This window comes from Mesoplodon densirostris, chromosome 9, assembly GCF_025265405.1.
Source record: "Mesoplodon densirostris isolate mMesDen1 chromosome 9, mMesDen1 primary haplotype, whole genome shotgun sequence".
NCBI classification, from domain to species: Eukaryota; Metazoa; Chordata; class Mammalia; order Artiodactyla; family Ziphiidae; genus Mesoplodon; species Mesoplodon densirostris.
The window spans coordinates 81,874,852-82,120,939 of record NC_082669.1 but is presented as its reverse complement, the minus strand read 5'-3'; the positions used below and the strand labels follow the sequence as shown (position 1 = coordinate 82,120,939).

Here is a 246,088-nt window from a genome sequence, read left to right as displayed (position 1 = left end):
ATCTCTATTTCTTCCAAGCAGCAAAAACATTCTGTCCCCTTGGCTGGTCTCTATTTTGTGAAGTCAGTCTTCAGCTCCCCTAGACATGTCCTAGTAAACAAGTGTCACTTCTTGCACACTGGCTTGGATCGCTATCCTAATAGACCTGGATGCTTTAATGACTCTTGCTCCCTACCGGATCTTGTTTGGGAATTAACATAGAAGGTTAATGTTACTGGCCACCTGCATTTATCATTTCTTAGGGTTGTGTTGGAAAACTAAATGACCAAGTCAGATTATGACAATGATGGTAAAACAAAGGAGATTATTTAGCCACTAAGCCTCTGGATGAGAGCAGGACTTGATAAAACAAAGACCCCCAAAGGATGGTGACTCAGACTGCATATCAAGTATCTAGAGATTACAATTTTTTTCCCTTTTAAAAAGTCTGTCTAACTCTTTTTAACAGGAAGAAATGGTAAGTGAAATAAACCAGTACAATGATTTTTCCAGAATAACAATAACATGATTTCTTTGGACCTTGTTCTTGACCTCACTGAAAACTCATGTCAATAAACTGAGAGACAGAGTTTTCTCATAGAAAAAAATATACAGTGTGCCCAGAAATAAACCCATGCATATGTAGTCAACTAATCTTTGACAAGAGCGCCAAGAGTACACAAAGGAGAAAAGATAGTTTCTTCAATAAACAGTGTTGGAAAAACTAGATATCCACATGCAAAAGAAGGAAATTGAACCCTTATCTTACATCATACACAAAAATCAACTCAAAATGAATTAAACCTTAAGTGTAGGACCTGAAACCATAAAACTCCTGGAAGAAAAAACATAAGGAAAAATCTCCTTGATAATGATTGTCTTAGCTGTGATTTTTTTTGGATATGCAAAAGTACAGGCAACAGAAACAAAAATAAACAAGTGGGACTACAACAAACTAAAAAGCTCTGTACAGCAAAGGAAACAATTAGCAAAATGAAAAGACAACCTATGAAATAGGAGAAAACACCTACATACTATATATCTAATAAGGGGTTAATATCTAAAATATACAAGAAATGCATACAGCTCAATAGCAAAAAAAACAAATAGCCTGATTTAAAAATGGGAAAGGGAGGGCTTCCCTGGTGACGCAGTGGTTGAGAGTCCGCCTGCCGATGCATGGGACACGGGTTCGTGCCCCGGTCTGGGAAGATCCCACATGCCGCGGAGCGGCTGGGCCAGTGAGCCGTGGCCTCTGAGCCTGCGTGTCTGGAGCCTGTGCTCCGCAACGGGAGAAGCCACGACAGTGAGAGGCCCGCGTACCGCAAAAAAAAAAAAAAAAAAAAAAAAAAAAAAAAAAAGGGAAAGGGACCTGAATAGACATCTTTCCAAAGAAGATACACAAATGGCCAATAGATAGATGAAAAAGTGCTCAATGTTGCTAATCATCAGGGAAATGTAAATCTAAACCACAGTGAGATATTACCTTACACCTGTTAGGATAGCTATTATCATAAGACATAAATGTTGGTGATGGTGTGGAGAAAAGGAGAAATGTGTACACTGTTGGTGAGAATGTAAATTGGTACAGTAATTATGAAAAACAGTCTGGAGACTCCTCACCTCAAAAAATTAAAAATAGTTCTATCATTTGCTCCAGCAATTTCACTTCTGGGTATGTATCTGAAGGAAATGAGATCACTATCTCAAAGAGCTATCTGCACTCCTGTGTTCATTACAGCATTATTCACAATAGCCAAGACATCGATACAGCCTAAGTGTGTCAAAAGATGAATGGGTAAAGAAAATGTGGTATATGTATACAATGGAATATTTAGCCATAAAAAGAAGAAAATCCTGCCATTGTGACCACATGGATGAACCTGGAGGGTATTATGCTAGATGAAATAAGCCAGACACAAAAGGACAGATACTGTATTGATATTATCTCACTTATATGTGGAATCTAAAAAAGCTGAGCTCCAACATAGGAATTAGCTGAGACATGCAAATCAAAACTACAACGAGGAATCACCTGGAACTGGTGTGAATAACCATCATTAAAAATCAACAATGAGGGGCTTCCCTGGTGGCGCAGTGGTTGAGAGTCCACCTGCCGATGCAGGGGACACGGGTTCGTGCCCCGGTCCGGGAGGATCCCACATGCCGCGGAGCGGCTGGGCCCGTGAGCCATGGCCGCTGGGCCTGCGCGGCCGGAGCCTGTGCTCCGCAAGGGGAGAGGCCACAACAGTGAGAGGCGGCCCGCATACCGCAAAAAAAAAAAAAAAAAAAATCAACAATGAAAAAATGGTGTAGAGGGCATGGAGAAAAGTAAACCCTTTTATGGTGATGGTGGGATGTAATGGTAACAGCCATTACAGAGAACATTATGGAAGTGCATTTAGCAGGTAAAAATAGAGCTACCATGTGATCTGGCAGTGCTACCCCTAAAGACTATATGCAGAGAATAGCGGAATTCATAATGACACATGCACCCAAACATGCACTGAAGCATCATTACAGTACCCAAGATGTGGAGATATACATAATGTCCATGGAAAGATGAACAAATAAAAAAGATGTGATACATGTACACAATGGTATATGACACTGCCATGTAAATGAATGAAATAATGCCATTTGCAGGAACATAGAGAAAACTGGAGATAATCATACTAAGTAAAGTAAATCAGAATCTGAAAGACAAATATTATATGATATCTCTTAGAGTTGGAATCTAAAAATACACGACTGAAATAATTTAGAAAACATAAACAGATTCAGGGGCTTAAAAAGCAAACATATGGTTACTAAGTGGATAAAAGGGGATAAGGGATAAATTAGAAGGATGGGATTAACAAATAAAAACTATTTCATATAAAACAGATATTCAACTAGGATTTATGTATACCAAGGAAGGGCTATCAACACTCTCTAATAACCTATATGGGAAGAGAAGCCGAACATGCATAGATATATGTATATGTATAAATGAAAATGATTCTGTATACCTGCAACATACACAGCATTGTATATCCATGTTACTCCAATAAAAACTAAAAATTACTCTAAATAAATAAATAAATAAAAATAAATTAAAAAGCTGAACTCATAGAACTAGAGAGTAGAATGGTGGCTACCAAGGCCTGGGGTGGAGAAAATAGATATTGGTTGAAGGGTATAAACTTTCACTTATAAGATGAATAAGCTCTAAGGATCTAATGTATAGCATGGTGACTATAGTTAATGATACTATATTTTAGAGTTGAAATTTGCTGAGAGTAGATCTTAAGAATTCTCACAACAACAACAAAAATAAAAAGTTTTTTAAACGGTAGCTATGTGAGGTGATGGATGAGTTCATTAACTTGATTGTGGTAATCATTTTACAATGTATATGCATATTAAATCATCATGTACACCTTAAAATAAAGCACATTGTACAACCTAACCATATTTAATTTTTATTTGCCAATCATACCTCAATAAAGCTGGAAATAAAAAGAAAAAATATACAATGTGATCTGAAAGGTGTTAAAAAAAGGCAGAAGGGCAAAGATAATCATGGAATAAGACAAATCACTATTTGAACAGGATTTTTTTCTATGGAAGAGTCATTCCTCTTCTTTCTGAAGTTGATATTTCTTCTCTTTGAAGAAAATGAGAAATTTTTGGTGTGTTGAAGCTAAAGAGTTACTATTTATTGAGTGCCTACTTCATACTAAGCACTTTATATGCTTTATTTAATCCTTACATCTACTGTGCAGTATTATCTTCATTTTACAGGAGAGGAAATCGAGGCCCGAGAATGGGTGTCTTGAATCAGGGTATCTAATTAGTAAGTGCTGGAGGCACTATTCACACGCACAACTATCTCACTTGATACTTGTACATGTTCCTGTAGGTCATAATGCCACAGAGACCCTTCAGGATAATGGCTGTACCTTAATACTTGGGAGTTAAATGTGATCATAGTGGAAGGTAAATTTAAAAATCAAAGAAAATCACGCAGTCCTCCAAAAGTAGAAATAAAACCAAGAGAATGGCTTGCTAGCATACAATTAAAATTTGATGGTTATTGATACATTGCACATTATTTTTCTAAAGTCTGTTGAAAATGTCGAAGTGTAGAGTTCACATCCTCCTATGCTCTTTCGTGGCCTTATATATTTATTCTGGAGTCCTTCCAGGAACAGTCACTAAAAGAGCTCTGGTGTTTGTGACGTTTCTGAGGAGTTTGGCAAGGCTTGAGTTCATGAGCTGTCTGTGTTTCAGCTGTCCTTGCTCTGCTGACCTATTCTTAACTGGCTTTCGACTTTCCTGCCTCAAGTTCCATTTTCTTCATGACACAGGCTTGACTTTACACAAATCACTTAAACTTTTACAATTTCCACTTCAAAAGAAAGAATGAAATCATCTTCAGAGTTTCTGCAGCTCTAACATTTGGTAAATTAGAACTTAAAGTTCTCTTTATATTTTTATAGAACAGATATTTATGTATTAATTTTGGTTGACTAACCAGTTATTTTGAAAATTATCAGTGAAATTCCAACAACCATGGAACAAATGTGAAGATTCTCAAATAGGTTATTCATCTATTGTGAAAAAAAACGATTATTCAATGGATGTAAACTCAGTTTATTATTTAAAAGCTAGCTTGCATAACTATTAAATACATAATATTTGGTTAAAACTAAACCACTGTTTAAGTCCATAGAGATTTAACTGAACACAAATCTATTTTTTGAGGATTAAAGACAGCACACTCCAAACTGCAGTATTATGTAATCTAAATTTAAACCAAGCAGTTAAGAAAAATAATATGAGAAAGTCTTTATAATCTTTATGTAAGGTTTTTGTTTGTTTTTCTTCCTTTTTTTTGTATTTTGCTTGTCCTTCTCAATGAAAAATGTATTAACAACATCTTATACGTGTATGGTCTTTATGGTTTGCAAAACACTTCCATATGCAGTGGAGTTACATCTTATGTGGGGATTATGTCCTGAAGTCATTTCATAAAGTAAAAATCACATATGGATAAAATTACCCATGAAAATCTTAGCCCATAAAGAATGGCATGCATGGTTTTATATATTTAAAAAATATATATATATATGAAGGTAATATCTATAGTGTGATTATACAGTAAAATATAGTATACACAGTTCATTTCTCAAAGTATTAATTGCATAAAAGAGGCACATAGTTATGTATTTCAATTTCATGGGAGAATGAACATTATTTGTATAACATAAACACAAACATGGCACCGCTCCACTGTATGGATTTCACAAGATGTGTAGCCCTTAGGTAAGCTACAGATTATTATACACCTATATAGAGGAAAATAAGGCTTGGAGTAGTTTTAAAGCTTGTCTAAAGCCTCAAAGCTAATAAGTGACAAAGCTACAATTCAAATCTTTAAAACTTAGAAGCAGTTGTCTGTCTACTACCTCATAATTGGCTCCGTATTTATTACTTTCTGGCTGAAGTATATAAACTTTTTTTTCAGGTTTATAAACTGAATTTTTCATGTTTTTTTCACTACAATTTATTTTCTCAGAAAAAATTCTCTTCTTCAAATCATCCATTTCACTGATAATTCAGAATAAGAAAAGGTCAAAAAATGCTATTATATTTGATAGGAAAAGTCTGTTAATTAGATTTAATCTGGCTCACCTACGAACTGGCATTCTAAGTTTGCTATTAGGCTACTTTATTATTCTTTTTAATTTTTATTTATTTATTTATATTTTTGGCTGTGTTGGGTCTTTGTTGCTGCGGTGTGTGGGCTTCTCACTGCAGTGGCTTCTCTTGTTGCAGGGCACAGGCTCTAGGTGCGCGGGCTTTAGTAGTTGTGGCACGCGGGCTTAGTTGCTCCACGTATTAGGCTACTTTAAATGTGTGAGACTTTATTGGGGAAAATTTTTTGTCAGTTATGTCTCCACTTCTGAGGCAAGAGTGGGTAAAGTAGATATTTAACTGCAAATAAAGAGATCACTATTTCTTCTCCTCAGGTCTGACCCAAAAATGAATTTTAAAATTTCCAAGAAAATGTGGGTCAGCTGATATGAATAATGGTGATTAACATCTTGATTCTTATCTGTTGATACATAAAGATTCATTTCAGGAGAAACTTTTTGTTTAAGCTTTATACTGAACCCCCTACAATGCCATTTGCTTTCCTGGTCATTTGTTTACTTCCATTGTTCTTTCTCTTAGAAATAACAGCAGTTTGTATGCTTTGGAGGTACACATTGAGGTATGACTTATGAGAACAACCAATTTTGGTCTGCCCAAAGGCTGAGACATAGAATTATAAACCTTGACTACAATTTGTATCAATTAATAGTCTGGATTCACAACTAAGTAAAGTCACGCCCTAACCTCCATAGTCATTATCTCCTGCATAGGAAATAGCATAGTGGCAGATTTGAAATGTAGACGAAATAGGTAATGCAGTTGTGAATGTATTAAGGTGGAAGTTATAAATACATTTATTAATTGACTCTGTGCTGGAAATCAAGAAATTGTGTTTATGGAATTTTTCTTGTTCAAACATCTTGTATGTTGCTTTTCCAAAGCAGAGCAAACACCTTTTGGAAGTAAGCCCTTGCTATCCTTTCAGTTCTTTCTCTTTTTAAATGTTATCTTTCTGCACATTGAACCACACAGACATTTTTAGACTTGATAATTATCTCAACCTAGTATTTTTCAGAAGAGAAGCTGAAGTCTCTCAGTGGTAAATGACCTCTCCAGGAACATTCACAATTGAGACTAGAATGAAATTCTTATTAATTTATTGATTCATGAAGAGGTAATGAGAATCTACGGTGTGCCAGGAATTTTTGCTCTTTTTTTACCACATTGCTCCTAGGACAGTTAGGTAGGATTATAGTTTTATTGGAAATGTGAAATGATAAGTGAATGGTGTAATCTGAGCTAGTGTATGGGAGAGTTCAGGTTTTGGTCAATGTGAGATACTTGCTAAGGGTGATTCCCAGGAATAAAATTCCCAGGAGCTGCCTTTCACACGGCCTGGCTGAAATTGGGCAAGGTTAGATGGTAAGAAAGGAGATCTGGGATGAGTAAACCTTAACTGTCTTACTGTGTATTTTCTTTGGAAGAAAAGAGACATTTTTCTCAAAAAAGTTGGCAATTAACAGAAAAAGAGAAAAACATACAATGAGGCACAGGAATTGTAGATTGTGTCCTATTAGGGCCAGCTTCGTGGACATGTGATTTGTGCAGCCTCACAGGACCCGGCATTTAGAAGGCCCCCATGCATAATTTCATCTTGAAATTCTCAATAATTTTTTAACAGGAGGTTCCAGATTTCCATTTTTACTGGGCCCAGCAAATTATGTAGCCTTCCCTGCTCTTACTTCTCTTTGCAGGGTCTGTTCTGCCTCGCCCCTCCACAACTCTGACGTTCTTCACCCTTTCCTGCTCTCTTTGATGTGGGCTCCACTGCCAGGACCTGCTTCTTGTATCCAAACTCATCCCTAATTTAGATCAGGTTTGCATAATAAATTCTCCCTCTGGAATTCAACTTCATGTAGACTCATTTGGAAAAATGGAATACTGAATATACAACTGCCTTTTCTATTTAATACTATTTTGAGGATATGTTTTTATATCAGTAAATATGTCTGTCCTGTTCTTTTTTATACCAGTAAAATCCATATGTAACCCAGATGATATGCCCATTGAGGGGTTCCCTAACCCCGAGAGATCCGGTTAAATTTGGTCCAAACCCCAATTCCACAGTCCTGTGAGAGAAATCCCATGGTTTCTTCTAGCTCCTGTGCATACTTCTTCAGGATCCTCATCTGCATATGTCTTTTTGCTATATTAGTCCAGGACAAAGGTCTGGCTGCTTTACCAGTTTCACAAGATATCTGATAACATACATTTTGTGATTTGTGTGTGCATTTTGCTAAAGATTTGAGGAGACTAGGGCTGAGGGATGAAGTTCTTGAAATGGAATAAACAGTTGTCTGCAATCTAGCTGTTCTTTGTTCTCCTTCTCTCTCATCTCCCTTCTTTCTCCAAAGTAACAAGTACATTTTTGCGCTTGCTTTACAATAAAAATATTCATCAGTATCAATATTCTGTTAAGGTCTTACATGCTACCTGAAGTACTTTCCCCATCAAACATAGTTGCCATCCTAAGAGAAATGTTTGTTAAAAACATTTTATAGCAACAGTTTAAATTGTTAGCAGTAGTTTTTCCAGAGAGGTGAAAATGCATTTTTCCTTATGACTTACATTTTATGATTTTTGGAATTTTTATACAAAATTGGCAAAAAATGACCTACATTTTTCAAACTGGGCATGAGTATGTATTTCAGATGTTACTGCCTTATTCTGAAGTCCTTTGTTTTCTTTTTTCTTTCTCTTCTAAAAATATTTGTTATGAAAGAAGCTGCTTTCTGTGGGACACAGAGAGACTTATTCTTTATTTTCTCTTAAGAAAAGTGTAAATGAATTTCTGCATTTTTCAATATTAGAAGTTTGGTGGGAAAATATATTACAGTTCAAAGCAATATTAGAAAACCCTTAACCTGTCAGTTCCCATCAGTAACATGTGTATTCATTAAATATTTTTCCTAAATACCATATTTTGAAGGGATGCTTTCATGAGTTGACAGTGTATTTTCAATTCACTGATCACCTTTGCACTGATTTATTTAGACCCCATCGATACATGCTACTTAATTACAAATATGCATTTGATAATGTATGGGTTTGATTTCATTATGCAAATAACTTTCCCAATCCAGTTGTTTATGAGAATCAGGCACTCTGTTGAGAGTCAGAAAGAATGATTTATAAACTGTTCCACACTAACCAGTACTTCATGCATGGACAGTCATTTCCTTCTCTTAATTGGAAACTAGCCAATTAGCCTCCATATAATTAGTTTGCACGTCAAGCAAATGAGCTATTGAATAAAAGCACCATATAATGTAGGACCAATTAAGGGTCAATCTGCTGGAGTAAACAAGCTCATAACCAGGCCCCTCCACTCCAAAGAAAAAGGAGAAATAAAATATTTTTTAAAATACAGTTATAAATTCATACTAGCCTTATACCATATCTAAAACCTAACTTAAATCATAGGCTTAAAATTACCAAGCTTTTTTAAAAAAACATAAGAGAAAATCTTTGTGAACATGGGTTAGGCAAAGATTTTGTAGATATAACACCAAAAACACAATCCACCAAAGAATATATTAAAAAATTGGAATTTGTCAAAAATTTTTAAAGTCTGCTCTTTGAAAGACATTATTAAGACAATGAAAAGATAAGCCATAGATTAGGAGAAAGTATTTGCAAATCATATAGTTGATAATGGAGTAGCATCTAGAATGTATAAAGAATCTAAAATCCCAACAATAAGAAAACAACCCAAATTTTAAATAATGGGCAAAAGTTTCGAGCAGATACTTTACAAGAAAACAAACAAACAAAACTAACCAAACAAACAAAAAAAAGCATACAGAATGCAAATAAGCACATGAAAAGATGTTCAACCTCATGAGTCATTAGGAAATGCAAATTAAAACCACAGTAAGCTACCACTACACACCATAAGAATGGCTATATCACTTATCTATGGCCCAAGCAAAAATTATCAAGATAATTATAACTGGTGCTATACTGCAAGAGGGAGAAACATATAGAATTTTTCTACCCACATGAAATAGAACCTCCAAACCTCTAACCCAGAGTTTTTAATTAGGAACCTAAGAACCCCTACAGGATGAATGACTGGACTTTGAGAAGCCTATAAACTTCCTGAAGTTATAAATAAAATAGTATGTGCATACCTGTGTATGCATTTTTGGAGGAAAGGAAACAAGGATATCATTAAGTTTTCAGTGAGGTCATTTTAACAAAAATGGCAACAACAACCAAAAAGAACTCACCCTAACCAATAGCCTATTTGAGCCAAACAACCCAGAGAGCTGAATGCGGCAACCATGAAACCACTGAAGAGGGAGAGGTGTTGATAAAAATAAGGTCCCTTGGAAGATAAACTCACAGTTGAAAATTATAAAGCACACAAGGAAATCCCTGCCATTTCAAATAGTCAAATGATTCATACACTGGAAGGACTCACAAATGATAAAATATAAGATACCATTCGGCATTTAAAATAAGTATGTTCGGCTTCCCTGGTGGCGCAGTGGTTAAGAATCCGCCTGCCAATGCAGGGGACATGGGTTCGAGCCTTGGTCTGGGAAGATCCCACATGCTAGGGAGCACCTAAGCCCAAGTACCACAACTACTGAGTCTGCGCTCTAGAGCCTGCGAGCCACAACTACTGAGGCCCGCGCACCTAGAGCCCGTGCTCCGCAACAAGAGAAGCCACTGCATTGAGAAGCCCGTGTACCGCAACAAAGAGTAGCCCCCGCTTGCCGCAACTAGGGAAAGCCCGTGCGCAGCAATGAAGACTCAATGCAGCAAAAAATAAATAAATAAATAAATAAATTTTTAAAAATAAAAATAAAAAAAATAAAATAAGTATGTTCAAATTTCTCAGAGAGATACAGAAGTGAGTAGCATCCTGGAAACAAGAATATAAAGTTATAAAACAAGAGCATGAATATATGAAAGAAGACCAACTATAAATAATAGAAATGGAAAAAAAAGGTTACTGAAAGTAAAACAGGATCTTAGATAAAATAAAAAGTAAACTAGACATAGGAAAATAAAAGTAGGCCTTAAAAGATAGGACAGAAGGAATCACTCAGAATACAACATAGGAAGAGAAGGAGATAGAAAATATGAGACGTTAAAGAAAATGGAGGATAGATTGAGAAGTTCCAAGATACAGGTAAGAATACAAGAAAAGGGATAATGGAATGAAAAAATACCTGCAAAAATGATATCTGAAATTTTTTCAAGAATTGAGGAAAGGCATGAATCCTCAGATTGAAAGAAATCTTATCAAATGTTGAACAAGGTAAATAATTTTTTTAAAAAATACACTACTAGACATATGGTGAAATTTCAAACTATCAAGTAAATATAAAATGAAAATATGAAATGTAAATATGAAAAGCTACTAGAGAGAAATTATAGACTACCTATAATGCAATGACACTAGATTGAACACAGGCTTCTTATTAGCAGAAATAAATAAATGTCCAAAGATAATGAAATAATATATTCAAAGTGCTAAGGGAGACTAATTCTTATTCAAGACCAAGTGCAAAATAAATAAATTTTCAGGCACATAAAGACTAAGACCTCTCACTGGAAGAATTAGTAGCAAAAATAACAACAACAACAAAATGAATTCAAAAAAGATGCAAAGAGCAACAGTGGACAAAGAAATTATTCAAAGATGTAAATTCAAATAAATATTAACCAGGAAAAAATATACTGACAGTCATTTATGAAGGATGAAAATGGGCCTTAACTGCAATTCTACGTTACCCTCATGCCAGTTGCGAGGAGGTAGTTTTGTAGGACACTATAATTCCTTGTCTTGTTTTGCAGAAGGCTAGAAATACTTATTAACTTTAGGCTTTTTTACAAAACAAGGGAGTAGCTCACATTACACTCATGTAATTTGTGAATACTTGATTTGAAGAAGAATTTTTTGTACAGTGATTTCTAAAAATGCCTTTATTTTTTCCTTTAGAAAATAGTAATAATCTCTTTCCAAGTGAAAGAAGCAGTTGATCTATGGAAAGTAAGATATTAGTTGAGGTACACACGCAGAATATGTCATTTCAGTTATCTTCTGGATTTTCCAAGTGCACAGGATGGTGTTGTTTTCAATATTTATTAAATGAGCTGTCTCCTAGCATTAAATAGAAATTACTTAATCAGAATATATATGGATTAATCACCAAAATGCTATTAAAAATCATTTCCAGGGCTTCCCTTGTGGAACAGTGGTTAAGAATCCGCCTGCCAATGCAAGGGACATGGGTTCAAGCCCTGGTCCGAGAAGATCCCACATGCTGTGGAGCAGCTAAGCCCATGTGCCACAACTACCGAGCCTGTGCTTTAGAGCCCGTGTGCCACAATTACTGAAGCCTGCGTGCCTGGAGCCCATGCTCCACAACAAGAGAAGCCACCGCAATGAGAAGCCCGCACACCACAACAAAGAGTAGACCCCGCTCGCCGCAACTAGAGAAAGCCCGTGTGCAGCAATGAAGACCCAATACAGCCATAAATAAATAAAAACATATTTTAAAAAATCATTTCCAAATACAAAAATTAGTTTTAACGGTTTGTTTACATAAATAGGAAACAGTAAGTAATTGTGCATGAAAGTTCTGCACTGTAAATTATTACCATGATCTATGGTCAGTGTTGCTAGGTACATAAAGAATGCTATGGCAGCATGTCCCACATGGGACAGGGTTGGGGAGATTCCTGGATATGAGGACATGTGGACCTGGTGCTGAACCATATAGGAAAGCAGAAGCCAGGCCTGGGGAGAGGGGAGTTGTTCTGTGAAAGAGGAAAAATATATCAACATAGGTTTAAGTGGAAATTCCCAGGGCATTACTGAGGAGAGGGAGCAATTGTCTTGCATCATTTTACTCTTAACAGAAGGGAAATTGACCCTTTCTGGAACTTGTTTGCATGTCAGGGAAGTATTACTAACCTTTTACTTTTAACCTTGCTTTGCTGCTAGTGGTTTCCTGCTCTCCCATCCTCACTTCCATTTAAAGCAACTTAACCAACTTGTGATTTATAACTGACATCTCACAACTTACCTACTTTGTATAGAGCATTGGACTAGTTAACTGATCAGGGAGAAGAAAGGAAAAAATAAAAACACAACTGTGATTCCTAGTATAACTTCTGGGAAAAAAAAAACTGTCTGCCTTTGTCTTGTATTGATTATCTATCAAAGGGAATATGCCTGACCAGAGTTTACAACTGTGTATCCCTGAGAACCTAAATTTTATACCACGTGCTCTATCCCTAGAATTCAATGGTTGGAGTGAAAAAGCAAAATAAACATGACTCTCCTTTAACCTTCTTTGGATAGAATGGGCACCATCCCAGGTATAAAAGAGGATAATTTTTTTATAAACCAGGATGGTTTTAGTAATTAAAAAATGGAAAATAAAATCTTTGCCGATGTGAATAAAAAAGCACAATGATAACCTCCCTAGTCTATTTTGGAATCCAAAAAGAAATGTAACACTTTTTTGCATGTGCAGACAGTAGAAGATAAATCATTAAGCTGATGGTTGGATGCCACTCAAAACGCATTTTGGTTTCTGTGGGATGACAAGAAGACTGGCATCCAGGGAGGGACTGTTAACTATATACGAGTCCACCGTCTAATACGTGAAGCCCTTGGGACCAGATGTGTTTTGAAATGTGGAGTTTTGTCAATATTAGAAAGGTAAAATGGGCAGATAGCAGACACTGTTACCAAACTTGGGTCTGCTTGCCCACCATACAGCAAAGCTAACCTACTGACACCAGGTTGTGGTGAAGGAAAGTACAGCATTTATTTGCAGGGCATCAAGCAAGGAGAAAGGGCAACTCATGCTCAAAATATCCAAACTCCCCTATGGCTTTCAAGGGAAGGTTTTTAAAGGCAACATTTGCATTGAGTGTTGCAGCTCATGGACTTTCTTCTGACTGGTTGGTGTTGACGTAACAGAGTGACGTTTTGGTAATCTTAACCATCAACCTTCTGGTTCCACCCGGTCTAGAGTCTGTTTGCTTGTGGTCAGAATGTGGTCAGGATCCTCCATCTGAATGGGGAGTCTTAGTTCCTGCAGAACAACTCAAAGATATGCATCAGATTGTTACATATATTCCTTGAGGAGGAACTAGGACTCTGTTTCATCGCTGAACTGTTTAGACTAACATTACTTTTCTTGCTTAACTGCTTTGCGTTCCCTCACTTCCCTTATTAGTAATTGCTTGAGTCTGCTATTTGGAACTCAGGGAAAGCCTAAAAGACTAAAGTCTTTTTCTACAAACAAGAAATGGGGGGAAATGAATGGGGCTTTTATACCCGGGAGGGCCCCGCAGGGCCCTGCTCAGTTTCAATCCCCCCTTTCCTTTGATACGCCCCAATCTTGAGGGGAACAAGGACATAACAAGAAAGGGAATGAAGTTTTGGATAAAGAGGTTAATTATAAACTCAGCAGAGGAACTTGGTTTTAGGAAGACTCAGTTTCAACACCTTCTTCCAAATCTAGAGCAGCACCCCCAAATTAAACATATTCATATTTCTGCTAAGAAATATATAGATAATTCACACTGAGTAGAATAATTTAAGACTATAAACAGCTTTGTATCCATTCAGATCTGATTTTGCTCCCAAAAGAGTTCAGATCAGATATTGCCACCAATATGAAAAACTTTTGATTTCCAAAATTGTGGATAAAGAATTGTGAACTTGTATTACCTTCAGGGAAGCAGAGTATTGAGTAGAATTTACACATTCTTCAGTTTGAGAAAAATTGGTCTTTGAACCTCCTGTCATAGAATAGTCACTTCTTATCCTAAAATAAGCCCTCAATGTATTCTGGATGGGCTTTAGTGGAAGTCTAAAAGTCAACCAATAGTTTAATAATGGTATTTTTTGTCTACTTTATTATTATTATTATTATTATTGTTTAGCCATGAATCACATGTTAGTTCTTACTGGCTTGTAATAAATCAAATAAAACAAAATTAAATGTTGATATCAATCTGCCTTTTTCACTAGACTACAGATTCAGTTGTTTGCATTATTTATGTGTGCTTCTCAGCCTGTTTCCCATGTTGATTTTCCTCTCTTGAGGAGGAGGAACACCAAGGAGCACATCCCATCCCAGCTAGACTCCACTGGCTCCTCATCACTTCTCTGGGCACAACAAAGTGTCAGACAGACACGGCTGTAGCATATTATGCTCAGGTCTCCACTCCTGGTTTAGAAGGCAGTGCGAATACCCGGCCAGACCTGCCTCAATCCAGTCCTACCTGCAGTGGAGGGATCTCCCATTGGCCAAGCTTTGCTCTCAAGAACAGCATAAGGTCAAGTGGATCCTTTTCATGGGATAAGTTTTGAGTCATCTCTCTGTGACCCTCCTGTAGATCCTAGATAAACTTAAGCCATCTTGTACCGTGAGCGCCCTTAAATTCCAAAATTCTTACAGCAGGGTATATACATTTCTTCCAGCTAGGCATTGTACTATCAGAGGGGAACGACCATTAGGTACTTGACACTTTGTGACAAATCACACTGGGCTATGCACAGTAACATAAATTTATTTTTATCATGAAATTTTTTATTGTATTACCTTTGTATGTATTTCTTGCCTTGCTGGTTGAAGGGCTTAGAGAAAAAGTAAGAGGATTAAAAGTTGTCAGACTAGGACAACTCTCCCCTAAGAATTATGAGCGTTTTAAATACCAGATACACTTAAAAGGGTTTTCCTCACCTTTCAGCTTTTCTTGGTAAAATATTTATAAGATAAATGAGTGTCTTTATTGTATTAAGTCTTATAGGAAATGACACATAGAAGAATAAAACATTGTTATATCCTTCAGGGACAGTTCAATCTAAAGATGGCAAAGGACACATCGGTAACTTATTAGAATGTTCCTACTTAAGGGCTAGAATGGTAGGACTAGAAGAATGAAATCTATTCCTCAGGTATGGAAGGGAAGGAAGGGTAGTAGGAAGAGCACAGGCGAAGCACAGTAAAGTGCTGCAGGACTTCAGGTATGGCTGGAACATGGAGTGTTGGAAGGCTGCAGACGAGCTCAGAGCTGCAGATGAAGAATAAATGAGTCAATAAAATAGGCACACGAAGTAACCCCCAGCAGTCCAAAGTAAAGTAGTGCTGTTAGGAACCAGCAACTTCACTGCAAATGTCTTTCAGACTCGTAAATGAGTGAAAAGCTGATTGAGGTGCTTTGGGTTGAGCCAATCATTTTTAGTGATCTTTGTAAACAAATAAGCACACGGTTAACCAAGACTGGGAAGTAAGGAGCATGTGCAGTTTATGGCTTTAACTGGTAACTGAACAGCATTGTGGCTATGGGTATGTACTCCTGAGCCAGGCTGCTTGAGTTCAAGCCCTGGCCCCAAAATGTACTTACTGTGTGACCCAAGATATTTTTATTTAACTTTTTTGCATATCCGTTTGTTCATCTATAAAATGAGGATAGCAAATATACCTCTCTCAGGGTTGTTATGAGGATTAAATTATAAAATATGTATAGTCCTTAGCACTGTGCCTGGTATATAGCAAGCATGAGAGGGGGGAAAGGGAGGAGGGAAAGGGGGAAAGGGAAAAAGCCAGTGCCTTAGTTAGGAGAAAAATTAAGTGTTCCCTGTGAGTGATCAGATAGTTGGGCCTAAGGGATCACTTCTTTTTCCAAGTAATACCTGAATTATGACTATGCTACAATGACAGTATCCAGGCTCCCCATAGACGGTGCAACTGGCCAGCATAAGCCAATTAATCTCAACCACCACAGGCAAGGAGCTCGGGATGCTCACTGTGACCTGCTTCCATCTCCTGAAGCATCTGCACTGCTTGTGTTTGCCCTGGGTCAGTATTTCAGTGAGACTGCGCCCTCCCCACTGGTGTTGCTGTTTTTGGAAGTTTTATAGCTTGGCATCAAAAAGAAAAGAAAAGAACTGTGCAGGCCTGTAGTGGTTGTTTGTTTGTTTGTTTTGTTTTGTTTTAGAGCTGGAAGGAACCTTGAATACCCAGGAGCCAAATGCCCTCATTTTACACCAGGAGATCCTGGGGTGGGAAGACTTTGGTGCCTCTGACCCAGGCAGTGAGGACATTCGGAAATGTGTCTTTCCTGAATGTTTCTGCTCCCTTTTATGTCAACGTTTTATTGATTCAAACAGAAAGTTAAGCTTTTATGAACTTGGGGCAAGCCATTGTTCTATCATCTTTGATGTTTTTAGCTCACTTAAAATGAAAAGGAAGTGGAAACAGCATATTAACATGAAAATATGATTTCCTTTTTCTTGGCTTGGGTAATCTTTAAGTGCTTCACTTCTAGAGTCAGTGTGATGCTGTTGTACGAACATGATATTTAGGGTCAGAAATCAGGGTTTGATTCCAGGAGCTACTAATTATTAATCTGGCCTTGTCCAGGCTACTAAACTTCTTAATTATAGTTGTAATGATATCTACCTCCTAGGATTTTGTGAAGATTAATCAATTAATTAGAGGAAATGATAAGTGTGAAATCCATAGAACATAATAGGAATTCAGTAAAGGTAAGCCTCCACCCCAGCCTTTCCTTTCCTAAGAGACAAAGTTTTAATGAGGACATCACTTAATTTTAACATGTGTACAGTCACTTCTTTGTTAATCATTTCCTCCTAAATCAAAAGCTGACACGGAGCTCATTTTCCCTCTCTCGATCTGCTTCCTAATTTATAAAGTGAGGTGGTTGGATTAGATTTCACCTCCAATGTCCTTCAATATCTAGACTTCTTCCTAGCCTTCCTCTGGCCTAGCAGAATCCACTGTATCCCAGCCATCAAATTTTCCCCTTTGCTAAAAGAGAATAAGTTGAAATGCTGTGGGTGACTAGAAAGAAAATGTCTCACAGTTTCTCCTCTATGAAAGCATATTTTTTCCATTTTTGTTAGCTGTAGAGCCCTGTGCAATCCCACAATTTATTATTATTATTATACTATTATTATTTTTGCCACTCACACTCTTTTTCCTTCCTCCCCTACAATCAGATAAGAGAAGTAAATACTTCGTAATAAGATAAATATATAACAAGGTCCATCTGAAAAAAAAAAGATATATGTGTATATACATCCCCACCAATGGGACTGGTCATTGTTTATGTTCCATTGCGCCTCTGTTCAGCCCTATCTACTCAGTCACTTGCTCTCCCTTCTGACTGGAGCGGTACTATTGATGGCTCACGGCATGCCTGTGGTCAGAAATTCTGGCTGCTGTTGCTACCACCACTAAAGAGTTGGGAGCCCCCTGTGAACTCCTGACTGACAAGGAGAACTCTACCTAAGCACGGGCTGGATTGAACAAGAGAAGGATCTGACTCCCCCAGTGGTCACCTGGAGTGGCTGAGGGACTCAACTTAGAAGTATGGAGATGTTGTCGCCCAATGGGGCAGACTTTGGCCAGTGGGAGGGAGGATGGAGCCAGGAGATAAAGTGCTCTGTCTTCCTCACCTTATCCCCATGGACAGCTTTGGGAGCTAGTCCCTTCATACAGTCTCTCTGGAGATGACCCATGAAATCTGAGCAACCAGACATATTTGGGGACTGACGTGGTCACCTTGGTAACGCACACCCTTGTATTTGCTCTCTGTCACTGATTGGGTTCCCTGAGAAGCAGACTCTAAGACAAAGTTTGGTGATCTACATTTGGTAATACTCTTGTGATCAATGTCTATAGAAGGGAAGGAAGAAGCAGTTTGAGCAGAGAAAGAAATTGAGTTGTGATATAGTCTCAAGGAAGACATCAGCCACACCTACAGATAGTTTTGAAGCTTTGATGACCCTCCAGAATTATCCCAGATTGGTACAAGGGGACTGGTCACTTTTACTCGTACATCAAGCAATCATTGGATGTGGGCCGTCCTGGGAAAACAGTGTGACCTTGAGAGAGGCAAATGCTGAAGAGGTGGACAGTTGAGGGCACAGTCCCAGCAGCTAAGGGAATGAGTCCACCATTCCTGAAGGAGTATCTGGGGATGCATCACGGCATCTATTTCAATGCACCCCTGTACTGTTCAGATCCTATTATTTGTGTACGTACTAGGAACAGCTAGCTCCTTTAGGACTCTGGGGGCCTCTTTTTCTGGGAGAAACTTGTAAGAGGAAGGTTAATGGGGTTAACTGTAGCCACCACTGCTGCAGCTGGTCTCAGGGCCTCAACTTATACTCATCATCTCCCTCCTCTATCGTCCATCCTAGGTTCCTCTCACCCTCCGCTAGCACCTCTGCTGGTCTCAGTGGCTAACTCAGTGGCCTAGCTCAGTCCCTTAACCCTGAGTCATCAGAGCCTCTTGAGCACCTTGCCTTTTGCAGACTCTGGTTACTGCTCAGAGAGACATTCAAGCGGATCACCTGGAAGTCAAATGTATTCTTCCTGTCCTCCTCGTGTAGCATTAGCCCAACCTCAGTTTCATAATCCTAACAGGATGGTGACTCCAAAGTGCCCAGGCAGCAGTCATCACTTAGGGTTCAGTGTGACTTTTGGTGTATCCTCTGGTGGAAATATTTCGTTTTTGGAACTAAAACCTCTAGACACACAGAGTTTAGAGTTATGAGGATGGGAAATACAAAATTCCTCCACTGGGTCCTTGGGAGTGAATGGTAAACAGGCAACTCCTGCTTCCACTCCTTGGGTCCTGGATCCATGTATTCTACCTACTGGGGACACAACATCATAATTCTTAATTTAGAGTGCATGCTGTATCCTGGAGGAAGGTTTTACATCGTGGCAAGATATCACTTCTGAGCTGGTGCTTCCACTGGGCCTTTGTCAGGATGATCCATGTCTCTCTCAAGCCAGCACCTTCTGAGTGTTGAAGTACATGATATGGCCATGTGCCCATTCTTGTGCCTCTTTTGGTATAAAGTAGGTTTCTTGGTCTGATGCAATATTGTGTGGGATTACATGCTAGTGGATCAAATCCACTCTGTAAGACCTGGGGTAGGGCCTGTGGGCAGGTATTCCATGCCAGGAATATGTATCTATTCCTGTTGAATGAATTGCTGAACCATCCAGACTGAAGGAGACTAATGTGGTCAATTTGCCAACAACTAGCTTGTTCAATGATGATGCTGTGTCAGGGACATAGAGTTGGTTTCTGTTGATGGCAGGTTGGACATTTGGCAATGATAATAGTAGATCAGTCAAGGTCAGCGGAAGCAGTTGCTGTTGGGCTCGTATTGTTGGGCCCAGCTACCAGGGCCACTCCACTCATGTGCCCCTTATGCCAGGACCAAGTGGCCAATGACAGAAGGTGATTGATGTCAACTCTCTGAATTGTTTTCTCTACATGGTTGTTTAGTGCCTCTTCTGTGATAGGTGCTCTCCTGTGGATATTGCACGTGATACAAAAATCTTCATACATTGTGCCCACTCCCTTATACTCAACCACATGCCTCCTTGTCTCTTTACAATCTTTCTCCTTCAGGACCCCTTATCAGCTGGCCAAGACATTTCCCACTGCCCATGCATATGGATATATTATAACCTTGGACAAGTTCTCTTTGTTCATAAAGTTGATTAACCATGTGCTCCCTACTGACCACACTCAAGTCAGGCTGTAAAGCAGCCACCATCCACTTTTGACTTACATACCAAGCCATTCCATCTATGAACCAATGCTCAGGCTCTGCTTTCTAGAGAGCTGGGGCTAAAAGACCAAAAAGTTATATATGTTTGTTTTGGCTTCTATTTCATAGCCCTTAGTGAACTGCTCCAAAATGGGACTCTCTACTATAAAAGGAATGTTAGTAGAGTTAATACCAGGAAAAAAAAGCTTAGAACAAGATGGATTAAGGTGCAGGACACTTGACTTCTAGTGAAGCTCAAGGGTTCACTTGTGAATATTAAGAATGTAGCTAGGTCTCTCAGATTTAGTTTCCAGTTTGACATAGTTGACACAATAATGTCTGATTTTTCCAGCCCCATAATGATGTCAAGAATCTGAAAGAATATGCAGGCATACCTGGGAGATATTGCAAGTCTGGTTCTAGATCACCACAGTAAAGCAAGTCACACACATTTTTTAGTTTTACAGTTCATATAAAGTTATGTTTACACTATGCTGTAGTCTATTGTGTGTGCAATAACATTATGTCTAAAAGAACAGTATACATACCTTAGTTAAAAATACTTGATTGCTAAAAAATGCTAACCATCATCTGAGCCTTCAGCAAGTCATAATCTTATTGCACTGGTAACAATGAAGATCACTGATCACAGATCACCAAAACAAATATAATGATGACTTTAAAATATTGCAAGAATTACCAAAATGCAATACAAAGACATGAAGTGAGAAAATGCTGTTGGAAAAATGGCACCGATAGACTTGCTTGATGTAGTGTTGCCACAAACCTTCAATTTGTAAGAAACTCAATATCTGCAAAGCTCAACAAAGTAAAGCACAATAAAGCGAGGTATACCTGTAATGCATGTCAAGCACTTTCTAGATGTCACAAGATCTCTAGTAGTAAATTCTTGTCCTTTCCCTTCATGTTCTCTAGAAAATATGCTGAGCAATGCAGCAGTGATGCCATCCTTCAAGATTCATTGCCAGGAATGTATGGTGCACAATCCCTTACAAGCACAGTGATACTAGAACACTAGGAAGCTACCAGTTCAAATGTCCCTCTTGTCCCCTGCCAGGTTTCTTGATGCTCCATCACTGGAGAGTGAGTTTCTTCTGCCTTAAAGCTTTTAGATCCTTCAGTGAAAGCAATAGGGCCATAGTATTGCCCAACCCCAGGCACCATTGCCAGTTGAACTTCTAAGTGGGGCCTCCTGGAGTTATGCTGTGTCATGGCCTTGTTGATAGGTACCTGAGAGCAAGAAAGGCACCTTATCTGTGGTAAGAAGAGAAGAATGGAAGGAAAAACGTTGGGAGTCAGGGCAATGAAAGGGGGAACTAAGATGTGAAGCCAAAGAAAAAGATTTCTCCTACTTGATTTCAATACGTTCAGCCCTGGTTAATTATGTAGTCTAGGTCTCCACCAAGGACTATAAGAGTAACACACCACATGCCATAAGATAGCTAACATCAGAGCAGCATCACTCCTGCTTATGACCTCTTGCTATTCTACTTTCCTTTCCATCTTTTTCCCTCTGAAATCATTGGTGGCTTCCCTTAGTGGGATTTGTTTCTCTTTTGACCTATGTATGAGAGGGTGATGTTCATAATTATTAGAATAAAAGTTTTAGTCCCCTAACTTAAGACTTACGATTAAAAACACCTTCATTCTGACTAAGAATGGGAAATTAGAACATGGCCTACTCTTACTTAATTAGGCCCCTCTTTTTCTGCCAAGATTTAATACTCCAAGTCTTTTGAAATGCAACACGTTAGAGATGAAATAACACAGAATCCTCAAGCACTCTCAGGGGAGGGATAAATAAAAGTCTTTTTTAAAAAAGTAAAAAGTAACTGGAAAATAATTAAAGGAAACATCTCTGACATACTAAAACTAAAACAAACTGTATGCCGTGGCAGAAAATTATTTCCTGTAGCCCTGAATGAAGGCTGAATAGGGCAATCTTCCTTTCCCTTTTTTTTTTGTTTTTTTTTTTGCTTGTTTGTTTTTGCGGTACGCGGGCCTCTCACTGTTGTGGCCTCTCCTGTTGCAGAGCACAGGCTCCGGACGCACAGGCTCAGCGGCCATGGCTCACGGGCCTAGTCGCTCTGCGGCATGTGGGATCTTCCCGGACCGGGGCACGAACCCGTGTCCCCTGCATCGGCAGGCCACTGCGCCACCAGGGAAGCCCTTCCTTTCCCTTTTGAAGACTGAGCTTTGGCTAGCCCCTCTAGGCATCACAAGGCCTGATTCCCTCTGACCTCAGGGCTCTGGGTGGCTGTCCTGCCCCTCCGTATCTGCCACTGAGCCTGCCGCAGAGCCAGCAGCTATTACTGGAATGTCGGGCAATGACCTACTTTCCAGTTTTATGAACCAGTAAGACTAATTTAGTGCTCTCTTTTCCAAAGCACAGACTTCATTGATTTTTCAACAGATCAATGCCAGCCACCCTAGACCAAGGCAACATTGAACAGTCCCTAAGCAGTTCTCCTGTGATGCACTGAATTGCATAGACAACTAAATATATCCATCTACAGTGTATTCTTTATTGGATCTGTGCATTCACTCTGAAATGAAATATTTGTAGGTTAATCAACAGAGCGTTCCATTTCTAATCCATCAATTGAAAGGAAATGGCAGGTTGCCAAGGAACCAACCCTAGGGATTTGTCAGTGCTGGCTGAAGAGGCGGTTGCAGATTTGAGGTAATCTGAAGAGCACCCAAATATTAACTCTGTGTAAAATAGAGAATCCTAAAATGTCACAGATGGAAGGGGCCATAGAAACGATCTAGTTCAGTGGTCTTCAGCTGGTGGGTAGGATGTAGAGTTGGGGCTGGGGAGGCTGATTATCACTGGGGAGCTTTCTCAAAGTATATACTCAGGTTATGTAGAATCTTCCAACTCAGCCCGAGAGTATATTAGAGTCTGAGAGGGTGGGGAGGTGGTCTCAAAAATATTTTTAAATTCTGATAAATGACTACTCATCTCCCTAGAGAACCCACTGCTTCAGAAAAAAGGAAATTGAGTCCCAGAGAGGTATGCTTTACCAAAAACCACAAAGCTAATAAAATGTAGAACTGGGAGTACCTACCCACATGTTCTGATTCCAAATTCAGAACACTATACATTTCCTTTGTTCTTCTTGGAATATGATCAATCTATTGTGGAATTTAGAGATGACATGCTATGATCCTGTGTATCTCTTCATTTCAGGGCCTAGCTGAACTCCTTATAGGTGGTATGAACTGACTAACTGTTCATTTGAAACCACAGATATGAAGTTTCTTCAAACGTTAAGATTGTATATGCACAAATCATCAATGGCTTCCCTCAGCGGGATTTGTACAAGTATCTCATTTGACATATTATGAGAGGGTTACCTATGTAAAAGTGGGTTTCTTAAAAACAGCATATAGTTGGGTCTTCTTTTAAATGCAATCTGACAGCCTCTACCTTATAACTGGAATGATAAGACTATTTAAATTTTATGTAATAATCAGTATGGTTGGGCTAACTATTTTGTGCTACCTATTTTGTTTATTTTTTCCTCTCTTCCTGCCTTTTTTGGGGAACAAGGAGATTAGTGAAGTAATTTATGTGTAATTCTATTTTTCTCCACTCATTTTATTAGCTGTGTCTCTTTGTTATCGTTGTTATTGCTTTTGAGTGGTTACTCTAGGGCTTACAGTAGACATTGTTATTATTTTGCTTTAGGTATCAGTTAACTTTTAAAGCAAAATATTTAATTAGAAAAAAGTATTTTCTTTTTACCCATATATTTTATACTTCTAGTGCTTTTTATTCGCTTATGTAGATTCAGACTTCCATCTGATATCATTTTTCTTCTACCTGAAAGACTTCCTGTAATATTTCTTATAGTATAGGCAATGGAGTGCTGAAGCTGACTCACATAGGCTTACAAGAGCCAATTATGTGCATGTCTTCTCCACTCTGTGTTCAGAGATGACTGGTTGATAGCTTGAAATTGGCCATAGTAAGATGATTTACATCATGGAAATCAGAAAACACAACACATCTTGTTTTCCTGGCAAGCTATTTGTTAAATATCTGCAGTCATACACTTTAGTGCAGGCCTAGTTTGCAATAAACTCTCCCAGCTTTTATATGTCTGAAAATGTCTTTATTTCCTCTTAATTTTTTGCAAGAAGCTCATAACCCCCAAAAAGGATAAATATAAATAAAATAACATTACAGTATATCATATCCAAGTTACTAAAAACTAGTGATAAGATAAAATCTTAAGGACTCCCTAAGAAAATAAGACACATGTACAGAGGAGCAAATGTAAGAATGACAGCAGACTTCTTATCAGAAACATTGCAAGCCAGAAGAAAATGGGGTGACATCTTTAAATTACTGAAAGAAATAAACTATCAATCTAGAGTTCTATACCTAGAAAATTTCTTTCAGACGATGAAGTGAAATTAAGACGTTTCAGATTTAAAGCTGAAAAAACATGTTAGCACAGATTTATCCAGCAGTAAAATTCAGTGACAATGGGCGCAGGGACCAGTACCAGTATAAGTGCAGTGATTGTACAGTACTTAGATTTTGCACAGGGTCCAGTGCCCATGGGATTCATATCTGAGGCCAGTGATGAAGACACACACCTGGCTTCAATTAAAAACTGAAAAGTATGTTTTCCTAAAAGTTAAGTGAGATTTTTGGGAGTAATCAAAACTGTTGGCACTCTTTTAAAAGAATATAGCACCAGAAATGTTGAGAGATATTTTGTCCAGATTCACCCCCATTTGGTAATGGTTTAGATTTTTTTATGAGCATGGATGAGACTCATCTGGAAGTCCCACAAAATATTAAAAGTGTCTTTGCTGGAGCTGAAATCCTGCATTAGCTGAGGGGAAAGAGCAGGTAAAAACATTTTATTTGTTATGAACTTTTGTCATGGATGTGACCCATATCTTTTAAATTTTCTTTCTATTATTTGAGTATTTTCCTTATTGTGTCCCATGTCCCTAGGGTAGAAGTCAGAAACTCTTTCCTAGTCTTTTTTTTTTTTTTGCATATTTAGTTCCTTTTTTACTATTGAGATAAAATTCACATAACATGAAAATCACCATTTTAACCATTTTAAAGTGTACAATTCAGTGGCATTTAGTACATCAAAATGTGCAACTACTGACTCCATGTGGTTCCAGACATTTTCATCACTTCCTTTCATAAAGGAAGCTCTGTACCCAGTTAGGCAGTCACGCCTCACTCTCCCTCTCCACCCCTGGCAACCATTATCATTTGTTTTCTGTGTGTACGAATTTTCCTTTTCTGGGTTTTTCATATACAAGGAATCATACAGTGTGGCCTTTTGAGACTGGCTTCTTTCACTTAGCATCATGTTTCCAAGGTTCCTCCATATTGTAGCCTGTATAACTACTTCATTCCATTTTATGGCTAAATAACATCTCATTGTACAGACAGACTGCAATTTGTTTATCCATTCATCAGTTGATGGACATCTGGGTTGTTTCCAGCTTTTGGCTCTTTTGTATTGTGCACATATTTATGTACATGTTTTTATTTGAATACCTATTTTCAATTCTTTTAGGTATATAAGTAGATGTGGAATTTCTGGGTCATGTGGTAGTTCTGTGTTTAACTTTTTGAGGAACAGCCAAACTGTTTTCCACAGTGGCTGCATCATTTTAGATTCCCACTAGCAAGTGTTTAAGCATTCAAATTTCTCCACATCCTTAAGAACACTTGTTATTTTCAGTTTATTATTATTACTATTAATATGCTGGTTGATGTGAAGTCATATTGTGGGTTTTTTGTTTTTTTTTTTTTTTTTTGCGGTATGCGGGCCTCTCACTGTTGTGGCCTCCCCCGTTGCGGAGCACAGGCTCCGGACGCGCAGGCTCCGGACGCGCAGGCTCAGCGGCCATGGCTCACGGGCCCAGCCGCTCCGTGGCATATGGGATCCTCCCAGACCGGGGCATGAACCCGTATCCCCTGCATCGGCAGGCGGACTCTCAACCACTTGCGCCACCAGGGAGGCCCCATATTGTGGTTTTGATTTACATTTTCTAATGACTAATAATACTGAACATCTTTACGTGTGTTTTGGGCCTTTGTATATCTGCCTTCGAGAAATGTCTATTCAAGTCCTTTGCTCATTTTTAAATTTTTTTTTGTTATTGAGTTAGAAGTGTTCTTTATATATTCTGGATTTATCATGTGTATGATTTGCAAATATTTTCTCCCATTCTGTGAGTTGTCTTTTCTTTTTTTTTGGATTATTTTTTTAATACAGCAGGCTCTTATTAGTTATCTATTTTATACATATTAGTATATATATATGTCAATCGCAATCTCCCAATTTATCCCACCACCACCACCACCCATCATGCCACGTTCCCCCGTTGGTGTCCATACGTTTCTCCTCTACATCTGTGTCTCTATTTCTGCCTTGCAAACTGGTTCATCTGTACCATTTTTCTAGGTTCCACATATATGTGTTAATATACGATATTTGTTTTTCTCTTTCTGACTTAACTCTGTATGACAGTCTCTAGGTCCATCCACATCTCTACAAATGACCCAATTTCATTCCTTTTTATGGCTGAGTAATATTCCACTGTATATATGTACCACATCTTCTTTATCCATTTGTCTGTCGATGGGCATTTAGGTTGCTTCCATGACCTGGTTATTGTAAATAGTGCTGCAGTGAACACTGAGGTGCATGTGTCTTTTTGAATTATGTTTATCTCTGGGTATATGCCCAGTAGTGGGATTGCTGGATCATATAGTAATTCTATTTTTAGTTTTTTAAAGAACCTCATACTGTTCTCCATAGTGGCTGTATCGATTTACATTCCCACCAACAATGCAAGAGGGTTCCCTTTTCTCCACACCCTCTCCAGCATTTGTTGTTTGTAGATTTTCTGATGATGGCCATTCTAACTGGTGTGAGGTGATACCTCATTGTAGTTTTGATTTGCATTTCTCTGATAATTAGTGATGTTGAGCAGCTTTTCATGTGCCTCTTGGCCATCTGTATGTCTTCTTTGAAGAAATGTCTATTTAGGTCTTCTGCCCCCCCCCTTTTTTTTTGTGGTACGTGGGCCTCTCACCATTGTGGCCTCTCCCATTGTGGAGCACAGGCTCCAGACATGCAGGCTCAGCGGCCATGGCTCATGGGCCCAGCCGCTCCGCAACACGCAGGATCCTCCCGGACTGGGGAATGAACCCGTGTCCCCTGCATCGGCAAGCAGACTCCCAACCACTGCGCCACCAGGGAAGCCCTTCTGTCCATCTTTGGATTGGTTTTTTTTTTTTTTTTTTAACGTGGAGCTGCATGAGCTGTTTATATATTTTGGAGATTAATCCTTTGTCCGTTGATTCATTTGCAAATACCTTCTCCCATTCTGAGGGTTGTCTTTTCGTCTTATTTATAGTTTCCTTTGCTGTGCAGAAGCTCTTAAGCTTCATTAGGTCCCATTTGTTTATTTTTGTTTTTATTTCCATTTCTCTAGGAGGTGGGTCAAAAATGATCTTGCTGTGATTTATGTCAAAGAGTGTTCCTCCTATATTTTCCTCTAAGAGTTTTATAATGTCTGGCCTTACATTTAGTTCTTTAATCCATTTTGAGTTTATTTTTGTGTATGGTGTTAGGGAGTGTTCTAATTTCATTCTTTTACATGTAGCTGTCCAGTTTTCCCAGCACCACTTATTGAAGAGGCTGTCTTTTCTCCATTGTATATCCTTGCCTCCTTTGTCATAGATTAGTTGTCCATAGGTACATGAGTTTATTTCTGAGCTTTCTATCCTGTTCCATTCATCTATATTTCTCTTTTTGTGCCAGTACCACATTGTCTTGATTACTGTAGCTTTGTGGTATAGTCTGAAGTCAGGGAGTCTCATTCCTCCAGCTTCATTTTTCATTCTCAGGATTGCTTTGGCTATTCGGGGTCTTTTGTGTCTTCATACAAATTTTAAGACTTTTTGTTCTACTTATGTAAAAATTGCTGTTGCTTGTTTGATAGGGATTGCATTGAATCTGTAGATTGCTTTGAGTAGTATAGTCATTTTCACAATATCGGCTCTTCCAATCCAAGACCATGGTATGTCTCTTCATCTGTTTGTGTCATCTTTGATTTCTTTCATCAGTGTCTTATAGTTTTCTGCATACAGGTCTTTTGTCTCCTTCGGTAGGTTTATTCCTAAGTATTTTATTCTTTTTGTTGCAGTGGTGAATGGGATTGTTTCCTTAATTTCTCTTTCAGATTTTTCATCATTAGTGTATAGGAATGCAAGAGATTGCTGTCCATTAATTTTGTATCCTGCTACTTTACCAAATTCATTGATTAGCTCCAGTAGTTTATTGGTGGCATCTTTAGGATTATCTATGTATAGTATCATGTCATCTGCAAACAGTGACTGTTTTACTTCTTCTTTTCCAATTTGTATTCCTTTTATTTCTTTTTTCCTTCTCTGATTGCCATAGCTAGGACTTCCAAAACTATGTTGAATAATAGTGGCGAGAGTGGACATCCTTGTCTTGTTCCTGATCTTAGAGGAAATGCTTTCAGTTTTTCACTATTGAGAATGATGGTTGCTGTGGGTTTGTCATATATAGCCTTTATTATGTTGAGGTAGGTTCCCTCTTTGCCCGCTTTCTAGAGAGTTTTTATCATAAATGGGTGTTGAATTTTGTCAAAAGCTTTTTCTGCATCTATTGAGATGATCATATGGTTTTTATTCTTCAATTTGTTAATATGGTTTATCACATTGATTGATTTGCATATATTGAAGAATCCTTGCATCCCTGGGATAAATCCCATTTGATCGTGGTGTGTGATCCCTTTAATGTGTTGTTGGATTCTGTTGGCTAGTATTTTGTTGAGGAATTTTGCATCTATATTCATCAGTGATATTGGTCTCTAATTTTATATTTTTGTAGTATCTTTGTCTGGTTTTGGTATCAGGGTGATGGTGGCCTCATAGAATGAGTTTGGGAGTGTTCCTTCCTCTGCAATTTTTTGGAAGAGTTTGAGAAGGGTGGGTGTTAGCTCTTCTCTAAATGTTTCATAGAATTCACCTGTGAAGCCATCTGGTCCTGGACTTTTGTTTGTTGGAAGAGTTTTAATCACAGCTTCAATTTCATTACTTGTGCTTGGTCTGTTCATATTTTCTATTTCTTCCTGGTTCAGTCTTGGAAGGTTATACCTTTCTAAGAATTTGTCCATTTCTTCCAGGTTGTCCATTTTATTGGCATAAAGTTGCTTGTAGTCGTCTTATAGGATAATTTTTATTGCTGTGGTATCTGTTGTAACTTCTCCTTTTTCATTTCTAATTTAATGATTTGAGTCCTCTCCCTCTTTTTCTTGATGAGTCTGGCTAACGGTTTATCAATTTTGTTTATGTTCTCAAAGAACCAGCTTTTAGTTGTATTGATCTTTGCTATTGTTTTCTTTTTTTCTATTTCATTTATTTCTGGTCTGATCTTTATGATTTCTTTCCTTCTGCTAACTTTGGGTTTTGTTTGTTCTTCTTTCTCTTGTTCCTTCAAGTGTAAGGTTAGATTGTTTATTTGAGATATTTCTTGTTTTTTGAGGTAGGCTTGTATAGCTATAAACTTCCCTCTTAAAACTGCTTTTGCTGCATCCCATAGGTTTTGGATCATCGTGTTTTCATTGTAATTTGTCTGTAGGTATTTTTTGGTTTCCTCTTTGATTTCTTCAGTGATCTCTTGGTTATTTAGTAACGTATTGTTTAGCCTCCATGTGTTTGTGTTTTTAATGTTTTTTTTTCCTGTAATTCGTTTAATCTAATCTAAACACTAATCTCATAGTGTTGTGGTCAGAAAAGATGCTTGATATGATTTCAGTGTTCTTAAATTTACTGAGGCTTGATTTGTGACCCAAGATGTGATCTGTCCTGGGGAATGTTCTGTGTGCACTTGAGAAGAAAGTGTAATCTGCTGTTTTTGGATGCAATGTCCTATAAATATCAATTAAATCTATCTGGTCTATTGTGTCATTTAAAGCTTCTGTTTCCGTATTTATTTTCATTTTGGATGATCTGTCCATTGGCGTAAGTGAGGTGTTAAAGTCCCCCACTATTGTTGTGTTACTGTCGATTTCCTCTTTATAGCTGTTAGCAGTTGCCTTATGTATTGAGGTGCTCCTATGTTGGGAGCATATATATTTATAATTGTTATATCTTCTTCTTGGATTGATCCCTTGATCATTAGGTAGTGTCCTTCCTTGTCTCTTGTAACATTCTTTATTTTAAGTCTGTTTTATCTGATATGAGTATAGCTACTCCAGCTTTCTTTTGATTTCCATTTGCATGGAATATCTTTTTCCATCCCCTCACTTTCAGTTTGAATGTGTCCCTAGGTCTGAAGTGGGTCTCTTGTAGACAGCATATATATGGGTCTTGTTTTTTTATCCATTCAGCGAGCCTGTGTCTTTTAGTTGGAGCATTTAATCCATTCACGTTTAAGGTAATTATCAATATGTATGTTCCTATTACCGTTTTCTTAATTGTTTTGGATTTTTTTGGTAGGTCCTTTTCTTCTCTTGTGTTTCCCACTTAGAGAAGTTCCTTTAGCATTTGTTGCAGAGCTGGTTTGGTGGTGCTGAATTCTCTTAGCTTTTGCTTGTCTGTAAAGCTTTTGATTTCTCCATCGAATCTGAATGAGATCCTTGCCTGGTAGAGTAATATCGATTGTAGTTTCTTCCCTTTTATCAGTTTAAGTATATCATCCCACTCCCTTCTGGCTTGTAGTGTTTCTGCTGAGAAATCAGCTATTAATGTTATGAGAGTTCCCTTGTATGTTATTTGTCATTTTTCCCTTGCTGCTTTTAATAATGTTTGTTTGTCTTTGATTTTTGCCAATTTGATTACTATGTGTCTCGGCGTATTTCTCCTTGGGTTTATCCTGCATGGGACTCGCTGCGCTTCCTGGACTTGGGTGGCTATTTCCTTTCCCATGTTAGGGAAGTTTTCAACTATATTCTCTTCAAATATTTTCTCTGGTCCTTTCTCTCTCTCTTTTCCTTCTGGAAGTCCTATAAAGCAAATGTTGTTGCGTTTAATGTTGTCCCAGAGATCTCTTAGGCTGTCTTCATTTATTTTCATTCTTTTTTCTTTAATCTGTTCCGCAGCAGTGAATTCCACCTTTCTGTCTTGCAGGTCACTTATCCGTTCTTCTGCCTCAGTTATTCTGCTGTTGATTCCTTCTAGTGTAGTTTTCATTTCAGTTATTGTATCGTTCATCTCTGTTTGTTTGTTCTTTAATTCTTCTAGGTCTTTGTTAAACACTTCTTCCACCTTCTCCATCTTTGCCTCCATTCTTTTTCTGAGGTCCTGGATCATCTTCACTATCATTATTCTGAATTCTTCTTCTGGAAGGTTGCCTATCTCCACTTCATTTAGTTGTTTTTCTGGGCTTTTATCTTGTTCCTTCATCTGCTACATAGCCCTCTGCCTTTTCATTTTGTGTATATTTCTGTGAATGTCGTTTTTGTTCCACAGGCTGCAGGATTGTAGTTCTTGCTTCTGCTATCTGCCCTCTGGTGGATGAAGCTATCTAAGAGGATTATGCAAGTTTCCTGATGGTAGACACTGGTGGTGGGTGGAGCTGACTGTTGCTCTGGTGGGCAGAGCTCAGTAAAACTTTAATCTGCTTGACTGCTGATGGGTGGGGCTGGGTTCCCTCCCTGTTGGTTGTTTGGCCTCAGGCAACCCAACACTGGAGCCTACCTGGGCTCTTTGGTGGGGCTAATGGTGGACTCTGGGCGGGCTCATGCCAAGGAGTACTTCCCAGAACTTCCACTGCCAGTGTCCTTGTCCCCATGGTGAGCCACAGCCACCCCCTGCCTCTGCAGCAGACCCTCCAACACTAGCAGGTAGGTGTGGTTCAGTCTCCCCTGGGGTCACTGCTCCTTCCCCTGGGTCCCGATGCACACACTACTTTGTGTGTGCCCTCCAGGAGTGGAGTCTCTGTTTCCCCCAGTTCTGTCAGAGTCCTACAATCAAATCCCAGTAGCCTTCAAAGTCTGATTCTCTAGGAATTCCTCCTCTCGTTGCCGGACCTTTGGTTGGGAAGCCTGACGTGGGGCTCAGAACCTTCACTCCAGTGGGTGGACTTCTGTGGTATAAGTGTTCGCCAGTCTGTGAGTCACCCACCCACCAGTTATGGGATTTGATTTTATTGTGATTGCGCCCCTCGTACCATCTCATTGTGGCTTCTCCTTTGTCTTTGGATGTGGGGTATCTTTTTTGGTGAGTTCCAGTGTCTTCCTGTCGATGATTGTCTAGCAGTTAGTTGTGATTCTGGTGTTCATGCAAGAGGGAGTGAGAGCACGCCCTTCCACTCCGCCATCCTGGTTCCAAATCTCCTCCTTCATAAGCATTCTGGTAGCTCTCATCGGTCAGTGGAACACTGAATGGTCAAGACGGCTCACCAAAAAGCTCAGGAGCATGGCCTTTTCACCCATCCTGACTCTGGATTTGGAATAACAATTATTTACGTTTGTTACATTATCTGATAGTTTATAAACAGTTGCATTTCCAGCATTTTTGGGAGGATAACAGGAGAGGAAGTATTCCTACTTTGTAGGTGGGTCTCAGAGTTAATAGACTTACCTAGGTTACACATCTAGGAACACTGGAGAAGGGACTTGAACTGATTATAAATCTAGCGTTCTTTCTACCTCTGGAGAGGACACACACGCATATGCACACACACACACACACACACACACTATAAGAGGTTGATGAATACTTACTGAACTAGCCTTTGTACAAAGAATATGTTTATAAGGAGCCACAGAAGTGTCAGGATGTGTTAGTAAGGCAACAAAACTTTCACTAGGTAGGGAAGGATCCAACCCTTCATTCCACAAATATGTGTTGAATAACTACTGTGTGCTAGGCACTGGACTGGGGGCTGGGATACAACAGTGCATAGGGTTGATAGGGTCCTAGCCCTCCTGGAGCTAATCTAACCATTGAGAGAATGAGAACAGTTGAGCATTTTAGCAGCTAAGGTTTAGGCTCATGGTTGATTATGACTAGTGCTGACTGCTTCATCCATCACATTCTGCCTTCTGCTGTAATTTTCTTATTAAAAGTCTCTTCTGTTGCTGACTGTAAATCCTAGAGGGCAAAGATCACACATTTTTATAACCACCATGTCACAATTCAAGGGAGGACAAGGCAGGACATTGTGTGAAAAATTCCAGAGAGAGCTCTCTGTAAAAGGAGTTGATGGCCATCTGCTGCATTCATTAGTTTTGACCCCCTAAATCACTCCACCGGGTCCCACTAGGGTCATGTTTTCTTTATATAAAAAGATCTACCCACAGAAGTTTTGGGAAGGTTGTACGTTCAAAATGTGTTTGGGTCCATCACAATTGCTTGGAAATGTTTTTATGTTAGAGTTACTCATTCTGTGTAGGCAGAGACACAGTACCTGGCAACTACTACCTCAACATACCTGTATGCTGTCCTGTAGCCACGCATGGTGTAAACACCTGCATGTGCATTGCAGCTTTTATTTATCTGAAAGCAGGAAAGAACAAACAGCCTTCAGATGCACAATGTGAGGAAGGGCTAGCTGGCCTTCTGCATCTTTTTTTCTACCCTATTTCCAGCATCTATCATATCCATATCCTATAATGAAACAGGAAATAATTTGATAGGAGTATTTTACACTTCAGTATTTAAATTCAGCAAACATTTATGCATATCTACTATGTGCCAGCAGCCATAATACTGACTGTGTTTCATAAAGAGCTTCTAATCTATAAGAGAGATATGAGACCTACACAGAAAGGTATAGTTTCTAAGTTACTAACAAAGTGGCATAGAGGCACATAGGAAATGGATAAAAATGATGTTAGAGGCAAGTAAATCAAGTAATTCATAGGTAATTAATGTGTTTGTTATCCAATATATATATATCCCACATTTTAGTACTTTGGTAGTTGCTAGAGATACAGAAGAAAATAACACAGTTAAGTCCTTGCCCTGATGAAATGTAAATTCTAGTGGGAGAAATAGGCAATAAAGAAATTAATTAATTAACTAATTAATTAATTTAAAAATATCTTATTTCTCAGCCACCCCTCACGTGTTCTCTATGTTGCATCCTTCCTGCACTACCAGCTATTCTATATCTGAGCCATTTTCATTCATAGCTCTCAGATGTTTTTAACTTGCTTACAAAGCTTTCCTCCACTTTCTGGTCTGATTTATAAGATTCCCTCCCATCCTTCAAGGCTCAGCTTAAAAACTTGGTCCCCCTCCAAGCTTTCCCTGCTAATTCCAGGAAATGGTAACACTGTCCCCTCTGGGTTGCCATAACACTCTATACACGGGCCTCAGTTTCTGCAGGTATAACCATGAAGTGCAATTAAATGTTTATCTGGCTTTTCACCCGTTAGATAAGGAATTTCTCAAGAGAAGAGACCATGGCTGATCTATTCCTTCCATGCCCTGTGCCTAGGAGACATGGAGCTATAATAATATTATCAACCCCAGTGATAACAATGACACAAGTTAATAGTACCAACAATGCTCCAAGAAGTACCAACAAGCCAAGTACCAACAAGGCACTTGGCTAAGTGAGTTAATTCCAAATAATCCTTTAACTTACATATTTTATTATTATCTCCATTTTAAAAATGAAAAAAACTGAGACCCATAGCATTTACATGATTTACCCGAAGTTGGAAATCTAGTAAGGGTTAAATATCTGATGAATAAATAAATACATTGATTTTTATTTTATTATAACAAAGAACTCTGTGCACAGAGACTCATCCTTAAAAATTAGATATTCATAAGGCATAAGCATCTGCTCAGACTTCTTTGAAAATTGAGAAATATTGATCATAATCATCATCATAAATCATAGCAGCAAAATCTGGTTACATATCAAGTTTCATGGTCCTGAATGCTGTACTGTATATGATTTTTAAACTAAAGAATAAATGATCTGCATGAAGGAACTCTGTTGCATACAATTCCCAGAGGAACATTTGAAAGCCTTGGCCTTTATTTTCTCTTGGACACATATTGTCTCCAATTTTAAAGACAGCTGTTAGAAGGAAATGAGGCAAGGGATTTAGGGGCAGTCATGAGACTTAAAAATAGAAAATGGCATTTTGTTTCCATCATGCAGTATCTCCTTTCCTTCCATAGCACAGTCCACCACACCTGTGACCACATAGCTGATACCCATCAGCTCCTGGAAAATCATCATGGACACCATAGCTCATTTCCATATTTAAGACAGAAAAGTTGGATCAAAAATATTCACCTTTGGATGACTTAACCAATTTGTCTATATTACAAAATCTCAGGATTCACCAGCTTATCGTGTACTCTTTTGCTTATTGAGCTTGAATGGGGAAAAGCAAAATCTGAACATGTTAATTCCTATTGTCTGCAATACTGTGGTACTAGATTTATCTGTAAAAATCTTTACGTCTCATGTAGTGAAAATGTCACCAAAAGGTAGAACACTGCTGCATTTCTGTTTAACAAAGTCTTCCTGGTATCCGTTTTTTTGCAATAAAATTATCTTTCTTGATATAGAAAGAGGAAATAAAGCAGATTTTGCCCATTCTATCTAAGGTCATTTTAATCAGCCTACTGCCTTAGCATTCATGATACCAACAGCATTCATTTTGAAAAGTTCCTTTCAGTCATTCTAAATAAATGAACCGTCAGAAATCTAATCAATGATGATGAGCTTGTGTATTATAAACAGTCATGCTTTGAATCTTGATATTTTAAAAAATATTCTTACTATCAGACTAGAAAACAAATGTTACTTATTAGCAACATTAAGGTGGCTATAATTTAAAATCCATATAACTTTGCCTGTCAGCTAAAGACATGAGAAATAGGTACTCAGGCATCTCTCAGCGTAGAAGGGGGCTGGCCAGGAATTCACTACCTCTGGTCAACCTTAAAATTAGTAAGTAAGTCTTTAGAGAAAAAAAGATTAATTGAAGCGGTGTTTAGTGCATCCCTTCTTCAAGTAAATTAAAGCCCTGAAGAATCCTATTTCTTGTTTCAGAAGGATCTAAGAACTGTGAGTCAAGGACCATGGCTGTTAAGATTTTGCAACCCTCTGAAATGTTTACAAAATCTCTATGTTGGTTTACATTTGCTATCCTCTGTTTTTTGTTCTGAATTATAGTAAAACCCTTAAAACTGGGTGGGAGGCAAAAGGAAAGTGGAGGGTTATAGAAGAGCCTCAAAGAGAGAACAAGTGGTGGCAGCTACTGTGACGGTGAGGAGGGAACATAAACCAAACTCCATAAGGCAGGCTATTAAGAAGTGCTGACTGAAAACTCTTAAGCAGGGGCTGATGCTGCTTCCACAGGCAGGATTTCTTCTTCCTCAGGAAGCTTCAATTCTGCTCTTTTTTTTTTTTTTTAACATCTTTATTGGAGCATAATTGCTTTACAGTGGTGTGTTAGTTTCTACTGTATATAACAAAGTGAATCAGCCATACATATACATATATCCCCATTTCTCCTCCCTCTTGCGTCTCCCTCCCACCCTCCCTATCCCACCCCTCTAGGTGGTCACAAAGCACCGAGCTGATCTCCCTGTGCTATGTGGCTGCTTCCCACTAGCTATCTATTTTACATTTGGTAGTGTATATATGTCCATGCCACTCTCTCACTTCGTTCCAGCTTACCCTTCCCCCTACCCGTGGCCTAAAGTTCATTCTCTACATCTGCGTCTTTATTCCTGTCCTGCCCCTAGGTTCTTCAGAACAATTTTTTTTTTTTTTTAGATTCCATATATATGTGTTAGCATACAGTACTTGTTTTTCTCTTTCTGACTTACTTCACTCTGTATGACAGACTCTAGGTCCATCCACCTCCCAAAAAGCAACTCAATTTCATTTCTTTTTATGGCTGAGTAATATTCCATTGTATATATGTGCCACATCTTCTTTATCCATTCATCTGTCGATGGACACTTAGGTTGCTTCCATGTCCTGGCTATTGTAAATAGAGCTGCAATGAACATTGTGGTACATGACTCTTTTTGAATTACGGTTTTCTCAGGGTATATGCCCAGTAGTGGGATTGCTGGGTTGTATGTTTTTTAAGGAACCTCCATACTGTTCTCCATAGTGGCTGTGTCAATTTACATTCCCACCAACAGTGCAAGAGGGTTCCCTTTTCTCCACACCCTCTCCAGCATTTATTGTTTGTAGATTTTTTGATGATGGGCATTCTGACTGGTGTGAGGTGATACCTCATTGTAGTTTTGATTTGCATTTCTCTAATGATTAATGATGTTGAGCATTCTTTCATGTGTTTGTTGGCCATCTGTATATCTTCTTTGAAGAAATGTCTATTTAGGTCTTTTGCCCATTTTTGGATTGGGTTGTTTGTTTTTTTGATATTGAGCTGCATGAGCTGCTTGTAAATTTTGGAGATTAATCCTGACAAAGTTGCTTCATTTGCAAATATTTTTCCCATTCTGAGGGTTGTCTTTTGGTCTTGTTTATGGTTTCCTTTGCTATGCAAAAGCTTTGAAGTTTCATTAGGTCCCATTTGTTTATTTTTGTTTTTATTTCCATTTCTCTAGGAGGTGGGTCCAAAAGGATCTTGCTGTGATTTATGTCATAGAGTGTTCTGCCTTTGTTTTCCTCTAAGAGTTTTACAGTGTCTGGCCTTACATTTAGGTATTTAATCCATTTTGAGTTTATTTTTGTGTATGGTGTTAGGGAGTGTTCTAATTTCGTTCTTTTACATGTAGCTGTCCAATTTTCCCAGCACCACTTACTGAAGAGGCTGTCTTTTTGCCATTGTATATTCTTGCCTCCTTTATCAAAAATAAGGTGACCAGGGCTTCCCTGGTGGTGCAGTGGTTGGGAGTCCGCCTGCCGATGCAGGGGACACGGGTTCGTGCCCCGGTCCGGGAGGATCCCACATGCCGCGGAGCAGCTGAGCCTGTGAGCCATGGCTGCTGAGCCTGCGCGTCCGGAGCCTGTGCTCCGCAACGGGAGAGGCCGCAGTGGTGAGAGGCCCACGTATCACAAATAAATAAATAAATAAATAAGGTGACCATATGTGCGTGGGTTTATCTCTGGGCTTTCTATCCTGTTCCATTGGTCTATGGATTAGATTACAGTAGCTTTGTAGTATAGTCTGATTACAGTAGCTTTGTAGTATAGTCTGAAGTCCGGGAGCCTGATTCCTCCAGCTCTGTTTTTCTTTCTCAAGATTGCTTTGGCTTTTTGGGGTCTTTTGTGTTTCCATACAAATTGTGAAATTTTTTGTTCTAGTTCTATGAAAAATGCCATTGGTAGTTTGATAGGGACTGCATTGAATCTTCTTTAGATTGCTTTGGAGAGTATAGTCATTTTCACAATGTGGATTCTTCCAATCCAAGAACATGGTATATCTCTCCATCTGTTGGTATCATCTTTAATTTCTGTCATCAGTGTCTTATAGTTTTCTGCATACAGGTCTTTTTTCTCCTTAGGTAGGTTTATTCCTAGGATTTTTATTCTTTTTGTTGCAATGGTAAATGGGAGTGTTTTCTTAATTTCTCTTTCAGATTTTTCATCATTAGTGTACAGGAATGCCAGAGATTTCTGTGCATTAATTTTGTATCCTGCTACTTTACCAAATCCATTGATTAGCTCTAGTAGTTTTCTGGTAGCATCTTTAGGATTCTCTATGTATAATATCATGTCATCTGCAAACAGTGACAGCTTTACTTCTTTCAATTCTGCTCTTAAGGCCACTGATTGGATCAGGCCCATGTAAATTTTGGAGGATAACCTCCTTTATTTAAAGTCAACTGATTGTACATGTTAATCACATCTACAAAAACCCACAAGATTTTGAAACCATTGTATAAGCAGAAGCATGGCCAGCTTGGAATGAAGGTGATGCAGATAGGATAAGATAAAAGTGGGCTCTTGGATTTCCAAAATTCCACACTTAGGAAAAGAGCTGATAGAGCTACTAAGGTGCAAGCATGTGCTACCATGCAAGAAAAAGGAGAAGTGACTCCAAGGATAGTAGCATGGGTGCAGAGGCAAAGGCAGAGGCCAGAGGCTAGAGTCAGAGACAAGAGCTGTATGCAGATGTGTACAGAGCTACAGTGGGCCCAGAGCTGCCTTGAGCCACAGAAACTCAATGGAATTTGCTCTGCTGGATTTTGAACTTGTTTGGGCTGGTTATTCTTTGATTCCTTTCCTTTTCTCCCTTTTAGAATGTGACTGTCTATCCTATGCCTATCCCACCACTGTCTTTTGGAAGCAGATAACTTGTCTTCTAGTCTCTTAGGTCTACAGATGGAGAGGCATTTTGTCTCAGGATCAGTAATATCCAGAGTCCCACCCATACCTGATTGGGTTGATTTAGATCATAAGATGTGAAACTTTATGAGCTGGTGATAATTAGATGAAAATTTTAACTTAGACTTGATGCTGTAATTGGTTGAGATATTGGGGGATGTTGGGATAGGGTGAATGTATTTCTCACATAGGACAGATGTGAATTTGGGGGGCCAGGGAGTGGACTGCAGTGGATTGAATGGTGGCCCACCAAAAGATATGCTCACATACAAATACCTGGAACCTGTGAGTCTGACCTTATTTTGAAAAAGCGCCTATGTAGATATAATTAAGGACTTCGAGATTAGATCATCCTGGATTATCCTAAATTCATTGACAAGCATCCTTATAAAATGCACACATAGGAGAGACACACAGAAAAGAAAAGGGCATGTGAAGATGGAGACAGAGTGATACAGTCACAAGGCCAGGAATGCTAATAGCCACCAGAACCATGAAAAGGCAAGAAATGGAATTTTCCCTAGAGCCTCTAGAGGGATCACAGCCCTGCTGATGCTTTGATTTTAGAATTCTACAGCTGTGAGAGAATAAATTTTTGTTGTCTTAAGCCTCCAAGTCTGTGGCAATTTGCTACAGCAGCCTTAGGAAATGAATACAGTCACCAAACAGTACAAAATGTATGTGGGGTTCCCTGATGCACTTTTTCAGTAACGTGCCAGAATATGCACTTAAAAGTGATGTCCTCTTTGTAAAAGTCACCTTCGATCTCAAAAACATTATGCTAAGTAAAAGAATCCAGACTCACTCATGACAAACTATGTAATTCCTTTCATATAACATTATACTTTACCCTAGAGAAAGCTAGCAAAACTATAATGCCAGGAAACTGATCAGTGGTTGTCAGGGACTTGGAGTGGAGATAGAGGATTCTCTAATGGGGCACAGGGAACTATTGAGTGTGATGGATGTAATCAATATCTTGATTACTGTGGTAGTTACACAACTGTGTAAGTTTCTCAAAACTTGAACTATACACCTAAAAAGGGTATATTTTACTGTATGTATATTATACCTCAATAACCTTGACTTCTGGTGCTATAGGTTTATATAACTCTGCTTTAAAATGTTTAGAGCAAGTATTTTGAAACGATGTGAAGATCAGTCTCACACTGATATTTATCTACAGCTGCAACTGACTTGGTTTTCCTTGATTTTTTATCTGTTTTCTGATATCAATTCATTCTCAAAGAACAATTATTTTCCACCACTGAAGATATACAAAACAAACAAACCACTGCATGTTCTGCCTTTAGTTCCTAAAGAAGAGTTGAAAAAGTGTTTTGCTTACTGAAATAAATATATTATATCCAAAAGTGACTACTTTGTTTAGCTTTAACTTAATAAACATTTAGTATCTTATGTGGAAGACATATGCTAAGTGCAGGGCTGGAACTAGGAGTGGTTACAGGGATAATTAAACAATTCTTCTATAGTTAGAAGTATAAAATAGGAAGCAAGTAACTCTAATACAAAACAGATTCAAACCAAATTCTTTGGGGTCTTAGAAGAGGAAGCAGTTATACCCAAAAGGGAGGGCCTCTTTCAAGTAGATGAGATGGAATTGAAAATAGAAAATGGACGATTGTGGATTTCAACAAAAAGAGGTCTCTAAGGTGGAAGAAACTGCATGGGTGAAGGCACATGCTATGGACTAGATGTTTGTATCCCTGCCCCGCCTCCAATTCACATGCTGAGGCCGACTCCTCAATGTGATGATATTTGAAGGGACCTTTGGAAAGTAATTAGGTCATGAGAGTGGAACCCTCATGAATGGGATTATTTCCCTTGTAAGAGAAGGAAACAGGAGATTTCCCTCTCTGCTCTCCACCATGTGAGACTACAATGAGAGGACCACTGTCTGCAAACCAGAAAGTTATCTTACCAGACAGCTGGCTCTACTTGTCCCTTGGTCTTGGACTTCCCAGCCTTCAAAACTGTGAGAAATAAATGTTTGTTGTGTAAGCCACCAGTCTTTGCTATAGCAGCCCAAACTGACTAAGACAGTACAGAAATAGGAACAAATTCAGGGAGCAGTCAGTAGTCTCTGACTAGTTAGAATATGTGCAGAGGGTCTTCCCTGGTGGCGCAGTGGTTGAGAATCTGCCTGCCAATGCAGGGGACATGGGTTCGAGCCCTGGTCTGGGAGGATCCCACATGCCGCAGAGCGGCTAGGACCATGAGCCACAACTACTGAGCCTGCGTGTCTGGAGCCTGTGCTCCGCAACGAGAGGCCGCGATAGTGAGAGGCCCGCGCACCGCGATGAAGAGTGACCCCCGCTTGCAACTAGAGAAAGCCCTCGCACAGAAACGAAGACCCAACACAGCCAAAATAAATAAATTAATTAATTAACTCCTACCCCCAACATCTTCTTTAAAAAAAAAAAAAAAGAATATGTGCAGATGAGTGGGAGAAAAACTAGAAAGGGAATTTAGGATAGTTTTCTGTATGTCTTAAATGCCAAGTTGGGGGATTTGTACTTAATTCAGTGGTCAGTGGGGAGCTGTTAATGTTGTGCTTGAGAATTTTGAGAATCTTGTGAAAGTTACAAATGCATTGCTCCAGAAAAGTGCACAAGTGTACAACGTGCTATGTACCATCTCAGGACTTTCACAGACACCTAGAGCTCCTCCAGGGCCTTCCTTCCCTGGGAACCCCCAGATTAAAGAAGTTTTGAGAAAGAGCCTGACATCAAGGGAATTATCATTTCATGTCATTTTAGTTAATTACTCCATACATGATCAGAATGGAGAATTACATTGATACAACTTACGAGCTAAAGTTGGTTTTCTTAAAGTGTGATCTATATTAGAATCACCTTCAGGGCTTATCAAACATCCATATTCCTAAATCCTACCCAGATATACTCAGGGTCTCTAATAGTGGGGCCATCTGAGATACACTTTTTTAAAATTTTTATTGGAGTATAGTTGATTTACAATGTTGTATTAGTTTCAGGTGTATAGCAAAGTGAATCAGTTATACATATACATATAGCTACTCATTTTTTAGATTCTTTTCCCATATAGGTCATTACAGAATATTGAGTAGAGGTTCCTGTGCTATTCAGTAGGTCCTTATTAGTTATCTATTTTATATATAGTAGTTTGTATATGTCATTCCCAACCTCCCAATTTATCCCTCCCCCCCTTTTTAACCAGCACCAAGCTGATGCTGTTGCCCACTTAGCTTAGAGAACAGCTTAACTAGTGATGAAGAGGGTACAGTCATTCCTCAGTCTCAGTGGTGGGAGAGGATTGGTTCCAGGCCCCCCTCAGATACCAAGATACACAGATGCTCAAGTCCCTTATATAAAATGATGCAGCAGAGTCGGCCTTCCGTATCCACAGGTGCCACATCCTAGGATGCAGAGAGCCGGAGAGCTGACAGTATCGTGGTAGACATTTCCTTTTGACTTCCCAACAAAGCATGTAAGAGACAAAAAGAACTCAAGGGAAAAAATTATATAAAAAATTGTTTTCAACTCCACCAATTCTCAAGACACTCTCTGCAGTCAGTACAAATTTAAACTAAGCCTAGGAGCATCTTCAGCTACAGTGTGTTAGGACACCATTTATCCTGGGGAAAACTGCCTCCTTTACATTAGCCAGAACATTTACGAGGAACATTAGCATCACATAGTCATACTCTTGGAAGCTACTGATGGGTCCCGTGGATGAAGATAAACAGTGATCATCCTTAACTTTAAAATGATTAACTGCCATAGCAACCAGAGTAGTTTCTGTTCTGTCTTGACCTGAAGAGATTGAAGGTTTCACTATGTATCAGTCAATCTTTCCAAGAAGGATTTTGCAAAATGACAGTAATTGGCAAGGTTCTGGAATTGGTAGGATCTGTTGCTTATCAGAATTGTATGGTTTTCTGACATCTTTTTCTTTTTTTGTAAAACAATCACTAGGACTGTATTCTAAAAAAAAAAAAAAATGCTGTTGATCCCAGATTTGTTTCTTGATTCAGACATTCCACACATTCATTCCTAGTTAGGGACACAACATTTTATGATTTAATATTAAACTACCAAATCAATGTATTTCACTTCCTGATTATTTTTTAATGAAGGAAGAAAAAGGAGAGTGAATCATGGGTTGATTGAGGAGTTAGCTGTTAAATGAAGCTATTAATTTCATTTTCCTGACATCCCAAACATGTTTGTGGAATTTTTACATAGCAACCACACATACTACTATCTGTACTCGTGTTCAGTTCATCCAAGAATAAAGACTTATAGGGGGACTTCCCTGGTGGTCCAGTGGTAAAGAATCCACCTTCCAATGCAGGGGAGGCAGGTTTGATCCCTAGTCGGGTAACTAAGATCCCACATGCTGCAGGGCAACTAAGACTGTGTGCCACAAACTACAGAGCCCACATGCTCTGGACCCCATGTGCCACAACTACAGAGCCCACACGCCCTGGTGCCTGCACCCCACAACTAGAGAGAAGCCTGCAAGCCTCAACAAAGACCCTGTGCATCACAACTAAGACCCGATGCAGCCAAAAAAAATAATAATAAATAAATAAATAAATATTTTTTTTAAAGCTGTTGCTTGAAATTAAAAAGAAAAAGACTCATAGTACTTGCATAAATAGCCATTTTTATTCTTCCTTAGGTATGGTAGTATGTATTTATTGTTTTTGACTTCCCAGCACTTCTTTTCCTCTTCTTCTGGTTACAGTAACCCCTCTTCTTTTGAGCAGCTCTTCCTTCCCTGCTCTAGTCATGAGGTTTGCTTGGAAGCTGTCAAACACAGTACTCCACTGCCATCCCAAGCTGGACCAATCACATTACCTCACCTCATCAAGGGGCCCCCTGATTGTCCTGGAAATGGGCACAGTCAGAGTTCTTTCCAAAGATTTTTTTGACCTACAGCTGGGTAGTTAGGAGAATAGTAGTAGGGAAGTGAAAAGGAGTTCTCTCCTCTCTGATGATGAAGTTTTGAGTGCATGAAACCAGAGAGGCTGATAGCCATGTACCCTGGCACACTGAGAAACCAGATCAGAAGCAAACAACAATGAAACCATCATACCAAAGGAGAGATGGTTTTAAGCAATTCCTTGGACTTAAAGAGCCACCCTAATGTGCTTCAGTGTTATGCTATCTAATGTTGGTGGCCACTGACCACATGTGGCTATTGAGCACTGGAAACGTGGTTAGTCCAAATTGAATTGTTCTATATGTCTAAAATAACACTGGATTTTGAAGACTTGGCATGCATAAAAAAGACTATAAAATATCTCAGTAATGATTTATTATAATGAATACATGTGAAATTATAATATATTGAATATTTGTTTAAATAAATTAGATTTTTTAATTAATTTCATTTATTTCTTCTTATTTTTTAATGTGGCTTCTAGAAATTTTTATATTACATATGAGCCTCAAATTATGTTGCTATTGAAATAGAACTGCTCTCTAGTGAATCTGTGTTTTTGGTTTGTTTAGCTACTTAGGGCAGGGTTTGTACCATTGGCAACCTATGGAGCCCTAATTGATGCTGAAATCAGTAACTGGAACAGAGGCAGTGAGGCGGATAGATCCAAAATGTGGAACTGGCTACATTCAGGTGCAGAGGGGGCAGGGAGGTTTTCTCTGTTCTGGGTTAGGAAACTCAGTAGCAAAGCCCTTAGTTAATTGTTACAAGTTATTTAGATGATGTGCTATCCTCACTAAGCTCCAGCTTTACAGGGAAAAAAAATGAGATTTTCGAGGGTTGGCTACTTCTTGCAACTTTCAATAAGGTGCTGCAGGAGGAAAAACAATGTGGTCTAAGCAGAGCCTTCTGAAAGTGGGGCAGGAGTAGCAGCTGGCACAGCTGCGGAAAGAGGCCATTCTGCCACTGGGCACGCTCTGGACTTCCAAAGGTCCCCACAGCACTGAAAGCTGGCCCGTGTGCCGCCAGAATGAAGAAGTCAGATCTCCTCAATGTCCACCAAGCACTGCTACCTGACTAAGGCAGTTCCCCTGTCCCCAGGTTACAAAGGAGATTGGGAGCACCTGGGGCAGAAGGACATTTAGCCCTGTCCCATCACTGCAGCCCGCCCAACAGAGACAGAGACCAAAGTGAGACGCACTAAGATGAGGCCCAGGAGGATGGGCATTGTCTGCTGAAGAGTCACCAAGAAGTGAAGCTGTGAAATGGGAGCAGATCCAGATTCAAATATCTTGACTGGCAAGATTACTGGCTTCAGGTACTAGCAGAGATCCTACTAGGCAGTCTCCTAGGGTTTTAAGGAGGTTCTATTGTCGCCATCACCATTCCCAAACAAGAGAGAAAGAAAACACAAAAACAAGGAATCTACGACTGCCCACTGCCTGGGGCCATTTTTCATGCTCCGTGAGCAGGAAATGCATGGCTGAGGAGGTATAGCCCAGTGGCAAAGATAACCCAGCTGCCCCCAAGATCACTTTTCCCCTTCATCAGGTACCCACCTAGATTCCCTTACAAGTGAGTTGTAGTTCTTTGACTAAATTATCTGTAATGGCATATGAGAGGAAGTGATGTCTCCCTCTTTCAACCCTGGCTCATAAAAAACCCTCCATGTGCATCCCCATGCTCTTTTCCACTTCTAAGAGACAGAGGTGGAGAAAACCACCAGGACAACTTTGGAAACCATGTGTTGAAGAAGGCAAAACTGGAGCTTTCCTGGACTATTACATAAACAAGGTATAAACTTCTAACTTGTTGAGCCTTTACATGTTTGGTTCTATTTGCTATCACAGCCTAACTGAATACATCTCCCAATAGAAAGATCCTCACAAATGTTCCTGATAACCAAAACCACATAGAACCCTGAGCAAATCAAATCTCTCTGGTACAGAGCAGTCAGACCAGCCAAACTGACTAACCTGGGAGATTATCCATTGCCATAAAGGAAAGTCTCCCAACAGAAGTAACCTGCTTTCTAAGACAACAAGGCAAGGATAGTGCCGTTGTGTGCTGCTTCCCGTCCCCTGCTCCTATGCAATAATCTTTTTTTAAATGGAAGCTTTTGTTAAGCAATATTCTATTTGTATATTGGATGTGTTAGGGGTGGTTAAATTTCTCATTTGGAACATAGTAGCAGGGATTACGGTTACAAGGAGCCATATCAAGACCTGATTGAGAAAAATGGACATTAGGGCTTCCCTGGTAGCGCAGTGGTTGAGAGTCCGCCTGGCAATGCAGGGGACACGGGTTCGTGCCCCAGTCTGGGAAGATCCCACATGCCGCGGAGTGGCTAGATGCGTGAGCCATGGCCACTGAGCCTGCGTGTCTGGAGCCTGTGCTCCGCAACAGGAGAGGCCACAACAGTGAAAGACCCGTGTACCGCAAAAAACAAAACAAAACAAACAAACAAACCAAAAAAGGACATTAGACGGACATCATGGACTCAGAGATAGCTGCAATAACTGGGAAGAAGTATGGCTTGTGTCCCACTGGAATATATGTGGAATTGTAGGTGTAATCATTGCAATAAGTTAGAAGAGGGAATTTGGAGAATTATTTATAATTGTAGAGGAGTGCATTTGTGTATTAGACACTAAGCTACAAGAGTCCAAGCTTAGTAGTAGCATTTGGGTCAAGACCCACATAAAAATTGCTAGGCATCATCAAGAAACTAGACTTAAAAACCATGAAAGAAGTAATCAGTATTGAAGATAAATATTTTAATCAAACATCCTTTTTTTAATGACTTGGGTATAACCTAATTATGCTATTTGTCTAGCTACATTACAATACGTCACAGCACGTGATAAGTTAGTACTAAGTAAAACAAAAGGAGCTGCACTGCCCCTCTCAAACTAACCTCTTCAAGGTATCATGACATAGTTGGTGAATACAGTGAGGAAAATCATATTGTCATTAAATTGATGAGGGATCATTGGAGACATCAACCTTTATTTGTGTAATAACAGTATCTTTTGCTTGGGTATCGTATTGAATTTTTTTAAAAAGAGAAATGCATATTGTTTCAATTTTAAAACTTTGTTTGGGCAGAATTATCATCAGAGATAGTAAAAGAAAACATCCATCTTATGAAAAATTATGAGACCAAAGAATTCCAAATTATATTTGGAACTTGAGCTTCAACAAAAATAAGTCTTTCCTACTCTTGAAATAAAGCCAGCACCTTTCCCTGATTGGTATTTCAGGATCAAAGGCAATCTCTGCAAATGTAATTCTACTTTTCTCAAGTTCTTAAGGTCTTGAATACAATTATCAAGACTGCTGAACCAAGAAACTCCTCTTTTTGAGAGTAGCAGACTAAATTAAAAGGCTATACTTTTGTGGTCAAGCATCTCCAAGACACTTTACTGAATGAACATTCAGTTAGCAATAGAACAAAGAAGCCAATGAAGATCTGTAAAATCAATGTCATGAAACTCCAATTGTTCCCCCATTGTCCAGCCCCCTCAACTTAACTTACCCAGATTCTGCTATAGGATGCAATTTCTTTCTGGCCTTCCTGGATGCAATATGGTAGAGAAGAAAGAGAATTGTATAATCATTTTAATTCTACCTCATACTTACTTTGGTCAAGTTAAGTAAACTTCTCTGAGCCCATTTATTCCTTTCTAATATAGAGACAGTAAGTTTTGCCCTGAATTCCTCATAAAGTTATTGGGTTGAACATGAAAGTTACTTGTAAACTGCAGGTTGTTTTACAAATATGAAATATTTTTATTATATAAAGAAACTTCTAGAGATCTTTTACTACTTGGCACGATAAACAGAAGACACATAAAAATAGGAAGCAGAATAACATGAAATAAAAAACATGAGCTCTATTTCTGGCAGTTTGACAGAATAGATACCCTGCACAGGCATCCCAACTCAAATAACTAAAATTTTTTTTTTTTTTTTCTTTTTGTGGTATGCGGGCCTCTCACTGTTGTGGCCTCTCCCGTTGCGGAGCACAGGCTCCAGACGTGCAGGCTCAGCGGCCATGGCTCACGGGCCCAGCTGCTCCGCGGCATGTGGGATCTTCCCGGACCGGGGCACGAACCCGTGTCCCCTGCATCGGCAGGCGGACTCTCAACCACTGCGCCACCAGGGAAGCCCTAAAATTTTTGATAAACTATAAATAAGAAACATCCTTTAAATGTATCTCTGAGCTGACACAAAAAGAAAAATTTTAAAGAGGACAAAACTGAATTGAAAGCAGTAATGCTGGGAGGGAAACAGGAACATAAGTGCAAAAATTCTTAGCAAAAGATTAGCGTATCAAGTCTAGCAATATGTATGTATAGATAGGTAGATAGATATGACATATATACTTTATATATTGATATATGTATATCAAGGATAATATATAATGGCCAATTGCTGTTTATTCTAGGAACATGAGGTTAGTTTAACATTCAAAAATCAGTGAATGTGGCAAACTTCCAGTTCTAGTCAATAGGAGTAAGAACACTGCAGCTTATGTCTCCTATTGATTACATGTAACAACTGAAAAATGTACAAAGAAACTACTTAGGACTTAGAATATTAAATAATAGTTGGAATATTGGGAAGTCAGAACTTGAAAAATGACCAGTATGGCAGTAGTGAGTTTCTGAGATTCTTTTTCTCCCTCCTTTAGCTTTTCTTTCTTTTTTTTTTTTTCTTTTTGCGGTATGCGGGCCTCTCACTGTCGTGGCCTCTCCCGTTGAGGAGCACAGGCTCCGGACGCGCAGGCCCAGCGGCCATGGCTCACGGGCCCAGCCGCTCCGTGGCATATGGGATCCTCCCAGATCGGGGCACGAACCCGTATCCCCTGCATCGGCAGGCGGACTCTCAACCACTGCGCTACCAGGGAGGCCCTAGCTTTTCTTTTTGATCCAAGGGTGGATTGAATCAGGAAACTGCAGAATCAGCACAGTCAGCAAAAATTCAAAGAGGAGCCCATTTTTTTAGCCATAGAGGGAGAACAAAAGACCTCTGCAAATTACAAAGTGAGGAAAGAAGCCTCTCTCTGTCCCTCCCTCTCTCTCTCTCTCCTTCTCCCTCCCTCCTCCCCAGCCCTCTGTATACTACTACAGAAATTTACATTGTCATAGATTGAAAGTCTTACAGTTATAGATTCTGAGACCCACATCTCAATGAGAAAGATTGCATTGGAAAAAATGAAAAATGAAGTTTCTGTTCACTGCAGCTTCTCTTTCTGATATTATTGTATGAAGAATTAACTTTTAGAACATTATTCACATAAGAATTCATTTATATAAAAACTGTTTAGATTGGTTGATTATGTAGAAGTGGGACCTCACTGCTCTCTGATGAGGGCAGATCTGTGTAGACTTTAGCTTTTAGAACATGATTTAGTCTCTGAAATAAAAATGATAGTAGACTTGATGGGGAGAAAGGTTTGAAACAATTAAATACAGCAAAATAATCTAGAAAGTGGGGCTATAGAATAAAATTCCAAACATTTTGCTTATATTAGGCCTCCTTCAAATTATTCCTAATATCAGTCAAGGACATAGCAGAAAACAGAATTTACTTCCAAATAGTTCAAACGAAGAGACTTTAAGGAAAGGGCTCCTTACAGAAATGCAAGCAGGATTAAAGGAACAAATATGATTTAGTGAAGCAGCCAAAGCTGCTCTTCCCACCCATCTGAGGAGAATGGGGAGGAAAAAGTGTTGCCTGACCTGAGCCCCATGAGAACGGGGGCCATGGTGAGGGGCTGCCTGCCAGGAGCTGCAGTCACAGAGGGATGTGGCTCCTGCCACTGTCTCAGGGCCAAAGCAGGAAGGACTGGGGAATAAAATACTCCTGCTCTCTCCTCCCACCCTCCCATCTTCTGCTGGTGCCTCCCATTGACTGAACCCAAACTGAAAGTAGACAGCAAGAGGAAGGCAGAGATTGGAGTGGGATGGGGGTGGCAAATAGAAAATGACAGGTATACGCCCTACCGCATCACCCTGTTTCAGGACAGCTCTTTTTCGACCTGTAATTGCCTTATAGTTGTGTTTGTCTTTTGTGCATTATTCATCTCTCCTTCAATCCTATGGAATCTAGAGTTGGGATATAAGGGTTTGGAAACTTCTGCCTCCAGTCCTAGGACAGAGATAAAGTAAACAAGATGTGCACAGGTTTCTGCTATATATTGGTATTTCCCTGTCCTGAAATATCAGTAAAGGGGGCAAACAGGAGGAAATTTTGGCTTGATTCTCCCCATCCCTGCTTCTGCATTATATATATTACCCAGAGGAAGCACAATTGCCCTCTCCCTCTTTCTCTGTGTGTGTGTGTGTGTCTCTCTCTCTCTCCCTCTCTGTCTCTGTCCCCCACTTTCTCTCTCTCTCTCTCTCTCTCTCTCACACACACACACACACACACACACACACACAAATACACCGAAGGTCAACATGTGTCCTTTAAAGACAGTATTAGATGCGTGCCACAGGTTTACATACAAAATATTTTTTTTTTTTTTTTTTTTTTTTTTTTTTTTTGCTGTACGCGGGCCTCTCACTGCTGTGGCCTCTCCCGTTGCGGTGCACAGGCTCCGGACACACAGGCTCCGCGGCCATGGCTCGCGGGCCCAGCCGCTCCGCGGCATGTGGGATCTTCCGGGATCGGGGCACGAACCCGTGTCCCCTGCATCGGCAGGCGGACTCTCAACCACTGCGCCACCAGGGAAGCCCCCAAAATATTTTTTTAATGATACCAAAAAGCCATAAGAAGAGAGTTTCATTTTCTTTTATATCACTGAAAACTTGGGGACAAAGACTAACTAGTAATGAATGATTGTAAAGATGAGGAAGCTATTTGTAGACTATGGGATCAATTATTTGGAATAGCCACAAGCCTTTCACCTCAGTATTGGAGCCAATTATTAGAACTCAACATCTAGATTCAGTTTTCCTTTTTATTTCTAGTAAAACAGAGATCCACACCTTTGAGGCAGAAGACATCAGGGAGAAGAGACACATCATCATTTTTGCAAACATTTCTTGAGTAGTTAGCAAGTGCCAGGTCTGTGCTATGTATGTACTTTATGTGCAGGCTTAGAAAGGTTTAAGAACTGTGCACACAGCTAGGAAGTGACAGAGTGCAGCTTCCAACTCAAACACTCTGTGTCCATAGATTTATCTATCATTCCATATCCATCTGAAAGCAGCAATAACAACTACCTTAAAACAGGCTTGCCATTTTTTAAAATAAAGCAGAACTTTAATAAAGAGCCATGAAATTGAAATTTGTGTGTAGGGCTCTGATTTTCCTTGTTTCTAATGTTTTTGGAGGAAAAAAATCAAAATTTATCAGTTTGGACAATAAAACTGTTGTGCGAAACTTTGCTTGTTGGTTTCAATGCAAAGACTTATAGCACCTTTTTTGCATTATCTATATTTGAGCCTGGATCTCAATCCTCCCAGCTAAGATCGCAATTCCAAATTGTACGAACACAGTTCCATAGTTGCCAAAAGCTTTTCTGAGCCTTCACAGTTTGATGCCACAAATTGCCAGACAGCCTACTTCTAAAGTTTAAATAGATCACCTCCTTTTGAACTCTTATCACATCCAGTTAAACAGCGGGGCTATAGCTAGGTAGCACAAAATTAATCTTGTTAGGACTAAAATGCTATCAGTCTCTATCATTTATCTACATTCTGCTAATCATCTAGGTATTTCCAAATATCTGGGTTGATAACATATGTAAGGAATATATCTGGATACTTTAAAGTAGGTGTCAACAAACTATGGCCCATGGGCCAATTCTGGCCCACCACTTGCTTTTGTAAATAAAGTTTTATTAAAACACAGTCACACCCATTCATTTACATCTTGCCCAGGGCTGCTTTCACATTATAACAGCAGTTAAATAGGACAGAGACTGCAAAGCCAACATCCAAAATATTTACCATCTTATCCTTTAAAAAAACAGTTTGCCAGTGCTGCTTTACCTGAAATTTCTCCATTTTCTTGAGTTTGGTTTTGTTTTGCTATTTCTCAATAATATGATCAGGAAGTAAAAAAGTTCCCTCCTTATTCCCTTTATTTTCTTTGGAGCATTTAACCACTCTGAGCCAGTTTTTACATCTCACAAACCAGAATCAGTACCACTAGCTATAAACCTGCCTACTTTATAAACTGTGTGTAAAGGGTCATCTAATAATAATAGGATATGTGCAATTCTTGTTAAGCAGAGTGTGAGGTGGTTCAAAGGGAGATGGAATAATTCTCCATCTCACAAATTTCAACCATGCTTTGGATGAGGTGGGCCACAAAGTGTTATAAGCAAGGTTTTTGAATCACACCTGGGTTCAAGCCCTGGCTTTACCAATTATGAGCTGTGTGACTCCCCTGCCTATGTCAGTTTCCTCCTCTGTTACATGGAGATGATAATAGTAGTATCCATCTCACTGGGCTGTTAAGAGGATTAAATTGGATTAAAATGACTGTGCTTTTCTAGTGCTGGCACATAGTAAATTCGCATACCCTGCCACTGGTGACTTAAGAAGGGAAGTGAAAAGACAAAGAAGGGAATGAATGAAGAAGGAAAGAAAAAAAGAATTAAAACCACCAAAAGAATGAGGGCATTTTTCTGCTATTTTGCACTCCAATTTCTAGAGTTAAGAAATAGTTCTCTCTTTAGAGACAAGAGCAAATGCTTCAAATGTGAGATGCCTTCATAACTCGAATTATTCAGAAACTTAAGGGTTTGCTTGTTAACTTGAACAAACAATTTGTGAAACCTACAGATGCCGTGCTCACTCTCAGGGCTCATTTCGAACCTCATGGATCCTGAATGTGACGTGAATTCATCCTCAGTGCATGTGTACACATAAGCAATAGCTGATTTCATAAGCTTGAGAAACATATTTACTTTCAGCAAGAAATGAGCTCTTGCTTGGAAAATTGGCCTAAAGACCCATTACTGCAGTGGATTCATTTTCATTTATTTCCCAACAGGTAATGGAGTTTATTTGGAGTATTGAGAGAGAGTGCTTCACTGAGGCTGGGTATTATCTCATTTACATGCAAATATTTTTATCTTCATCTTAGATAGAAATATAATCATGCTCTATAAGGCTTGTCATGCACCCAGAATTTAATTAATGACGTGTCTGCCCAGAGTCAAGATAAAAAGTTGAAATGGGAAAAGTTTGGCATCGCATAGCTTCAGAGTCCTTGGCTGTTTTTGTAATTTCACTCATTTATTCATTCAGTTATTCATTGATTTAACAAATATTTATTGGGTTCCTACTATGTGTTAAACACTTGTATGTACAAATACGTAGATGGAAACACATAACCTTGCCTCCAGGAAGGTTACAATCTAATAGGGAGACAGAGGCAAACAGAAAGGATCCTTCCAGTTATAATAAAAGAAGGTCTAAGTACATTGGAAACATATGATTTCAAGGGGAAAAAAAAAGATAGCTTTGCATAAAGGCAGTGTCTGACTGAGCCCTGAAAAATGGGCAGACAAATGTGCGGGGCATGCCAGGCAAGACACAGCATGCCTCAAGCGTTAGTGGAAACTAAAAGTGGCTCGTTACTTCCAGAATGTAAAGTGTAAAGAGAGAAGAGGGGCTTAAGGTGCGAGACAGGTAGGAGTGGAGGTTGGACAGGGTCCTAATCTTGGAAGACTTTGTCAAGCAAAACTCCAGATTTTATCTGAAGGCAACCAGAAGCCACAGAAGAATTTTCAGCTGTAGAGGCAGGGATCCGATTTTCACACTAGAAATGTCACTTCAGCAGCTTTTGTGAAGAATAGTGAGGTAAGGCTGTAAGTGGGGCAATCAGAAAGTGACCTATATTCCTTAAAAAACTACAAATAGAACTACCATATGACCCAGAAATCCCACTACTGGGCATATACACTGAGAAAACCATAATTCAAAAAGAGTCATAGGGAGACGCAAAAGGGAGGGGATATGGGAACATATGTATGTATAACTGATTAAATTTGTTATAAAGCAGAAAAAAAAATGAAAAAAAAAGAGTCATGTACCAATATGTTCATTGCAGCTCTATTTACAATAGCCAGAACATGGAGGCAACCTAAGTGTCCATCATCGGATGAATGGATAAAGAAGATGTGGCATATATATATACAATGGAATATTACTCAGCCATAAAAAGAAATGAAATTGAGCTATCTGTAGTGAGGTGGATGGACTCAGAGTCTGTCATACAGAGTGAAGTAAGTCAGAAAAAGAAAGACAAATACCGTATGCTAACACATATGTATGGAATCTAAGAAAAAAAAAATGTCATGAAGAACCTAGGGGTAAGACAGGAATAAAGACACAGACCTACTAGAGAATGGACTTGAGGATATGGAGAGGGGGAAGGGTTAGCCGTGACAAAGTGAGAGAGTGGCATGGACATATATACACTACCAAACGTAAAATAGATAGCTAGTGGGAAGCAGCCACATAGCACAGGGAGATCAGCTCGGTGCTTCGTGACCACCTGGATGGGTGGGATAGGGAGGGTGGGAGGGAGGGAGATGCAAGAGGGAGGAGATATGGGAACATGTGTATATGTATAACTGATTCACTTTGTTATAAAGCAGAAACTAATAGACCATTGTAAAGCAATTATACTCCAATAAAGATGTAAAAAAAAAAAAGTGACCTATAATGACAAATGGGCAAGGTCATGAACTATACAGGTGCCCATGGTAGTAGAGATGGGAGCCTAAAATGAGAATTATTTAGGAGGCAGTATCAACAGAATATAGGGATTGACAAGATATGAGCTTTAAAGGAGAAATAGTGATCTGAACTGACACCCTGATCTCTGGCTTGGGCAGCTAAGTTAAGAAAGTGTCATTTATAGGATAAATTCAGGAGAGGCATCATGGGAGTAAGGTGTAGGGTCATTGTAGAAGATGATGGATTCTGTTTGGGATGCCATCACTATGGCATTTCTAAGCAGAGATGCCTGATAGGCATATAGAAATGAAATTTGGGGACTCAAAAAAGAGGTCTGGAACAGAACTATAAATATGGGAGTCATGGACATTTAGGTGATATTTGATGTTGTGATCGTTAATTATGTGTCTTAACCAGGCTAAGGGATCCCACCTAGCCTGTAAAACATTATTTCTGGGTGTGTCTGTGAGGACATCTCTGGAACAGATTAGCATATGAATCCGTACTCTGAGTAAAGTAGGTCTGAGAAGAAAGATCACTCTCAACTAGATGAATGGGCATCATTCAATCATGAGGGGCCTGAAGAGAATACAAAGGCAGAGGAAGGGTGAATTCCCTCACTCCGATTGAGCTGAGATATCCATTGCCTCCTCCTCTTAAACACTGGCACTCCTGGTTATGGGGCTTTTGGACTCAGACCGGGACTTAACATCATTGCCAGACATTCACCCCACCCCCCCACCAACCAGGTTCTCGGGTCTTCAGACTCAGACTGAATTACACGCCATCTTTCTTGCCCTCCAGCTTGCAAATGGCAGATCATGGGACTTCTTGGTCTCCATAACCATCTGAGCCAATTCCCTTAATAAATCTCCTCAAAGGTCTTCCCTGGTGGCGCAGTGGTTAGGAATCCACCTGCCAATGCAGGGGACGTGGGTTTGAGCCCTGGCCCGGGAAGATCCCACGTGCCGCAGAGCAGCTAAGCCCATGCGCCACAACTACCGAGCCTGCACTCTAGAGCCCACGAGCCACAACTACTGAGCCCACGTGCCACAACTACTGAAGCCCACACGCCTAGAGCCCATGCTCTGCAACAAGAGAAGCCACCACAATGAGAAGCCCATGCACCGCAAGGAAGAGTAGCCTCGCTCACCACAACTAGAGAAAGCCCGCGTGCAGCAACGAAGACCCAACGCAGCCAAAAGTAAATAAATTTAAAAAACCCAATCTCCTCATATTATCTATATGTATATATCCTGTTGGTTTTTTTCTCTAGAGAACCCTGACTAATACAGATGTTGTGGGTATGAATGAAAACACACAAGAAAATGTAGTCTAAGGAGAGAAGAGGAACTAAAATGGAACACTGAAATGCTTCAGGAAAAAAACAAATAAGGAGATTGAAAATTACCCAAAGGAGAGCATCTTGGAGACCATTGTTGACTTTCAAGATAAAGGTTTTAATGGAGGTAAGTCAGAAAGTGGGGGGTGGGGAGTGATTGCAGGATGGAGTGGGGAGACCAAGAAGCTTGACTAAAGAGAAGATCAAAGGGGACAAAGAATGAGCAGAGGTCTGTTTTGCAAGAGAGAGAAAAGGCCAATGAAGAGGGAGAGGTCGAAAGCTTAGAAAAAGTAAATAGCTGTTTATTAGGTCAAGAAGTATACATTTTATTTAATGTTTTAAAGAAACAGATAAGTCCAATTTTAAAATGAACAATTTCATGGAAAAACGATTTCATGATTCCACTTGACATAATCATACTGAATATATTCTCACTTTTAACTGGAAGTTGTTCCTCATATAAGTAGGCTTTCAGTTTTTGTGTGATGAGAATGAGAGTCGGTTTGCCAAACGCAAGGAACATCTGAATGGTAGAGTCTCTCCGAGTTGAGACAGAAGCAGATGTGTTCTTTCTGGAGCTCATAAACACTTTTTATGTAACACAAGATCCATCATAACCTTGTCAGTGCATGAAGAACTTGCTTTTGAGTAATGAGTTGCCCTTTAATGAAGCCTGTTGTTCAGCGTGTGGGGGGATGCTCAGCCAACACTGGAGGCACGGTCTTCAGTGAGCAGCTCTACAAGGCTCAGAACGAAGAGAAAAGATGCCCAGGGAACCCAGTTTCTCAGATCTGCTCCTGCTGCTGCTGTGACCAGCTCAGCACTGATTTCATTCCCGGAGCAGGGGTGCTGATAGTTCAGAGGCAGGACGGAGAGCCCTGGCCAGGGCCTCCCCAGGGGACTTTTTTTGTTGTTGTTGTTGTTGTTTTGCGGTACGCGGGCCTCTCACCGCTGTGGCCTCTCGCGTTGCGGAGCACAGGCTCCGGACGCGCAGGCTCAGTGGCTATGGCTCACGGGCCCAGCCGCTCCGCGGCATGTGGGATCTTCCCGGACCGGGGCACGAACCCGTGTCCCCTGCATCGGCAGGCGGACTCTCAACCACTGCAACACCAGGGAAGCCCTCCCCGGGGGAGTTTTAAGTTCCTGAGGCAAGTGTGACCAGCACTGAATGTGCTCTGGTAGGTGCTAGAAGAAGAAGAGTGGCTGGGATTCAGGATTTACTTAGAAGTGAAAGAAACTTTTTTCCTTAGAAAGAAGAAACTGAAAGAATATTAAGAATTAAGAATTAAGGTATGATATTCAATACTCTGTAATGACCTATATGGGAACAGAATCTAAAAAAGGGTGGATATATGTATATGTATAACTGACTTACTTTGCTGTATAGCAGAAACTAACACAACAGTGTAAATCAAATATACTCCAATAAAAAAATTTAATTTAGAATAAAGAAAAAAAAAAAAAAGAAGAAGAGTGGGACAATAGAGAGAGGAAAAAAACTAGGATTCCTAGAGATCCGGAAGAGGATGGAGGCTGGAGCTGAAAGACAAGGGAAGAAAAGCACGCAGCGCCTGTGACAAGAATATGAAAAATCCTTAGATATTAAAGCTGGGTCCCAAGCAATATAAGAATCAAATTTATACTCCAGTACTGTGTTTTTGGAGGGCAGATAGCATATATTACTTCAGGGCTAGAAATGCAGAAGCCACTAAATTGGCAACTGAGGTTTCCTAGTCCTAGAATGTGAATTGTCCATCTATTTTTCTGAAAGCTTGCTTATGAAAAGAGAAAAAAATATAAAAGGTCTTTGCTATCTACTTCTGACTGTTCTGTGCTGCTGCAATAAATCATACCATTAAATCATTTTCTCTTATTCATACCCTGACAATTTGAGCATGTGGAGAAAATCACTCTAATTAATGAGAAAACTCAGAAAGTCACAATAATATTAAGGGTAAAGATGTAGGTTACATATGCTTCTGTCTTTTCACAGATTTATCTGACTGAGAAGACAAAATGAAAAATATTCAATTAGAGCTATGTGTAGCATTTTAATTCTCATCAAAGGTCACTCAACCAATTTATAATGTCAGCATGTCTTGTTTGCTAGATTACCGGGTGTATTTCTAGTATGTTCAACAGCTTTCCTGTTTAACTCAGAGCGTGTTGAATGGATGACTGCACTTGTCTCATTTTTTCTTAACGTGGATGTTTGCTCTTTTCCCAAACATACATGTATGCATCCCTCCCTCTACAGCACATGGCCTAACAGTATATTCCAGGTCTAACATTAGAGAAGCTCCTTTATTGGAGATCAGGGTTCAAAAGCAAGGGATCCATCCAAAGTATATTAGTTGGAGCTGGTACACTGACTAAAGCACTTTATCTGATTGAATGTGACCAATTGTAAGTTTCTGTTGGTCTTGGAAAGACAAAGAGCTGAATTAGAAAAAGGGAGAGAGGGAAAAATAGCAAGCAGAAAAAAAAAAAAGGAATAAGAGAACAAATAAATGAAGACAAGAGGAAGGTCATGCTCAAAGAACAGCAATACCTAAAAATACTGAAAGTAAATTTGTAGCATGCATACCTGCAGGTATCATTACACAGCATAAAACATTCTGAATTAATGTGTTACTCATGCCATGCACCATATTTTGTGCTACATTTAAATAGTGACTGGTGAAAAATTACATGGTTGCCTTAGTCTAAGAGAAATTAGCTTGCACATGAGGAAAATAGCCCTTTTATAGACAGAAATGCCTAACTCTGATTATGATAGGAAGACACCAGCTCAACTTCAACCAACCCTCCTCCTTGGTCAGCTGTCCAAAATAGTCCCATAGATTTTAAGCCTTGTAACTGTTTCAAGTCGGTACTTTTTTTTTTTCATTGTGTATAATGCAAGTCTGCACTATTACATAATTACCAGTCAGTTAAAAATAATATTAACAAGTTGGTTTCTAATGACACCAATAATTGACAAGATATCTAAACTTCTTTTGCAAAGAGGTTACATTTAAACAGAACAAATAAATTGGAGGAGTGTAAGGTCAATGCACTCATTTTGTTTTTTCCCATTATTAATATTGACAGATTACATTTTTGTAGCATTTCACAGCTTACAAAGTAATTCCCTATGAATGACCCCCCTTTGCCTTACAGCAGGGGGTTCCCAGGCGGCAGACCCTGTACCTGTCCGAGGCCTGTTAAGAGCCAGGCCACACAGCAGGAGGTGAGCAGCGGGCAAGCTTCATCTGCCACTCCCCATCGCTCTCATTACTGCCGGAACCAGCCCCCGACCCCCCATGGAAAAATTGTCTTCCACGAAACTGGTCCCTGATGCCAAAAAGGTTGGGGACCTCTGCCTTTATGCCCATTTTCCTTATGCGGACACCGAGGTTCAGAAGGGCATGCAAACTGTCCAAGTTCATGGAGTTAGTAAGTGGAAAAACCTAAGCACACATCTTTTGCTTCCCAATTTCATTCTCAGCCCCTCCTCCCTCCCGGCAGAGCTGGCTCCGAAGGCTGAAGCCAGATAACGAGATGAGGCTTGGACATGGGCCCCGTGAGTCCTTGAAGTCACAGGAGCATGCTCTGCTTACTTCAGGGACCCTCCATGTCTAAACATTGAGGTAATGAACTTATAATAACCGTATCATTGCATACCTTTAAATTGGAAAGTCTACACCTAGATATCTTTCCACTTTCACAAAAGCCATTTTCCTCTGGGTCCCTCATTGTGGTGTTTTCCTGCTCCATTGAGCCAGTTCACGGTGGAGGCTGGAGGCAAAATTTCCCCCGTGGGACACTTCTCAGACCTCCCTTGGACTTATCCTGCTGGTTCAGGGCTGTTCTTTGTGGGCAGCTCTGCAGCTCGGAAAACACTCACCGGGGGCAGGACGGGGTAGGAGTAAAAGACACGTGAGATGTAGGACATCACGATGCAGTGATGTGGTCCTCCTCCACAGAGCTACATGTGTAAAGCAGTTGGGGCGGCGGGGGCTGCACCACAGGGTGGAGCAGGGAGCTGTGATATGGATCACTTTAAGGGGGATGCTTCATGGTTTCTAACACTGTGTACCGCGTATTGTTTCTGCATGGTTGCATGAACAACGCGAGTCCCTCCAGGATTCCTGACTCCCGACATGATGACAAAAGCACCAACAGCCACTAGGGGGCCCATTTTTTCTTAATGTATATCATTTAACTTTTGCAATTCGACTACCGTGAGTAGATGCCGTAAAGGAATTTTCAAAGACGTGAGTGGGAGCTGTGAATGCTGGAAACTAAAGAATCAGCTCACACACTTAACAATTCTATTCTAAACAACCAAGAAGGTGTTTGGAAAGGAACACATAGCTCTGCTTTTAAATTGCCCAATTTTCTATAAACATACAATTTTATTAATAGTCCACATGGCTGTACTGTTCTAGCAACAATGCCAACCACACTGGTTCTGACTTTCTCCCCTAAATGCACTGCACTCACAGGACTCAGGGAAGAAGGGAAAAAAAAGACTTTGCTGTGACTAAGAAATCTCTAGAAACCTTTTATCCTTTCCGGGAGCCCCTTAGGGACACAACCTGCAAAATCATCCCAAGACTCCTCATCTTTTACCAGGGAGTATGGCAAAAACTCTGAGCTACAGGAAAAGAACTAATATATGCAATGCAAAATAAAAGCCCTTCTGGTAATCAGTGCCTTTTTAACAAAAGTTGTCAATCAAATATCAGAAAATTTATGCACCACTCCTGTGTGTGGGGGTGCCCGCGTGCGTGCACACATGCATGCACGTGCACACGTGCACCAAAAGAACTTACTATTATAGAGAAGCTGTAGATAATCTTTTGTTAATACAGCACAAAGTCCCATTTTTTCTGTTTCGAAAATTCCTGTCAGTCCAAATATCTCTCTTTTATTCTTCAATAGCAAAATACATTTGTGACTCTGTATTACCGTTTTCTAGATAGTAAACCTGAAGGACAAAAAGGTTACCTGCCTTAATTTTAGCTACCTACTAGCAGCCACAGATCTTAATTTTGTTCTCACACGAGGAATTGGTAGGAGCTATTTGGGCCTTGCTCCTGTGCTTTCCGTCCCACCAATATGGCTTCTGAGTCACAGCTGAAGTAGTGACTCAGAAGGACATGGATATTTTCTTCCCTTTGGTGGATCTTCTCTCTCCTATAAACCAGGATGGTCAAATCCCCTTCCACGCTGGCCCTCCAAATTTCAGAACATGGTGAGGCAGCTTCATAGAGGGGTCATGTGTGAACGCTCTGGAATCAAATAGTCCAGGATAAAAACTTGGCTGTAGCACTTGGAAGCTGTGTAACCTCCAGCTGTTTGTACTTTACTAAGCCTCATTTCTTAAACTTAAAAATGAGACAAAGAACAGCAGCTACTTTATCTGGTTGTTGTGAGGATTGAAGGAAGTTATCCACGTGGTCCTGATACGGCCCACCAGACCCTCCACACCTCATCCAGCCTGCTGCTACCCCTCTGACCTTTTCTCTTACCATGATTCCCCTCTCTCTCTGCTCAGGTACACTGGGCTCCTGCCCAGTCCTGAAGCAGGCCGCATGCACTCCCTCCACAGGGCCTTTGCATTGCTGCTCCCAGTGCTGGGAACCCTCATTTCCTGATATCTACAAGGCTCTCCTGCACCTTTCTGGGGAGTTGTTGCTTAAATGCCACCTTATCAGAGAATCCTACGGTCATAGGGAGAATAACGCGCCCGCCCCATGCGAAGAGGTTGACTTCCTAACTCTTGGAACATGTGAATATGTTACCTTACATGGCCAAATAGACTGCAGCTGTGATTAAGTTTAAGGCTGTTGAGATGAGGCAATTATCCAAGGCTATCTGGGTGGGCCCAATAGAAACATGGGGTCCTCATAAGAAGGAGGAGTGAGTAGAGGAAGGGGAGGAGATCTGAAGATGTTCTGCTGCTGGCTTTCAGTATGAAGGAATGGACCATGAGCTGAGGAATGCAGGCAGCCTCTAGGAGCTGAAAAAGGTAAGGAAACGGATTCCCCCCAGAGCATCTAGAAGGAATGCAGCCCTGCCAATCCATTTTAGACTTTTCACCTCCAGAACTGTAAGGTAATAAATTTGTATTGATTTACACTATTAAGTTTGTGGTAACTTGTTACAGCAGCAATAGGAAACTAATAGATATTCTCTCACTATTACATAAACTTACTCCCATCTCTGCATCCATACCATCACTTTCTCTTCTGCTTAACCCGCTGGATTTACTTTCATAGCACTTGATCAGCACCTGACATAGGTTTATTTGTCTGTTTTTGGTCTCACTTACTAGAATGTAACCTTCATGAGAGAGAGGTCTTTGTTTTATTCCCTGTTTTGTTCCTTGATTTGAAAAGTGCCTGGCACACAGTAGGTGCTCAAAAAATATTTCTTGGATAAATAAAAAACCTAGCATGAAGTCATCCCTCCATGATCGTTGGAAATTGATAACACATCCACAAGTACAGAACTTCTAAACGGTGAGCTTCAGCCTAATTGCTACTTAGCAAAAGAGTTCCAGGTGTGCCTAACATACTGCTGTCCTGGACCCTTGAGTTGGCAGGTGGAGCAGCCATGTCTCTTTAATAACCAAGTGTGCCATGCAAATAATTATCACATTCCATGTGTGGCATAATGGAAAAGGATGTCATAAGGCATATTTGAGGGTATCAACAATGACTATTCTGAAAAAAAATCAAGGCTTTTTTTTCGAGAGCCAGGAATTCCAGAATGCAGTTGTATACTGATCGTAAAGCAGGTTTTAGTTCAAAGGTGACATGAACAGATAGCCCTCTTTTCATGTGGAATCCTTTTTCAGGTTGGAAGTGACTTCCTATGGTAGAAGGCTTACTACTGAATAGTAAACATGAACTCGAGTGACAGGACTTCCTTTATGGCTTCCATTGGGCTTTGGGGGCTCACTCTAAACCATTAGACTGGGCTCCCATACCTCTGCTATCTCCTCACTGGACACCCACTTTTCTTGGCTTGCAAGGCCCTCTGTTTGATCTATACTGGCCAACTGTTTCAAACAGGTTCCCTGTCACTGATATATGGATTTTTCTTCTTTGACTTTTTTCCTATTACCTGAAGTGTTGCAAGATTATTGCTCATTAGCCGTTTCTTTTGTTCTAGTATTATTACTGTCACAGGAAGAGCTGACTGCTCTAATAATCAGGGCTGTTCAGTCCTGGAGTTTACTGATCCAAATGTCTATGCTGATGGTGAGCATACTACTGGAGAAACAGAGCTCGTGAGATTAAAGCCATTTAGTTCTGGCCTTCTATGTTGATTCACTTATTCATTCATTGATCTATTAATTCAATAGTTATTAAGCATCTACTACATGTTAGTCCCAGGGGATAATTAGAAAAGATAGACACTCTCCCTGCTGTAATAAACATTACAGCCCAGAAAGAAGTTAGGTGTTGACAACTAATGACAAGCATGTTGAGTGTACAAAGAAGAAAGCTAAGGTTCTAGATGAACACATAACCTATTCACTATTCAACAGATGTTTAATAAGTGACTACTATGCATGAAGGATATTTATTAAGGATACTTATTAAGTGCTGCAGTGAATAAGACTGGCAAAGTCTCTGACCTGATGGAATTTACAATCCAGTAGGGGAAAAAGAAAGAACAAACATAAATAATATAATGTCAGGGAATGATATATCCTGTGAAAAAAAGGTAAGAAAGAAGGCTAAAGGAAATGGTGAGTGGTTAGTTATAGAAAGCCATTCTGAGATTATATCTGAGTCGGCCTCTTTCTTATAGAACCAGCATCATCTTATCAGTCTTCCTGGGAAGCAGCCTTAGGAGCAGAAGGAACATTTGGAGATGTCCCCAAATCTTCAGGTTGGTTTGCAGTGCCAGTGCCATCATCATTTAAAGGTAGGTCTTTTGCACAACCTGGAAATGCTGTTCATGTTCCCATTAATTCTCTGTAGAAGCTTATTGCATCTTTTATGCATACACAGTACCCACACAGTAATCCCATAGTAATTCAGCTTCTAAGAAGAGCTTTGGAATACCTTTTTTAAAAAAAATCAGCACCTATCAGACAAGGTTAGGAAAGTTAATTCTGAGGAAAAAGAATCTGAGTGAGAGGTGCTTAAATGAGGTGCAAAATGTTAATCTATTGGCAAACCTTTAGCATAGGCAAAATTATCTCATGTTCATTTGGGGATAATACTAAGTGTGTGAAATCATTGGCAAGAGAGCTTTATGGTGCTGTGCTGTGGACTTAAGGTTGACCAAAGAATAGATATTTATTGAGCATCTACTATATGTATGGCTATAAGCTTGAAACCAGGAGGATTTTAACCAGAAGGCTAGAAAGTGAAACCAGGAGGATTTTTCTCCTGTTGATTTTCTCTACCTGGAGAGAACTTTTAAACCTTATACTCCTGGTTATCCAAGACAGATAACATCTCTCACATATGCCCTTCTCTGGGCAATGCCTCCCCTACTAAAAAAAGATTCGTTACTCCCACCTGTACACTGCATTCCAGGCATCTACACACTTGTAATTTTGCTCTTGCCACCATGAATTATAACTATTTGCTTACATGTCTCCTTGGGGGCAGGGGCTGTGTCTTGTTTCTCTCTGTATCCCTATGCCTAACCCAGTTTTTCCCAAAGTTCCCTGATGATAAGGCTTAGCTGGGGGCACTTGTTAAATTATCTGGATTGTCTAGCCTCTCCCTAGAAATTCTGTTTGAGTAGTTCTGGGTTAGGGCCTAGGAATCTGTTGTTCTAATAAGCATTCCAGGTGATCCCTATCCTCAGGCAAGATTGGGAAATACTGGCCCAGCCTGTAGTAACACTAAGAAAACGTAATTGAGTGGATTAAAAACTACAGATAAACAGAACTTTCTTTTGTTTTTGTAGATTAGATAATCATCAAATAAATATAGTATTCTAAAAATACTTGGAAGGTTTGGCTCCTAATTTTGATGAACTTGGGAAAAGGCAGATATGATGAATTGTTCCACCTCCCTGAACATGAGTAAAGTTAATTTAAATTAATAAATTAACATATAAATTGACAGTCGCTGCTGATAATGTAGCTATTTATCAGTAATCCATTCACAACTTTGTACATTAAGCAGTGCTTCTCACCCAGGTGATCCTAGCTCCCAGGGAATATTCTGCCACATCCGGAGACATTTAGTTGTCACAACTGGAGAGGTGCTACTAACATCTAGAGGGTAGAGGCCAGGGATGCTACTAAAAATCCTACAAAGCATAGGATGGCCCTCCTCACCAGAGAATAATCCTCAAATGTCAATAGTATTTAGGTTGAGAAATCCTGCATTAGACTCAACAGGAAGCTTTAAAAAATCCGTATGCCCAGGCCACTCCCTAGATCACTTACCTCTGAATGTCTGAGGGTGGGACCCAGGCATCATCCTTGTTCGAGCTCTTCCAGTAATTTCAATATGCAACCAAGGCTGAGAACCATTGCATGAAGTCCAAAGTTTGCCATCTGTCAGCTGGGAAATTAGGCACGGAACCTCCCAGTTTCTGTTTCTTCATCTGTAAAATAAAAACACCTATATCAGAGGGTTATTCTAAGGATTAAAGAGATAATGCATGTGACAGTGCCCTGTAACTAAATATACAAAAGTAAAGTATCATCACTGCTTCCTGTTTGGGCAGCAATCTAAGCAGCAGAACTGGATAAGTTACTTGCTTAACACCATGAATATATTCTTGCATGCAAATCCATTCTTATATTTTTGCCTAAAATATGTTCTACACATGCCAAAGAAGTTAGAAAATTCATATGCTTAGGTGAGTTTTTTATTGTTATGAAGCCTTCTCCCACTCTCTCTACTTGTTCTCTTTGATATATTTGAATCTATATCAGGTTTTAATAAAGCAATCCCTCTGTTGTTTGAAGATAATACAATTGGACCTGCAGTCCACCAGCTACCTACCTACATTTAGTGACAGAGCACATCTGGGAAGGCCACCACTAATCTTGCATGGCTAAGGTTGGGGCTAAGAGCAGGAGAGGCTATAGAAATGCAGAGACCCCACATGATTAAGGAGAATGAAGGTTACATACTTTGGAGCATGGGTTAAGATTGATGAGTTAAGGCTAAGAGTCGTCTGGTACCATGTTACTTCACGGTGTGCTCCATAGACGAGCAGCAGCCACACCGACTGGGTGATTGCTAGAAATGCAGCCTCTCAGGACCCATCCAGATGTAGTGAATCAACATAGGTAGTTTAATAAGCTCCCCAGGTGATATGTAGGCACATTAAGACTATAGAATCATTACTCTAGAAAATCCTACATGAGAAATTAGGCAACTCAGTTCTCCCAAACATCAAGCATGCAATAGTCTTCTGTGAATCCGTGTCTATTTTGGTTCCTTCCATGTCTCAAATGGATTCCAACTGCTGCTGACTGCACGCAGAGGAATGTTCCAATTGGTGTACTCCCACATCCTTTGCCACCTCTGAGTTTTTAGCAGCCACCCCAGGTTATTAGGTAATGATCTTAGATCTTATTAGGTAATAAACTTAGCTTAAGTTTAGCTAGAAGATAATCACCATGCATTTTTGCCAGCCTATCACTTGAAACATGTTATTTCTTTGTTTTCATATCCTGAAAAATAGTTTACCTGGCAATAGAAGGGTTAATTCATGAGCTGCAGAACTGGTTTCTTTTGTGTGGAGAGAGCAAGCTGGCTCATCCTTCTTGCTGAGAGAGGCAGTTAATCAGTATATGAAGACGTGTGATAGATGAGGCATAACTTCAAAAGGTGCATGGTTTATTTCTCAATGCAAAAATCCTCCTACTCCCTGAGAAGCCAGGAGTCAGCCGCATCCTCACATCTCTTCCTATGGCCCGCCTACTTCTTTTAACATCACATCATCTGTACCCTATGATCCTGCGGCTTCTCCTACTTCAGATTCTCAGTATCCTCTTAAAAGCATGTTTGTGTTGAAGGGGACCTTATTCTAAAATGATATTGGTACCCAATACTTAGATTTAAATCAGTTATGAATTCCCTCCATTAATTCCTATTTCACCTTTTTTCAAAAGTGTTCATACATCTGCAATCATGTACATTATTATTATAAATTTTATGCAGTCATTCAAATCTCTACCTGGGAAATTAAAACAGTTTCCAGGTTATCTGGTAGTTTGTTTGGAGAAAGAATTATTCCAATGTGAGGAAAAGACAAATATTTCACATGATAAAGCAAATCTAAAAACATTTAGTTCAGAAAGGAAAACACAAAGCCCTCAAGAAGAGTGGGGGGAAAAGACAAGATTTACGTTTTGAGGAATCAACAGGGTAGAGCTTTTTAAAAGTTGCTTAGGGGGCTGAGTAGAGAGTTTTTTAAAAAGTTGCAATCTCTTGAGTTACTTAAGAACTCAACCCCCCACTTAAATTCCTGCCTAATCCACATTTGTAGAAAGTATCAGTAAACTGGCCTCCTATGTGATATACATGAATTAGAGTTCCTACTCACAGTTTAGTAAGCAAAGTAATCAGCCTCCAAATAGTCAAAAAATAATTTTAATGATGTAAAAATACATTGCATTTTAAACTTAGTATCTTTCTCATATTAACAATGTTAAATGTATCAATATGTTTAAGATGTAACCTTAAAGTCACACTTCTATTGATTTAAGGGCTCAGTCTCATCATTGTAAAGTCAATTCATGTCACAGTTGTTTTTTTTTTTTTTGTAGTCATATGTCTAGAGATCAAAGGAGCATCCTCTGGCACCAGTGCTAAGCCCCTTGTAGGATTGCTTCTTTTTTTTTTAAAAAAAGTCTTTATTGGAGTATAATTGCTTTACAATGCTGTGTTAGCTTCTGCTGTATAACAAAGTGAATCAGCTATATGTATACTTATATCCCCATATCCCCTCCCTCTTGCGTCTCCCTCCCACCCTCCCTATCCCACCCCTCTAGGTGGTCACAAAGCACTGAGCTGATCTCCCTGTGCTATGTGGCTGCTTCCTGCTAGCTATCTATTTTACATTTGGTAGTGTATATATGTCCATACCACTCTCTCATTTCGTCCCAGCTTACCCTTCCCACTCTCCGTGTCCTCAAGTCCGTTCTCTACATCTGCGTCTTTATTCCTGTCCTGTCCCTAGGTTCCTCAGAACCACTTTTTTTTCAATTTTCTTTTAAAAGACACATTTGTTGATTAATAAAACTGCAGGAGGAAAAAAGTGAAAATTTATATCTAAATGACACAGCAAGAACTTTATGGAGTGATAGAAAATAAGAATGTTTTGGAAGAGCTAATTAGATTATGCAGAGCAGAAGAGTCTATTTGGTACCATGGGCTTTAGGAAGCCATTGAATATTATCAAAGGGGAGAGAAAATACAAGAGCTACTTACTGGAAATCTTACCAATAAACAGATTACTCTGACAATGTGCAAGATAATTAGGAAGAAGAATTAAAAGCAACACAGCCATATATTGAAGATGAACCTCATATATGGTAAAATTTAGACTACTTTTTACCCTTCTCATTCAGAATTTGAGATAACCAGACCAGGTGTTGTGATTTCCCATCCTATGCATGTGTCTTAGTTCAGGCTGCTGTAACAAAGTACCATAGACTGGGTGACTTATAAAGAACAGAAATGTATTTCTCACAGTTCTGGAGGCCCAGGATCAGGGAGTGAGCATGGTCAGGTTCTTGGTGAGTGCCCTCTTTCTGATTTATGGATGGCTATCTTCTCTCTATGTTCTCATAGGGCAGAGAGTTAGCTAGCTCTCCAACCTCTTCTTGCAATTTTAGGAGCACTAGTATCATTCATGAGGTTCCACTCATATGACTTAATCCCCTCCCAAAGGCCTCACCTCCAGATATCATATTGGGATAAGAATTTCAACATATGAATTTGAAGGTAACACAGACATTCAGTCCATTGGAGGTATAGGTTCTAAAGTCAGGGTTGAGATGAAAATTGCATGTAGTATTAAAAATGCCATGGAGAATCCACTAGGATTCAAAGGACAAAATTTTTGTGCATGTTTTTGCATTTTTGCTATGGTTTTCCTTTCCCTAGTGTAGTGCTCAGTAAACTTTTTCTATAAAGGGCCAGAGAGTAAAGATTTTACGCTTTGCAGACCGTACAGTCTCCATTGCAACTACTCATTTCAGCTGCTACGAGCAAAAGCAGCCATAGACAGTACATAAATTAATGATTGTGGCTGTGTTCCACTAAAAGTTTATTCGTAAAGAGAGGCAGCAGGCTAGATTTAGGCTGCAAGTCATAATGTGATGACCCGTGACCTAGTGCATTGGAAACTAGTATTCTTTAGAGTGGAGAAAGCCCACGAAGTAAATGAAGTGGAGCCTATATAGTCTCATTTACATAATATAAATGTATATGAAACTCAACTTTACTGTTTACACTGTAAATGGTTTTATGTATTTTCTGTAATTTTTAGGGTCTTACTGATGAATAAAATTAATTTTATCGGTAACTTTTTAAATCAAAAGGACTTAAATCTTAACCCATTAAATTCAATCTCACCTTCTCAAAATTTATTGTTTGTATAATATTTTATGCAATCTAAGAGGTCATTTGCTTCATTTACCTAGGGATAATGAACTATGTTATGAATGTCACAAAACTATATTTCTTTTAAAATGTTTTCTAATTCAAACCTGTAATTGTATTTTATTTTTATATTTTTCCCAGTAACATAAATATCAAATTCATTATATCCTTTTTATTTTTTTCAATTTCCTTACTTGTCAAGATAGGCTAGGTGAAACTGGTAATAAATTCCTGCCCACACCTGAGTGTTGTAACACAATGAGCATTTTTCTCAGTCCCAGCAGCTCTCATCCAAGTAGTGACTTGAGAACACACCATGTAGCTATGTCAGGTGGAACTGTTGACTTCTAAATCCCTGAGTAAGAGAAAAGAGATCACAGCTGTTCTCTATACTTTGGCTTGGAAGTTATATGTGTCAGTCCTGTTTATGGCTAAGTTACCAGAAATAGTCACTCTACCTCAATGGAACTACCTGTCAGGCTGAGATAGCCATCTTCCTGTGGGATCAAATGGGACTTAGAGAACGCAGAGCAGTGCCTCTGCCACATTCTATTGTATAAAAGGCCATCCAAGAACCAATTCATAGTGATTTGGTTGAGGTTTGAAATTTATGTAGGCTAAATATCTAACATAACATATAACAGCACATGGAGACATAATGTAAACCCTGTAAAAAGTCAAAGGTTATTACCAGGTTTTAGTCCCCAGTTTAGATAGCTAAGTTATAATACTTTGATGAGTCATCAAAAGAATTAGTTGAGAATTAGGGAACCTGTACTGTAGAAGAAGAAATTCTATTCAGATGTCATGATACTTGACAACCACAAATATTATATGTGGGGTATTGATATTTTATCCAGTTCCTTCCTTTTAAGGATTTAATGATCATTCTTAGCCAGGCATAGTTAAGAGAATACCCTTTGCTCTAGGCCATCGTTTTGTTTTACCCCTCAATTCCATTAATCCATTATTGTTTCCACTGATCTGCACTGTGGTGCAGTTATGAGAGCCCTTATTGCTATTTGTTGGGTATCTTAAGGCTTTGATTATGCACATACTCTGAGATCACTTTAAGCATCAAATCTTTGTCAGTAAGGGTGCTAAGGATGCTTTACTTCCCTCTAATGAACTGTGTAAAATTGGCTGCCTGCTTTGTGTATGATTCCAAAAGTAGCAGAATGTTACCATAATCTGATCTCTCAAATCTGAGCCTTCTCACTCTGTAAATTTACCCTGGGTTTTCTGCCAGGGTTGGAGCTATATTCAGTTCCTTTAGGCACAGTAATTCTCACCAGGGAGACATGGATTTCAGGGTTTGGAGATGGGAATTAGAATCTCTAGAGTTATGAGCAGTGTGTATAGTAAGAAAAGGCTTATTTAGCAAAACAATGCAATTTCAAATTTTGAAGAACAATTGTTTTTATGCTTTAAACTCCTTAAACTAAGATTTAACCATCTTCCGGGCTGCTGGAAATACACAAATGTTGGTGATTTTCAGCTGTTGAGAGGATGCATTTCTGAATCATCAGGGAATTGGATTTTTACATTTATTAAAAGGCACATTGGGTTTAAACATGAGGTTTTTTATGATGGAAAACTCAGAGTAGATACTTCACTGTGCAGAAAAAAGGAAAACCGTGACATGATTGGACGATCTGAGGGCAAGAGGGTCAAAAGGTAAGAATTCAGAGCAGTTGGTAAGGGAATAACAGGGGACTGAAAATACCTCTAGGAAATCCTTAGCAATGTAAAGGAGGAGGGCACAGGACATACTTGAGTTGTGTGGGATGAGAGCTCACTTTATTTCATTTGGATGTTAAAAGGCTGATAAAGTTGTGATCACTAACAGTGCATATATGCTTGAAGCATAACCTGTAACCTCTTGTATGGCTAAAATCACAAGCCTATCGGGCCTTGGTTTCATCTGCAAAGTGAGTGGGTGGATGACAGCCAATGTCTCTTCCATTAAATGATTCTGTCATTTTCTGAGTCTACTCCCCTTCCCCCAACACACAAAATCAAACAGCCAACAGTCAACGAACAAACATTCATCAGGACCACATAATGATCCAAACATTGTTAGCCAAAGTCCTACAGGTGTTGCAAAACAGGATATAGACTTTCCTGTCTGCAGGGAACTTATGATCCATTTGGGAAGACAAGGTAAAATTGTAAATAATGCAAAAAGTACATAATTTTCTGTTAGAATGGGGTAAGCAAAATACAGCTTGCAGGACAACTCTGGCCCAACAGCTATAGCTGCTCTCACATTGTATACAGCAGAGTTGAGTTGTTGCCACAATGTATGGCCCACAAGCCTAAAGTATTTACTGCTTGGCAAAAAGTTTGCCAACACTTATATTAGAATAATCAAATAATGTCACAAGGCAAAATGGGAGAGATTCCAAGTGGTAACAGAGAGGACAGAGCTATTGGAGTTGAGATAAGGCCCAGCCTGCGAAAGCTTCAAGGAGTCCCAGCAATCAGAGAGGAGAGAGCAAGGAGCCTCCATTTTCTGTAGAAAAAAGGACATGGGGAACAGGGATCTTTATAATTAGTAAGACAGTGATGAATGTAACCACGTATTATATTTATTACATACTTTTCTAGTCATTTTTACTATGTTGGCCCTCAAAATAATTTATTTGGAAAAATCTAAGCCTTTTAAATATCCTTCACAATGTTGCTCCAAAATCAATATTGATTAAAAATTCACCACCCCTCTCCTGAGAAGCAGGAAATGTTGCTGCATTGATACTTCTAATAAATAAAAATTTGTGATTCACTCTAAAGATAATTAAGAGGAATATACAAATGAATTTCAAGGGATATTAACATAGGAAAATCTGGAGTTTGAAATAATATCAGTATTTATTGTATTTTGATTGACATTTCTATTACCATCTGTCCTTAATTCATAGATGTATTTTATTAACGACCATAATTTTGACAAATGAAAATACATGAAGCTAAATGGTAACTACAGCAGATTCTGGGCCTAGTTATTTTCCACCATGTCAAACTTTGCTATCGTGGTAAACAGTTTATTTTGATGCCTTTAAATATTTCCCAGTGCCTCTGAGCCCTTAGATGCTATGGGGACACACACTGAAGCCCACTTACCCAGAGCTGCCCAACCCAGAAAATGTTCCATGTTCCAGAATTTTCCTTGCTCTTCTTTCCTGCCCCAATCCAAGTTTGTTTTCCTGAATTTATTTGGTATCTTGTATCTTGGGGGCCTTGCTAGCTACTTGAAGAGAATTAGATGAAATTGGTTAATACAGCTTTTAGTAAAAATCTATTACTATGAGTGTTATGAATCAGCACTAGGATGTGGAAGAATTCATTCACTCCTGAAACTTCCCATGCTTGGTAGCATGCTAGGCCCAGGGGACACAAAGATGGATGTTAGCTTGCGAGTAGCTTCCTGTCTTCAGCAGTGTGCTCCAAAAGGTGGTCCCTGAGTGATCTCCACATGCATCTCCTGGTCTGCTGATTAAAATATGCAGCTGGGGCTTCCCTGGTGGTGCAGTGGTTGGGAGTCCACCTGCCGATGCAGGGGACACGGGTTCGTGCCCCAGTCTGGGAGGATCCCACATGCCGCGGAGTGGCTGGGCCCGTGAGCCGTGGCCGCTGGGCCTGCGTGTCCGGAGCCTGTGCTCTGCAGCGGGAGAGGCCACAGCAGTGGGAGGCCCGCGCACCGCAAAAAAAAAAAAAAAAAAAAAAAAAAATGCAGCTGTTTAGCCTCCAAAAGGGGCTTATTTGGTGAGGATACCTGGGGAGGACACACAGAATGCACATTTTTACCATTTACTATGCTTCTATTTTTCTGTATTTTTAGGCTAAGGGGAGATGATTCCTGGATTCAGGGCACCCATCAATCAGAACACTGGCAAACATGGCCAGATCTGACTTGCAGATATGTTTTTAAAATTGGGAAATTTCACATAAACACTTGATTTCTTCCTTCTCTTGAAAAATTAGAAGCTGTGACATCACTAGGTTTGTGTTTCTTGACTGAATTCAAGGAATTTTTCCCCCGTTATAGTTGGACAGAGCCTCTGTGTTCCTGTTGGTTCAAATCCCTATCATTCTCTCCTATGTTACACACCTGGCCATCCTTATTCAGATATCCTCCATCCCTGGCCCTTGTAATCATTTGATTTAATGACCTCTGACCTATTGATAGATTCAAGTGGATAATTACAAATTAAAAAAAAATTTTTTAAACTCTGTTAATGTTATCCCTGTTTATCTGTGTCTCAGGTAAGGCTGGGACTTAATTCTATGCACCAACTTTGAAAGGCCTTAAGAAGTGGAAGTTCTAGATTCTAGAGCAGAGAATGGTCAAAATATTTGGGGCAGGTGGTCACTTTCAGTCATCTGGCCAGCACGGATTTGGTTTAGGCTGTTGAACACAGGTAGCAGGCAACAGAATTGAGATCACCTTATTTCTTTCTAAATCTAGCATTCCTATAGCAATTGTCACCATGGTATCTTGATGTGTTCTGACAGGGGAAATTTCACTTATTAAAAAATGTGGTAATGAGGGAAAGAGAAACTCCTTCCATGCTTTAACCCTGGAGGCATTTCCTCAGTGAGGAGCTCAGAAATATGAGCGTACATAGGATGGAAGTTCCACCATGATCTGACACAACCAAGGGCTGGTGATGTTTTTCTGTTTTTTTGTTTTTTTAAATATTTATTTATTTATTTGGCTGCACTGGGTCTTTGTTTCAGCATGTGGGATCTTTAGTTGTGGCAGGCGAGCTCTTAGTGGCAGCATGTGGGATCTAGTTCCCTGACCAGGGATCGAACCCGGGCCCCCTGCATTGGGAGCATGGGGTCTTAGCCACTGGACCACCAGGGAAGTCCCCTGGTGGTATTTCTTAATGATGAGGCTGCAGATGTTCAGCGGAAAGAATCCTTGAACCTGAGGGCTGGCAGCTAACTCAAGGTTGTAATACTCCTTGCGTGCCTCTTTTCAGCATTTGAGGCACTTGTGCGTGTTAATCTCATCTAATCCTTACAACCACCCAGTGAAGTAAGTGATGAAATGCTCATTCCCATTTTATAGCGTCAAAGAGATTCACTGAAGATTAGTCACCTGCTTCAGGTCAAACAGCTCTTCTAATAACAGCCCCCCTGAATTTTAAATTACAACCAGTGTTTTGAAATCTTATTCAGCGTTCACAGCTTCTGGAGCATGGGGCTTCCATTTACATAGACCATCCGATGAGTGGAGCCCCTAGTTGTGTGGTGTGGGCAGTTCTGAGTCCTGGCACATGGATGGGAAAAGTTTGCATGTGGGTTGCACTGCAGGCATAAATAAGATGTGTGATAAACTTTGTGCAGTTCTTAGTGGGCTAGCCAGACTCATAAAAGCATAATCAAAATAAAGTGAATGAGATGATACAGAAATGACCTTGAATCTGATATCATTTTCAGTACCAAAAGAAAAAAAAAGAAAGGAAAGAAGGAAAAAAAGCAAACTTTAGTACTGTGCCTATTGTTAGGGATGAATTGCTTGTGACAAACTTCAGGACTGCAGGTAACAAGCAACACTTGAACTGAGAAGCACTGATGCACCCCACACTGCCTCAAGTCTCTCCATATCTCCTTACTCTAGAGATGTGAGCTTACCCTAGAGATGAGCTGGTTGATATCAAAGTCACTTGTGGGAGACCAGGGGGAGAATGAGTCCATTCAGAACAGATGCTATATTAATTTGCTTAGGCTGCCATAATAAAAGACCGCAGGCTAGTTGGCTTAAACAGAAATTTATTTTCTCACAGTTTTGGAGGTCAGAATTCCAAGATGAAGGTGTCAGCAGGGTTGGTTTCTTCTGAAGCCTTTCCCCTTAGTTTCTAGACGGCCCCTCTCCTTGGTTTATGGATTGGTTTCTTCGGAGGCCCTTCTCCTCTTCACTCTTCCCTCTGTGTCTGTAGCCTAATCTCTTCTTATAAGGACGTCAGTCATATTAGATTAGGGCCCACTCTACTGACTTCATTTTACCTTAATTACCTCTGTAAAGACTTTCTAAATATAGCCACATTCTAAGGTACTAGGGGTTAGGACTTCAACAAATGAATTTTGAGGAGGACATAATTCAGCCCATAACAGATGTTTATATTGACCTTTTTCAGAGGATTTATGAATTGTTAGCATGCTTTTTGATGGTGGATAGCAAGGTACTCACATCACCAGGTCTTAGAAATGTTTTTAAGTCCAGGTTTCCTCTACCACCTTTTTTACTGAAATAAATAAAATGCATAAAATCTTATTGGGATCACACAAACTAATACAATGTTTTGCCTTGAGGATCATGAAGTTAAAACTCTGTCGAAGACAAGCAAGAAAGGAAGTAAAGTAAAATAAAACAGGGTAGGTGGAGATTCTAGACAGCTGGTGAGCACACTCCTCAGGCTCAAAGGTACTCAGTGTGAGCCCAGTGATTTCAGATCTTCTGAGTCTTTGAGAGGTTGGAAAACTGAATTTTTATATAAAGTTCCCCAATTTTTAAATGTTGGCAATGTATTCCTTTTTCAAAAAAGAGAACATTGTATGAGTCAAACAAAACATGTCTGCTTACTGGATTTAACCCATTGCATTGGGTTAGGCTGGTTTGGACCTAATGGCCTATACTAGATCAGAGTTTTTGACCCCAGCTCTACATGAAACCTAGGGATATTTTTGAACCATTACTATGTAGTATTTAATTAAAACATTTCCTCATTGGACAAAAGAGTCCATGCTTTAAGAGGGAGGAGATATGGGGATATGTGTATATGTATAGCTGATTCACTTTGTTATAAAGCAAAAACTAACACACCATTGTAAAGCAATTATATTCCAATAAAGATGTTTAAAAAAAATTCAAGGACCAAATTAAAAAAAAAAAAAAAAGTCCATGCTTTAAATCTAGCAATAATCAATTTGGCCAGAACTGACGTATAGGACCCATCCTACATTTCTCTAATTATGACTTTTGCAAGCACTTATGGAGAGTTTTTACTATTTAATCTAAAATCTTAGAATACTTGGTTTAAAATTTTAAAAATTATACAAATAGCCTTGTTAGGACTATTGTGTAGTTACAGAATCATTTTATTAAATTCAATAAATTATTTCTTTCTGAAATTCCATGTATATTAGGCTGACTATTCATTGTGTAATATGTATATGCAGAACATGAAAATAGTAATGACTTACTAGGAGTTTTCTGGGGGCCAGACACTGTTCTAAGTACTTTAAAAGAATTAATCGATTTAATCCTCTCAACAACCCTGTAGAGGTGAGATCCATTATGACTGCCACTTAACTGATGGATAACTGAGGGAAGCACTTGCCCAAGGTCGCAGAAAGAGTTTCTTAATCATGTAACCCTGCACTGCTACTAGTAGTAGTAACCCTACTACTCTGGGGTATGTGATCCAAGTTGTTTTGTTTTGTTTTCGGGGGGTGGGGGCATTTGGGAGTCTTTAACTTCTCTCCTTCTCAGAATACCCTATTCGGCCTGTCATACCTAAATTTCAATCTTCCCCACCCCTCCCCCCAAAAGGTCTCATTAAATGTCTCAAACTGGACAGAAATTTCATTTTAAGAAGTATGCCTAATAGGTACAAAGTGAGCTTCTTAAACCATAGTGTTTGTGGATAGAATTCCATAGGATGTCCATAAAAATAAAAATTTAAAAATTGTTTTCATGTTCACCAACCTCTCACTGACAGTATTTACTTCAATTATGAATTTAGGCAAAAGACCACAATAGGCCTGGCAGTACCTGTGACTTTGTCACAATAGAAATTAGAGATAATTTAAAATCTTAATACATAAAACTGTTGTAGAATTTTCAAAATATTATTTACATTCATGGAAACTTCAAAATTACATTAATTATGGGCCTACCACTATATCATCTTATTTACTATGGAAGAAAAAGCACATCTATTTCTGCATTACAAATTCTTTTTGTAGATGCAGAATTTTTAATCACTGGACTTGAACATAACTGGTTTTCTTTATGATCCTATTTTGTTGCTGTTGTTGTGTTTTGGCCTATGTTTGTTTTATGCGTTAAAAATTTTTTTTCTGAGAAGGAATCAATAAGTTTCACTGCAATGCCAAAGGGACCAATCACGTGAAAGAGTAAGAAAGTAACATTTACTTCATCCATTTATTTATCTTTCTTTCCATCTATCCACCCATTGGTTCCATTGAATTAATTTGATTAAATATGACTGACTGCTCATCATGCGTTGGACTCAGTGTTAGGTATTGCAGACTTGGAGTAATGTTCTTACGTACCCACCACCAATCTTCATTTGATTTTGAAGTCTGGAAAATCTGCCCAAGGCTCCCAGAATGTACCAGAATCTTCACATTTGAAATACCTTTGTTTTTTGAAAGACATCCGATTTGCATCAGTCTCTTAGCTGAGGGAAACCCAAGGCCACCGCTCACTCTATTCTTCCTCTTGCCTTTCAATCTCTAATTTTTCTCTTATTTGCTGAAACCCACGCAGGCATGCTACTCACTAGAAATAAGAGGAACATTGCTACATTTTAAAGACTGGTGATATAGTTTGTACATCATGATATTAGTTCTCCTGCTGCAATGTCATCCTTTATTGCCAGCATAGTTTTTCATGTTTGACTATAGATGAGGTAGCAGATATCAGTACCTGGATTCTGTTTGTCAGTGGCAACTGGGGAGTGTAACCCTGGTTTCACCCCAATCCCTAGAACGAGAAAACAAATAATACAGTCCTGGATCAAAACAATTAGGCAAGGGAACATTAGAAAGTTTTGTTCATTATAAATAGTCTCTCTAAAAGTAAGCACATGCGGTTTTCAGTTCCAGTCATGACAGGGTACCTAGTATTGGGCCAACCCTCCTACTGAAAGTTAAACAAGTGAAACAACATATATGAAACAACTGTGAGAAGGCATTGGCAAGTAGTGAATGCAGGCAGGGCTTGAGGAACAATGATTCTTGAGCGAAGGGCTAGGAATGGGGTAGAGGTCAGTTGGGGAATAAAGACGAGTTTTATTTGGGGATTGCCAGAGTGTCTGGGATTTGAAGGACAAAGCCCCAGAGGGGAAGAAACTTAAGAGAAAGAGTCCAAAAATCTGTATACAATTTCCTCTTAAATTTTAGGCTGAATTCTAAGCAGGGCATGTGCAGGATGAGACTTCAAGAAACCAACAGAAAACAGCATCTGGGAGGGGAAGGAGCTGAGCAAAGATTTAATAAACAGGACACAAAACGCTAATCATAGAGGCAAAAAATTGATAAATTAATTGCATTGAAAGTAAGGACTTAAGTTCCGATTTGCAGTTTATGAAGCTATTTTCCTTTTAGAAGCTTTATTGCTTTACCTCTCCTATTTGAATTTATGATTATGTTTTTGTTTGGTTCTATGGCTCTAAAAATGATTCTGTAGAGGAAACAGGACCATACAGTGTGGTATTTGTAAATGGGGTGCCTTTACCCGCTGCTCACGCCCAGGGGTTTTGAGCAGATTCGGTTCAACTCCACATATTTTAAATTTTGGGAACGGGGTTCCCCACCGCTATTCCAATGGGTATCTGTGGCCACATTGGGTGAGGGTGGAGGGCTGATCAAAGCAGAAAATATCAAGCAAACGTGTCTTGTGACCCAGATAGCATCATGTCTTTTGGATAGTCAATGGTCAGCAGTTGGAGGCTGAAAGCTGACAATGTGAGGTCCTTAGCAGATACTGAAGGGAAGACAAGTAGTAGTAAAATACATCCCAACTGAATTGATTCTTAACAAAGAAGTTGTTAATGCTCAAAGTAATAACTCATGAAAATTAAGTGATGATGTAATAATAAAGGGATGTTGACTCTGATAGTAATGGCCAGTAGGTGGCTATTTCTGTTTTCCATAAGGAAAAAAAATATTGTATTGCTAACATAAAACTGCCTCAGTGGTTAAACATTTCTTTAATTGTCAGAATAAAATTCCAGACTACTTAAACCTTAATGCTGGTTTTTCAGAAGTATTTCTCTTTATTATTCTACAGGTGACTTCACTTTCCCTAGGATGAAAATAGCAACACCAATGCTTTTTTTCTTTAAATTCTTGAATCATAAATGTAACTAAGCCTTCAAGTCTAGCTATGACATTGTTTTATTCATGTTATGACTTAAATTTTATTTTGTATTTGTTGGTTAATTGAATAACATCTGCTTCATATATTTAGAGTATGTCTTTTCAAATAATGACATCACATTTCCAGGCAATTTTAAATAAGTCCAACTGATTTGAAACAATCAAAAAATGTAGACCAAAAAACTATTGTCATCAAGTGAGATTTTAGACAGTATAAGGTGTAATTTATGTCTCAAAAATCCCAAAGGTATTTGAAACTCCATTAACTTGGTATATGGCTACTGATTATAATTGTCTGGGAAATGTTGATGTATCATTTATTTCATAACTTTACATTGGCGAGCTATTCATTTATGGCTTTTCTCTTGCATTTTGTATCACAAGTAAATCATCACTAAGTCAATCATAAATGCCATCTACATATTTGTCAGAATTTAAGGTCATCATCTTTAGTTTCCTTATCAATTCTTCAAATGTTACATTTCCTTTTGAACTGAATAATACATAGCCCACAGTGAAAAGAAAATCTCAGCTCTGATTTTATAGCTAGTTCTACACTCCTCATCAGAGGAGAAAAGGGTCTGATCTCACAACCTATTTATATAGTTTTTAAACTTTCTAAGAAAAATAAAGTTCTCTATAATTAATGCCTAGTGGTATAAACATCGCTGCTTTAGTGGTTGCCTGGTAACTACGTACTGCAGGCCTGTGGGGTTGCTAAAGAGGCTGAATAAACGGAAATACTCAGATTCATTTCCAATCCAGGTGGATGAGGGGCAGCAGCGGGCTAGATTTCTTTGTTAAAACTGTTTTTCCGGGCTTCCCTGGTGGCGCAGTGGTTGAGAGTCCGCCTGCCAATGCAGGGGACACGGGTTCATGCCCTGGTCTGGGAAGATCCCACATGCCGCGGAGCGGCTGGGCCCGTGAGCCATGGCTGCTAAGCCTGTGCGTCTGGAGCCTGTGCTCCGCAATGGGAGAGGCCACAACAGTGTGAGGCCCGTGTATCGCAAAACAACAACAACAACAACAAAAAAAAACTGTTTTTCCGTAATGGTTTTGCACTGAAACATCCTTCTGCAGTAAAACTTACTCTTGTAAATGACTTCTGTAGATAAGAGTCCAATCAGCAAGTAATGGTTTAAGATTTTAAAAACATTAAATAGCACTGAAGCAACACTGCTTCGTTGTTCTGTATTAGCCCTAGTTTCTGTTCTTAGAGTGACCAAACTGGGGAATAATGTTCTTCCTGAACCTTTAACTCTTCAAAAATATTTTATATTTGGACATTCCTTTAGCATTGAATGACCAAATGCAATTCCCAGCTAGAGGTGGTGGTAAAAGGGGCTGGGAGTGATTATAATAATATATTTATGTTTAGTTTTGGCTTGCTTCTACCTGGCAGATTTAATTTTCTAATTAGGTTTTGCTTTTGTTTAGGTAAAATTAGCTTGCATTCCCTTGGCACACACCAACTGCAGTTGGTGGAGGAGGCCTTCCAAAACCATAGGCTGTTGACAAGAGTGGCTAACTAGATTAGGATTAAATTTACTGAGTGAAATCCACAAAGAGCCTAAGCACATGCAGATAATGACAAGTTGACTAAGAGGGAATGTAGTTAGGTCATATAAAAACTCATTTCTGGCAATGTCTTGGTTTCAAAAACATGTGATAGATACAGGGCACTCAAAGCTCATCTGTGCTCTTTTGTTAGAGTTCCTTATGTCAAGATTTGGGGCTTCCCAGGTTGGTCACTGTGGTGTAGGCAGGGATAAGCATGGTCTGGAATATTTAAATTGTATAACTATAGGCTTGTGGATAGAGTCAGAAATGATTTGCTACTCAGTAATTTTGTCATTTGGCAATACTTAGGCATGATAACATATGGTTTGCTCTTTGGAGTTAACATAAATGTTGTCATTGACTGAAATAAAGAATTCTCTTATTCTACCAGGGAAACTGTTTTAGGATATGTGTAAGTTCCTTCCATGTGAAAAGATGAAGCGTCCCATTGCATCATTGTGTATAACTCTTTGGGATTTTGGTTTAGCGGGTTGGAGGATGTGGCTAATGAGGTCGAGGCCATGGTTTAATCAGAAAACCACTTGGCTCCCCAAGCTAAGTTTGCATTTCTAGCTGCAGAAACCCATTTCATTGGTCTTAAATGAGAATCTTGAAGAGTGTGCTATGGCTCAGTACAAATACCTCTATTCCAGGATTCAGAAAATAATGAAACCAATAGTTTTCTCTGTTTGTAAAATATTCAGTATCTCTCCTTCCTTTTTTTTTTTTTTTTTTTTGGCCACACCGTGCAGCATGCAGGATCTTAGTTCCCAGACCAGGGATCGAACCCATTCCCCCTACAGTGGAAGCGCCGAGTCTTAACCACTGGATCACCAGGGAAGGCCGTCTCTCCTTCCATTTTAATGATGAAAGAAATTTACTGATTAACGATCATGATTCATTTTGTTATATATATTAGTTTCTTCCTGTGTATACTTCCATCTCTCTTCTTTTCCCCACCTTCCAGAAATTTTCACTCTAACCCTGGGATGTCTTTTTTTTTTTTTCAGCTGTTTATGAAGCTTCAAAAGATTTAATTTCTAGAGCCATCAAGTCACTACCCTTTCAGATCTATTTTGGTTTGATGCTAATAGAGCCTGTCTTTGTGCAAAGGAAGTCTTTCAGAAAGAGTTAATTTGCAATCTCAACAGAGGCTAATTCTCAGGAGAGTAAAAAAAAGAAAAAAAACCCAGCAAGTGTCCTCCAGGTGGAGAAGCAGCCTGGGCCAGGCAGCTGGTGAGGCAGTTAACTCCTCGTGTTCTACTTCTGTGCAGTAGGGTGGGATATTCCTTCAGCCCTCAGCTGTGGGCAGTGGCAGCTTTAAGGTAGAGACAAAATGCTGTTTGTTTTCCTTCCAAGGTCCTAGACTTTGGCAGTTAGAAAATGTGCTGTCCTGTGATTTCTTCCTTTTTTTTTCTTAACCTGTTTATTTTTCATTAAAAAAAAAAAAAAAAGGTGAGAGGGAAGAAACCACTCAGGGATTGATTCCTTTGTGATGTGATTCTGCTTTAATTTTATTTAGACTAATAGAAGCTATTTCTTCCCAATGACGATTTTTTAAAATTGAGCTGCATGTATAAAATGAATGGGATTTGCTTCCCAGAAATACTGTCATGTCATATTCCCAGTTCTTAACTCCCAAGTGAAGTTTATTCTTTTATTCTTTTTTATTTTTTGCCCCCCAGAAGTGGGCTGGTTAATTTCTTGGGTAGTAATTCAACATCAGTATCAAATATCAGTATCAAGAAAATGTATTACCTTGTGATGTGAAAATGCATTTTGAAAAGAACAAGGAATGCTTTTAGGTTTCAACTTAAAATTTTTACTATCAGTTCAGCACCTAAGTTTTACTGTCAAATGCTATTCTTTCATCTTATAAGGAATCTAGTTATTCTAATATTGAGCAATTTCAGAGAGAATATTTGATAAAAGAAAGTGGTACAATGAACAGGGATGGAAAACATAGGGCTAAGAGAGGGAGTAGCTATCAGAGTGAAGCCAAAGAAAAATAAATGAGCACCTCTGGTTATACGATACCCTGGAGGTGATTTCTAAACCTTTGACCCTTAACCCCAGGGTTCCAGGTGAAACTTCTTTCTTGATGTAGACCTTTTCTGGAAGGGAACTTTTTACATTGTATTGATCTCCCCCCCCCCCCCCCCCCCCCCCCCCCCCCCCCCGCTTCAGGGCCTTTGCAGAAAAGATTTTTCTCTGCCCCCTTTTGTGTCATATTTAGATCCAACTTGGAAAGTGAAGCAATTAAAGTGCCGAAACCTTTCATTAGGAGTCTGCCATTTTAAAGAATGAACTCTGATCTGTAACCCTCAGACTAAACATTCATCTTCCAGAAATTCAAGTCCAGGATTTGGTTATGGTTTGCTTTTACTTCTTTGAGACACAGCTTGAATGCCTCCATTTGATTTTGTGCTTTCAACACATTTTTGGGATCTGGTGATTTGGGAAGGCATGTACCATACGGTCTTGATAAGGTGATAGATTTTCACATCCTAGGAATTGGCAGGAAAGGGTAGGAACTGAATCCGATGTGGGAAGGGAAAATTAAGAGCTTGAGCCTAACTCACTCATGTCATGAGATACCTTCTGAGACCTATAATTCCCATAAAATCAATTTTTAGGCAAGTTTTTTTCTTTTTGTTTTTTGGTGTGTGTGTCCCCACCACATGGGAGTAATTCTTTCAAATTAAAAGTAGAAAGCTTTCTTTTACAAGCGGTGACACAACACTCCTTGGTTAGCCCTTCAGAAAATCATTCAGTTTTGCGGTAAAGAACAAAAAAGTGCCTTGCTTCACCTTTCTTGAAAAGAGATTGTATAGAAAGGTAGGGCTGAGGGGCCGGTTGTAACGTAATAAAGGGTAGCAGCACGTATTTTGATCTGGAAGTTGATGGTTTTGGGAGAAGGAGAATCAAACAAAGGCAGGCATATACACCAAATGGGTAAAAACGCCCTGGCGGCAGTGTTGGATGTAAAAATTTTTTTTTTCTTTTTCTTTTTTTTTTTTAAGAAAAAAGCAAAGGGTGCCTTCTGTGCTTTCTAGAGGTGGGCTAGAGAGGGGGCTGAAGTGAAGGACTTTCCTGGCTCTAACAGAGAATTCGGATTAGGGAGGCCGGACATTTAATCGGTCCGTCGTTGCCCCGCCGGTTCGGTGGGGCCGTGTCAGGCGAATCAGCTCTTGGGCGCCTTCTTTCCTTCGCCTCGCCCTGGAACTTTGATTCTGCCCTCTGCGCTCCGGGCCTTAACCCGGCCTGGGCACGTGCCCAATTCTCTCACCTCAAGGAGCCGGCTGATGGCTGGCAGCCCCGGGCGGGGACCAGGACTCGGCGGGCGGCGCACCGGCGCGCAGCGGGTTAAGGCGGGGGTGGGGTGGGGTGGCGAGGGGGCGGAGGGAGCGCGGCGGCGGCGGCGGCGGCGGCCCGGCTGCGAGCGCCCGCGTCCCCGGACCGCCGCGGGTTAAGCGCCGCCCGCCGCCGGGAGGGCTGAACCCGGAGCTGCCGCTCCGAGCTCGCATTCGGATCCGCTAGAGCAGGAAGATGGCGACGGACGGCGCGAGCTGCGAGCCCGACTTCTCCCGCGCCGCAGAGGAGGCGGCGAGGGCCCCGGCGGAGGCGGCGGTAACCGAGGTCCCAGGGTGGGCGCGGGGTTACGGGGTGGGAGCCCCTGGGGCGCTCTGCCAGCCCGGGCTCTTCCGGGTGCGCTCTCCTCGGGGTGCCCCCTCCTCGGGGTGCCTCATCCCCCGAGGCCGGGGCGAGGCGGCCGCCTGCGTTGGGGATCCCGCCTGTCCTTTCCGAGCCTCGCGGGAAGCAGCCCCGGTCCGCCCGGTTCTTGGGGCTCCCTACGTGTGGCCTCTGTACCCACTCCCTCTGCTTCGGTCGGGTTTGGCCAGGGGTGAGGGCTGGGGTGTGTTTCCCGGCGAACTGGACACCCCCCCCCCATTGTTGGCCTCTCGCTGCGCGCGTGGCTGTGGGCGCATGTCTTGGGGGTGCCTGGCACCTCTCAGCGGACCTGGAGAGCAGCGAGGGGGAGGCGGGTTGGCGCCGAGCAGGTGTGGGGATGCCCATTGTGTGTGTGCATGTGTGTGTATTCACTCGTGTGCCTGAGACCCCTTGGGAGAGGCCCCATTCCCAGCTGTAGGCGCTGCTGCCGCTGAGCGCCGGCGCTTTGGGTCCCAGCTGCCTGCTACCCCATCACTTGGTGATGGGAATTGGGGTTGGGGCGGAGGAGGTGTCCTCGTTCTTCCCGAGACGATGCCCGGGCGAGGTGGAGGTTCAACACCTGGTATCAACACAGTGTTTCTTCTCTGGGGTCTAGAAGCCAAATGAGCTTCCATCCATCGCTGGTCCCTACTTTCACCCCCAGAATCTCCCCGTGCCCAGAGGCTCAACGGTTGGTTTCCAGCCCGTACCTTAGGGGAAGGCTGGTCCCACATTTTCTGCGTGGAAATATGTTTTTGGGGTTTGGGAAGCAGCTTGGTAGGAGCTGCAAGAATCTGCAAAGAAAGGTAGCTCTGGGAGCGCCTCCCACCCTAGGGGCGATTCTGCTGCTCCCCCAGGAGATTCCGAGTAGGATGCAGTGAGCCGAGCGTGGACGCCCCTCCGTTTCTCCCACTCATGACCTGACCAGAGTCTGTGAAGGAGCAGCTGAGGGCAGGGCCAGGTGTGAATAGCCAGGGCTGCTTGAACTTTCTCCCCTTCCGTTTGGAGGTAGGGCTTTCTGGAGAGGTAGAGGAGAGATGTGGAGGAAAGCTACTTGGGCATGAGAGGAGCTGAGCCTGGGAAGGAAAGAGAGAAACAGGGAGAGAAGGAAACGCGGAGGCGGAGAGCTGCTGATTTCCACTTGTGAAACTGGCAAGTTTTGATTTGAAACTTTTAGGAAAATAGATTTTTCATTCTTTACGTAGAAAATGTGATCTTAAGATTTCGTATGAAACCTGCCTACTTGTGATGCAGGAAATCGGTTCCCCTGGGTGAAGCAAAAGACGCTAGTTATTAAGACAACAAACCTCTCCGAGAAGTTGAAGTGATTGGGTACCTTCATCCCCAAGAGATGGTAAGGGGAGGGGAGTGAGAGAGAAAAGAAAGAGGGGTGTGTTTCTTGTTTCCCAGGAAGGTTGAATTTGTTTGCTTAATTGACTTAAAATGGATTTTTCTATTACCCTCAGTATTTTAATCACCTGACAATTAAATCAAACAAAAACAGCTGAGTTATGCTCTGTAGCTGACCTATAGTTTTATTTGGTTAGATTATAAACAGAGCCTTAGACACTAGGCAGATTTTTGTGTTAACAAGTTCAGTGTTCCCTTTCTGCTGTTTAAAATGTTCAGGAGCCTGATTTTTAACTGCTTATAGGTAGAAGTTTGATCATTTCACCCTGGTTGATTTGAATAGCCATGAAAAAACTGTGAAAGTGAAACTCCTTTGTTATTTCCATAAAATCCTATAGGGTTCTGAGGAGATGCAATAAGAATTCTTAATCTAGTATTTAAAAAATGTTTGGTACTTTAGTGAAATTTTAATGATGGCTTCTTATGCAGTAAACTGGACATTTAACTTTTCACTTAATAAAGTACGGTGTGCTTATATTATCAGCTACTTGACCTATAGACTGATTTTTTTTTTTTTCCTGCGGTACGCGGGCCTCTCACTGTTGTGGCCTCTCCCGTTGCGGAGCACAGGCTCCGGACGCACAGGCTCAGCGGCCATGGCTCACGGGCCCAGCCGCTCCGCGGCATGTGGGATCTTTCCGGACCGGGGCACGAACCCGTGTCCCCTGTATCGGCAGGCGGACTCTCAACCACTGCGCCACCAGGGAAGCCCCCTAGACTGATTTTTTTAATTAAAGAAAAGCTAGTTTGAAGAATATTTGTCATTATAACTGCCTCTTATCTAATGATTAAAATTTAAAGGCATGTTGATGCATTTTGAGTTTATGGCAGCCGAGGACTTAATTTTTTAGTGGATAATTCTTTTTTGAATTTTAGAAATTTATTTCATTTCAAGTTGGTTTACTTATTATGCATTTTATATGTATATTTGGCAGTAATGAGTCAATGGAAACCCAAAGCAGTAGGCTATTTTCGAAAGTGAATGTTTTCACTAAGTTTTGACTATTTAGATTGTTGCTTAGAGACAAGTTTAATTTATAGTTTTCAGCTTAATATGATTTTCAGTGGAGTGCTTTAAATTTAGTTTGTGGTCCTTGTTCTTAGCTGCTTAAATCCTGAAAGCATCCCGAGTATAAGGCTAAGGTAACAGCTACATTATTCAATAGGGTCATATTAATAGTCTTTGCTGTGAACCATGCCGGAGACCTGGGTTATTTTCAGCGCCTTAGCCAAATGTGATGACTCTTAGACTATATTGCTATTTCTACTCTGAAAATAACTCCTAATGGATAAGGCACTATGGAAAACAAAAATCTTCCAGCTTTTTATTGTCACCAAAGAATTTAAGAGTGAAAGGAAAATGTAGATCTTTTTAGAACTATGTTTGGGAAGCTGACCAACATTTTTGTCATTCTGGGCTTTTCTGGAGCAACTAATATACAAAAAGTAGATATAAATTTTGTTGTCATGGTGATAGTGACAAGAAAGAACTTGGCCAATTATTTTGTTAAAAATGCACAATAGTGATGTTAAACAAATTAGCAGCTGGCACCTTGAAAATTGTGTTTCCAGGTGACAGTACTGAACGTAAATGCAATAAAAAGAAACTTTTTAGCCAATTTTGCTAAGCTTTCTTTAAAAAAATTAAATTACAGTTAAGTGGCAGCTATAGAGTATTGAAAGTTTCACAGTATAATTTAGGTAAGAAATATTGTAGATTTAACACACATTACCAAATACATACTGAAGAGACATTGTAACATCTTTGCTGTCCGAAAGTAAAACATTTCAGTGCTAGAACCTACATGCACCAAGGAATCAAATCAAAGACCATGGTGTCATGAGAGGCACGAAAAATTTGCATTAGGAATCTGGAGAAGAAGAGTCACAGGCAGGATTCCTCGTGGAAAGATCTGGAAACATTCCACAGAAGGATGGAGGACTTGCCCAGGGAGACTGCAGGTAGCTGTGTACAAGTGTGGCGGGTTTCGAGGGTACCTTGAGAGGGGGCCTGGGGCAAAGATGAGCATAGAAGTTTCAGTCTCAAGTATGTGCTTTAGAAAAACTGCTTAAAATTTGAAGAAATAGACCAAAATATTCCCCAAAGATCAGAATATAACAGAGTTTATCATGATGCTCCTTACTTTGTTTATTCTTAAATAGGTTATATATTTATGTTTGCATCTGTTTTTTGGACCTTATTATTGTTGCCATCACTGTTATATTTCCCACAGGAGCAATTTTGTTTAGAGAAAAATATTTGCCCTCCTCTATGATTGAATACATGCCTAGGCTAGACTGCCAGTTGGTTTTATCCTCTTGTGTTTCACATAACTTTATGAGGTGAGAAAATGGTTCACAGACTTAGTGCTTAGCCATTTACAAATATCTGCTGTTGATCATATGCACAGCAAGGCCCTGGCTGGGAGAGAGCAGCCTCATCTCTCAAGAAGAGCTGTGTGGGTTTCATTTGTAAAAGCTAAGGTTTCTTAGCACAGTTCCAGGCACATTGTAGATGTTCCACCAGTATTTATTGAATGAAGAAAATGAACACTCACCAAGAGGCTGTGTCATAATTCTTAATGTTGATTGGCTAACTAGAAATTTTACTTCATGTGTTACTAGACTGTGATGAAACTGTTGTCCTGCAGTTTGTAGAATTAACGTTATAGATGTTAGAGGGCTCTTCTTGTTTGAGAGCAATGACCCTGATTCTTATGGTTTTGGGTTTTCATTTTTATATTGTCCCCTTCTAAGCTGCTTTTCTCAATGATATTTCAGATACTTCACAGATTTTCTTTTTTTTTTTTAAATTTTAACTTAATTTCCAACATGGTTAGTTTTCCCTTTAAATTTTCCCTCTTCAAAACAATGGTTGAGGCTGGGGATGCGGAGGTGGAGGGATGGAAATTGCACCCCTCCCATCCCGAATTCTTCTAACAATAGAGTCAAGGCCAAATCACCCACTGGGGTGTGGAGGAGGGGATGGTTGAGAGGGGATCAAGAGGGAGATGCAGGGAGGTTTGGAAACAGGAAAAGGAAGTCGAAGGAAAGATAGGGCAGGAAGGAGGTTTGCAATCGTCTGCAAGTGTCTAGAAATGTGGGACTAGATTTCAGCTCTGAAGGTGCCCAGGAAGGATGGACAGTTTCTCTCCCTTCTTCCCCTGCTTACTTTACCACCTAAGCACCGTCTGATTATTGCTTTAGGAGGAGGCTTTATTTGAATGCACCTGATTGTATTCTTCTCAGTTGGAGCTCCTTTGCAGGACTAATATAACAGGGAAAAAGGAAACTTGTCTTTGATGATTAGGTAAAGAAATGGAGAACAGTTACAAGAGAGATGATGATAATGATGACATTGAAAGCAGAGGATTTTAAATTTTTTAGTTTGTTAAAATAACTTGCACAAAATAATGAGATCATATTATTAACGCTGTGCACAGTGTAGTGCCATCCATGTAGAAATCCTGGTTTAAGAAAAAAAAATTGCTGTCTTGGGATAAATTGTTAGTAAATAACCAAATAGGTTGAACATGGATTTAAAATGTTATTATAGTAATTGCAGTAGAGCCAACATTGTTATGTGGAATGGACACTTGTTTGCAAATGGTTTGGTTTTTACATTTTTATATTTCATTGAAAAGGCAACAAGGTAATGCCAAAGGCCTGCGTTCTTCTAAAGAAGGACCTTGTAAATGTAAGATAATTTAGTCACTCATGTCTCAGCTCTTCACTTGAAAATCAGCGTGCTGACCTTTGCCACCTGCAGATAATTGAAGTGATAGTCTTCAATGCATTCTAAGCTCCTTAAAGGACAATTACTGGATCTGGGTGCCAGCTCACACGTGAAAATGATCCATGTCCCACATAGGGGTGTTGTTAGCGTTGAAAAACTGAGTTACGATGGAAATAGACATTTGCTTTATCTGAGATGTGGTCCTTTTTTTTCCAAAGTAAAAAGGGAGGCTGGGAGGAGATCTAAAAGGAGGAAAAGGGAGGTAGCTGCACTTAATTACCAGAGGCTGCTGCCCCTAACTGAGCGGCGTTTGTGCTTTTCATTCCCATTTTCTCCAACTTGAAATTAATTACATCTATTACCAGGTTTCCTTCCTGACAGTCTGTTTACTTGTTGGTTTTACTTCCTTCTAATACACTGAGTTGCTTGTCTTGCATGACAGACCCCGGGTGGGGGTGGCATGGTTTATTTGAGGTGCATGGCCATGGAGAGTTGATCCTAAGTTCTCAGCACGTGGTTTTAAAGGCACACGCCAAGTTGCCCTACTTTAGGTTACTGTAAATGGTTTTTGAAAAATGAATGAAAATGATTGATCAGTTACTTAGTTGCCCCTAGAGTGGGCCGTGACATTGTATCTTAGTAAGATTAGTCTATCCCTTTACACATCATTTACATGGTTTGTGTTGTTATACTGAGTGAAAGAGGCATTTTCACACCAAAAGCGGGAGGCATATATGTTAGGTAAAATCATGTAAAGATGTAATACTCTTGTTGTCCTGACACTTCTAGTAGAGGTGAGAAAATAGAGTAAATATGGATAAGTAAGTTTAATATAGTGAGGAAATACACAAGGCAGGGCATGATTAATTGTAGATCAACGAATAGAAACGGCTCTAAGACTGAATTGAGAAAATGAGAGATTTATGTGTCTGGAAAGACATAAGGAAGTGGGATTCGAGCTGTGTCCTGAAGAAAATGGGATTCAGATGAATTAGAGGAGAAAAGAGGATTAGGAAGAACGAAATTAGAGGTATGCAGCCCTGGTCAGGAAAACTCTTACCTCCCTGTAGAGAGAAATCAGGAGGAATAATCTCAAAGCAAGACATAACTGCAGAGATTTGAAATAGTTTTAGACCATGGAAATACATACTTTTCATCGTGAAAATCCTTATAACTGGCCAAATTCACATTTTAAAAATACCGTAAGGGTTCTTTTTAATTTTTTCATGTTAATGATAGTGTTCAAATTTTGCTTTTTCTCCTTAATCTCAAGATGAGTTTCATTGCTTTTCCCTTCCTTACAGCCTTTTAAATGCATTCCCAAAGCATAAATATTGCTTACACAGAAAGTTCTAAATGCGTTATTAATTATTAGTACCCACTATTAAACTGGGAGGAAAATACATTTCTGTTACTTCTGAGTAAAGAGGCAAAATCAATTTTCTTCAAATATTTCTCAAAGGCTTCAACGAATGACCTAAATTTCCTCAGTCCAGTAATCCAGTTACTCTGATGGTATGTGAAATCAGGACATTTGGTGTCTGGAAGAGATTTTAAAGATCACTTAGTACAACATTCTCTTTTTACTGCTGAGAAACCTGAGATCCAGAGAAATGAAATAAGGTTCTTGCAGTCCATCTGCTTTCTTAGGTACCCCTCCTCCCTCCCTTGTAAATTCCTTGATCAAATGTAGGCACAACCCACTAGATTTGAAACTGGAGGAGATAGATGCTCTTGGTGTCTGTGGGAGAAGCCAGAGAACACGTTTGGCTTTGTGTCTGGTCACTAGATTTTCACCATAGCTGATGTGTTTGGGCAAAGATCTGAGGGACACTTCTGCCACTGTGACTCATAATAACTCCTGAAGGCTTTTATGGTACCCATCAATGTGCTCACCCCATTACTTCCTAAAGGATACAGGTAAGGGTCTTCTGGTACTTTTTGGCTGTGACTGTCGAATTCCTTACATAAACCAGGTATTTTAGATTTGTTTCTTTCAGGAAGAGTGGGGAGGGAGTGATAGTGGAGGAAACTTGGTATTGGCCTATGTTCAGTTCTGGCAATTTAAGATGACAGTTCAGCCAGGTTCTATTTTGTCATCTTCCTCTCTTTCCCTCCCTCTCTCTGAGCCTATAGGAGAATATCCAGAAGAATGCCATCCCCACACCTGCTCCACATAATTCAGAGCTGTTGCAGACTGCTGTGTTGAACAGGAAGAGTTTGAGGTTGTCTCTCCTCTTTCATGTATATATGCCCCAAAGAAGTCTTTCTATCTGATGGCCAGACTCTGCATTAGTTTAAGCTGCCTGTGCCAGATTTTTAAAAATAGGTGTTAAGAAGTGCTTTTCCTAGAGTACTTTTCCTGGCAGACATCAAACCCGACAGGCAGGGGAGTGGCCTGTGGAGCTGAAATCTACCAGTTTCTTTTTCCCCTTTACTTTCTGAGTGCCTTGCCATCACTAAAAAATGAGATTTGGATTTTTCCCTGTTAATTAGGAAAAGCTGTTGCAGTAGTAATAAAGCTTAGTCTCTGAACATGTCTGCTTTGTTTTTTGGGGGGGGTGGGGGGGCATGGGTATCATGTTTGCTTAGGTGCCTTTATGGAGATCCTAATTTTTTATGTGAGTGTGGCATTTAGATCTATATAGTCTTGTCTCTTCTTTTGAAAATTAGGTTATCAAGTTAGTCTTTTAAAATATTACATGATTTATCACAAAAAAATGAGAGGATGAGAGGAAACTTTTGTAGGTGATGGATTTGTTTATGGCATAGATTGTGGTGAAGCTTTCCTGGGTATATACTTATCTTTTTTTTTTTTTTTTTTTTTTGCTGTATGCGGGCCTCTCACTGCTGTGGACTCTCCCGTTGTGGAGCACAGTCTCCAGACGCGCAGGCTCAGTGGCCATGGCTCACGGGCCCAGCCGCTCCGCAGCATGTGGGATCTTCCCGGTCCGGGGCACGAACCCGTGTCCCCTGCATCGGCAGGCGGACTCTCAACAACTGCGCCACCAGGGAAGCCCTATACTTATCTTCAAACTCATCACATTGTATACATTAAATATATACAGCATTTTTATGTCAATTTTACCTCGAAGTGGTTTAAAAATTATACAAGTTAGAGTAATTATTTTGCTCTTAAACCAAGAAACTTTAATAATGGCTTTTTCTATATCTAAGTACTTTTGTACTATAAGTGTGTCAGGTCAGATAAATGACACCTACTATGAAACAATAATAGAGTTTTTTAATGGGATTTTTGCTTCTGAGCATCTTAATTTTCCAAAAATACCAAAATGTTTTGAATTTATTTGTAAAATACTCAGAGTCCTAAGACCTGCAACATAATTTATGTACTTTCTTTTATCCTGTTTTACCAGAATAGGGGATGAAAAGATCAAGTATTGGAGAATGACCCTTTGAAAATATTCTTATAATATTTTTATGATTGAAGGCCAGGATTAGAAGTGTCTTTAGTGAGGAAGTGGGGGTGAGACGTAGGGGAGAGAGAAGCAGGCAGACAGATGCACTCTATGTTTAAAATAATACATCACTTAATATATTTTGATGGGAGACAGATTTTTTTTTTTAACATTCTCTGTAACATAATTTATGGTTTAGCAAGAATCCTTGTAACAGTGTTTCTTTAATGAATTTTCCTTTTTATTGACGGTGATATATTAAAAAATAGAAGTGTTGGTTGCAGGTCACATGTTGTGATGTTGACGATGATGGAACCAGGGCAAGCTCCTGACTCTAATGTGAATCAGAATCTTGGCAATGTCTTTCATAATTTATTAGTTTTTAAAATGGAGTGCTTTGCTTATGAAGCTTCAGGGAAACAAGGACAGTAAAATGTACAATTAATTAAAATCTTTAGAACCACCAGCAGCAGCATTAATAAAATGTTACCATCTAATGCACATAAGAATTGCAGCTAACTCTCCCATCTCAGTGGGAAAAACCAGGATAAAAGAGTCTTTCATCATAATCAGTAAACTGAGTTTATTGGACTTGGGTTGATAGATTTTCAAAGAAATAGGCTCATAGCCAATAGCCCTCCTCCCTACATAAAACATCTGGGTGCTCTCAGCTTTAATAATAACAGTCACCTGCCTTTATTTAGCACTTCATTGACATGTTCTTTTTTTTTTAATCGAAGTATAGTTGATTTACAGTGTTATGTTAATTTCTGCTATACAGCAAAGTGATTTAGTTATACATACATACATATATATGTACATATATATGTATATAAATTCTTTTGTTATATTCTTTTCCATTATGGTTTTTCATAAGATACAGAATATAGTTCTCTGAGCTATACACATACAGTAGGACCTTGTTGTTTATTCATTCTATATATAATAACTCACATCTGCTAATCCCAAAACCTCACTCCATCCCTCCCCCAACCCACTTGCCCTTGGCAACCTCGTCGGTTCTCTGTGTCCGTGAGTCTGTTTCTGTTTCGTAGATAGGTTCATTTGTGTCATATTTTAGATTCCACGTATAAATGATATCATATTGTCTTTCTCTTTCTGACTTCACTTAGTGTGATGATCTCTAGTTGCATCCATGTTGCTGCAAATGGCATTATTTCATTCTTTTTTATGGCTGAGTAGCATTCCATTGTTTGTATGTACCACATCTTTATCCATTCATCTGTCGATGGACATTTAGGTTGTTTCCATGTCTTGGCTATTGTGAATAGTGCTGCTGTGAACATGGGGGTGCATGTCATTGATAAGTTCTTGTTTAATCCTCACAAGAACTTTGTGGGATAGATGTTGGGATTTCTTTTATATAGATGAGAAAACAGACTCAGATAAGTTACAGAATGCTTCTCCAACTATCGTCTTTGGACCAGAACCACCAACAGCAACGAGAGCACACAGAAAGGCAAATTCACAGCCCCACCTCAGAATCAAACTTCAAGGAGGGAGCCCAGCAATCTGTGTTAACAGATTGTTAATCTCCAGGTGATTCTTATGCCTGAATTTGAAAAGAACTGGGTTATAAGACTTACGTGAAACAAGTATGAATGGGAGCAGAATTTAAGCCCTAGTATATTGGACTTTACTATTCACAGAACATCCATAAGTTAACCTTCCAAACAAGGGTCTCCCAGAACTATCCATCCTGTAGGCTTGCTATAGGTTTTTTTCTTTTTTTCCATCCTTAGCCCCTGCCTTTACAAATAACTGCTCTGTTGAATGTATGTGCAAAAAGAAACAGTTTTAAGAGGAAGATCCTTTTAAAATCTTTCTTTAGAGAGCCAGCTAGCTCTGGTCTCTTTGCCCTTTATACCATCATCTTCTTCCAGAAGGTTCTTTGGAAACTGAGAAGTGACCAGTTCTGGCCATACCTGTTTGGAAGTCCCTGGAATCGTTTATAGGCTTTGCTATGTTTACTTCTGTGTCATCACAATGATAGTACGGTGTCAGATACATAGGTGCTAAACTAGTTCTCATTGGATCATTGATAGAATAGCACTGTTTTCATCTCTAGAATGTTGGCACCGTGCTGACAAATCGCAGTACTTGGTTGCAGTTTTGCCGTTTCCTGGTTGTGTGACCTGCCTGCATTATCTGACTCCTGAGTTGTGGTTTCCTAATCCGAAAAATAGAGGGGATGATATCTATCTTATAGGTTAGATTTCGTTCTTTGAGAGTTCTTTGGAAACCACTGAGTGCTAGGCAGATGCGAAGGCATGTTCGGAAACGCCCTGAAGACTGGCTTCTGAGGTCGGGTGTCCTGAGACGTTTGGGGATGAACGTGTGCTCCCCTCCCTCTGATGGTGACTGGGTTTGTCAAATGGGTCTCCACAGAAGGGAGAAGTGGGCTGTGTGCTGTAGAGGAAGCTGGGGCTGTGGACTCACCCAGGCCCGGCTGTGAGCACGCTAACCCGTCATCTCTCAGCTTCATCTATAAGATGGCTATCAGGAGACCTGCTTGTAAAAGTTGTTGTGAGGAAAGAGGGCACAGTTGGAGATAAGAGAGTTGGGAACCAGACTCGCCTGACCACAGGCCCAGATGACTACATGTGGGTGGCAGGCCAGGCCTCTTAGAAGCACACTACATGTGCGTGTGTGTGTTTGGTTGGGGGTAGCACAGAGCATGCTTCTTCTAAAGGGGCAGCTGCTACTTGGCTCTACGGCTTATTACCCTGTGGGAATGTGAATCTGGGGTTGCCCGGTCATCTGAGTTTTGAGGGGAAGCCAGCGGACTGGATCTTTGGGTGAGATCTTTAGATTTTCTTAGCACTGACTGAATAAAACAAAACACTTTGTGGCCCAAGTAACACACATCTGTGGGCCAGATTTGGCTGTAGGCTGCTAGCTGGTGGCCTCTGCTGCAGAGTGTTCTATAAACATGACCCGTTATTATTGGAAGTCTTGGAATTTATAATAACCTCACAGGAGCCTTTATGTTGGGGCCCTTCGAGCAATAAGTTCGTGCTCTCTTTGCTACCCTCGCAACTTCTCCCCAACACACACTGGGCCTGTTTTGATACAAACTCCAGGGACTTAAAATTTGTATTGCACAGTATAATTTGAAGAGATCCTGAAGCCAGGTGGGTAGGCAGGCTGGGAAAATAGATCTCCTTAGTGGAGATATTTGGGATATTCACACTGTGGTTTTTACCTCTCCTCCTAGAAGGTCAGACCGTGGATTGCTGCCAAACGGGGCCCCTCGGGTTTGCTGAGCCACTGGGATAAAAATGGTCCATTGCATACCTTTAGGAAGTTTTTTCATTTTTTAAAATTTGTGTTACAGAAAAAAGACTTTGATGTGGACAACCTCAGTAAATCAGAGCTTCGGATGCTCCTCAGCGTGATGGAAGGGGAGCTGGAGGCCAGAGACCTTGTCATCGAGGCCCTGCGGGTAAGAACCTTCTAGGGCCGAGTCCCATTTCTGTATCATTTTCTTTTCTCAAATGGCCAGTGGCGAAGCTGCTGCTTCTTAATTTTTGAGTCATATAGATTTAAAATGTTACATCAGGTTAAAATGTGCCCCTTACCCCAAATACCAACCCATAACCATGATAAGCCCAAACGCACACTGAGGTCAGATGGTCATTGAAAGGAGGGGGAATGATTCTAAACCGTTTAATTTGAGGAACTTGAGAATTAAGCTGTATTGCTTCTGAAATCCTTTTATGTTTCCCATATGTATTTGATTAAAGACATAAGTTCTCAGAAAATTGGTAGCTTGGTATCCTAAACATATGTGAGGCCAGTGAGGAAAAGCTAAGAGAATCATTTATAAAAGAAATTGCTGATAATAGAGGTTTTTTCCTTCCTGTATAAATTATGATTTCTTATTTTCAGAGACTCTTGAGTTAAAAACTAAATGTTTATATGTACATAATGTATCTTCAAATAGTTTTATTACTTTTTTCATCTGATCTTACAGTAGTTTTTAACTTTACATAATTTGCAAAGAATTATCTTCCAGTATATTAGAATACCTTAGTAAAGTTTTGTTTCCTTAAAAGTTATGTTAGAAAATTCTACATCAAGAAAGGTTAGGGCTTCCCTGGTGGCGCAGTGGTTGAGAGTCCGCCTGCCGACGCAGGGGACGTGGGTTCGTGCCCCGGTCTGGGAGGATCCCACATGCCGCGGAGCGGCTGGGCCCGTGAGCCATGGCCGCTGAGCCTGCGCCTCCAGAGCCTGTCGGGAGAGGCCACAACAGTGAGAGGCCTGCGTACCACACACACAAAAAAGGAAAGCTTAACTGGTCACTCCCAAGATTGCTCTTGTTTTGGTATGTGAGCCAAACTTAAGGTTTTATTTTTCTCTTTTATATTTAATACTTTGTATGTAATCAGGTGTTTCCTGACTCTTGGTCATTTGACCGAGAGGGGTATATTTATTACACAGGAAGTATGGATTTATTTTTTTCACCAGGGAATATTTCCTCAAACTTTGTCTTAGGGAGTTTATTTTAACAAGTGAAACTCTGTGGAATGTATCAATAAAAACAAGGTTGCCCCTATGGGTGCTAATATGGTGGGGAAAGAGATAACGGTGGATGGTCAGACATAATGGAGATGGTGGACATGCTGAGAATCCAGTGGGGCAAGGGGCAACAGTTCCTGAAATAATGAGTTAAGTACATTTTCACAACCTGGAAATTGGTATAGTGGGGATAATAATTATTCTTCAATCTGATGACAGAGAGTGATGGCCTCAGAAAAAGTGGAGTGTGATTATACCACCTCCATGCCAGTGATGAATTGAGGGTGTTGCTTTTTGAAGGATAAGAATTGCTAAGTAGACTTGTGCACAGTTTGATAGAGGAATTCTTCCTGTTTCACTTTTGGGACATTTGCACTGTTTGCCAGTGTATATTTTCTTGAATGAACTTTGGGGGAGACAGGCTAAGGCAGTGCATCACTCAGATCTGAGACCCTCAGCCCAAGGAGAGAACAAGGCAACAGTCACCTGTGAGGCCAGTAGTGTAGCTTCTTGAGACCAAAGAGGTGTGAGGGCTTCAGTTCTCCCTTAGGTATTTCTCTGTCCCTCTCTATTCACCTGTAAAAGGCATCAGCACCGTGGCATTTCCCTCTGCTCACACAAATGTTGGAGCATTTAGCAGAGTCTGTGTTTTTATGTATCACCTTAGCAACCACATGTATTTCCCATTTTTACTTAATTGTGATACTTTCAAACTTGAGCAGAGGTAAAGGCTTGCTAATGATCAGGGCTTGCCGAACTGAAAGTTTTTCATAGAATCAAAGCATGTTGGAGCTGCAAGGAGCCTTAGGTGATATTCTAGGTCAGGATTTGCGTATCTATCAGACCTAGGTTTTCATTTTCATAAAATACTTTGTATTACCCTTTTACTACGCTGAAATGAAATTATGGAAAATTGCATATGTAAGTAGGCTATGTTAAAAATAACTAATACATTGCCCTAATTGTGATAAAAAGTAACAGGAGAGTAATTTATAATAAAATATTAGGTGTTTCAACGTATAACTGCTCAGGCATGACTATAGTGGAAGACATGATAAAATAGATGGCTGTTCCCACCTATTCTCATAACATTGACATGAGTGCAATTGTTGAAAAGAATCCTGATCCACACATGCCATGTCATTGACTTGGATACAGGGAGCAGATTTACTATTGGTGAGGTGATTTTTCTGAAATGGTGAATGACACTTGGTAAAGTTCCCAACAAAAGCAGACATTTACATGACAGTTGAATGGCTGAAAAATTTAGTGTTCATTAAAACTGAATTAAAACAACTTGTTTATGTGTGGAAAGAAGTTACTCTTTAGGCTCAGATAGTCATACTGAAGGTTCTAATGAATGAGCTGAGGGACATTTGAAAATTCTGGGGACTTGGGACAGTTCCTGAATGTGTAGCAAACCCCTAGCCCTGCTCCCTAAGTGCCAGTCACTGTGAAAACTAATTGTTCTTGCTTATTTCCAAGACATCTAGGGTACTGCCCCTGTGGAGGACCACTGGCCAGTACCAGTCTCTTTTATTTATAGACTGAAATCAAACAAATAATAAGGAAGCCCAAAGAGATTGAGACTTCTCAGGTTGAAAATGTGGCATGCCAGAACTTGGCATGTTTGGAGATTCTTAAAGCCTTTCGTCCCTTTTTAAAATTGAGAATTGTGGTTGATTTGTTTAGATCATTACATTTTTAGGAGTAGGTAATAATGTCATTTTCATATACCTGTCATAGCTGTGGTAGACTCACTGTGGTGATTTACTGATTGACTATTCCCTTGGGGGCATTAGTTGGAACTGGTGAAACTAGTGAAATATTTACTTGGGTCCAGATGTGTCCTTTAGTTACCTTTTCCTTTAACAGTAGAATATAATTTAGTGACTGGCTAGTGCCCCAGAAAGAAATTGGGAAGGAGAGAGAATGTGAAACTTTTATTTTTACTTCATATTATAAGATAAACTTATTCCTAAATTAAAAGTCAAAATCTAAATTAGTAAACAGTGTTCAGTTGGGAGAAGTACATTTTGTTTCAAGAATAAGTCGAAAGTACTTTCTCAGTATAGTAAAGATTTTTGAATTTAATACGTAAATTGTGATTTTTTTTTGAGATACAAGATGCCTAATTTGTGCCCTGAATTTTATTAAAATTTAGAAATGATTTGTGTTGTGAGGCATTCAAATTCTTTAGAATTTTAGAAACTTTAAAAAGGTATTTCAGACCAAGCTATTTTACTTTTTTAATCATGTTATCCTGATGCTCTTGATTGTCAGGTTACCATGAAAGTTGCATAGATCATTGAATTAATGGCCATAGACTTGTCAGGACAATCCATAAATATGATTTTGGGGGAAGGGTGTTAGGAAATTACAGTATATATTTTGGTACTTTTACTGTTTTCAGATGTTTAAGGTAAAAATATTTCTCAGTAAGTTTATGACTTTATAACAGATATAATATTCAAGACATTAATTTTCATTGGGGGGAAATTATATTTTAAAAAGAGCAATATTAATGGAAAATCTGAATTGCATAAAGCTGCTTAAATGTAATTGTTTTAATTTCATCGCATAAGAAATATTTTGTTTCTCAATGATTTCCCTCTCATTCACATAAAGTAGGAATAAATTGTTGAATGAATATATTCTATATCAAATAAAATCTAGAAAGTAGTTTGGAGTTTAATAAAGAATGTGTGCAACAAGAAGCAGCTATATTTTCTGAAAACCAAGATAGACACAGAGGCTTTTGAATCAAATTTAATCAAATGTTCAAGATATGAATATACAACTTAATCCAGAAATCATTATTTCAATGCTCAATGTTTAGTTTGTGGAATCCTCTGGCCCTCACTCCCTTTTCCCTCTTGCTACTAGTATTTTTACCAGCATCTTACTCAAAGGGGAGACAAAGGCAGGAAGATGAAAATGCTGTAATTATAAAATTTTAAGAGTTAAAATTGTTTTAGCCTCCATTTTTACAGGGTCTAGCCTGCTATCATTAGCATGAGTTTATGTAAATATTATATCATTGAAACAATGAATTCCTTGGGCAGGTAGCTCCAGATTGGCCTTCTTTTTCCATTTGGATTAGGTAACTGAGGATTAACACTATTAACAGACATGACAGTTCTTCATCCTAACCAGTAGTCCCTATAGAGTGACCGTATAATCCAGATTTTCAAGTCTTATTCACACTGAAACTTTAAGAAGTTAGCCAGTTTAACATTTCCTCAGATAGAAAGCATTTGTAGCCCTTGTATCATAGGGGATATCAGATTTTAGAATTGACTTGTGCAAGCAGCTGCAACAAAGAGACCCAAAGTATAATAGATTAAATAAGTAGTTCATTTCTCACATACCATTCTGGAGATGATTGATCTCTGCTGGAGGGGCAGCTCTGTGCCAAGTGGTCTTCAGCTACCCCAGGTGGCTTATTGCTCTCCTTAGGGAATTAGCGTCCTCTGTACGGTTGAAACTTGGTCAATGCCACCTCCACATCCCAACCTACGGTGAAGGGTGGGGGCAAGGGTGGAAATGAAGGAGAAGCAGCTTCCTGTAAGCAGCGCACACATGTGCATTGGTGAGAACTTTTGTGGACGCACCTAGCTGCATAGGAAACCGGGAAATGTCACCCGCTGGCTGGCTACAGGCTAGTGCTGTGGAGGAAGGGAGGAGCTTAGAGGACCCCTAACAACCTAATACAGCCCATTATCTTGGTGTAATGTTACCGTATACAGTGTCGTGGGATATGGCACAAGAAGATCCTTCTTTCTCCTTCCCTCAGTAAATATTTGTTAAATGCCTACTTTGTACCAGGCACAGAAAGTTTGAACTGAATGTCAGTGGAGCTTTATTACAATGCCAAGATTGTTCCCATTTAGAAAATTCTTGTATCTTGACTTTATATACTTAAAATTAATTGTTCTGAGTAGTGTCATTTGGGCCTAAGTTATACTTTCTCAGGCGGTGACTCAGTATGTATTTTGCCTAGAATATCTTCCTTTCTGAAAACCTGACCTTTCCAGTGGGTTCAAAACTCAATTAAAAAAAATTTTTTTAACAGTTTTGTTTTAAAGCAGGGTTTTTCCGCCCTCAGCACGATTGACACTTGGGGCCAGGTGTTTGTTGCTGCTGTTGTTGCAGGGAGGGGGCTATCTTCTGCACTGCAGGACGCTTTGTAGCTTCCCTGGCCTCTGTGTGCTCACTATATGCCAGCAGCACCTCCCTAGTTGTGACAGCCAAAAAGGTCTCCAGATCACCCCCATTTGGGAAACACTGCTGTAAAGTAATACTGGTTAAGGAAATGCCACTTTCAAAACTATATATGCTGAAATACATGTAAGAACTTTAATGATTCAAATATATTTTATGATACAGTGATTTTCCTGTGAAATATTTTTTCTCAAAGCTAAAAATTAATCTGAAAATGCCATTTTAACAAATCTCATGACTCTTTCAAAACACGCCACATATTTAAAATTGCATTATAGTTTCTTAAGCAGAACTTAAATGTTTTATTTTTAAAATTCAAAAACCTTTATGGCTGTATGGCTCAGTGCTGGAAACTTTACGTAGAACAAAGTCAATCTTTTTAAATAAAATGAAAGCATTAAATAAAATAATGTTTCCACTCATTTTGAAAGCAGCTGCAAGTATACTACAGAGTATTGTGAGGGTTTTCCTCATATGACTTGTCTGCTAAATAATGATAAAAGAATAACATTCTGGTTTCAGCTAAGTAAAACACGCAGGCTTTTGTATTTCAAAATTCTCCTGTGATTGCAGGCAATTGACTGACCAAACGTACCCTTTTTTGTGCTGTTTATTCTAATTAACGAATGAATTTGCTGAGCAGAGCTGAATTCGTGAAACATAAATTGTTTTCTTCCCCGTCTGCTGAGATAACGCCTTTGTTCTATGTCTAGAAAAAGGAAGAGAGTTGACCAGACGTTGTGTTTTTTCTGCAAGCAAATGAGTTTTTCATAATATACAATAGCTGATGATTTTTAAATAGCATTGTATTTGGACTAGTAGGGCAAACAGGAAATATCAATTTTGATTTTTCGGAGAGACTTTATTTTCCCTGTTGAACATTTGCTATTAGTGAAGGAAAAAAATAGAAGAATATCAGGCAAAATACTGCTTTCTTTTTAATATTAGGGGTAGGGAATGAAGAGGTACAAACTATTAGGTATAAAATAAGCTACAAGGATATATTGTACAACACAACGGGATATAGTCAATATTTTGTAATAACTATAAATGGAGTATAACCTTTAAAAATTGTGAATCACTGTATCGTACTTATAGAATATTGTACAGCAACGGCACTTCAATAAAAAATATATAAATGGAATCATATGGTAAAAAAAATGAAGGTAATGATGCCATGAAAGCAAAGCGTTTATCACCACCATTTAATATGCAACTGACGTCACTCAAGTAACATTTTCTTCCTGATTATTAATAAATCAGTAGGATATCTGTGAGAACAAACTAAAGATCAAGGTTTCCCAGCTCAGTGATGTACCATTTGATCCACACTGGGTGCAGGATAGGTTCAGGGTTACAAGTGGTATGAAACCAGGTATGTACTTTTGTACACTTTGAAGATTATCATAATTTGTGGGATTGTCAGTTCAGTTAACTGTTACTTTAGAATTAGTTCCCTGTGATCTGAAAATAAAAGGTGTTCCTTTGAGGCATTCTGTTAATATTTCAGCCATCTCATCTTAACCCTCAGTGGCTAAGCTACAAGTCATGGGTTCTTGTGGGAATTTCCTTTGCCACATATATGACTAATTCTATCTTGATTATAAGAAGAAACAAGGGTCTAAAGCAGTACCCAAAGTTCTACCCTCCTTCTCTTTGGTTGTGGTTACTTTGGGAAGAAAAGAGGTTTCAGGTTCTGCTTTTCAGTTTTCTGAGTCAAAATATAAATAGTTATTGAACAAATAAGAAAGGAAAGGCTATATCCCATATTTCAAATGTAGTTGGACAGGGTGGGAAAAGGTGAGGGGATCCAGCATCCATTTCTTCAGCAGATGTTTATTGTCTTCAGACATGTCCTGGGCTTCGAGGGTCGTGACCAAGGGGTATGCTTTCTTTCTCATGGATCTTAGAGTCTAGTGGGAGAGATTGACATTAAACCAATAAACACAATATCTAAGTACAAATTATGATTATGAAAGAAAAGGAAAGAATGTTACGAGATTCAGGGTAGCTTATATTGGGTCAGAAAAGACTTCCCTGTGGAAGTGCCGCTCCCTGAGACTTGAAGGAGGGATATCCTGAGCCCAGTTGGAAGAAGGGTGTTGAGGCAAAGGGAGCGGCACATTCAAAGGCCCTTGGAGAGGAAGGAGCTTGATACTTGATAGGAACTTCAGGAAATCAGAGAGCAAGCAAGAGTGGCACAAGATCAGATGCAGATGGTGGCTGGGGCCAGACCATGCTGGAGGGTGAAGGCTGTGGAAAGGCTGGATTTCATCCTACATCAGGTGGTCAGCTGTTGATGTGTTTAAGCTGGAGAATCCCAGTGATTTGCTGTGCTGTTAAAGTCACCTTTTAAGAAAATGCAAAATTATAGTGTTTTCTATTTTTTGTATCAGAAGTTTAATTTATTAAATGTAAATATTTTTAGCTTATCACCACTTTCAAGGGAAAAATTACAAAGAACACCCTAGCTGCTGGGCAGACAAAAGTTTGTAGGAGAGCCATAGTAAAGAGGTAGAATGTCACAGTGGTTGTCTTAGAAATGAATATCTCAGATGCTTCCAAATATTGCCCTTGAAGAGGGCATGGAAAATGTGCTTCCTCATCACTTTTGTCACCTAGCAATGAACAGTGTTTTTCTTCAAACGGTTATGATGAGCTGATTATGGTTTTTAGTTAAGGTCTTGTGTACCTAAGATAAGATTGATAAGGTAAATCCTCCACTTGAAATTTTTTGAAAGGCAAAATTCTCTCTTCAGTAGTATTTTTTTCCCCAATCCAGTTCTCCTCAGTTCAGCTTAGATTTTTAAATTAAATGAATTTTTTTGGTTAAAAGACCTCTTCTTTCATAACTTAGGTCTTTAGAAATTTACAGTAATCTTATCTGTTATAAAATCAAATTCCTTTTCAGCTTTTTCACAGAGGGTTGGGAAAAGTAGCAGAAGATTGCTTCACATAGTGCTAAAGATGAGCTGGCAAGAATGTAAAATACATTTCAACGCGGTCGGAATTTGTTCTGCTCCAGGACATCTATGTTGGCCTATTTTAAGTGGACCATTACAGGGCTTATGCTCACATAATTACCCCTTACAAGAATAAAATGCTAAAGCCGACAAGCTCTCCAGCAGCCCCGACCCCTTCTCTTGACATTCTTCCATGGAAAATAGACCGTGGACAGAGTCTTCTCTTGGTGTCAGGCACTGCACTAGGCACCTTACCTGTATTAAAGTGGAGTTGCATCTCCTGTGGGCATTAGGTTTTAATGGCTAAAATAATGCAGATAGTAAGCCCTTGGGAAGCTCTTAACTTACCAGTAAAGTACATGAGACATAGTTTTGTATATATACAAGCCTGAGTAGTAATTTTTATGCACAGCATAGGTTGATTCTCACCAAGTTAGAAGGAAAGGACCATCTGTGTACTGGTGTCTGGGCATTGCAGCTCTCCTCCCTTTAACGAAGACTCTAAATCCCTAGGTAAATGGGGTTGGGTGGGTGCTTTAGTAGCACATCTCTCTGGCCTTAATGCAAAGTCATAGGTTTGTCTGAATTCTAAGGATTAAACAAGGTAATATGCTATCAGCACCTAGCAAAGGACCTGGCACATAATAGGTGCTTGAAAAAAGTATTTGCATTTGAATCTCAATCTGTGTTGGTAGAAAATATTTTCCCCTGCACTTTCTCCTCCTCCTCACACTTTGAAAGTTATAGGACAGACCTTGGTCACCTGCTTCCTATCTAATAAAGTGAGCATTACTTCTTATTTCTTACGGTAGAACTCTCACTCCTCAAGTCAGAATTGGCCAGATGGAAACTAACGCTAATCTAGGCTACTAATTTATCCTTGCAGCCCCTAAGGCAGGCAGGAAAATAAGCAGTGGTAGGAAATCAGATGGATATTTTGAAGGATCAGACCACAGGCTGAAAAGAGGTAGAGTCAGCATCATTTCTGGGGGCTCCTGTGGTGGCTGTATGGGTCCTGAGTGAAGAGAAATGACTTGTCAGGTATTGCCCAGATAACGTTTTCTAAAGTAAAATTATCCCCTGCCAAAAGAGGGCTTAGCAATATTGGAAATTCCTAAAATGTTTTGGGAATAGGATAATACGTACTGTTAATTATTTTTAAAAGTGACGTTTTAAGTATATAGAAATGGTGGGATAACAGACCTATGAACCATTATAAATACTTATCCTGCAGCTTGTCAGTCTGTTTCCCACATCTTCATATTTAGGCAGCACACTCTTTTTTATGTTAAATCTTTGATTTTCGGTGGCATTGCTTTAAACTTGGCATGAATCATTCTGTTTACAGCCACCTTTGTTCCTGGCCATCTAAAAGTGAAGAGGAGGGAGGTGGTTCAATCCTTTGAGACTATCATGTGATATCACTTATAGTTGATCCATCTAAAAATGGATACAAATGAACTAACTTACAAAACAGAAACAGAATCACAGATTTAGAAAACAAACTTATGGCTACCAAAGGGGAAAGGTGGGAGGGGGTGAGGCATAAACCAGGAGGTGGAAATTAGCAGGCATACCCTTCCATAGAGAAAATAGGTAATCGATAAGGAACTACTGTATAGCACATAGAACTCGACTCAACACACTGTCATCACCGGAAGAGAATATAAGACTGGTAAGAGTCTGAAAAAGAATATATAGGTGTCTCTCTCTGTAAGTGAATCAAGGGGATGTACACCAGAAAGAAACACAGCATTGTAAATCAGCTATACTCCACTATAAAAATAAATTACAAAAAAAAAATCCTTTCAAACTAAAACAATTTCTTTTCTACAACCTCCTTCCTTCACCCCATGATTGTGGTCTAGGCAGTAGGCAAACTGAAATCAGGAAAAGGGTCAATTCCATTTGACTCATGCTTCCAAGGAATCCTGAGGTTTGCTGCAGTTTCCAGCAGGCAGAATTTGGAGCAGGACATGGGGATGGAATGGAACTTAACATTATTGAGTTTTTATTATGTGCTGGGCACTTCACATACATTATCTCCTGTCATCTGTATGAAATCGCTTAATCAGTTATAGTTGCCCACTTTAGGAATAGAGAAACAGCCTCTGAGAATCAATAAGCCATTTTCTCTGACTCCTAACCTTGGCTCTCACCATGCCTCTGCTTCAAAGGAAACATTAATGACACTAATCATTTTCCTAGAGCTGGAAGTTGTCATTCTTGGAATCTTTATCTTACTTTAAATGCTGTGAATTCCCAGAACATTTCCCACACACCTGTAGTCAATTGTAAATATCAAAAGCTGCACAGAAATTGAAACTACACAGAAATTGTTGTTGCGAAGTCTTCTGTTGAATCAAGTGCTGTTCCCTCACAACTGACTGCAGGTAATTATAAACAGAAGTAAATGCGGCAAGCCTTCTAAGATATTATTGAATGTCAATTATGAAAATACAGAAGAGCATCATTGATTTTTTTTGAAATGTTTTCTTCTTCTCACTAATTATCACACCAAGTACAGAAAAGTTCTGTAATAAGGATATTCTCATCTTCTGGAGCATGTGTGAATGCTGCATGACCCAGATTTAAGGCAATGGAGATTTCTGAAACAGACAAAGATGCAGTAGCTAAGGAACTGCTAATTCTATCCTGATATCTTCCCGCATTTCAGTCATTGTTAAATCTGTCTCTTGTAGTTACATTTCATTTTTTGATATTTTTTTTCTCTATTTGATCAACTTGTTTTTCTTTTTTCATTTGCATCTGAAAAAATGGCAGGAGGTAAATTGAGCCTTTAAATAGGAATTTAGTTTGGTTTCCATGAAAGGCTGTTGTACTGATTTCCTTGAGTAATATAATCCTTTGATTTTTTTTCCAATTAATAGAAGTTGCAGGGAATTCATGAGGATGGATTATGTAGCCAGGTATTGATAGGTTCACTACCAGTGAAGAGTGTAATATTCTTAATAACTAATATATTAAAATACAGATGTATCATTGTCCCTGTTAAAAAGTTTAGATTTCCTTTCACAAAGGCTAAATCAACAGCATCTAATAGTTTTAGATTTATTTTAAATAAACCTCTAAATAATCCCTAAAAATTAGAATTGACAATGATTTTCTTTTTTCTTTCTTTTTTTTTTTTTTTTTTTTGTGGTACACGGGCCTCTCACAGTTGCGGCCTCTCCCGTTGCGGAGCACAGGCTCCGGACGCGCAGCAGCCATGGCTCACAGGCCCAGCCGCCCCGCGGCACGTGGGATCCTCCCAGACCGGGGCACGAACCCGCGTCCCCTGCATCGGCAGGCGGACTCTCAACCACTGCACCACCAGGGAAGCCCTGACAATGATTTTCTATTAATGTCTCTCTCTCCATAAGTGCCTGGGGTAAAATCTTTCATTCACATTCTGAAAAGTGCATTGGGCTTCCTTCTGTAGTGTCTTGACAAAATAGTGAGACCTCACTGGTGGAGTTCAGAAGAAACCTTCCATCATCTCTGCTTGGTTAGATCCATGCATTTTGTGCCTGTTTGGGGAATGGTAATACAATGGGAGTTTGGTTTGAAGGAATGGTAGGTCGGACAATTAATGGAAGGACGTCAGAAACCCTTAACGGGAATTGTTAATATGTTAACTTCTTAATAAGTTTAAATGTCAAACAGTTGCCTATTGAGATTAACTGTAGGCTCTGAGGTAGGAAAGGATATGATAAATGCAGTGTCTAAGGGACATTATGTTAACCACTTTTGGAAGTAGATTGACAGAAAGAGGGAGAGAAGTTATCTGAGGAAGCAATTACAATTGATATTTATTAAAGTATGGGTTCTGTAAAACTCTGAATTTTAGGTTATGGCTCTAAATGTAGCTGAAATGCTGTTGAGTATTAAAGGGACTTGAATAGATGGAGAAGAGATTGAATAAAAAGAACTCTTCCAGCATAATAGAGCATTATTTTCTAACTTGTGACAGCAACCAGTTATTTCTAAAGCAATTTCAGTGTCAGGGTATAAACCTTTTTTTTTTTTTTAAATAAGGATATTGTGTTTATGCCCCATGTGAATCATACTTAAGTAATTCAGGCATCAACTCCAGTTCTCCCAGTAGCCTCTTTAGTGCTAGTCTTTCAACACTCATCCAACAAATATTTATTGAGTGTATTCTGTCATGCCTTGTGCTGGACACTGGAAGGAGTGTAAACTAGCCAGTTCTGTACTCATGGAATTTATTGTCTAGGAAAGGAGAGTAACCATGATTAACAAGTCCCGTTTGTGGTAAGTGTAGCAAAGGAGAGGTACTAGGCACTGATTATGTACCATAACTGTTATTTTTCTAAGACCCGTTATAGAAGGTCATGTAAAAATAGGGTCAGAGTAAGAATACTAATAACTTAGCAAAATATTAACATCTGTAATATATTAAATAAAAGGAAAATAACCATGTTTCTCTGGTTTGGTCCCTATCTACTGTGTGTCCCTAGATTTTGTGCAACTCCCTATGAGAAGTTGTTTCGCTTTGTGTATCAGCTGCTATGCTCTGTCTCCTGCTCTTTCCTTAGATGCAGATGGTGACCTCATGAATTTCTTGCCTTTCAAAGTGGATGTTAGTCTCCCCTATATAGCATTCATTGGGTTACTTGAGTTTACAAAGCAGTACTGCTACTTCTACTGCTTACTTTATAGAGGGTTTTTTTTTTTTAAAGCTCCCTTTATATTTATTGAAGCCTCAGTTCCTTAGGGTTCTGCCACAACTTTAGTGGGCATTAGGGGAGATGAGGACTAAGATTGTGTTTTTCTTAGGTTAAATTGAATTCTTTCCCGGGGAGTTCTGTGTTTACTCACAAAGAGAGGTCCCTTGGGAGGATTTTCCCTCTAGAAGTGTCTGAATCTTGTGATCAGTACCTTAGAAGGTCCTAACCTATGATCCTCTCTGCTAGAGAGGAGAAAGGATGCAAAGATAATAACATGTTCCTGCTTTGTCATCTCTTGCTGTGTTACAAACCTCCCAGAGACGTAATGGTTTTAAAGAACAACAATCATTTATTTTGCTCACATGTCTGCAGTTGAGGCTGGGCTTTCTAGGGACAGCTCGCCATCTGCGCCTCACGTGGCAATGGGAGTAGGGTAGGGGGGTGGCTGGAGGATCTACTTCAAGACGCCTCCCTCATGTGCTCGCTGCCTGCTGGGAGATCAGTGGAGACTGGGCTGGGGGCTTGGGTTCCTCTCCATGGGCTGCTTGGGCTTTCTCGTCACAAGGTGGCTAGAATCCATCAGTGAACATCCTAGGAGACAGGAAATAGAATCTTGTAGTGCCTTAAAGTTTGGGTCACAAAGTCACTTTACATTATATTCTGTCAAGCAGTCACAGGAATCAGATTCAAGGGGAAGACATAGACCTGACCACCTAGGAGGAGTGTCAAAGAATTTGGGGATAATGTTTCAAAAACTCCAGAAAAGTGATACTTACTGAGCCCTATCTGCCAGAAGTACTATTTAGGACTTGATGTAGATCATCTCATTTACTCCTCAGCTGTCTCCCTTGAAGGAGATGTATTGTTATCTCACTTTAAGGCTCGTGGTTAAGAAATGTGTTCTGTGTCACACAGCTGATAAGTGTGGAGCCAAAACTTGGACCCAGGCCTTTCTGACTCTAAGTGCATCTTCCTAACCACTCTCCTGTATAATGTAGTGGAAGAGAGTTGTGCAATGGCTACTAATTATAATGCAAGGCAGGCTTGTATATTGGCATAAAGCATAAATGAAGGAGTTTTAATGAAGATGGATGGCTTCTGGGAAGAGGTGGCATTCCAGGAGTCCTTTGGAGAATGATTAATTTCTAGAGCAATTAATAATTAGAGCAATGAGAAGTGGATATGAGTCAGACAGCAAGAGCACAGAATGTGTGTGTGCTCTGGGCAGAGTGAGGAGGTGGGGGGGCCTGGAGCACAGGCTATGGACTGATGTAGTAGGAGCTGGGACAGGCTCTGTCAAGGAGGTTCTGAAGGCCAAGCTGAAACATCTGTGTGACTAATAGGATAGACAGGGCAGAGTCCCTAAAGATTTTCAAGCAGGGAAATGGACTGACCCTGAGGCATTGGTTTTCTTTTCTTTTTTTTAATACATTTATTTATTTATTTTTGGCTGCATTGGGTCTTTGTTGCTGTACGCGGGCTTTCTCTAGTTGTGGCGAGTGGAGGCCACTCTTCGTTGTGGTGCGTGGGCTTCTCATTGCGGTGGCTTCTCTTGTTGAGCACGGGCTCTAGGCACGCAGGCTTCAGTAGCTGTGGCACGTAGGCTCAGTAGTTGTGGTGCACGAGCTCTAGAGCACAGGCTCAGTAGTTGTGGTGCACGGGCTTAGTTGCTCCACAGCATGTGGGATCTTCCCAGACCAGGGCTCAAACCCATGTCCCCTGCATTGGCAGGTGGATTCTTAACCACTGTGCCACCAAGGAAGCCCCCAAGGCATTGGTTTTCAAAGTGTGCTTTCCAGGCCAGCAGCATCTGCATCACCTAGGAACTTGTTAGAAAAGTTATTGTGTTAATCGAAAAAGTCAGACAGAGAAAGACAAATACCAAATGATTTCACTCATATGTGGAATCTAAAACAAATGAGCAAACAAAAGAAAAACCTCATAGATACAGAGACCAGGTTGGTGGTTACCAGAGGGGAAGAGGAAGGGCATTGGTGGGTGGGCAGAATGGGCGAAGGGGGTCAACTATATGTTGGTGGGTAACAACTAGATTTGTGGTGGTGATCACACTGTGATGTAGACAGATGTTGAATTATAATGCTGTACACCTGAAGCTTATATAAAAAAGACATGCAAATATTTAGCCCTGCACCATAGACCAACTGACTCAGAAACTTTGGGCGTGGAACAAGGTATATCCTCTGGTCTCACAAGCCCTTCAGGTGATTGATTAGTGTTCAAGTTTTAGAACCACTGATCTAAGGGGTGGGTGGGCACTCACTGTAAAGCAGGTATGTTTTATGTAACATAACATCAGGGTGCACTTAAATCCCCGGTGCTGATTAAAATCCCTGAAAGCTGGAAAGGCTTTCTGCTCAGTAAGCAGAATGGCCAGCACATTGGTGGCTACTGCTGATTCTAGTTGTAAAGAGATTTTGATGAGAAAAAGACAGCCAATGGCTGGTATCAGGACAGCTTCTCCAAAAGCCGCCATCAAATGACTCAGCCCAGACATGTTCTCAAAGAAGCTGTGGGAATCATGCTAAAGGAGCTTTTGTGAATTGTTGGACTAAAGTAAAACACATTATCAAGATATTAAGAACTGTGTGTAAAAAATGGATATTCTGGGCTTCCCTGGTGGCGCAGTGGTTGAGAGTCCGCCTGCCGATGCAGGGGACACGGGTTCGTGCCCCGGTCCGGGAAGATCCCACATGCCGCAGAGCGGCTGGGCCCATGAGCCATGGCCGCTGAGCCTGCGCGTCCGGAGCCTGTGCTCCGCAACGGGAGAGGCCACAACAGTGAGAGGCCCGCGTACCGCCAAAAAAAAAAAAAAAAAAAAAAAAAAGGATATTCTGTTACGGTCAATGTGATTGTTTTATTTACTCCTTATACCCCTGACTGTTCCACAGACGAAGTGAGGTGGCTTACAAGAATAAAAACAGCAAGGTGGAAAAATAGAAGTATGTAAAAATCAAGATTAGGGGTTAAAACAGGGACACACAAGCCTTGTAGTTATAAGACTCTTTTCTCTAATGAAATCTTTCTTGGGGGCCCAGTACATAAAACAGAAGCTGAGCCGCTGAGTTGAAGCAGAAGTTGGGGTTTTGTGCTTCCTGATGGGAAAAATAAAACAGTAATGGGCAAGTTACATGATTTGTGTTGTTCATAAGGAAAACTGCCATGGCGATTACTTCCTCAGGGAAGGCAGACTCTTGGTTACTGAGGTCGAAAATTTCTGTAGTGCCTCTTCGGATGGGAGGTGTCTTCAACAGTGTCCGCATAAAGTGTGATAGCTGGGTGTAAATGACTGCTTTTGCCAACCGTCCAGAGACGTAAGTGAGAGGCAGGATGCTTAGGTGAGGTAGCCAGGGTGGGAGTGAAGGGCGTTGGGTGGTGGGAGTGGGGCAGGGCAGCAGGGGGTTAATGCACAGCTTCCCCGGGGGTTTGCTGTGAAGGAGGTAGTCAGTAGACCCTCTAAATAAGCAGATGGGCTCTGTCACCTTCAAACCATTTGCCAGTGTGATCTCATATCATTTGCTGCTGTTCCTTGTTTAATCAGTTCATGTACACGTTTTTCAGACTGAACAAGTCATTTATATTCAAATATGGTTAGGCAAAGCAGTAGCTCTAAAAATTTGAACATGGGACAAAAAAGTGTGAAAACGGTTTATATTGGTGCTTCCAAAAGAAAAGGAGAATTGATGTTAAATAATTATGGCTTATAACATTTTCTAGGAATGTCTGATTACTGCCTGTAACAAACATTTTTGTGTCACAAATTTATGAATGTCCTTTGTAGTTTACTGTTCATTGACATTAAGCACCGTATGTACCACATTATAGCACTGTAATAATTTCACTAAATATTTCCTCTAATCAGCTGACTTCAGTTTGGAAGTCCATCAGTTTGACAGCTTATCAGTTTTCCACATGCTTGGTTTTGGACTTTCCAGTTCCCTTTCTTGTACTTTTGATGCTTTGAAGACCAGTTTGTGCCACATTTTTTTCCAGCACACCTCAAATGGTTTAAAATGTTACAAGCACTTTGGTAACCCTGCAGTCTAGGGTTTCGTTACTCATTTATTTTCTTCCTGCCAGTGGATTGTGTATGGATTTTTACAGGGCCTTGTTGCTACTCTCTGCTGTGTCTCCAAATGGGTAGTATGTTTTCAAATTGAACTAACCAAGTATAACTGTTGGTAAATATTCACTATCATTTTTGCTTCATAGCAAGTTAGGCTACCTTACCTGAACTGAACTAACTACTGTACCCTGACTAAAAATGAGAGTATTTTTAGTGAGACAAAGAAGCTAGCTTTTAAATCTTGACATTTTTAACAAAGGAGTGAAGATTCCCCAATAGGAATAATAATGGAGCAGCTTTTAAACATTTTTATTAGTAAAAATAATTATGAGAATTGGAAGTTTATACCAGCTTTGTAAAATGTAACAATTTACAGGCTATTCAAATGTCTCTTCATTAATCATTGTCCTAACTGTATAGATAACATTGTGTGATATTTTAAAGTCACAGTTTTTGTTTTGTTTTTGTTTTGTATATGATCTATAGGACCCATATGGGATTAGTCTTTCTCTATGACAGTTTTCCTCACTAATAAGTGAGTTTTAACTCTTCATGTACTAGAAAGTTATACTACTTTTTCTTAATAGAAGCATATATCATTTGATAAATTCTGACTTTAAAGTTCATCCATAATCTTATCCCCATAACATAGCTGTAGGTAGGTTATTCAACAGTTTTATATTCTCCATTTTTATCCAACATTTTCAAATGTTTTAGTCTTCCTAGTGCTCATCATGTATAGCCTTTTAAACTGTACTGTATTTCATAGGCTTGAAGAAGTAAAACCTAATTATTCCTCTATATTCTCTCATCTGCAGTTTTTCTTTTAGTGGTGGGCAGGGATGATTTTCAAAATGTTTAATAACACTACAGAGGCACAAGTGAATCAAGAATGCCTAACTAAGTAGGACACATGACATCCGTTACACCATCTTATGCATACTGGCTGAACAAGAGCCTTCGTGATGGGTGTCTTTTGGAAATGTTTTAGCTTGGAAAGGCTTCCACGGAGATGTGTAGTCCAATCAAATGCATTTCCTGTAAAAATCTGTTATCGTAATGCGTCTTGGTAACACCTGTTAATGATTTTAGGATGACCTATTCATATAAACTAAAACCTGTAGTTTAATTGGGTGCACTTTTAAATGACGTAATTTACAAAGAATTTTAAGTTATGCTGTTTAAAATAACATGTATATTTTCCAAATTATTAAAGCAATACATGTTCTTTGTAGAATACCTTTAAAAGGCACAAAAAAGGAAACTTTATCATCATTCAGAAGTAACCATTTTTCTCTGCATTAATGAGCCTACATAGTATATAGCTCTCAAAATGGGATCATGCTCTACATAATAATTTGTTTAACCTGTTTGTTTTCTCAGTATACTGTGAACATGTCACTAGATATTTATCAACATTGTGGTTTTTAACCACGGTATATTTGATGAAACCTCAATTGCCGGAAATCTCCGTACCCAATTTAGATTACGTGAGGTATCACCACAATTCCTCCTCTGCAGATTCCCCCAGTTCCCTCCTCTCAGTGTGCCCCATTCACTTGGCAAAAAAACCCCAATGCTTGCTAAGTTCAACTCTCTGCCTACCTCATGTTCACACCCATAGGGTAGTACAGGCTGGAGAAAGACCATCCCACCTTGCTGACTGGACTCGCTTTAAATTCATGACCATATGTGCCTCTCGTTGGCCCTTGGTTCTGGTTGGCAGTGGTAGCACATTTCTTAGTGCTTTACTCGCCTGTTCCCCTAGATTCTTTTACACTTTCTTCTCCTTCTGAGACCTTTCTTTCTTTCTTTCTTTTTTTTTTGCGGTACGCGGGCCTCTCACTGTTGTGGCCTCTCCCGTTGCGGAGCACAGGCTCCGGACACGCAGGCTCAGCGGCCATGGCTCACGGGCCCAGCCGCTCCGCGGCATGTGATATCTTCCCGGACCGGGGCACGAACCCGTGTCCCCTGCACCGGCAGGCGGACTCTCAACCACTGCGCCACCAGGGAAGCCCCTGAGACCTTTCTTTAGCACCTCCTCCCTTTGCTTCATTCTCAGCTGCTTTCAATTTCACTGAGAGCATAGAAGCAATCAGAAGGAACTTTCATCCTCTTTCACCATCACATCGACCAACTCACAGGCATCTGTACCCACATACTCATTTTTCCTCCTCTCACTGTGGAAAGACTACCCATGTTCCTGGCTCAGGTTCAGCTGGCCCATGTGCACCCAGTTCTGTGCCTTCTCAAATATTCAGGGAAACCTCTTCAGCAGTTATCCCCATCCTTCTGTGTCATCAAATCTTTCCTCAGATTGGCCCTGCCTCCCACTGTTGCTTCATTTCTTTCTGCCATGTTACAGCAAAACTCCTTGACATAGTTGCCTACCAGCTGATGCCATTACTGTTCTTCCACTCTCCCTTGGACTTACTCTCATCAGGCTTTTCCTGGCGCTATCCCTTCCAAAAGTCAACCCCATTTTGTACGTGCCAGGAAACAAAAAAGAGAAATCAAAACAAACCAAAACACAACTTTGGAGTAAGACTTGGTTCCTCTTTTTCTTTCACACTTTTCCTATCCAGTCTTTGTAAATCTTGTTGGCTCTAACGGTACGTACAACCTAACTGTTTCTCCCATCTCCACCGACACTTCTCTGTATTAGTTTCCAGCCAGAGTGCTCCTGTTAAAACAGGAGTCAGATCATGTCATCCTTCAGCTCACATCCATTTAGTGGCCACCTTCCCTCTGAGTCAAAGGCCAAGGCCTTTCAGTGGCCTCAGGACTGCGTGATGCGCAGCCCCCCGCCCCAATCTCATAGTCCCTTTTCCCCCCTCCTCTGCAGCTCTGCCGGCCCCCTTGCCTGTTCCGCCTTGGAGCTTCTGCATTTGTTTTCTCTGCCTAGAAAGCTCTTCTGAATGGACCTGTGGCCTCCTTCCCTTGCCTTTGAAGGTCTTTGCTGAAATGTCATCCATCCTGTTTATATTGCCACCCTGTCCACATCGCATGTGGTCCCCTTCCTCCTTTCTACCTTTATTTGGGTCCATTACACATATTACCATTTGAGATGCTATATATTTTTACATGTTTAACATACTTACTTGTTTGTTTTCGTTTTCCGACTAGAACACAAGCTCGAGGGCAGGGATTTTGTTTTGCTTCACTGTTTTATGGTGCCTGGCTCGATAAATATTTGTTGAATGAATTGATTTAGATGGACTCCAAATTTCCCCTGTGAAATAAACATGTACTTTTATATCAGAGAGGTTAGATTAATGAATATTGTATAGAAATGGGTGTATCCTGTTTTTACTTTTTTCATGTCATACAGAAATACTCATTTTTTGATTTTAGGTTTATACATTTTTTTGCTCTTTTCTTTTTCCATAGGTAATAGAGCCATTGGGGAGGACAGTTTTTATGTATTGCTTTGTTCTGGGGTGTTACTTGAGTCTGCATTTCTAGGGAGCCTGGATTACTTTCCTATATTTCATGGTGTCTTCTCCCCACCCCCTCTTCACTCTGTGGTATATAGAGATTAGTGGTTAGTGTGGTACCATGAAGCCTGCAAGAGCACTTGAGAAATTGTGCTCTGATCAGGTGTCCCTTTTCCCCTGTTCACCAAGCCAGGGGAGCTGTTGGTTCTTTTATTTATTCTCTGCATGTAGCATTCCTGCCATTTGCTGTTCTGGTTGTGATTCTAATGGAAGCTACTTCTAAATTGTTACTGTTCTGTTTTTTTCTCTTTTATTCCTTGATTTTCTATTCTTTTGTACTCTATCATTTTTTAACCATCATGCCGGAAAAAGTGATCTTTTAACTGACCGCACCAGTTAGTGTCTGTATGTGGCACATAATCATGTATTCATCAAGCCTTTTTTTTTTTTTTAATAGATGTTGGGGGTAGGAGTTTATTAATTAATTAATTAATTAATTATTGCTGTGTTGGGTCTTCGTTTCTGTGCGAGGGCTTTCTCTAGTTGTGGCAAGCGGGGGCCACTCTTCATCGCGGTGCGCGGGCCTATCACTATCGCGGCCTCTCTTGTTGCGGAGCACGGGCTCCAGACGCGCAGGCTCAGCAGTTGTGGCTCATGGGCCTAGTTGCTCCGCGGCATATGGGATCCTCCCGGACCAGGGCTTGAACCTGTGTCCCCTGCATTAGCAGGCAGATTCTCAACCACTGTGCCACCAGGGAAGCCCCCATCAAGCCTTTTTTTTATTTTTTGCGTTCTTGAGCACGTCATTTCTGGTGGAAAGAAGGGGTTCCGCAGAAAGTCTGTCTTTTTGTATCTGAGACTTAATTTAACCTTGGAGAGGTATGGGACAGACTATTTTAGGCTCCTGAGGCTACCACCACATTGGCATTTGATGTTTGGAAGTTGCTGTTCTCTCATTAATTTTCTGGCACAAGTGTCTTTGGAGGGTTCTTCATTCTCTGTAGCAAAGCTGGTACAAGTCTGAAATGTTCCAAAGACTTAATGAAAGGGTGAGGATGAAAGGGAAATAAAGACAGAAAGGGTGAGGATGAAAGGGAAATAAAGACAGAGTAGTATGAACGAGCAGCTCTCAAGGTGTGGTCTAGTGTCCCTAGAATCCGCAAGACCCTTCTAAGTAGTTCAGGAGATAACAACAATTTTCTTAATAATAGGAGACATTTTCTTTTTTTTTCCCACTCTCATCCTGTCATGAGTATACACTAAGAGTTTTCCAGAGGCTTTATGACGTACGATTTTGTAACAGATCAAATGAAGAAGCAGATATGAAAACCGGGCTGTTTTCTATTAAGCCAGACATTAAAGAAATTTGCAGAAATATAAAACAATGCCATTTTTCTTTGTTTGATTTGGAAAATACAGTGATTTTTTTCCATAAAAATTTGTTTATGTTGACATTCAGTGGCTTTATTATTATCTCAAAATAAATTAATGAATAGATGTTAATTTTGTGTCTTAATTTCTTTTAAGATAAATAGCAAAAGCTACAACCTGCATAGACAAAAGCTCTTTGGGTCTTTACTAATTTTTAAGAGTGTACAGGAGTCCTGAGGTCAAGACCTTGTAAAACCACTGGTCAGATAATGTGGGCTCGTTCATGTTCAGCTTTGTCCTCCCTAGACCCATTCTTCCTGCGGAGCCCATGCTGAGCAGTCTCTCTTGATTACTTAGGGTTTGCCCTCACAACTGAAGTTTCCTTCTGGAAAACTTAGCTTTGTCCAATGATACTAGAAATAATTGCCTACAGGAGAAACCCAGACTCCTTTCCAAAGAGAGCGAGCCATACTCTTTGCAGCCGCAGGAAGCTATAACTGTAGAAGGTGACGACGCAGGATCCCTGGCATGTGCTTATAAATGATGCACCTGTGTGATAATAGTTTACATGTGTGGGGAGGGCGTGGGGGGGTGGGAAGAGGGCAGAGGAAGAATTTTTTTTTTTGATCTTGTGATGTGCCTGACCTCGAGTTGACACTTGGGATACTGACAGGAATCAAAAATATCCCCTCACCTTGAGTCTGACAGGGGTTGGGTCTTGCTGAACGTTCTGCTTTTCACAAAAGAAAAAAATTTCCCCTTCTAGCCTATTTCTGGAACTAGAAATGTTTCGAAAGCCTGCGGGTTCAATAAAGCTGTGATGCTTAGTTGTGGTTTTGTACTTTTCAGTCTTCAAAAACCTTTAAAATATGCCCTAAATATTTATGGAATGTATGAACAGGTGTTTTTGTGTGTATGTGTATATACTTGTCTGTATATATACATATGTGTTTATTAATTTTTATACTCCACATAAATTGGGAGGAATGACTCAGTTGGGAGAATAATTTGAGTCATAACTTTAGAAGTTTAGACTAATCGGATTTGATTACTTGGTAATTTACTATTATTATTATATAGTAATTAATGGTCATAAAATATTTTATAGGTAAAGCCTGTTTTTAAAACCATTTTAGGGTAATTTTGTAGAAGTAAAGATGGGTTACTCTGTGGAACACCGAGGTAATAGTGCTGTAGGTGATAAAGCTGAGGTGTAGGGAGGTGTGGCCATGTGACCAGGGTCCTGCAGGGTTTGGCAGGACTGGTACCGAGCGTAGAACCAAGACCAGGCCCTAGGTTCCTGCCCATCTGTCATGTGGCTCCTAAAGTCAGAGGCTTGATCTTACTTCTTTTTTAGATAGAAGTAGCATTTTTATTAAATTAACCATGTCGCTGACATGCTCACAAGAAAACATTAACAAGAGTAAAGTGCTTGGATACCATTAAAGTGAGTAATTTACTAGCATAATGAATATAATGATTTGTCATATTATGTGTGTTGAAGTTTTTCATTTACTGTGATACCTTTAGCTGTTAATAGAGGATTTAACTAAACTACAAGATGCATTATTAAGGCAGTTGTGGGGTATTAATGCAGACTTTGCCTTTATTAGCTATGTAACTTTAGGAAATTTATTCCCATACCTTCAGTCTCAGTTTACCACTCTGACAAATGGGGTATAAAATAACTCTCTTAATGTGGTTGTCAGGATTTAATGAGGCTATGTATATAAACTCTAACAGTAATAGCCCTTATGATGTGCCAGACAGGGAGATGGGGTGAGGGGAACAAACTGTGGGGAAGAATTACTAATTGTGACCAGATTTTGTATTAAGAGAATAATAGGCAGGTTCTTATTTTATATAGGGTGGTTAGAAAAGGCCTGAAAATGGGCTTCCCTGGTGGCGCAGTGGTTGAGAGTCCGCCTGCCGATGCAGGGGACACGGGTTCGTGCCCCGATCCCGGAAGATCCCACATGCCGCGGAGCGGCTGGGCCCGCGAGCCATGGCCGCGGAGCCTGTGTGTCCGGAGCCTGTGCTCCGCAACGGGAGAGGCCACAGCAGTGAGAGGCCCGCGTACAGCAAAAAAAAAAAAAAAAAAAAAAAAAAAGAAAAGGCCTGAAAATGAATTTTAATGTTTCTCTGGGAAATGACCATGAGCTTGTGGAAATTGCATTTTGGAGGATTTTTTTTTTTAAACTCCCATTTGGAACATTCGTATACATTATATAACAAGAATGTGGAAAACACTTTAAAAAAATGAAGAGATTCTAAATAATAAAATGGTACAGTGGTTCCCAGATGCTTCATCAATGCTTATTATTAAAAAGATTTAGATAAACAAGCCTAGAGAAACTATAGTAAGTCCTGAAATCTTTATTCTAGTGCAGTTTCTTTCAGTATTTTATATGCCACTGTTCTCATTAACATTTTGGTAAAAGCAGAATCAAAGGTGATATATAAAAGTTGAACCCCATAAATGAAATAGTAGATTTTGGAGAATCCCTGCATCAGATCTTCCAAGCTGGATCACTTGTTAAATACCTGGTCATTTGTTTTAAAAAAAAGTCTGAATTCGAATATATAAATCCTTTTAGTAGCTAAGATAGTTTTCAAAGATTGGACCTGTGATTAATGCAGAGTTAATACATGTTAATGAATTTTAAAAATTCTTCTTTCTATTCTGTTTGTAATTATTGAATAGTGTCTAAAGGGAACAGTTGCCTGTAGTCTAAGTTGCCCCCCCAAACAAGGTGTCAGATACAACATTAAGCTCTTTAATAATATTAGCATTAGACACCATGCTCCTTTTTTGTGCTATGTATTCTTTATAACATTCCCATATACTAGATGGGAAACTGCAGCTCAGCGGGTCAACTGTCTGCTGATCTTAGTGGCAGATCTCTGATCTTTGGGCTCAGAGTCTAGTTTTTGTCCATTTCACCATGGTGGTAGCTCACACCAAAGGTGGACTCTGATGCTTGAGGGGGTTCGTAGAAAGCAGTAAACTACTGAATGTTTGTAGAAAACATTAAACTAAGCATCTTGTTACCTGGTGCTTACCTCTAGGTGGAGTCTATGTATCTCCCCTCAGGAGACTGTGTCCCTTAGACCCATATTACAGTTATCTCTTGCCACATAACAAACTTTGCCAAAATTTTGTGATTTTAAACACTGATTGGTTCTTGTCATGATCTCTGTGGGTTGGCTGGGTTCAACTGGGCTTGTGTGAGGGACAGGGCAGTAAGAGGTGAGGCTGGGAAGGCAGACAGACGTCAGATGATGAGGGACACCGTGGGCCCCAGCTTCAGGTGGGTGTCCCTTTTTAGGTCTTTTAGGCCATCCTTTTTATATAGGTAGTTGGCATTTCTGTAACTGGGAGAGACTGGTTAGAGCCATTGACAGGAAGAGTGTAAGAGCAAAGAAGGTAGCCAGGGTATACCAAGACAAGAGAAGTAGAAGTCAGAAAGAATCTGGAAAAGATGCTGTCAGAGAGGATTCATGGTGGTGAGAAAAGTTTGTTAGGCTAGCAGATGTTAAAAAAGAACATTTTGTTGTTGGTGGTGGGGGGGTGTTACTAAAGTGTGAAGTTCAGTGCCTTGTTATTGAGAAATTTTTTTGGTTGCAAGTGAGAGAAACCAAATAACTCCCAAGAAAGAGATGGGCTCATGTAATTGAAAAATTACAGGAGTAAGTCTAGCTTTCAGGTTTGGCTAGACCCAAGGACTCAAATGATGTCAATCAGAACGCAGTCTCACTCTCTCCATTTCTCAACTATGATTTATTTCTTCAGGTTAACTCTACTCAGGCAAAGACTGGCTCTGGTTTCTCTGAGAACTACGACATTGGTTGAATTGGAGGATTAAGGTGTCTTCTACAAGAGCTGCATTTATTAACCCTCCCAGCTGTATTCTTAAGGATCACCCTCTTTAGTTTTAATACAAAGAGAAACGTAAAGGGGAAGACACCCCTTGAAATGATAAAAAATTTAGCAGCATTTACACACCTGTTAGAATGGCTAAAATCCAAACACTGGCGATACCAAATGCTGGTGAGGATGTGGAACAACAGGAATTCTCATTTATTGGTAATAAGACTACAAAATGGTACAGTCGCTTTTGGTACTCCAGTTTGGAGGTTTCTTACAAAAATAAACATACATGGACCATACAGTCAAGGAATTGTGCTCCTTGGTATTTGCCCAAAGGAAAACTTATGTTCACACAGATGTTTACAGAAGTTTTATTCATAATTTTGAAAACTTGGCAGCAACCAAGATGCCCTTCAATAGGTGAATGGATAAATAAACTGGGGGATATTTATGGAATATTATTCAGTACTGAAAAGAAATGAGCTGTCAGGCCATAAAAAGACGTGGAGGAACCTTAAGTGCAGATTACTAAGCGAAAGAAACCAATCTGATTCCAACTACACAAGATTCTGGAAAAGGCAAAACAGAGGGGGTCAAAAGATCAGTAGTTGTGGCAGGGTTGAGGAGAGAGAGACAAACAGCTGGAGCACAGGGGAGTTTTAGGGCAGCCAGGCTACTCTGTATGATGCTGTAATGGTGGGTTTATGCCATACATTTGTCCAAACCCATAAAATGCACAAGACCAAGAGTGACCCCTTGGGTAAGCTGTATACTTTCCGTGAGGATGTATCAATATAAGGTTATTAGTTGTACCAGATACACAACTATGGTGGGGTTTGTTGCTAATGGGGGAAGCTGTGCCTGTGTGGGGGGCAGAATGTAGATGGGAAATCCCTGTACCTTCCTCTCCATTTTGCTGTGAGTCTAAAACTGCTCTAAAAGATAGTCTTTTTCGGGGCTCCCCTGGTGGCGCAGTGGTTGAGAGTCCGCCTGCCAGTGCAGGGGACACGGGTTCGTGCCCTGGTCTGGGAGGATCCTGCATACCGCGGAGCGGCTGGGCCCGTGAGCCATGGCCACTGAGCCTGCGCGTCCGGAGCCTGTGCTCCGCAACGGGAGAGGCTGCAACAGTGAGAGGCCCGCGTACCGCAAAAAAAAAAAAAAAAAAAAAAGTTTTTCAAAAAAAAAAAAGTTAGCAGTTTTTAGCTTGCTAATGCAAGAGCGTGGCTTGTGTTTAAAACCTGAAGTAGCAGGAAAAAGTAGAAGCATCACCTTGGTAATGAAGCCTCCTGTGACCATCCCTCTGACCCAGACTTAGCCTGGGTAGTTTATAAGTGGTATATAAATTATCCTCTTTTACTAAGAGCGACAGAACTGCACACTTGTCATTGTGGCAGGCAACATGCTATGCACTGCACATTAATTATCTCTTTAAAGCTTACAACAGTCCTATGACTTAGGTATTATCTCCATTTAACACATGAGAAACTGAGGCTTAGAGTGGTTAGCAACTTGGGAGAAGTCACAGAACTAGGAAATTTTAGAGCCAAAATTCAAATCCAGGCAGTTGGAAACCAGAGCCTCCATCCTGGACTGAATTATGTGGCTTTGCCTTCCTAGAATCTTCAATCTATTTCCAGATGCTCAGGCAGATCCTCTAGCTCTAAGCAAGGAGAGCCATGTTGAGTTACTGTGCCCATTTTCTTGAGGACGAGGCACCCTGATAACTCACTATGGCGTCCCTGGGGCTCAGAAGGAGGTTGGCTCCTACAAGCACCATTCAAATGCAGCTTCAGCCATCCCTTGTGGGAGGCTGGACGGTTAGGGCATCCATCCACGCATGGCAGCTGGCCCTCTTGGGTTCAGAATTCCACCTGAGGATGTGTGAGCATCGTAAGCTGTTTTTCCTTTTATCGATGCTGGCAATTACCTGAAGAGAGGAGGAAAACTGGAACATTGTTGTGTAACTCTGAAGCATTCCCAAGAGGCACCTCTGAATAAGTAAAACCTGAACGTTTTGCTTGTGTAGCTTTTAAAGGGCCAGAATTATTTGGTTCTGAGAAGATACCTAAACCCAACCTAATACCTTCCACATGGGCCAAAGAATTAACATTCCTTTGTTGAAAAGAAAATAGAACAAATTATAAAATCTCATCACTTGGGGCTTCCCTGGTGGCGCAGTGGTTGAGAGTCCACCTGCCAATGCAGGGGACACGGGTTCGTGCCCCGGTCCGGGAAGATCCCACATGCCGCGGAGCGGCTGGGCCCGTGAGCCATGACCGCTGAGCCTGCGTGTCCGGAGCCTGTGCTCCGCAGCCGGAGAGGCCACAGCGATGAGAGGCCCGCGTACCACGAAAAAAACAAAAAACAAACAAACAAACAAAATAAAATGTACCCAGGATTCGTTTTAATCAGATGTGGTAAGACACAGACATGGCAATGACGGAAGAAGTTTTTACACTCAGATCCTGAGAAATAGAAGGCATGGCATTGCCACACAGGGCCACGTGGGGAATCACCAGGGTCGGTCTGGAGGCAGAAGGAGCAAGGAGAAAGGAAGGGCGGAAAGCCTTTTGTTATGGTTTCTGTGGGAAGGAATGGGTAAGGTGACTAGTTTGTATAATTTCAAAAAGCTCCAGGAGGTAGGAACTGCCCCTCGTTGGCTGACACTTGTCCCTGGAGTGATTAGGACAGGGGATAGTGGGCTTAATGAGGGAGAGTTTGATAAGGAGGTGATAAAGGCAGGGGAGGGGTGGGGCATGGGCTGCAGGTTGGTTGGTTTGCATATGAAAGGCACATTTGCAGAAGAGTAATTTGCTATCTCTACAAATTGGCTAGCCCTGAAAGGGACAGTCTTCCCCTCGTCAGTGAGTCCTCAGATGCTAGAACAGCAAGAATATGGAAAATAAGAAAATACAGTTAATAAAAAAGCTTAGGAGATGAAGAGGAGGAGGGTGGGTGGTAGTATGTAAAAAAAAAACATGAAAGGAGAGACAATAAGGGGTCAGCTCATGGAAGACCTTGATGAGGGTTTGTGCTTCATTGTTATGTAATAAAGAGCTCTTGACAGCTTTTGAGCAATGCAGTAGTAATACCTTTGACCTGCATTTTCGGGTAATTCTTCTGGTCAGCAAAAAGGAAGATTGGTTGGAGAGGTATCAGGCCTGGAGATGCAGAAACCAAGCAGGATACTGTTGCAAGTGTTAGTGAGAAAGATGACAAGCAGCTAGAGTAAGGCAGTGGTGGCTGGGATGGAGAGGAGCTGATAAATGTGAACAGTATTTAGGATGTGGCAATGATAAGTCTCGACTGATACGCTGTGGGAACGAGAGTGGTGAGAGTGGCATCTGCCGACACTCGGGTTTCAGGCGAGTTGTGGTGATGCCACAACCAAGGCAGAGAGAGTGTGAGGTGAGAGGTGTTTGGTGGAGAAGATGAAGACTTCAGTTTGGTACCTGCTGATTTTTCTGGGCTGGAAAGACCCAGGGTAAGTTATTTAGCAGCAGTTGAATTTAAGGGTCTGTAAGAAGTAGTTTTGATCACAGAGTACTGTTTGTGGCAGCTTAGAGATAAAAGGAATTAGGGAAAGCAAGGCATAGATGGAATACATAACCTTAGAGAGGGGCAAAGAAATGGTTTCCTTTGAAAAAGATCATAAAGGAGGGAACAGAATTTTGAGAGTGCTGTGGGAAAAAATGATCACCAGCATGAAGAAGAAAGGAAGGCTTGAGGGCCTTGAGGGGGATATGGATGGATTAGGAGCACAGAGAAGGTTTGCAATGGTCATCATGGAACCAGAGACACATGGTGAATAGGCCTCCTCCGAGCCAGCATCATTCACTGAACCTGTAGTAGCCTTGGCTCCTTGGGCCAAGGTGAGTTTGGAGACTTCAGATGTGTATTGGCTTTAAAATAAGCTGTTGGGTGTTTCAGCACAACTCAGTCTCCCGAGAGACACAGATGGCAGATTCTAGGTGGATCCAAGCTGATGGTGCTGAGAAATAATGGCTTGAAAAAATAGAAGCATCTGGACAAACATGAGCTCTACACTGCAAGGAGAGAAAAAGTGGTTGGGGAGTGGGAGATGAGCTGAGGGAGAAGGAAGGCTCTGAGATCTCCGCATGGTTACGATGAAGTCCAAGGACATGAGGATGTCGAGGGAGGGTTCTGGGGAAGGCTGCTGGAGCCAAGGATATTAGGAAATCGTGAGCTCCGGGCCTCCTGCTCATCCACACAATTCTCGGCCTCCTGGATAACGGCAAAGTTCTCAGTGAACAGGGGGCACCAAAGTCGTAGAGAAACCATTTTATCTTTCTCTAAGTGTTGGAATTTAGAATGAAAGTATCCTAACTGGCACATAGTTCATCCACAGTTAGAATTATACCTCACCTTACCCTAAGGTTCATTACTTTAAAAAAAAAAAAAAAGCTTACATGTGGAAACATCATTAGCCTTTTCCTAGCCAATAGGATTCTTTGACTGTTTGGTAATCTAGGCTGTTCATCCCAAAGAGTCGTTCAAATACAAGATCCTATTATCTTCTTGTGAAACAGAAACAATGATTACTTTTTCAATTCATTCAGACTGAGAGGTGTTTATTTCCTGGGAGGAGCAGGCAGCCTTCAGGCCATCGAGCCAGCGAAGAGTGGTGCTGATGCTGCCTTTGGGGCTTTGTGATGAAGGAAGAATGAGCCGGTACTGTTGGAAGACCATCAGCAGTGCAGTGACTCTAACGCCTCCCTGGGCCCCTCTCCCTCTCCTTCCGAATAATGCATCAGCTCTGAGGACAACATTCCTCCCAGTGGCTATATGTTTCGAGTTCTAATTCTTTACTCTTATTTTCAAATCTGGTTCTTGACTCTTGAAGAAGAGGAAGAAACGAATAGGAATAACAGATGCATAGTGTGTTTTGCTGTGTCTCTGTCCTTTCACTCAGACGTGGGTACACACAGGTTTATTAATCCTAGGGTAGATTCTGAATGTGTCATAGTGCTGATGATTGACTTTAGAAGATATCCACCGAGCACTTGCTCATGGCCTCCTAGCGTGACTTTGGCTCAATAGAATCGTAGCAGAAGCACTGTAATGTAGATCACCTATAGAGGTGCATTTATTCCATTATTATCCTCCTGGACATAAAGAGAATTTGATTGCCTTTTGTACACTCCATATGTGTTGTGTGTGTGTTTAAAAAAAATCTGTTGTCTGCTGGGGTCATTTTAGCATTGAGAAATAGTAATAAAATTAAGATGGTACTAAATCAACTTCAAAAAGAACTATTTTGGAAATGGGCTAGTAAGATTTTTCCTTGCATAAATTAATTTTTTGGTCATTTTGGTGGACTTTTCTGTTGATACTGTTATTTATATGTAATGCAGTGGGAGTTGTTTCTGTGGATGCCAGGCTTGATCTCAAGTGCACGTTTTCCTTTACTTCTCAAACACAGCTGCCAGTATCCACGTGCCTGGTACCAATATTTAAAAAGAGACTACACAGGCAAAGCCGTCTGTCCGTCCACTGGTAAGCATGATGTTGTTCTAGAAGGATCTCCTAAACGCACAGCTGTACCACGTCAGCTCAGACAACTATCATGATGCCTCAGATGGACTCTGACAGCCTCTCTTTTATAAATTCTGGTGCGCAGTAAGGTCAGTCAGTTCGAGGGTAGGGCTACTGTGACCAGGGCTGTGGATGTGATTCCTATTTGGGGCATTTACTCTGGAGGCAGTTGAAGTATACCCACATCCTTTCCTGCTGGCTAGCCAAATGGGGAGACAGGCGCTTGCAACAGTGGTTGAATGAGCATGTGTGGTTGCCCATTCCTAGTCCTATAGCTCCTAGGGATGTGTGTCTTCCGGGAGTTTGATAGCATCATCTGATCTTGTATTCATCATCAGATGAGAATGACTGTCTTTAGTATGAATGATAGTGTTGTCTACTCTGGCTGAGAGACTGTGACCGCGGGCTTTAGTTCTACTTAAACAACACTCTGTCTAACTGACCAGAGTCTAAGAACTGACATGCTTTTGGCAGAGGGGGACAACCTTAGTCCCATCCTAACTTTGTTATTTTTACTCTTCTTATGTTCTCCGGGAATACTAATGGGAGACTAAGGGTACTAAAGGACAGAAACAGATGCCTTCAGTAGCTGCTCCAGGATAGAGGGGGTGGCAATGGCAGGGTCCTCACCTCCTTCCTGCAGCAAACTCCAGCGAGCGCTGTCATGCGCCCCCTACACAGGAGAGTGGTGTCATCTAGTCTGAGCCCACAGAGGCTTTCAGACCTGTGCTCACTTTCACTGAGAAAGTGGGTGGCATAGCTTGGAAAAGAGAAAATAGATTTTTACAAGAATAGGCTTTAAAAATAGAGTTCAGGTTTACTTTTTCCAGAAATTGACCATAGCCAGTCATAAATCATGTTGGAGACTCTGGAAATGATTATCATTCATCTTGGCCTAAACTCCTTTGGAGGAGACGCCACATTTTAACTGTTTCATAATGTGTAGCACATGCTTACAGTATTCTATAATTTATTCTCTATTACAGACTATTTAAGATACACTACCCCCTCCCCATCCTGCCCACAAAGCAGAATAAAGAAGACAAAGGCAGCTGATTGCTAGAGAAAAATGGCCCGTGCACAGACGTTGCCTGGTGAATTCTCATTGAATAAATGATGTAAAGCAAAAAGAAAAGTCTAGCAGAAACATAAATAGTTGAGCATTTTCACCATTGTGAACCAACACAAACCTCTGATAAATGACCTATTCGATTTTATATTAGTAATACCAAACAACCTATGCACCACAGTTAATCGCGTGTAAAGTATTTTCACAGCTGTTCTTGCATCACATGCAATGAAGGAAGACAAAGTTGCATGGTCTGAAATGGATTCTCACCCTCTTCCTGCGAATGACACTTGTCCTGCTGAGATGTGCCAGTCCCTTGAATAAGATCAGCTCTTCCCCCTCACCTTTTCCTTGCTAGGTCCCTGACTCTGACTTGAGAGGAGCAAGGAGTGTCCGACCTGAGGTTTGCACATCTGCCACCATCTGTGGGGCGCACACACCGTCTTTTATTGCTGGCATGTGATGAAGTTACCCTCCAAGGACACTGCTTTCTCCCAGGGCTGCCCAGTGATCTGTGTAGTGAGTGATCCTTTTCTCTCTCGCAGCTGCGGTGGTTTTCTGGTTTGCTGCGAGGAGTACAGGAGGTACATTCTTTTAGGGACTGGGGAACATTTAATGGTGGTCAAATTACTGACGGGGTTTGAATAAAGACTGCTTTCAAACTGTCGACATTCCATTTCCCTTGATGGTTGTTGATATGGAGTGAGTCATCTTCAGCTGGTAGACGGTGAGAATGTTGAGATCTTTCTGTTTATGTTTTCCAGATGCTCAGCAGGCCTTGTGATTGGTGAGTTGCTCTCAATGACCAGGGCTGGTTCTGTAGGGAAGTGGGAGGGGGTGCAGCACCGAGAGCAAATTGTCACCACCATTCTCTCTCTATGTCCTGGGGAATTTTATTTTTAACTGAGTCAACTGATGTTTCCTGCAGCTATAAGAGGGTCCGTATTTAAAATTTTTAATCACAACTTCTGCCCACAGAAATTATCTATTATATTGTCCCCAAGAGACAACACTGCCTTTCTTTGTCTTTCACTTTTTAAATTTTTCACGTGGGGATGCTTATGTTAACACTGTTCCCACACCCACTCCTGTTTCCACATTTCTTCGCTTGAGTCACAGATAAGTAGGCATTTCCGGAATTATCATATTGGTGAACTACATTATTCCCCAAATATTGAAATCTTTCAAGGAAGCTACCTTGCTTTCTCTTGAGGTTCTCTTTGTTTGGATAACTACTTGTATGCTCATCTTAGACAAGGCGTTTAATGCTGGTTTTGTTTCTCTTGTTATGAGTCAAAAGTTCTAGGTGAGGGCTTCCCTGGTGGCGCAGTGGTTGAGAGTCCGTCTGCCGATGCAGGGGACACGGGTTCATGCCCCAGTCCGGGAAGATCCCACATGCCGCGGAGCTGCTGGGCCCGTGAGCCATGGCTGCTGGGCCTGCGCGTCCGGAGCCTGTGCTCCGCAACGGGAGAGGCCACAGCAGTGAGAAGCCCGCGTACCGCAAAAAAAAAAAAAAAAAAAAAGTTCTAGGTGATTAAAACCAAATCAGAAAATGCTTCTGTGTAGCCTATTAATGTGAATAACATGCAAACGGGGGGAAAACCTGTTTGAGAATTTTCAGAACAGGAATTTGGTCCAGCAAACATGAAGAGTGTACCTGCCACATCCCTGCCAGTGTGCTTGGTATGTGAATATTCAGTACCCAGAAGTGGTAATTGCTTCCCTGGATAGTATCAGACCACTCTACAGAAGACTTATTTTTCAAACACTTGTTTTAAAATCAATGGTTGAGTAAAATTTTACTTTCTTTTTAATCATCAGAAGCATATCTTCTTTTTTTAAATTTTTATTGGAGTATAGTTGATTTACAATGTTGTTAGTTTGTGCTGTACAGAAAGTGAATCATTTATACATATACATACATCCACTCTTTTTTTTTTTTTTTGCGGTACGTGGGCCTCTCACTGCTGTGGCCTCTCCCGTTGTGGAGCACAGGCTCCGGATGTGCAGTCTCAGTGGCCGTGGCTTACGGGCCCAGCCGCTCCGCGGCATGTGGGATCTTCCCGGACCGGGGCACGAACCCACATCCCCTGCATTGGCAGGCGGACTCTTAACCACTGCGCCACCAGGGAAGCCCTATCCACTCTTTTAGATTCTGTTCCCATATAGGTCATTACAGAGTACTGAGTAGAGTTCCCTGTGCTATACATTAAGTTCTTATTAGTTATCTGTTTTATATATAGTAGCGTGTATATGTCAATCCCAGTCTCCCAGTTTCTCTCTCTCCTCCCCTTCACCCTTGATAACTATAAGTTTGTTTTCTACATCTATGACTCTATTTCTGTTTTGTAAATAGGTTCGTTTGTACCATTTTTTTAGATTCCACATATAAGTGATATCATATGATATTTGTCTTTCTCTGTCTGACTTATTTCACTCACTATGACAATCTTTAGGTCCATCCATGTCGCTGCAAATGGCGTTGTTTCGTTCTTTTCTATGGCTGAGTAGTGTTCCACTATACATATGTACCACATCTTCTTTATCCATTCCTCCGTTGATGGACATTTAGGTTGCTTCTATGTCTTGGCTATTGTAAATAGTGCTGCAATGAACATTAGGGTATATGTATCTTTTCTCCGGATATATGCCCAGGAGTGGGATTGCTGGATAATATGATAGCTCTATTTTTAGTTTTTTAAGGAACCTTCATACTGTTCTCCATAGTGGCTGTATCGGTTTACATTCTCACCAACAGTGTAGGAGGGTTCCCTTTTCTCCACACCCTCTCCAGCATTTATTGCTGTAGAGTTTTTGATGATGGCCATTCTGACCTCTATGAGGTGATACCTCACTGTAGTTTTGATTTGCATCAGAAGCATATTTTCTTACAGATGTTCTAAGTAGTCTGTTTACCAGAAGCTACTCTTTCGCTAGTTTACTATAATGCAACAAACTTTGGTAGGTTTTTTGATGGTTATATATTTTGTTGGAAAAATTCTACCAATTTATTCAGTATCTAGAAGTTTTAGAAAACAATGTGATTTAGAGCTTCAGCAAATGAGTGGCTAGTGTACATTTGTTATTTTAAGGCTACAAATTGAATATTTACATGTTGACATCTAAATTTACCCTGAGAGCTGAAAAATACATCTATTAATAAGGCAAAGCTTATAAAGTTAATGGCACAACAGTATCTCCTTTCTGTAAATGTGCTGTTGGAGAACACATCATTGGACTTACGTTAGAACTGATTTCACGTATCGAAGAGTGGTATTGAAATAGGATTCTATTGTATTTTGTTCTAGGTCTTTGTATTTTGGTTTGTAATCCTTTAAAAAAATCTCTCAAAGGACTTTATATCTTCTCTATCCCTGGACTGTCGTATTCATGTGCATTTCTGTAAGTGTCGGATGATGAGTTCATTTCCATCCACGGACATGTTGATTCTATTTTACTGCACATGTAGCATCTCATGAGCACACCCTCAGTGCTTGGCCTTCCACTACACTGAGGGGTGTCTAGAATAATGGACCATTAGGAGCACAGGGCTTTTCCCTTAAGGAGTATGATGCAACCGAAGAGGCAGGATAGTTCTAAGTGTGTGAATGCACACATGAACACAATCACTCAGCATGCTAGAAGCTTGATAAACTTCTCCTGGGAGCTCTAAATAACATGGTGACTTTGGCACTGGCCTCTGACTCCCAACTTCTCATTTCTCTGATGAGATAGGCTAAAGGATATAAAAATAAGCAAAAACTTACAAGCTAGAAAGAATGTCATCATTAGTAAAATGATAGCTATCGTTTATTACACTTGCACTATTGTCCAGGCACCCAGCTAAGTGCCTTACGTGCATTATTTCATTAATCCTTCAAAACAACAGCGACAACTCTCTGGGTTAGGTACTCTGTTGACTTCATATAACTGGAGAAGACCCAGGGGAGTAAAGTAACCAGCCCGAGTGTACATACCTTGGAAGTGGCAGAGTTACTGTTCAAGTCCTTTTTGTCTGATCTCTGAGCCCACTCTCTCAACTGTTGTACTTCCCATGTCCTGAAAAATAAAGGAATATCTTCTAGGTAGAATGTTTGTGTGACCAGACAGAGGGATGAATGAGGACCGACCGGCTCACTTCCTGGGTCCCTGTGATGCTCTCTCAGGAGGTGGACCTGTAACGTGCAAAGAGCCAGCCAACTCCTACCTCCTAGGATTTGGAGAGGCGAGGGCAGGCTAAGGGATAGGTAGGGAGTTGTCACTTGAAATCCCTCTCTATGTGAAGGAGAAGCATCTGAAAGGAAGGTTGCTGCAACAACCAGAGAGCTGTCTGGGCAATGGGGCCACTGCCTAACATTCTGTCAGGACAGAGGATGCCACAGACATGCGCTCATGCCTAGTGGACAGGTTCAGCCAAAGAGACTTCTTGTTCTTAACACACAGGCTGGGGGGCACCTAACGGGAGCCCATATGTCTCATGGGGGCTGTGGCTCTGACTTGCTGTCACTCTCAGCTGAAAGCAGCCTTGCGATGTAAATTTGCACCAGTCTGCTCACTGCTCCCGATATTAGAGGAGCCTTTTAATGGCAACTGGCTGGAGAGTCAGGATATTCAGGGAGCTTCTACCTTACCTGCTTATGGATAAACACCAGATCTGGGTAGACTCCTACTGACCCAAAGATGGAGTAAACAGAAAAAAAGAAAAGAAAGAGAAAAACCCATAGGGCCTATGAAAGATTTTGCAGCATAGAACAACACTTAAAATGCAAAGGAACAACCTACATCTGACAAAAATTATTATGAGAAACGAGTAAATTTTAGAAAGTAATTTTTAGATAGCATCTGCTTTGTGTCTTAAAATTCAAGGAAACATAGGCTCTGAAGTGAGACGGAATGGTGGGTGAGCCAGATTGTGATGGAGAGCTGACTGGCTGCACAGCTGAGGGGAAGAAAGCAGAGAATGGGGCGTGGATCTTGGAGGCAGATTGCTGGAGTGAGTCCTGGCTGCACCCCTTGTAGCCACACAACCGTAGACAAGCCCCTTGCCCTCTCAGTGCTGCAGTGCTCTTACCTGTAATGGGAGGACAGCGGTACCTACCTAATATGGTCATTACGAGACTTCAGAATGCACTAGGAGCATTAAAGTATCTATTAGAAGTAAGAGTGAAAAAAATCAGCACTATATAAACATTGAACCCATGACAAATTTAAGATTTTCCAGAACCCAGAGGAAGGGATTAAAGTGACAAATTAGAGATGAAGATACATGTGTGTAGAACATAGAGAATGGAGATCCACTGGGAGAAAAATTGGTGCTCCTCAGAGAGACTAGGACGAGTGAAATGGTTGCTGTAACCAAGGTGTAGCAGAGTCTTTAGATGAAAAAGCTACATGCCAGGAAAATACCAGCCAACACCAGGAATAATCTTAAATGTTATTTATTAATTTTAAGGTTAGAAAATTGATTTAATCAGGCAGAAAAGCAGGAGGCTTACCTGAAAGGGAGCAAAATCCACCTGACTGTGGACTTGCTCCTGTACACTGTTGGATACAGAAGGAGTCTTAGGATACCCCCTAAGAGTGTTTTTACCCAGACAAAGTAAATGTAAGAAGGAAATAGAAGTCATCTTCAGATGAGCAAAGATAGAAAATATTCCCAACCAAAAGCTGCTTGAAAAGTAAATGAACTAAAGATTTACCTAGTTGGGAATAAGCATAAAGATATTAAGTGTGGAAATAATGGTAGGAAAGTGTACGGAGAAGCAGGAAATTGGTTATTCTTATCTTTGGCTGAGGCATCAAAGTGCTTACGAGAATCTTTATAGACTTACTGATTGTGTTGGGCCAGAGCTGTGTTTGAAGAGTTACATAGATGATTCTGATGAGCAGCTAGGATTGAGAACTACTGCTTCAGCAATTTTAGTCAAGATAAAGTATGTACTGTACAGAGATAATTAGGGAAGTGGGGATATTAACAAAGATTTGTAAAAAGTATCCCTTTATTCTCAAATTTATGGTAATTGATTTGAAAATAGAAAACTATAATATATAAAAGCAAATTTTAATAAAAAATTATTTTCCAATGGCAAGAGTTAATTTTATGAAAAAGTTTTCTTTCCTCAAATGTGTTCTTAATTTATACATAATTTCAATCAGAGGTATCATTGCTTTAATTTTTAGAAGTTGTAAGCCTAAATTTCATCTAGAAGAATAAGCTGGTAGCATAGCAAAGAAATTCTTAGAAACTGATATTGTGAAGGAGGCTTGTCCTTTTGGTGGATAGCATTTAATAATACAAATGAAAACATTTGTACTGGAGAATTATGAATAGGAAGATAAACGAAACAGAATAAAAGATATAAAAAAGACCCAGTACTCTAGAAGTAAGGCAATTCATAATAATAAAAGGATACTTCTTCACAAAGACATATTATAAATGTGTATGCAACTAATAACAGATCTCAAAATATCTGAAGCAAAAATTGATAAAATTGAAGGGAGAAATAGGCTATTTCATAATCATAGTAGATTTTAATATCTCAGTAGTTGATAGAACAATTAGCAGTTGATAGAGAAAAAGAACATAGATAATATGAACAACACTATCAACCATTTTAATTAATTGACATTTGTATTCAGTGACCTCAATAGAATTAAATGAGAAAAAAGTAACAATAAGCTATTTGGGAAAATTCCAAATATCTGGAATTTTTTGAAAAAAAAAAACTTCAATGTGACAAAGACAGAATCACAAATTTAGAAAATGAATTGAATGGCAGCAAAATACATCAAAATATTTGAAATACAGCTAAAACAATGTTGAGAGGGAAATTGAGAGATTTAAATGCTTGTATTAAAAAGAAGAAAGATCTAAAAATCAATGACCCGGGCTTCCCTCGTGGCGCAGTGGTTGGGAATCTGCCTGCCAATGCAGGGGACATGGGTTTGAGCCCTGGTCTGGGAAGATCCCACATGCCGCGGAGCCACTAAGCCCGTGAGCCACAACTACTGAGCCTGCGCGTCTGGAGCCTGTGCTCTGCAACGGGAGAGGCCGTGACAGTCAGTGAGAGGCCCACGCAGCGCAATGAAGAGTGGCCCCCGCTTGCCGCAACTGGAGAAAGCCCTCGCACAGAAACGAAGACTCAACACAGCCAAAAATAAATAAATTAAAAAAAAATAAAATAAAATAAAATAAAAATCAATGACCTAAGATTCTACAGTAAGAAACTACAAGGAGGAGAACAAAGTGAACACTAAGTAGAAGGAGATTTTTGTTGTTGTTGTTAAAGATCAGCAATTAAGAAAATACAAAATAGACAACACAGAAAATTAATGAAGCCAAAAGCTGGCTATTGAAAAAAATCAACAAAATTGACATATTCCTGGCTAAAATGAGCAAGAACAAAAGAACACAAATCACCAATATTAGGAATGAAAAAAAGGATTATCACTATAGATCCTACAGATAGTAAAGTGATATTAAGTGAATACTGTGAACAACTTCAACACCCCAGGGGAAGTGGTCACATTTCTTGAAAAATACAACTTACAAAATTGATACAAGAAGAAATAAATCCAAATGGCTCTGTATCTATTTAAAAAATTCATTATTAAAAACCTTCCCCTAAAGAAAACTTCAGACCCAAATGGTTTCACTGGTAAATCCTATCAAACATTCAAAAAATAAATAATACTAATATACACAAGACTTTTCAGAAAATACAGGAGGGGGCATCATGGCCCAACTCATTTTTTGAGGTTGGCGGTATCCTAATCTCCAAACTGACAAAGATTTTTTAAAAATACAGAAGATAAACATGGACCAATCTCCCTCATAACTATAGATGCAAAAACACTACTGCTGGTGGGAATAAAATTGGCAAACACCCTCTCACGAGGAATTTGGTAATGTATTTCAAAAGTCTTCATTATGGTGAGGTATGTTCCCTCAATGCCCACTTTCTGGAGAGTTTTTTTGTTTTTTAATCACAAATGGATGTTGGATTTTGTCAAAAGCTTTTTCTGCATCTATTCAGATGATCATATGGTTTTTATTCAATCTGTTAATGAGGTGTATCACACTGATTGGCTTTTGGATACTGAAAAACCCTTTCATACCAAAATGTTTTTATTTTTTAACCCAGTAATACTACCTCAGTGAAGTTTATAAATATTCCCACAGGTTTACCTCCAGGTATGTTAGAACAATTGAAAGCAAAATAAGTGATAAACAATGAGCTTTTTTAGTATGTAAGGGTTCATTTATGGAATACTATTAAAATATTGATATAGATCATTGAAGTGGGAACTGTTTAGCAAACTAAATGAGAAAGTTTGCTTAAAACATATTCCCTTAAGTCCTTGATAGCTATTTTTAGTACGTGCTTGGAAAAAATAAGTTGTAGAGTACCAGGCAAACTTAATAGTAACTACTTTCTGAAGATTGAATCATGGATTTTTTTTTCTTTTTCCCTTTTATCATATTTTCCCAAGTTCAGCAAACATGTATTATTTTAAATAAAAAAATAGTTCAAATATGCTTATAGATGTGGATGAACACACTTACTTAGTTTTTTATTAATGTTGAGTAATAGTGCCTCTTTTATGAAATTTAAAATTATTGATTTTTGATATGAAAAGTTTGTTTCTAGTTAAGGGTCATTGAGAATGACTAATCCCAGTAATAGAAGCTATTACTTCTATCAGCCTTAAATAAGTAATTGGTACATGTGGTGTATTGTACTGGTAGTACAGAGACATAAAAGGCATGGTTTTAACTGTCTAGTAGAGGTAAAGATATAGCTAATTGTAGCAATTAACTGCCCAGGGCAGAGTTGGCAGCTCGTTCATCTGTGCTCCAGTTCTGACTGATGGGTGGTGACTGCCTGGAGAGATGTATTAAGACAAATTGGGAGGCCATTCCTGGATTCAGTTTAAAGTGTGCTGATAGTTTAATAAATGTCTACTCCAGGCAAGGAAGCAGAACAGTGAGGCATTGTGTGCGATTCTTGACCTAGTTAGGCAATAAAGGTAATCTTATTTTTACAGATGAGCGTGGGCCACTGAGATGAGCACTGATGGGTGTGTGCAAGGTGGTAAGTTGCAGGCAAGGTCAACGTAAAGGATTAGGAGATTACTTCTGGCTCTGGCTTCTGTGAAATCAATCCATTTCATGGATTCTGTTAGAATGGTCTACATTTCTGGGAGAAAATTGGTGGTTTATTGAAGTGTGACTTCCAGATTTTAGCCTCAGGAACCAGATAAATCTAAGTCAGTCTTGATATATGATTCACGATATTCATTATGTAAATGTATTCCTGGAGTGACAGTTTCTGCACATCCAGGTTATTTTGTCCATGAGCAGGTAGGATGTTATGGCCGCAAGGTTGGGGCATAAGAGTGGGAGGGGAGAGAGCAGGGAAAACTTGCCTCTTCTCTGACCTACTCCTCCTGTATTGCAGGAAAGGTCACGTGAGGCCATGACATGCCTTCATTTCTGTGTCCCGTGTATGTCTTGCCACATCTAAGCAATGTCTGAAATGTGTTCACTCAACTGAACTATTTAGACTTTTTGACATTTTATTCTTATTCCAGGAAGTTGTATCTTGTTCCTGGCTAGTGAATTTCTAAGCCTTTGTGATCCTTGAAGGGCAGTGACTATCCTCCAAAAGACTGTGTAACTTTCACAGAGCTGTTCCCACCCTCTGGGCTCTACTTAACCACTCTGTGTGTGTGTGTGTGTGTGTGTGTGTGTGTGTGTGTGTTGTATATGAATGTGTAAACCCACTCCCAGAATATTTCACCCCTCTTAGAGTGAAATTTATTTGCAAGTAGGATTTTTTCCCCTTACTTCTTAGAAGAGCTCTTAATTTTAGTTTCAAAAAAATTTTGGGTCTACTGGAACTTCTTACCACTAAGACAGAGATTTAGAGCTAGATAGATGAATTTTTATGTTGGCTTCTTGGGAAAATATGTATTTTCCATCCCTCTTGATTTAGAAGCCAACGGCCTTCCTGATTTTTGAGACCCCTGCTCCCCATATCTACCATTTCAGCCGATGTTTGAAACACAGCCAGAGGCAGATTTCACTCCAGTCCAGTGCAGCCTATTGTATCTTTGGAACAGCTTTGACCCTTAAACATTCCTTATTATAATGGTGATAATTCTGTTCCTTGGGAATCAGGTAAATAGTTAAATACCTCTTTAAACATGAAATGACTTCAGATATTGAAAGAATGCTATCGTGCTGCTCTAAGTCTTTTAAGCATTCCTATTTTCTTTTTATACTCAGTTCTGTTTTCAGGTCCTTTTTCTATTGATCATTCTTTAAATATTTCACCCAGAAGTGAGCCCAGCAGTCCAGGGATTGTCTAGTTCTGACAGCTATTTTCTATTAATTAATGAAGCCTGATGTGGAGTCCTGATTTGAGGTGTGGTGGAGGAACAGTGTTCATTTCATGGTTCAGTCCTTGAATGTAGGATTGATTGCAGCCCCTAAGTAATTTTCATACTTGCCTCTGTGTTTCTACTCAAGAACTGACTCATATTTATTCCTGTGAAAGTCCATCTTGTCAGATTGGGTTCATCATTTCGACCATCCCTCCCTTGCAGTTTTTTTTTTTTTTTTTCTTTTTTGCTGTGTTGGGTCTTCGTTTCTGTGCGAGGGCTTTCTCTAGTTGCGGCAAGCGGGGGCCACTCTTCATCGCGGTGCGCGGGCCTCTCACTATCGCGGCCTCTCTTGTTGGGGAGCACAGGCTCCAGACACGCAGGCTCAGTACTTGTGGCTCACGGGCCTAGTTGCTCCGCGGCATGTGGGATCCTCCCAGACCAGGGCTCAAACCCGTGTCCCCTGCATTGGCAGGCAGATTCTCAACCACTGTGCCACCAGGGAAGCCCTCCCTTGCAGTTTTGTATCATTGGCATCCATGACAGTGGCCACTGTGTTGAGTAGGCTGGAGCTGAGGACAGAATTCCTCTGCAGTCTTCTTGCAGTTAGATCTGTATTAATGCTTGTGGGTTTTGGGTTTGGTTTTTTAATTTTTAGGTAGTCAGTGCTTTTTGATAATATGCTTTTGGGGAAAAGCATATTTAGAAACGATTTTTCTTATTGAACTGTATTTTGCACTTGCATAAAATCTCTGAAGAATCTTGGGGGAAAAACGCTTAAGTTTGATTACATTATGTTAGTATATGGTCAGTAACAATGAAAGTACCTATAAAGCATATGGAAAGCTGTTAACTACTTAGAATATTGTCATATTTTTGTCTTTCAAACTTTATTTCTTTGTATCGGTTTGAATAGTGTTGTAAACAATACTTATTTTTGAAGCTTTTTCTAGTTTTCCAAAATACTCTAGTCATAATTACAAAATACTTAAGTGAGTAGGCTTTGGAGAAAGACTGCCTAGGTTGAATACCAGCTCCTGTTGAAATGACCTTGGGAGAGTAAGTTAATCTTTCTGAGCCTCAGTCTGCTTGTCTATAAAATGTGAATTTAAAAAGTGGCTATCTTCTGGACTTAGTTTTAGGAGAAAGTGAGTATGAAAACCTAGCAATAAAAAATATGCTCTCAGTAAAAGTTATCTTTTATAAGTATTGATATTTTTTAATTTTACAAAATCATTCCAGCTTTTCATAAGACAAAATAATTTTAGCTACAAGTTTGTCAATATGTTTTAAAATTAATCGGTGATATGCTTTAATTGTGACTTACAATCCAAGTTGTAGGGTTTTTTTCCTAAGAGGATTACATGCTATAGAAAAAGTTGAATAGCTAAAGTACTTTTCTTTTTATTATTACTGGTCGGGTCCAACCTACTTCAGTTGATCTTACAAAACAATGAAAGCCAAAAGTTGGAACTCTGTATTGGTCAAATCCTCCATTAATAATGGCCATGTTTTTAATTCTTGCTTGTGATTTTCTCAAGATTCTATAAAGCTTCACATTCTGATGAAATTATATTTTTACTTATCAGTGTAGATGGTTTTAAGAATTTGAGTCTGTTTTCATAATTATAGTTAGCCTGTGTCTTCAAATGACTCATTACCCTGAAATGCATTTCATTCTCAAGTAATTCTTATGCATAAACGAAGAAGTTATCTGCACATTCAGCTCTTCCTTTTTTTTAAGGATTGGCCTCTTCAAGTGCAGTATGATACACATTTTAAGTCCTTTTTTATTACACAGTCTCCTTAAATATTAATACTTGTATATATTGTTGATCTGCCCTTTTTTTTTTTTTTTTTTGGTGGTACGCGGGCCTCTCACTGTTGTGGCCTCTCCCGTTGCAGAGCACAGGCTCAGCGGCCGTGGCTCACGGGCCCAGCCGCTCCGCGGCATGTGGGATCTTCCCAGACCGGGGCACGAACCCGTGTCCCCTGCATCGGCAGGCGGACTCTCAACCACTGCGCCACCAGGGAAGCCCGATCTGCCCTTTTTAAAAGTAATGTGGTACATTCAAAATTAAGCAATCTGTTACAAAGAAAGATATGCTAAGGAAGGTATACTTCTTACAAGAATGTTACAAGAAATAAACATTAATAGTTGAAAAATGAGAACCCCTGCTTCTAACTTTAAGACAAGGATATAAAAAATGCATGTTGAATATATGTAACATGTATAAATAAATTCCTGTATGGCTATAGAGTAGAATTATTACCTGGCATCTCTTAAAGCAGGGGTCGCCAACCCCCAGGCTGCACAGCAGGAGGTGAGCGAGGGTGAGCAAGTGAAGCTTCATCTGCCACTCCCCGTTGCTCCCATTACTGCCTGAACCATCCATTTTCCCCGCCACCCCCCAGTCCGTGGAAAAATTGTCTTCCACAAAACCAGTCCCTGGTGCCAAAAAGGTTGGGGACCACTGTCTTAAAGCAATAAACATGGGATCAGGGGTCAGTTTAATGGAATGCATAAAATCTTTCACATTCATTTTACCTGAGGTTTCCAGGCTTTTAGGAACTTTAAAAGAAAATGAAATCATATTTGTTGTGTATACTCTAGGGGTCCTAGAGACAAATGAGGCTGCTTCATTGATCTCGTTTTGAAAATGAAGGACACCAGGGACAAAGTTGCATAGCTTGTTAGCCCTGCTTCTTCCCTTAAAAGAAGCTAATGTATGTGTCTTGAACTTCGTCATAAAGGTTAAGCGTCAGTCTATATTGGCAAAGCAAATCAGTTGGCAGTTTTATGTTTATGATCCTGTAGACATATAATTATACAACATTTTCAGCAGGAAAAAAATTGCCCACACTTGACAATGCCACAGTTAAAGCTAGTAATTTTAAAATAAAGCCAAAATACAACAAAAAATACCTGCAAAACGTTCACAGTAGTAAAAAAAGAAAAAGTATTAAAAGTTTTCAGGGGACTTTTCTGGTGGCACAGTGGTTAAGAATCCGCCTGCGAGTGCAGGGGACACGGGTTCAAGCCCTGGTCCTGGAGGATCCCACATGCCGCGGAGCAACCAAGCCTGTGCGCCGCAACTACTGAGCCTGCGAGCCACAACTGCTGAGCCCACACACCTAGAGCACATGCTCCGCAACAAGAGAAGCCACTGCAATGAGAAGCCCGCGCACCACAACAGAGTAACCCCCGCTTGCCGCAGCTAGAGAAAGCCCGCGTGCAACGACGAAGACCCAATGCAGCCAAAAATAAATAAATAATTAAAAAATTTTTCAGACCATAAAATCTGTTTAAACTGGAAATAGTCTGTGATATATGTATTTACCTCTTATATAAAAGTTCGTTTTAACCCATTTATCAAAAGCTCACTCTGATTTAAGAACAACGTGTGTGGTTAAGAAATGGCTTGAGGGCTTCCCTGGTGGCACAGTGGTTGAGAGTCCGCCTGCCGATGCAAGGGACACGGGTTCGTGCCCTGGTCAGGGAATATCCCACATGCTGCGGAGCGGCTGAGCCTGTGAGCCATGGCCGCTGAGCCTGCACATCCGGAGCCTGTGCTCTGCAACGGGAGAGGCCACAACAGTGAGAGGCCCACGTACCGCCAAAAAAAAAAAAAAAAAAAAAGAAATGGCTTGAGTTAGTGTTACAGATATTATACATCATAAAATATGTTGGATGTGTAAGTAGACATCAGGTAATTTTAACTGGTTGTTAAAATGTAAGTTTCCGCAGGGGACCCATAGTGATAAATATTAGTTACTAAAATGAGGACCAAGATGCAAAGTTTTCAGAAGACAATTTGAAATCCAGCTTTGACTTTTAAATTCCTTACCCACATTAAGGGTATAAAAAAAACTAATTGTTGGAGATTAAAGAGAGAAAGGTTTTTATGAAAGAGCATTTCTCTGGAGAGAATGCTGTGCATCCCCCCATTTAGTTGCTTTTCCCTTCACCTCAAGAGGAAAGTGCTTCAGCCAGACTATTTAGTGACTTACTAGGTTTCTCCTTATTAGGTCTTGGTGCTCTGAGTGGAGGTGGGGCTGAAAAAAGCAGGCATTCTGTGGAAATGACAGAAAGATGGTTGCAGTGGTCATATTGCACTCCCAGATTTTCTTTAAATGAAGATTCAGGATTGTTTCCCATAGACTCGTTTGGGCCATAGGCATCAAAGAGTAGGAATGAGATTGATTCAGATCCTGGTCAGTAGAGAAGTCTGGAGAACATGGGACCTCAGCTGACAAAAAACTGGATTCTAGATGCTACAGAAGATATGTATGCAAGGCTGGCTTCATGGGTGTGCAGGCTGTGTGGTCACAAAGGGCCATGCACTTAGAAGGACCCTAGACTTGGTTAAAGGATATGCCGTTACCATCTTGAAATTCTTAATAACTTTTAGCAAAGAGCCCATGTTTTCATTTTGTACTGGGCTCTGCAGGTTATGTCTGTCCTAAATTTATGATTTACATTGGGGAAACTGTAGATGAAGGGTCCCCAGCAGTGAGAAGGGGGGTGTGGCTTTCTCAAGCTACCAAGCACTTCATGGGAAAAGAGTAGGCTTTAAGTATTTGCCACACCCAGTTGGTAAGGCTAGTTTCTCGACTGAACCAGTCAGGTAGAATGCTCCTGTTCCTCACCTCCATCTTCATCATCATCCTCTACCTCTGGTCCCTTCCAACCCAGAGAGGACTAAAACAGCTAAGAAGAGGGGGAGAAGATTGGATAAAAGAGAGGTTTTCTTAAACGCTTCCTTCCCAGGTGGTGCAGATCTTAGCTGGGGAAGGGAAGCCATCATACCACTGAAGTTGGATATTCTAATAACCAAATTGAGACTTTTATATTTTAAGGTGACTATAGGAATTGTATTAGATAAAAGTAATTAGAAAAACCATGGGGGCTATCCCAAGTTTTCATCCAGAGGTGTGGGATGCACTACTACATTGAATAAAAATTAATAGAAAAGTGAAGGACAGAATGAAATTGCTTTTGTAATTGCATCTCTGAAGTGATGCTTATTCAGCTTTTTGATTACATAATTGAATTTGAAGAATCTAGAAATACGAAATGCTTTTTGATTCATAAACCACTTTGACTTTTAAGTGTAAAATGATCCTCTGAAAGCTAGCTTAAATTTATGGTGAAATTGGACTTTTCTTACATTGTATTTCCTAATCTAATTTGGTAATAAGAAAAGAAACATTAGATTTTCCCAGTTTTGCACTTGTTTATCTACTTTTTGGCTTGCTGATAGTGGTCTTAAAATGGAAAAGTTGAGTTAGTCAACGCAGTTGCCTTTAAATTAAGGAAATGTATGTAATATTTCTTTAGAAAGCATGTTTAACATTTTGGACAATTAAGCTTGATTTATTGTAATTTAGTTTTTCCACTGGCAGTGACATAGAATAATTTTTTCTGGTCGCTATTCCAAATGACCTGAGTTAGGAAAATGTTGCTTGTTTTCAATATATTTCTACCGCTATTTTCCATTTTATGCAAAGGCCATTCACTGTAGGCTAATTATAGAAAATTGCATTTAGTGCCAAGTGGAAGTGAAATTTTCTTTAACGTTGATGGACTGACATTTAAAATAAAATGAGGCTATGTTCTTTCCTGGGACTCTGTGAACTATATTTTAATGTCCTTCAGTGATGAGAAGACATTTACATCTTCCTAATTTTCTGGAGGTTTTTTTTGTAGTTGGTTACACTTCACAAAATGTGAATATTGTGATTTTTTTTTTTTTTTTTTTTTTTTTTCCAGTACGTGGGCCTCTCACTGTTGTGGCCTCTCCCGTTGCGGAGCACAGGCTCCAGATGCGCAGGCTCAGCGGCCATGGCTCACGGGCCCAGCCGCTCCGCGGCATGTGGGATCTTCCCGGACCGGGGCACGAACCCGTGTCCCCTGCATCGGCAGGCAGACTCTCAACCACTGCGCCACCAGGGAAGCCCAATATTGTGATTTTTGACATAAAAAAATTCATGAAATATTTTCTTCAAATATTTATAAAATTCTGTCTGTACAAAACTTGGAGATTTATATTTTGTGATTTAACGTGATGAGGATTATGTGTAATGTAAGTTCTATAAACATATTATTTTGTTTTTGAATTTTTGCTAAAAGTTATTTTGTTGTTGATATTTTTTATTTTACTCTAAATGAGAAAAGACTGTATCTAAAATTCAGATCCTTGAAGGAGTAGGTGTCATGGGAAAAAAAACTGTATTTTCAGCTTTTGTAATTTAAAAGACAATATTCCAAAGGAAGAAAATTTGAAAGTAGACTGAGTGGCATGGCAGGCTGGTCAAGGGTTTGGGGTCACAGTCCCCTTACCTCTCAGTCACCACCTGACATCACACGTAAGCTATTACTCATGACAGTTGTGAATACCATTTGGAGCAGTAATCACAGAACCTTCATATAAATAGTCTTCGGTATATTTTCATTTCTTTCTTGAATACATTCCTCTGATTTTGTTCTAGGCTCGCAGGAAGGAGGTATTTATCCAGGAACGGTATGGGAGATTTAATTTAAATGACCCATTCCTGGCACTGCAGAGAGACTATGAAGCAGGTGCTGGCGATAAAGAGAAGAAGCCAGTTTGTACCAACCCCCTCTCCATCCTCGAAGCAGTCATGGCCCACTGCAGAAAAATGCAAGAAAGGATGTCCACACAACTGGCTGCTGCTGAGAGCAGACAAAAGAAGGTATTGAGACTTTCAAACAATTCTTTTCCCCATAACACAGTGTAGAATGAAGAGACTATCTCTGAGGTTGTTGTTTTGTTCTTAAATATTTTCAAGAAGAGTTGGGATAAGGACTTAGAAATTCAAACTACTGACAAATTCTGGTGGCCCTTCTCAAATGTAACTCAAAATATAACACTAAATCATAAAAGAAGTATGACAAATTATGTTTCCCATAATGTTTACTGTGATGCTTTCATTAAAATAATGGATTTTTTTGGAGGGGGTGGATTTCCCTTTCCTAGTGCCCTAAGACATGCTTAACTGTTAGATGAGTGATCCAGTAATGCAACCAGGACTGATCATATGGTGGCATCCCCAACTTAGTTTATCCAGCTTTTGTCTCCAGTATTTCTTTGCAACTAGAAATTTTTTTTTTTTTTGAAAATGAAAATAGTTTGAGAATAGAATGAAAGTTTGCATAGTATATGCAATCTCACAGCATGTCATCTTGAAGTTCTGGTTCATCTCAGACTCACCTCTGGGGTCTGATGGTGTGTCTGCTGCAGACCTCCAGGCTCCTACTCACACGTGTTTCATTTAAACCAGCCTCCTCCCCCCTCCTCACCTCCCGCACCACACACAGACATATTATTGCACAGGAACACGTGCTTCAAAGATTCCTAAGTGATAAAGGCTTACTGCTAAGATCAGCCATAAGGAGATAGAAGTTTAAATTTTGTCCTTCCAATATGCTGCTGAGACTACTGATTCCCTTTATTAGAAAAGAGAGTGAGGAAATCAGAGAAGGTAGTGATGTCTGATTACTAGAATTAAAAGTAACATGTTCTTCCAACCATTATTAAAGCATAAATTAAAATGTTTCTTCTGTTTGTCCTTTTCAGAGAACTTACTATAGCTCACATTTAACACCTGGTTAACAACTAACCTGAATGCACTATACTGTATAAATGTCTATGATACTGTCATTGAATGTGTACACTTTCTTCCTGTAATTGTATCCTTGCATTAACCTATATATGCCAGCGTTCTGGTATAGGTGTTGAATAAAAGCCAACCTTTTGCTCAGTATGCCACAGGGTAGAAAACTAAAGCACTGGGTAAAATAGTAAAGAATAGAAGGCCTTCCCTGCATGGGAGACCGAATCACACAATTTTACACTGGACTCTGCACACCCTCTACAAAGCCCTGCAGACAACCACTGAGGTCTCTGGAGCTTTTCAAAAATCCCCACAAACCGCATAAGCAAGAGCCACTGTGTTTCCGCTGATGTCACTAAAGCTCATTTGTATGTCTTGGATGAGACACATTTCAATTATGTTCTTAATGTGTCAAATGAGCTATTTCATAATAAAGTACATCTGCTCGCTTTTATGCTGTGTTATCAAAAATCAAGAAAATATTTTTTTATTGTAGTTTTCATTCAATACATGAAATGCATGCTTTCCTAAATTTTACTTCTGTTTTGTATTTTATCTATCATTCCTCTTATAAGAGAGGAAAAAAAGAAATTTATTTCAAGTTGAATCAAAGATTTTATTATCTAGTTGATTTTTTTTTAATCAGCTTACATCCTGTTTATTTCTGAATGACTGGGTCATTTCCAACCTGGCTGGAAGTGAAAGGAAATTGTTTCTGTCCTAGGGGTCCTGAGAGGCTAGTATGAAATGAGCCAGTGATCTGTCTCCCGCCTATAATGGGGATACAGGGGTCCTTTATGGCCAGATTCACTGGCTGTGCAGTCTCAGTCTGTCCGAGAGGCAGTGCTACCCTTTGTCCCTAAAGGATATTCTATTACGGTAGATTGTAACATGTGAGAAGAGTTACAGTTTGTATCTTATCCCAAGTCTTTATTTATAAAGAAAGTATTAGAGCAGCTAATAAGGCCAGGAACAACAAAGTCATTTTAGCAACAAAATAACCTGTCACCTTTACTCTTGAAAGTAAATATATTAACCAAACATCTTCAGTTCTCTTGCATGTAGAGTAAATTGGAGCTTTAGAAATCTAAAAGCATTAAGATACAAAAATCCATTATTTTAAATGAGTCCACGTCTTTAAATCACTGCCACAGCAAAAGTCAGGGAAAGCAAAGTTCCCATTATCTACAATTCAAGTATTTATTATCTGACACTGGGCATAGCTCTGTGGTGATTCTAAGACATTTGGCCTGAACGCTGCTCTGGTTGCCCTCTCAAGGCGGGAGAAGAGACTTTGTGCTCATTGATGCGTTGGTTCCTGCTGAGACTACTAATAGGAGGGTTAACTGTTCGGTAATTTGTGTGCCAGGAAAATTTGGGCAAGAGTCAATTTGGCAAATGGCCTGAGCCTCAAGCCACTTTGAATAAGCTAATGAGTAATCATCATGGGGAACTTTGCCTCTGGTAATATACTCCCCCGTTTAGAACCAGTAACCTAGGGTGCTTGTTATTTGGGTTTTTATTATTTATCTTATGCATCATCTGTTAATACAGCTTCTTTTCTAATTTATTTTCAGTCATTTTATACATACGTACTATAATTTCTAGCCCTGAGATAGGAAAGCTCTTTTAATTTGATCAGAGCCTTTAAAAGAAAGAAGCCAAAGTAACAACTAGGAAATTCAGAAGGGGACAGTTTTTTTCACCACAGGAAAAACTAAATGTAGTTCTGTGTATTAGACAGAGCTCCTTCTAGGCGGCCGCTCAGTATGATGTGGTCAGTTGCATGCTGGTAGCTGCGTCAGGCAGAATTTGCAGTTGCGAGCAAGTGAATCCAGTATTCTTGAGTTAAGCAGAAACAGCATTTATTTGTTCGCTTACAGCATGGTAGAGCATGGCTGGGAGAACTAGGGGACAAGCTCGTACCAGCCAGCATCACTGACAAATGCTCACCGTAGATCTAGTCTGCTGTGGCTGATCCTTCTGCTGTGAGCTAGATACTGAAGCCTGTTGGCACCAGACAGCACCACTGCCATCACTGCCCTGGGTCTTGAGTGGTGCCTCGCCTGGCCCTGCTTCTTTGCGTTACTCATTTCCTAGTTGAAGCCTAAGAGCAGGTGCATTTGATTGGCCAACCTTAGGCCCCAGGCCCTCTCCTTAGCTACAAGACTGGGAAAGGAACTACTGGCCATATTTAACTACTATAGGAGAGAACCAGAGGTGGAGAATTCTTCTGACATAGGAAGGAGTTTCAGGTGCTAGACAACCAAAGAAATGACAAATGGATGAGAAAAGAGCAATCAAAATATGTGTTTTGTTTGTTTGTTTATTTATTTATTTATTTATTGCTGTACGTGGGCCTCTCACTGTTGTGGCCTCTCCCGTTGCGGAGCACAGGCTCTGGACGCGCAGGCTCAGCGGCCATGGCTCACGGGCCCAGCTGCTCCGCGGCATGTGGGATCTTCCTGGACCGGGGCACGAACCCGTGTCCCCTGCATCTGCAGGTGGACTCTCAACCACTGTGCCACCAGGGAAGCCCCTGTTTTGTTTATTTCATATGCCTTTTTCTTCCCATTATAAATAATTGTAATTTGTTTTGCCATTTGTATTCACTGTTTTCTACTTCATTATATAATGGTTATAACATACAAATATAATTTAATTTTAAATTGTTTTCATGATTTTCATTCAAGGATAACATGGTAGAGAAATAGCTAAAATAACATTTTTAGGAAGAATGTTTAGGACGCTTTGTACACGAATGATTGTTTTTAGCTCCTTCTTGAGTCTTTTTTGTATAACTCATTATTACGCTTCAAGATGCATTTGGACTCCCCAGGAGCACTGCAGAGTGAGCATTAAGGGGAGCTGGAGACTGAGGTCTGCAGCTCTGAGCAGGGATTTAGAGGAGAGAACAACTTGCCTCATCCATGTCTTCCCTTCTCTCTTTTGAAACTAGATCAAGAGGAAGGGGCACTTCGTCCCAACTTACCCTTCCCCCTCCCCGTGTCCTCAAGTCCATTCTCTATGTCTGCGTCTTTATTCTTGTCCTGCCCCTAGGTTCATGAGAACCATTTTTTTTTAGAGGGGTGGGATAGGGAGGGTGGGAGGGAGACACAAGAGGGAGGGGATATGGGGATATATGTATACGTATAGCTGACTCACTTTGTTATACAGCAGAAACTAACACAACATTGTAAAGCAATTATACTCCAATAAAGATGTTAAAAAAAAAAAAAAGAGGAAGGGGCAGGTGAGAACTACAGAACCCAGCTGCTGACTGGTAGCTCCAGCCTCTATAAAGAAGAAAATCTCAATATACTTCATCGTTACATATTTGTTTACCAGGATTGGGCAGGTGCCAGTGAGGGTGACCGTGTGGAAAAGAGGACAAGGGTGCAGCGAGTGTTAAAAGACGTGAGGGAGTAATAAAGACTATAATAAAATGTCATAAGAATGTTTTGTGGTTGTGACAGACATGCAGTCTGCTTTCCCATTTTACAAATGACCGTAATTGCTCGCCTCTCTCTTTTACACATTGATTTAGAACTGATTGCCTTTACATTGCTGCTCTGTTCCACCTACAGAGCTTTTCCTTTCATTCTGGAAAAACAGTTGTTTGGTGCTCCCTTCATTCAGAGCTCCCAGTCTGGGTGCTATTCTTGGAGCAACCACCCACTTCCTCACTACCAGTGAAGTTGTGTTAGTTCTTCTAAGCTCTTCCACATAATCCGCTGCTTTTTGCAAAAGGCTTTGGTAATACTGCTCATGCAAAATTCCCCTTCAGCCATTACTTGGAAGGGGTTGTGAGTAGATATAAATTGGACAATAGTAGAACAGAGTCAGCTGGAACTTGGTAGTCGTTATACACAAGAGGCTGTGGTTCCTTTATAATCTCCGCAGTGTGCAGTTTAGTTGGGGGTGTCTGTTCCTACCCCTACCCATCAGGTCCACAGTCCGTGGATCACTGCTCAAAATTGTCCCAGATTTGGCCAGTGAGAGCCCTTTCAAGCTACTCCTTTTGATATATTCCCATCATCCTTTGAGCACTTACTTATTTTCTTACAGCAAGGTATTTTTTTTCTTGCAGGCTCATCGTACACTTTTCTTTTCCCAACCCCTGCAATTAGCTCTTACTCCCAGAAGCTGTTACTTCCATTCCTTTTTAATGGAAAATGGTGTTTAGAAATGAAGCTAAAGCTAGGAAATTATGTATAATTATCATATTTATACATATATTTTATATACATACAAATCTATATTTTATTTATCTATAGTTCTGTCTGTATGAAACCATGAGTTCATACTTATATTGACACCTCTGATCCTAATCCGAAACCATAGGGGGTACATTCTTGTCCTTTCTCTGTTTAAAACTAACTTCTCCAACAGTGAGAAAGCTGGAACCCATTATACTTCAATATATTACTCATGTACTCCAGCCTAGAACACACAGAGGGTAGTTTCAGAATTGTTAATCCATAGCACTATAAAAAGCAAACATGCAAACCTGGAATTTACTATTGTTTATAGCTTTTAAATAGATATTTACATTAAAGTGAAATTTACATCGTAAGCACACAAATTGATGTTTTAAAAATGCATGTACTTGTGTAAGCTGTACCCCTTACAAGATAGAAAATGTTTCCATTACCATAGAGAGTTTCCTGGAGTGTCTTCTCCGTAAATCCCTCCCTCACTTCAGGCAGCCACTGAACACTCTTCTGATTTTCTCATCATGGATTAGTCTTACCTCTATACTACAACTTCAGGTAAATGATGACTGTAGTTAAATAATAAGCCTTAAATGTACAAACCACAAGTCTTTCAACTTTGTTATTCTTTATAAAAATTGTTTTGGCTGTTCTAGGTGGTTTGCATTTCCATAAAAATTTAAAATCAGTTTGCTGGTTTCTCTGAAAGTTTTCAGGGATTGAAGTTTCATTGACCCTTTAATATGTTGAGAATTGACATCTTTAACAAAATTGAGTCTTCCAACCCATGATTATAGTATTTTTCTTCATTTTTTTCAGGTCTTCATGGTTTCTTTTAGCAGTGTTTTACTGTTTTTAGTTTAGTAGTCTTAAATGTCTTTTGTTGGGTTTATTTCTAAATATTTGATGCTATTATAAACACAATTAAGTTTTTGCCAAACATTTGTTGCTAGCATACAGGTATTCAGTTGATTTTTTGTATGTTGACATTGTATCCTGTGATCTTGCTAATCTTGCTTATCAGTTTTAGCAGTTGTTTTATATATTTTATATGATTTTGTAGGTAAACAAGCATGTTACCTATGAACAGAACCCATTTTACTTTTTCCTTTCCAAATTGCCTGCCTTCCTGTTTTCCTTTTTTTCCCCATCACTGCGCTGACTAGAACCTCCAATACAATGTTGAACAGAAATAGTGAGAGCAGAGTTCAGAGGCTTTTCCTTTACTTAGGGAGAAAACAGTCTGTTTCATGGTTAAGTATGATGTTAGCTATACTTTGTTATAGATGCCCTTTATCTCATTAAGTTTTCATTCTATTCTTTGTTGAGTGGTTTTGATCATGATTGAGTTTTGCATTTTGAAAAATGGTTTATCTTCATCTATTGCTGTGGTCATGGTTTTGCGCTTTATTCTTTTAATATGATGAATCACACTAATTGATTTTCAAATATTAAACCAACTTGGATTCCTGAGGTAAACTTCAGTGGGTCACCTTTTATTACTCTTTTTAAATATTGCTGAATTCAGTTTGCCTATATTTTGCTAAGGAGTTTTGTGTGTGTGTTCATGAGTGATAATTTTTCTGTAAATTTTAAAATAATACTTGACTGGTTTTGATATGAAAGTAATCCTGGATTCTTAAAGGAAAATGGAAGCATTTCCTTCTTTATTTTCTGAAAGGGCATGCATGAGTTTGGCTTTCTTTAATGTTTGGTAGAAGTCACTAGTAAATCCATATGAGTTAGAGGTTTTCTTTAGGGGAAAATTTTTATTTGTGAATTCAGTTTCTCATAAAGATATAAAGCATTTTCAATATTTTATTCCATTTTATGTCAATTCTGAAAGTCGTGTGTTTCAGAGGAATTTGATCTGTTGAATTTATTGGCACAAGGTTTTCATTATTATCCTTTTAATATTCATTCCATAGTGGTACCCCATCCTTTATTCCTTTTATTTGTAATTTGTGTTTTCTATATTTCTTAATCTGTTCTTTAAATGTTTAACAATATTAATGATATTTTATTTGAAAAACAACTTTTGGCCTTGTTAATTTCTCTATCATTTGTCTCTTGTATTTCATTGATTTTTACCTTTATTTCTTTCCTTTTACTTTGTCTTTCATTCGCCTAACTTTTCCTCGCTTCTTAAGGTAACACTTAGATGATTGAGACAACTCTTGTTTTTTAAAAAATTTTATTTCAGTATAGTTCATTTACAGTGTTGTGTTTAATTTCTTCTGTACAGCAAAGTGACTCAGTTATACATTTATATATTCTTTTCCATTATGGCTTGTCACAGGATATTGAATATAGTTCCCTGTGATATACAGTAGGACCTTGTTGTTTATCCATCCTGTATATAATAGTTTGCACCTGCTAATTCCAAACTCCAGTCCTCCACCTCCACCCACTTCCCCACCCCCAGCAAACACAAATCTGTTTTCTATATCTGTGAGTCTGTTTTTGTTTTGTAGACAGGTTCATTTGTGTCGTATTTTAGATTGCACTTATAAGTGATATCATATGGTATTTATCTTTCTCTTTCTGACTTACTTCACTTAATATGATAATCTCTAGGTCCATCCATGTTGTTGCAAGTAACATTATTTCATTCTTTTTAATGGCTGAGTAATATTCCATTGTGTGTATGTATATGTGTGTGTGTGTGTGTGTATATATATATATATATATATACACACACACACACACACCATATCTTCTTTATCTGTTCATCTGTCGATGGATCTTCTATATCTGTTCATCTGTCGATGGACATTTAGGTTGCTTCCATGTCTTGGTTATTGTAAATAGTGCTGCTGTGAACATAGGGGTGTATGTATCTTTTCAAAATATAGTTTTGTCTGGGTATATCTATGCCCAGGAGTGGGATTGCTAGGTCCTATGGCAACTCTCTTTTTAGTTTTTTGAGGAACCTCCATACTGTTCTCCATAGTGGCTGCACCAATTTACATTCCCACCAACAGTGTAAGAGGGTTCCCTTTTTCCCACACGCTCTTCAGCATTTATTATTTGTAGACGTTTTAATGATATCCTTTCTGACTGGTGTGAGGTGATACCTCATTGTAGTTTTGATTTGCATTTCTCTAATTAGTGGTGATGAGCACCTTTTCATGTGCCTATTGGCCATCTGTATGTCTTCTTTGGAAGAAAGCTCTTCTAATGTAAGCAATTAAAGATATACGTTTGTCTGTATCCTCTGCTTTATCTGCCTTTAAACACTCCTCTTTAACTGCATCCCACAAATTTTGATATTTTTTATTTTCAATCAGCCCAAAATATATTCTAACTTCCTTTGTGATTTCTTCTTAAACTTTTGTACTATATGTTTTATTTTTGAATTTTGGGGTATTATTAATATCTTATTGTGATTTATTTACAGTTGAATTCTGCTGTGGTCAGAGAACATATTCTGTAACATTTTAGCCTTTTGTAATTTTTTGGTGGTTTTAAATAGCTCAGCAAGGGCATCTGGAAAGACTGCATCATCTGTAGTCCTAGGGTATTCTGTTCCATAGTGTCAGTTAGGCCAGGTGGTTTTCATAGTGTTATTCGGAGCTACTGTATTCTTGCTGATTTTTTAATCTAGATGAGAGAAAATTGTTATAGATTTGTCTTTCTCCCTTCTATCAGTTCTTGCTTCATGTATTTTGGAGATAATAATTCAGCTATCATTTATATTGTAGTTTCTCTGTATGTAATGTGTCTTTTTCTCTGGCTGCTTTCAATATCATTTCTTATCTTTGTTTTCATCAGTTTTACTTTGATGTGCCTAGGTATGGTTTTCTTTATATTTATCCTGTTTTGGGGTTTCTGAGCTTCATGGATATGTAAGTTTGTTTTCGACCAAATTTGTGAATTTTGGGGCCATTTTTTTCTTTTAATATATTTTTCTTCCCCATTCTCTCTTTCTTCACCCTTTGGAAATCCAGTTATGTGGAATTTAGACCACTTTATATTGTCCTACAGGTCACTGAAGTGCTTTTCACTTTTTCAGTCCTTCTTTTCTGTGTTCCTCAAATTGGGTACTTTCTTTTGCTCTATTTTCAAATTCATTGTTTTTTCTTTTCTTTTTAAGTGTTCCTCTCTCAAATCTTCCATTAAGCTCATTCAGTCAACTTTTTTTTTCATTTTAGATATTATGCTTTTCAGTTCTAGACTTTCCATTTGTTTCTAGTTTGCATTTCTATGCTAAGACTCCTATCCTGTTCAGTCACTGCAACTATATTTTCTTAGAAAATGGCTGCTTTAAGATTCTTGTTTGCGAATTCCAGTATAGATCATCTTAAGATCAGTTTCTGTTTGAGTACCTTTCTCTTGACAATGGATCACCTAAAATACGTTTTTTTGCATGCCCAGTAATTTTTTATTGCATACTAGACATTATGGGTGATGTGGTACAGAGACTGGATTCTGTTATCTTCTGAAGAGTGTATTTCTAGTAAGTAGTTAACCTGGTTAGATTCATACTCTGACCTCTGGCTTTTTGCAGTTGGCAGTAGCTGAAGTATTTGCTCAGTTCTCCATTCAGCAGCCACCTCTGTCATTCAGTATGGAATCTCTCCTACGAATGTATAATTCAAGAGTTAACCAGCGATGCTGGTGAGGTTAGTTGCAGTGGCTCCAGTTTCATCCTCTGGCTCCTCAGGCCACTGTAAGGGGTGCTTTGTGCTTGAGCTCCCGCTGCCAGAGCTGTCAGCACAGGGCATAGCCCTCACTTGAAAAGCTCTACAAGGGGAAATCTCATCCAGTGCTGTTGACTTCTTCCTAATGGGAAGGTGTACTCCTCTCCTATTTTTATCACTTTTATTGCTCTCCAGAGCCTTCAAATTGTTATTTTCTTAATGTTTTCAAATGTTTATCGTTATTATCTGCAGGAGAAGATAGTCTAATAAAAGTTGTTTCACCATTACTGGTAGTGGAATTTTCTCTGATGTACTTTTTTTTTTTTTGCTGTACGCGGGCCTCTCACTGTTGTGGCCTCCCCCATTGCGGAGCACAGGCTCCGGACGCACAGGCCCAGCGGCCATGGCTCACGGGCCCAGCCTCTCCGCGGCATGTGGGATCTTCCCAGACCGGGGCACGAACCCGTATCCCCTGCATCGGCAGGCGGACTCTCAACCACTGCGCCACCAGGGAAGCCCTCTGATGTACTTTTGTATTGTTATATTATAATTGCTATCAAACTTATAAAAACATCATCTGTATGTTTAATATGATCAACTCTCTAGATCTTTGCCTGTAAATGTGTTTTCAGAGGAAAAACACTGTGTAAAACTGACATTTTAAAATAGTACAAATAGTTATTATGTTATGAAATGAAAACTTAACATTTTTTAGTGCCAGGCACAATGGTAGATACTTTACATGTGTTTGCCTTATTTAATCCTATAATGTAATGACTGTCATTTCTCTGTTGTTCAGATAAGAGCACGAAACAGAACTGATCTTTAGAGGGGAAACTTATCAAGGTGACACGGCCAAGAAGTTGGGATTAGAACTTAGTACTATAGTTCTTACTCTTTCAAGGACAAGAACTTTGTCTCTGGGCCAGAATAGTCAAGGAATTTTTTTTAATATAAAAATTATTTTTTAAGTATGGGAATATGTTTATATACTGATTGGAAGGAGCTGATAGAGAGGAAGACGTTTAATATTTATAAAGAGCAGTGTGATCACTGATGGAGCAAGTCAGAGGTGACAGGGAGTAATGAAGTTAATTGTTGAAGAAAGTCTGACCTTCAGCAGATGGAAACCTCTCTCCCTTAGAGTGAAGGGAAGGACATATGGATTGGAGTGGCTATAAAAATGCTTAAGGGACGAGACAGGATGTAGAGGGAGTGAGTTAGTCTGAATTTTCTTGATAAAAGAGTCTATTAGGGTAGACTGAGAGTCTCTTGAGTTGTCATTGGGTGAAGTATTGGGGAGAGTAGCAGAGGTTTAAATATTCCCTGATGTAGTAAATGGTAGAGGAGGCTAAACAGAGTTAGGTAGAGTGATTGATGATTGGGGCTCAGAGCTCAATTGAGTTTGGAACCATGTGTTGTAGGTGCATCCATTATGTGGTTTCCTCTGTGCTTTGTTATCTGTAGTGAGATTAAAAAGACTCATGTTCCTCCGAGATTGGATTTATAAGGCACGAATGATGGAAGGACGAAGATGCAGAAGAATTCTGGGTGCTTTTATAGGAGTATAGTTTTCTGTATAAATATCTGAGATTAGTTGAGTTGATCTCCTGTTGGAAGTCTTTAATTTGATTCTAAGCTGTAAGATGAAAGTTATTTCAAAAATAAAGTGTGGGGCTTCCCTGGTGGCACAGTGGTTGAGAGTCCGCCTGCCGATGCAGTGGACGCGGGTTTGTGCCCCGGTCCGGGAAGATCCCACATGTCGCGGAGCGGCTGGGCCCGTGAGCCATGGCCGCTGAGCCTGTGCTCCACAACGGGAGAGGCCACAACAGTGAGAGGCCCATGTACCGCAAAATAAATAAATAAATAGATAGATAGATAGAAAGAAAGAAAGAAAGAAAGTGTGATGACCCATAGTATAGAAATACCATGGACAGCGTGTGTGATGTGGTGGGAAAAACTTGAGACAGTTGGAAACCTGAATGAGTGCCGGGATCCTGACATGGAATAACTGGATGACATCAGGGAAATCGCCAACTTGGCCTCCAGTTAGTTGTTTTACAAAGTGCAGGTAGCCCTTAAATTCTACAAGCAAACTTTTTTTTCCACCTTCAGAGATAAATTAGGAAAATCATATTTTAAAAATAAGCTGAAAATTGACCTGATATGTGCTTTTTCCTATGTTGCTATAAGAATTTGGAAGGGGAGGGGGTAATACAAAACATATTTAATATTTTCTTTATAGCTCTAACTTTCTGTATGCCTTCCATAGTAACCTATTGCTTGATGCATTTAGAAGAGTTAAAAGTGCTTTAGCTATTAATAAGTCCAATTTTCTGTGAGGCACCCAGATGAATAAAATATACATATACATCTAGTATAGGACAGCACTGTTGTTTCCCAAATCTTACATAATCTACTTATGAGGTCACCCCCAAATTTCATATAGTAGAATAGAGTGTATGTGTATGGATAGTTGTCTCTAATTATTCTTGGGGAATTATCTGTATTCCTGATCACCTCTTTATAGGACCCATTGCATTGCTATTCGGCGACTTCCTGAAAGCAGGAAGAATCCCAAAGTAAATGAATAATACCTCTGACTGCTCGTTGGGCAGTGAGCCATTCTCTGCTTTTGGTCTCGTGTGTGACTGAGGGGAATGGGGTAATGGATTTCATGGTGAGGAACAGGAGCACATTCTCAATTGATGGATCATGCGAGCATTTCCTTCCTCTGTTACTGATGACTTGGAACTGGCTTGAATAATTCCTGTCTCTCTTGAGAGTATATTTGTGTTTAACATCTGGGGGTTGCGGGAGTCCTTTCCATGTCTTTAATCAGGTAGATCTACTTTAACCTTAAACTGTAAGGCCCTTTATGGACCACCAAGGGAAAGTTTCTCTAGTTGAGAAGGTAAGGCATGTGGACCGGCCTGACGACTACAGCCCAGCTTGGGATGTATCCCTCACAAGCACCTCATGGCAGATGTTTCCTGGAGAGAAGTGAGAAACCTGGGCGAACATGTTAGAATAGTGGATCTGTAAGGCCTTCGTATCCAAAAAGTCCATCAGCCTTTGGAAGTTTGATGTCTTTGTGAACTGTGTTAATTTCATTCATTCAATCAATAATTTATTAAGCACCACTGTATGCCAGAGACTGTTCTAGGTCTTGGGGACACAGCAGCAAAGAAGACACAGTCCCTGCCCTCGTGGAGTCCTGTTCTAGTCGAGGTAGGCAGGTGCTAACCAAAGAGTGATAAGTACAAGGGTGGGAAGGACTGTTGTCTTCCACAGGATGGTGAGGGCAGCCTCGCTGTGAAGGTGACAGTTGAGCAGAGTCCTGAAGGATGTAAAAGAGCCAGGCTTTTGTGCCATTGGGTGTTTTTGTGCATATTAGAAAACCCCACCTGGAGGTTTAAAAGTTTTTAAAAGCTTCTTCTCTATGTTGATCAGTTAAGCAAATGTTGCTTTGGAAAGCCTAAATCCTAGGTACCTGTGGCTCAGTGAGCAGACAGAGCCTTTTCCTAAAGAAAACGCGCGCTTCTTTCCAGGCAGATACAACCCCAGGCCTGGGCAGACGCATGGTGAGAAGGCAGAGCTGGATTTCGGTCCCTCTCACCCCTGCAGCCAGTCACCCTTGTGCAGTGCGCAGACTCCTCAGCACAGGCGCCCTGTGTGATGGGTTGTGGTGGAATTTCTCAGCAGAGAGAGCAGCAAGATCAGAGATGCTGAGGCAGGATGATGTTCAAGAAACACCGGGGAGACCAGTGTCATGGGAGCCAAGTGGGCAAAGTGGGATTGAAGGAGATGAGGTCAGACTTGGGGTTTGCTGATACTGATTGTATTTCTAATAAGATATTTCTTATATATTAGTTCAAAGAACTTTCATATATGATTTTACATGATTTTTACAGCAACCCATCATAAGCTCAAAGAAGTTTACAAGAAACTAAGTAATATGATTAGCAAGTATAGTTTAGAAATTAACTGAAGTCCTCTGCTTCCAGCACTTTTTATTATACAGTGCCTCAAAGACTAGTCATTTTAAGGCATTAAGCCTAAAAAAAAAAACCAATCAGTTCCCTAACAGTTCTGTTTTTACAAAGCAGACCTTGCTGAAATCTGTGTTGTGATTTGAAGCATCAGGTAACTATCCTCCTTTTCTACAGTTAACTTTAATACATTAAATTTTTTTTTCTGTTGCTGTAATTTAGATGTTTTTTGTAAAACCGTTTACATCTATTTTCTCATTTTAATGAGTCTCTAAAATATTATCTGTCATCTCACAACACGTTTCAGAAATGTGACACTCTAACCCAAACCATGTAATTGTTACAAAATTAATAAAAATCTCTCCACTTCTTTGGCTGAAAGAATCCTCTGCCTATTAATCAGGGCTGTCCTGTGCATTTCTTTCAGCTGGAGATGGAAAAGCTTCAGCTCCAAGCCCTTGAGCAAGAGCACAAGAAGCTGGCCACCCGCCTGGAGGAGGAGCGAGGCAAGAACAAGCACGTGGTCCTGATGCTGGTCAAGGAGTGCAAGCAGCTCTCGGGCAAAGTCCTAGAGGAGGCCCAGAAGCTAGAAGAGGTGATGGCCAAACTGGAAGAGGAGAAGAAAAAGACGAGTGCGTTAGAAGAGGAACTCGCCGCTGAGAAACAAAGAAGCACAGAAATGGAAGCTCAGATGGAAAAACAGCTCTCAGAGTTTGACACAGAGCGGGAACAGCTTCGTGCCAAGCTGCACCGAGAAGAAGCACACACCACTGACCTCAAAGAGGAGATAGACAAGATGAAGAAGATGATCGAGCAACTGAAAAGGGGAAGCGACAGCAAACCCAGCCTCTCCCTCCCCCGGAAGACAAAAGATAGACGTTTGGTCTCTATATCTGTGGGAACAGAGGGACCGATGACAAGATCTGTTGCATGCCAGACAGACCTGGTGATAGAGAGTGCTGACCCCGTGAAGAAGTCACCTTTGACCGTGCCTGTAAAGCCTGCCATGGGGAGCCCCCTAGTTTCCGCCAGTGCGAAGGGGAATGCGTGTGCCAGTGCCGACTTGGTCAGGCCAGGTATCGACAGGCAGGCTTCCCACGGTGACTTGACTGGCTCCTCTCTGTCCACTGTCCCACCTCCAAGCGCAAACAGAGTTGAGGAAAATGGACCGAGCAGCGGCTCAACACCAGATTTAACCAGTAGTGCATCCCCGCTTCCCAGCACCGCCGCCCTGGCCACTGGGCACACGCCCACCCCACCTCCTCACAGTTTACATTCACCATGTGCCAACGCGCCTCTGCATCCAGGCCTGAACCCGCGAGTCCAAGCAGCTCGGTTTCGATTTCAGGGCAATGCTAATGACCCAGACCAAAATGGGAACACCACCCAAAGTCCTCCGTCCAGAGATGTATCTCCTACAAGTCGTGACAACCTAGTGGCCAAACAGCTAGCTCGGAATACTGTGACCCAAGCACTGTCAAGATTTACAAGCCCTCCAGCGGGAGCGCCCCCAAAACCTGGAGTGCCCCCCATGGGGGACGTTGGCACCTATCCCCCGGTCGGTCGGACCAGTTTAAAAACTCCCGGTGCCGCACGAGTTGACAGAGGAAACCCTCCTCCCATCCCTCCCAAAAAGCCAGGGCTCTCCCACACTCCTTCTCCACCGCACCCGCAACTCAAGGTGGTCATGGATAGCAGCAGGGCCTCCAATGCAGGGGCCAAAGTTGATAACAAAACTGTGGCTTCGCCTCCTTCCAGTTTGCCACAAGGGAACAGGGTAATAAGTGAGGAGAATCTCCTTAAGTCTTCCTCCCCTCAGCTGCCACCAAAACCATCCATAGATTTAACTGTGGCACCTGCAGGCTGTGCCGTTTCAGCCCTGGCCACGTCTCAGGTGGGTGCCTGGCCTGCTGAAACCCCTGGACTGAACCAACCTGCATGTTCAGAAAGTTCCCTTGTCATTCCCACCACCATTGCCTTTCGTTCTTCCATAAACCCTGTTAGTGCCTCATCCTGTAGAGCAGGTGCCTCAGACAGCCTCCTGGTAACAGCATCAGGTAAAGGGATTGGACTGTTATACCCTTCTTTAAGAATGTGACCTGTCCTCTCACTTGCCTTTGTTTCCTTCACATTGCCTTGAAACTTTTTTTTTAATTTGATACTTTTTTTTTTTTCTATTTCTTTCCTCTCTTTTTTTGTGTTTTTCTCTAAAGGCTCCGGGGTATGGTGATTCATCTTGCTATATGAATTGTGGTTTTGTTATGCTAAGTGTCGTCTTCTTTTAAAAATAACCTGAAAGTAGTGGTTTGGAGCACATGGAGACCATTAATTTAGAGAGACTGAAGCATTTCCATGGGAGGAGGGGCTCATCCTTCTTATTAAATGTCTATCTCAGAAGACTTCACTATTAGTGAGCCATCGCCAGACAGTGTGTGTTCAATTCTGTCCCTTCTGAGATGACATTTGAAAGAATGCGTTCAAGTACTTATTGACACTACAGTCCACCTTGGATTATCAAATTGATGAGAGGTGTTCTGTAATTGGTATATCCTAAGTTTTAATATCAGTTTGGTGTTTACTTGTTTTAACCTCAAAAATAGTGTGTGTATTTGTAAATCTCTGTTCTAAGTTTAGTTTCTTTCAGAAGTTATTTAGAGCTGTCATCTCCTAACACTTGAGCACAGATGGGTAACATCGCATGTGGGCTATATTAGAGAAGGTTTCCATTGCAGATGTGGTTTATGAAGTCACCGAATCTGGGACTCTTGAACAAAGAATCGATAAAGAACTGGATTTTTCCCTTTCGTTATATAGTGCTAGAGGAAGCGTTGCTTTTTATTGGCATTCATCTTTCACTGAGTAAATGTGGCTCTAAAATAATGTTACGGTGTCATAGTTCTGTTGAAACTTGGCAGGGTCTCTTCTACCCCAGGATCTTAGTGGTTAGTAGAGACTGTTGGTTCTAATGAGGGAGAACTTTAAGAATTAAAGGAAGATTTGAGCTGTGTTATATTTAAAATTTAGGGAGAAGCATGGGAATAAGAAAAACAGGTAGTACTGTACTTGCTAATTATCAGGTAATGAGAGCATTATAACGGGACTTATTTATCCAGTTATAAGCTGTCTCCTTGAAATCAAGCTCTTTGAGAGGCTAGATTCATATTTTAAGGGGCAAAATTGGGAATTGGAAACAGCATGGACTTTGATGTCAGTCAGATCTGCCTTGGAATCTAGGCTCTGCCATTTACAGCTGTGTGTTTTGGGGGATTTTTCTGGAACTGAGCAACTTTTCTCATCCTTAACATGGAGCTTATGCTGCTCATATTGGAGAGGGTGGCTGTTAGGAGGATTTAATATCATAACGTACAAAGAGCATGGTATTGAGCTTAGAGCGGCATGAGTGACGAACAAAAAGAGATGATATTACTGCTTCAATTTACTGTTGCTTAAAGCATTTTGAAAATTTGCTTTAGAATTGACTCTGGTATTGCTTTGGGATGTCTTTCCAGGCACTGAGCATTCCATATATATTTTTTTAATCTAAAATGGTATTACTGAGCTGGATGGCCTTTCTCATGGCCTAAAATGATGTTAGCTGTTTCCCACAAGTTAAATCCACCCTCAAAGGAGGAAGTTTTGCTACCATTCAGGAGCATCAGAGAATGTGCTGTAAGGACTTAAGGTAGTTGCAAAACACAAGTTCCAAAAATGTTTGGGGACGTGGCAATGCTGTTGACATAAATGCATAGACTATAAAACAGAAAACACTTCCTGGGATATATGAATTTTGCCAGTTTTTAAAAAAATACAAAGCCATCTTTGCTTTATACCCCAGTGCTTTGCCAGTAGTTGCCTTGGTCATTACTGTGCTCCAGGGTTCAGCTCCAAATGCCCTTTGTTTTCCATGGAAAAGCTTTAAAATCAGGATCCGTGACTGAAGAACTTTTGACAGCAGGATTTTAAGTGAACCTTTAAAGTCAGAGAATTCCTAGTCCATTATTTATTCACTAAAATGCCCTGCCTAGGATACAGTGGGATTTTGGATAAAGGAACCATAACTCCTCTGGAAAAACGCCTTTGCTTGTGTCTAGAGAACAAAAGAGGATAAATAGTGGAACCAAAGAAATAGCAGTCACTGAAGATCCGTGGAACTGGTTCCTCATTTTCTGTTCTCTGATTTTGCAGTTTGGCCAAAATATTCTTAGAACTGCAGGATTGCATTTGGTGTGGTAACAAGCTTCTTTGCCGTTTGATTATAAGATATAGTTTATTAGGAGAAAATGGAGGCAGTGGAAGCTGTTAGTCATCAGCAAGAATTTACTGAACATCCATTCTGTTGGGGGGATAGAAATGTTATTGCAGTTACATAGTTGGGGTGTATAACTCAACCGTGGATGTAGGTCAACCTAAACTTTCCAAATGAGATACAGGATTTCACCTGTTTTCCATTTAGATGCCCCTATTTTTGCTGCTGTGCCCGCTGCAACTAGGAAGCACCCTCCTCCTCCTTCCTAACCTACCTGTGCCTGGGTGAGCATGTGCCTCGCCAAAGCATAGGCTCAGTGAAGGGTATGCATCTTGTAAATAGCCACTAATATCATTGTGATTGGTAAGAGCAGGCCATGGGGACAGAGCATGTCTATCAAATACCTGGTTGATGTGTTTTCCAATGTTGGTGATGAAAAGAGCAGTGGACTGAGTATAAAAAGGCAGCGTTAGTCCATTTCTGCTCCATGCTATGTATTACCCTAAAGAGCAAATTCTCTCTGAGCTATTAGTTTTTCCATCTAAAAATGAGAGCACTGAACCAAAAAAGTAATAATAGTTCCAAACCAAAAAGACGTATTAAACTTGCCTGTTGAATTTTTCAAATAGCAGTTCACTACCTCTCCCTCTTTGGAAATCTACATCCCATGATCTTTCAAACTCTAAAAATCTGTTTCTATGTCAGCTTATATGTATGATAAACAATTATGATTAAATGAAAGCACTGAGGAGAATTGCGATGACGAAAGATAACACTTTAATGAATTGTGTTGTAAATTACTCTAACTCGATTAGCAGTTTTATAACCAAATGTTAAATCTTTAAATAACCTTTAAAATTATAAACAAATTAGAATTTGTTGATGCTGCTGACCTTGTCAAATGAACACATTTTAATCGTTAGGTGAACAGAAGCCCAAACCAGAAATCACCCCAGGCAACTGAGTTTCCATACCCTTGCAAATGTTTTTTTCTGTTTTTTTAAAAAATTATTATTTGATACATTTTATTTAATTTGGTTCAGATTTTTTTCCTTAGGTAAACATATATTTAAAAAATTATCCTCCATGTTTAATTGGCTTAAAGGCTAAGTCAGAAAACGAGATTGATCTGAGCTATGAATGAGATTAACCTTCTCCACACTCTGAAGCTGATGCCAGAAGCTGTTCTTCACTCCTCTGCCATTGCATGTTCTGTCTGTTCCCTTCATCACTGCACGTTCTGCCAGATGCTCACTTTTACTCATGTTTGCACATGATACTGCAAAGCTGAATGACCTTTTTCTAACATCATTAAAGTAGCTGTATGACTGCAGGTCTCCTCTATCATTACTTAACCATTACTTAACCAGTCAACTAAATATTATCACTTTTATCATTGTCGGGAATTTCAAATGAAGAGTAAAGTCTCATGGTGAAGTTTTATTTTTCCCATCTTTATAGCAGGATTTATTATAATAACTTAAACTTGCCTGTGCTGGAGAAAATTGAAAATGATAGTGGAGATAAAAAATGTAGTTAAACTTTAAGAATACTTGGTATTTATAAAGCATTTTTCACTTTTAAAAGATTATTAAGTGTATTTAAAATAAAATAAAATTGATATATATTCTTCTGAAGTTTTGTATAACAGAACTAACTGTAAGACTCTTGAGTGGTCTAGAGATTGAGAAAATTTTTGAATAAAATATTTTGTCTTAAGATAGCTTAACATTAGAACTGGAGTTTCCCAGGAAATTATCTCCATAATGGAATATTTCCATTAAAAATGTTAAAATATATTTATATTTTAATTGTCCCCCAAAGTCTAGAATTGTATTAAAAAAAGAAAAATGAAAACAAAACCCAAAAGAATAGGAAACCATTTAATATATACCAGTTGATATTCTTAAAAGGGTATCAAGAACTGAGACCCCTGGGGGGTGAGGTAGAGGGATTGGGAGAGACAGAAAGGAGACTGGGGTCAAGGTCGGGAGGGAGGAAAGGGAGAGAGACAGATAGACAGACTGACTGAGCATGAGCCACAGTCCCTCCTGTTCCACAGAGGACCACAGTGCCAATGTGTTCGAATTGCTTTTGTGTTTGCTTTGCAGTCAAGGTTTCATACCTTGGTGTTTATAATTTCTCTGTTTATCATCTATTTCTAATAAGTACTGATTTAATTTTTGTGGGCTTGTTTTTTTGTTTTTAAGAAAATACAAAAGGTAAAATGTATCAGAGAGGAGCCTTCTTGTAAGTATGAAGTAAAAAATCTTACTTCTGTAAGAAGAGCTAATGAATATCAATGGAAAGATACTTAATTTTGTGAGCAATGAATTTTGTTATTGCAGTCTAATAAGGTAAAAGCAGTAAATTACTCAGAGACCCAAGTAATTGATTCTGAAGATATAATATCCAGTTTTTAATAAGCAGTTTCATTTGTAGAAACTGCTTTGTTTTTTTTTCCCCAAAGAATATTTAAGATACTGAGAAATACTTTGATATGCACTTTTTTTTAATACTTAGTGAAATAATTTAAGGCCAATAATTCAAGATTCAGTTATGAGTTTATTACATATTAATATAACACCCATGTACTTAGAATATTATCCTGTTACCAAGGTGCAGGGAATATAAATGCTCCACTATTGTATATTACTACAGAGAATGTTACCAGACAGAGGTAGAAAGTACCCCAGGAGTGAATATTTGCACATATGCCCCATATACACACCAACTTTCAGGTTTTTGGGGCTCCATAAGGAAGAAATAAAAATGACTTATTTTGAAAGTTAATTGTATTTAAGCCTAAAATACAGTAAATACCTATATAGCATGTTAAATAAACATTTTTACTTTACTGTTTTTACAGCCTTTTGATCAAGGAAGAATTCAGAAAATTTTCCATGCTATATGCAGCCAACTTTACACACTTAACAGATTCTCTTCTAAAGCTGCTAAATACTGATGAGAAATCTCTGTGATAACTCTTAATGACTTTTGTTAAAACTATATGGTAGAGTGTTCTGTTTTGTTGGCTGATGAAAAGTTTTTGGTACAAAATGTGAAGATGGCCAGATGACATAGTCTTCAAAATTGTGTATTGAATATTTGTGCTGTTATAGTCTATATATGTTGTGCTTCTATTAGCTCTTGACACTGAATAGAAGTTGGCTGCCCATTATTTTTCTTCCCAAATAAGGGAATTCAAGGAATGTAAATAGATTCCTTGGCAGTATTTGGTCCATCTCAGTGGTTTATGTAAAATTTATATTAAGTACCTTGGAAACATTGTAGAAAAAGGAAAATTTCTATTTTTTAGAATTATCTCTATCTTATATCTAAAGATATCTATCAGTTGATAAGCAAAATTGAGGAAATCTGTACGTAATTTTTTTTTTTTTTTTTTTTTTTTTGCTGTATGCGGGCCTCTCACTGTTGTGGCCTCTCCCGTTGCGGAGCACAGGCTCCGGATGCGCAGGCTCAGCGGCCATGGCTCACGGGCCCAGCCACTCCGTGGCATGTGGGATCTTCCCGAACCGGGGCATGAACCCGTGTCCCCTGCATCGGCAGGCGGACTCTCAACCACTGCGCCACCAGGGAAGCCTTATACGTAATTTTAAAATTCAAATTGTTTTGAAGCCCTGAGGAGGAGTTTGAACTTTCAAATCGAGACAGCCTTCTTAGTTTCCTAAAACCAATCACCACTTTAACACTTATCTGTGCAACACTGACGACTAAAAATAATTTGTCACCATGTATGTTAATTTAACTAGCAGCAGATATAAGATTGAAATAACAGTACAGATTTATGCTAAAGTAAATATTAACAGATTGATAATGTTAGAAACCACATAATCCTCTAGGGGTACATGTTCATGTGTCTGTGTATGTATAATTCAGAAAGGAGTGGGTAATATCTGTCTCTTGACCTTGCTCCTACTCTCTAACTAGGGTCACTTTAACCCACAGGCTGGTCACCCTCCCTAACCCCTTTGCTAATGAGTGGTGGTCCTGCCCCCCTGGCTGGCAGGCCCACCCTTCTTCAGCAAGCTGCTGCCCAGGGAAATGTCACTTTATTGTCAATGCTGCTTAATGAAGAAGGACTGGACATAAATTACTCCTGTGAAGATGGCCATTCTGCCTTGTATTCTGCTGCTAAGAATGGACATACAGGTAAGATGGTGCCATCTTACCTCACTGTATCACCCTCTTGCAAAAGGATGCAGAATCAGAAGCACCTGTAACCACTGTTACGTGCAAAAGGTGAATTTAGGTTTCAAATTTTCTCTTTCAGGTAGAATAAATAACTTTTTTACATGATTTAAAGATTTTATAAGCATTTTAAAAATCCAAATTGGACAGTTCTGTAATAATCTAAACTTTTACTGCAGCTAGCAAAAAGTTATCTCTGTTTTATGCACAATGAAATGTATTCAGTTTGTAGAAATTTGGGGTCTAGTAACTGTAAAGCACATTTTCGAATAAAGCCCCCCCATCTGTTTTCACTTTGGCCAGGACAAAATAGCTCTAATTTGTCTGTTAGAAATAGCTGGTGTCTGTGAAAGCAAAGCCTTAGGGCTTTAGTACATGCTGCAGTGAGGGAAAGTTTTAGTAGTTAGGAAAGGTCATGGGTCTGAAATTGTTCTGTAGTTGGAACAATTTAGAGTTATTTGGATTTTTTAAAGAGAACGGAGAGGTTGTACAATTATAAACGACATATCGATGAAGCCAGGGAATTAATCTTGTTCCTTAAAAAGCAAATCTTATAGTCAAATATACTAAAACATATAGTAGTGCAGATAAAGAGATGATTCGATGGCAAACACAAAGTCAAATAGTATTTCATATGTAAGCCATGTGATCCTTGGATAATTCACATAATGTGGCTTCCTTGGAAGTTTTCAGAGCTTCTCTATGTTCAAGTGGACTACATGCAAGATTCTAGTGAACTACAAGGTGATAGCTCATTATTTAAAAAGTATTTTGGAGTACTTCTTCAAAAGTACTATGGGAATTTTCTCTAATGTAAAGAAATTCAGTCTAGTTAATAACGTGGAATGTGAGGTCTAGGTGATATTTTTGCCTGAGTTTGATGACTTTGTGTGGGTTCTCCTTGATCTTCATTCAGGGAGTTAAGTATAAGATGACCACAACATGAAAGCATTTTAAAGATTAAATTAAACATCATAAAGTAAGAATTTAACTATTTAAATACAAAGAATGGTATATCAGTTTGGTGAATGGATTTTGTTCTCCATCCAGTAATATTATTTTTGGGGATTGGCTGATGGGAAAATCTGGTAAAACATTTTCTGACATACGACAGTCCTTTCACTCATCAGCAACTCCTCTCCCCCCGCCCCGCCAAAATAAAACGAAAGAAATCATGTCTTAGTTGGTGACTCTGGGGTATTACAATCCTGGGGGAAAGGGGTGGCTTTCCCTTTATAATAGTCTGTGGAGTGTCACAGCGGCCCTGAAAAAATTGTCAGATGAGCTGTGCATGAGAGAGGTCCCTTGGGGTTAGTGTTTATCTACAGCTCGTATAGAATTTGGTTCATCATGACTCTAAGTGGGGAATTAAAATGGCTTTCTATTAAAATCCATAGACTGTGTGAGATTGCTGCTGAATGCAGAAGCCCAAGTCAATGCTGCTGATAAAAATGGCTTCACACCCTTGTGTGCTGCAGCTGCTCAGGGACATTTCAAGTAAGTGATGCTCTTAATTCTTTTTTTTTTTCCTATGAAAAGAGCCTCTTTATAATTTGCACACATATTTTAGTTCTGGCTGAATGTGTAAACTAGTGCTTAAGATCCGTTGGCAAATAAATTCAACTAAACATATTTCAGAATATAAACGCAAAGTAGGATCCTAAATTTGCTCTTCTTTTTTGTTGTTGTTATTTATTTTTTATACAGCAGGTTCTTATCAGTCATCAGTTTTATACACATCAGTGTATACATGTCAATCCCAATCTCCCAATTCATCCCCCCACCAGCCCCATCCCCCCACCACTTTCCCTGCTTGGTGTCCATACGTTTGTTCTCTACATCTGTGTCTGAACTTCTGCCCTGCAAACTGGCTCATCTGTACCATTTTTCTAGGTTCCACATACCTGCGTTAATATACGATATTTCTTTTTTCTCTTTCTGACTTACTTCACTCTGTATGACAGTCTCTAGATGCATCCACATCTCAACAAATGACTCAATTTCATTCCTTTTTTATGGCTGAGTAATATTCCATTGTATATATGTACCACATCTTCTTTATCCATTTGTCTGCTGATGGGCATTTAGGTTGCTTCCATGACCTGGTTATTGTAAATAGTGCTGCAGTGAACACTGAGGTGCATGTGTCTTTTTGAATTATGTTTATCTCTGGGTATATGCCCAGTAGTGGGATTGCTGGATCATACGGTAATTCTATTTTTAGTTTTTTAAAGAACCTCATACTGTTCTCCATAGTGGCTGTATCGATTTACATTCCCACCAACAGTGCAAAAGCATTCCCTTTTCTCCACACCCTCTCCAGCATTTGTTGTTTGTAGATTTTCTGATGATGCCCATTCTAACTGGTGTGAGGTGATACCTCATTGTAGTTTTGATTTGCATTTCTCTAATAATTCGTGATGTTGAGCAGCTTTTCTTTGGAGAAATGTCTATTTAGGTCTTCTGGCCATTTTTGGATTGGGTTGTTTGTTTCTTTAATATCGAGCCGCATGAGCAGTTTATATATTTGGGAGATTAATCCTTTGTTGATTCGTTTGCAAATATTTTCTCCCATTCTGAGGGTTGTCTTTTGGTCTTGTTTATGGTTTCCTTTGCTGGGCAAAAGCTTTGAAGTTTCATTAGGTCCCATTTGTTTATTTTTGTTTTTATTTCCATGACTCTAGGAGGTGGATCAAAAAAGACCTTGCTGTGAATTATGTCAAAGAGTGTTCTTCCTATGTTTTCCTCTAAGAGTTTTATAGTGTCCGATCTTACATTTAGGTCTCGATTCCATTTTGAGTTTATTTTTGTGTATGGTGTTAGGGAGTGTTCTAATTTCATTCTTTTACATGTAGCTGTCCCGTTTCCCCAGCACCACTTATTGAAGAGACTGTCTTTTCTCCATTGTATATCTTTGCCTCCTTTGTCATAGATTAGTTGACCATAGGTGTGTGGGTTTATCTCTGGCCTACTATCTTGTTCCATTGATCTATGCTTCTGTTTTTGTGCCAGTACCATATTGTCTTGATTACTGTAGCTTTGTAGTATAGTCTGAAGTCAGGGAGTATGATTCCTCCAGCTCTGTTTTTTTCCCTCAAGACTGCTTTGGCTTTTCAGGGTCTTCTGTGTTTCCATACAAATTTTAAGATTATTTGTTCTAGTGCCGTAAAAAATGCCATTGAAATTTGATAAGGATTGCATTGAATCTGTAGATTACTTTGGGTAGTATAGTCATTTTCACAATACTGATTCTTCCAATCCAAGAACATGGTATATCTCTCCATCTGTTGGTATCATCTTTAATTTCTTTCATCAGTGCCTTATAGTTTTCTGCATACAGGTCTTCTGTTTCCCTAGGTAGGTTTATTCCTAGGTATTTTATTCTTTTTGTTGCAATGGTAAATGGGAGTGTTTCCTTAATTTCTTTTTCAGATTTTTCATCATTAGTGTATAAGAATGCAAGAGATTTCTGTGCATTAATTTTGTATCCTGCAACTTTACCAAATTCATTGATTAGCTCTAGTAGTTTCCTGGTGGCATTTTTAGGATTCTCTATGTATAGTATCATGTCATCTGCAAACAGTGACAGTTTTACTTCTTCTTTTCCAATTTGTATTCCTTTTATTTCTTTTTCTTCTCTGATTACCATGGCTAGGACTTCCAAAACTATGTTGAATAATAGTGGTGAGAGTGGACATCCTTGTCTTGTTCTTGATCTTAGAGGAAATGCTTTCAGTTTTTCACCATTGAGAATGATGTTTGCTGTGGGATTGTCATATATGGCCTTTATTATGTTGAGGTAGGTGTCCTCTATGCCCACTTTCTGGAGAGTTTTTGTTTTTTTTGGTTTTTTTGCAGTACATGGGCCTCTCACTGTTGTGGCCTCTCCCGTTGTGGAGCACAGGCTCTGGACGCACAGGCCCAGCGGCCATGGCTCACGGGCCCAGCCGCTCCGCAGCATGTGGGATCCTCCTGGACCGGGGCACAAACCCATGTCCCTTGCATCGGCAGGTGGACCCCCAACCACTGCGCCACCAGGGAAGGCCCTCTGGAGAGTTTTTATCATAAATGGGTGTTGAATTTTGTCAGAAGCTTTTCTGCATCGATTGAGTTGATCATGATTTTTGTTCTTCAATTTGTTAATATGGTGTATCACATTGATTGATTTGCGTATATTGAAGAATGCTTGCATCCCTGGGATAAAACCCACTTGATCATGGTGTGTGATCCTATTAATGTGTTGTTGGATTCTGTTTTCTAGTATTGTTGAGGATTTTTGCATCTATATTCATCAGTGATATTGGTCTGTAATTTTCTTTTTTTTGTAGTATCTTTGTCTGGTTTTGGTATCAGGGTGATGGTGGCCTCATAGAACGAGTTTGGGAGTGTTCCTTCCTCTGCAGTTTTTTGTAAGAGTTTGAGAAGGTTGGGTGTTAGCGCTTCTCTAAATGTTTGATAGAATTCACCTGTGAAGGCATCTGGTCCTGGACTTTTGTTTGTTGGAAGATTTTTAATCACAGTTTCAATTTCATTACTTGTGATTGGTCTGTTCATATTTTCTGTTTCTTCCAGGTTCAGTCTTGGAAGGTTATACCTTTCTAAGAATATGTCCATTTCTTCCAGGTTGTCCATTTTATTGGCATAGAGTTGCTTGTAGTAGTCTCTTAGGATGCTTTATATTTCTGTGGTGTCTGTTGTAACTTCTTTTTCATTTCTGATTTTATTGATTTGAGTCCTCTTACTCTTTTTCTTGATGAGTCTGGCTAACGGTTTATCAATTGTGTTTATCTTCTCAAAGAACCAGCTTTTAGTTTTATTGATCTTTGCTATTGTTTTGTTTCTATTTCATTTATTTCTGGTCTGATCTTTATGATTTCTTTCCTTCTGCTAACTTTGGGTTTTGTTTGTTCTTCTTTCTCTAGTTCCTTCAGGTGTAAGGTTAGATTGTTTATTTGAGATTTTTCTTGTTTCTTGAGGTAGGCTTGTATAGCTATAAACTTCCCTCTGAGAACTGCTTTTGCTGCAGTCATGGGTTTTAGATCGTCATGTTTTCATTGTCATTTGTCTCTAGGTTTTTTCTGATTTCCTCTTTGATTTCTTCAGTGATCTCTTGGTTATTTAGTAACGTATTGTTTAGCCTCCATGTGTTTGTGTTTTTTACGTTTTTTCCCCTGTAATTGGTTTCTAATCTCATAGTGTTGTGGTCAGAAAAGATGCTTGATATGATTTCAATTTTCTTAAATTTACTGAGGCTTTATTTGTGACCTAGGATGTGATCTGTCCTGGAGAATGTTCCGTGCGCACTTGAGAAGAAAGTGTAATCTGCTGTTTTTAGATGGAGTGTCGTATAAATATCAGTTAAATCTATCTGGTCTATTGTGTCTTTTAAAGCTTCTGTTTCCTTATTTATTTTCATTTTGGATGATCTGTCCATTGGTGTAAGTGAGGTGTCAAAGTCCCCCACTATTATTGTGTTACTGTTGATTTCCTCTTTTATAGCTGTTAGCAGTTGCCTTATGTATCGAGGTGCTGCTATGTTGGGTGCATATATATTTATAATTGTTATATCTTCTTCTTGGATTGATCCCTTGATCATTATGTAGTGTTGTTCCTTGTCTCTTGTAACATTCTTTATTTTATACTCTATTTTATCTGATATGAGTATAGCTACTCCAGCTTTCTTTTGATTTCCACTTGCATGGAATATCTTTTCCATCCCCTCACTTTCAGTCTGTATGTGTCCCTAGGTCTGAAGTGGGTCTCTTGTAGACAGCGTATATATAGGTCTTCTTTTTGTATCCATTCAGCAAGCCTGTGTCTTTTGGTTGGAGCATTTAATCCATTCATGTTTAAGGTAGTTATCAATATGTATGTTCCTATGACCATTTTTTAAATTGTTTTGGGTTTGTTTTTGTAGGACCTTTTCTTCTCTTGTCTTTCCCACTTAGAGAAGTTCATTTAGCATTTGTTGAAGAGCTGGTTTGGTGGTTCTGAATTCTCTTAGCTTTTGCCTGTCTGTAAAGCTTTTGATTTCTCCATCAAATCTGAATGAGATCCTTGCCGGGTAGAGTAATCTTGGTTGTAGGTTCTTCCCTTTCATCACTTTAAGTATATCATGCCACTCCCTTCTGGCTTGTAGAGTTTCTGCTGAGAAATCAGCTGTTAACCTTATGGGAGTTCCATTGTATGTTATTTGTCGTTTTTCCCTTGCTGTTTTTAATAATTTTTCTTTGTCTTTAATTTTTGCCAGTTTGATTACTATGTGTCTTGGCGTGTTTCTCCTTGGGTTTATCCTGTATGGGACTCTCTGCGCTTACTGGACTTGGGTGGCTATTTGCTTTCCCATGTTAGGGAAGTTTTCAACTATAGTCTCTTCAATATTTTCTATGGTCCTTTCTCTCTCTCTTCTCCTTCTGGGATCCCTGTAATGTGAATGTTGTTGTGTTTAATGTTGTCCCAGAGGTCTCTTAGGCTGTCTTCATTTCTTTTCATTCTTTTTTCTTTATTCTGTTCTGGAGTAGTGAATTCCACTATTCTGTCTTCCAGGTTACATATCCGTTCTTCTGCCTCAGTTATTCTGCTATTGATTCCTTCTAGTGTAGTTTTCATTTCAGTTATTGTATCGTACATTTCTGTTAGTTTGTTCTTTAATTCTTCTAGGTCTTTTTTAAACATTCCTTGCATCTTCTCGGTCTTTGCCTCTATTCTTTTTCCGAGGTCCTAGATCATCTTTGCTCTCATTATTCTGAATTCTTTTTCTGGAAGGTTGCCTATCTCCACTTCATTTAGTTGTGTTACTGGGGTTTTATCTTGTTCCTTCAGCTGGTACATAGCCCTCTGCATTTTCATTTTGTTTATCTTTCTGTGAATGTGGTTTTTGTTCCACAGGCCACAGGACTGTAGTTCTTGCTTCTGCTCTCTGCCCTCTGGTGGATGAGTCTATCTAAGAGGCTTGTGAAAGTTTCCTAAATTTGCTCTTCTTAATAATAGATTTTTTGTATATGAGGGAAATGAAGAGGAATATGCTATTTCCAAATCTCATGTGAATGAACTTGCTTCCGAAGAAGAAGATCATTTTTAGCATATCAACATAAAGTCATCCCTCCTGTCTATGGGGGATTGGTTCCAGGACCTCCTACAGATACCAAAATCGAGGATGCTCTAAGTCCGTTATATAAAATGGTGCCGTATTTGCATATAACCCACGCATGTCCTCCCGTATACTTTAAACCATCTTTAGGTTACTTATAATACCTAATACAATGTAAATGCTATGTAAATAGCTGCGAGCATGTGGTAAATTCAAGTTTTGCTTTTTGGAACTTCCTAGGATTTTTTCTAAGTATTTTCCATCTGGGGTTGGTTGAATCCGCAGATGTGAAACCTGCAGATATGGACGGCCGACTGTGTATGTGGTTATATAACGGATTGTTAAACACTTTGCTGTTCACTATTTTCCACCACCACAACCCAAAAACCTTTTTTATGTGCGATGGCATTAAATGTAAAACATAGAATTATATTAATTGTAATACTCTTAACTTCCTACTGGCAGTTTATTCAGTATTAAATACCAATTATTCACTTTATTTTATCATTAAAAAAAAAATTGAAGCAGAACTCACATACTGAAAGAAATTAGAGCACAAAACCAAAAAGAGCCTATCAAGTAAAATATATGTAAGTTTAGCAGTGATTTCTTCAGTAGCTTACTAAGTCAGTTGACTATAGATATAACTTTCTAAAATCAAGTCATATTTTAATAATAAAATAGAATATAGCTAAATTGCTTTCTTTGCCTGTGATGAAATGGCAGGCTCTGGAGAATGAAAGCTGTGTTCAACTTTTTTGTTTTACCATCTGGATAGAAATGTTTACTTTAACAAATCTCAGAATTCTTGAAATATGGGTTTTACATTTTATACTAATGTTACTAGTCATAAAGGTAAATTTTTTAAAATTCAAAATGCATCCATAAAGTTCAGTATTTTTTTTTTTTTCTGTGTGTGTAACATGTCTCATCACCCTGAGTTTATTGTTGAGGATCAGAGCTACTGATTTGCTGCTCTTTTTGCATGTATCCTAAGTCCTCCAAGAGAGATTCTTCTTCTGGGCTGTACTTTTACCTTTACTGCCAGCAGGCAATCTGTAGGGCCACTTGCTTGGATAGTGTAACAGTCATGGGAACAGAGGCATGGATGGCTTTGCAAAAAGGGAGAACCCCGGGGAACTGCAGGGGCTTGATTAATTTAAATGTGTATTAGATACACAACAATATGTAACTTATTTTAAAAATATGCATAAACAAACCAAATGTTGCCAAGGGAAGCCAAGAAAAAACATGCATCTGAGCAAAGAAACAAAGATGTGAGTTCCTTCTTAATTTGATGATTTATCACTCTTTTTAAAGTTTATTCTATCTAATTTTGCAAACTGAAGTTAGTTCCTAAGTGCCGTGAAGTCTTGACTTTACCTCATTGTTTTGCTTCTTGATTCTCAGGGCAATGTGTTTCTGCTTAGCTGTGTCTTTTTCCTCATAAACTAGCCCCACTTCAGGAGACAGGACAGCCTCTGCTGTCTTTTCTCCCCAAGATGGCCCTTTTCTGTCTCCGTACTGCCTTTTATAGTGGAGGCAAATGGTGCCCTGCTGTCTGTGCTATTTATAATTATTTTCTCAAGTGGAAATCTCAGAATGACTCAGCAGCCTGACTTTTTTCAAGGTTCAAACTATTTTGAACCACAAATAATATATATGTCAAGCACAGTTAAACATATTCCAAGGACTCTACTTTCACAGTTTGGTTGCAGAGAACTGTCATAAACCACGTATTCACACTTGATCAAAGCTGCTATTTTAAATTTTCATGGGAGTAGTTAAAATACATCCTCCAGCCTTGTTAAAAACAGTATCTATGTAATAAGACCAGGAATAATTGATACATATATTTAATAATTCATGGAAATAAAGCTGCAGAATTGCTCTAGCATTATTTTCTCTGTTTAACATCTTGGTCAGGTGGTACTTCAGAAATCAAGCCCAGTTTGTATGTAATTAATCATAATCTTGCATTTAGGTGTGTAGAATTATTAATTGCATATGATGCTAATATTAATCATGCTGCTGATGGAGGACAGACACCTCTGTACCTGGCCTGTAAAAATGGAAATAAAGAATGTATTAAACTCTTGTTGGAAGCTGGAACTGACCGAAGTGTAAAAACCAGAGTGAGTACCTGTATGTTGGGTTTTGTCCTATAATTTACAACATGTCTCCAAACTCTACAGCTCGAAAAATAAAACCGGTTAAAATACAGGTTGCTTTGTTTTGTTTGGCTTTGAGGATACTGGATAAAGACATTGTCTTATTTGTTTGAGCATCTGATTATTAGAAGCTTGTTCATTAGCCTTTCTTTTTAAAGGTAGTTGGTGTAGTGCCTGGGAATCGTAAGCATTGGACAAAGGTCATCTGTCATCGAGGCCATCGTCACTATCCACAGCAGTGCTCATTTGTAGTATGTGTAAACAGGAGGGAGTCTGTGGCAAGACAGTGCCCATTGCCAGCACTTAGAGGAAGGTTATTTGTGCTCACTGTTCTTCCCAGGACTGACAGTTTATTGTTGCTAAGATTATGCAACACCTCACAGAGTTCAAGGTCATTGTCTAATTTGAGTCAGAACTTGAAGCACTGTGTGTGGAAACCCACTATGGAGCCTAACAGGCTGAGGTAGCTGTTGACTCTGTCGCACACAGTTCTGGTACCTCCTGTACAGGGCGCACAGGTGAAGTCAGGGTCTTAGAAACTGAAGAAATTTGGAGTCTGATCCACAGAAGAGTCTTTGGATAATACTTCTGGCTCAGCCACACAGAAATGCATTTGAAACAAACTTCTCAATTCAGCTTCCCAAACTGGCCTTCATCAACCTATCATGATAGACTTAAAGACCAAGAAATCAGCCTTCGTACACTGGCATGCATTTCTCCAGTGGGGGCCCATCTAAGGACTGGTGGGTTTAACGGAGCTCACTCTTCACTGGGATCAGGAATTTTTTTTTTTTTTTTTTTTTTTTTTTTTTTTTTGCAGCTTCCCAGAATGTGAAAAGTGTAATAATCACCACCCTCCAGGATATTCCTGATGAAAGACAAGTGTAGACTTCTTAATCTCCAAAGGTTATCTGAACCTTGGATCTCTTCTGTTAATAGAGAATTGACTATACTGTGCATCCATTTCATAGGAAACACCCTTCAAATTTTCTAGGATAAAAAGGTGCATTACCTACTTTAAGGTCGCTCTTAGATCTTGGATTTTCTTAATTTCTCAAAAGAAAACAAACAGTTAATGGTATAACCAGAGATATAAGCTAGGTATAGACATTTTCCATTGAGTCCTATTGCAAGGGCTTTTTTTCTTTAATTTCCTTTCTATTTATTTTTTGAAAATATGAGAAAATAGTCCAGATTCATGTTGTTTTATATATTTTACTTAAGAAATCTGTGGTATTACACATATTCATTATAAAATTCTACCTTACATATGAAAAAGGAATGAATTTTACATCATTATCTGAATGAAAAATAAGTAGTTCAACATAAAAAGTCACATCCTGTAAGTCAGAGAACACAGAAATCCATGCTCTCAAGCTAGTTGTTGATAAACTGAATGAAATCGTTAGAAGTACAGAGGCTCCAAAGTACAGAGATAAATAGCATAATTGATAAAGGACCTTAAGGGAGTGATTATTTCTCATGACTTGTAATAAGAAACCAAAGGAGAATGAAAGATTTTAAGTTTTTCAGAAGTAATTGCATGGCCTTTGTAATATAAATTAAGGAAGGTCAAGAGCACTTACACTCTTCGGCCTAATTAAGGCTGATACCCATGTAAAGGTGTCTACAGCCCAACAAAGAACAAGCCATGAGACACTTTATCTGCCTGGGGTACACCGGAGGACCATATGGTATTCCAGCTACTGCCCAGCCATGGTCTGCTGTTAGCCAAGTCGATTCCCTTGATATGAGGTACAGAACCAGAGAAAAAGCCACATCATTCAGTGAGAGCTTTAGCAAATGATCAGATGACTCAGTCTAAGTGTAGATGGTTACCATTTATTGTCTGTTTTTCTCCCTGTCTTCTACCCCGTTATTTTTTTTAAAGTGTACTGTAACTCACTGACAAAATAATGTAGCAGTATGAAATACCAAATGAAAAAAATAGGCCAAAGGGAAAAGAAAATGAAGCCAAAATACATATCACCGAAATAATTCTCAATTCTTATATGAAAGTCTTAAAAATCTAATGAAGGTGGATACCTGAGTAGAAGGCAGACCTATCTTTATATAAAAATGAGAGACTACAGAGGGGATCAGGATTTCCCCTAGAATAGTGTTTGTCAAACTTTAGTGCAGCAGAGTTGCCCAGACGGCTGTTAAAACGGATTGCGGGGCCCCAACCTTGAGGTTTCTGATTCAGTAGGTCTGGGATGAGGCTCAATAATTTACATTTCTAACAAGTTCACAGATGGTGCTATGCTGTTGGTCAGGGGACCACACTTGGAGAACCACTATCCTAGGAAAGAGTTGTGAGTCTGCTCTAGTAACCAGCTAAGTGGACGGTTGAGGCTTCAAAGTATAATATGTTCTAGAGAATGGGCCCAAGTATTTTAGTTGGAACATTTTCTAAGCTTGCATTTATCAATATCCAGCTGCAGTCACAGAGAGCTCCATAGAGGCTGATAAGTATCTCATGAAGTTACTTGTTACTTGACTTTGTTTTTCCTTCATGTCTGCCTTTTCCCTGTTAATCTAGAATCTTTCCTTCTGAAATCAGTGGCATAAAATTTTAAGATAACTAGAATTAGGACTCTTCCCTGTAAGTAAAACTGGCTTATAACAACATTCATTTAGTACAGTACTGGTAACTTTATATTTGCATATAAATTTAAAAAAATCTTTATGCTAAAGTTCATTCTCTTTCATAATATTAAATTGAGATTTTGTTTTACCATATATAATGCTTAGTTACCATCCTGGGCAGTACCTGTTTACTCCAAATGGTCAACTGTTAAGAGGAAATTCTTACCAAATAGCAAACATGAGTCATAGCAATGGAAAATACACTAATTGACAGTGGTCTGAGAACTTAGCTCATCTATGATATTCAGGATCGGAAGCCTGCTTTGCCCAGCTCAGTGGTCCACGCCCAAGAACATGTAGAGGTGAACTTTAAATAACACAGTTCTCAACATTGACGTTGTAATCAACCCTTTCCCCCTGGTCGTTTTATTTTCAGGATGGCTGGACACCAGTTCATGCAGCTGTGGACACTGGTAATGTGGACAGCCTCAAGCTTCTTATGTACCACAGAGCCCCAGCTCATGGAAACTCGTTGCATGAGGAGCCCGAGTCGGGCGTCTTTGACTTGGACGGAGGAGAAGAGAGTCGTGAGGGCACATCCAAGCCTGTTGTTCCTGCAGACCTCATCAACCACGCCAACAGCAAAGGCTGGACTGCTGCCCATATTGCTGCTTCAAAAGGTTTTAAGGTGTGTCTGGTAGCAGCTGACCTCATTACACGGTTGTAATTTGATGAGTGGCGAAGTTGTCTGCTATTGACTGAGTGTGTTTCACCTGAATAATTGGGGACTGAGCAGTAGTACCATTGCAGGAGATGATCCGCTTCCAGTACGAACCAACTTTTTTTTGTCCAGCAGATATTTATGGTCAAGCGTATATGAGACTTAATCACAAAAATCAGTTTGGAGTTTGTTAACAAACGTGGGAGTAATTCCAGACATTTTGTCTCACGTCAAATTAGAGGAAAAGTTGGATATTGATAGAGTGCACAGGGTTGTTTGATTCCGTACCAAGACCATGCCATGAGTTAGAGGGAGGGCCAGGATTCAAGTACACATGCCCTGTACTCTGAACTCCCTCACTAGCCCTACCTGTGCTGTCTTATGATACATAAGAGGGCATTCTAGATTTCACTCATCAGTTAGAAGAGAGAAAGATTCTGATTATTAAGGAAATAACATAAAATAGTAAGCCATCCATTCATGCTTCTTTTTCTATTTAAATCACTTTAGCAATAATATTGCTTTAACAATGAAAATCTATCAGGAAGCTCCTGAGTGCAAGGCATTGTGTAAGCTAACATTTGCAGGAATCATTTATGTGATTAGTTAACTCCTAGTTCAGTGGCAAGGGTGCAAGATACAAGACAAGTGTAGGATAAGAGAAGTTCAAAAAATTTAAAACAAGGGTAATAGATGCGTGGTTGGAACAGTACAAAAAGGCAAATTTTTATTTTTTGGAAGAGAGAGTGCACGTATTTCAGAGAGCAGAGTTGTGGAATATTAGGCTCAGGAATGGCTTATTCTGGAGGAGATGGAAACGATTTTGGCCTTGTAGGGTGTGTTAAATTTGTCACCCATCACTGGAGAGGAGAGTAGTTCAGATGGAGGGAGCAGTAGGAACAGACCAGAAGTAGGGAGGTGGGTAACAGCTCCAACTGAGCTAATGAAGAGTAGTGAGAAGTTTCACAGTATGGCACCAGCCTTTAGTGATGTATTAAGAAGTTTGAGCTTTATTTACTAGTCAGGGTAAAACCATTGAAAGGTTTTGTACAAAGGAACAAAAGAATCAGCTCTGTAGTTTAGATTGATTGACTTAGCAATAACATTTAGAAGACTAGGTATTATGAAAACATTGGTGGCAGGGGAGAGACTAGGTGAAAGATGATGGGAGTGGTAGAAATAATAAGAGAGATCACAGAGTACAAATGTCCAAGAATTGAAGACAGATTAGCTACAGGAAATGAGCGAGCTAAATAGAAGGATCATAGTGACATTCCCAGAAAGAGGAAAGAAGAGGCGTCATTGTGATCAAGAAGATAGAATGTGGGGCTTCCCTGGTGGCACAGTGGTTGAGAATCTGCCTGCCAATGCAGGGGACATGGGTTCGAGCCCTGGTCTGGGAAGATCCCACATGCCGCGGAGCAACTAGGCCCGTGAGCCACAACTACTGAGCCTGTGCGTCTGGAGCTTGTGCTCCACAACAAGAGAGGCCGTGACAGTGAGAGGCCCGTGCACCATGATGAAGAGTGGCCCCTGCTCGCCGCAACTAGAGAAAGCCCACGCACAGAAACGAGGACCCAACACAGCCATAAATAAATAAATAAATAAAATTAAAAAAAAAAAAGATAGAATGTGGATTTAAGCATGCTGAATTGCTGAATTTAATTCTGGGATATGTCCAACCAGATGGAGATATCTGGAAATAGCTAGAAATGTGCATTTGGAGCTCTTGGTTGGGTAACTTCCTGTTGTTATGATCTAGAGCAGAAGCTGTTCATTTTGGACTTTGGGTTTTTTTTTAAACTAGTGAGAAAAAGGCATGATTCAGTTCAACGTGGAGGTATTGCTTGCTAGTAGTAGTTTACTCCTATTTTATCCTTAAAAAAAACCTACAGAAATTCTGTGAACTTGATATATATATATTGGTTTGAATGGAAGGCAATGACATTTGACATAAGTTTTTGGAAGACAAGATGGAAAATATGAAAGCTTAAATTTGAAAATGCATAGTTAATCTAAGACAGTGAATCTCATTTGATGGAGGAAAGGTACATGGAAGGGGTAGTTCTCAACTTACTTCCCCCTTCAAGAAAATCTGAGGATAATGCAAGAGGTTACTGACAGTGGTAGGTTGTTCACGCACTCAACCTGAAGGCAAGAAAAAAAAAAGGCAAAACTAAAAACAAAACCTGAGCATCACTGATCTAGAATGATCAGCCACTGACACTCTGATGCAAGGCAGAGAGAGAAGCCCACTCTCCAGGGTGAGTTACCCTGCAGGGTGGGAGGCTTGAGTTGCCACTCAGCTCCTTCATTATGAACTCCTCATAAGTCCTGGTGTTTTTATAGCCGAGGATGGCATCTTCATGGCTTCCCAGGCCCCTGGCAACGTGGATGCTCTGTCATCATTGAGTAAAGGGAAATAGGATTTCTTTCTCACATGTAATATGACTCTCTCTGTATCCTCTTATGTTAAGAAGCTTAAGATAAATTTTGAACAAGAAGAGAGATTTTAGAAAGTGAGCGTGACTGACAATATCCACACACCGCAAAGAAAAATAATAAATTAAAATAATAGATTTTTTTTTTGCCCTGGAGTAGATATGTCATCTTTCAGGCTAACCTCTTCATTTTATGGTTAGGATATTGAAACCCTGGAGGGATTAATAGATAGAAGTTGGAAATGAAGCCCAGAATGCATGGTTTCATTACTTGTGCGGCCTGCCTTCCTAGTCAGTAGTGGGTATTGGAAAATATTTTTCATCCTTTGCCTAATACAGTGTTTATATCCTGGCTGACTCCATAGAGGTAATCCATTCACAACTAAGTTGCTAAGACCAGTTTTCTGAAAAAATAAATTACAATTCTGAGTTAATCATTGTGTGGGTGAAGAGGTTCTACACTGACCACAAGTAGAGCTTAAAAGGTGTATGTTTTTTTTTTTCGCTTTGTAGTAGCATATATGTGTCCAATCCGCATAAGGTAGTAGTACCACTGTTACCCAAGAGGATGACTTCAGTTTCCATGTGTTTTTCAATGTAAAAAAAAGTGGGATTTCAGAGCATGAAGACACATAGCTCATCTAGTCCAGCTGCCTTGCCTTGCAGATGAAAAAATTAAGTTTTGGGAAATAGTGTAACTAATTCCCCAAGGTCAATTCATAGAAGACCAGATTCCCAAATCAGTCCTTTTTCCACTTAGTTCTTGGTCTTTTTCCCAATGTTTAAGCAATTTATGCAAATCACCATTTAGTGTTTGGTAACAAGAGTAGCTCTCTCTAAAGCTGGTCTGTGACTGCTCCGAAGTTGAACTCACTGAGGATAAACCTGTTTTCATCACTTAGGGTGAGTGGATAGAAGAGTTTCTTAGTGAAACTCTGTGTTCTGTCATGAGAACTCTGACATGTCAAGTTCCTGCCACAGAAATAGATTAGGGAGAGTGTCTGGATTTGAGCGGCTAGTTGTTGAAGCTCTTGTACAAACGGATTCTTTATTTGGGGGATTATGTGTTTTGAGTAGATGATAATTCTAGTTTACGTATCGCCCAAGCCAGTGGCTTCCTGTCACTCATGCTCTTACTCAGCCTTTCTGGGTTGTTTAACATGTTGACTGTAATGCAGACTCCTCCTCAGCTTCTAGAACACTGCTCCTTCCTCGCTTCCCTTCTGAATTTGATGACCAGGCTTTCTCTTTGTTATTCTGGTTTTTCTCTTTTGTTTTTTAACCCTCAGCAACTCCCATGCTCCTTCCTAGCTGCCTAGTCCTATTTTTTTTGTTTTTTTTGCGGTACGCGGGCCTCTTACTGTTGTGGCCTCTCCCTTTGCGGAGCACAGGCTCCGGACGCGCAGGCTCAGCGGCCATGGCTCACGGGCCCAGCCGCTCCGTGGCATGTGGGATCTTCCCGGACCAGGGCACGAACCTGTGTCCCTTGCATCTGCAGGCAGACTCTCAACCACTGCACCACCAGGGAAGCCCCTGCCTAGTCCTATTTTTAAGAGTTTATCCAGTCTTTCAACTTTAACTGTGGCTTCTACAGTAACTCTTCCCAAACCCAGATCTCACACCTGGCTTTTTACCTGTCTTCCAGCCATTTATTTCCACCATCCTAGAGGTCATCTCTAGGCAGTCCCACAGTCCTCTGGTCAGGCAGTGGCCTTCTTGTTGCCATCTTTACGCCATCCTCACAGTGTGTAGGAACTGTGGACTGATGGATGCATTTTTAGTTCTTAGCCAGGCGAGTGTCAGGCATTCCCTCCCACACTCCAGCATCCACCTGACTGGATAGTCTGGATGTGGTATTTGTCTTAAGCACAGAGGCCCACATGGAGCCCCAAGATTTAGATTTCCTCTCCCTAGGTCATGGCTGCAAAGAGAAAAAAAATGATAGAAGTCCCTAAATTTCTTCCTTGTCACAGAGTTGGGTACCTGGCTAGGAGAAGACAAAGACAGGATAACCTGTGAGGTTGGACCAAGTCTTTGGGACTAGATGATAAATAGAAATCTGTGCTTTTGATTCTGCATGATAATTTTTTCCCCTTAATTTTTATAAAATTATTTTCGAAAAAGACTGTGTAGATAAAGGGAAGGCTATTTTTTAAAACTCTCATTCTAGAGTGTTCAGTGCAGAGTATTGCATCCTTGCTTAATTTGAACAGCAATGACTCACAGAATCCTAAAGGTTTCTCACATAAACTTGGCCAACCAGCGTCTTGCTCCACCCCTCACCCAAGACATACGCTTTCTGGTGTTTTCCACTAACACCTTTCATGGGTCTGGTTTTGACCCTTTTTCTCCTCTCGCTCTCTACTTTCCCCCTTGAATGATCTTTTTGGCCTCCAGAATATAATCTATAGAGATTCCAAAATCCTCTCTAGCCCACCTAACCATGTCCTGAGTCCATTCAGGAAGGTCTTACCCAGGACGCCCATGGTTTTACAGGGCATCTCCTTGATAACCCAGTTGGCCCAGTACAGTCCTTGTTTATGCCCATCATCCCAATGTAACCATTAACAGTGCCCCTTTTTACTCTTAAAAGTGTCCCAGTTTAGCCAATTATATGGTAACCCTATTGATGACCATATTCGTGTTTACTTCCACCAAACAGCTCCATGAGGATGCATGCCTGGGCTCCCGTGTTTAGGCTGCATCTCTTGTTCCTCCTCTCTTAATCCACTAACATCACCTGACATTTGTGTTTATTGCTCCATCTTCCTAAGATAATGAATTCGAATGATTGATAAAACTCTAGATTTTATTCCCTTATAAATGAACATGTAAACAAAGGGAAGGCTATTTTTTTCAATATCCCTTGGGGAGCCCTCATCACGGGCTGTCTGGACTTGCGTAGGCCCTGCTGTGATCTCCTCATCTCCAGTCTCTCCAGCTCCTTTACACTGTCTTGAGAGGGGCCTTCCTAACAGGAAGTTGGTCATGTAATTTACCTTTCATCTTTACAAGGATAAGTGACCTTTCTGTCGCTTCAAGGATGAGTGCCAGATCTTTACATGACAGACAAGTCCCGTCCAGATCTGGCCTCAGCCTCTCTCCACAAGCACCCTTGTCCCCTTTCCTCATGCACTCTCTGCTCTAAGCCTGCACTGCTGGCTGCTCTGTAGATGTCCTGTGCTCTCTCTTCTCTCCCTGCCTTTGCATCTGCTCTTCTCATTACCTCAAATGGCCTCTTCTGTCCTGACCCCTCCCTGCCTGGGAAACATCTCAGCTTAAGTCTTGGCTTCCAGGAGTTCATTGGTCCCCAGAGCACCTCTTCACACTTCACTTAGGGAGCTTGTTCTTTACTGTATTATTTGTATGCCTCCCTCCCTTTCCACCTCCTCCAAAAAATCACTTTTCATCATTGTATATATTGTGCTCAGCAGTCTCTGGCCCACAAGTACTAAATGTTTGTTGAATCAGTGAATGGGCTATTTGATGAGAGTTCTGTCTTAACTGGTCTCCTTTCTGTCGCTCTCTTTTTCTGTATGTCTTCCAAATGCACCAGTTGGTTTTCAGAACTGAGCTGATCATGGCACTTCCTACCTGAACATATCCTCCAGAAAGCCTCCAGAAAGACATCCAGGCTCCCTAGCACTCAGCCCTTCACGGCTGACGCTGGCTGTCTTCATCTCACCCCTAAGTCTGCCTGCTTCCTCATGCTGTTGTTTCCCATTGTGATAGCCTCCATCTCCCCTGCCCTGCCAAACAGTCAGCACACCCACACCCCAAGTTGTTCCCAGCATGTGTGCCAGACCCTACCTCTGCGTTTGCAGACTGCTTTCCCTCCCACTTCCTCCGCCCAATGTCAGACCCTCAGCTCCCTGCCCTGACTAGGATCTTATCTCTAGCTCTTTGGACTTGGGGTTTCACCTTATTCTCCCTGGCACTGGTACCTTGCCTCTCAGCTCTGAAAGCCCCTGGCAGAGGTGGTTCATTGTCCCTCAACATCTTTTCTACCCTCCTCTGCAATAATGGACCTCTCAGAGTTCAGCTGGGCTCGTGACCACACAAAATAAAGACTACATTCTCCAGCCTCCGTAGCAGGTGACCATGGACACCTACCTAAGTTCTGGTGATTGGGATGTGAGTGGAAGCAGAAGTTGAAGCCTAAGCCACTGCTTTTTGAAGTCTCTGCTCTAGGGAACTCCCTGGTGGTCCAGTGGTTAGGGCTCCACGCTTTCACTGCTGAGGACCTGGGTTCGATCCCTGGTCGGGGAACTTAGATCCCTCAGCCATGCGGCGTGACCAAACATAATAATAAATTAAAAAATAAAGTCTCTGCTCTAGCACATGTATCTGTATCGTAGTTAACAACACTTTGATTTAGACTCATTCATCTAGACCTCTTGCTCTGCATCGCTTGGAACAGCCTGCCCAGTTTAGGTCCCCTGAGAATCCATTTCCAGAAGAAGCAACTAGCATCACAGCATTTGTTCTCTTCACTCGAAGCCCACCCTTCAAGGAGAGAGCTTAGATTCTTTTCTCTGCCTTTTCCACCTCCTCCTCCTCCCCTTAGTAAAACTTTCTGCTCACTTCAACAGCCCCGTCTTCTGGGCACATTTTCCCCATGGCTCTTGACTATACTTTGCGCTTCTGCCGGAGAAGCAGAAACTGTTAGCGTCTTCGTCGTCACAACCCTGGGCTCTAACACAGCGCCTGGCACAGAGGTGCTTAGTATCTCTTTCATAAAGTTGTGAGGATCTGTGAGCACTAAATACTTGTGCTGTGTTGGAACAGTGCCTAGAGCTTAGTATGTGCTCCAGTAGTTATTGTAGCTGCTGCTGTTCAGTGTCAGTTGGGTAAAGTTTTCATCTTCTTTGTGTTCCCCATGGAGCCCAGCATAGTGCTGTGGAACTCACAGCTGTGACCCTGTTTGGATACGCGTTATCCTGCTATCTTTCCAACATTTTTTGCTTCCTTATAGAGAAAGCTACTGCTTATGTTATTGCCTACTGACCTACCTGAGTGTAATAAAAATTATATACAACCCACTTTATAGGTCAGACTTAAAAGAATCTTGCAGATTTTGGTTGCATCTTTTATCATTTCTGTTTGTAATTTGAAGTACCATCACCTAGAATTATAACGTTTGCTGATGTGCTGTAATTCCTCACCACTTAACCTGAATATTTGGGCTGTTTTCTAACTGGTGATGATTATGTTGATTATAACAAAAACAGCAGCTAATAAATATTGAGAACGTTTTACGTGCCAAGAGTGTGAAAGCTTTTTACCCATCTTTTCATTTAAGTCATGTAACAGCCCTATGAAATACAGATATTTGAGACACAGATATGGAAACTGAGCAGGAAAAGGTTAAATGACCTACCAAAATTCGTGAATAAAATCATTTATATTGGCAGGCTTAGACCTCCCCCACCCCCCGCTCTGTTTTGGCTCTTACCTGCTCTTGCTGCAAGTACTAACTTGTGTAATAAATGTACTATTTTTATCTCTTATCATCTGGGAATTCATAAAGTTTAATGCTAAGATTTCATTCTACTTAAATCTTTCATTAAAGTTAATTTTATTAAATATCTTATACATTTACTGATTTTTGTACAAATTAGTAATAACAATTGGACAAAAAATTTATGTATTTGACTTAGTTTTCAGTTCATTTCTTGGCTTAGTGATTTTTTTAAACCTGAACCCCAGACCCCTGAAAGCTAGACTTTGATTACAATTGTTAGAGAAGATTCCTCCGACTTGAGCAGTGAGAAACCAACGTCCAAGTCAGTCCCTTTGCAGAAGACAGATTTTCTTGATTCAAAGGTCCTCTGGCTCGGCGGCTCCATTGTGCAGGTACCAAGGCCTAGGTTCCCATCCCCCCAGCATCCAAAAAGATTCCCTATATTGGCTTTGTCCTCAAACCAGCACTGGCTTCCTGTTCAAATTTCACTTAACTGGTGGTCTCAGCTTACTCTTCGTTTTTCTTTCTGACCCTTAGGGATTTCCTGTATTTCCTTGTGAACTCATGATTTAAAGTATATTTGGGGGCCAATATGAAGCAACTGGAACTCAAGTATACTCCTGGTGGGAGTAGAAATTGGTATAGCCACTTTTGAAAGCTCTTTGCAGTCTATACTAATACAGAACATGTGCATACCCCATGACCCAGAAGACCAAGTCTGTACATATACCCAATAGAAATATGTACATGTGTCCGCCAAAGGACACGTACCAGAATGTCTATAGTAGAACCCAAATGTCCACCAGCAAGAAAATAGATGAGTAAATTGTGGAATATCCGTATGATAGAATACCACCCAGTAATTTTAAAAAAGAATGAATTGAATTATAACTGTTCCTAACACATGGATGAATTTTACAGACATTATGTTGAATGAAAAGAAGCCAAATATAAAAGTGTGTCTGTAATATGGTTCCATTTTTAAAATTCATAAATAGGCTAAGCCAATCTCTGATCTTAGAAATCATAGTAGTAGCTATCTTTGGGGGGAGAAGGGGAGGGGCTAGCGATTGAGATGGAACATTAAGGAGGCTTCCAGAGTGCTCCTTACACAAGTATGTTCACTTTGTGATAATTCTTCAAGCTGCACACTTACTTTTGTACTTTTCTATATGGATATTATACATCAGTAAGAAAAACATATGTTTTACAAAACAGAAAAAAAGTGTTTTACAGCATGATTAGAGAAAGCTGTTCAGACTGCGTAGTTTGCTGTGTTGTCAGAAGTGGAAGTCAGCCCAGAGCACGCGCGCGCGCGCGCGTGTGTGTGTGTGTGTGTGTGTAGGGGAGTGAAGAGAAGGACAGTGCTTGTTTTGGTTGTTAGTTCCTTTTCATGGTTTCTGGTTTATTCAGTTTTGTGCTTACTGTGGTGGGAAATTAACGGACAAATCATGAAGTGGTAGAAGTTGAAATAGAAGAGTTCCTTGATAAATATCCTGATGTAATATCCTGCCATGCAGTTCCTTATTTGAAAATGTTTGCATATAAATTGTCTACCACTTTGAATTGAAAAATTTTGGAAAACTACGACCTTTCAGTTCATAGGTTAGTGATATTTTTTAAATGAAGATTTCCTGGAGCAACACAAGAAAAAACTGAAAAAGAGAGGGCACCTAACTTCAATATCTATTGAGAATGATTTTCTAAAACTTCAGTCAACATGGTGTTCACACATATTTCTCAAATAAATAAAGACAGTGTAAGATCTCAGATATATATGTGCTTACAAGGACTCTGGGACAGACTTGTTACAATTGGAGCCCAGCACTTGCATGACCAGGAAAGCAGTGCCTGATCTAGAAGATAGCGAGGTGCATCTGGTTGTAGCAGAAGTCTTTTTGCTTTATATTTCCAAATTACAGTGAAAGGATACTGTCTGCTGAAGTCTTTTTTCCTTAATTTTACTCTGCAAACTGAGTGATTATTAGTAAGCTAATTTTTTTCTCTTGAAACCTAAGAGGCTGTTCTGTGGAGCAGTGTTTTGATCCTGTGAATCACATGTAAATGAAGTACTGTTTGCTTTTCATTTGGAGACAGTGTTTAGATTAATCTGTGTATTTGGGTTGCTGGGAAAGAAATAAACTTTCTGGCTGAGAATTCCTGATTTGCTTGCTACAGGCAACTGAATTTTCCCTTGGAGTTTTCGCTTGAGTTTATTCACTTGGACGTGAGGTAATGGAGTTTGTCTCTTTACAGAACTGCCTACAAGTCTTATGTAGGCATGGAGGGCTGGAGCCGGAAAAAAGAGATAAGTGTAATCGGACTGCACACGATGTCGCCACTGATGACTGCAAGCACCTGCTGGAGAATCTGAGTGAGTGCCCTTTGCAGCTGCATTGCTCATCCGGCATCCACACTGCTGGGGCCTCTGGGACTGTGGGAAAGATATCAATGCAACTACAGTTTTCTCACTCTCTTCTTAACCTTCTTTGAACTCTAGCTGCTACAAAAACACTTAATTGGTTATAAATGGGGTAATTATATTTTTCCACATAGAATGGCTTTTTACAGAATTAGTTGTTATTGAAATAATGCTAGGTCTTCCTTGTATTTGACTGACCTTGGACAGCTTTTAAATAATTATTGCTCTTTTCTTGTGACTTAGATTGTCTTTCTAGACATGAGACTAGGAAGCTATGAGGAATCATGGCCGTCTAGTGTGCTATTAGCTGATCATATGAATGTAGGCAGGCAGGTCCCTTATCTCTCAACGTCTGGTTGCCTACCTGTCTAGGAAGATAACTGATGATCTTTAGGGTCCCTTCCATCTTTAAGAGTATATACTTCTGAACATTTATGAAAAGTTCACTTGTGGCTTTATGAATATGGAGTGCTAGATCAGATGAAATATTGTGACCTCTTATCAGGATTATCACTCAGTCCATCCAGTCAGCCAGCTGTATCAGTAGTTGGATTTGAGCTTACATTCTAACATTGAGTCAGAAAATAAACAATAAACATAAGCAATAATTCATTGTATGGTATGTGAGCTGGTAATACGTGCTATGGAAAAGACTAAAAGGGATGGGGAGTGAGAGGGTGGGTTTCAGTTTTTAAAACGATAGACAGGGTAGCCTCACTGATACGACATCTGAGCAAACACTTGGAGGCGAGGAAGGGGCAGCTCTGTAGATCTCTCAGGTAAGAACTTTCCAGGCAGAGCATCAAGTGGACAGAGGCCCTAACAGGTAGGAGCATATCTGTTGTGTCTGAGGAACCGCAAGCAGGGCAGAGTGACGGGGTTATAATGAGTGAGGGGAGAAAAGTAGGAAAACAGGTCAGAGAAGTTGCAGGAGGGGATGGGAATTGAGCCTGATCTAACTAGAATTTGTAGGCCATTGTTGGGACTTAAGGTAACCATTTCTGTGTTTGAGCTTATGAGTGACGGGACCTGGTGTACATTTTTTTTTTAAGAATTTTTGTCATTTTTTAATTCAGGAACATTGTAAGTATTCCTACCCTGTAAAAAAAAAAAAAAAAGACATTGTTAGCTATCATTTTATTTTATTTTATTCTATTTTTTTAGCTATCTCATTTTAAATTTTGCTTTTATCAACTTAGTAAACATAAGTGAGCTTCTAAATAACACAACATTGTAAATCAACTATACACCAATAAAAATTTTTTAAAAATAACTATTAAGAAAAGATAAAATCAAAGAAATCTCATACTAATTGTAAAAGGCCAACCCTGGCAATGTTCCTAATTAAGAATGGTGTATGTTTTAATGGTATCTCTGGCTGCTTTGTCAAAAAAAAAAACAAACTAGGAAGTCACAGGCCTAACGTTAGGCCATTAATGTAGTGTTCCAGGTGAGAGCCAGGGATGACAGCTCAGTTCAGGACTATAGGCAATGAGGACGTTTCGGTCCTGGATATAGTCAAAGATGAGCCAACAGAACTTTCTGATGGGTTGGGTGTGAGGTACGAGAGAGGGGATTCATGGATAATTCCAAGGTTTTCAGTCTGAACAACTGGCAGGATGGCATTGCCATCCGCTGTCTAGGGGAAGGCTGTGGGTGAAGCAGATTTTGCTAACGAAGATTAGGAGTTATGTTCTGAATTATGAATCTGAGATGTCTGTTAGGGCATCTATGTAGGAGATGTCAAGTCAGCAAGAATTCTGGAGTGAGTATGAGCTGGATTTGTAAATCTGAGAGTCAGCAGTCCAGAGATGGTATTTAAAGTCATGGGACCGTATGAGCTCTCGAAGGCAGTGAACACAGATAGAAAAACTAAGAGAAACAAGCCTTGCAAGACTCTCATCAAGAAATCTAGAAGAAGGGGAGGGACCAGCAAAGGAACAACATTAGAGGGTGACCAATGAGGTGTGAGGAAATCCAGGAGGAGTGTAACGGAGAGCAGAGAGATCAGCTGTGACACAAGCTGCTAAGTAACATGAAGACCAAAAATAAAATCTAATAGGTGGTCAGTTAATGGAAAAATGTCAGTGTAAGAAGAGGATCATAAAAATAACATATTTTTAAACATTTCATGTTAATTTAAAACACACCAAGTAATTCTTTCATCAACTTTTAGGTGAAGCTCTTTATATTGATATGGTTCTGCTGATGGAAGTGCCACGTATTCTTATTTGAACAAACCACATCTTTAACGCTTTGTCTGTGGTTTCTGTTGTTTGAGGACTTAAACATATTTATGAAGCAAACTAAAGGCAGTATCTGTCTAGAGATAATTAAATTTTTTCTAATTTTATGTAGTTGTCTCATCCATATCTCACTAAAAACTTGTTTATAGCAACTCCTCTGTTCAGTCTCAAAAGTGTTCTGATTCTCATAGGAATAGTAACTCATTTCATCAGTATCTGGAATATTTAATTTACTAATTATAGTAATGAGTAATTATAGTAATGAGTTCAACAGACGTAGAAGATTTGGGATTAAACACAAGTGGCTCTTGGTAAGCATATAATTCCGTTCATGAAAACAAGTACATGGGGAGCTATCCACCTGGGAGGGGGCCCCAGTCCGCTGGTGTCACAGAGAGATTGGAAAGATCATTTTAAAAGCTTCTACTGCACTGTTCACAGTTATCAAGTACTTACTAGTTCTTGTGAGATAGTGTGTTAACAGATAATGTGTTAAACAAATAGTGTGTTAAATCCCTTCCAAACGTGAGTTCATTTATTCTTCATAGCAACTCAATTGTACGTTCCTTCCATTTTATGGAAGAAATTGGGGCATAGAGAGATGAAGTCTGTTTACCAAGTACACAGGGCTAAGTAGAAAGCTGACCCTGAGGCCGAGCCCAAGGTCTGTATGAGTCTGAAACCACTGTCCTAAGCACACTGACCTACGCAGCTGTAACCTGCCTTCTTCATGAGGTTATCGATGAAGGTGAGGAGAAAAGGTGATATAGGGAGGTCAAGAGAGGGCTCTAGTTTTCTCAGATGCTTTTTTTTTTTTTTTTTTTCTTTTGTGGTACGCGGGCCTCTCACTGTTATGGCCTCTCCTGTTGCGGAGCACAGGCTCTGGACGTGCAGGCTCAGCGGCTATGGCTCACGGGCCCAGCCGCTCCACAGCATGTGGGATCTTCCCAGACCGGGGCACGAACCCGTGTCCCCTGCATCGGCAGGCAGACTCTCAACCACTGCACCACCAGGGAAGCCCTCTCAGATGCTTTTTGAAAGAATTTGAGAACCTTGCTGAAGGGAAAGAATCAAGGAAGTAGAACCGGCCAAAGAGACAAGGAAAGATAAACAGTTCAAGCAACATGGTTCCAAAGAAACTGTGAAGAGATTGGGAGACCAAAATTTACTCCAGTAGACGAATATTCAATTGATGATATTTTAAAAAGGATAGCTGCCTTTGCTTTGTTTTTAAAATGTTTATATCTGTTTGTTTTATGTAAGATGTTTTCTGGGTTTTTTTCCTGTCAGGATTTTATTCCCCTAATTCTTTCATTCTTCCAACAGATGCTCTTAAAATACCCTTAAGGATTTCAGTGGGTGAGATTCAACCAGGCAACTACGGTGCCGATGATTTTGAATGTGAAAACACAATATGTGCTTTAAATATTCGCAAACAGACATCATGGGATGATTTTTCAAAAGCAGTGAGTCAAGCTCTGACAAATCATTTCCAAGCAATCTCTTCTGATGGATGGTGGAGTCTGGAAGACATGACGTTTAATAGCACCACTGACTCTAGCATTGGCCTCGGTGCAAGCAGCGTGCGATCCATCACGTTAGGTATCAGCAGTCCAGCAATGAAGGGAAAGTTAAATTTCTGGGTTTATTTACGTTCATGGGCTCCCTAACCTGATACGTAGTTCACTGATTAAATACATTCAAAGCTCACTGTGGCAGCTGCTGGTGCTGAAAAACTTGAGTATTCATAATGCAACCATTACATAATGTTGCCTGTTGGTATAAAAATGCTTTTATGCCTCAAATAATACCCAGAGAGTAAAGGACATGAAAGCCCTTGATGAGGCTTTGTGATTGCACTTGCTATTTTGATAAATGCAAGAAACTAACCACATTGCAGCTGCTTGCTAATACACAAGCTCTGAACACAGCTCCAAGTTTGTACTTGGGCTGTGCCAGAGATGCAGTAGTGTATGAACACCTTACCTTTGGATGGGAGTCCTAATAAAGTCTAGAGTTAGAAGAAGCATTTTAATGAAGAATACAGTCGAAGCTCCCACTTGGAATGAGTCAGGGTGATACCTGGTTGTTTCTGTTTGATAGGACTCCAAAGAACTTACAAAGATAAGATTTGCTTTCTGATAAACATAGTAAGTGTACTATAAGTGTTAGTTGTTTCTGGTTAGTTTCTTTCCTGTCGAACTAAGAGAACTGACATCTATGGGGAACCTCCTGTGATGTCAGGACTGTGCTGGGAGCTTTATTTATATACAGACCTTAGTGAGTCCTTACAACAGGCTCATTTACAGATAACTAGTTACAAGTTAACTTGCCTGAGGTCACACGGTCAGGACTCAAATTCCAGCCTGTCTGAGAGGAAAGCCTGTGTATTTTCAATAGCACCAGGTTGCAAAAGAATAGTCAAGATTGAGGGAAGGGCAATTTTCACCATGCGATTAATGTATCAGCTTATTATATTAGAAAGTATTTTATTTTGTTCACACATATATGCTAAATCACTTTCAAAACATATATTACCAATAGCTTTTTTTTTTTTTTTGCGGTATGCGGGCCTCTCACTGTTGTGGCCTCTCCTGCTGTGGAGCACAGGCTCCGCACGCGCAAGCTCAGCGGCCATGGCTCACGGGCCCAGCCGCTCCGCGGCATGTGGGATCTTCCCAGACCGGGGCACGAACCCGTGTCCTCTCCATTGGCAGGCGGACTCAATCACTGCGCCACCAGGGAAGCCCCACCAATAGCTTTTAAAGCAAATTATTCACAACTTAATTTTATGGATCATTGTTATAATCATAAAATAATTATTCCAGAAGAATTATTATATAATTTTAGAAGTGCATTAAAAAATAAGTCATAAATGATTCTCAGGAACACATTTGCCCAGCAAATGCAGTATTATTTAAGGTGTGGTTCTGCCCAGGGGTCAAATAAACGAAGTCCTCACGGCTATGTTTTGAAGGAAATGGCCCTCCACCCTCAGCCCTCATCCAGCTGATCTGGAAACTGGGGAAGGCAAATGGGTATTCACCAGCATCAGATCCAGGTACTTCTGTGAGCAGTGGGTGCTAAGGCCTGGCCATTCCGGTGTTCATTCTTGTCCCAGAGGTGCGGGGCACCCAAGTAGCATTTCAGATCTAAAAATCATTGAGTTTTGTGGGTAAAGGCTTTCGTTTAGTACCTGACTGTGGCCAGTTGATAACTGGTCGTTACAGGCATACCTCAGGGATATTGCGGGTTCAGTTCCAGACCACCGCAATAAACAGAATACCCCAGTAAAGCGAGTCACATGTATTGGTTTCTCAGTGCATATAAAAATTATTTATAATGTATTGCAGTCTATTAAGTGTACAATAGCATTGTCTAAAAAACTATGTACATACCTGAATTTAAAAACTTTTTTTGCTAAAAAATGCTAGCTATCATCTGAGCCTTCGGCAAGTCATGATCTTTTTGCGATAGTAACATCAGAGATCACTGATCACAGATCACCATAACAAATATAATAATAACGAAAATGTTTGAAATATTGTGAGAATTACCAAAATGTTACACAGGCACAAAGTGAGAAAATGCTGTTGGAAAAATGGCGCTGATAGACTTGTTCCATGCAGGGTCAAGAGCTTTCAGTTTGTAAATAACACAAGCTCTGCAATGGGCAATAAAGCAAAGCACAATAAAAGGAGGTATGCCTGCATACCACTGTTATTATGTATGTATTTAAGTAACTTTATTGATAACCTCAACTGGATTAAAGGGACCAAGGGCAACAGAGAAGCAGTGAGTTACAGGTAGGGTATGCATGTGTGTTGGAGGTGTGCTGAGAATAGGTATTTGAGAATTGATCTGTGGAAGGAAGAGATGGAAACAAGTACTGAGGACTAACGCCTCCCCAGGGTGGACACTTAGGAATTGGGACCCTTTTTTGAGCAAGAGTGAGCAGGGGGCCAAGACTGTGAAAAGGTTTGCTTTATTCTGAGCCCCTGAAGTTAACTGTTTTTACTAGAATCCAAAAATTTGTTGGAAAGTGGGGCAAGGACCAGATCATAAAGGACCTGTTATCTTATCCAAAGTGCTCGGGCTTTGTGAAACAGGCAGTGGAAGAACCATGAAAGGTTATGATCTGCTTTGTTCTAGAAAACTTCACCCTGGACGTGTTTGGTTGTATTTTCACCAGGTTTCTTTCAATCCCTTGTAAGAACAGCTTTGGAGAAGGCTGTAGCTTGAAGGCCTCCTCTTGACCATCCACAAAAATTGTACGAGGGAGTTAACCCTTTGTGTGACCCTTTCCATAGCCTGTCTGTGTCTCTGACAGTCTAAGCTCTGGAGTCCTTTGGGGTCTCACACAGGAGATCGTTCATTGACTCTTATAAGAAGAATTACTTTTAAGCTTCTCTTGATATTTCATTTTATCTTTTTTGAACTAGGAAATGTGCCGTGGTCAGCAGGTCAGAGCTTCACCCAGTCCCCGTGGGACTTTATGAGAACGAATAAAGCAGAGCAGGTCACTGCGCTTTTGTCAGGTAAGGGTATTCCAGACTGAGGTGATGTTGAGAGACTTTGCATCGTGAGTGTTTCACAGCACAGGCTCTGAATCTGCATGGTTTTGTCCTGTGTCCTCAGGCCACACATGTGTGACTCCCACTACTAAGTAATTAGATGTTTTTTGAAATGTTTAAGAAGAGGAAAAATCAAAAGCCATGTTTCTGATACCTGTGGTGACGCCTGTCCTGATCATTGATTGCTGAGATTCTGATTGCATTTCTCTTAAGGAACAAACTGATGTGCTTATAAGAGAGTGACAGATACCATGTTAAGAGCAGTGTCTTTTATTGCTGTTAAGTCCATGTGATTATTAGGGTACAGGCTAATTTCAGTGAGCATCTACTCTGTGCTAGGCTCTGTTGTGTACAGCACAATACAAGTATAAATTCATGTAATCCTTACAACAGCCCAATTAAGATATGTATTTATGTTTATCCTCACTTTATGTACAAGGAAATTGAGGCTCAGAGAGATTGATTTTCTTGTCTGAGTACATAAAGCTAGTAAGTAGTATAGAAATTCTCAATTTCTCAGCCCTTAACTCTAAAAGGCTACTGATTTCATCATGCATTTCCCAGGTTTGGGAATGGAGCTTTTAAAAATTCAGTTTGAACTAATAAAGTTCTATTTTATTGCTTGAATGACACTTAAGTTTAAAAAAAGTGTGAGACCATTCCAGAAAATTCCTTCAGGCTGAAACACCATATTGAGAGAGTGGCTGAACACGGAAGGGGGTCGGGGGCAGGGGACAGAGTTTGGGAATGCACCCGTACATTAATGCTGGCAAGGCTAGAACTTTCTGAGGATTGGGATGATCTCTGATGACATTTGCTTATAAACAGTAAAATATTGAATCCAGCAATCAGAGCAAATACAAACTATAGTTTTGGAGCCCGGATCTGAATGCCCTGGTAGTGATTGACAGCAGATGGGTGGGCTCCTGGGGGAAGGTAGGGGCAGCTGGGGAGCTCTTGGGAGGCCAGCGGCAGGGGCCGTCAGTCAATACAAAGTGTTACAGTATTTTCACGATGGTAAAGGCACACTGGTGCCTCTTGGCCAAATGTCAGCTCTGCCTACATAAGTCAATAAACATATTGTATCTTTTATGATAGGCTCTTTTATGTTTTGATCATCTATACAGTTCACAAGAAGAGTCCATTTTTCCTTCCGTTTGCTTCTTTCTCACAGGGCCGCAGGAAGGCTGCCTCAGTAGCGTGACCTATGCCTCTATGATCCCTCTGCAGATGCTACAGAACTACCTCAGGCTGGTAGGTGGACCTGCCAAGTAGGTTCTTACACTGCCAGCCCTGACACGCACTCTGTGCTCTGACCTCATGACCTTCCTGAGCAGCCCCCCTCCCTGGACAACTCCTGGTACTTTCCTTCTCGATTTCTGTCACAGTCATCCAGGTGTCCATTGCCAGGACCTAGACACTACCTGTGACCTGCCAAGTGTTTTAATTTGGGCAGGAGGAGGGTGTCTTCCCCTGACAAGGACTTGACATCAAGTAATTGATCATCAATATGGAAGAGAATGACTATAGATTTCAAGGTGCCTGGCTGTGAACTTTTATAATTTAAAATTGAGTAAATATGCTAGCATTAGTTAGTGTATTAATTTGGCCACTTCAGCAGAAACAATTATAGCTTAAACAGTATAGAAGTTTATTTTTCTCAAACACAGCAAGTCCCAGCAGATGAGGGACCCAGGGAGGAGGAAGACTCAGGGTGAGCCCTGCGGGTCTTAGCACCTTCCCTCTTCAGGGCTGCTACCCCTGGGCGTCATGTGTGTGGGCTTAGTCAGACAGTCACCACTCCTGCTCTCAGGTTCCAGCCTGAGGGAGGAGAGCCAGGAGGGCAAGTTCCTTCCTTTCAGAGGAGCCATACACACCTTTACTGCCCACATCCCATTGACCAGAATTTAGACACTTGTCCATGCCTAGTGGGAGTGTGGTCTTGCTGGGCAACCATGCACCAAGCTAAAGGACGTAGTTCTGTTATTAAAAGGAAGGAGGAGAATATGATTATCAGGAGAGAGTAGTAAATTCTAGATACAAAATGGATAAATTCAATGCTTTGCATTTGTCCAGTACTTATTACATGGCAGGCAATATGAGGTAGAAAACACCATCCATTTTATAGGTGAGGAACTTGAAACAGAGAGGTAAGATAACATGCTCAAGGCCACAGAGCCAGTGAGAGATAAAGCCAGGATTGTGCAAGTCCCTGACACACGTGTGTCTCTGTGTGAGACACATCTAAAACTAATATTGAAGGTATAAAACATTAAGTGAACAATCATTTTGCCTTAATTTGGAAAGCTTTTTTAAAAATGAATGGGTTTGACCTTTTACAAAAGTTGTTTCTATTAACTGTGAATTGATGTCTTTGTTCCTGATATAAAGAAGTTTTCAAAATTATTCAGTTGATCTCGGGAGGCTCACCATTGGGACTGACCTTTGTAAAAGCAGCCACAGTAGCATATAAACATTCAGAGGCTTTGCAGTTTAGGAAAGATGGTGTCTTCTAAATCTGATACATTCACTCTTTTTCTTTGCTTTTGCCATTTGCTTCCTTCTTGAAGCATCACAGTAAGCCTGAGTGTTACATAGAAATGGGAAGGAGAGCTGTCTTATTCCTTTGCTTCAGTGAAGGTTGAAGTGTGACCAACTGGTTTTCAGGAATGTGGGCCTAGGCTTTCAGCAGAATCAGCTGGTAGAATCAGGGCTTTTCACTTACCTGTTTAGATGATAAAATGACTAGAAAGGTGATGCAGCTGATTACAACTGCACCTTAGCCTTGACTGAGTACGTCTGTCAAATGAAATGTCTGCTAGTCACGCTATATACGGCACATTCCATGTACATTTGTGTGCATGCTTTGTAAGGCAGAAAACAGTTTAGCTCCTGATGACCAGCAAACCAGAGGCTAAATTAACTCAGCTGTGAGTTCTATTGTCAATTTAATGAGTATACACAAAGGGCTTTTTAAAATCCAACAATTAACCCTTGGATGCAGATAATGAAAATTTGTCACTCATTAGCAATCACTTTAAAGTGATTCAGGCAATAACAACACAGAATCATTGTGACTGTTTTTTCTTCCATACAAGAGTATAAACCCCTTATGGAGATCAACCATGTGAGACGCATTTTTGTATTTGGTTTAGTTATTTAATTCAGTTGTTTGACACCTGTTTGTTGAGAGCCTCCTAAATGCAAGCAGTGTTTTAGAAACTTAGAGGATATAGCTATGTATAAGATGCATTCCCTGACCTCATGGAGCTTACATTCTAGTGGGGGGAGACAGATAAAAAACAAATGAAAAAATACATCTGTAATGTGATACCCAGTACTAATTATAAGTATAAAGAGAAATAAAGCAGATAAGGAGGTAAAGAGCTAATGGAAGGGGTGGCAGAAAGCTTTTGAATGGAGTTGTTAGGAAGAACCTTCCTAAAATGATACGTAAACAGAAAGCTAGATGAAGTGAAGGTTGTAGCCTTGGGGAGGGTGTTTGAAGCAGAGGGAACAGCTGGTACAAAAGTGTCTAGACTGGCAATGAGGTCTGGGAGGTGACCAGAAGCCAGATCATGCAGGACCAAGGTGGGGACTTTGAATTTTATTCCAGTTATGATAGGAAGCCACTGGGTAGGACTTGAGCTAGAGTCACATACCCAGCCGGTGCCACAGGAACTATAGTCATACTGAGGTGTCTTTGAATTGTTGAAAATCTATATGATAGATATGCAAACCTAGTAATACCTGACTTTTATTGAGTATTTATTGCAGGCATACCTCATTTTATTGCACTTCACTTTATCACACTTCATAGGCACTGCATGGTTTTTTTTTTTTTTAACAAACTGAAAATTTGTTGGCAATTCTGTGTAGAGCAAATCTGTTGGTGCTATTTTTTCCACCAGCATTTGCTCACTTCGTGTCTCTGTGTCATATTTTGGTAATTCTCCCAATATTTCAAACCTCTTCATTATTATTGTATTTGTTGTCATCGATCTGTGGTCAGTGACCATTGATATTACTACCACCACTCACTGAAGGCTCAGATGATGGTTAGCATTTTTTAGCAATAAACTGTTTTTTAATTAAGGTATGTACATTGTTTTTTAAACAATGTTATAGCACACTTAATAGACTACAGTATAGTATAAACATAAACATAACCTTTAAATGCACTGGAAACCAAAATAGTCATGTGACTCACTTCATAACGATACTCACTTTATTGCAGTGGTCTGGAACCAGACCTGCAGTGTCTCCGAGATATGCCTGTATATGCCAAGCTCTCTTCTAAGTATATAGATTGTCTCATTTAAACATACTATGAGGTAGCTCCTTATACCAGTTACTCCCATTTTACAGGTGAATAAACCAAAACTCAAAGTAATTTGCCCAAGGTCGTCCTCAGCAAGAAAGTGGTAAAATCTAAGGAATTGAACCTAGGCTGTCTTCTATTCTCATGAGTGTTATCAGAGTTTATGCTAGTTATTAACCTATTGGTTAAGGCATAATTGTAGTAAGCAGTTTTTACTAGGTGTGTAAATGTGCTAAATAAAATGCATGTATTAAAGCCCTTATGCAGGAAACCAAACGTAGTGAAACCTTTAAATCAGGCTTTTTGGTTTTGTTTCAATGATGTTAATTTTAAATACTTTCATTGAATAGCTACATAATACAAGTGAATTTTAAGTCTCCATCCTTGAGTTAATAGGAGACATTTAACTTAATTGAGTTTGAATCACTAATAACATTATAATAGTTGAACTTTTTATTAACTCAAACTTTTCTCTTAGCCAGTTTGCAACTTTTATTAGCTTATTAATAACCCTGTAATTTAATAATTCAATGAATGTGAATAATTATTATATTTAGAAAAATACATGAGTAGATCACCCTGATCTGAGCTCTATTTTTTTTATTCTTTTTTACATCTTTATTGGACTATATTTGCTTACAATTGTGTGTTACTTTCTGCTTTATAACAAACTGAATCAGCTATACATATACATATATCACCATATCTCCTCCCTCTTGCATCTCCCTCCCACCCTCCCTATCCCACCCCTCTAGGTGGTCACAAAGCACCGAGCTGATCTCCCTGTGCTATGTGGCTGCTTCCCACTAGCTAGCTATTTTACATTTGGTAGTGTATATATGTCCATGCCACTCTCTCACTTCGTCCCAGCTTACCCTTCCCCCTCCCCGTGTCCTCAAGTCCATTCTCTACATCTGAGTCTTTATTCCTGTCTTGCCCCTAGGTTCTTCAGAACCTTTTTTTTTTAAGATTCCATATATATGTGTTAGCATATGGTATTTGTTTTTCTCTTTCTGACTTACTTCATTCTGTATGACAGTCTCTAGGTCCATCCACCTCACTACAAATAACTCCATTTCGTTTTTTTTTTTTAACACCTTTGTTGGAGTATAATTGCTTTACAATGGTGTGTTACTTTCTGCTTTACAACAAAGGGAATCAGCTATGTATATACATATATCCCCATATTTCCTCTCTCTCACCCTCCCTATCCCACCCATTAGGTGGTCACAGAGCACCGAGCTCATCTCCCTGTGCTATGTGGCTGCTTCCCACTAGCTATCTATTTTACATTTGGTAGAGTATATATGTCCATGCCACTTTCTCACTTTGTCCCAGCTTACCCTTCCCCCTCCCCTCCCCATGTCTCAAGTCCACTCTCTGTCTGCGTCTTTATTCCTGTCCTGCCCCTAGGTTCTTCAGAACAATTTTTTTTTTTTTAGATTCCATATATATGTGTTAGCATACAGTATTTGTTTTTCTCTTGCTGACTTTCTTCACTCTGTATGACAGACTCTAGGTCCATCCACCTCACTACAAATAAGTCAATTTTGTTTCTTTTTATGGCTGAGTGATATTCCATTGTATATATGTGCCACATCTTCTTTATCCATTCATCTGATGATGAACACTTAGGTTGCTTCCTTGTCCTGGCTATTGTAAATAGAGCTGCAGTGAACATTGTGGTACATGACTCTTTTTGAATTATGGTTTTCTCAGGGTATATGCCCAGTAGTGGGACTGCTGGATCATGTGGTAGTTCTATTTTTAATTTTTTAAGGAACCTCCATGCTATTCTCCATATTGGCTATATCAATTCACATTCCTACCAACAGTGCAAGAGGGTTCCTTTTTCTCCACACCCTCTCCAGCATTTATTGTTTGTAGATTTTTTGATGATGGCCATTCTGACTGGTGTGAGGTGATACCTCATTGTAGCTTTGATTTGCATTTCTCTAATGATTAGTGATGTTGAACATTCTTCCATGTGTTTGTTGGCAGTCTGTATATCTTCTTTGGAGAAATGTCTGTTTTGGTCTTCTGCCCATTTTTGGATTGGGTTGTTTGCTTTTTTGATATTGAGCTGCTTGTAAATTTTGGAGATTAATCCTTTGTCAGTTGCTTCGTTTGCAAATATTTTCTCGCAGTCTGAGGGCTGTCTTTTGGTCTTGTTTACAGTTTCCTTTGTTGTGCAAAAGCTTTGAAGTTTCATTAGGTCCCATTTGTTTGTTCTTGTTTTTATTTCCATTTATCTAGGAAGTGGGTCCAAAAGGATCTTGCTGTGATTTATGTCAGAGTGTTCTGCCTATGTTTTCCTCTAAGAGTTTTATAGTCTCTAGCCTTACATTTAGGTTTTTAATCCATTTTGAGTTTATTTTTGTGTATGGTGTTAGGGAGTGTTCTAATTTCATTCTTTTACATGTAGCTGTCCAGTTTTCCCAGCACCACTAATTGAAAAGCCTGTCGTTCTCCATGGTATATTCTTGCCGCCTTTAGCAAAGATAAAGTGACCATATGTGCATGGATTTACCTCTGGGCTTTCTATTCTATTCCATTGATCTATGTTTCTGTTTTTGTGCCAGTACCATAGTGTCTTGATTACTGTAGCTCTGTAGTATAGTCTAAAGTCTGGGAGCCTGATTCCTCCAGCTCCGTTTTTCTTTCTCAAGGTTGCTTTAGCAATTTGGGGTCTTTTGTGTTTCTATACAAATTGTGAAATTTTTTGTTCTAGTTCTGTGAAAAATGCCATTGGTAGTTTGATAAGGATTGCATTGAATCTGTGGATTGCTTTGGGTAGTATAATCAGTTTCACAGTGTTGATTCTTCCATTCCAAGAACATGGTATATCTATCTTTTTGTATCATCTTTAATTTCTTTCATCAGTGTCCTATAGTTTTCTTCATACAGGTCTTTTTTCTCTCCTAGGTATTTTATTCTTTTTGTTGCAGTGGTAAATGGGAGTGTTTCCTTAATTTCTCTTTCAGATTTTTCATCACTAGTGCATAGGAATGCAAGAGATTTCTGTGCATTAATTTTGTATCCTGCAACTTTACCAAATTCATTGATTAGCTCTAGTAGTGTTCTAGTGGCATCTTTAGGTTTCTCTATATATAGTATCATGTCATCTGCAAACAGTGACAGTTTTACTTCTTCTTTTGCAATTTGGATTCCTGTTATTTCTTTTTCTTCTCTGATTGCTGTGCCTAAAACTTCCAAAACTGTGTTGAATAATAGTGGTGAGAGTGGACAACCTCGTCTTGTTCCTGATCTTAGAGGAAATGGTTTCAGTTTTTCACCATTGAGAACAGTGTTGGCTGTGGGTTTGTCATACATGGCCTTTATTTGTTGAGGTAAGTTCCCTCTATGCCTACTTTCTAGAGGGTTTTTTAAAATCATAAATTGGTGTTGAATTATGTCGAAAGCTTTTTCTGCATCTGTTGAGATGGTCATCTGATTTTTCTCTTTCAATTTGTTACTATGGTGTATCACATTGACTGATTTGCAGATATTGAGAATCCTTGCATCTCTGGGATAAACCCCAATTGATCATGGTGTATGATCCTTTGGTGTGATGTTGGATTCTGTTTGCTAGTATTGTGTTGAGGATTTTTGCATCTATGTTCATCAGTGATATTGGCCTGTAGTTTTCTTTTTTTGGTGGCATCTTTGTCTGGTTTTGGTATCAGGGTTATTATGGCCTCATAGAATGAGTTTGGGAGTATTCCTCCCTTTGCTATATTTTGGACGAGTTTGAGAAGGATAGGTAGGTGTTAGCTGTTCTCTAAATGTTTGATAGAATTCACCCATGAAGCCATCTGGTCCTGGGCTTTTGTTTGTTGGAAGATTTTTAATCACAGTTTCAATTTCAGTGCTTGGGATGGGTCTCTTCATGTTTTCTCTTTCTTCCTGGTTCAGTCTCAGAAGGTTGTGCTTTTCTAATAATTTGTCCATTTCTTCCAGGTTGTCCATTTTATTGGCATAGAGTTGCTTGTAGTAATCCCTCATGATTCTTTGTATTTCTGCAGTGTCAGTTGTTACTTCTCGTTTTTCATTTCTAATTCTGTTGATTTGAGTCTTCTCTCTCTTTTTCTTGATGAGTCTGGCTAGTGGTTTATCAATTCTGTTTATCTTCTCAAAGAACCAGCTTTTAGTTTTATTGATCTTTGCTATCGTTTCCTTCATTTCTTTTTCATTTACTTCTGATCTGAACTTTATGATTTCCTTCCTTCTGCTAACTTTGGGGTGTTTTTGTTCTTCTTTCTCTAATTGCTTTAGGTGTAAGACTAGGTTTTTTATTTGAGATATTTCTTGTTTCTTAAGGTAGGATTGTATTGCTATAAACTTCCCTCCTAGAACTGCTTTTGCTGAATCCTATAGGTTTTGGGTCATCGCGTTTTCATTGTCATTTGTGTCTAGGTATTTTTTGATTTCCTCTGATTTCTTCAGTGGTCTCTTGGTTATTCAGTAGTGTATTGTTTAGCCTCCATGTGTTTGTATTTTTTACAGATCTTTTCCTGGAATTGATATCTAGTCTCATAGTGTTGTGCTTAGAAAAAATACTTGATACCATTTCAGTTTTCTTAAATTTACCAAGGTTTTATTTGTGACCCAAGGTATGATCTATCCTGGACAATGTTCCATGAGCACTTGAGAAGAAAGAGTATTCTGTTGTTTTTGTGTAGAATGTCCTATAAATACCAATTAAGTCCATCTTGTTTAATGTATCATTTAAAGCTTGTGTTTCCTTATTTATTTTCATTTTGGATGATCTGTCCATTGGTGAAAGTGGGGTGTTAAAGTCCCCTACCATTACTGTGTTATTGTCGACTTCTCCCTTTTACGGCTGCCAGCATTTGCTTTATGTATTGAAGTGCTCCTTTGTTGGGTGCATAAATATTTACAATATTATATATTCTTCTTGGTTTGATTCCTTGATCATTATGTAGTGTCCTTCTTTGTCTCTTGTAATAGTCTTTGTTTTAAAGTCTATTTTGTCTGATATGAGAATTGCTTCTCCAGGTTTCTTCTGATTTCCATTTGCCTGGAATATCTTTTTCCATCCTCTCACTTTCAGTCTGTATGTGTCCCTGGGTCTGAAGTGGGTCTCTTGTAGACAGCATATATACGGGTCTTCTTTCTGTATCCCTTCAACCACTCTATGTCTCTTGGTTGGAGCATTTAATCCACTTACATTTAAGGTAATTATCAAAATGTATGTTTCTATTACCATTTTTTAAATTGTTTTGCATTTGTTACTGTAGGTCTTTTCCTTCTCTTGTGTTTCCTGCCTAAAGAAGTTCCTTTAGCATTTGTAGTAAAGCTGGTTTGGTGGTGCTGAAATCTCTTAACTTTTGATTGTCTGTAAAAGTTTTAATTTCTCCATCGAATCTGAATGAGATCCTTGCCTGGTAGAGTAATCTTGGTTGTAGGTTTTTCCCTTTCATCACTTTAAATATGTCCTGCCCCTTCCTTCTGGCTTGCAGAGATCTGCTGTTAACCTTATGGGAATTCCCTTGTATGTTATTTGTTGCTTTTCCCTTGTTGCTTTTAATAGTTTTTCTTTGTATTTAATTTTTGATAGTTTGATTAACATGTGTGTTGGCGTATTTCTCCTTGGATTTATCCTGTATGGGACTCTCTGTGCTTCCTGGACTTGATTGACTATTTCCTTTCCCATATTAGGGAAGTTTTCAAGTATAATCTCTTCAAATATTTTCTCAGTCCCTTTCTTTTTCTCTTCTTCTTCTGGGACCCCTATAATTTGAATGTTGGTGCATTTCATGTTGTCACAGAGGTCTCTGAGACTGTCCTCAATTCTTTTCCTTCTTTTTTCTTTATTCTGCTCTGTGGTAGTTATTTCTACTCTTTTATCTTCCAGGTCACTTATCCTTTCTTCTTCCTCAGTTATTCTGCTATTGATTTCTTCTAGAGAATTTTTAGTTTCATTTATTGTGTTGTTCATCATTGTTTGTTTGCTCTTTAGTTCTTCTAGGTCCTTGTTAAACATTTCTTGTATTTTCTGCATTCTATATCTAAGATTTTGGATCAACTTTACTATCATTACTCTGAATTTGTGTAGGTTTCCTGGTGGAGGGGACTGGTGCCAGTGTTCTGGTGGATGAGGCTGGATCTTGTTCTTCTGGTGGGCAGGACCGCATCCGGTGGTGTGTTTTGTGGTATCTGACTTTATTATGTTTTTAGGCAGCCTCTCTGCTAATGGGTGGGGTTGTGTTCCTGTCTTGCTAGTTGTTTGGCGTAGGGTGTCCAGCACTGTAGATTGCTGGTCGTTCAGTGGAGCTGGGTCCTAGTGTTTTGATGGAGATCTCTGGGAGAGCTTTCACCATTTGATATTACATGTATCTGGGAGGTCTCTGGCTGACCAATGTCCTGAACTTGGCTCTCCCAACTCAGAGGCTCAGGCCTGACACCCATTTGGGTCACCAAGACCCTGTCAACCACACACCCAGTACGTGGGCAGTTTCTTGCCTTTTGGGAAGTCTGAGGTCTTCTGCCACTGTTCAGTAGGTGTCCTGTAGGAGTTGTTCTATGTGTAGATGTATTTCTGATGTATTTGTGGGGAGGGAGGTGATCTTCATGTCTTACTCCTCTTCCATCTGGAAGGTCCCTTGAGCCCTATTTTTAAATGTAGATCTCTGAATCCCCATGGACACAATTCTTGAGAATTATATTGGCTGTCCACTCAAGTATGTGCCATGCTCATCATCAAGAATCATCACTAGGAGATTCTACTTAGTCTTCATACATTCCCAAAATAAGTTTGCTATGGCCCCATAGAAGTAATGTTGTAAATGATGGTTACGTATCTAAGACGGCCCACAAAATCTCATCAACCCCTTTAGCAGATGACCAAGTTTAGCCTGAGCTTATTCAGAGCATGGAGGGGCAATGCTGGGTAAGGTCGTAGTGGAAGAAGGAAGCCAGTTCCCTGGTATGAGGAAGAGGTGATTCTAACACCAGTGGATCCTTGGCTTCCCTGGCTACAGTGCAAGAAGATTCTGGCCAGTAGGGCAAGTGTCAGCCCAGAGGAGGTCTGGAGCAGCAAGAGTACATGAGTGCCAGAGGTGAGGTGACCAGGGGGGAATTATATCCAAGAATTATATCTTATAGTTTTACTTTTTAAATAGTTATAACACCCAAGTTACTACTTCTGTGTTAATAAGTGAGGGCCTATCTTTATTTGAAGTTAGTAACCAAGTCTGATCTTGGCTTTTTTTTTTTTTTTTTTTTGTGGTATGTGGGTCTCTCACTGTTGTGGCCTCTCCCATTGCAGAGCACAGGCTCCGGACGTGCAGGCTCAGCGGCCATGGCTCACGGGGCCAGCCGCTCCGCGGCGTGTGGGATCTTCCCGGACCGGGGCACGAACCTGTGCCCTCTGCATTGGCAGACGGACCCTCAACCACTGCGCCACCAGGGAAGCCCTGATCTTGGCTTTTATGGTTTCTCTAAGCTAATTTTTAAAAGCATATAGTATGGGTGTCCCTCTGTGTGTGAACTGTAATTTCTCTTGAATTCCATTATTCTCTTACACCTATTCTATAAAGAGGGACCTCAGCAAATGCCTAAAACCCCTAACATGAAAGACTCTGGTTTTGTGTATCCCTGATGCTGGATGTGCCAATATTGTTTGGGGGGATTTTACATGAATAAGTTGACAGTAACTGTATTGTATGTGGCTCTAAAGTCATACATAAATCAGTTCTTTAAAAATTAAGTTCCAGAAGAGGTTGGAATGAACATCTTAGCTATAAAGCATGTCCCTTTATTCTATAACCATTCCAATTTTATTAGCTTGGTAAAGACCTTTTATTTTTCATTCTTTTTTGAGTTCAGCATCTCAACACAACTTGGCCTAAAACCGTCTCAGCGTAGTAGAATCTTTTCCTCAGACTTTGACAAGTGAAACTCCAAACAAAAGTTGAAGTTTATTGCTTTAAAATAATGCCACAAGTCTGAAAACACATTGCGGGTGCTACATTGACCCTAGTGGAGACTATAGCTCCTCTGGTAAACTCCATTCTGCAGAAAGACACTGTGGAGGGAAAAAAATAAAGGGATGGATGGGATTTTGTGGAGGTCATTGTTTCCATTTAATCCAGAATTCATTTGCCTCACAAAGCACTAATTGACCTGTGATAAGAGCTTCCTGAATAGGCTGTGAAGACACAAGAATAAAAGGGATTGGTATCAACTGTGATAAAAAAAAAAAAAAAAAGCCCAGTGTCTGTTTCCTAATGAGCAGAAACGTCACACTGTAAGCATGCACTTAGAAGATAATTCTGGTGACTACAATTCACATTTTAGAAGTTGAATTTGTTTTTCAAAAAATAGATCTCCTTTCAACAGAATTCAAATACTTACTTCCTCCTCCCCCCAAAAAATCTGTCTGCCTTCTTGTCTGTCCATCTATAATACCTACCTACCTACCTGTCTATCTTTAGAGCCCTCTGCTGGAAGCATGGAGCATGTATATTTATTATACCTCAGATCTTGCTATTTGGAGAAATAATATGGTAGCACTAGAACAGATAAATATGTTTTCTTGGCATAGCTTTGCATGTTTGCACCAGTCTCAGTAGAGCAAGAGACTTCCATAATTAATTTTTTGTCCAGATCTTAAATGGTAACCAACACAACTGTATCATTTGATGAGGTAGAACAAAATACCATTAACAAAAAATTGATAATGCTTGAAATGAGGAGAAACCTACTAATAGGATGCATGCATGAGAATGTCTGAATGATCGGGAAGTCTTTTACCTTGATTTACTTACTGAATTCATTTATTTATATTTTACCTTATTCCAGAAAGGATAATAGAGTGTGTGAACAGAAATGCTTACTGCTAGTGAATGGCCTTTCAATGAAATTTTAAATGGAATGTTTCCTGTCCCTGAGAACCAACAATCTGAGAAAAAATAAGGTGTTGGGATTGAAGACAGCTTATCTATGAAGTTGGGTCTCTTGCTGTTATATGATTTCAAAATCAATCTTAAGAAAATGCAGGCAGTTTGACACGATGGCTATAAAGAGCACCCGTGTTTTCAAAAGTGAGACAGGATTAAGTAGCAGTGCTAGTTGAAAATCTCAAGGCTAGAATATTCGGTAAATCTTGAAAAGCTGTATCCTGTTCCACTGGTGTGAAACAATCCATTCCTTGTGAGAGAATTTCTACACTATAAGTCATGGCAATTTGGGATTAATTTGGAGAGCTCAAGATTTCTGGTTTAAAATTGCACCTGGCAAGTACCTAACACAATTTCCCACTAAAGTACTTTTTAAAAGTGATAAAACTTCACAATAACAGAGAAAAATAGAACTGAGGTCTTCCTTTGTCAAGAATCTAGAAAAAAATTTCACTAACTTTAGGGGCAAGAGAGTGTTGGGTTTACTTTATTTGAGACCTACCTGAGATTTATTAGGAAAACACTTTTATCTTTCTCTTACCATCTTACTAATGATTCAAAAAAGCAAGATTTACAGCAGTTAGAAAATTGGGCATGTTTCCTTTACTGCCTCTGCTTTTTGCTGCACCATGATATTATCCTCCACCCCCTGTCAACACAGATGCTTCCACAGCCATTCAGAGTTTGGATCCGAGAAATCCCTGAGCAGCAAGTCGGCAGGCTTTGGTGAGACCGTGCTGCATCCAGGAAGTATATTATATCAGCACTCTCGGTGGGACGGGTACAAGAGCATCCTGCTTCCGGTACTGCAGTTCATCTCATGCATTTGTCCGCCAAGGTGGACAGCAGAAGTTTAGTCCACTGCAGCCAGTGCTGGAGCCTGGAGTTTAACTAGAAATTATAGACACCAGCCCGCCGTTTGTCCAGTGACCTAAGGCAGGAATTCAGCTGGAAAATCAGTGGACAGCGAGTAAAATCAGTGATGGTCCACACATCCTGCTTCACTGCAGTATTCTTCCTGTGGTTTCACAGTATATGAATACCAATGGCAGGTTAACATTATACCTATGGAAGAATACTGCAGAACAGACAGAGTTATCCTTCTGAAAACTCAGAAGAACACAGCTTAAAAATAAAGAACAAAGAAGTCTGGAAAATTATGTTCATTCTCTAGAGAATGCAAGGAGATAGACTATGAAAGCAGGGCAAGAAAGCCATGAGAGAGTGCAGGCTAAGATTAAAAGGAAGAATGCTGGAAAGGAGACGGATAAAGCAAGGAACTATAAGAACAACTAAAAATGCAGTGGCATCATTAAAGTTGTCCTTGAGGTCATAGAGAGCAAAAGTGAGATGGTAAATGAATGTTCCATTCAGGGTTGTGCAAGACTAACGTGAGGAGTTCACTCCCAGAAGGCAGAAGAGAAGGACAGAGAGAGAGAAATGAAGAGATAAGGGGACAGGCATCCTTACAGAGAACAGCAAGGGAACTTAAGCCTTGGAGGTGTTCCTTAGAATTAGAACTAGAAGAGGAGAAATTAACAAAAACATAATGGAAGAAAAATTTCCCAAGCCAAAAGAAGTTTGTGCATATCAAAAGGATTTACCATATTGCATTTAAAATTGGGAGAAAGAGGCCCTAACTAGATAAATCTGGGCAACATTTTTTAATGAAAAGTATAATCTGTGTATCCCCAAGCTTCCCCATCACATAGGTACAAATGAGAACATATTATTCTTTAATAATTCTTCTTTAATAATAACTTACCCCTGAAGTCTTATGGCTCTATGGCCTCACTGTCTAAGAAGCAGAACCTCAACTGAACTTTTTAGGTTACTATCTCTCCCATGTCTCTGGAAGAGGCCCTGTCCCAGTCTTGGTCCTGGCTGGCATCTCTACTGTTGCTTGGCTCACAGATTCTCAGTACCACAGAAAACAGCCCAGGCCAGCCACTGCTGAGTTCATCCTGTGGCTTTAGGATCCTGATGTTCCTCAGGCAGCTACAGCCACCGTCATGTGTCTTCCAGCCATGACTCTCCGTGTTGCTGCCCTACCCCCAGTGTGAATCCAGCTCTTCCCCTTTTTATTGAAGGCTTAGCAATGGCGGAGTAATATTTAAACTCAGACAAAATCAGTGGTGGCTACCAGATAAACTGTCTTTCAGAGCCTAAAACCCAGTCCCAAGTTCAACATCAAGGGACCCCTTTAAGAATCACTTCCCTCCTTAGCTCATTTTCAGACACCCAGTGGTCAAGACTAGTTTTCTTCCACTTTCTAGGAGTTCCTCTAAGTTTATGTCATGGTCTCCTGGGAGGCCAAAGCTCAGGTCTTAAAGTCCCCAGGTAAGGAAGGAGTTCCCTCTTGCTTCCATGCTAAGGGCTTTCCCTCAAGCCTTCCTTTCACATCTCAGAATCTGCCTTTTCCTGTAAGGAGCCAGGGACATAGTCACTGTCTTCATAGAAGTCCACTCTGGCTACCCTTAGGGTGTGCCCTTCCCCTGTTATGTAAAAGGGACAAACTCATCAGAGCACAGCAGAGCAACAATAGCACAAAGATATACATGTTCTTACATTGTCCAATTACAAATTATAAAGAGAGAACAGACCCTGTTGTGTCTAACACTTACTCTAAGTATGGGTGGCTCAATCCTCATATGTGAGCTTCGTCAACTGTACTGGTTAGGTAGGTGCTACACCTGCACCGGTGCTTTTCTGCAAGACCTTTCCAAGAAGAAAGCTTCTCCCCAGCATGTGGGCTGGGAGTGGGAACTCAGCCCTGGGATCATGGAGGTGAGAGGTTGACCTCCCCTCCACATTTCACTGCAAACGTTATGGGCCTTGACATACATAAAAGGTCATGGCTTTCTGTCCCAGCACCCACTACATCTCGAAATGTTCTTAGGCGAGATATCCTTATACATGAGGGTAAAGATTTTTTTAAAACCCTATAGGCTTCCAGGCAAGAGATTTTCATTTTTACAAAGTAAAAGTATCAGTCAGTCTCTACCTAGATTTCTGGAATTCAGTGCTTTGAAGAATGGGATCACATAGTTGATTCAAGAATTGAATACTCATGAAGATGTCTTTTATGCAAAAAGTCAACACAAAGATATCCACTGATATACAATAGCTGTAAGAAGATTACACCCCTGTATCCTTCTTAAAAACCAAATACAGGCGCCTGGGCTTTGAGCGGCGGCGGCGCCACCTTCTGCTCGGCCCTGCTGGCTTCTCCTCCCCAGACTGCCCTCAGCCCGCACGCCAGCCGGCTCCGTTATGGCAGCCCGCAGCCCCAGCGTCGTGGTTAATGATGATGAGCCAGGTTATGACCAGATGTATACCTAATCGTTTATGCTGAGGATTTGGAAAAGGTGTTCATTCCTCATGGACTAATGGACAGGACCGAACGGCTGGCTCAAGATGTGATGAAGGAGATGGGAGGCCATCACATCGTGGCCCTCTGTGTGCTCAAGGGGGGCTATAAATTCTTTACTGACCTGCTGGATTACATCAAAGCACTGAAGAGAAATAGTGACAGATCTATACCTATGACTGTAGATTTTAGTAGACTGAAGAGCTACTGTAATGACCAGTCAACAGGTGACATAAAAGTAATTGGTGGAGATGATCTCTCAACTTTTAACTGGAAAGAATGTTTTGATTGTTGAAGATATCATTGACACTGGCAGAACAATGCAAACCTTGCTTTCCTTGGTCAAGCAGAATGATCCAGATGCTCAAGGTTGCAAGCTTGCCTGTTAAGAGGACCCCTCAAAGTGTTGCATATAGACCAGACTTGGTTGGATTTGAAATTCCAGACAGGTGTGTTGTAGGATATGCCCTTGACTATAATGACGACTTCAAGTATTTGAATCATGTTTGTGTCATTAGTGAAACTGGAAAAGTAAAATACGAAGCCTAAGATGAGAGTTCAAGTTGAGTTTGGAAACATCTGGAGTCCCAGTGAATCAACAGGAAAATTATCAGATGTTCTAGTTCTGTGGCCAGCTGCTTAGTAGAGCTTGTTACATGTATCTTCTAAGAATTTCATCCGTTTTGTATTTTCGAAAGGTCAGTTGCTGCATTCCTGAACTCTTTATTTGCACTATGAGCCTATAGACTATCAGTTCCCTTTGGGTGGATTGTTGTTTGACTTGTGAATGAAAAATCTCTTAAACCACACCACCATTGAATGAAAATATTGAAATTGTATCTGTAAGAAACATTGAAAGAGAAGAATGTATTAGTTTTTTAATTGGTATTTTAATTTTTATATATTTAGGAAAGAACAGAAGTGATTGAATATTGTTAATTATACCATTGTGTGTTTAGAAAAGAAGCAGTCAGTTTCATATCAGTGACAGCATTTAGAGGTATCTTTATGTTGGATAAACCATATGTCCTGGAGTTATTTTAGTAGGTTTCAGTAGTATTAACTGTATTTTCCCGCTTGTTCAGATTATTTCTGGCGAATCTTTGTCAACAGTTCCTTTTAAATACAGGTCAATAAGTTCTAAAAGCCTACCACTTTTTGAAGTCTTCAATGTAAAAATCCTTAAAATAAAGGTTGGCTCTTTAAAAGAAAAAAAGAAAAAAACCAAATACACACACATCAACTATGCAGAGAAAAAAGCTGGAAGGAAACATAAAAATATTTACAGTGGTTGCTTCAGTGATTTCTATTCTGCTTCTTTATTCTTTGTATTTTCCAAAATTTCCTGGAAAACATTCATTGCTATTTTAACCTCTGAAAAGTAAAATGTGCAGTGGGAAAATTCAAACTAAAGAGCATCTGTAAGGGATAATAAAGAAAAAAATTATGGAACATCTGCAAGGGACAAAAACATGCTAGGAATTGTGTTCCCAGCTAATATACTGAACCTCAGTGTAGAAAATGGAGGGAGAAGGAGTATTCTCTTTAAAAATATGCCATCTCTTGCTATAAATATGTAAGTACTATATAAAATGTAAACTACTATATAAATAATATGTTTGCCAGTGTTTCACATTAAAACGAAAGACTTCACATGCCCAATGAATGAAGCTAACCCCTAAAATATATATATATATATATTTTTTTTTTTTTTTTGCGGTACGCAGGCCTCTCACTGTTGTGGCCTCTCCCGTTGCGGAGCACAGGCTCCGGACGCGCAGGCTCAGCGGCCATGGCTCACGGGCCCAGCCGCTCCGCGGCATGTGGGATCCTCCCGGACCGGGGCACGAACCCATATCCCCTGCATCGGCAGGCGGACTCTCAACCACTGTGCCACCAGGGAAGCCCTAAAATAATATTTTTTATCTTTTGAAAGGCTGGTGACAATCCAAAAGGAAATTCTACACTTGTGTACCACTTTTTTCTCTTCATAGCATTTTTACCTAAGGTTTCTTCTCGTTTTGTTAATAGGTCGAGCAATATCATAATGTCATTTTCCACGGCCCAGAAGGAAGCTTGCAAGACTACATAGCCCATCAGCTTGCACTCTGCATGAAGGTATGGATCAGTCACATACCCTCTCCTTTTCTTTGAAAACACAAAAGCATATAGAACTAATCACACTCTTATCACAGCACAGACAAATGGCTGCAGGATTCCCCTGTGAAATAGTGAGAGCTGAAGTGGATACTGGTTTCTCCAAGGACCAGCTAGTAGATCTGTTCATCAGTAGCGGTAAGACCATCTCAGCAAACTGAGTTGTGATAACCAAAAGGCATGCCCTTCAAGTAAGCCGTTATACGGAAATAAATGTTGTTGCTTGGGGATAAATTTAAGTTGACTTTTCAGTTATGGAGCAGCTGCGGGATGAAAACTGGGAACCCAGGTGAGCACTTGCAAAAAATTATTTTCATGTATGTACCATTGCATCTATTGTACATCCTATATTTTTCTTCTTTTGTTTATAAGTTATCTGTTGGGAGCATACTACATAACTGGCACTAGAGGATACCAAGGGAGGGGGTGGTGGGAGTGGTCCACCTTAGCAGAACTAAGCATTGTGTTATTGGTGCAGGTTAGAATTGCACGGTGATAGTAAGGAGATAGGGTTTTTTTGGTTTGTTTTTTTTTTTTTTTTTTGGTACGCGGGCCTCTCTCTGCTGTGGCCTCTCCCGTTGCGGAGCACAGGCTCCGGATGCGCAGGCTCAGTGGCCATGGCTCACGGGCCCAGCCGCTCCGCAGCACGTGGGATCCTCCCAGACCGGGGCACAAACCTGTGACCCCCGCATCGGCAGGCGGACTCCCACCCACTGCGCCGCCAGGGAAGCCCCAGGAGATAGGTTTTTAATAAATATTATTATTATTCATAAATTCTCTACAACGAAAGCATCCCTATTGCTGCACCTGGGTGCACTGCTTTCTCCACGTCATTAGTATGCCATTGACTGGCACTTTGCTAAACACATGACGTGCATTAATTAACTCATTTAATCTCCACAACAGCCCTATGCAAGTTGGTATTATCTCCATTTCAAAGGTGAGGAAACAGGCATAGAGAGTTTCAGTAACTTACCACAACTACATAGTGGCAGAACCGTGATCAAACATGTTTCTTAATATAAAATTTTCATAAACTTTCTATCTTAGGCTCCAGAACATAACACCCCAAGCTTCAGCACAGGTGGAGTTAGTGTAACTCTGCATAGTATATAGCATGACTAGTGAAATAAAAACTGAAATGGACCAACCTCTGGTCTCCAGAGGCTCAAAACCACAGGGACCCTCGGGAGCAGGTGAAGGAGGGAACTGTGAGCTGGGTGAAGGGTGAGTTGAAATGTGAATTCAGGTCTCTTTTTTAGGGAGAGGGGTGCTACTTATCTTTGGAGCTGTGATCAAGGGAGATACCTTGTGGCTGGGACAGCTGGTGACCAGGTTGAGGAAGGAGGAAATTACCAGGAGTTCCTAAGTCAAGAAGTAAAATTAAGAGGCAGGTTTAGAGGGGAACTGAGGAATCCACAAGCCTAGAAGCACATTTTGGGGACAAGAAAATCCCGCCAGAATCTGAATGTTGCTCTAGTACTCAGGCCAGTCTTTGGCCAGAAACTAGTGAGAGTAAGCTACAGAGAAAAGCTGTTTTCTCTGATAATGATACTAACAATAGCTAATGTTTATTAAGCTTTGACTCTGTAAACACCCTGATTTATAAACACCTGAGACAAGAGGTTAAGTACACTGCAGCGGGGACGCAGTGGATCCTGCAGTGAGGATGCAGCACAGTAGGACTCAAACTAGGCTTTCCGGCTCCTCAGCCGGACCCGAGTCACTGCCCACTGCTGCTCCTCAAAAACTCACCTGCCAAAATTTTTTTTTCTCCCCTTAGTTTTTTTTTGTTTTTTGGGGTTTTTTTTTGCCGTACGCGAGCCTCTCACTGTTGTGGCCTCTCCTGCTGCGGAGCACAGGCTCCGGATACGCAGGCTCAGCGGCCATGGCTCACGGGCCCAGCTGCTCCGCGGCATGTGGGATCTTCCCGGACCGGGGCACGAACCCGTGTCCCCTGCATCGGCAGGCGGACTCTCAACCACTGCTCCACCAGGGAAGCCCGTCTCCCCTTAGTTTTATAACAAAAGCCCCCTATGGTTTTCAGTGTTCAGTCTTGCTTCATTTCAGAGTAAGAAGTTAAAATATTGTGGTCTCACCCTATCAGAGTAGATAGCAATTAGACCGAATGCTGCTCTAAACTTAGCTAGAGAAAGAAAAATCTGAGAACAGTGAATTAGGTCAAGAAGGATGCGAAGGTGACCAACTCAGCATTTATAAATCCTTGGGGAGCATCTTCTTAGAAAGAACTCCTCTTCCTAATTTCTAAGTTTGGTGAGTGTCTTGGCACCTCATACTTGGAACTCAGGTCTCCCTGGCAGAATTGAAAACCTAAATGCCCACGGGTGCAAAAAGCCACATTAAGGGGTGAATCAGGCTGGTTGGGGCTGGAGGGGAGGGGAAGCCTGTCTCCATCGCCACGAGGGCAGCAGCTCCCGGCTGCGAGCAGCTGAGTGTAGACTCAGTGATGTGAGGTCTTGTGACTTGGAAGAAGAAGCCAGACATCCTGGTTTTTAAGTGAACATTTGGGAGGTTGTTCTTTCAATGTTTCAATGTTTTCAACTGTCTTAATTTTTAAGCCATGTTAGGTCTGTCTGGAACCCCCAGGTCCTCTGAGTCATGGACCCCTCACTCCTGTCCCACAGCCAGTCCATGGTCATGTCCTGCCAAATGGATCTCAGTGTGCCTTTTTCATCCATCCCCACTGGTACCATCCCACTTTATGCCTCCTTTTACTATATTTTGTCTACTTTCCTGTAAGTGGCTGCTCCGCCTACCTCTTGTGCTCCCTGAACATCTTTCACAGACCACCAGACCCCCGATTAAAAGCACTCTGTGATTCTTGACTCCCACCTGCCCCAGTCACCCACTGAACTATGTCAGTCCCATTCAGGGTCTTCCATTCTAGGACACTGATCCACTTAATTTGCTTATCAGACCCTTTTTAATTTAATTTAACTTTTTGAGATATAATTGAGGTACAACATAGAGTAAGTTCAAGGTATACAATTCGTTGATTTTTTTTTTTTTTTTTTTGCGTTATGCGAGCTTCTCGCTGCTGTGGCCTCTCCCATTGTGGAGCACAGGCTCCAGACGCGCAGGCTCAGCGGCCATGGCTCACGGGCCCAGCCGCTCTGCGGCATGTGGGATCTTCCCGGACTGGGGCACGAACCCGTGTCCCCTGCATCGGCAGGCAGACCCTGAACCACTGCACCACCAGGGAAGCCCCAATTCATTGATTTGATACACTTCTGTATTGCAAAATGGTTACCACTGTAGCATTAGCTAACATCTCCATCACGTCACATAATTACCATTCCTTTCTTACAGTGAGAACATTTAATATTTACTCTTAGCAACTTTCAAGTATACAACAGATACAGTATTAACCCCTGAAACTTATTCAACTTACAGCTGAAAGTTTGTACCCTGTGACTGACATCTCATTTCCCTCACCCTCCAGCCCCTGATAACCACCATTCTACTGTTTCATCAGTTTGGCCTTTTTAGATTCTACGTACAAGTGATATCATGCAGTATTTGTCCTTCTCTGACTTATCGCACTTAACATAATGCCCTCAAGGTCCATCCATGTTGTCACAAGTGGCAGGATTTACTTTTTTCTCATGGCTGAATGACATTACATTGTACACATATGCCACATTTTCTTTATCCATTCATCTCTTGATGGATAGTTAGATTGTTTCCGTGTTTTGGCTCTTGTGAATTATGTTGCAGTGAACACAGGTGTGTGGATAATCTCTTCAAGATCCTGATTTCATTTGCTTGGGATATATACCCAGAAGTGGGATTGCTGGATCATATGGTAGTTCTATTTTTTGTTTTTTGAGGACCCTCCATACTGTTTTTCGTAGTGGCTGCACCAATTTATATTCCCACCAACAATGTGAAAGGGTTCCCTTTTCTACACATCCCCACCAACATTTGTTAACTCTTATTGATGATAGCCATTCTAACAGTTATGAAGTGATATTTCATTGTGGTTTTGATTTGCATTTCCCTGATCGTTAGTGATGTTGAACCTGTTTTCCTGTACCTATTGGTCATTTGTATATCTTCTTTGGAATATCTGACCCTTTTTAAAAATAGGTATCTAAGCTCCAGCAGAATACAGTATTTCTTCCTCACATGTCCTTTGCTTTCCCACTCTTCATGTCTTTGTTTATGCTGCAGCTTTCATCTAGAATTACTCTCAAATTTCATCTAGAATAAGCACACAAACTGCCCCCCACACACACACACCCACCCATAACTACTGCATGGCAGGTACTATGTAAAGTACTGCGTGGTACAGGACTGGTTAAAATAGACATGGGAGCCCCTGTTTAAATACTCTGAGGACGCCCCCAAATGAAGGCTTGTCTGACCCCTCCAGGTATGCCAACTACCTCTAATGAACAGCAGTAGGCTTTGTTTACCTCTGTGCCCCACCTAACTATAGTTCAAGGCGGTGAGGGTATTATTTGGGCTTTTGTGTTGGCCCACACACATGTTATGAGCGCCTTGAAGGCTAGTAATATAGCTTATTCTTTCATTCCACCTTGTACACTGATTGCCAATAATTACTTGTTGAATGAGTGCATGAACCTGATACAAGAAGTAGCATGTGCAAAGAAAAAGGGAATGTTAATCATATTTAGCTGTCAGCAAGTGGAAGAACTTGCTAACAGTGGAGGTAGAAAGAAGCGAGATTAGACAGTGCAGAAGTTGTTGAGACAGCAGCTGATGATAGGGCATGAAAATAGAGTGAAGTGGATTTGAAAAAAGGAGGTTTTCAAATGACAGACTGAGGACAAAAGATCTCCACTCTGTTATGTAGGAAAGAATGTAGCATCTCCAAATATTAAAGGATTCTTATTCTGTATTTGGCTTAGTAATTTATATGTATGAAATCCCTCTTTCTTTTTTTTAATAACAAAAGTAAGATATAAACACAAGATTCACCTGCTGAGACCTTGAGTGCAGTTACCCAAGTTAGCAAGTGGAGCTTATCATAGATCTCTCATTTGGCTTATTCCCCACGTCTGGTCAGTCCGGAGTTCTTTTGAATCTGCTTCCTATATCTCATCTCTACCTCCTGCTCTCCAGTCCCCCTACCACCTATCATTTCTTGCTCAAGGGCCTATGGAGGCCTCATCACTAACCCTTCTATTTCCCCCGTCTCGCTCCTTCCACAAGCCCTCTGCAGGTTTCCAGAGGGCTCACCCTAGAATAAAAAACTGCTCATGACAATTTCCTGCTGTTATACTCCAGTGGCTCCAGAATAAATACTGAAGGTCTCTGAGTGTTATGTCAAGAACAGTACCGTCTGGCTTTGGATCTTTCCGTTGCTGCTGTCCATCCTCATCTTCTAAAACTCCATCCACTGTCACCATCATTTTCATAGCAGTAGGCCCCACTGCTGCTGACTGGTGGCCAATGAAGAGATCATGGAGAACGGAGAACGTACACTTTGAGTCAATGGGGACACCAGAAGCTTCTGAGCAGTGCCAGGGAATCACAAGTGAGCCAGAGGGAAGGACCAGTGGTGTGGTGTCCCTTCTTTTGTAGTGCAGAAAGCCCCTAGCAGGGAATTTTCTTTTGGTCAAAGGGCGATGGAAAAGGACAGAATGTAGAGAAGGCTGAGATCTGGATCAGAGAAAAGGAGCTTCTAGGGTGCTCACTTAAGCTTTTAGAATAATTACAGGACAGGAATTACGTATCAGCTACTGTCTTGCTTTTTTTTTTTTTTTACGAAGAAAGTAAACTGATCAAATCATATGACTACCAAGTGAGGAATATACTGATTCATAAGGTGTTCTAAACTTATTCCTGGTTTCTAACTTTATTTTCTAAAAAAAATAAAAGATTTAAACTACTTACATTCAGCTGGAGGTTAGAATGTTGAACTTCCATCTTCCAATGGGCGTAGCACATACATTACCTTATATGTTCCTCTCTACGACTCTGTAGAAGAAAGCCAGTGAAAAGAGACAGAGAGAATGAATAAAAGAAGTGTATGAGTGAAAAAATACAAGAAGGAAGAGTAGCAGATTTTTTTTAAATAATTAGCTTTAAGAATCTAAAACTTATATGGAGACTAAAATGGTGCCAGTGAAGAAAAGAATGTAGAACAGAAGATGAGTTCAAAAAGGATGGCGTAGCACTTATGCAAGCAGTGGGTATTTTGTGTTTATTTTAAAATAACATCTTCCTTTTCATATTGACTTTTGTGAGAGACCGTCGCATCACATGGCTCCACTATTTGGTAAGGAGGGTCTGAACGTGTATTAGAATTGGGTCATATTTCTCCTCAGTATAAGGTATTGAGTTAGGTTAGCAAGACAGATACTTCTTAAAATTACATGTGACAATGGTAGTAAAAAAAAAAAAATTAAACACTAGATTGGTATTTTAAAATAATACTTAGGATTCCTGAGAGAACTTTCTACTTCAGAAGTAATAAAGATAGAATTACTGTAATAATATGTAATTGAAGTCTATATAAATTGAGTTTCCTCCTTGGACCCTGTGTTACTGGAGGCTCTTTGGAGGTCTGTCCCTTGCTTCTCACCTGGACTCAGAGCATCATCCCTGCAGAGCCTTGTTTTAAGTGGACAATGTAAAAGATGGGCTGCTTCCATCTCCAAAGAGCAGATTATGGACTTGGGGTCACCTTAGACATAAAGGAGTTTGGATTGAACTATAAATGTGATATGTTAATTATTTTTAAGCCAATGAGTCTTGCTCTAGACTAGCTATATAGAACTTTTAATACAAGGGTGTGCAAAACTGGACTATAGCCCTGAGCCTAGCCAAGCGAGAGCATCTGATTAAGATTACTGACCTCTGGAGAGGGGCAAGCTGACATAGCTATAAAGTTGGAAGCAGGGGAAAAAAAGGGTAGATTAATTTCAGAAATCGGGCTTTGAATTAGCATGGGGCAAAGGGAATCCAAATGGCTGACTTTCCAACAATAGGCCGAAAGGAATCTCCAGATATAACTTGGGGTGAGTGGCCATTTTATGTCTCCATGAACCCTGATCAGAGGCTGAATAATCCTTCAAACCCAAAGGTGTAACGAGTTTCTGTTTCTATGGTTGGTTCATATTTTAGAATTGAAACCATGTTAAATAACCTGAACTAGACATGCTATTTCACAACTAAAATGAAATTTACATTTGGACCAACTTGCTTTAGGTTGTTGAACTTAAGTGGTCAGATGGAGAAGCAGATGTTACTGAAAAAATTGAACATATGAGGCCAGCAGTGTTGAAGACAAAGCTTTTCACCAAAAAACCCAGTCTGTTTGACCCTTGATTGGTACCTCAGAGGAGACCAAGATGAACAAAGATGAGGTGGAAACCCAACCCAACTGTTAGGAACAGCACCCCACACCCCTTTTGTCGAGGGCACAAGCTGTCCATTTAATGTGGGGTTAATTAAGTCACTGACAATACATTCCTTGCTTGTGGACTCAGGAGAACGAGTTTGTGTCTTTCCAAGAGACCTCCTGCAATCCTATAAACTCGTTTATTTCCAGCCTGAATCCTCCCTTGCTGCCTCCATCCTTTGGTCCCAGCCCCTGCTGGACATCTCAAGAGCGATGCCTCACTCATCACTCAGGCCTGAAGCATAACCCATCACCACCTCCCCTGCCTCAAGTGTTTTCCTGCTCATGTGCTCTCTGTCTCCATTCACTGCGTGGCCTCTGCTCCGGTGGGAACTTCTGAGTTGTCACTGCTCTTCCCTCTCCGCCCCTCTCTCAAGACATCAACCACTGAGCTTTGCTCACTCCATCTCACACTGTCCTTTTGTTCTGTGCCTTGGCCCTGGATGAGGCTCCTGTTACCTCTTGTCCTCACCTCAGCAGTGAGAGCCTGTAGATGTGTTTTCTTGTTTCTTCGCTCTCCTGTCAATTCTTCACACCAGAGTGAGATCTCAAAGCAGGAGTCAAATCCTGTTTATCCCCTCCTTAAAGACTTCCACTGATCCCCAGAGCTGGTAGTTACTCCCTTCTGAAATGACATCCTGGGCCTTCCACTTTTCATTTGTGGCTGGGTTCTGAGACTTCATATCAGCAAGTCTTACCCTGGCTGCACGTAAAATGCCAATGCCCCAGGCCCAGCACTGACCAACTACATCACAACCTCTGGGGTTGGATCCCTGGTGACTGTAATGTGTAGCCCAGGTGAAGACACAGCCTGCTGCCCTACTGCCCACAGATGGGGCTCCTGGCTTCCATTCCACTGATGTGACTCTGTACCCAAGCTCCCAGCCTGTCCTCACTAGACACATGTATCAGCTTTGAGCTGTCTGTCATGCTACTCTTGCAACTGTTCTGACCTTGGTTTGAAGCCCTGGTCCCTCCTAGGACTGAGCTCTGCCTGGCCTCCATTCTTCTGCCTATGCCGTTTCTTAAACCTAGAAAGCCTTTTTCTGATCTGTCAAGATGCCATTCCTCGTAATGGGTCCAGTTTTAAATGCCACATCCCCCCAGTTAGAATCAGTCACCTCCAGCATTCCATAGTGCTTAGCATAGTATGTACAGCAAGGGGGCACTGGAAAACATTTGTTGAGATGTAATTACATGTTCCTGCAGACACATTCTAGCTGGAACTAGCCATACACTTAACGCAAATCAAGGCAAAACTGGAGACCTTCAGTCGTTAGTTACAGAAAAGCAGATACATAGACCATTCAACCTGGTCTGGTTTTGTTGTTGTTGCTGGGTTTGGTTTTGTTTTTTTAAACCACTGGGTATAAAAGATCTGTTAGTTTATCATTGTTTTAAAAAACTATACGTTTATCATACTTCATAACAAACATATTTTTGAAATAACACTTGAACCTGAGAAGCATAGAACTGTAGCACTCTTTACTAAATAGCTCTGTGGAAGGGGACGCAGCACACACCAGACACTAGTGTAATAGCCCCAACAAATACAACTCAGTTGAGAGGTGGCTGGCTTTGTTTCCTGTCTTCTAGTTTTTAAAGCTTTATAGCATCCAGAAGAGCTATTTCAATCTCAGAAGAGATTCATTTACAGGGACTTCTTTTGAAAGTGAAAATGTATTTGTGTCTATAGTAACTAGGAGGTGGAATGGAGTATAATGTACTCTCCTAAGTGTTTGTGAAAAGTGGAATACTTGACAAAATCACTCTCAAGAATTTTAAATTAATCTTTTTTGCAAGGTTAACTTAGCTAAGACTAGGGCATCTTAGAATCTTCTAAAATATTAAAAAGTGATTTTAATTTTTTACTCATCGGTATATAGGAAGTATTATTTATAAATACATACATCTATATATATATATATTTCAACTACAATATTAACAACATTTGACTGTTTCCAGTTGCCCAGGCACTATTTCAGTTACATTTTATCCACTGACTTGTCTTCTACATATAATAGCAATCTTCCATTTACTTTCCATCTTTCACTTTCGGTTGACATGCAGTTCAGCCTCCCGTCTTTAGTGTGAGGACCCCTAAAATAAGACTCACAAGTCCAAGATCGCAGTCCTTCCTTACCACTGTTTCTGAAACCTGAGTCAAATCTCTTTAACCTCTCTGAGATCTGTAAAATGAAAGGAGGGACCTGCTGGTCTCTGAGGTCCTGTCTCCATAATTTTATGAATATTTTACATGGGTGTAATTTAAAGATCATTTAAGGGTTTTAACATTTTGTATTCTGAAATATCCATCTATAAAATACATACCACCTATTTTTACAGATCAATGAATAATTTAAAATAAAATTGTCATTTAACCACTGACTGGGTCACAAAATAGAACATTCCCAGCTTCCAGAATGGGCCCATGTGCCCCACCCCTCTTCACAAGGGGTGGGGCACATGGAGCTAACCACTAGTCTGTCTTCTGTGATAATCATTTCTTTGCTTTTTAAAAATAGTTTTACTATCTATGAATCCCTAAATTATAAGGTTACTGTTTCCCCTGTTTGAACTTCAAATGATGGCATCATATTATGTGTAGCCTTTTGTGATTTGTTTCTTAATATATTGTTTGTGACAAGTCTTCATGCGGTTGCTTGTAGCTGTAATTTGTTCACTTTCATATCCGTTGTATGAATATACTCCTGTATCGTCTATTGTTGCTAGAGATTCAAGTTGATTCCATTTGGAATCTGTTGTGGAACTAATGTTGGATCATTGTGTGTGTGAATCTTCAACTGTATTCAGTAATGCCAAACTGTTTTCCAGAATCCTATAGTCTCCCAGCAATGTCAGAGCATTCCCATTGTGTCACGTCTTTGCTAACACTTAAATCTTTGCCAGTTTGTATAGGTTTTTGTAAAATCTTTAATCACTGAATTTCCTTTTTGACCACAGCATGTCTGATCCCAGTGAAACAATCTCCTGCTAACAAGAAAATCATCATCATCTTAGAGAATTTGGAAAAATCTTCATTGTCTGAGTTACTGGGGGACTTTTTGGGGCCTCTGGAAAATCGCAGCACTGAAAGCCCCTGTACTTTCCAAAAAGGTAAAGATGGTAGAGAGACCATGCTGAGAAGCAGGCTGCTTTGAGATCCTTCTAATCTTTCTGTTTCCCAGAGCACATGTTATGCTTCATGGTCGTCTTTCTTTCACTTATTTGAACTTGACCCCTACTGTGGCTTGCTGAGGTTGGACTGTTGCTTTTGGTTTGTTTCAGGAAACAGAACGTCCGAATGTTATTACTTTCATGAGAACTGCTTTTTGTTGGGAACCATTGCCAAGGCCTGTCTCCAGGGCTCCGACTTGCTGGTGCAGCAGCATTTCCGCTGGGTACAGCTGCGGTGGGATGGCGAGCCCATGCAGGGGCTGCTGCAGAGGTTCCTAAGGAGGAAAGTCGTGAATAAGGTAACAAACCACAGGCACAGCCTATTGCTGGGAGAGGGGCCTTTAGTGTCAGGTGACCTAGGCTTGAGCTGTACCACTTACTATGTGGCTTCCAGCAAATAAAATTTGGGGATATGCAAGGGTTAAATAGGATAATGCATGTAAAACCCATAGCAGTTTCTGGACTATTTTAAGTATTTTAAACAGCAAATAGGTTTTACTTTTTTTATTAACTATTCTCGAGGAGTCTCTCCAAGTTCTAAATGCTGTGGGAAACAAGATTAGAAAATTAATCACTCTTCTTAAGGAAAAGCTACTGCTTCCTTGGAGCCTTCATTATCCATCACTCAAGCTAGTTTTAATATTTGTTACAGTGCGCTATTAAAAAGTCACATGAAAAAAAATTAGAAATCTCTATCTGTTGGCACATTTCCAAGAATAATCACTTTTAGTGATTTTTCAGAATAATAAAATATTCTGTATTCTATCAAGATAACAAAATTAATTCAGTGCTGACCAACTCGAGTATATCACTATTTAATATTCATAAATTGGGCCAGTAGCTGAGTGTCTGGGTGGACTTGAAATAAAAGAGCTAGATTTAGCAAGATTTTATCATTTAATCCCGCACAGTTGGGCCACACTTGGAGGACAGGATCTTCATTGTATCAGCACAGGATTTTAAGCTGTAGGTAACACAACACCCTACTGCTAGCTGCTTCACACACACAGAAAAAGGCTTTTTTCCCTTACATAACCAGATGCCTTGCAGTAGGTGTTGATGATGTCCATTCACACCTTTGTGATGTCAGGTCCCAGGTCTGGGTGAGTCTCTTGACCTCCCTTCAGGATTGCAGGACTTTGGGCATCACGCCCTCGCACAAACTTGTTCATAGGCAGGAAGCAGGATGCTGTGCAGAGAGGGAACTTTGGCTTCCTTTGTCTCCTCCTTATCAAGGGGAAAGAATCTTTTTCTGAAACTCCCAGAAAGAAGATTTTCCCTGAATGGTTCATTAACCAGACTGGTTTCATGTACACCTCTCCACCAGAGATCTTGGCTAGAACTACCTTCCCAAGGCCAAAGCTCTCCACCAAGTTCCTGAACAAGATTCAGTGTCTGTTATGTTAGAGTGTGTGAATGTACATGCGTTTGTGGAGTTGGCGCCATGGGAGGCGGGTGGAGGGAGAAGTGTGGGATGGGAATGCGTTTGGTAATTCAGTGAACAGTGCCTGCTAGTGGTGATTTGCATTAGTATCTGAAATTCCTAATTGAATCAGAAATCCTCTGTCCCAAGCTCTGCTAAAGTCAGTTGCCTGGTCGTAAATATATTCTTCTGACCAAAGCACATCTGTGACCTCAACCAGTAGGAAGAAAGGGGAGGCAAAGACAGTCATAGGTAAACAGCTTTTCAGATTATTGATACTTCCATTAACTTCATCACTATTAATATTTAAATCTTATTGCCAAAAAATTCACCTAAATAATTTCAAAAGATACCAGTTTTTTTTCTTAAAGACTTTAATATTTTTAGAGCAGTGTTAGGTTTACAATAAAATTGAAAAGAGACTGCACAGATTTCCCATCTACCTCTTGCTCCCCACACATGCATAGCCTCCTCCATTATCACCAGAACGGTGCCTTTTCTTATCAAAGAGGAGCCTACACTGACACGTCAAAATCCCAAGAGAAAAACATGGAACGCTTCACGAATTTGCGTGTCTTTCTTGCGCAGGGGCCATGCTATTTTTCCTTGAAAGGTACATCTTACCTGGTAAAGTATACCTCCTTTTCCCTCCTCTGGCTCTGGTAAGCATAGTTTGAAAAGGATTGATTTTACTTATTTGGAAAGGAAAGTTCTAAGTTTCAGGCTCTACACTTTCCTCCATTGTGTTTGTGAATGGGCCAGTGGGGTGTGCTGTGAAGAATAGAAAGGGGAGGGGAGGTAATGCCTTTCATTTATCAGGAATCACTTCAAGTAGGTTAATAAAAAGGATTCCGGGGTAGGAGTACAATGGGAATGAATGACTCCTGCAAAACGCCAGAAATCTTGTAACCGCAGGATGGAACCAAATATTTGGGGGCACTTAGAAGCACACTGGCACGTGATCAAAATTACTTCTTCCAGCTCCTTCCAGGGATATAAGTAAGCAGACCTTTTTTGGACAATACCAGGCTTCTAGTATTTAATAAAAATAATTATACTTTCTTTAGTAGGAAATTAATATTCAGCTATTAATTGTAGCACATGATCTCATTCTCGCTGGAAGAGGATCAGAGAAAGTGGGAGAAATATGATTGTTCCTCTTTTGAAGAAAAGGGAAACTATGATAACAGATCCCAAAGCCTCATGTAACACAGTGATGTTACTTTAATGGAGCTGCTAGAATCACTGAACCACTCTTTCATTTTTTCTAGGCCAAATTCTATCCCTTCATGTAGGACATAAAAACATTCATGTATTATCCTCAGTCTTAATATCATAATTCCTTGGTAAAGTAGTGATTTATGTGAATCTGCTTTCTTATAAAATACAGAGTCAATTGCTGTATCTGACTTCTAAATATTTGAGAGATTTCTCCTCATAATAAATAAATCTTTGGCCTTCTGTGACCCTTCTGTACTACCAAAAAGGGACCTTTTATGAGATATAATTCAACTATTCAACTATAAGATATAATTCTCCCATTCAACTGTGTGTGTTATACAGTATTACTTAAAATTTGCACATTTTAAAATTTGAAAATATACTTCTTTATGGTGTCAGACCATTTTGATGAAGTTAGCATTTTAGCTGAGCCTTCCTTCTAGGGAAATTAGAAGTAATACAAGGTGAACATGCCACAGATCCAGGTATGCCATCTTATGACTTACCCAAAATATTCAAATATTTAATGTAATTTTAATTTCATTTATTCAGAATCCTTTTTTGAACACCTGCTATTTGCAAGACCTTGTGAGGAATTCTGTACACATGTGAAAAATGATTTCTTCCCGAATTGATGTTTAAGAATTCATCCAAGTAAGACACCTCATCCAGGGTGTCTTACTGCACTGTCATGTCTGAATCCTTTCATTGCATGTAATAAGCTACAGATCTGTATCTGTATCTCGTGCTAACACACGTCATAGAGTATGTTATTACCTAGCCGTCTTCCAGCCACCCCAAGTGAAGGTTAAAATCAGATTTGGCTACAGTTTTGTTTTACAGTTTGAATTTTTATATTTTTAGTTTTGGAGTGTTCGAAACAAAAGGACAAGAAGCACTGTTCTAAACCAAGCCCCCGTCTTCCCCCTCCCTGTCTCTAGTTCAGGGGTCAGGTGCCCTCTCCCTGCGACCCCGTGTGCAAGACGGTCGACTGGGCCCTGGCTGTCTGGCGCCAGCTCAACTCGTGCCTGGCCCGCTTGGGCACACCAGAAGCACTTCTTGGGCCAAAGTATTTCCTGTCTTGTCCTGTAATCCCAGGGCATGCCCAAGCGACAGTGAAGTAAGTGTCATTGATCCTTCTTTGCCTATTTAAAGTAGAGCCCTGGCTGATTGGGAATGTTTGGGGGTGAGAAAGCTGAAGGGGCCACCTTGTGCCACCTCTTGTCATGAACACGGAAAGCCAGTGCCCTGTGCTCCTGTCACAGGACGACCATGACTCGTGTGGTGGGTACTTCCTAAGGAAACTATTTTGCTAAGACTAGATAGATCCCAATTTCCCTCTGTTTACAAAACTTTCAGCAGACTCATGTGTGACTTGCTGGGCAGTGTCTCCTGGGGAAGGCCCACATGAGACATTAGGTCAAGTATCCTGTAACCATCCCCCTACCCCACCCCCCCAAAAGCCCACTTACATTCTGTTGATGAATTGAAAATCTTCCTCTTTTATTAATGAGACTTATGTACTTACTGTGTTTTAGAGCAGCTTATGAAAACAGACATATATACAGTAAGGTTAATGAAATAGAAAATTAGAAGGAAATTGAAAGGAGGAAAAAATTTGTCACTATCCAGCTTACTTTAGTAAGGGTTCTGTGATTCGCTGTTAGATTTGATTCTGTACTTTTTGGCATCCTGGACAGAAATCTATTTTGGAAAGCAGGGTATGCAGATAATATGTCTCCTCTATTGTAAGACAAACTATCAGTTTAATAACAGCTAATTGAGGGAACACAAGAAGTGCTATATTAAAAAGTATACAGCAATTTCTTGTTAAAAAGCAGAAATACATTTATTCATTTAATTACCCCTTTCTTTATCAGTATCATGAGTAAATTTAAGCCTTTTTTTTTTTTTTTTTTTAACATCCAGAGCCTCAAGATTCTTAGGAACCAGTTTTGGCCTTTACTTTCTGCTGCATGGTCATTGTCAAGAGCTAGAGGCTCTGAGATTTTTACCTTATCTGCAAGCTGACAAGTTAGCCTGCCACATTCAGGATGTGGCCTCTGACCCAGCACTTCATCACTCAGCACAGCCACAGCCTGGGCTTCATATTTGCATTGGTTTCCCTACCTCCTCAGGCCCTATGGGGTGATGCATAGCGGTCCAGGTGGATGCTGGCTTTGCATCAAAGCTGTGGAACTGTGAGCTTGGGAATCACCCAGTTTTCTAACGGGGATGCTGGCAAATCTGCCCACGCTTTGCCCGGGAAGGAAATATAACTTTCATTTTCGTCAGGAAACAAATCTACCCTCTGCTCCAGAAGGAGACGCTGTCTCTGTTTTTCCAAGTCGGTTTACAATACTAAAACAGCCTTGAAAAGATAATCCAGAGCAACAGCTGACACAAGAGGTACAGAAATGCCATGGAGAGTTATCTCCCAACAGCCCTATTAAGGAACTGCCTTTAAAAAAAAAATTATATATTGTTTTAGCTAAAGCTTATATTATATTTCCCTTCAGCACCTTTAGGAGTACTTTTTTTTCCTTTGTACTTTTTTTTTTCCTGAATTACGTGTCACTAGACATTAACAAAGCAGCTGACAATAGATGCTTGATACTGAGTAAATAGTTTTAACGGTCTTGAAAGGCTTATGTCAGTATCTAATAACTTTGAAAACTTTCCTATTCTGGGAGACGGAGTTCTGTCTACAGCCTTTAACTGTATTAACTGTTTTTTAATGCTGCAACAAAGTGTAATCTTTTTTGAAGGAATTTTGATTGGCACTGAGTGCTCCACATTTGGGCTGAAGTCCCGCAGCAGCTACAGCTATAATGCAGAGTCCACCTGAGGCCATGGCTGGTGGATCCCATCCCCTCTCTACAGGGCTCACCCACCACGTGTAGACGCTGAGCCCCTGCCTTGGGGCAGGCAGATTTAATTTGCCAGGGATCATAAAATGTATCCCAATTGCAGAAATACTAAAATACAATATATGCGTCTTATTAAGGAAAATGGCAAATAAGTTTAAGCTATTTAGACACAGACTTTCAGGAAATCTTTTTCCAGACTTCTTTAGTCTATAAAGTTTTCCATGTATTTTTTCCCTTTCCATATATTTAATTTTATTTGTGCATTCATTTATTCAACACTCCAGGATCTTATAAAGAAAAAGACGAGAGACATGTTAGCAGTTTCATTTGAAATACATTGTATATTTAAGGCAAATTCAAACTACTTTGGTGTTGGATAATTTCACGTATTCCAAAATGACCTGGGAAAGGTAGCCTGTCCATAGAAACACTTAGGTTTTGTTTCACAGTCTTCCAGCCTGTTCCCCGTAGAGTTGTGTGTGATTCCTGAGAGGCTTGGTCCTAACTGTGAAACCCACTCCTCTCTCGGAAGGTGGATGTCTAAGCTGTGGAATGCTGTCATTGCACCCAGAGTTCAAGAAGCAATATTGTCAAGAGCCTCTGTGAAAAGACAACCCAGCCTTGGGCAAACAACTAAAAACCCTAGCCAGGGACAGCAGGCTGTGGTTAGAGCTGCTCTCAGCATCTTGCTTAATAAAGCTGTTCTGCATGGCTGTCCCCTCCAGAGAGCAGGTATGTGGGTTCATGCTGGGAGGAGAGGAAATTCACACTCTTATGTAAATGCTTGCTTGAATTTGTCTTTAGGGCACTCTATTTTCTCTCTTTGTAATGAGAGAAATTATCTCCATGTAATAGATGTTGCACAACACAGCTTTAGAACTCTCTCTTTTTTCATTACTGGCTCATGTTTAAATACCAGACTTCAAAGTAAAGTTTGCTGGTTGACAAAACGCCTGCTTGGGTATTACAAGCCTGTGATTTTGAAGAGGCTATTTCTTTAAGTATTAGAAACGTTGGATTTTACTTGACTCTGTGAAACTGCATTATTGCTTCTGTCCTTTTGACAAAACATGGTTTCTGTTATTTCAGAGCTAGACCAGCATACAGCTGATTTCAAAGGAGGAAGTTTCCCTTTATCCATAGTTTCAAGTTACAACAGTTGCAGCAAGAAGAAAGAAAGTGGTGCCTGGAGAAAGGTGAGCACCAGTCCTCGCAAGAAGTCTGGCCGGTTCTCTTCACCCACCTGGAACAAGCCGGACCTGAGTGAGGAAGGTAAGGGGGGCAGGCATGTCACCCACACGTATGTGGGCATCCATGAGGTGGTTTCTGAATGCAAACGTGCTTTATTTTTATCACTCTGCATTCAACAAAGCAAAATTCTGAGTATTTCAGATGCATATTTTCATGGAATAAAACACGTGGTAGTTACACTCCAAAAATATCTGAGAGCCCCCTATCTGAAAAAATAATCTTTCATACTAGAATTCTGAAATTAAATTTAATCTTTACCATGTTAATGGTCATTTGCTTTTTATTAATTTGATTTTCTTGGGATGCACACAATTATATTTATGTAATACAAATTGACACATAAAAGGAAAGAAATATGCCAACATGCATTCCTAAGCCAACCTTAAATTTTTAGAAGAATGTGTTATAGACGTATTTGATACCAGTTTAAGGTCTTTACAAGTGAGTCAGCTTTACACATTTTTTTCATACATGGGATGTACTGTGTACCAAGTTTTATTCTAAGCACTGGAAATAGAGCAGTGAAAACAGGAGATAAAAATACCTCCCCTCATAAAGTTTACATTCTAATAAATTATTAGACCTCTTCCTTTTGGCGTTGATAGTAGCATAATCAATTGTACAAATTTTAAATGTCCTCCCTAAAGGCAATCATATTTGAAAAGATGTTCCAACCTCATATGCATTGTGGATTTCTGTTAGGTGTAATTTAGGTCTTCAAGAGCCCCCTTGCACCCCAAAATGTTCTCTTTTATGTAATTTTATGGCAAGTTGACAGCAATGGGGTTGCTAAATAAAAGAATATGATGCCTAAAATCTTATCTTTCTTAAAACAGAAAAAGTTGCTTTTGTTACTATATTTTTATATTGAAGCATGTATTGATTTTTAATAAAAATTTAATATGGTTTTAACCATATCAGTACATGCCAGAGTTTTGTAATTACCCCAAGTATGTGAAAATAAATTGTGAGCACTTTTTTAAATGACTGAATGGACAGTCACTGAAAAAAAATATAAACTCTCATTGTAAAGGTTAAGTTTTATGTATTTATAATGGGATACATTCTGATCCCAAAGGCTTGCCCTTACTTCCTAAAGTTAGAGTGTTTGATTCAGGGAATAAAGTCATGAGACTCTAGCCCCCCAGTAGAGCAAAGAGTCTCCCTCAGGCTGAACAAGGATTATGTATCTGTAACAAGGATTATACCTTTTACCTGTTTATCCCTTGAGAGTATCCAAAAGAGCTCTACGATGAGGATTATCATCTCCATTTACAGAGAGCAAAACCGAGGCTCAGAAACCCTTGGTTACCTGCTCGAAATCACTTCTACAAATGGGGTTCTGCAATCCATGTTTTCGTTCCTAGCGAGTCCAATGCTGTTTTCTTCAGTCTGTGCCACTCATAATAATCCATGACACTCAAAGGAGGACACCCATGCAGGCTTTTCACTATATCATTTCCAAGTTCATTAGAATTCCTATAGGGTTCAGGACCAGCTGCTTTCCTGAACAATAAGCATTGTCAATATATATCAATACTTTAGAGTTGACAAACAAAATCCATAAAGTGAATATGAACTTAAAACAATATTATGGAAATAAGTCTAACTTGGCAGACTGTATCAGGCAAAATTGAGTTATAAATTATTTTAAATTCATTTATATTTTTAAAATAATTATTAGTTGTACAGCTATTGGATATATCAAATATTCTTTGAAACATGAAAACTTTGATGAATAAAATTGTGTGCAACCATAGTTTACACTGACTTCAATGCAGAGATTTATAAAATGCATTGGCCAGTGTTTAGGTGCATGAACCACTGATTGGTTAAGGACCAAAGGTGGACATGCCTCTAGTTTTTAATTTTTTTTATAATAGTAACTTTTTCTAATAATTACATTTGATATAAAAATTATTACAACAGGGCTTCCCTGGTGGCGCAGTGGTTGAGAGTCCGCCTGCCGATGCAGGGGACACGGACGGGTTCATGCCCTGGTCCGGGAAGATCCCACATGCTGCGGAGCGGCTGGGCCCGTGAGCCATGGCTGCTGAGCCTGTGCGTCCTGAGCCTGTGCTCCGCAACGGGAGAGGCCACAACAGTGAGAGGCCCGTGTACCACAAAAAAAAAAATTATTACAACAATGTTTGGGTTGATTTTTTGACATCACTGGTTTAAAAAAAAAATAGAACCCTTTTGCATTCCATGCAGACCACTATGGAAACTCATAAAATTTAATAAAGACACAGCCTTTTTCTTTCCTGACCTAAACCAAGGCTGAGGGGTTGGTCATAGGCTTCTGGAGAGCAGGGCCCAAGGCGGTACACTTACATGGTAATTAGGGGAAACCTACTAGTCATTGCTTTCTGACAATAATGACGAAAGTATGGATGAGGAAACATACAGAGATTCTTTGATGATCTGCTTTTAATCAAGATATATCAAATTCGACTTACTTTTCAAAATCATTCTTTAGAGATTAATCTGTGCTAGCACCATTCGTACAATTTTAGAATTAACTCAGAAGCAACTGTGTTAATGAACTTATAAAATTTAGAGTGTGTACTATAGAAACAGACATTTTGAGTCTAAAATGGTTTAGTGTTTCTCAAAGTTTTTTGATCATAACCCACAGTGAGAAATAGAAATATATTTTAAAGCCTGACCAGTACACACAAACCTGTGCATTTGCATGTATCTATAACCGATACAAATTTATATATTTACTGCAACCTGTGCAATGTGATATTTCCTATTCTATTTTCTAAATGGGTTGAAATATGCAGTTTGAAGAACATTGGTGTGATATGCAGTATTTGTTTTAATGCTGTGACTTTTTGTATACTGTTCCTATTTTGTTTTCCGTAAAACGCAAAGCAATTAAAAGTTAAATTTTTACACACTAAGGCCACCCACACTGTAATATATCATGGGGCTCAGACATCAAAAACTGCTCCAGATCTACATAGTCAGTAACTAGTCAGTAAAGTTGGAAGGCAAACAAAGGGAGAGAAAGGGAAATTACCATCATCAAAAGGCATGTATTAACCCCTTTTTAGGTACTTTGAGAACAAAGGCCTAAGGATGTGGGGACTTGACTGGTTAGAATAGGGTCCATTGATGAAAGCAGAGTTGAGGATTCCTGAATTGAGCCTCAGGTGGTGTGAGTTGTACTGTCTTTGGTCATAAATATATCAATACATGAGGTTGTTGGTCATTCCCTGACCTTCCACAGGGCTTCAACAGATGGATTTAATCCAAAAACAATATGAAAATACAGCAGAGTCTATAGCCTGTTTCTTTTAAATGCAGAGTTCAAGATGCACAGGGACATTCTGTTGAAATGATTACATTTTTTTTCTTTAAACAGGTATCAAAAATAAGACTATATTACAGCTGAATTGTAACAGGAATGCTTCTCTGTCAAAACAAAAGTAAGTTTCCCTTGTAGATTTAACTCATAACAAACAATACACATTCTCATTATTAGTCTGTGCAACTATTACACTGTTAATTTTTTAAAAAGCAAAAGGTAATTAAATGCTAGTATTAAACTGAAATCTAATGAATGAATTTCTAAAAAAAAGTTTCTTAACAGAAAGCCTGTTTTGCTTTTAGTTTGTTAAAAGGTTAGAAATATCACTGGCTTCATTTTGTACCAAATTTGATAGTTATTATTAATGCATTTGACAAAGATATGGTAACATCCTGCATTTGTGAACTTTTAAACAGACTTTTAGATGACTGTTCTTTTTTTTTTTTGCGGTACGTGGGCCTCTTACTGTTGTGGCCTCTCCCATTGAGGAGCACAGGCTCAGCAGCCATGGCTCCCGGGCCCAGCTGCTCCGCGGCATGTGGGATCTTCCCGGACTGGGGCACAAACCCGTGTCCCCTGCATCGGCAGGTGGACTCTCAACCACTGCGCCACCAGGGAAGCCCCGTTTTTTTGTTTTTTTTTTTAATGATAGATTTACAGAAACCTAGCATGACTTATTGTTTTTCTTATGTCGCTCCTAGGGAATTGTTGATTATACCTCCAAACTTGTAAGCAAGCTGAAATAAGGAATTATTTATCATAGAATAAAAATGCTTGTTAGTTTGTAAATAGGTCCCCAGTGTAGCCCAGTAAATTGTGTGCTCAGTCACTTGGCAGGTAACATTTAGGACCCTGTGCCCTGGTTCACAGAATTACAGAAGGGGGTCACTGAATCTGCATCACATGCTTGTTTCTGCCGGGTCCACTGTTAGATCTGTTGTATTCAATAGCCTATATAATAATTGCAATAACTCTATGTTGTAGGTATAAGGAATTGGTTAGAGAGAAGGGAACCCAGGAACTGAGTGAGGACAAAAAGAAAACCTGACCTCTGGTCATATTACTAATATGTGGTAAATGCATATTTACTCCATTATCACACTGCCCCCTGCACACAGTGTCTTAGCTTTATCTTTAGAGACAGAGAAGAAGAGGGAAGAGTAAGACTGGAATGTTTTAAGTGAAAGTAGATTTCTTTGTGTAATAAAATTTTACCCTACTGAGAATTTTAAGTGGGAGTTTTCAAAATCCAGTGAGAGTGGGTTGTTGTGTAAGTGACATTGATGGATGCCTTTAAAGGATGTTAAAATCTTTTTAGGTCTCTAGAGAATGATCTATCATTGGCGTTGAATTTGGATCAAAGACTCTCTCTGGGTTCGGATGATGAAGCGGATCTCGTCAAGGAACTTCAGAGCATGTGCTCCAGCAAATCTGAATCTGATATCAGCAAGGTAAGCAGGACGCTTGGGGGAGGACATTGAATGGTTCCACCCAGCAGCCGAGAGACTTCTTAGAGCCACATCATAACTCTCACTCCCTGACAGAAATTCCTTATCAAATAGCATGTTAATGCTCCAAATCAGAGCATCCCTTACCTTGCTTAGAAAAGCGCTTTCTTCCAAAATACCCCTTCTACAATAAGGGAGCTCTATTTAGCACAGCTTCTCTGAAAAACCTGAAGCGGAAATTGCATATGTTAATTGCGTTACCACAAATTACACCAATACATCCTTTTCATATTCCTAACTGGCCCATAAGTCACCAGTCAGTAAGAGAGCATTACAGCAGCCTTGTGTTCTGGATAGAACGGCAACTTTCCTTACAAATAAAAAAAATAAGTGGCCTGTGTAATTTGTTTAGTCAGAGTCTTCAAGCTGTGAAATTTGAGATCCAAATATGGAAATTAGTGACCCAAAATCTCGAAGCATTAACAGCATCAAGTTCAGCCTGTTTTGGCACCCTGATATCTGCAGCAAATTTGACCAAACTTCCTTGATAAATGCCTTTTACTTGAAAGGGAGCATAAGAAGGTAGTTAGAACTTGTGCAGCTTCCACCCAAAGACTCACCTATTGTATTTAGACAGTCATAATCTCTGGACAAAGTAGAACTGACTAACTTATTTAATGTTGCTGGAAATGAGTCGAAATACTTAACCTCTGGAAAAATAAGGTAACAATGAAAATCTTGCAGATTTTATATCCTTTCATTTTGTGCCAAGTGATTTTTTTTTAATAGGGCTTTAAAAGACTTTTTTCTTAGAGGCTATTTCTCATGCATTTGCCGTTAGTTTCACATGAAGACTTCAAGCCTTCATATGAACATTATAGGACTTAAAGGTCTGTTCTGTAGAGCTTCTGACAGTAAGAGAAAGATCACACTTCTGTTGTGGGTTTTCCACAGTGACTTGATAAACTGTGTATTTTCCAGATTGCTGATTCCGGGGATGATTTAGGGAGGTTTGATCGTTCAGGAAACAACCCTGCATTTTCAGCAACTGTTAATAATCCAAGAATGCCAGTGTCACCAAAGGTAAGTGTCCCCTTTCCCTCCAAAATGGGACAAAGAAGGACTGTTGTGGAATTTGACTTCACAAATCTTTCAGTGTGCATCACGGGTACTTTTAAACCATAGTTGGGAAATAAATAGGATAAAGGCAAAAGTGTTCACTAGGTAATCAAGGTTAGAAAAATTATTGTTTGGATAATAGCTTGACAGAATCACATAGAAAAGCATTCTTTTTCCTTCTATTTGATTCCAAAATTTTGGGTGTCCTTTCCATTTGTTTTCATTTGTTTATGCCGAAACTAGAACTAATGTAACTTTCTGTCTTTTGTGCTGTATTTTAAAATGGGATATTGAATTTCATTTGAGCACTATTTTGGAAAATTGGAGTAAATTTTAGCAAAGTGCTGAGTGATAACAAAGATCTACACACACAAAAAGTCTCATTCTGGTTAATAAATGCCCAGAGTTGAGATGGCCCAGCAGGTACTCCTGGGTGAACAGAAACAATAAAACTACTTCTTATCCGGTAGTGATTTTATGAGGATGCATATTTTTGTAAGAGGCATTTAGTAACATGTGGTTTGCTCACCAAGCCATGTCCATTGTGGTTCACATCCTGTTCTCATCCCCTCGCATGGCAGCTGACACAAACCTGTTGGCAGAGGGAGTGCAGAAAGCAGACTCATAAAGTCAGCCTGGTGAGACTGTTACATTATTAACCCTCCTCTGATCACCGGACAGCCCTGGGCTCCCCTGCCCCTGCTCTCTCACGGCTTCTTCCTTAGGTTTCAGTCCTGATTAGTCACGCGTGAAGCTGTGTGAGCCTGTGTGTGTTGGGGGGAATATTAACAAGGCTGAGTTCTTGTATAAAAAATATATAACATGATGATCTGTGAAGAAGAGCATGACCTGTCTGGCTTATAGTATTTGCTTTTTTTCCCCAATTGGGAACAGTTTAGAAGCACAGCAAAAGCATAGTTTGGAGAGCAGGTAAGGGAGGATGACTGAGGAGGTGACCTGGGGTCCCTGCAGAGAATTCTGGCTGGAAAATATTTGTTCAGGAGCTGTGGTTCAGAACACCTTTCTTGGGCCTCCAGGACCCCTCTTCAGGATTCCTTGCACAGCAGTCAGTGGGAAGGGGTGCGATGAGCCACTCTTTGTCCACAGGGCCCAGTCACTTTCCTACATAAAAAGGTTGACTGGTAGTGACTGGCAGCTGTTGTATAATGAAGACAGTTCTGTACCTCTTTTTCTCTGTCACAGGACCATATTGGGTTGCTACAATAAGGTACTGTCCAGAAAAATAGTACTGAAAGTAGGCTAAGCTTTGTTTTACAAGGGACCTTTTTAAAAAATGGATCATTTTATACTTTCTGGGCTCTTCAGAAAGAACCACAGAGTTGTTTAAATGTGCGGTTTGATGCGGGTATTAGGAGGAAAGCTGCCCCCTATTGCTTTGCCCACTGAACGCATTGTGAGGACTGTTCCCCGTGGCTACATGTTCTTCTCAGAACCTGCCAGCAGAGGGTGAAGTATACTCATTTGGCATTTGCCAGCCTCCTGAGAGCTTCACAGGCTCATACCTCTTCTACCATGAAAAAGTCAGCGAGCATTTCTTGGTTAGATGCCCAGCCTCTTCTATTATCAGGAAGTAATTCCCTTTAGAAGTAAGAGCTGTCTGTGTTAGTTGAAATCACTTTCTCCTATGCGGCCAGAGAGGGGCCCTGTTAATCAGGTAGCATGTCAGGCAGCCTTCTTAAAACAAACAAAAAAACCCATATTTACATAAATACAGATTTAAATCATCAGGAGAGTAGATACTAATAAATGTTTTCTTCTCATTAAGTTGCAAATTAAACTCCCGAAAGCAGAAGTTCTCATTTTGGTAGCATAATGAAATCCACTTGAGGATTTTTTTCTCCAATCCCCGGTACCTAGACCACATGCCTTAGAGGTTCTGCTGTAATTGGTCCAAGGTACAACCTGAACGTTGGGGTTTTTAAAAGCTCCTTGGTGATTTTCATGTGCAGCCAGGGCTTAGACCCGCTCTCCAACCCATACCTCTGATCTCTCATCCTCCTTATTTTCCACCCCATTTCTTTCCAAATATGTCCTTAAACTTCACATAACTTATTTTTACATGTAATTTACTATTTCAACAACATACCCTACACCTCCCCATGTCTATCTTCACCCTTCCTTCTTCCCATGGAACCCTTTCCTCTTCACCTGTCACAGCCCATACTCACTTGAGTTCAGTTCTGCGACCTGGCAAACATGAAGTGAGGCCTACCCAAGTGAACTCAAGATCAGGGAAAACAGCATGAATAAAAGGTCTTATCCCAGCATCATCACTCTCACCTATCCAACTCTGGTTCCTCAGGGGCAAAATGAGAGACCTAGACCAGGTCCAGAAGAGTTCTGAAACACTAGAAAAACAAGAGCATGCAGTTTCCAAGAATGGAAGATCTTGAGCTCCTTAGTCAGAGAATTGCTACGCAGGAACTTTAATTCACTACAACAGAAGCTCCATCAGAGCAAGCATGGTGCTCTTTTACGTTCTCTACTGTAAGCCAAGCACCTAGAACAGTGTTTGTCTTGTAAACATTCAAAATGTGTTGAGTAATAGTCTAATTAGATCTAAAGGCAGAAAAATTAAGTGACGTGCTCAAGGTGAAAGAGTTGAATTGTAGAACTGCTTAGAAATGGTTGGAGTAGTCCAATTTGATTTCATACAGCTCCAGCTGGTGAGGAGACTCCAGGTTCTGGCACTTGATTCACTGACTCCTGTGTCTAGCACTTTTATGATACCACAAAGGACCTAATGAAAATCAGCCAGTGGGTCTATAAGACATTAAGCATTCAGCTTCTCCCCTCCATTGTCTTTTGTTCATTTTTTCATGAGAACTTAAGACAGAAACTCCTACATGCGTGCTCAGGGACGGAGAGGAGGAAGTTAGGAACAATGTCAAATTGACAAGCTATTTTGTTTGCCTTTCTTACAGGAGGTCAGTCCTCTCAGCAGCCATCAAGCGACTGAATGCAGCAACGGTAAATCAAAGACTGAGTTGGGTGTTTCAAGAGTTAAATCTTTTCTTCCTGTTCCTAGAAGTAAAGTCACCCAGTGTTCCCAGAACACCAAAAGAAGCAGCAGCAGCAGTAATACAAGGCAAATAGAAATAAACAATTCAAAAGAAGATTTGAAACTTACACAAAAATAAACAAGCAGAAAAACCTAACAAATAGGCCTGCCTACAATATTCTCATTCTTCTGTATATTTCACACAGAAACCAAGGACAACAAGATGTAAATACCTTCAAATGAATCAAATGTTTTCACTGCAATATAAAGTATGAGTGCAGGACCACTATTCAGTTTTTTGTAAAATGTATTTATAATCAACATTTAGGGGTTTTTTTTTCAGTTCTGTAGGATTGAACTGCAATACCAAGAAGTTATACCCACTTTTCAAGTAGTTTTATAATAGAAAAGTCATAATAGTTTTACTCAAGATGTTCAGGGGTATTAAAACAACTGTCTGTGTACTGTATATCTATATATATGTACATATGTATATTTAAGAAAGCCTGAATCATTGCATACTACATGTGTGCAACATTGGCTTAGATAACAGGTACCATTTTAAAGAGATCATAATTTTATGTTCACTTGATGAGAAATGACTAGAATGGGGCAATAACAAATCATTTCTCAACAGTTACTTTTCTTAAAAGCCATATTAAGTATTTTTAAGTATTTTGCCTGTTAAAATTCTAGTTTCCAGTTTTAAATCTTTTAATGGTTGCATCATGTATATTTATGCTTATGAATTTGCATTATGACTCCTGTAAAATATGAAATTATATAATGCAATAAAAAGTGTTATCTTTCTTAACAAAAGTTTTATACCTAAGTGGATATAAAAAAAAAAGTAAATGGTTCAATAAATGAGACTTAACTCCTCTTCAATTCTAGTGGCACAATGGATAATATTTTCTAGGCGGTTTGTTTCACTAATGAAATGACTTAAAAAGTTAATATGCCTTGACACCAAATAAAATATTGAATTAGTGAAATAATTTTGCTGTAGTTTCTGTCTATTGCTCTTAGTAGTTTATCCATGCAAAAGATATTTGTGTTCAATTTAAGGACATTTATAAAACTGGTCCTCCGTGTTGGTATTTCAGTAGCTATTCAGAGAAAGACTCACACTTGTTAGAAAGTATTAGTTGGTTTAAACTAAAATAAAACATTTAGTGGAGCTCTAAGAATTCGGTGCTCATTGAAAAAAATTTTTTCATACATACAAAAAAAAGTATAATTTTATACCAAGAGTCATTTGCTTGTCTGAGAGTACTGAAAGTCCTTTCTTGGCCAGAATGCTTATTTACATAAGTATACACAGGTGCATTGAAACTATATTACACTTTGCAAGTATCTTTAAAAAATGTATAGTGAAGATTAGGCCACATGGGGTGAAGTAGAGGAAGGATCAGAGAAGAGATCAATTCCAGTACCTGTCAGGCTTCATCTCTGCAATCCTTGGGTGTACAGCGTGGACCATGGACAGGGAGATGAAACTAGAGCAAGGGACAGAGGGTAGATAGGAGAGAGAGGCTGGAGGAAATAGTCTTGAACACAATAACGCCTTTGAGCTGGACTCAAATTCTTGGTACCCTGGTGATATTTGATACTCAAGTGTTTTCACAAAAAGACATTAATCTTGGGAACAAAACTCAATGCTCTTGATATCATAGACCAACATACATAGATTGAGGTGGCTGTAATGTGTTTCCTCCTGCTTACATACACCTTAGATTGTGTCGTATTTGATTTTTTAGTGATAAGGCATTGTGCTTTATATTAGCAGCTTTTCTGAAGATAAGGATCTCATTAGTGTATTCAAGGACCAGAGAAGAGAAAAACAAAATTTGGAATATATTATTAAGATGACCTCTAGTAACTGATCCATACAGTTTTGATTCATTAGTAAAATTCGACACATATACTTTTTATAATTGGATGGCAGACTGGAAGATGTCTAAAGAAGGCATTTAGATCAGGAGCTTTCAAAATACAGATAGAGACCTAGTAATTGGTCATTTTATCAATTTAGTGTGTCACA

General features: G+C 39.9%; 1 protein-coding gene and 2 pseudogenes across 3 annotated transcripts; 2 read left to right on the top strand and 1 right to left on the bottom strand.

Moving 5' to 3' along the window:
* Window positions 1–85,361: 85,361 nt before the first annotated feature.
* Window positions 85,362–244,759, top strand: CTTNBP2 (cortactin binding protein 2). Of its 3 annotated transcripts, none has more exons than XM_060108190.1 (23): window positions 85,362–85,526; window positions 97,531–97,638; window positions 146,859–147,083; window positions 161,281–162,910; window positions 169,069–169,272; window positions 170,709–170,808; window positions 178,386–178,536; window positions 181,598–181,849; window positions 192,044–192,161; window positions 195,782–196,057; window positions 198,898–198,993; window positions 200,204–200,283; window positions 217,676–217,762; window positions 217,840–217,939; window positions 228,159–228,311; window positions 228,483–228,670; window positions 231,957–232,135; window positions 234,418–234,617; window positions 234,975–235,157; window positions 238,510–238,573; window positions 239,774–239,906; window positions 240,885–240,986; window positions 243,968–244,759. In XM_060108190.1, exons 1-23 carry the CDS (start codon window positions 85,446–85,448, stop codon window positions 244,181–244,183), a joined length of 4,926 nt encoding a protein of 1,641 aa, XP_059964173.1. In that variant the 5' UTR covers window positions 85,362–85,445; the 3' UTR covers window positions 244,184–244,759. The 3 variants fall into 3 exon arrangements, with proteins under 3 accessions (XP_059964173.1, XP_059964172.1, XP_059964174.1); XM_060108189.1 differs by having other exon boundaries at window positions 85,362–85,535; XM_060108191.1 differs by lacking the exons at window positions 85,362–85,526; window positions 97,531–97,638; window positions 146,859–147,083 and having other exon boundaries at window positions 162,685–162,747.
* On the top strand, window positions 215,548–216,193 carry LOC132496063 (hypoxanthine-guanine phosphoribosyltransferase-like; annotated as a pseudogene).
* LOC132496553 (U6 spliceosomal RNA) lies at window positions 230,338–230,429 on the bottom strand (annotated as a pseudogene).
* Window positions 244,760–246,088: the final 1,329 nt, after the last annotated feature.

Excerpts from the sequence above, each read along its gene's own strand:
- CTTNBP2 (XM_060108189.1), top strand. The coding sequence starts at position 85,446 with ATGGCGACGGACGGCGCGAGCTGCGAGCCCGACTTCTCCCGCGCCGCA. Across the intron at positions 170,809-178,385 it reads GCTGCTCAGGGACATTTCAA|GTGTGTAGAATTATTAATTG; the intron begins GTAAGTGATGCT and ends TCTTGCATTTAG. Across the intron at positions 217,763-217,839 it reads AGCTTGCACTCTGCATGAAG|CACAGACAAATGGCTGCAGG; the intron begins GTATGGATCAGT and ends CTCTTATCACAG.